General features: G+C 43.6%; 7 protein-coding genes and 2 long non-coding RNA genes across 11 annotated transcripts; 4 read left to right on the forward strand and 5 right to left on the reverse strand.

The window, feature by feature from the left end:
• Positions 1 to 13372: 13372 nt before the first annotated feature.
• On the reverse strand, positions 13373 to 25055 carry trmt2b (tRNA methyltransferase 2 homolog B). Of its 2 annotated transcripts, none has more exons than XM_035794765.2 (3): positions 24109 to 25055; positions 20413 to 20592; positions 13373 to 14462 (listed from the first exon to the last, which is right to left on the reverse strand). In XM_035794765.2, exons 1-3 carry the CDS (start codon positions 24757 to 24759, stop codon positions 13842 to 13844), a joined length of 1452 nt encoding a protein of 483 aa, XP_035650658.1. In that variant the 5' UTR covers positions 24760 to 25055; the 3' UTR covers positions 13373 to 13841. The 2 variants fall into 2 exon arrangements, with proteins under 2 accessions (XP_035650658.1, XP_035650651.1); XM_035794758.2 differs by having other exon boundaries at positions 20413 to 20652; positions 24109 to 25053.
• Positions 25056 to 25108: 53 nt separating this feature from the next.
• dnajb12a (DnaJ heat shock protein family (Hsp40) member B12a) lies at positions 25109 to 38259 on the forward strand. The gene is made up of 9 exons (XM_035794773.2): positions 25109 to 25299; positions 25855 to 26011; positions 26329 to 26474; positions 31354 to 31533; positions 31791 to 31873; positions 32616 to 32725; positions 33227 to 33399; positions 33648 to 33785; positions 35943 to 38259. Exons 1-8 carry the CDS (start codon positions 25167 to 25169, stop codon positions 33767 to 33769), a joined length of 1104 nt encoding a protein of 367 aa, XP_035650666.1. The 5' UTR covers positions 25109 to 25166; the 3' UTR covers positions 33770 to 33785; positions 35943 to 38259.
• Positions 38260 to 38979: 720 nt separating this feature from the next.
• On the reverse strand, positions 38980 to 51519 carry LOC118399018 (uncharacterized). Its single transcript, XR_004828740.2, has 3 exons — positions 51274 to 51519; positions 39610 to 39787; positions 38980 to 39126 (listed from the first exon to the last, which is right to left on the reverse strand). It is a non-coding gene; the product is annotated as an uncharacterized LOC118399018 (long non-coding RNA).
• Positions 51520 to 69699: 18180 nt separating this feature from the next.
• Positions 69700 to 155099, forward strand: LOC118361153 (testican-2-like). The gene is made up of 10 exons (XM_052474993.1): positions 69700 to 70034; positions 101918 to 101966; positions 133454 to 133568; positions 134510 to 134615; positions 135083 to 135194; positions 139242 to 139376; positions 139977 to 140195; positions 144377 to 144439; positions 151273 to 151410; positions 154063 to 155099. Exons 1-10 carry the CDS (start codon positions 69846 to 69848, stop codon positions 154188 to 154190), a joined length of 1254 nt encoding a protein of 417 aa, XP_052330953.1. The 5' UTR covers positions 69700 to 69845; the 3' UTR covers positions 154191 to 155099.
• A 13828-nt stretch (positions 155100 to 168927) lies between these two features.
• Positions 168928 to 191455, reverse strand: LOC118399040 (GTP-binding protein SAR1a-like). Its single transcript, XM_035794805.2, has 7 exons — positions 191377 to 191455; positions 179415 to 179487; positions 178735 to 178854; positions 178535 to 178600; positions 178306 to 178409; positions 173978 to 174109; positions 168928 to 173432 (listed from the first exon to the last, which is right to left on the reverse strand). The coding sequence occupies exons 2-7, from the start codon at positions 179470 to 179472 to the stop codon at positions 173316 to 173318; spliced, it is 597 nt and encodes a 198-aa protein (XP_035650698.1). The 5' UTR covers positions 179473 to 179487; positions 191377 to 191455; the 3' UTR covers positions 168928 to 173315.
• A 512-nt stretch (positions 191456 to 191967) lies between these two features.
• LOC118399033 (inorganic pyrophosphatase-like) lies at positions 191968 to 206664 on the reverse strand. The gene is made up of 11 exons (XM_035794794.2): positions 206496 to 206664; positions 205585 to 205649; positions 198148 to 198201; positions 197175 to 197294; positions 196803 to 196889; positions 196342 to 196468; positions 195889 to 196016; positions 193483 to 193568; positions 193143 to 193218; positions 192919 to 192958; positions 191968 to 192314 (listed from the first exon to the last, which is right to left on the reverse strand). Exons 1-11 carry the CDS (start codon positions 206554 to 206556, stop codon positions 192283 to 192285), a joined length of 876 nt encoding a protein of 291 aa, XP_035650687.1. The 5' UTR covers positions 206557 to 206664; the 3' UTR covers positions 191968 to 192282.
• A 10531-nt stretch (positions 206665 to 217195) lies between these two features.
• Positions 217196 to 223689, forward strand: LOC118399051 (eukaryotic translation initiation factor 4E-binding protein 2-like). The gene is made up of 3 exons (XM_035794812.2): positions 217196 to 217532; positions 221945 to 222130; positions 222312 to 223689. The coding sequence occupies exons 1-3, from the start codon at positions 217394 to 217396 to the stop codon at positions 222341 to 222343; spliced, it is 357 nt and encodes a 118-aa protein (XP_035650705.1). The 5' UTR covers positions 217196 to 217393; the 3' UTR covers positions 222344 to 223689.
• A 17092-nt stretch (positions 223690 to 240781) lies between these two features.
• Positions 240782 to 241641, reverse strand: LOC118361634 (uncharacterized). The gene is made up of 4 exons (XR_004821031.2): positions 241499 to 241641; positions 241279 to 241386; positions 241071 to 241169; positions 240782 to 240899 (listed from the first exon to the last, which is right to left on the reverse strand). It is a non-coding gene; the product is annotated as an uncharacterized LOC118361634 (long non-coding RNA).
• Positions 241642 to 264227: 22586 nt separating this feature from the next.
• Positions 264228 to 270860, forward strand: LOC118399059 (40S ribosomal protein S24). 2 transcript variants are annotated; one of them, XM_052474999.1, is made up of 5 exons: positions 264228 to 264357; positions 266283 to 266348; positions 266573 to 266782; positions 267040 to 267153; positions 268263 to 270860. In XM_052474999.1, the coding sequence occupies exons 1-5, from the start codon at positions 264355 to 264357 to the stop codon at positions 268266 to 268268; spliced, it is 399 nt and encodes a 132-aa protein (XP_052330959.1). In that variant the 5' UTR covers positions 264228 to 264354; the 3' UTR covers positions 268269 to 270860. The 2 variants fall into 2 exon arrangements, with proteins under 2 accessions (XP_052330959.1, XP_035650726.1); XM_035794833.1 differs by having other exon boundaries at positions 270775 to 270860.
• The last annotated feature ends 17498 nt before the right edge of the window (positions 270861 to 288358 follow it).

Genomic DNA, 288358 nt, shown 5'->3' on the forward strand with positions numbered 1-288358 from the left:
ACCAGCGTGCCACCTGCCCCTCTGGCTCTCTGAAAGACATGAGCCACTGGAGAGCAGAGTGGTCAGTCCTTACAGTAAAGGGCAGACCACCCAGGTAGTACTTGAAGTGTTTGACGGAAGCCACAACAGCCAAGAGCTCCCGCCGGGTGACACAGTAGCGGCGCTCATGTTTGTCAAATGTTTTGCTGAAGTACGCCACCACTCTCTCCCCCTCTGGCCCCACCTGGGCCAGCACCCCACCCATGCCCACATTGCTCGCGTCTGTGTCCAGGATAAAGGGCAAGGTGAGGTCGGGGGCGAGCACGGGGCCTCGATCAGTGCACGTTTGAGGGTGTTGAACGCCTCCTCACACTCCACTGTCCAAGTGAAAGCCTTGTCCTTCGGCAGCAGGCGGTTCAGTGGAGCAGCAACGCTTGAGAAGCCCCGTACAAACCTCCTGTAGTACGAGGCCAGGCCCAGGAAGCTCTTCAGCTGACGCTGGTCGGTGGGGGTGGGCCAGTCTCTGACAGCCCCTACCTTGTCCTCCATGGTGCTGATCCCCTCCTTCCCCACTCGGTGGCCCAAGAAGGACACCTCTCTCCTCATGAAGTGGCACTTCTCGGGTGGAGCTTCAGACCTGCGGCAGCCACCCTCTCCAGCACACGCCGTAGCGCCCCCAGGGCTGACTGGAAGGAGCTGCCATGGGCCAGGATGTCATCGAGGTATACCAGACACTGCTGTCGGGGGATGCCATCCAGCACCCTGTCCATCAAACGCTCAAAAGTAGCTGGAGCGTTGCACAGGCCAAAGCACAGGACCTTGAACTGCCAGTGTCCTCTGTTAGTGGAGAACGCAGTTTTGGCTCTGGCCTCTGGGGAGAGGGGCACCTGCCAGTAGCCACTGCGGAGGTCTAGTGAGAGAACCAGGAGGACCCCTAACCAGGTCCAGCGACTCATCGATACGTGGTATGGGGTATGAGTCCTTCCTGGTTACCTCATTCAGCCGCCTGTAGTCCGCACAGAACCTCAGCTTGCCCCCCTTCTTCGGAACCATGACGACTGGCGCCGCCCAGGGGCTGTCTGAGGGCTCAATGAAGTCTGCCCGCTGCATCTCCAACACAGCCTTGTCTGCCGCCTCCTGGCGTGCCAGCGGGATACGGCGGGGACGCATCTTGATGGGTCGAGCATCACCTGTGTCGATCTCATGCTGCACCAGATGAGTCTGACCCACCTCTTCCTCACTCAACGCAAAGCTGTCTCTGAATTCAAACAGCAACTGCCACAACCGTTCCTGCTGCTCGGGGTCAAGACCAACACAGTTCCTCCCCCATATCTCCCTCACTGCAGACAGTGTCCTCTCCTCTCCCATCTGGGGTAGCTGGGCTGGGGGGGTGCGGCCCGGGCTCACAGAGGGCTGTGTCATGGAGGTAGCTGGGGGAATGTAACACACCGCCGTAGGTGACAGGGGGACTGGGGAAAAGTCACACACAGCTGTGGGGGAGGGGGCGCAGCCATGAGTCTCTGCTGCTTTAACTGTTGGAGTAAAGGGTTTGTTGGGTTGAGTGAATGTGACATTAGGGGGGGCCATGGTGACTTCCGTCCCTCCCTGGAAGCTCAGTGTGCCCCTATTTAGGTCTAACTGGCAGCCTGTGCTCCTAAGAAAGTCCAACCCCAGGATACAAGGGTCCTGCACAGCCGCCACCCACACAGGATGACGCACAGTCCTGCCCCCTACTGTCAGAGTCATTATTCCCTTCCCTTTCATGGGTGCCAGCTCACCTGTGACTGTGCGGAGCTGCACAGTTGTAGGCTCACACTGAGTCCAACCTGGCACAATATCTGGCCTCACCAGGGTTACTGTGGACCCAGTGTCCACCAGGGCGGAGCAGGGCACCCCCTCCACAGTGACAGGGACATGACAAAAGTCCCCAACACAGGTCCGGCCCACCACAACAACAGGCTCCATCCGCTTGCCCTCGTCTGCTTCTGGGGGAAGTGGAGCCTTGCTTCCCCGTCTGTGCCGGTGGGCTCCTCCTGAAGATGATGGTGGTTGGGATAGAAAGCCAGGGGTCCGCACTACCCGGTCTATGCGGACCCCGAGCCGTTTCCCTGAGCTCTGGGGGACATGGGGCAATCTCAGCACAGATGACCTGGCTGGCCACAACCCCAGCAGACCCTGGGACCAGGGCTTGTGTTTCGTGCCGCCTGTAAGCGACACAGCCCGAATGAGTTTTGTCATTTCGGCCACCCAAGCAGGCTTTTCCGGCTCCGGGCTGCTCTGCCCCCCAGCTCGCACAGAGGGTGTGTCTCCCTGCACCCCCACCAAAGCCCCAGCTGAAGCCCCAGCCCACACCAGCTCCCTCTCCAAAGCCATCTCCAAGGCTGTCTGCAATGACTCAGGATGAGCCAGCTGGGTCTGTATGCGCAGCTCCATAGGAGAGAGCGCCTGTATGAACTGGTCCCGTGCTAGCTCGCTCTGCACGGAGGGGGGCATGTGAGCATATGCCCGCCGAGAGAGGCTCTCAATGTCATTAGCTAGCACCCGTAGAGGCTCTCCAGGCTGCCTGCGTCTATTACTCAGTTCGGAGCGCAGTAGCCCGGGCTGTACACACTGTCCATAGCGCCTCCTCAGTGCTCCCACTAAAGCACCATAATCATGCCTGTCCTCGGGGCTAATCAATATCAAACAGGCCAGAGCTTCATCCGTGAGGCATAAAGCCAACTGCAGTGCCCTTTCTTCATCCGACCACCCCCTAAAATGAGCTAACAGTTCAAACTGAGCATGAAAAGCTTCCCAATCCGCCTTACCTGAATACTTCGGGGTCTTAACAGATACGGACGCAGCCGGGAACTGGGCGCCGCCATGTTTGTTTACATCCTGAGCCCCAGATTCCTCGTCACGCCGCGTCGACGTCGCCACTTCGGTCCGCCCACCAGAATCCGAGCGAAATACAGTCGACGAAGCACTCATGCCCGCTTCAGCCGCCATCGCTCTAACGTCCTCCCTCCAGCGGCCTCTGCGCTCCGACGCCCTGGCGATCTCCTCAGACAGAACCCCCGACGTCCATTCACACGCACCTCCTTGGCCATAATCGTCCCCTACCTCCACCTTCACTTTCGGATTCCCTCGAAGCATTTTCAATCCCCGTTCTCACATTCCAAAAATTGATCCTTGGAAGGATCAAACACACAATTATAATTCCGCAACATATTTGACCTGTTGGAACAAGTATTCAAAACTGCCATGAGCCAAACAATCTTACAGGTCACAACTCTTTGTAGGCAGAAAGAAACATGCATTCTCTAATTTCATAAAGTAAACATACCTTTTTACTGGTCAGTTTGGACTGTCACAATAAGGCCTTCAAGATAACTTTATAGCATATTCAAGACTTTCAATTATCACCAATGACCTGCCACTGGTATTAAACAAACTATGTGTCCATGTATGCTGATGAGTCAACCATATACGCATCAGCAACCACAGCTAATGAAGTTACTGAAACCCTTAACAAAGAGTTGCAGTCTGTTTTGGAATGGGTGGCCAGTAATAAACTGGTCCTGAACATCTCTAAAACTAAGATCATTGTATTTGGTACAAATCATTCCCTATACCTCAGCTGAATCTGGTAATGAATGGTGTGGCTGTTGAACAACTACATTTCTTGGAGTTACATTAGATTGTAAACTGTTATGGTCAAAACATATACAGTGGCAAGAAAAAGTATGTGAACCCTTTGGAAATACATGGAGTTCTGCATACATTGGTCATAAAATTCGATCTGATCTTCATCTAGGTCACAGTAGACAAACAGTCTGCTTAAACTAGTAACACAAACAATGATACGTTTTCATGTCTTTATTGAACACACCGTGTGAACATTCTCAGTGCAGGGTGGGAAAAGTATGTGAACCCTTGGATTTAATAACTGGTTGACCCTACTTTGGCAGCAATAACCTCAAACGTTTTCTGAAGTTGCGGATCAGACCTGCACAACAGTCAGGAGGAATTTTGGACCATTCCTCTTTACAAAACTGTTTCAGTTTAGCAATATTTTTGGGATGTACAAAGAGTTGAACTGGGCTACTTCAAAAGGCGTTTTTTCTTCTGTTGAAGCCATTCTGTTGATTTACTTCTGTGTTTTGGGTCGTTGTCCTGTTGCGTCAAACAACTTCTATCGAGCTTCAATTGGCAGACAGATATTTTGCAGGACAATGTTAGGCTATCTTGATAAACTTGGGAATTAATTTTTCCGTCAATGATGGCAAGCTGTCCAGGCCCTGAGGCAGCAAAGCGGCCCCAAACCATGATGCTCCCTCCAAAATAGTTCACAGTTGGGATGAGGTTTTGATGGTGTGCTGTGCCTGTTTTTCTCCACACAGTGTTGCATGTTCCCTCCAAACAACTCAACTATAGTTTCATCTGTCTACAGAATATTTTGCCAGTAGCGCTGTGGAACATCCAGGTGCACTTTTGCAAACTTCAGACGTGCAGAAATGTTTTTTTTGGACAGCAGTGGCTTCTTGCGTGGTGTCCTCCCATGAACACCATTCTTGTTTAGTGTTTTACGTATCGTAGACTTGTCAACAGAGATGTGAGCATGTTCCATTGATTTCTGTAAGTCTTAAGCTGACACTCTAGGATTCTTCTTAACCTGATTGAGCATTCTGTGCTGTGCTCTTGCAGTCATCTTTGCATTGTCTACCATGGACTGATGAACGTCAAGGCTTTTAGAGATACTTTCGTAACCCTTTCCAGCTTTATGCAAGTCATCAATTCTTAATCTTAGGTGTTATGAGATAGATCTCTTTTGTTTGAGGCGTGGTTCACATGAGGCAATGCTTCTTATGAATAGCTCAAATGTTGTCAAATGTTGTGAGTGTTTTTTATAGGGCAAGGCATTGTTATTAGTGTAAGCACACTATGCTTGTCTATTGTTGTGACTTAGATGAAGATCTGATACAATTTGATGACTAATATATGCAGAAATTTAGATAATTCCAAATGTTTCACATACTTTTTCTTGCCACTGTAGATTCAATGGTTGTAAAGACAGGGAGAGGTCTGGCCGTGATGAATAGATGTTCTGCTTTTTTGACACCACACTCTACAAAGCAAGTTCTGCAGTCTCTAGTTTTGTCTTATCTTAATTATTTTCATCGTGTGGTTGTGTGCTGCAAGGAAAGACCTAGTTAAGATGCATTTGGCTCAGAACAGAGCGGCACGTCTTGCTCTTTATTGTAATCAGAGGTCTAATATAAATACTATGCTGCCAGTCTCTCTTGGCTAAGAGTTGAGGAGAGACAAACTGCATCACTTCTTTTTCATAAGAAACATTCATGTGTTGAAAATCGCAAACTGTTTGCATAGTCAACTTACACACAGCTCTGATGCACGCACTTATCCCACCAGATATGCCACCAGGGGTCTTTTCACACTCCCCAAATCCAGAACAAATTCAAGAAAGCGTACAGTATTATACAGCGCCATCATTGCATGTTACTCCGCTCCATCTCATATTGCTCAAATGAACAGCAAACCTGGTTTAAAGAAAACAGATAAAGCAACACCTCACGGCACGACGCCTCTCCCCTATTTGACCAAGAGAGTTTGTGTATATGTATTGATATGTAGGCTACGTGTGCCTTTTGTTCTTGTCTATTAATGTTCTGTATTATGTTTCATGTTTTGTGTGAACCCCAGGAAGAGTAGCTGCTGCTTTTGCAACAGCTAATGGGGATCCTAATAAAATACCAAATACCAAAGTACAGTAAACGGTCGGATAATAAACTCTTTCTGTATTGAACAAGTAGGATATACACAGCACACTCTTTATCCAGTTGAAGTCGGAAGTTAATATTCACCATAGCCAAATACATTTAAACTCAGTTTTTCACAATTCCTGACATTTAATCCTAGTAACAATTTCCTGTCTTAGGTCAGATAGGATCATCACTTTATTTTAAGAATGTGAAATGTCTGAATAATAGTAGAGATAATTAATTCTTTCAGCTGTTATTTCTTTCATCACATTCCCATCCCAGTAGGTCAGAAGTTTACATACACTCAATTAGTATTTGGTAGCTTTACCTTTAAATTGTTTAACTTGGGTCAAATGTTTTGGGTAGCCTTCCACAAGATTCCCACAATAAATTGGGTGAATGTTGGCCCATTCCACCTGACAGAGCTGGTGTAACTGAGTCAGGTTTGTAGGCTTCCTTGCTCGCACACGCTTTTTCAGTTCGGTCCACACATTTTCTATAGGATTGAGGTCAGGGCCTTGTGATGGCCACTCCAATATCTTGACTTTGCTGTCCTTAAGCCACTTTTCCACAACTTTGGAAGTATGCTTGGGGTCATTGTCCATTTGGAAGACCCATTTGTGACCAAGCTTTAATTTCCTGACTGATGTCTTGAGATGTTGCTTCAATATATCCACATAATTTTCCTCCCTCATGATGCCATCTATTTTGTGAAGTGCACCAGTCCCTCCTGCAGCAAAGCACCCCCACAACATGATGCTGCCACCCCCGTGCATCACGGTTGGGATGGTGTTCTTCAGCTTGCAAGACTTCCCCTTTCTCCTCCAAACATAACGGTGGTCATTATGGCCAAACAGTTCTGTTTTTGTTTCGTCAGACCAGAGGACATTTCTCCAAAAAGTACGATCTTTGTTTGCAGTTGCAAACCGTAGTCTGACTTTTTTATAGTGATTTTGGAGCAGTGGCTTCTTCCTTGCTGAGTGGCCTTTCAGGTTATATAGGACTCGTTTTTACTGTGGATATAGATACTTTTGTACCTGTTTCCTCCAGCATCTTCACAAGGTCCATTGCTGTTGTTCTAGGATTGATATGCACTTTTCACACCAAAGTACATTCATCTCCAGGAGACAGAATCTGGGCGATATGACGGATGCGTGGTCCCATGGTGTTTGTACTTGCGTACTATTGTTTGTACAGATGGACGTGGTAACCTCAGGCATTTGGAAATTGCTCCCAAGGATGAACCAGACTTGTGGAGGTCTACAATTTTTTTTCTGATGTCTTGGCTGATTTCTTTTGATTTTCCCACGATGTCAAGCAAAGAGGCACTGAGTTTGAAGGTAGGCCTTGAAATACATCCACAGGTACACCTCCAATTGACTCAAATGATGTCAATTAGCCTATCAGCAGCTTCTAAAGCCATGACATATTTTCTGGAATTTTCCAAGCTGTTTAAAGGCACAGTCAACTTAGTGTATGTAAATTTCTGACCCACTGGAATTGTGATACAGTGAATTATAAGTGAAATAATCAGTCTGTAAATAATTGTAGGGAAAATTACTTTTGTCATGCACAAAGTAGATGTCCTAACCGACTTGCCAAAACTATAGGTTGTTAACAAGAAATTATTTGTCCTCTGAACACTGCACATGTCAGGGCCTGTATTCATAAGGAGTTTCTGAGTAGGATTGCTAATCTAGAATCAGGGCCTGTAGGTATGAGAGTAAAAGTGCTGGTTTAGGATCAGTTTAAAACATTTTTTTTTACATCACAATGAATAAGATTACATGGACATGGAGTGACCTGCTTAAAACACGAGTATAATAACTATGAATATAATCTCATACATATTAAACAAATACAATATTTTAACTATGATGAAATCACTTGAATCAATAGAATCCTCAATAGACTATTTTCTATAACAATATTGCTCACCCTGTAGCCTTGACCCATGTTTATATTATAGAGTAATTATGAATGAAATTACTTATATTTCAACAGGTGTTCAGTATCAAGCAAACACACCATAATAACACACCATATTTTACCTGTTAAAACATGACCTCAATACTGCAATGAGTCAACCAACCGTATATAGTTTAGACTGCACTGCACTACAAATACAGATCTTATGTAATTGCTTTAAAAGTATAACAATAAAGTATACGGAAGCATCAAATATATTGTCCATATTGCACAAGTAGAGCACAATTGTCGTACATGGAGTTTCCTGCCTGGTTGAACTTTGACCTAGTATTTTCATATGCCAAAACCGGATCCTTGGAAGGAACAAATACACCATATTTTAGGCTACCTGTTGGAACATGACAAGCCTTTAACTGCCCCTGCAATGCAATACCAGAATACTTCATTTATTGGTCCATTTACATGGACATAATGTATGTTTTGCGGTCACAGTACCCAACCTGACAGAAAACACAAACGTGAGCAGCATAATTAAGGGCTGCTGGAGCAATTAGGGGTAAAGTGCCTTGCTCTAAGGCACAACGGCGTTATGGGATGTTGAAATTCGGAACCCTCCGGCTGCCGTCTCATTCTTTGGGGATTTCCCCCCAGTCAGCTCCAGGATTGAAACCGGCAACCCTGAAATTACCGACCCCTGTCTCTAATTACGAGGCTACCGCAGCCCGCGAGGTTGGTTGTCTCATGGCATGAGTCAACCAACCTTATACAGTTTCATTGGTGCAGATACAAATCTCATATGGCTGCTGAAAAGTACTTTAGTAATTACAAAGTACATGGTTCTGTGTTACAGAGCACAACCGTCATAAATTAATTTTCCCTGCTGGTTGAACTTCAACCTAATATTTTCAACTTGCCAAAACTTGATCCTTGGAAGGATCAAACACACAATTATAATCATGCCCCATATTTTACCTGTTGGAACAAGTATTCAAAACTGCCATGAGCCAAACAATCTTACAGGTCACAACTCTTTGTAGGCAGAAAGAAACATGCATTCTCTAATTTCATAAAGTAAACATACCTTTTTACTGGTCAGTTTGGACTGTCACAATAAGGCCTTCAAGATAGGCTTAAATATCCTATAAAGTACAGTATATGGTTGGATAATAAACTATTTCTGTATTGAACAAGTAGGATAAACACAGCACACCCATCATACATATAATTTACACAATTGGTTGGAATTTAACCTGATATTGTCTGGTTGATTTTAAACCATGTTCACTTGCTCAAACACTGAATCCTTGGAAGGTTAACAGGTATAGGTGTGCCTGCACTGTGGAAAGCACGTTATCAAACAATGGCTCATAATTGTCCTCTGAACACGACATGTCAGTAAGATTGCTAGTCTAGGATTTGGGGCCATATGAAACATCTAAGGCTGTGTCTAGACTTGACAGTTCATACAGCTTTGGTACTCTGATGATAGATTTCTGATCATGGAGTTCCAAACCCGTCATGTATCTACAGACACCTACATTTAAATGTGTCTACCGTGTCCACAGTGTGTCCGGATTCCCTATTCCCGCACTGTATTCAAATGCCAGTTTGCATTATACAAACGGTGGAATAGGTAAAATATGATACAAACAACAACTGATGGCAGTAGCTAACTGCTATATGAGGCCAGCAAACACATTCCTCACATTCTAGGAACATATTTCCTCCAACATTGTAATGAATGAATTCGGTAGCCTGATTGCCAACCTGGCACTGTCCTCCTGAAGTGGTCAGCCAGATCGGAACACAATCAGACCACAAGGGGGGACCTGATCCTAGATCAGCGCTCTTACTCAGACACTTGATACAGCCCCAGGTCCCCCAGTACATTCACTGTAACCTCAAAGGCTCAACTGATCCTAGATCAGCACTACCCTAAGACGCTTTATGCAGCCCTGATGTGATGTTGACTAATCAATATATCAGAGAACATTCTAGAAATGTTATCACTCTGAAATCTGATTCAAGTTTGATACAAATCTAGATTAGCAAACAACCAGGTAACTCCCCTTGTAATAAGTCATATAAGTGGCACTGACTGGCACCTACGCCATAAAGATAAAGAAAACATGCATGCTCATCTTGACCCTCTGGAATCCATTTCTCTCTTTCTCAACTATGTTTGACAATGTGGTCATCTGTCTCGCCAACCTGTCACTGTTCTACTAGCCTGGTCCCAGATCAGTTTGTGCTGTCTTGCCATCTCATATGCTGTTGTCAACTCCTATGGTCACTGTCACAAGACAGCACGAACAGATCTGGGACCAGGCTACATACAGTGCCTTGCGAAAGTATTCGGCCCCCTTGAACTTTGCGACCTTTTGCCACATTTCAGGCTTTATTTTTTTGTGAAGAATCAACAACAAGTGGGACACAATCATGAAGTGGAACGACATTTATTGGATATTTCAAACTTTTTTAACAAATCAAAAACTGAAAAACTGGGTGTGCAAAATTATTCAGCCCCTTTACTTTCAGTGCAGCAAACTCTCCAGAAGTTCAGTGAGGATCTCTGAATGATCCAATGTTGACCTAAATGACTAATGATGATAAATACAATCCACCTGTGTGTAATCAAGTCTCCATATAAATGCACCTGCACTGTGATAGTCTCAGAGGTCCGTTAAAAGCGCAGAGAGCATCATGAAGAACAAGGAACACACCAGGCAGGTCCGAGATACTGTTGTGAAGAAGTTTAAAGCCGGATTTGGATACAAAATGATTTCCCAAGCTTTAAACATCCCAAGGAGCACTGTGCAAGCGATTAATATTGAAATGGAAGGAGTATCAGACCACTGCAAATCTACCAAGACCTGGCCGTCCCTAAACTTTCAGCTCATACAAGGAGAAGACTGATCAGAGATGCAGCCAAGAGGCCCATGATCACTCTGGATGAACTGCAGAGATCTACAGCTGAGGTGGGAGACTCTGTCCATAGGACAACAATCAGTCGTATATTGCACAAATCTGGCCTTTATGGAAGAGTGGCAAGAAGAAAGCCATTTCTTAAAGATATCCATAAAAAGTGTCGTTTAAAGTTTGCCACAAGCCATCTGGGAGACACACCAAACATGTGGAAGAAGGTGCTCTGGTCAGAGGAAACCAAAATTGAACTTTTTGGCAACAATGCAAAACGTTATGTTTGGCGTAAAAGCTACACAGCTCATCACCCTGAACACATCCCCACTGTCAAACATGGTGGTGGCAGCATCATGGTTTGGGCCTGCTTTTCTTCAGCGGGGACAGGGAAGATGGTTAAAATTGATGGGAAGATGGATGGAGCCAAATACAGGACCATTCTGGAAGAAAACCTGATGGAGTCTGCAAAAGACCTGAGACTGGGATGGAGATTTGTCTTCCAACAAGACAATGATCCAAAACATAAAGCAAAATCTACAATGGAATGGTTAAAAAATAAACATATCCAGGTGTTAGAATGGCCAAGTCAAAGTCCAGACCTGAATCCAATCGAGAATCTGTGGAAAGAACTGAAAACTGCTGTTCACAAATGCTCTCCATCCAACCTCACTGAGCTCGAGCTGTTTTGCAAGGAGGAATGGGAAAACATGTCAGTCTCTCGATGTGCAAAACTGATAGAGACATACCCCAAGCGACTTACAGCTGTAATTGCAGCAAAAGGTGGCGCTACAAAGTATTAACTTAAGGGGGCTGAATAATTTTGCACGCCCAATTTTCCAGTTTTTGATTTGTTAAAAAAGTTTGAAATATCCAATAAATGTCGTTCCACTTCATGATTGTGTCTCACTTGTTGTTGATTCTTCACAAAAAAATACAGTTTTATATATTTATGTTTGAAGCCTGAAATGTGGCAAAAGGTCGCAAAGTTCAAGGGGGCCGAATACTTTCGCAAGGCACTGTATCTCCTGGCTTAGGGAGATATGTACTGGTCAGCAGCTCTGGTGGTCTAGGTCTGGCATGACATCATCCCTCTGACCACTTCTGGGGAGAAAAAAAACACACCTGTTGTCAGGCATGCCAAGGAGCACTTGTTGCAACACATTACGACACATGAACAACATAACCTCTCTAGCTCAAACAGGCGGTTTCTCCTACTCTGTATTTGAAACATGATTTGCACATTACGTGCAATAAGTCAGTGAACTACAGTGGCAGTGAAGTACAGTGAACCAGTACCTTCAACCAGGGCTCAAATTGAAGGGGTATATGGGGGTATGCCATACCCCTTGTTAATGAAAATGGCAAAAAACATACCTTTTAAGCTTAAGATTTTGAAGGGGGAAAAAGATATCCCTTTTATAAACGTTATAAAAACATTGCTTAACTCTGTAATGCTTTAGGCTATAAACAAGCAACAACTTTCATGAGAAAGGCGTGATTCTGATGGATGCATATGGGGATATATTTGGTTCGAGGACTCAAAGCAAAGCAAAAATCGACTTTTCTTGGGAAGTAATCTAATGTGTGACTCTGTCAGCATCTATTGAGCGCATCTCTTTCTGAAGAATATGTTTAACTAATATACTTGATGGTTCATGTTAATTACAATATTATTATCATCATGAAATAGCCTACCCAAAATATGCCATGAGTCATGTTACAAAATCCTGCGTAGAATTGTAGGAAATTTGCTTCTGAACCACAAATGTACTAGAGCAACCAATTTTTCTTTTGTTGTAAAAACGTAGTTGTTCTTTCACAATAGCTTGTCAGTGGAACAATTATCATTCATCACAATGGGCTACATATAGGGTGATTAGTGTGCTTCTGTCAGCAAGAACAGTACTGTTGTTCTCCATACTTCTATTATTCCACTTCTTCCCAGTTTTGCTAGTGCTCCTATTTACTTGAATACTGACATACCTACTTGTGCCTTTGAAAATAAATCTTGAGGCCAACATTTTCGTAGGCCTTTTCATCTAAGCTATGTCCTTGGACAGAGCTGATTGTAAGTCATAAAAAATGAGAAAAAGCTATATTGAAATGCTTCTTGCCTCAAGTGTCTTGTTTTGTCCTTTCAGTACTTCAAACCAATTTGTAAAGTTGTGAATGTATATTCAACTTTTAAAGCATCTGAAAATACGTGATTTTATTTTAATTCCACCTTGGTCATAGACCTACACCTCCCAGGAGTCCTCAGAACTGACCAATTAAAAGCTGCTATCTATATGCATATGTCATAAATGATATATAAAAGGTGACATTGTCATTCCCACTGTAGAGTGAATTGCGAAATGTGACATAACGCAGGGTTTATACACTGATATACATTATACACTATATACATTGGGCTGACACTCATTGATAGAATATGCGATACACTTGTGATTTGTGAAGCATTTATGTAGTGCTTATGAAGCCTTTATGTATGCTAAACTTTGTGAGTTGTATTTGGTTTAAAGCAGGACTGAAAATTGCTTACTTCCTGCATGGATCCCAAACTTGTCAAATATGTCCATGATGTATTTTGTTCTAAGTTTGTTATATGTTAACTATGGGTTTTAGAAGGGAGAACTGATCAAATACTGTAGATTCCACCCTAGTTGATCAAGTTTATGGGTACCTTCTGTCTTGTATGTCAGCAATAATGGAAGATGTGTACCATACCTGAAGGCAACACAGTATTAGTTAATAGTTGGACCATTGGACTCCATAGCACCACCTAGTGTAGATATATAGACTTTATGCCTACTCAGTTCAGGCATGTAACATGAAGTAACAGGAAATACAGCATATACATATGCCTCATTCAAACACAGAATACAGGAAGAGCAACCCCAAACACACTTCCCCTGCTCTCCACTCATTTCCTACTTTTGATCCATTCACAAAAGGCAGGAAATGTTTTGCTTCACTGCTGCTGCAGGTTTTAGGGACACAACCCCCCCCCCATTAGACTTGCATCTGTCTCTGAATAACACAACTTTCATTCAACATTCTACATGACATTGAAAAGCTCTCAGCATTTTTTTAAATGTAATAATCACTTTCCTTTTTGAGAGGATTTTGGAATTGAGTTTCCACTGATTTGACTGTTTTATCTCTGTAGTCATCACACAATCCAGAGGACACCATTCACTAAGTGTAAGAATTAGAAAAACTTGATACGGAAGTTGTAGTGGTGGTAATTAACTATCTTTCAAAGACCAGCAGCAGTTCGCAGTGTGGCGTGTGAGGGAACATATCCACAGGCACAGCCACAGTCGGCCTGAAAGCCTCGCCTGTCAGCTTCCTGTGTGGGTCGGGACTACAACACAGCTCCCTGAAGTTCCTCATGGCCTCTCCTTCGGGTTTGCAGGAGATATAGAGCAGCCTGCGGATGGATGAGTGATTCCTTAGAGTCCGGATCACACGATAATGCAGGCCAGCGCGGGCTGGGTTCACCACAGCCGTGAGGGGGCCTCCAGAGTCGGTGGTGGAGCCCAGGACCTCCATGAGCCCAGGAAGGACAACCTCGGCTTTCCCAGGGAGGAACTCACAATTCTGGATCTGGTTGAGGGCTGCGTTGTGCCTGGCGTCTTCCACGGCCTGCTGGATGAGTTCTATCCCGATGACCCGGTCCGCTCTGGGGGACATGGTGATACCGATGGCCCCCGTTCCACAGCACACATCCAAGAGTGTGCCCCCTCCTCCTCCCTCTCGAGCTCCATTCGGGAGGCACATCTCTCTCACTGTGCGGTACAGCGAATCCGCCGCCCCTTGGTTCACCTGGAAGAAGGCGTCTGCCGAGATGCGGAACTTGAACCCCAAAATCTGTGGATGATATAAGTGCATGATAAATACATCTTAGGGATGCAAATTTATGTACATTTTGCTGCCGACTTATTGATCCTCAATAATCGGTCAACAAACTAACATTTTTTGCAAACAATAAAATGACCAACAGAAAATACTACCAGAGATCTGTATATAATGACAAGATGCTTATGTTTCCGCCCTAACAATGGGAGTCGTCCCAAGGCGGGAAGGCAGACGACAAGCTTAGGTCCAAAATAAGCCCATAGAAACGTATTGGGCTTATTTTGGACATATTTTGGCGAGAGTGAAACCTCTTGTTTTGCCTCATCCTCCCAGATACTATGCATGCATACAAGGACCAGATATTTTACAGTAAGAGCTAAATGGAAACATGCAACAATAGCAAGCCTATCGTCTTACAGTTCATATAGCCTATTATTGAACATGCAACTCGCTTAATGAAGCAGCTAACAAAAAGCCGACTCCAACGTCGTTCTAGAGGATTTGGCAGGACGTCCAACCGGCCTCACAGCCGCAGACTAAGTATTACCACGTCAGCCCAGGGTCTCCACATCCAGCTTCTTCACCTGCGGGATTGTCTGAGACCAGTCACCCGGACAACTGATGAAACCATGGGTTTGCACAACCAAATCATTTCTCCACAAACTGTCAGAAATGGTCTCAGGGAAGCACATCCGCGTGCTCATCATCCTCACCAGGATCTTGACCTGATTGCTGTTTGGCGTCGCTACCGACTTCGGTTGGCAAATGTTCACCTTCGAACTATACCGGCCAGATGGCAGACAGTGTGTATGGTGTTGTGTGGGGGAGCGGTTTGCTGATGTTAACATTGTGAACAGAGTGCCCCATGGTGGCAGTGGGGTTATGGTATAGGCAGGCATAAGCTACGGACAACGAATACTATTGTATTTTACCGATGGCAATTTGAAGGCACAGAGATACCGTGACGAGATCCTGAGGGCCATTCTCGTGCCATTCATCTGATGCCATCACCTCATGTTTCAGCATGATAATGCACAACCCCATGTTGCAAGGATCTGTATACAATTCCTGGAATCTGAAAATGTCCCAGTTCTTCCATGGCTTGCATATTCACCAGACATGTCACCCATTGAGCATGGTTGAGATGCTTTGGATCGACGTATACGACAGCTTGTTCCAGTTCTATCCAGCAAATTCACACAGCCATTGAAGAGGAGTGGGACAACATTCCACAGGACATAATCAACAACTCTATGCAAAGGAGATTTGTTGCTGCATGAGGCAGATGGTGGTCACACAAGATACTGACTGGTTTTCTGATCCACACCCCTACTTTTTTTTTAAGGTATTGGTGATCAACAGATGCATATCTTTATTCCCGGTCATGTGAAATCCAAAAATTAGGTCCTAATTAAATTATTTCAATTGACTGATTTCCTTAAATTTCAGCCACACCTGTTGCTGACAGGTGTATAAAATCTAGCACACAGCCATGCAATCTCCGTAGACAAAACATGGCAGTAGAATGGCTTTCAAAGTGGCAGAGTTATGTCACCTTTCCAACAAGTCAGTTCATCATATTTCTGCCTTGCTAGAGCTGCCCCGGTCAACTGTGATGTTACTGTGAAGTGGAAACGTCTAGGAGCAACAACGACTCTTCTAAGAACTGGTAGGCCACACAAGCGCACAGAACTGGACCGCCGAGTGCTGAAGCACGTAAAGATTGTTGCAACCGAGGACAGACTCTTCATGAAATGAGGTTTCCATGGCCCGGCAGCAGCACACAAACCTAAGACTATCATGCACAATGTCAAAAGTCAGCTGGAATGGTGTAAAGCTCACCACCATTGAACTCGGGAGCAGTGGAAACGCATTCTCTGGAGTGATGAATCACGCTTCACCATCTGGCAGTCCGAAAGAAGACTGGGTTTGGAGGATGCCAAGAGAACTCAACCTGCCCCAATGCATAGTGCCAACAGTAAAGTTTGGTGGAGGAGGAATAATGGTCTGGGGCTTTATTTCATGGTTTGCGCTAGACCCCTTAGTTCCAGTGAAGGGAAATCTTAACGCTACAGCATACAATGACATTCTAGATGATTCTACGATACCAACTTTGTGGCAACAGTTTGGAGAAGACCCTTTCCTGTTTCAGCATGATAATGCCTCCGTGCACAAAACAAGGTCACTACAGAAATGTTTTATCAAGATTGGTGTGAAGAACTTGACTGACCTGCACAGAGCCCTGATCGCAACCCCATCAAACACCTTTGGGATGAATTGGAATACTGACTTCGAGCCTAATCACCCAACATCAGTTCCCGACCTCACTAATACTAGTGGATGAATGGAAGGAAGTCCCCACAGCAATGTTCCAACACCTAGTAGAAAGCCTTCCCAGAAGAGTTATGGCACCAGAGGGGGGACCAACTCCATATTAATGCCCATGATTTTGGAATGAGATGTTTGACGAGCAGGTGTCCACATGCTTTTGGTAATGTGGTGTAATTACCTCCACGTTTCTACGGTTGGATCTTCGTAAGGCTACTTTGAAGCAAGGTTAAACATGCCTCATTATTTGAAGTAAAACGTTCAGGTTTCAAACAATTATACTGCCTCAAGCTCACATTGCAAAGTGGTGGGTGAAACGCTGATAAGTCAACGGTAGGCAGGCTATAGCCTATACACCAAAATGGCGATTGGGAGGCGTGTTTTAATTAAGAGTTGAGATTCATAAATAAAAATAGATCCTTATAATCCAGGCCACCAAAGTTAACACGCGATTGCATTTAGAATTGTTATTTGTTGTGCAATGACTGGGCTTACAAAATCAGGTTTCACTCCAGTAGCCTACATACTTTTTGAGGAGCTACTCTCACGCTGTCTGACAGGTGGTAGGCTATTCTACTTCTCAAACTAGGCTCTGTATGCTGTGCACGTTTGATATATAATATGCATGACAACTAAGAAAATACACTTTAATTTAATTCCACACAATTATGCAGATTACCCTACAGACCGATGAGCATGACCAGTCAAATGTACACTGCTCAAAAAAATAAAGGGAACACTTAAACAACACAATGTAACTCCAAGTCAATCACACTTCTGTGAAATCAAACTGTCAACTTAGGAAGCAGGACTGATTGACAATACATTTCACATGCTGTTGTGCAAATGGAATAGACAACAGGTGGAAATTATAGGCAATTAGCAAGACACCCCCAATAAAGGAGTGGTTCTGCAGGTGATAAGCACAGACCACTTCTCAGTTCCTATGCTTCCTGGCTGATGTTTTTGTCACTTGAATGCTGGTGGTGCTTTCACTCTAGTGGTAGCATGAGACGGAGTCAACCCACACAAGTGGCTCAGGTAGTGCAGCTCATCCAGGATGGAACATCAATGCGAGCTGTGGCAAGAAGGTTTGCTGTGTCTGTCAGCGTAGTGTCCAGGGCATAGAGGCGCTACCAGGAGACAGGCCAGTACATCAGGAGACATGGAGGAGGCCGTACGAGGGCAACAACCCAGGAGCAGGGCCGCTACCTCCGCTTTTGTGCAAGGAGGAGCAGGAGGAGGCCACAAATGTGCATGTGTCTGCTCTCAAATGGTCAGAAACAGACTCCATGAGGGTGGTATGAGGGCTCGACGTCCACAGGTGGGGATTGTGCTTACAGCCCAACACCATGCAGGACGTTTGGCATTTGCCAGAGAACACCAAGATTGGCAAATTCGCCACTGGCGCCCTGTGCTCTTCACAGATGAAAGCAGGTTCACACTGAGCACGTGACAGAGTCTGGAGACGCCGTGGAGAACGTTCTGCTGCCTGCAACAACATCCAGCATGACCGGTTTGGCGGTGGGGTCAGTCATGGTGTGGGGTGGAATTTATTTGGGGAGCCGCAAAGCCCTCCATGTGCTTGCCAGAGGTAGCCTGACTGCCATTAGGTACTGAGATGAGATCCTCAGATCCCTTGTGAGACCATATGCTGGTGCGGTTGGCCCTGGGTTCCTCCTAATGCAAGACAGCCTTGAGTCTTCTTGGGTATGACACTACAAGCTTGGCACACCTGTATTTGGGTAGTTTCTCCCATTCTTCTCTGCAGATCCTCTCAACCTCTGTCAAGGTTGGATGGGGAGCGTTGCTGCACAGCTATTTTCAGGTCTCTCCAGAGATGTTTGATTGTGTTCAATTCCGGGTTCTGGCTGGGCCACTCAAGAATATTCAGAGACTTGTCCCGAAGCCACTCCTGCGTTGTCTTGGCTGTGTGCCTAGGGTCATTGTCCTATTGGAAGGTGAACAGTCGCCCCAGTCTGAGGTCCTGAGCACTCTAGAGCAGGTTTTCATCAAGTATCTATCTGTACTTTGCTCTGTTCATCCTTCTGTTGATCCTGACTCATCTCCCAGTCCCTGCCACTGAAAAACATCCCCACAGCATGATGCTGTTTCCTCCAGATGTGACGCTTGGCATTCAGGCCAAAGAGTTCAATCTTGATTTTATAAGACCAGAGAATCTTGTTTCTCATGGTCTGAGAGTCCTTTAGGTGTCTTTGGGCAAACTCCAAGCAGGCTGTCATGTGCCTTTTACTGAGGAGCGGCTTCCATCTGGCCACTCTACCATAAAGACCTGATTGGTGGAGTGCTGCAGAGATGGCTGTCCTTCTGGAAGGTTCTCCCATCACCACAGAGGAACTCTGGAGAGCTGTCAGAGTGACCATCGGGTTTTTGGTCACCTCCCTGACCAAGGCCCTTCTACCCTGATTGCTCAGTTTGGCTGGAGTCTTGGTGGTTCCAAACTTCTTCCATTTAAGAATGATGGAGGCCACCGTGTTCTTGGGAACTTTCAATGCTGCAGAAATGTTTTGGTACCCTTCCCCAATTCCTTTGACCTCATGGCTTGGTGTTTTCTCTGAAGTGCACTTTACCACAGATGGACTCCAATCAAGTTCAACATCTCAAGGATGATCAATGGAAACAGGATGCACCTAAGTTCAATTTTGAGTCTCATAGCAAAAGGGCCTGAATACTTATGTAAATGTGATATAAGTTAGTTTTGTTTCTTATTATTTATAAATGTGCAAAAAAAATCAAAACTGTTTGTGCTTTGTCATTATATGGTATTGTGTGTAATTTGAGGGGGGAAATGATTTAATCAATTTTAGAATAAGGCTATATAACATAACAAAATGTGAGAAAAGTCAAGGGGTCTGAATACTTTCAGAATGCACTGTACCATGCTTGGTTCCACATATAGCTGTGAATCACCCTTCCCCAAAATTAACTTGATTCAAAACAAATACCGCAACAGGCTCACCAATGAACACCTCCACCAGTGTTTCAGAGTTGCTCTCATACCGTTTGTGTCAAAGTTCAGAGCATTGGCAGAGCATTGGCAGGAGACCGAAAGTGTAATTTCTCTCATTAATGCAGCCCTGGGTGATGTTCTGTGCATTCAGATTATTGTTTTTGTTCAACTCTCCTTTGTTCTCCAGAAAACATGCACTTTATTTTATTTAAAAAAATATTCAAGGCCCATGTACAATGGTTCACAGTTACAGGCCTCTTTCATCTTTTTAAGTGGGATTACTTGCACAATTGATGGCTGACTAAATACTTTTTTGACCCACTGTATGTTTGTTACTACGCTGTACCACAGCGCCAATAAAGGACGATATCCCTCCGGACCTTTGCCACCCTGGAAGTTTGTGTCACTGGACCTTCTCTAACTGCTTCCAGTTGCTAAATTATAATGAAATGGAAGTAAAATGGTATTGATTGTAGATTTTTTTGCACTCATGTTCAAATCATGCTAAAGTATGAAAATGTATTGTGTCGCTGAAATAAGTTACTTATTGATGATTTGGACATGAAGCGTGAAAAATTATAATATCAGTACCATTGACTGCCAATTTGCAGAGGAGTACAGAGTGCAATGATATTGTATTGTATTGCAATGTATTGTATTCACCTCCTCGTGTATGTGTGGCTGGCCATGCAGCAGCTGGTAGGGGGATTCCTCGTGGCTGCAACGGGTCATGGAGCTCTCCTGGAAGTACAGGGAGTCTAGATGGCAGATGGCACCAGGCCCCTGGGTGAAGTACTCCACCAGGGAGGACTTATGGACCTCTATCTCCTCCGGGGTGAGCCTCTGTGGGTGGAAATAGACGATGACCATGGTGTGGCCTGCTGCGTTGGTCCTCACTGTCACCTGTGAGTGTGTAATAATTTATAGGGTTCATGTGTATACAGCAGTACTGTGTCCAAGACAATTTACCCCCCCCCCCAGCAACAATACAGTATTGGCCTAATCTATCCTATCCCAGCCTTTTTCATTGGGGTGGCAGGTAGCCTAGTGGTTAGAGCATTTTACTAGTAACTGAAAGGTTGCAAGATCGAATCCCCGAGCTGACAAGGTAAAAATCTGTCATTCTGCCCCTGAACAAGGCAGTTAACCCACTGTTCCTAGGTCGTCATTGAAAATAAGAATTTTTTCTTAACTGACTTGCCTTGTTAAATAAAAGGTCAAATAAAAAAATTCCAGTTCTCTGGGCCCACCAGCAGTTCTATATATTTGAAGTATTCCAACACAAGAGCAGCTGAAACACCTGTACCAATGGGCTTGTTCGACATTGCAGGCGACTTCTGACTGACTTATCTACGAATCACCTTGCATCATAAATAAACAACTAGTTATTATTTGTAGATGAGTCAATCAGTCACAATTTACCCACAATGCATCACGGATTTCACACTCTTGAACACAGCTCGGGCTGTGGCGGTCATGAAATTGTCAGCCGGTGATTGTCAAGAAAATAACTGCACATCTAACAGTAATTGACCGTAATTAACATAAACACATTTAGCATCTCCTGGCTTCCACATAGCCTACAAGCCACTGATGAAGACCTTTGGAATTAAAAAGTCTAAAAATCCATTTAATATAGCCTACACCCCTCAAACTCAACTCTGGACCTTAACCTTAAAGCCAGGTTCAATACTTTTTTTTCATTGATCTGGGATCAATGTAGACCTGGGACACCAGGTGTGTGCAATTAATTATCAGGTAGAAGAGAAAACCAGCAGGCGCCAGACCTCGTAGGGTAAGAGTTGAGTACCCCTGGCCAACACTATCATAATAACAAAATACAATCGAACATTGCTGAATAAAATAGAAAGTATATTTTCTCCAAACGATTTCCAAGGAAGTGCACACATGCGACTATTCTGTGTTGAGCGGTTTACAAAGAAACAACTCTTCCTATATGCTTAATTTAGAGTTATGTATGCAACTTTAGTGTTGATACAAACGTTGGGCTATATGTTAATACATTTTAAGGCTGCGTGATGCGACTAATGATGATTTGAAAAAAGTTGCATGAAAGGCATGAGCTCTGATTTGTTTGTATAGCAGGCTGCACACAATGCACTCGTCTCTCATTCACAAACACTTGATAATATTCTCACCAGCCCTCGAATTTCCTGGGGGCATCCCCTTTGTGTGGCCGTAATGCCCCCTAAAAAAAACAATGCCTTTTGTGGCCGTTGTACCCTTGGGCTGAATATAATAATTAGAATTCCCTTCTCCTGGCTGCCGTGCATCTGAAGCACCTCTCACTCACAAAACAAATTCTGAATTTCCACTTTTTTAGATCATTGAAGTTTAAGGTAAAAAAAAATAAATTAAGACTATTTATATGCATCTAAAAATTATCAAGAAATTATCAAATAGTCGACGACCCTGTTTGTAAGGTTTTAAAATATATCGATCTCAACCGTTTACATTTTCCAGTGATGAAGACATGGATGTCTCATGGTATGGTGGAAATTAGAGGTCGACCGATTATGGTTTTTCAACGCCGATACCGATTATTGGAGGCCCAAAAAAGCCGATACCGATTATTGGAGGACCCAAACAGCCGATACCGATTATTGGCGGACCAAAAAAGCCGATGCCGATTATTGGAGGACCAAAAAGGCCGATACCGATTAATCGGCTGATTTTTTAAAAATCTATTTGTAATAATGACAATTACAACATTACTGAATGAACACTTATTTTACCTTAATATAATACATCAATAAAATCAATTTAGCCTCAAGTAAATAATGAAACATGTTCAATTTGGTTTAAATAATGCAAAAACAAAGTGTTGGAGAAGAAAGTAAAAGTGCAATATGTGCCATGTAAGAAAGCTAACGTTTCAGTTCCTTGCTCAGAACATGAGAACATATGAAAGCTGGTGGTTCCTTTTAACAGGAGTCTTCAATATTCCCAGGTAAGAAGTTTTAGGTTGTAGTTATTATAGGAATTATAGGACTATTTCCCTCTATACCATTTGTATTTCATTAATCTTTGACTATTGGATGTTCTTATAGGCACTTTAGTATTGGCAGTGTAACAGTATAGCTTCCGTCCTCGCTCCTCCCTGGTCTCGAACCAGGAACACATCGACAACAGCCACCATCGAAGCAGCGGTACCCATGCAGAGCAAGGGGAACAACTACTAGAAGGCTCAGAGCGAGTGACGTTTGAAACGCTATTAGCACGCGCTAACTAGCTAGCCATTTCATTTCGGTTACACCAGCCTCATCTCGGAAGTTGATAGGCTTGAAGTCATAAACAGCGCAATGCTTGACGCACAACGAAGAGCTGCTGGCAAAACGCACGAAAGTGCTGTTTGAATGAATGTTTACATGCCTGCTTCTGCCTACCACCGCTCAGTCAAATACTTAGATACTTGTATGCTCAGTCAGATTATATGCAACGCAGGACACGCTAGATAATATCTAGTAATATCATCAACCATGTGTAGTTAACTAGTGATTATGATTGATTGTTTTTTATAAGATAAGTTTAATGCTAGCTAGCAACTTACCTTGGTTTACTGCATTCGTGCAACAGGCAGTCAGTCTCCTTGTGGAGTGCAACGAGAGGGGCAGGTCATTACTGTGTTGAACTAATTAACTGTAAGGTTGCAAGATTGGATCCCTCGAGCTGGTAAGGTGAAAATCTGTCATTCTGCCCCTGAACAAGGCAGTTAACCCACCGTTCCTAGGCCGTCATTGAAAATAAGAATGGTGTTCTTAACCGACTTGCCTAGTTAAATAAAGGTATAAAAATTTAAAATGTATTATTATATATATATTTTTTTAATCGGCAAATCGGCGCCCAAAAATACTGATTTCCGATTGTTATAAAAACTTGAAATCGGCCCTAATTAATAGGCCATTACGATCAATCTGTCAACCTCTAGTGGAAATGCAAAATATGTCAACTTTGAGCACCTTAATGTCTTGAACGTTTTGGCATTCATGTCCAAAAAGTCACTTTCTGAGCACCATTATTATTTGTAGATCAGTCAAGTCTGTTAATTTACCTAAGATGCATCACGGTTTTGATGCTCTCAAAAACAGCCGTTGCATTGCATCAGCCAATGGTTGTTTGCCACTTCATCGACTGCACAGTCAGGCATCAGATTGCTTGCTATATCATATGATGTGATTAGCTGATATGTTAAACACCTATACAAGTGTTGTGAGATCTGATCAAGCAAGAATGCCACCACTATTAATTTGATTCAAATTAGTTGTGATGGTGTTAGGATACATGAAATATATTAAATTACTGGTGGGCCATCTGAACTGGGTTTAGATACTATCCTACCTCCCTCCAGTGGCCTCCGTCGTGGAACAGCAGACAGGGCTCCAGGGCTGAAAGGCGGAGAAAGTCCTGGTAGCACCTGGCCACCAGCTTATGTCTCTCGGGCATGTTGAGGAGGTGGTCCCCGTTCACACACACAATGTTTCCCACCTTTCCCGTTCCCACGTAGAACCCCACCGTCTTAGGGTTGCCATCCACGCCACGGTTGACTGAGAATGTAGACTTGTTGCGGTAGCCGTCCCTGACAGGTGACGGTAAGATAGGCAGCAGAGGGAAGCTGAGTTTGGTACTCCTGGGTGGAGAAGGACATTGTGTCAAGGCCTTATGTTGGGTCGACTCTCCACATAAGAGCTGATCTGAGAGCTGTAGTAGGATCCTCTCCTGGTGCTTCTGTTTCAGCTGGAGTTGATCGTAGTAACTCAGGCGCCACAGAGGAGTGACAGCGTCGGCCAGTCTCTCCTCCCAGGGCAGGTGTTCATTTGATGCAGGCTTGTTCCTGAACTCCTTTCTCCATTTCTTCTTTGATAATTTTGGTGGTTTCCCTGGGTTGGTGGTGGTATCCTTGGCTCCCGAGCATAGACATGCCTCCACCAGAACATTTACTAGCTTATGTTTTATTAATGCTGGCCTTAAACCCGCTGGTATTAAAAGCATGGCAAATAGGGGATTATATGATTAAACTATACACAGGAACACACACGTTTTAATGGCTGTTGTACATACATTGGGATTATTGATCCTTGGACGCCTCCGTTGATCAGTTAGCTTGAATGAAGCTAGCTTTAAAAAATATATTGTTTAGCCACTTGTTACAATACATGTATTTCTGTATTTACAATTTGACAAATAGCTTAGACCACCAAACACATACAGAATGGGTATATCGCAATTTGAAGCCAACTATGTTAAAATGAATTTGTCACTGACCCTGAATGTACACATGTCCATGTAGATTGAAATTCAATGACGTGTTATTTAAGTTCCAACTTTATTTTACCTTCCCGGTGACGCCATCATAGGGCGACCAACTGGCGAGTAAACAGACTAGTTCCGCTGTCGCGATGGAATCAAACAAGGACGAAGCTGAACGGTGTATTAAGATTTCTTTAAGTGCGCTCAGTAATAACCAGACAGACAAAGCTAAGAGGTTTCTAGAAAAGGCACAGCGTTTGTTTCCAACCGATCAGGCCAAAAGTACGTGTATTATCTATTTTTATGCGTGCAGTATTTCCTGTCAGTTGGTGGTGGGCCAAAGTACACTCAGAACCAAATATGCTAACTTTTAGCTAGCATGCCATCGACCTCAGTTTTTGGAGAGGTGGTACTTGTAGTTCATTTTGTTATCAACAACTAATCTTTGTTATGGCATGTTGAGTAATTTCTCATGTTAATGATAAACATATGCGATAGCTAGCAAGCTAACAACAAGCCTGCTAACGTCAGCTATCGAGAAACCCATACCCAGCCCACCTAAGGCGCTTGCATTACAGTACAAGCAAGCTAGTAACTACTTCCCTAACTTTCTTGCTTGTAATATGCTGACACAGGTGGCACCACCAACATTGCTGTAACGTTACATAGTTACAAAATAGTGTTGGAGATAAAATGTAGGCCTTACTGTACTGTGATGCACGTCTTACATTTGCCTTAGTTATGGGGAGAGAAGTGTAAGTTATATGGCTCAGTGACATGCCAACGTTACCACTTATCATCTGCAGCTGTCCTGTAAACCTATTCCTATCCACCCAGGTTTACTAGAGTCTATCGAACAGAATAAGAAACCACCGGACGAAGAAGAGAGGTCTATGAATGGGGATGGTTCTGGAGTGAGACAACGTAGCCATGGGGATGAAGCCGGAGACTCAGCCAAACCATACACATCAGATCAGCTGGATGCTGTTAAAAAGTATGTCTGTGTACTTATTCCGTTTAACAGAGCCAGAATGAGTTCCCCCTAACCGCTGGTCCAGGATTTGGTATTTGTTTATCCTCTCTAATGGTTAACGGTTGGAATCATTCAATTATCCTAGAGCTGTGTTTAAGGGGAACATCTACTTTGTATACTTTGACAATTATAACCACTGTCTAAATTATGTTTTAACGGGCATACTTTAGAAAGTGCTACATGGTTCATTGGTTGTTTTCTTGCTCATTGCTCGACTAATTGGGTTGCTTCACTGACTTGTTTACTTTCTCTTTGCTTCTCTTATGCCATGTGTGTAGAATTGAGAGTTGTAAAGACTACTATGAGATTCTGGGAGTTGAAAAGGATGCCGGGGAGGAGGACCTGAAGAAGTCCTACAGGAAACTGGCCCTGAAATTCCACCCTGATAAAAACCATGCTCCAGGAGCCACAGAGGCATTTAAAGGTAACCTATTTTCTGGCAGTTGAAATTTCACTGCTTGCTAATGAGTGCACAATGTCATATCTGAAGTATACCATCATGGCAAAGTATGTTTAAAAGCTTAACTGAAGTTTTATTATTTTTTTATTTTTTCCCTCACCTTTATTTAACCAGGTAGGCCAGTTGAGAACAAGTTCTCATTTATAACTGAGACCTGGCCAAGATTAAGCAAAGCAGTGCGACAAAAACAACTACACAGAGTTACACAAAACAAACGTATTGTCAATAACACAATAGAAAAAGCGATGTACAGTGTGTGCAAATGTAGAAGAGTAGGGAGGTAATGCAATAAATAGGCAATAGAGGCAAAATAATTACAATTTAGCATTAACACTGGAGTTATAGATGTGCAGATGATGATGTGCAAGTAGAGAAACTGGTGTGCCAAAAAGCAAGAGGGTAAGTAATAATATGGGAATGAGGTAGTTGGGTCTGCTATTTACAGATTGGCTGTGTACAGGTACAGTGATCGGTAAGCTGCTCTGACAGCTGATGCTTAAAGTTAGAGAGGCTCCAGCTTCAGTTATTGTTTTGCAATTCGTTCCAGTCATTGGCAGCAGAAAACTGACTGTAAGGAAAGGCGGCCAAAGGAAGTGTTGGCTTTGGGGATTAGAGGTTGACCGATTAATCGGTATGGCCGATTTATTTAGGGCCGATGTCAAGTTTTCAAAACAATCGGAAATAGTTATTTTTGGGTGTCGATTTGGCCGATTTAAAAATAAATTAAAATGTAAAAAATATATATTTTATTTAACTCGGCAAGTCAGTTAAGAACACATTCTTATATTCAATGACGGCCTAGGAACGGTGGGTTAACTGCCTTGTTCAGGGGCAGAACGACTGATTTTCACCTTGTCAGCTCAGGGGATCCAATCTTGCAACCGTATAGTTAACTAGTCCAACGCTCTAACCACCTGCCTCTCATTGCACTCCACGAGGAGCATGCCTGCTACGCGAATGCATTAGAAGTCAAGGTAAGTTGCTAGCTAGCATTAAACTTATCTTATAAAAAACAATCAATCAATCATAATCCCTAGTTATAACTAAAAATTGGAAAATCGGCCGATGTAATCGGTATCGGCTTTTTTGGTCCTCCAACAATTGGTATCGGCATTGAAAAATCATAATCGCTCGACCTCTATTGGGGATGACCAGTGAAATATACCTGCTGAGGAGTGTGCTATGGGTGGTGACCAGGTGTTGCTATGGTGATCAGTGAGCTGAGATAATGCGGGGCTTTACCTAGCAAAGACTTATAGATGACCTGGAGCCAGTAGGTTTGGCAACGAATATGTAGTGGGGGCCAGCCAGTGAGAGCATACAGGTTGCAGTGGTGGGTAGTATATGGGGCTTTGGTGACAAAACGGATGGCCCTGTGATAGACTACATCAAGTTTGCTGAGTAGAGTGTTGGAGGCTATTTTGTAAATGACATCGTTGAAGTCGAGGATCGGTAGGATAGTCAGTTTTACGAGGTTATGTTTGGCAGCATGAGTAAAGGAGGCTTTGTTGCGAAATAGGAAGAGTATTCTAGATTTAATTTTGGATTGGAGATGCTTAATGTGAGTCTGGAAGGAGAGTTTACAGTCTAACCAGACACCTAGGTATATATCACATATTCTAGGTCAGAAACAACCAGAGTAGTGATGCTAGTCGGGCGGGAGAGTGCGGGCAGCAATCGGTTGAAGAGCATGCACTTAGTTTTAATAGCATTTAAAAGCAGTTGGAGGCCACGGAAGGAGTGTTGTATGGCGTTGAAGCTTGTTTGGAGGTTTGTTAGCACAGTGTCCAAAGAAGGGCCAGATGTAAACAGAATGGTGGATCAGAGAATACCCAGCAGCAAGCGCAACATCATTGATATATACAGAGAAAAGAGTCGGCCCGAGAATTGAACACTGGCACCCCCGTAGAGACTACCAGAGGTTCGGACAACAGGCCCTGTGATTTGACACACTGAACTCTATCTGAGAAGTAGTTGGTGAACCAGGCGAGGCAGTCATTTGAGAAACCAAGGCTATTGAGTCTGCCGATAAGAATGCGGTGATTGAAAGTGTCGAAAGCCTTGGCCAGGTCGATGAAGACCGCTGCACAGTACTGTCTTTTATTGATGGTGGTTATGCTATCGTTTAGGATCTTGAGTGTGGCTGAGGTGCACCTATGACCAGCTCAGAAACCAGATTGCATAGTGGAGAAGGCACGGTGGGATTTGAACTGGTCGGTGATCTGTTTGTCAAAGTTTTTAGAAAGGCAGGGCAGGATGGATATAGGTCTATAACAGTTTGGGTCTAGAGTGTCTCCCCCTTTGAGTGGGATGACCGCGGCAGCTTTCCAATCTTTGGGGATCTCAGACGATACGAAAGAGAGGTTGAATAGGCTAGTAATAGGGGTTGCAACAATTTTGGTGGATAATTTTAGAAAGAGAGGGTCCAGATTGTCTAGCCTAGCTGATCTGTAGGGATCCAGATTTTGCAGCTCTTTCAGAACATCAGCTGCCGATTTGGGTGAAGGAGAAGCGGTGGGGCTTGGGCAAGTTGCTGCAGGGGGTGCTGAGATGCTGGCCGGGGTAGGGGTAGCCATGTGGAAAGCATGGCCAGCCTTGAAATTATCGATTATTGTAGATTTATCGTGGTGACAGTGTTTCCTATCCTCAGTGCAGTGGGCAGCTGGGAGGAGGTGCTCTTATTCTCCATGGACTTTACAGTGTCCCAAAACCTTTTGGAATTAGTGCTACAGGAAGCAAATTTCTGTTGGAAAAAGCTAGCATAACTGACTGAGTATATTGGTTCCTGACTTCCCTGAAAAGTTGCATATTGCGGGGGCTATTCGATGCTAATGCAGAATGCCACAGGATTTTTTTGTGCTGGTCAAGGGCAGTCAAGTCAGGGGAGAACCAAGGGCTATATCTGTTCTTTGTTCTACATTTTTTTTAATGGGGCATGCTTATTTAAGATGGTGAGGAAAGCACTTTTGAAGAGCAACCAGGCATCCTCTACTGATGGGATGAGGTCATTATCCTTCCAGGATACCCGGGCCACGTCCATTAGAAAGGTCTGCTTGCTGAAGTGTTTTAGGGAGTGTTTGACAGTGATGAGCGGTGGTTGTTTGACCACGGGCCAATTACAGAAGCAAGCAATGAGGCAGTGATCGCTGAGATCCTGGTTGAAGACAGCAGAGATGTATTTAGAGGGCAAGTTGGTCAGGATGATGTCTAAGAGGGTGCCCATGGTTACGGATTTAGGGTTGTACCTGGTAGGTTCATTGATAATTTGTGTGAGATTGAGAGCATCTAGCTTAGGTTGTAGGACGTACGCGGTGTTAAGCATGTCCCAGTTTAGGTCACATAACAGTACGATCTCTGAAGATAGATGGCGATCAATTAACAAACGGTGTCCAGGGCACAGCTGGGGGCTGAAGGGGGTCTACAACAAGTGGCAACGGTGAGAGACTTGTTTCTGGAACGGTGAATTTTAAAAAGTTGAAGTTCGAATTGTTTGGGCACAGACCTGGATAGCCTACAGAGTTCTGTCATACTATCGCTGCAGTAGATTGCAACTCTGCCCCCTTTGGCAGTACTATCTTGTCTGAAAATGTTATAGTTGGGAATGGAAATTTAAGGATTTATGGTGGCCTTCTTAATCCAGGATTCAGACACGGCTAGGTCATCCGGGTTGGCGGAGTGTGCTAAAGCAGTGAATAAAACAAACAAAGGGAGGAGGCTTCTAATGTTAACATGCATGAAACCAATGCTTTTACGGTTACAGAAGTCAACAAATGAGAGTGCCTGGGGAATAGGTGTGATGCTGGGGGCTGCAGGGCCTGGGTTAACCTCTACATCACCAGAGCAACAGAGAAGGAGTAGGATAAGGGTACAGCTAAAGGCTATAAGAACTAGTCGTCTAGTGCGTTTGGAACAGAGCGCAAAAGGAGCAGATTTCTGGGCGCGGAAGAATAGATTCAAGGCATAATGTACAGACAAGGGTATGGTAGGATGTGAGTACAGTGGAGGTAAACCTAGGCATTGAGTGACGATGAGAGAGGTTTTGTCTCTAGAGGCACCATATAAGCCAGGTGAGGTCACCGCATGTGTGGGGGGTGGAACAAAAGGGCTAGCTAAGGCATATTGAGCATGGCTGGAGGCTCTACAGTGAAATAAGACAATCACTAACCAAAACAATCGACAAGGCATATTGACATTAGGGAGAGGCATGTGTAGCCGACTGATCATAGGGTCCAGTGAGTAGCTAGGTGAGCTGGAGACATGGCGATTCAGACAGCTAGCAGGCCGGGGCTAGCAGATGGGACGTCGCAATGTAAGAGTCTGTTGAAACACCCTCGGACGGTTACTTCGGCAGACCAGTCGTGATGGATCGGCGGGGCTCCGCGTCAGCAGTAAAGGGTCCAGGCCAATTGTCTGAAGAGGTATTGTAGCCCAGGAATTGACTGATGGATCGATAGCCACTTGGATAGCTGCTAGCTCACTGCGATGATCCAGTGTAAAGGTTCAGAGCTTGCGGTAGGAATCCGGAGATGTGGTAGAGAAAAAGCAGTCCGATATGCTCTGGGTTGATTTTGCGCTGTGTAGACTGGCAGGGATTGACCGGCTGAGGCTGGCTGATGTCCGAGTTAAGGGTGATGGCTAACTGACTACTAGCTAGTTAGCTGGCTAGCTGCTGATGGGGCTTCTGTTTCTAAAATATAAAAAATAGCAGATCCGTACCACATTGGGAGAGGCAAGTTGCAGGAGAGTATGTTCAGTCCGTAGATGGACAAGATAAAACAGACGTCCGACTGCTACGCCATCTTGGAACAATGGTTACTGTGTGTTTTTTTGTTTTGTTCTCCAGCCATTGGCAATGCATACGCTGTACTCAGTAACACAGAGAAGCGGAGCCAGTATGACCAGTATGGAGAAGAGAGGGCTCACCCTACAAGACAACAGCACAGGCACCAGCGCCATGACTTCGAAGCCGACATCTCGCCCGAGGACCTCTTCAACATGTTCTTTGGAGGAGGTTTCCCATCACGTGAGTTGGGTCATATTATTAATTAGGCACCAAACGAAAGAAAATGGACTGAAACAGGGAGGGACTTCCTGGATTTCCCCAATAAGAAAAGCACATTTTTGTTTTCTGTGGCAAAATGTTTTGAAATATTATCGGTTGCATGTCCTAATGAACACAATCTTGGTTGTGGACAAAAATGAGGTCTAAATTATGTTCTGCTGGCCTGGATGTTTGGATGCTAATTGTTGTTTTATACTGTCTGTTCTGCTCTCTTCTAGGTAATGTACATGTTTACAGAAACGGCGGAATGCACTTTGGCCATCAGCATAGAGCAGGACCAGAGAGAAGAGAACAGCGGGATGTAAGTGAAATCTGTAGACTCCTTTTTGTTGATCAATAGACACGTTTCTTACATCTTCACTTCATGACAGAATGAAGAGTGCTGACCATGACAATAGTCAAACTTACATTGTGTTTAGTTATCTATCTTATTCTGTGACGTGTGCTGAATTCAAAATGGAATCACCTGACCTCAACCCAATTGAGATGGTTTGGGATGAGTTGGACCACAGAGTGAAGGAAAAGCAGCCAACAAGTGCTCAGCATATGTGGGAACTCCATAAAGACTGTTGGAAAAGCATTCCTCGTGAAGCTGGTTGAGAAAATGCCAGAAGTGCAAAAGGTGGCTACTTTGAAGAATCTAAAATATATTTTGATTTAACACTTTTTTTGGTTACTACATGATGATAGTTTTGATGTCTTCACTATTATTCTACAATGTAGAAAACCATAACAATTAAGAAAAAACATTGAATGAGTAGGTATGTCCAAACTTTTGACTGGTACTGTATGTGCTGAATACTAAATCGACCTCTATCCCTAGAGACTTTGTGTATATTTGAAAGCAATTGTTATAGTTCCATCTTACCTTCTGTCAGGCAGTTTGAGGTTCTGCCAATCCTTTCAGGTCTGCATAAACACCTAAAAAAAGGAGTAGGGGCTAGGAGTCCATTTGGAATTCACACGGTGAGTGCTTGAGCAGGGTTGACTCTTATCTCACTCTCTTTCTCTCTGTATATCTTTCTTTCTCTGTTCCCCTTTAGGGAGGTTTTGCCCTGTTTGTCCAGCTGATGCCCATCCTCATCCTAATCTTCGTCTCCGCCCTCAGCCAGATGATGGTGACCCCTCCCCCCTACAGCCTTAGCCACCGCTCGTGAGTCTCAGTGTCCTCCTTTACACACTAACACTTCTACTACTCACTTATAAAATAGTTATACAAACTTCTATACAGCTCTGCTACTTACTTATGATAGCAGTGTTTGACAGACATGGTGGATCGTGACCCAGAATTTTCAGCTTGGGGTCACAGCTTCAGAATATATTAAACGTTAGTTTTGTCACAAGGAAATTTGAAAGGCTTTTGTTGAGTCAGTGTAAAACTTGATATTGATGAACAACCTCTAAAGCATTTCTGGTTATCACTTTATCACATATAATTTATTACATCTGAGGGTATCAGTAATTACAACATTACATTATACATGTTTAGCCTTTGCTCGTAATGGACCTGTGTGTCAAGATTTTGATTGTATGACTGAATTTACCTTTTGTTTTTCTTGTAATTCTTTATGACATGATGTCACTTAGGAAGTTGAACCACCCTGTTTATCACACTCTCACATCCTCTTTTATCACTTCCTGTACTGCGCTGCAGAGGTGCGGGCCACATCAACCGGAGGCAGACACAGACCCTGAAGGTGGCTTACTACGTAGGAGCTAGCTTCACCAAGGAATACTCTGGAAAAGACCTAAGGAATGTGGAGAGGAGCGTGGAGGAAGACTACATCTCCAACCTCCGGAACAACTGCTGGAAGGAGAAGCAACAGAGTAAGTCACAGCCCAACGTTAACACAACAGACATGCAAAGTTGGTACCCTTTTCACAGTATCATGCCATATTGTGCTTTACTGTACTGGCTTGGCCATTTTCCTCTCACATTGTCCTCTCCAGCATTCTAGCGACTACTAACCAGCCCAATGCAGTGAAGTTATGCTGAAATTAGCTATTTTTTGATCATTTGCGTGATTATATTTTTCAATATATTGGATACATTTTTGTGTGTTTTTGTCTTCCAGAGGAAGGCTTGCTGTACCGTGCTCGTTATTTCGGAGACTCTGACTTGTACCAAAGGGCTCAGCGGATGGGCACGCCTAGCTGCTCACGACTGTCGGAGATTCAGATCATGCTACATGGATAAGAACTCAAACAGAATGGTAAATTTGATAAGATATCAATATCAATTGATACTGTTTTGACTATTGTTTGATATCGGTTTGATATCGATATGAGCAAGGCACGTCTTGATATTGGTTTATCCTTTCTGTTAACCTAAGCTATTATGTAAAAAAAGCATACATGACTGTTCCTGCATGCACAAAACCTTCTCGCAGATGTTCTCACATGCTCTCAATTTAGCATACTTAATTGCCTGCTGATGGGTTATCGTAGACAGTGGATGGGCTTTCCATTGCATTCAAACTGGTTGAGTAAGTTAGGCTCCCAGAACATTCACACCTGGCCCAATGGGCAACCAGTTGCCTCGACTTCACATAGCTGTGGAAGTGAAACGAAAAGTGAACTTTTACAGTTGCAATGTATTGTATTAAACCAATGTACACTGCTCAAAAAAATAAAGGGAACACTTAAACAACACAATGTAACTCCAAGTCAATCACACTTCTGTGAAATCAAACTGTCCACTTAGGAAGCAACACTGATTGACAATAAATTTCACATGCAGTTGTGCAAATGGAATAGACAACAGGTGGAAATTATAGGCAATTAGCAAGACACCCCCAATAAAGGAGTGGTTCTGCAGGTGATAACCACAGACCACTTCTCAGTTCCTATGCTTCCTGGCTGATGTTTTGGTCACTTTTGAATGCTGGCGGTGCTTTCACTCTAGTGGTAGCATGAGACAGAGTCTACAACCCACACAAGTGGCTCTGGTAGTGCAGCTCATCCAGGATGGAACATCAATGCGAGCTGTGGCAAGAAGGTTTGCTGTGTCTGTCAGCATAGTGTCCAGAGCATGGAGGCACTACCAGGAGCCAGGCCAGTACATCAGGAGACGTGGAGGAGACCGTAGGAGGGCAACAACCCAGCAGCAGGACCGCTACCTCCGCCTTTGTGCAAGGAGGAACAGGAGGAGCACTGCCAGAGCCCTGCAAAATGACCTCCAGCAGGCCACAAATGTGCATGTGTCTGCTCAAACGGTCAGAAACAGACTCCATGAGGGTGGTATGAGGGCTCGACGTCCACAGGTGGGGGTTGTGCTTACAGCCCAACACCGTGCAGGACGTTTGGCATTTGCCAGAGAACACCAAGATTGGCAAATTCGCCACTGGCGCCCTGTGCTCTTCACAGATGAAAGCAAGTTCACACTGAGCACATGTGACAGACGTGACAGTCTGGAGACGCTGTGGAGAACGTTCTGCTGCCTGCAACATCCTCCAGCATGACCGGTTTGGTGTGGGGTGGCATTTCTTTGTGGGGCCGCACAGCCCTCCATGTACTCGCCAGAGGTAGCCTGACTGCCATTAGGTACCGAGATGAGATCCTCAGACCCCTTGTGAGACCATATGCTGGTGCGGTTGGCCCTGGGTTCCTCCTAATGCAAGACAATGCTAGACCTCATGTGGCTGGAATGTGTCAGCAGTTCCTGCAAGAGGAAGGCATTGATGCTATGGACTGGCCCGCCCGTTCCCAAGACCTGAATCCAATTGAGCACATCTGGGACATCATGTCTCTTTCCATCCACCAACGCCACGTTGCACCACAGACTGTCCAGCAGTTGGCGGATGCTTTAGTCCAGGTCTGGGAGGAGATCCCTCAGGAGACCATCCGCGACCTCATCAGGAGCATGCCCAGGCGTTGTAGGGAGGTCATACAGGCACGTGAAGGCCACACACACTACTGAGCCTCATTTTGACTTGTTTTAAGGACATTACATCAAAGTTGGATCAGCCTGTAGTGTGGTCTTCCACTTTAATTTTGAGTGTGACTCCAAATCCAGACCTTCATGGGTTGATAAATTTGATTTCCATTGATAATTTTTGTGTGATTTTGTTGTCAGCACATTCAACTATGTAAAGAAAAAAGTATTTAACAAGAATATTTCATTCATTCCGATCTAGGATGTGTTATTTAAGTGTTCCCTTTATTTTTATGGAGCATTATATAGATATTTTATTTTTACTGATATAGATTTTCCATTATCGGTGCCCATGATTAATCGTTATCCTGTTTGATGTGTACTTGCATGACTTGCTGCCTGTATACTCTGATTTAATCCTCAATCTCAAAGGTTTTGCTGTTGGAGATCCTTTTGATGTTTTATTAATTGCTCCATACTTATTTTTCCCCCTCAGATTATTTGGTACTTGAATCGAATGAGAAGAAATCAATATACAACGCCCTATTCAAGCCCACACAAAAATTGGAGCAGCAATTTGAGAGAAACTGCCTTAGATCCATATGGTGGGTTGCAGACAGATATGGCCTGTCAGGGGGGGACCCCTGTCTCTTTGCACACTCCTGTGGTCAGTCTTAACTTCCTATAGAACTGTGAAACAGACGGAGAAGGTGATGGCTGGTTTAAATACAAAAACACTTCAAGGCTGGCAGAACTAGACGGGTGTCATGTTTTTTGAAAACGAGAGATGAAATGTATTTTTGAATGGTGCATTGCCTTCAGAAAGTATGAACACCCCTTGACTTTTCCACATTTAGTTGTGTTATAGCCTGAATTTAAAATTTGTTAAATATGTTTTAAAAATGTCACTGGCCTACACACAATACCCCATAATTATTATGTGGAATTATGTTTTTCAAAATGTTGACATGAATTACAAATGAAAAGCTGAAATGTCTTGAGTCAACAAGTATTCATCCCCATTGTTATGGCAAGCCTAAATATGGTCAGGTGTAAAAAGGTGCTTAACACGTCACATAATAAGTAATAGTGTTTAACATGATTTTTAATGACTTCCTCATCTCTACCCCACACACAAAATGATCTGTAAGGTCCCTTCAAACACAGATTCAACCACAAAAACCAGGGATGTTTTCCAATACATCCAATACATATTGGTAGATGGGTAAAAATAACAAAGCAGACATTGAATATCCCTTTGAGGATGGTGAGGTTATTAATTACACTTTGGATGGTGTATCAATACACCCAGTCACTACAAAGATACAGGTGACCTTCCTAACTCAGTTGCTGGAGAGGAAGGAAACTGCTCAGGGATTGAAGCCAATGGTGACTTTAAAACAGTTACAGAGTTTAATGGCTGTTTGCAACAAGGCACTAAAGTTATACTTAAAGAAATGTGGCAAAGCAATTAACTTTTTGTCCTGAATACAAAGTATTGTGTTTGGGGCAAATCCAATACAACACATTACTGAGTACGTAGAGGACAACCTAATTCAGTCTGCTTTCCTTCAGCCACGGGGAGGTGAATTCACCTTTCATAAGGATCATAACCTAAAACTCAAGGCCAAATCTACACTGGAGTTTCTAAAAAGTCAGTTAATGTTCAAGTGGCCAAGTTTACAATTTTGGCCATAAATCTGTTTGAAAATCTATGGCAAGACGTGGAAATGGTTGTCTAACAATGATCAACAAACAATTTGACTGAGCTTGACGAATTTGAAACAATGATTAATGGGCAAATATTGTACAATGGTGTGCAAAGCTCTTTAGAGACTTACCCAGAAAGACTCACAGCTGTAATCGCTGCCAAAGGTGATTCTAACATGTATTGCCTCAGGTGTGTGAACACTAGATTTCTGTATTTAATTTTCAATAAATGTGCAAACATTTCTAAAAACATGTTTTCACTTTCATTATGGGTTACTATGTGTAGATGGATGATAATTATTTTTTTAAATCCATTTTGAATTCAGGTTGTAACACAAAATGTGGAACAAGTCAAGGGGTATGCATAGTTTCTGAAGGCACCGTATACTGCTACAGCTGCTAAAATAAAGCTTCTTCCTTTTCCCTGTTATGTTTGATAAATATTTTGAAGAACCAACACAAGGCCTTCTGTTATAGACATTTAAACCAATAATTATTTTTTATATATATATAGATATATATATATATAGTTCATACTTGTATATACTATACATCGTAATTTTTAACAACACAGTGTAGATGGCGTTAAGAAGCTAATGTCATTTACTATATCATTTAATGTACCCTGTGGATTTGCTTGTAGTCCGTTGGATTATGGAGATGACTATTGAAAATGATTGCACAAATGAAAATCTGTATTTATTCAAATTAAACACAAATCGGCCTCTTTTATAGTCACAATTATGACTTAATGTGGTGCCACTGAAATATTACAGATACAAATATTTGGTCCATTGACAAAGTACTTCATGTAGATATTTAATTAGAAAAATAATTCATTTCATTTTAAAGTTCTTGAAGGAAAGTACAAAAAGCAGTACAGGTTAACAGGTGAATATTTGCGTATCAAAGAAATATGTCTAATCAAATGCATGGTTTAAAAACAGCCGTTTTGCATTGTAATGCCCATATCTTACATTTGATTGTCCCTACATGTCAATTGATGTGGAAAAGCTGCCATTAACAACATACAGTATGTTCCCTTAAACATTCAAATGTTTGGTTTATGAATAAAAAATAAACTACATTTGATGCATAGTAAACATTGTTGCACAATATTTTCTTGCCCCACCATGGGAATAAAAAGAGTATCCACTTCAGGGTTTGGCTATACGATGTCCTTCAACATCCTCAAAAGTGGAGTGAGTTCTCTTTAGGTACATTGTTGATCACATTGGTACAGTATTTCTGAATTCAGTTCTGCTATCACACAGAGGAATACAAGGCTTATCTCACTGTAGTTGAGTCCTCAGTCCAGAGCTATAGCCAATACATATCAGACCAGAGTCAATCTATTGAGGTGTGCTTGATTTGCATTTTTTGGACCATTACATCAGTTCCATTGTACCAGGCAAACCAAACAAACCACAGCATATTAAGTATATCAACATAGTATTAGACCCAAGTCTGATATATCTACTACACCAATAGCTCTGGCCATGTCAGCACTCTGATGAACTACACAGCTTTCTTTTGATAGCTCTGAACCTGGTACTGAGCCTGAGTATGTGTGGGTTTCTCCCATTCTGCCTCTGGGGGGACCCAGGCCCTAAAGAGCCTCTGCAACTTGGGCCACAACCCCCCACCACCACCTCTGGCTGTAACACCAGGGTGAGTTGGAAGGTAGGAACCAGGTTAGGGTCAACGATTTTCTTCTCCACACTGCACAGTCATCCCCTGAATTCCCTTTGTTGGTCCCCCTGCTCTACACACAGGTCAATGAGCGCCCTCTTCAGGCCACAAGGCTCATTAGCCACTAGATGGGGCAGCTCCTGGCTGATGTTGGGCAGGAGATGATCTGGTAGGAACAGTGCAGGACAGCGTCTGTGGCATCAGGGAGGCTCTCAACAATGGGCTGTAGAAGAGACCACTGTCAGATTCTGATATCATGGAGATGTCTGTGACTGCTCCTGGAACAGAGAAGAAAACCATAGGGTTACTTTTAATTCATTGTACAGTGCTGTACAAACTTGGGATCAATTTCAAAATGAGATTTCATATGAAGCCTGTGGATAAGCAACTATTGGAAAACTGTACATGCAAATATTTTTGGCAAAAGTGTTATGCTTTTTAGATCTATTTTGAATCAATATTGGACTGAATATTGCTGCATAGCTTTTGTGTGATACAATATTTTGTAACTTTGTAGCAACCCTCCTAAATAAAGCAAAGACCGTACTCCCCACTCAGCTGCAGCGCTACACACCAATTTCACTGTTGCTACCGCAATAATGGGGCCGGAGGAGATGGCTGCCATTTTACGGTCCCCTAACAAATTGTGCTATTGTGTGTGTTTTTTCATGTTATTTGTAACTTATTTTGTACATAATGTTTCTGCCACTGTCTCTTATGACCAAAAAGAGCTTCTAGATATCAGGACAGCTTTTACTCACCCTGTACAGGAAGATTTTTTTCTTGAATAAGTCGGACGCGAAGGATTTACTTCAGACGTCCGACAAGTCCCTGATCCTCGTCATTCATAGGAGAAAGAGATGGCGATATTGGGAACGTAGGTCTGGGTGCCTTGTAAGGATCCGACGGCGAATAGGTAATCTGCCTTTACCATCAGTCCTATTAGCCAACGTACAATCATTGGATAATAAAATAGATTAACTACGAGCACGTATATCCTAACAACGGGACATTAAAAACTGTAATGTCTTGTGTTTCACCGAGTCGTGGCTGAACAACGACATGAATAACATACAGCTGGTGGGTTTTACACTTTTTCGGCAGGATAGAACAGATGCCTCTGGTAAGACAATGGGTGACGGTCTGTGTATATTGGTAAACAACAGCTGGTGTACAAAATCTAAGGAAGTCTCAGGGTTTTGCTCCCCTGTGGTAGAGTATCTCATGATAAGCTGTAGATCACACTAATTACCAAGAGAGTTTTCATCTATATTTTTCGTAGCTGTCTATTTACCACCACAAACTGATGCTGGCACTAGGAGTGCACTCAATGAGCTGTATATGGCCATAAGCAAACAGGAAAACGCTCATCCAGATGCGGCGCTCCTAGTGGCCGGGGACTTTAATGCAGGGAAACTTAAATCCGCTTGACCTAATTTCTACCAGCATGTTACATGGGAAAAAAGTCCAGACCACTTTTACTCCACACACAGAGACGCGTAGCTCTCCCTCGTCCTCCATTTGGTAAATCTGACCATAATTCTATCCACTTGATTCCTGCTTACAAGCAAAAACGAAAGCGCCAATGACTTGGTCAATAAAAAAGTGGTCAGATGAAGCACATAATAAGCTACAGGAATGTTTTGCTATCACAGACTGGAATAACCCTAACGCTAACCCTGATGTTCTTGCCGTGTCTGAATCCTGGCTCAGGAAGGCCACCAAAAATTCTGAGATTTCCATACCCAACTATAACATTTTCCGTCAAGATAGAACTGCCAAAGGGGGAGGAGTTGCAGTCTACTGCAGAGATAGCCTGCAAAGTAATGTCATACTTTCCAGGTCCATACCCAAACAGTTCGAACTACTAATTTAAAAAATGACTCTCTCCAGAAATAAGTCTCTCACTGTTGCCGCCTGCTACCGACCCCCCTCAGCTCCCAGCTGTACCCTGGACACCATTTGTGAATTGATCGCCCCCCATCTAGCTTCAGAGTTTGTTCCGTTAGGTGACCTAAACTGGGATATGCTTAACACCCCGGCAGTCCTACAATCTAAGCTAGATGCCCTCAATCTCACACATATTGACCTCATCCCGTCAGTTGAGGATGCCTGGTCATTCTTTAAAAGTAACTTCCTCACCATTTTATATAAGCATGCTCCGTTCAAAAACTGCAAAACTAAGAACAGATATAGCCCTTGGTTCACTCCAGACCTGACTGCCCTCGACCAGCACAAAAACATCCTGTGGCGGACTGCAATAGCATGGAATAGTCCCTGTGATATGCAACTGTTCAGGGAAGTCAGGAACCAATACACGCAGTCAGTCAGGAAAGCAAAGGCCAGCTTCTTCAGGCAGAAATGTGCATCCTGTTGCTCTCCAAAAAGTTCTGGGACACTGTGAAGTCCATGCAGAACAAGAGCACCTTCTCCCAGCTGCCCACTGCACTGAGGCTAGGTAACACGGTCACCACCAGCATTTCTCAACGGTTGGCCATGCCTTCCTCCTGGCTACTCCAACCTCCAACCTGACTAACCCAGAAGCTTATAAGAAATTTCGGTATGCCCTCCTACGAACCATCAAAGAGGCAAAGCGTCAATACGGGACTAAGATCAAGTTGTACGACACTGGCTCCAACGCTCGTCGAATGTGGCAGGGCTTGCAAACTATTACAGACGACAAAGGGAAGCACAGCCACGAGCTGCCCAGTGACACAAGCCTGCCAGACGAGCTAAATCACTTCTATGCTCGCTTCGTGACAAGTAACACTGAAACATGCATGTGAGCATCAGCTGTTCTGGACGACTTTGTGATCATACTCCACAGCCGATGTGAGTAAAACCTTTAAACAGGTCAACATTCATAAGACCGCAGGGCCAGACGGATTACCAGGACGTGTACTCCGAGCATGCCCTGACCAACTGGCAAGTGTCTTCACTGACATTTTCAACCTCTCCCTGTCTGAGTCTGTTATACCAACATATTTCAAGCAGACCACCATAGTCCCTGTGCCCAAAAACACTAAGGTAACCTGCCTAAATGACTACCAACCCGTAGCACTCACGTCTGTAGCCATGAAATGCTTTGAAAGGCTGGTCATGGCTCACATCAACACCATTATCCCAGAAACCCTAGACCCACTCCAATTTGCATACTGCATCAACAGATCCACAGATGATGCAATCTCTATTGCACTCCGCACTGCCCTTTCCCACCTGGGCAAAAGGAACACCTACGTGAAAATGTTATTCATTGACTACAGCTCAGCTCACCACGCTCAACACCAAAGCTCATCACTAAGCTAAGGACGCTGGGACAAAACACCTCCCTCTGCAACTGGATCCTGGACTTCCTGACGGGCCACCCCCAGGTGGTAAGGGTAGATAACAACACATCCGCCACACTGATCCTCAACACGGGGGACCCTCAGGGGTGTGTGCTCACTTCCCTCCTGTACTCCCTGTTCACTCATGACTTCACAGCCAGGCGTGACTCCAACACCATCAATAAGTTTGCAGATGACACAACAGTGATAGGCCTGATCACTGACGATAATGAGACAGCCTATAGGGAGGAGGTCGGAGACCTGACTGTATGGTGCAAGGACAAAGGAGATGATTGTGAACTACAGGAAAAGGAGGACCGAGCACGCCCCCATTCTCATCGATGGGGCTGTAGTGGAGCAGGTTGAGAGCTTCATCATCTTGGTGTCCACATCATCAATAAACTAACATGGTCCAAGCACACCAAGACAGTCGTGAAGAGGGCAAGACAAAACCTATTCCCCCCCCAGGAGACTAAAAAAATTTGGTATGGGTCATCAGATCCTCAAAAGGTTTAACAGCTGCACCATCGAGAGCATCCTGACGAGTTGCATCGCTGCTTGATATGGCAACAGCTCAGCCTCCGATCGCAAGGCACTACAGAGGGTAGTGAGTACGGCACAGGACATCAACGAGACCAAGCTTCCTGCCATCCAGGACCTCTATACCAGGCAGTTTCAGAGGAAGGACCTAAAAATGGTCAAAGACTCCAGCCACCCTAGTCATAGACTGTTCTCTCTGCTACCGCATGGCAAGTGGTGCCGGAGCTCCAAGTCTAGATCCAAGAGGTTTCTAAACAGCTTCTACCCCCAAGCCATAAGACTCCTGAACATCTAATCAAATGGCTACCCAGACTATTGCATTGCACTCTCTCCTTCTACACTACTGCTACTCTCTGTTACCATCTATAGTCACTTTAATAACTCTACCTACATGTACATATTACCTCAATTACCTCGACACCAGTGCCCAACACATTTACTCTGTACCGATGCCCTTATAACCTCATGGGAGTCACAGATCATCTGACAAAAGAAGTAAGATCATTACATTTAATGACTGTTTCTAAAAATTATTTGGTTTGGTGTATAGGCTACAGTTTTTAAAATATGTTCTATTCACATAGTCTCCTTCATTTGGTCCAGAGGGTCTTTAAATGGGGGATGTATGTCCCTTCTATAGCACCAATGTTTTTTTGGTATAATCTGTGTGATGAATTAGGATATTTTCCATTTGTATTATGTTCCCTAGGTTTATTCATGTGAGATCAGTAAAGCATCGCTGACCGCAGTCAACTGACCGCAGCCTACCGTACCTGCAATTCTGTAAAAGTCCTCCTTGATTATATGGACAGCTTTATGGCCAGGGAATGCAAGAAAGACATAAAAAATATATCTGCAATACCAGACAGACCTATTATGTCTCTACACACAGTGCTTTCCTACCGCTCAACTATACACTGCTCCATGATCACAGAGGGACAAAACTGCTGCCCCAATTCGCTCCATTCATTAAAATCCATTCATTAAAACCAACACCCATCTAGTTTTGTGACTACCTGGACCTACCAATTGTTTTTTAAGTATTTAAACCAAACCATATGGATTTAAATGAAACGTATTTGAAAGAACATGAAAATGTGAATGTAAGACGCGAACATAATTTCAAATAGGATATAAGTCATATTAAACAGCATATAAACACTCTAAATAGGTCAGGAGCCAGACAGGGAGCCTAGGAGGAACGAAAATGAATTATTTAGGCTATATTATTTAAATGATTTCAAGGCTATAACCTACAAAGAAATACATTGTGAAGCATTTGCCAGTGCGACACAATAGGCTGGTAGGGACATAAAGTGCTCAGCGGTTAAACTACATTTTGTTGTATTAAATAATTACAGTCTATAAATTGCGCATATAGGCCGTGACTTACTTATAATTCATTTACATATTAAACGAAAAATTATTATTAGTGCATTTGAATTCATTGTAGAATTCATTTTTAGAAACAAGATTTTGGCCAGTCTTGTGACGGTGCCTGGAGAGCCAGCCGGCAGCAGAGAATATCCTCTGCACACTTGCAAAGCCACTGGGGATGCTAAACACCCCTTTGGCCACTCTTGCCAGGCTGGGCAGAGATGCAGAGTTGTTTATTTTTCTATAGGTAGGCATAAAGTGTTTTAGGCAAAATAACCCAATCAAAACGTACAGCTCCTTAAACGTGGGAGTATGCCAGGCCTATTGGGCCAAAATCAATATGTTCTATTCTATAGATAACAGAATGAAAATGAACAAAACCTTAAGAGATCAGATTTTTTGGTTTATAAATACTTTGCTACAATGACACAGTTATCTACCCACCTCGTTCCTTTCTTTTAGCATGTGTACGTAGCATGCTTTTGGCATACATGGCTTTTCAGATTCCACAATGATTATTTATTTGTGAACACGACATCATCTTTGTAAATCGCCTTGATTTAGCACCTGTGTGTTTTATTAGTTTATTTATGAACATATTTAGGGAACTTTGTGACAGTATCTAAAGCAAGGGGCTATCGCAGCACGCAAGTAAATGCATGCTGGGGCGGGCATTCCCTGAGTCGGTGAAGTGAGCGCTACTGGAGCGAAATTGGAGCGGGCGAGAAGCCTTTGGGAATCTACCTTCACGCTCCAGTCAGATTGGGAACCTTCCACTTCTTGCTCCGCTCCAGCACAGCTCTGCTCACATACTCTGGTTGGGTTACATTTGCTACTGTAGCTAGGTGGGACAACCACACCACAGTCATAGTAAGTCAATATTTTCTCAAAATAGCCATCAGCAAAGTCAGAACTAGTAAGCGCTGAAAAAAGTCAAGTGTGAGTGTTAGTTGACCAAAAATATTTTTATTGGGAGGGTTGAGGAGGAGAGGGTGGGTGCGGTGGGATTATTAATGATTTTCTTTGAAGAGGTAGTGTTTCAGATATTTTTCGGGAAGAAGGGGCTGGGACTCTGCTCTCATAGCTTCAGGGGGAAGCTGGTTCCACCATTAGGGTGCCAGGACAGAGAAGAGCTTGAACTGGGTTGAGCAGGAGCTGTCCTCTCATAGGGGTTGGAGGGAGACCAGAGGTGTCAGAACGTAGTGCTCGGATTCGGGTGTAGGGTTGGAGCAGAGCCTGAAGGTAGGAAGGTGCAGTTCCTCTTGCTGCTCCGTAGGCAAGTACTACAGTCTTGTAGTGGATGCTTGCTTTCGACTGGAAGCCAGTGGACTGTGCGGAGGAACGGGCCAACATGGGAGAACTTTGGAAGGTTGAACACCAGGTGGGCTGCAGCCTTCTGGATAATTTGCAGGGGTTTGATGGCACAAGTGCTGAGCCCAGCCAACAGCTCGTTGCAATAGTCCAGACGGGAGACAAGTGCCTGGATTAGGACCTGCATCGCTTCCTCTGCGAGGCAGGGTCATACTCTATGGATGTTGTAGAGCATGAACCTGCAGGAGCGAGTCACTGCTTTGATGTTTGCAGAGAATGACAGGTTGTTGTCGAGGGTCTGTAGTGGCAAATCGGTTCAAATATGACACAACCAAGAACTTTGTGAAAATCAATATAGACTTTTAATACAACAGTATCATAAGCCGGAGCGGTCCGCGGAACACACACACTTTTTCAGAGCACTCGCTCTGAGTTATACACATACCACATAAGTCCCTCCCATATGCAAATTAAGTTACATCCCAATCTGTGCATCCTGCTTGTTCAGCCCAATAACACCCACATCTGCTGTCCGTCAGATTATAATGATGACAAGACCCTTGCTTTGACCTAAAGATAATATACGTCCCTCTTTCCTGTGGCCTGTGTTTAGACCCTGTAATTAACTCCATGTGTCCTTTTGTATGTGTCTTTCATCTCCTTTAGGTTTAGGGTGTCCAGCTGTTCTGGTGCCCATGTGTCGTCTTCTCTTCATATGGTTGTCTAAGATCAAACAGACTTATGTGTCTATGTGTCTAGAGATATCTGCCAGGCACAGACATGATTGTCGCCACCTGGGTGTCAAATGGGGGAAGGAGAAAAGGCTAGAAATTAACGGTAGAACAGACAGTTCACCTTTTCCATTGACGTGTAAGCTAACGTCACTACTGTATGTCTGAATACTGTCATTTCTACTCAATGCATTGTAAATTGCAGCTGAGGATGATTTCATCAAAAGTGCATTGCAGTGGATTGGAAATACAGTGATATTTCTAAAGTAGGCAAATAATTAGTAGGGAAAAAAATAATTAATCATTTTAAATGTTGCCAGAAAGACTTTAGATGCAGTATAATGTTCACTAGCTAGCTAAAATTGAGGGGAGACCACCAGATCTTAGATAGCTAACATGAGCATTGCTAGCTATTTTTGATGCCATTTTTCATAACAATGACTTGACCGAGTGGCGGAGGTGCAACCTATGAATATATTCCCATCTGTATTTATTTGGACAGCCAAGTTAAATGTTTGAATTTGGCACTATACTCCAGCATTTTGGATTTGAGATCAAATGTTTCATATGAAGCGACAGTACAGAAGGTCACCGTTTTATTTGAGAGTATTTTCATACATATTTGTTTTACCATTGTGAAATGAAAGCGCTTCATCTTTCTAGTCCCCCCATTTGAAGAATTCATAAGTATTTGGACAAATTCACTTAATGTAATAAAGTAGTCAGGAGTTAAATTTACTCAGACAGAGTTAAATTAACACTCATTGGTGTAAAATAACCCTTGTGTTGGTGTTAATAACCATTGTTTGAGTGAAACAGAGTGAAACAATCCCATCAAAACCACACCCATCATTATCATATTTACCAGCATGCTATGAAGGTATATATTTTTTTCAGGATTGTTTTTAATATCTGTGTTTTTGGATGTACATTGATTGTGTAGCATAAGATTAAATAAACCAAAGATTAATAAAACAATTCTAAACTAATCCAATCAGTTAGTTAGATTTATTGCACCCGTTACTGAAATGGTTGTTCCCATTAAAATAGTTGAAGTATTCTCCTGTACCAGAGATTCTAACCCTGGATGTAATTCTGAATGCAGGTTGCGGTTGAATAAAAATGACAACGGTTAGGATAGGATAAAGTAATCCTTCTCACCCCCTTAAAAGATTTAGATGCACTATTGTAAAGTGGCTGTTCCACTGGATGTCATAAGGTGAATGCACCAATTTGTAAGTCGCTCTGGATAAGAGCGTCTGCTAAATGACTTAAATGTAAATGTAATGTAAATGATATCCTAACTCCTACAGGATTCCAAAAGGAATTACCCGTCACTTTGCCAGCTAGTATAATAAGAATTGCAGGCCTGATGTGGCCTGTAATTTGTAAACCAAGATTTTCCAAACACAGTAGGGTAAAATGAGGCCACCAAAGAAAGGCCTTATGATTAATTGTCATAATGTCATGAAAACATTTCCTTATGTACTCATTTGGTGAAAGCCACAGGCCTTTAAAGGGAAGTAATTCAACAATCATGTGTCACGCCCTGACATTAGAGAGCCTTTTAATGTCTCTATTTGGTTTGGTTAGGGTGTGATTTGGGGTGGGCATTCTATGTTTTGTTATCTTTGATTTTGTATTTCTATGTTTTGGCCGGACAATTACGCTTCACGGTATGTTTGTATGGTCCTCCTCCCGGTCAACAGCCGTGAGATGTCTCTGTCACTAACAAAATACAGTCATGGGTGGTATAACTTCACAATTCACTCAAAGGCACCATGGGAAATATGCAAATTAGTCTTTACACCATAGTGTTAAAACAACACTCAAAATCACTTACTAAAAGTGTTTTTGCATGATACTAATAGCAATTAACTCTGGATTAAAGGGATACTTCGGGATTTTGGTCACACATACACGAATCTATGTATTTATCAAAGTTAGTCCACACGACACACTGCTTTTATTTTGATTTTGACTCCAGTGGGACACAATGATCACAGAAAAACAATCACAAAATTGCAACCAGATGGCCACCAGATTAATGCCATTTCCCAGTTTTTGAAATGTTTTCATCAGAATGATCAGGATTCTGTAATTTTTTTGTTGTTGAAAATAATCTGATAGGATCATTCTGATCCAGATACAACAATATCAAAATTCCATAATAGAGATTTTCAGTGCTTTGAACAAGGCCTACACCATGCTATTGTTACGAGACAGATTATGGTACTATTTCTACACAGTCATAGGGAAACAGAAATTAGCAAACTCCATGAATAAAGGTACCTAAGATTAAAAAAATAATGGAGCCTGCATTTACAGTTGAAGTCAGAAGTTTACATACACTTTAGCCAAATACATTTAAACACTTTAGCCAAATACATTTAAACTCAGTTTATGACAATTCCTGAAATGCAATCAAAGTAAAAATTCCCTGTCTAATGTCAGTTAGGATCCCCACTTTATTTTAAGAACGTGAAATGTCAGAATAAGAGTAGTGATTTATTTCAGCTTTTATTTCTTTCATCACATTCCCAGTGGGTCAGAAGTTTACATGCACTCAATTAGTATTTGGTAGCATTGCCTTTAAATTGCTTAACTTGGGTCAAACGTTTCAGGTAGCCTTCCACAAGCTTCCCACAATAAATTGGGTGAATTTTTGCCCATTCCTCCTGACAGAGCTGGTGTAACTGAGTCAGTTTTGTAGTCTTCCTTGCTCACACACGCTTTTTTAGTACTGCCCACACATTTTTCCTTAGGCTTGAGGTCAGGGCTTTGTGATGGCCTCTCCAATACCATGACTTTGTTGTCCTTAAGCCATTTTGCCACAACTTTGGAAGTACGCTTGGGGTCATTGTCTAATTGGAAGACCCATTTGCGACCAAGCTTTTACTTCTTGACTGATGTCTTGAGATGTTGCTTAAATATATCCACATAATTTTCCTCCCTCATGATGACATCTATTTTGTGAAGTGCACCAGTCCCTCCTGCAGCAAAGCACCCCCACAACATGATGCTGCCACCCACGTGCTTCACGGTTGGGATGGTGGTCTTCAGTTTGCAAGACTCCCCCTTTTTCCTCCAAACATAACAATGGTCATTATGGCCAAACAGCTCTATTTTTGTTTCATCAGACCAGAGGACATTTCTCAAAAAAGTACGATCTTTGTCCCCATGTGCAGTTGCAAACCGTAGTCTGGCTTTTTTTATGGAGGTTATGGAGCAGTGGCTTCTTCCTCGGTGAGCGGCATTTCAGGTTATGTCGATATAGGACTCGTTTTACTGTGGATATAGATACTTTTGTACCCGTTTCCTCCAGCATCTTCACAAGGTCCTTTGCTTTTGTTCTGGGATTGATTTGCATTTTTCGCACTAAAGTACATTAATCTATAGGAGACAGTACGTGTCTCCTTCCTGAGCGGTATGTCGGCTGCGTGGTCCCATGGTGTTTATACTTGCGTACTATTGTTTGTACAGATGAACGTGGTACCTTCAGGCGTTTGGAAATAGCTCCCAAGGATGAACTAGACTTGTGGAGGTCTACATTTTTTTTCTGAGGTCTTTGCTGATTTCATTTGATTTTCCAATGATGTCAAGCAAAGAGGTACTGAGTTTGAAGGTAGGCCTTGAAATACATCCACAAGTACACCTTCAATTGACTCAAATTATGTAAATTAGCCTATCAGAAGCTTCTAAAGCCATGACATAATTTTCTGGAATTTTCCAAGCTGTTTAAAGGCACAGTCAATTTAGTGTATGTAAACTTTTGACCCACGGGAATTGTGATACAGTGAATTATAAGTGAAATAATCTGTCTGTAAACAATTGTTGAAAAAATTACTTGTGTCATGCACAAAGTAGATGTCCTAACCGACTTGTTAAAACTATAGTTTGTTAAAAAGACATTTGTGGAGTGGTTGAAAAACTAGTTTTAATGACTCCAACCTAAGTGTATGTAAACTTCCGACTTCAATTTTAGCTTAAGTACATAAAAACTGACCACATACCTATACTTCAATTAATTTACCATAATGAACCTTTGGTTTTCAGATGTAATAACGTTTTTTAAACCTCACCTTAGTTACATGGACATTTCTTGTTTGTAGTACATTTTTGAATTCACGGTTGCAGTGATCAAGATTATCCAGATTTTCGGCAACAAAACTATCCTAATCACTACTTTTGAATGAAATAACAAAAACAAATGACCAAATACGAATCCCTATCCAGAACGATCAGAATCTCATTTTCCAGTCCAGTACCAGATCAATGTGCAGGGTATCCCTTGATAATGACTCTCAGTTTCATAGGGTTTGGGTTCCCACACGGCTGTATTTCCATGTTTACAGCGCTGGTTTACAGAAAACGGACGGAAGACAGTCTGGACTACCTTTGCTAATTAGCTATCTGCGTCTCTGAACACTTGGGTGTACACGTAAATCGGACGCCACAAACATGTTGTCACTGCAAAATATTGTCAGCTGCAATTGTGGTAAAACAGTTTGAAACAGTTTACAGTAAGTGTGTATTTTGCGTTTGAGAAATTATTTTGATGTGATATGAAAGAGTGATTTATGCTTCTAGAAACGTACCGCAATTGAGAATCGATTCACATTTAGATTGAGTATTTGGCGGTTTTGGCTTCTAGAACCAATTCGCCTTTAAACAGAACATGTAAGGTCTTAAGGAGTAGGCTCATTTAGTCCAATATTGGGCTATGTGCAGGGGTGTGAGGTATTTGAGGCAGATATGTACATAAAGGCAGGGCAAAGTGACTAGGATATATACTAATAAGAATTAAGTAAGAACAGAGTTCAGAGTTGCAGCAGCATAGGATGAGTGTGAAAGTGTGTGTGTGAATGTGTCGTTTTTTGAGTGTCAGATCCATCATGTAGACTAGCCTAGCCGCACTCTATCTGCGAGCTGTTGGCTGGAGCAACAGTTTTTGTACGCTACTGGTAGGCAAATGCTGCGTATTTCTTTATGCAAATGTTAGAATAGTCACACAAATCTGTCGCCAATTGGATGGGAAACCTATCTGACATTTGGAAGGGAGCTATAATCCAGTTATAATAAAAATAAACTGTGTGTCGTTATTGTTCGAAATCAAGTTTGGCTGCACTACTTGCCGTACCTCGCTCCTCGTCGCACACGTACATTTAGTTGAAAACAGCAGTATCACTGCCATGTGGACCGATTTGTAGTGAAAGATGGCAGATAAATGAAGATAGTTCACTCAGGCCTTTTGCAGCTGAAAATAATTAAGTTCCGGTCAATTAAGGGGGTGGCGCTCCCATGGACACCAATGCGATAGCAGCTGTGTGTAGTCTACTTAGTTCATTGACTTCCATTGAAACAGAAAAGATAGGGTGTTGGATGTCTATTCTTTTGTAACTTTTTTGAGTAATGTTTACTGTTTATTTAACTTTTGTTTATTATTTATTCCACTTGCTTTGGCAATGTAAACATGTTTCCCATGCCAATAAAGCCTTTTGAATGTAATTGTTTCCCTTCCTCTTCCATCTCTTTTGTGACAACCTGGGGCAACATCAGAGCTTGATGTTGACTGTAGAAAAACAAGAATCTCTGAAGTTGTCCCAGCTGAGGCAGGCATGCAACGGAGGTGCAACTGCAAAGACGCAGTGAATTGTTTTAAGCAAAGGAACAAGGCCTTATTCTTGTGGGTTTTTTGGTTGTAATCAAATTTGCTTTGCGTGTAATCTCCCATTCGTAGGGTTTTAAGAAATTCAGCAGTAATGGCAAAGATGGTGGATAATGAAGATGTCGCATAAAGGTTGTTTACCATTGAGAAAATTGGTCAATGTTCTTGTCTGTAAGTGGGCGTTCCTTCTCTCGCATGAGCATGTGTTCAAACATCCTCAGAGGTGGTCACGCGAGAGAGGGAATACCCAGAGACAATGGGGAAACTGCCCAATAACAGCTGGCGCTGCTCTTATTATTCCGTCTCTGGTAATAGCTATGTTTGATGGCATCAAATTTATGATGCATTTTGTCTGAATAGTGGCTGACTGAATGATCTACAAATAATAATGAGTCGTTATGATGCAAGGTGATTTGTAGAATAGTCCGCCTGCACTGCTGAATGTCGAACAAGCCCATTGCATAGCACAGAGCTACATTGGTTGCACTTGGTCACTTACAGTATGTCTCTACTTGGAAAGTCGACCATTTGCAGGTTTGCATGCCCCATGTAATACTGGGTCTGTCCAGAGGATGGCCTCAGTTTATCACTGAACCACCTTTGCATTCAACCCAACTTAAACATCCTTACCTGGTTGGACTCTGCAGTTTCCGATGCCTTGATCCAGGACTAACTGTCTGTGTGTCAAATCCATGGAGATTCAACACTGATCAGTAATAAGGGCCAAATGTATTTCCCCTATGCTTGTCTTCACCTATTTTTGTTGCTATAGGCTACAACAACAATCCCATGTATAAATTAATCAGGGAAAACAATGTGTATTTTGAAGCAGAAAGGGAATCAATCTTGGTCTAGTTCCTATCATTTGCCAGTGTGGTGGTCTGCAGCTGACCCTGTGCCTCTCAACCCTTGTGTGTGTCTAGAAGTGTATTGATAAAGGCAGAAGACTAAGAATTTCCGCTCTAACCAAATGGATGATGAAGTATATTTTATTGTATATCATTCTATTGCATCCTATTCTATTCGGGTGTAGAGAGCCAGCAGTGTGGTAGTGGTTTGTACTGTTGACATATAGTGCCTGGGGTAGAGAGTTAACTGTAATGTTACGAAGGAGAGGAAATCAAGTGTGACAAGGCTTGTGTTGTTCTTACAGTCTGCTAGCAGGCCTGTGAGGGATGTTAGGCTGCTTTGAACTGCCCCAGGTTAGGCAAACCATGAATAATACATGATTACACTGGCAAACAGATGGTTAAGTATGGAGAAGTAGTACTGAGAACTGTTCTACATCAAGGTACTGGGAGTGGTTAATTGTGGCACACTGACTTGAGCACTCTGTGTGTACATTAATTACAATAGGCTATTCAGAACAGCCATTGGCATTCAAACAATCTCTCTCACTCTCTCACTCTGTCTCCTTTAGTTGATACAGTAACTGTTGAGCTCAGATATACAGTATGTGCATTCATTTGCATCCCCGGTCTCCTAAAATCAAGACCTGTACTGATTTTTATCAGCATCACAAGCAGGAAGTATACTTATGGCCAATGATGTGCATAAACCCTGGATGACTGACCATATTTTAGCCTCCGCGAAGCTATGTTGATACTCCTTGTGAACAAATTTGTGCACAACATTTGAAAGAAATAAGCTTTTTGTGTGTATGGAACATTTCAGGGATGTTTTATTTCAGCTCAGGACCAACACATTACATGTTGCGTTGATATTTTTGTTCAGTATTAAAAAAAATGTAAGCTATAGAAATGCATTTATTAAGGTCTACATTCGATTTTGACACGTTTATTCTATTACAGAAACATTAATGCTGTTTTCAGGGGCGTAACACATACTTTTACATTATGAGCTAAACATACATTTTTTCCTTAAAGTATCTTTTTTAGAGTGCTAATGTTACTGTCCCCATTTCAACAAAAAATAATACTTCAATACATGTCATTTTGTTCTTGAATTGAAATACGGTAGAATTCCTTTCATTCCTATGGAGGACTGCTCCTACTGGGAAGTGCCAATATGACTGACCGGTGGATTCAAAGCCCCTGATCTTCTTGGCCTTCCTGTGACATCAGGTTCTGTAGGTGTCCTGGAGGACAGGTAGTTTTCCCCCAAGCACCACATCTGGAGGAAACCTGGCACCATCCCTACAGTGAAGCAGCATCATGCTGTGGGGATATTAATCAGCGGCAGGGACTGGGAGACTAGTCAGGATAGAGGCAAAGATGAACTGAGCAAAGTACAGAGCGATCCTTGATGGAAACCTGCTCCAGAGCGCTCAGGACCTCAGACTGGGGCGAAGGTTCACCTTCCAACAGGACAGTGACCCTAAGCACACGGCCAAGACAACGCAGGAGTGGCTTCAGGACAAGTCTCTGAATGTCGTTGAGTGGCCCGGACTTGAACCCGATCGAACATTTCTGGAGAGACCTGACAATAGCTGTGCAGCAACACTCCCCATCCAACCTGACAGAGAAGAATGGGAGAAACTCCCCAAATACAGATGTGCCAAGCTTGTAGCATCATACCCAAGAAGACTCAATGCTGTAATCGCTGCCAATGGTGCATCAACAAAGTACTAAGTAAAGGGTCTGAATACTTATGTAACTATCATATTTCCATTTTTTAGCAAACATTTCTAAAAACCTATTTTTGCTTTGTCATTATGGGTTATTGGTGTGTAGATTAGTGAGGGTTAAAAAAAACAATTTAATCAATTTTCGGCTGTAACATAACAAAATGTGGAAAAAGTCAAGGGGTCTGAATACTTTCCAAAGGCACAGTGTATCATTGTTTACAGCATGGTTGGCCATAACCATAGAAATGCCATACTTTTGTGGAGTGAGGGCCTCCAGGTAGGAGAAGGGCAATGGTTGGAAAATGATGACTGTGGATGTGTTTTAGAATTGGGGTGTGCTGTGTTGAATGGGAGTAATATAATGTGTTGTGTTTTGTTTAAGCATGTTTTTAACAGAATCCCTCCTCCATTTGGACAGTGGCAGCAATACTTGTAAAGTCAGGGGTGTATTTAGTATAGGCTGTCCCAATGCTGGCTAGCCTAACATTGCATAACGCTGCAGATAGAAACAGAGTTTACAGATTGGATATGGTTCTCTCCATGCTACTATATCTGTCTGTAGAACATTGCAGTGTTCAACCAATTCGTTTCTTCCCAAGTTCTCCTGAAAGAGTCTCTTCACAGTAAAATACTTATGTCAAAAGGACTATTATAGAACATGTATGCATCACAAATGGCATCCTTAGGGCTCTGGTTAAAAGTAGCGCACTATATAGGGAATAGGGTGGGTTGAATTACACATTATAAACGTATAAAATATTGCCATTGACTGCCCAGGGTTTCCCTTACGAAAATGTGGCGCTGGACAACGTGGCCGGCAAGATTTTAATTTACCAGACATTTGAGAAATGTACCGGTCATCCATACCCATTGGGTGCTTAACGCATTAGGGCGTCCACCCACGGTGCTGAAAATCACATTTAGATTATTCTAATTCATCTTAAAATAATAGAAATTAGCATGTAAAGTTGTAATAAAATAAAGTAGAACGATGTTCTTATATCAACATGAAAGGTTTTATTGAAAAGCAAAACATTGCCTGTTGCATCTTCATCATAAATTATAACTGAATATCATTTTTTTAAACAAAAAAATAAACATTTAGCCTAGAAGAACAAGTCACCCACACAGTAAAAAACACAACTTCAAAAATATAATATTTGTATAATATAATTTGCTGTTGGTATGGACATTTTGAATTAATAAGTAACAAAACACAACTGTTTTCTAGTCATCTCTAATTGAATTTAGCCTAGGCATGGTCATTTTAATTAGGCCTAATAAATAACAAAACATGGCTGTCTACAAACACCAGGACCGGCCCGCCCCACTCCCCAGTCTCGCTTCGATTCAGCACCACAGCAGTGGAAAGAGGCCACTCGAGGCGGCCACAAAATGAAGAAATTGTAAAGGCTGGTGCATTGAGAGAAAGCTTATTTTTCAATACTCCTGTGAAACTAGGACCGCTCATGCATTTATGAAAGCACTTATTTCCAAAGCTGAAATTATATATCATTCGTTTTACAGTTGTACTGGAAGATGTTAATAAATGTTCTGTTTATTGTAATTTGAACTATCGTGGGGTTGTGACTCATGTCATGTGTGATATACGCGGCTTATTAATAACTGGTTCCTACAATAGGCAGTTGACTGCCTAGAGATTGCAACATTGTAACTCTCCTATGTGAATAGTTGGAAACGATGTTTCGTTTCCAAGTGCTACTGAATAAACTCATCTGAAATGTACCAATTGCGCATGATCCATTCCTCCAAAATATGTTTTACTATATATGACACAGGCGGCATATGCTGATCTTGCCTAGGGCAGCAGCAGAACTGCTAGGACTGGGCCTGACGAACACGTTTACTGCTCAAAGGGAGCCGCTGCTGTTGTGAAGTCTAAACTGTCCAACTCCTTGGAGCAACTTGTGACGCGCATCAGCCTCCTTTGTCCTCAAGAAGGCGTGATCTTTACACTGTTTTGGAGAAAGAATCCCCTCTCAGCGGGCACACTGGAAACGGGGTTAATCAATACAATCATTGCCAATTTTGCCCAGTCGAGGACCTCGTAAAAATACACTCATTTCCAAGCAGCTTGAGGATGAAGTATATTTGCCTTTTAAGTTGGATCACATCGACCGATATCTCCATCAATGAATAAAAAGCATTATTTTGTAATGGATTACATTTTTAATGACAATTCGCCCTGCACAATTGTATTATAGACTTTTTAATTTTTTTAAAATTCTGCCAAAAGTCTGCATTTTCATGCTAAAGGAAACTCTGTAACTGCCATGCTTTCTTTACCAGATAAGATTGGTTTGATAAGTGTGGCAACAGTTCAAGATATTAACCCCTAAAACGAGTCCAGTCCAGAATGTCCAGACAGTCTCCAGTTACTATACATTGGGCTTAAAGCACACCAATGCTATATCTAAAGTTGCTGTGGGCAGTGTAACACAGTGTTGGTGTTGGGATAAAGAACAGTGGGTCTCAGCAAGATTCGCCAAACATCACAGTTTCTCCTGTCCCCCCAGGGAGAGCAAAGCAGATTTGTTTCTGCCTCCTCAAGCAATAAATCACACAACCCTAAATGGTGCATTGCCTCCACTCCAGTCACAAAGGCAGAGTCAGACAGAGGCAGAGTCAGACAGAGTCAGAGTCAGACAGAGGCAGAGTCAGACAGAGGCAGACAGTCAGACAGAGGCAGACTAAGGCCGAAAGAGTGACTTTTGCTCTGCTCACAGCTACAATATTTTTTTAATTGAGGATTGCCTCTGTTCCAAACTCCAGGTAATTCCAGAAGAAGAGACAGGGAGAAAGAGAGAAGCAGAGAGAAACAGATGCAGACAGAGATATTTTCATAGTATTACTACACAGACATCCCATGTCTGCATAATATATTCCCTTCAGATGTTTTCTCCATACAATGTCTGTGTAATAATACCTGATCTGTCCCTTCAAGCCGTAGGCTTTATCTTATATAATTAGATGTCTCTTCAGTACTGAGTCATGCAACATTAGCCCAGAGGATTGTCCTGGACTGAATTGTCCTCATTATTAGTCCTTGAGAGAGGGAGGCTTTGTCTGTTTGATCACATAACCACTGTCTCCTGCTTAGTTCCAGTTAATTTCGACCAGATATTTTTGACTATTTTCAGATCGAGGACTTTTCTATGGCCTTATATTCTTCATAGAAGCAGTAATACTGTATGTACAGTATGTGCTGAGAAATACATGGGTATGGGAAATGTAAATTCAAGACAATTTGTAAAGGGTGTAATAGGTGCAAAGGGTGTGACAGTACACTGTGTCTTGCATAGCTCCCATTCATAACGACAAGAAATGTATTTCAGACGTGGAACTTTTGAATTTAATAATACATTATACAAGCACATTTAATGACTAATGAGCTATGCATGTTTTATCATGTTTCATTTTTCTCATAATACATTTCTCACAAAATAAGTACGATGTGCCGACAAATACATGGGTATAAAATAGATAACTTCTGGACAACTTTCAGTGGAAATGGATCAAGACCTGGGTTCAAATACATGTGTATTGGCCTCTTGAGTGGCACAGTGGTCTAATGGTCTAAGGCATTGCAGTGCTAGAGGTGTCACTACAGACCTGGGTTCAATCCCAGTCTGTGTCACAACTGGCTGTGATTGGGAGTCCCATAGGGCGGTGCACAATTGGTCCAGCATTGTTGCACTCTATCGACTCCTTGTGGTGGGTCGGGCGCCTGCAGGCGTCAGTTGAATGGTGTTTACTCCGACACATTGGTGTGGCTGGCTTCACGGTTATGCGGGCGGCTGTTAAGAAGAGTGGTTTGGCGGGTCATGTATCGGAGAACGCATGACTTGACCTTTGCCTCCCGAGCCTGTTGGGGAGTTGCAGTGTGTCTCATCACTCGTTCATTAAATTTAAAAATGGGGTAATATATATATATATATACACTGCTCAAAAAAATAAGGGGAACACTAAAATAACACATCCTAGATCTGAATCAATGAAATATTCTTATTAAATATTTTTTTCTTTACATAGTTGAATGTGCTGACAACAAAATCACACAAAAATTATCAATGGAAATTTATCAACCCATGGAGGTCTGGATTTGGAGTCACGCTCAAAATTAAAGTGGTAAACCACACTACAGGCTGATCCAACTTTGATGTAATGTCCTTAAAACAAGTCAAAATGAGACTCAGTAGTGTGTGGCCTCCACGTGCCTGTATGACCTCCCTACAACGGCGGGGCATGCTCCTGATGAGGTGGCGGATGGTCTCCTGAGGGATCTCCTCCCAGACCTGGACTAAAGCATCCGCCAACTCCTGGACAGTCTGTGGTGCAACGTGGCGTTGGTGGATGGAGCGAGACATGATGTCCCAGATGTGCTCAATTGGATTTAGGTCTGGGGAACGGGCGGGCCAGTCCATAGCATCAATGCCTTCCTCTTGCAGGAACTGCTGACACACTCCAGCCACATGAGGTCTAGCATTGTCTTGCATTAGGAGGAACCCAGGGCAACCGCACCAGCATATGGTCTCACAAGGGGTCTGAGGATCTCATCTCGGTACCTAATGGCAGTCAGGCTACCTCTGGCGAGCACATGGAGGGCTGTGCAGCCCCCCAAAGAAATGCCACCCCACACCATGACTGACCCACCGCCAAACCGGTCATGCTGGAGGATGTTGCAGGCAGCAGAACGTTCTCCACCGCGTCTCCAGACTCTGTCACGTCTGTCATATGTGCTCAGTGTGAACCTGCTTTCATCTGTGAAGAGCACAGGGCGCCAGTGGCAAATTTGCCAATCTTGGTGTTCTCTGGCAAATGCCAAACGTCCTGCACGGTGTTGGGCTGTAAGCACAACCCCCACCTGTGGACATCGGGCCCTCATACCACCCTCATGGAGTCTGTTTCTGACCATTTGAGCAGACACATGCACATTTGTGGCCTGCTGGAGGTAATTTTGCAGGGCTCTGGCAGTGCTCCTCTTGCTCCTCCTTGCACAAAGGTGGAGGTAGCGGTCCTGCTGCTGGGTTGTTGCCCTCCTACGGCCTCCTCCACATCTCCTGATGTACTGGCCTGTCTCCTGGTAGCGTCTCCATGCTCTGTACACTATGCTGACAGACACAGCAAACCTTCTTGCCACAGCTCGCATTGATGTGCCATCCTGGATGAGCTGCACTACCTGAGCCACTTGTGTGGGTTGTAGACTCCGTCTCATGCTACCACTAGAGTGAAAGTACCGCCAGCATTCAAAAGTGACCAAAACATCAGCCAGGAAGCATAGGAACTGAGAAGTGGTCTGTGGTCACCACCTGCAGAACCACTCCTTTATTGGGGGTGTCTTGCTAATTGCCTATAATTTCCACCTGTTGTCTATTCCATTTGCACAACAGCATGTGAAATGTATTGTCAATTAGTGTTGCTTCCTAAGTGGACAGATTGATTTCACAGAAGTGTGATTGACTTGGAGTTACATTGTGTTGTTTAAGTGTTCCCTTTATTTTTTTGATCAGTATATATATACTGTACATGAGTATTTGTTATTTTTTCTAATTTGTTCATTGTTATTTGTTTCAAATGCTTTTCTCAAATACTATTTTCAAATATCTGGGTAAAATGGGATTGTATTTGAGTCTTTTCAAATACTTTCCAAGTGTATTTCCAAGTACATTCTAATATTTAACTACTTGTTTTTTCAAATAAAGTTTATCTGAATACTTCGGAATGTATGTAAAAGTAATTTATTTGCAACCATGGCTGAAAGGGATGTACAGTATGTATTAGATCAAATCTTATCCCCAAAATAAGAAAATCAGACCATGTCTGGTTGTGGCTGCCTGGCTCTCATTGATAAGAAGAACATTCCACATCCCAGAACCCTGTAATATCTGTGAAGTAAACAAACCAGTGGTGTGGTAGCCTAGTTATCAGATCAAGCACTGTAAAACTAATGTGTGGGAACTAGCTGGCAGGCTACTCTACTCACTGCAGCATTTAACTGGTCTAGAAAGAAGTCACACGGAGGTCGGTTGGTGCAGTCCCTCAGAAGTGCTGAGAGTAGGGAAAAACACACACGCATGCACGCACACTGCCACGCACGACACACATAGCCCTTTCCTCCCTGCTTAGAAGAGAAGAGCTGTTAGGTTGGGTGAGTCATTGATATTGAATCAATGTCAGTAAAGAGGAAAAAGCTACTGTAGGTGTTAAGTGCGAGAGGGAGGGGGAGGAGAGAGGAGAGAGGAAGACACCCCACTGTACTGTAGCCTATGTAGCGAGCTCTGCTAGCAGCATGACATCAAGGCCAAGGACAGGAAGGAAAACGATGATCATCATCATTTATAAGCAGCTAGCCTTACCTTGACTTCTCTCTCGCTTCGAACAGCACAAGCTGTTCCATGATGCCGTCTCTCTCTTCAGCACCACCTATACATTATTTAAAATATAGGATTGTCTCTATATTGCACTACGTTTGGATGCATTCATAATATATTCTCAGAGATAACTCAATCAATGCAAATGACTGCTGCTGTGACTGGCTTGGTGTCATGATGTAATAATTTTGTTATAGAAGGTTATTCATCAGATGGACCCCATACCTTTACATTACTTTCTTTATGCTATTTTAGACCAGGAGGTGTAGTCATAGGTAGCAACCCCATAAATGTGTGTGTGTGTGTGCACTACCGTTCAAAAGTTTGGGGTCACTTAGAAATGTCCTTGTTTTGAAAGAAAAGTAAAGTTTTTTGTCCATTTAAAATGACATCAAATTCATCAGAAATACGGTGTAGACACTGTTAATATTGTAAATGACTATTGTAGCTGGGAACAGATGATTTTTAATGGAATCTCTACATAGGTGTACAGAGGCCCATTATCAGCAACCATCACTCTTGTGTTCCAATGGCATGTTGTATTAGCTAATCCAAGTTTATAATTTTAAAAGGCTAATTGATCATTAGAAAACAAATCTCAACGTCAACAGTGAAGAGGCGACTCCGGGATGCTGGCCTTCTAGGCAGAGTTGCAAAGAAAAAGCTATATCTCAGACTGGCCAATAAAAATAAAAGATTATGATGGCCAAAAGAACACCGACACTGGACAGAGGAACTCTGCCTAGAATGCTCACATCCTGGAGTCGCCTCTTTACTGTTGATGTTGAGACTGGTGTTTTGCAGGTACTATTTAATGGAGCTGCCAGTTGAGAACTTGTGAGGCATTTGTTTCTCAAACTAGACACTCTAATGTACTTGTCCTCTTGCTCATTTGTGCACCGGGACCTCCACCACTCTTTCTATTCTGGTTAGAGCCAGTTTGTGCTGTTCTGTGAAGAGAGTAGTACACAGCGTTGTATGAGATCTTCAGTTTCTTAGCAATTTCTCGCATGGAATAGCGTCAATTTCTCATAACATGTATATACTGATGTGTTTCAGAAGAAAGTCCTTTGTTGCTGGCCATTTTGAGCCTGTAGTCGAACCCACAAATGCTGATGCTCCAAAAACTCAACTAGTCTAAAGAAGGCCAGTCTTATTGATTCTTTAATCAGAACAACAGTTTTCAGCTGTGCTAACACAATAGCAAAAGGGTTTTCTAATGATCAATTACCCTTTTAAAATTATAAACTTGGATTAGCTAACACAATGTGCCATTGGAACACAGAGGTGATGGTTGCTGATAATGGGAATCGGCACGCCTATGTAGATATTCCATCAAAAATCTGTCGTTTCCAGCTACAATAGTAATTTACAACATTAACAATGTCTACACTGTATTTCGGATCAATTTGATGTTATTTTAATGGACAAAAATGTGATATATATATATATATATATATATATATATATATATATATATATATATATATATATATGTGTGTGTGTGTCGGACGTTTACATACACTTAGATTGGAGTCATTAAAACTTGTTTTCAACCACTCCACAAATTTCTTGTTAACAAACTATAGCTTTGGCAAGTTGGTTAGGACATATACTTTGTGCATGACACAAGTAATTGTTCAAACAATTGTTTACAGACAGATTATTTCACTTATAATTCACTGTATCACAATTCCAGTGGGTCAGAAGTTACATACACTAATTTGACTGTGCCTTTAAGCAGCTTGGAAAATTCCAGAAAATTATGTCATGGCTTTAGACTAATTGACATAATTTGAGTCAATTGGAGGTGTACTGGCTCATCCTTGGGAGCAATTTACAAATGCGTGAAGGTACCACGTTCATCTGTACAAATAATAGTATGCAAGTACAAACACCATGGAACCACGCAGCCGTCATACTGCTCAGGAAGGAAATGCGTTCTGTCTCCTAGAGATTAATGTATTTTGGTGCGAAAAGTGCAAATCAATCCCAGAACAACAGTAAAGGCCCTTGTGAAGATACTGGAGGAAACAGGTACAAAAGTATCTATATCCACAGTAAAACGAGTCCTATATGGACATAACCTGAAAGGCCGCTTAGCAAGGAAGAAGCCACTGCTCCAAAACCGCCATAAAAAAGCCAGACTATGGTTTGCAAGTGCGGATGGGGCCAAAGAGTGTACTTTTTGGAGAAATGTCCTCTGCTCTGATGAAACAAAAATAGAACTGTTTGGCCATAATGACCATCATTATGTTTGGAGGAGAAAGGGGATGCTTGCAAGCCAAAAAACACCATCCCAACTGTGAAGCACAGGTGTGGCAGCATCATGTTGTGGGGGTGCTTTGCTGCAGGAAGGACTGGTGCACTTCACAAAAAATATGTCATCATGAGGCAGGAATATTATGTGTTTATATTGAAGCAACAAGACATCAGTCAGGAAGTTAAAGTTTGGTCGCAAATGTAAACCTCTGACTTCAACTCTATATGTAGTACCAGTCAAAGGGTTGGACACACCTACTCATTCAAGGATTTTTCTTAATTTTTTAGTATTTTCTACATTCTAGAACAATAATGAAGACATCAAAACTATGAAATAGCACATATGGAATCATGTAGTAACTGAAAAAGTGGTAAACAAATCAAAATATATATTTTTATTTTAGATTCTTCAAAGTAGCCACCCTTTGCCTTGATGACAGTTTTTTGCACAATATTGGCATTCTCTCAACCAGCTTCATGAGGTAGTCACCTGGAATGCATTTCAATTAACAGGTTTGCCTTGTTAAAAGTAAATTTGAGGAATTTCTTTGTTGAGAGAATTTCCAAGAGTGTGCAACGCCGTCATCAAGGCAAAGGGTGGCTACTTTAAAGAATCTAAAATAAAAATATATATTGCTCTGGATAAGTGTGTCTACTGAAGAGGAGTGATGTATAAACTATTTCAGTTTTCACATAGAAATAAGTATTTTTTTTAAACTGGAAAACGTATATAAAGCAAGTATTTTTATATTCCACAAGTGTTATCAGATTAACTGTTTTGTACAGATAGTTATCAGACTCAAGTTACAAATGCTGGTAAACAAAATGCAAATACATTTAGTTCAAATTGCTTCACAAAAGTAGTGCACTGGGCCTTTCCTAGTCTTGTATTAGCAGACTGATATACTGATATAGACTTCTTCAATGCAGGCAATTATTATTTTTTTGCATTCCCTGTCTGCAAAAAAAATAAAATAAATCACAGCAACCCTACTTCCTGCAGCTATGGTAGAAGCTATAGAGTTAGAGATCACATCCTTACCTTTGGGGGAGCATTTAACCTACTTCAAGTACAGTCTGTTAACATAAAATGAGTTGTCTGTTAATGACTTTTTGAGGTCAATGTAACTGGGCCTAATGCATTAACTGTCTTACCTTACCTTTGGGACTGCTTCCTCTAATGGCTTACATGGTTCCTTTAACACACACACACACACACACATTGTTATTAACATGTATTAATTTGTTTATTTCTCAGAAACCAAGTGTATGTTCCAAATGGCAGCCTATTTCCGATATAGTGCCCTTGGGACCTGATCGAAAGTAGTGCACTACATAGGGAATATAATGCCATTTAGGATAGCGGCATTGTAATGGGGACTCACTGAATATACCTAAATATACCTAAACTAATGAAAAACACAATGAAAGAACACTGGGCTTAACCACTTAAGTGTCAACAATCACTCTTAGAGAACTCTCTGCATTAATTTCTGATACTGATTCCATTGGTTGTCCATGGCTACAGTTTCAGTACCGACCATAACTCATATTTTCATAGGAGGCATGTTGAAGGTCTTGTTCATCATGAAGTACATCCAGGGCAGGTTTTTTTAATAAGCCTCATTGGATCTCCGGATTTCACATCTCTCGACCCTGGAGCCGAGCAGCATTCAAGTTATTCTCCCTCTCCTTGAGAAAGAATGGGAATCGAGGAAACTGGAATTGCAGGGATTGTCATCATGATCGCAGCCATTGAGAGACAATATTTAGTCCCATCTGCTGTAAGGAGGGTATACTTGATCTCCCATCTCCCCACCCTGGAGCCAAGCATTCCCCCGCCACCATCAGTTTCTCTATCTCTCCTTGAGAAAGAATGGGACCCAAGGAATCTGGGATCACACAATTGGCCATGTTTATTATTCCCAGCTGATGTACTAAGGAGGGTACCTGAAACGGAAACCAGGATTACTCAGCCTTTTCTTCTGGCTGACTCCTCTATTAAATAAGAAGATCATTCCTGGCCTATCAGTCAACTAGGACATAGAAATATAATTACTAGAATAGACGATGGTGCCGGTCCACCCATCATGAATTGAATGGGGATATCCGTTCTAGTAATTCATTTCTATGGTATACTCCTCTTCTTCTGTTCCTACTTCCTATTCTCTCTGTCTGTGACACCTATCTCTAGGCCTCTGTCATATCCTCTACCTGTCGCATTTAATCAGTCCAGAGTCCTTGAATGCAGTACAGAGTGATTACAGGAGGCTAAGCCTGTTTTCGAACCATGTGTGTTGGGTACAAGGACCATACAGCAGTGAGTAAGTAGGTGGTGGATGCAATTTAGAGAATTCTAATATTCTACATTGATGTATACTGAACAAAAATATAAACTCAACATACAGCAATTTTAAAGATTTTGCTGAGTTACAGTTCGTATAAGAAAATCAGTCAAATGAAATAAATAAATTAGGCCCTAATCTATGGATTTCACATTACTGGGCAGGAGTGCAGCCATAAGTGGGCCTGGGAGGGCACAGGCCCACCCACTTGGGAGCCTGGCCGACCCACTAGGGAGCCAGGCCCAGCTGATCAGAAAGAGTCCCCCCAGACGATCTCACAAGTGAAGAAGCCGGATGTGGAGGTCCTAGGCTGGCGTGGTTACACGTGGTGTGCGGTTCTGAGGCTGGTTGGATGTACTGCCAAATTCTCTAAAATTATGTTGGAGGTGGCTTATGGTAGAGAAATGAACATTGAATTCTCTGGCAACAGCTCTGGTGGATCATCCTGCAGTCAGCATGCCAATTGCACACTCCCTCAAAACATGAGACGTCTGTGGCATTTTGTTATGTATGGCCTTTTATTGTCCCCAGCACAAGGTGCACCTGTGTAATTATCATGCTGTTTAATCAGCTTCTTGATATGCCATACCCATCAGGTGCATGGATTTTCTTGACAACGGATAACATCCTCACTAACAGCGATGTAAACACATTTGTGCACAAAATCTGAGAGAAATAAGTTTTTTGTGCATATAGTATGGAACATTTCTGGGATCTTTTATTTCAGCTTATGAAACATGGGACCAGCACTTTACACATGTTTAGTGTATTGCATTAGATGCTTCCTTAAAACCTAGAAGTACTGTAGCCCTAGATCCAGAAATGCCTTGCCTTTTTACACCTCACTCATTTTGTGACTTGTTGGTCTAGTATCCTTAAGTAGGCAACCTTATTACCAGTAGATGTATCCTTATCATTCTGTATATGTGAGGTACTGTTGCTAAGATTCAGTTACTTGTTTTATTGATGTATGGTGTTGATCACTCTATACCAGTAGCAGTGTGTGGGTAAAATCACTGTGGAAGCCAAGCCAAGCCAAGCCCCCCCAATAAGAAGTGGTAGAATAACTTCTACTTTTGTTATTATCACAAAACCGGATAGCAACCTCTGTCCAGTGGAGTCCACAAAGCTTATTGCATGTACAGTAAAAGACAGTTACATGACCTACAGCATGGTCAAGCAAGTTAATGTTTATGACATTTTTGGACCACTAAACAACTATTGATTTAGAACCACCAAGAGTTACCGCAAGTCGCAAAGAAAACAGAATCTGCCATCACTATTCCAGCACAATTTCAACTTCAACATTTCAACATCATCAATTCACCTAATTTGTCTAATACAGTGACAACTAAAAGATCCCAAAAACAATTTTGTCCAATAAACGTAAGCTAAATATGATGTGGCGGTCCATGGTTCTGATTTCTTTGTGCGTGTGTGCGTGTGCTCGTGCAAGTAGAGAAACATGTTAACTCACCCTACTTGTAAAGAAACGTCAATGCCATCCTTTCTCTCTTTCATGTTTCCGAAACGGTCTATCACTCTGTCATACAGTACAAGCTTTTATTTGTTGTGGTCCTAGGCTACCTGGCATAAAAATGCTTGCTCGCTAGCCTAACTTCCATTCATGGGGAACATTAGCTAGATAACATTAGCCTTCTACATCTAGCTATATATTGAACTTCCATCCTCTCAGGCCAGGGGCTCAACAGTGTATGAATTAATGGTTGGTAAAAATTGCCGTTTTAATCATTGGCCAGTACGGAGAATTAAGTAAAACCACAAGTCCAAATCCCATCTCCATACATGGCTAATTTAGGAAAGGGACAATTTTAGCTAGCTGGCTACCTAACCACCGGAGGACAACACGAGATGCAACAATTCAAGTTTTTCTGTCAATGACGTATGCTCTCAATGGGATTTGATAGGAGTGACGCCAAATCCAAGCTGGCTTCTCTTGACACTTTTTTTGGTGCGCCAGGATCATTCACAGTTGAGCTCGCTCAGATTAGCTCAACGCTGTTTGGCAATTTTTGTACACTTTTTTTTGTCAAGGGAGGCCCTTGCCTTCAATGCAATGTGCGGCAACAATGTCATACTTGTTTGGACCAGACAGCATCAGATGGATGGCCTACACATAGAGAGACAGAGGAGTGCTGTTTCGCACGCTTGGATGCTTTCTCCTATGAGAAAATTATGTAAGACTATAGATAGATTTTCTTTTTCTTGGTGAATTTTCTGGGGGACGCCTAGGAAGCTTCCCTTGGCATTCATTAATACACGCCACTGCTCTATACAAACAGTGACTTCAGGAAGTATTCATGTATAATAGAGCAAGATGGTGCCGACAGAGATGGTCGCCTCGATTCGAGAACTTAGGAAACTATGCAGTATTTCGTTTTTTTATCTATTATTTCTTACATTGTTAGCCCAGAAGATCTTAATAGTTACTACATACAGCCATGAATAACTATTGGCTATAAGAGCGATGTCAACTTACCAACATTACGATCCTTTGTTCGGACCACCACCCAGGACTTTGGATCTAATCCCAGAGGCCGATCCAAAACAACGTCACCGCAGAAGAGGTAGACGGAGCGGCCTCCTGGTCAGACTTCGAATGCCCACCGCTTCCGAGTATATTACTTGCCAATGTCCAGTCTCTAGACAACAAGGTAGACAAAATAAGGGCAAGGGTTGCCTTCCAGAGAGACATCAGAGATTGTAACATTCTTTGTTTCATGGAAACATGGCTCTCTCGGGATATGTTGTCGGAGACAGTAGAGCCACCTGGTTTCTTCATGCATCGTGCCGACACAAATAAAAATCTCTCTGGGAAGAAGAAGGGCTTCATGATTATTGACTCATGGTGTAATCATAGAAGATCAGCGAAGTGCTACCAATTTGCGAAGTGCAACCAATTTGCCAGAGCTTGAAAAATTTGCAGATATTGTACAATCCAGGTGTGCAATTGTTTTTAGAGACTACCCAGAAAGTCTCACAGCTGAGTTTAACATGTATTGACTCAGGGGGTTGAACACTTATCTAATCAAGATATATTAGTGTTTTATTATTTTTATTTATTTTTTATTAGTATTATAATTGTAATTATTATTATTTTTTACAAATGTTCGAATTTTCCTTCCACTTTGAAGAGTATTTTGTGTAGATCATTGACAACACAAATTACAATGAAATAAATTTGAATCCCACTTTGTAACACAATAAAATGTGAAAAAAGTAAAGGGGTGTGAATACTTTCTGAAGGCACTTTAAGTACTTTCCCTCCACTTGCAGTTTGTGATGAATGTGAGACATGCAAAGTCTTAACAATAAAGAAAAACCCGCGATATGTAGGCCTACTAGACAGTCACAATTCCCATCTGAATTCAATTTAGCTCTGTGTACTCGTGTGTGCGTTTTCAATCTAAACGATTTTCTCCCCCCTCTCTATTTTGCTGGAAAACTGATTGCTTTCTGTGGAGAGATTAGATTATCCCCTTCGAATACTGGCTTTAGAGAGAGGAGCAATAAAATGGTATATTCAGTGAAGGAATAGTAAAGACGGCATCCGGTAATCCTGTATTATAATTACAGCGCGTCTCCCTTGGGGCTGGTTTGTCCCACCTAGCTCAGCGATATGCAGGTAGGAAAGTGATAGAGGAAATTAAATAGGCACGATAGTAATAGATAGGAGACTGATATAAAGTGATAGGCGATTCCCAGCTGTGAATTATTTGCACAGACTCATGATCTCTGTTACATCTGAACATGATCAAACGGGTATTGGGTTGTCCGTGTACCTCGAGAGTGACTGTGTTATCCCACTGAGCTAAAGCACATGGCAGTGGCACTGACTTTGCTGATAACTTCTTTATTGAGGAGAAATGTACTTACTACGACTGTGATGTGGTTATCTTCAGATGAATGCACTGACTGTAAATCGCTCTGGATAAGAGCATCTGCTAAATAACTAAAATGTAAAAAGAGTGGTCACAAGAGGACGTTTTAACTGAATGATGTATTGCTTTCTTTAAGACAAGCGGTATATTCAGATCATAGGCTACAATTAGTTAGTCAAATGAGGTAAGATATGATTACACCATCCACCATTTATCAATTGATGCATGTGTAATGAATGTCCTTATATACGTCATATTCAATGGGAGCAATGAGAGGGAATGTCATAACAGTAGACACTATTGTACCTTTAATGCGTAACCTCGCCAGGTGCTATACATTTTGTAACACATGAAAGCGTCACCCCCCCCCCCTCTCTCTCTCCCTCACTCTCTTTCTCCCTCTACTTCATTCTCTCTCCCCTCTCCTTTTCGCGGCAGCAGTAGTTGGAAGGCGCATCTCCGCAAACAGGTCACATTTCACTCTAGTCGCATCCTCGTCTTTTTCTCCAGAAAATAAGCTATATCGAGTGCCGCGCGCCTTTTCTAAGCACTTACCATGGTGATAATGACCGAATTGGGGGTCCTTCTCGTCCCGGTGATGATGCTGGTGGGATTCACCTTGCAGGCGGAAATTAAGAACGGGAAAGAGGCAGAAAAAGCAGGGAATTTCATGGAGGACGAGCATTGGCTGTCCACCATTTCACAGTACAGCCGCAAGATCAAGCACTGGAATCGCTTCAGAGACGTGAGTCGCTGTTTTGGTTGATTGAGAGATCCGCGGTAATGCGGTAAGCTGTGTTGATAGGGCAACGGATGCGAGCGGTAGGATCCCGCCCGAGGCACTTCTTTATAATAACCATGTAGCTATTAAAAATATCGCATAGTCAGACCATTATTACTGTTCCAGCTGGCTGATATGCTTTATTATAGGTAATGTTAAAGGGATTAATCGGGATTTTGGCAATGAGGCTTTTTAGCTACTTCCTCAGAGTCAGATGAACTCGTGGATACCATTTTTTATGTATCTGTGTCCAGTGTGAAGGAAGTTAGAGGTAGTTTCGCGAGCGAATGCTAACTAGCATTAGCGCAATGACTAGTTGATGGGTATCTGCTTACGTGCTTATTTGCAAACAGGGGACAGTTTCGTTGCACACAATACACACTGATTTGGCATTGGATAAATCATAAGATTAACACAGGCATATATCTCTGTCCATTCTTAGACTGTAATTTCAGTAATTTGTGTGGTATAAAAAATATTCTGCTGGTAAAATTATGTAGAATTGCAATGAAATGTTTAAAAAAAGGCAATTGTTTTCTCTTATAGGCAAATACGATGATAGATGCTATGATTTACTATAAAGGAGATCTATCCACGCCTACTCTTGTCCATGGCGGTCTGAACCCGCAACCTTCTGGCCCGTAGCCCTGTACGATATACAAATTCCTGCGTTCACATGTAATGGTGAAAGGACGAAGAACAGTTTCTTAAACTGCATATCTAAGGCTCTAGTCTGTCCAATAAATGGTAGACGTTCTCTGCTATCCACTTTGTTTACATTATTATTTTGGTTATAGGGGAGCATCACTTGTTTTGTTTTTTCAAGCGTTCAGGGAGGGTTTAGGAAAACTATTTCCCTGAAGGGAGCGCCATCCATTTTCATTTTTGAGAGGTCAGATTTTCTCCAGGTAACCTTTTATTATAAATAACGTTCACTCCCCAACCTTTAATTAGCATACTTCTTCAATTCCCGACTAAACGTCCACACAGAATTCGGCACAGAATCTGCAATTATCTTGTTGTGTGATATGTGCAACGGCAAGTTTTGAGAACGGTGATTGGTCAGCAATACCAAACGGCAGCTCAGGAATGGCCAATGAGAGCCAGTGAATAAAATAATAATAATGTATATTTTTTGGGGAACTCAGAGTCTGAACAGACGTCAGAATAGTATTCTGAACTAAAATATAAACGCAAGTTGCAACAATTTCAACGATGTTTCTGAGTTTTTATTTATTTAACCTTTATTTAACCAGGAAGGGCTCATTGAAATTAAAATATCTTTTTCATGAGCGCCCTGGCCAAGATAGGCAGCACCAAGTCATTACAAAAAAAATACAGACAGACAACATGAAAAACTACAAGTAATCTAGTAAAAACCATTGAATTCACAAGAGTATAAAACAGCAAATTAAAAACATTGACAGGTCAGGGAAATCAGCCTCAAAATCCTTCATCAGTGATTTAAAAACACCAACCGGGACAAGTTCTTCCAGTTTAAAAGTATTTTGTAAGGTGTTCCAAGACGATGGCGCAGAGTACATGAAAGCCCTTTTACCAAATTCAGTTCGGACATTTGGAACAGTTAGCAGGATAAAGTCCAGCGAACGAAGAGAGTACCCACCACATTTCTGAACAAAAAGTATACCAGTGACTGAGCCTACGAGTGACTAGAGAAGGCCAGCCAACCCTGGTATACAAAGTGCAGTGGTGCGTAAGGGTTTTGCATTTTAAAATAAATCTCAAAGAGCCATGGTAAAGAGTGTCAATTGATCTCAAACACTGAGCGGAAGCATTCATATATAAAATATCCCAATAGTCTAGTGAAGGCATAAATATAGCTGATACTAGCCTCGTTCTGGTTTCAAACGAAAAACGGGCCTTATTCCTAAAATAAAATCCCAATTTCAGCTTCAATTTTTTTGTAAGTTGTTGAATATGCAATTTAAAAGAGAGGCCGTCATCAATTAAAATTCCAAGATATTTATATGAGGTTACAGCCTCAATCTCCTTGCCTTGACAGGTAGTAAGTAATAGGTGAAAGGTTCAGAGGTCTATTTCTTGCATTAGAAAACACCATTAGTTTAGTTTTGTCAGTATTGAGGATAAGCAGTAAATAATAACAGTAAATAACAGTATCGTCAGCATAAAAATGAAGTTGTGCATTTTTGACATTTTTGTCTAAATCATTTATATAAATAGTGAATAAGAGAGAGGACCAAGTACAGAGCCTTGGGGCACACCATTCAAGACAGACAATTTAACAGACATAAGCCCATCAAATTGAGTGCACTGAGTTCGATCAGACAGATAGTTAGCAAACCATGCAACTGCATGCTCCGAAAGACCTACACTCGACAATCTCTGCCTTAGTATAGCATGATCAACTGTATCAAAAGCCTTCGAGAGATCAATAAAAAGTGAGACACAGTGCTGTTTTTTGTCAATGGTTTCAGTGATATAATTTAAAACCTTCATGGCTGCTGTAATTGTGTTATGCTTCTTCCTGAAGCCCGATTGGTACATTGATAAAATATAGTTAGTAAATAAAAACTATTTTAGCTGTTCACTTACAAGGGTTTCAAGTATTTTCACCAGGGGTGACAGCTTTGTGATTGGCCTATAATTATTTAAAAGAGTTGGATCTCCCCCTTTTAAAAGTGGTCGGACAAATGCTGATTTCCAGGTATTTGGAATTTCATTACATTCCAGGGTTAGATTGAACAGAGATGTAAGTGGTTCAGCTATGAAATCAGCTGCCAGATTTAAAAAGCAGGGATCCAAAAGATCAGGAACTGCAGGCTTTCTCTGATCTAAGGATTTCAGGGCTTTATGTACCACCTGCACTGAGAATGGCAAAAAGCTAAAAGTTTGACCAGCTCTCACTGGTTCATCCACACAGGGTTGTACAGAGACAGAGGACACTGAATAAAACAGCCTACCAGATGATACAAAGTGCTCATTGAAACAATTCAGCATTTCAGTTTTGTCATATATAGCAACAGTCGTTCAAAACACAGTTCATGTAAGGAAATCAGTCAATTGAAATAAATGTATTAGGCCCTAATATATGGATTTCTCATGACTGGGAATACAGATATGCATATGTTGGTCACATATACCTTAAAAAAAGGTAGGGACATGGGTCAGAAAAACAGGCAGTCTCTGGTGTGACCACCATTAGCCTCATTCAGCGTGACACACCTCCTTCGCATAGAGTTGATCAAGCTGTTGATTGTGGCCTGTGGAATGATGTCCCACTCCTCTTCAATGGCTGTGTGAAGGTGCTGGAACACGTCGTTCCAGAGCATCCCAAACATGCTCAATGGGTGACATGTCTGGTGAGTATGCAGGCCATGGAAGAACTGTGACATTTTCAACTTCCAGGAATTGTGTACAGATCCTTGCAACATGGGGCTGTGCATTATCATGCTTAAACTTGAGGTGATGGCGGCGGACAAATGGCACGACAATGGGCCTCAGGATCTCGGTGTCTCTGCATTCAAATTGCCATCGATAAAATGCAATTGTGTTCATTGTCCATAGCTTATGCCTGCCCATACCATAAACCCACCGCCACCATGGGACACTCTGTTCACAACGTTGACATCAGCAAACCGCTCGCCCACACAACGCCATACATGCTGTCTGCCATCTGCCCGGTACAGTTGAAGTCAGGATTAATCCGTGAAGAGCACACTTCTCCAGCATGCCAGTGGCCATTGAAGATGAGAATTTGCCCATTGAAGTCAGTTACGACACCGAACTGCAGTCAGGTAAAGACCCTGGTGAGGACGACAAGTACACAGATGAGCTTCTCTGAGACAGGTTCTGTTGTCTGACAAAACTGCACATTTTAGAGTGGCCTTTTATTGTCCCCAGCACAAGATGCACCTGTGTAATGGAGAAATGCTCACTAAGAAGGATGTAAACAAATTTGTGCACAACATTTGAGAGAAATAAGCTTTTTGTGCGTATGGAAAATGTCTGGGATCTTTTATTTCAGCTCATGAAACATAGGACCAACACTTTAGAAGTTGAGTTTACGTTTTTGTTCAGTGTAGAATACACCAGGTGCAATTTTGTAATGTGGTTGTGCAGCAGCAGTTTATCTCTTGTTATGTCAGGTACTGATAGTCAGCTAACAATTGTTTTGATTGCAATTTGTTCTCCTTTAAAGCACTGCACCCACATTCACCCCTTATACGGTTTGCCACGTCCACTTTCTCACAATATGCATTCTGGCCTGCTGTCATCCTGCTATTGACTCAGCCAAGTGTTTGCAAATGACATGTTACAAACAGAATAGGCACAATGCAATAATGCAATTATAATACAAGTTCTGATCATTGATTACCAAGGTAATGCAGTTAGCTTCAAACTGAATCCGGCTTTTAGCCTAAATGGCAGATAGATATTGCTTGGTCTACGAATATTGTGTGTGTGTGTGTGTGTGTGTGTGTGTGTGTGTGTGTGTGTGTGTGTGTGTGTGTGTGTGTGTGTGTGTGTGTGTGTGTGTGTGTGTGTGTGTGTGTGTGTGTGTGTGTGTGTGTGTGTGTGTGTGTGTGTGTGTGTGTGAAATCCTGCCTCAATATGATTACTAACGATCACAACATGACTTGGACGAGAGGCCTGTTGGATTATACAATGAGTGTAGAAAACATTATGAAACCCTGCTCTTTCCATAACATAGATTGACCAGGTGAATCCAGGTGAAAGCTACAGTGTGGTCAACTCAATATTAGGAATGTGTTCTTAATGTTTTGTAAACTCATTATTTTCAATAATTATATTCCTGTTGTTATAATTGATCCCATATCTAGGTTGAGGGAGTATGACTTAATTGGAGCATACAACACAATACCAGCTTTTTTCTCTGAGTTAATTATTGCAAGGAAATGTGTGGAAATAGTCCTTATTTCTGTATTGAGGTGATGGTTGGCCCCCTCCATGTCCAAAATAATTCAATAATGTGTCATTGTAAAGGGCAATTCGACATTAATGGAATTACGATTTGACTCAGATTTTCCACTTTAAAATCTCTTAGATGTAAAATCCCCTGTTTAGGGTACCTGCGTGGTTCTGGTACCGATTCCGACTGACATTTTTGCTTACAAATCGATCTGTGGACACCATAGATACCATTGGTTTGAGCGATGTCCGCGGGGACCAGGCCTATCAAAGAAAGCACCAGAACCACTGCAAAATCAATGTAATCTCGCATTTTGCAACACACGGTTGAAAAAAGCATGTGATCAAACAAAGCTTTGGACATCATTGATGACGACCTTCTGATAAAGTGATACAAGCATCGACACAGTGCTTCAAAGTTAGCTGCTTACGCTTCGATCACACCGACAGGGTCCTTGTGCAAAATAGTATGCAGCATCATCTGGATATGTATGCAACAAAAGTTCAAAATTCACCTTCTGCTACCATTTCTGTCAAGCAGTTTATGCATACAGTTTAGCACATACGTTGGATAAATACAACGTATGCACTGAGCGCAATGCTGCAAGGCAAATGCAGCATTTCATTGGAAATTAATGTCATTCTGGTGTACCAAAATGCAAATACACTGTTGGTGTACCAAAATGCAAAAACACTGTTGGTGTGATCGAAGCTTTAGTGATTTCGATGCCTGCCTTGGAGCTCCGGTATCAAACGTAACATAACTAGCCAGCATCCCATATGCCTAATGTTTGAAGCTATCTCTGCCACGGGATAAGATATTATCTTCCCCAGTTATTTAAGTTGAAGTTATTGCCTTAAATGTTGACTTAGTGAAATGACGTTGCCATGAGCAGCACCGGAGATGTTGAGATGAGCGAGATGCAAGACTTCGCTCTCACACATAAACACACTATCTGCGCTTGTGCACGAGTTCGCTTCAAGCTGTTCACAGCGTGTTAGCCAGAGCACCAAAACAGCAGAGAAGTTGAACCTTGCGCTTCAACACTTAGTTGTTGCTGAAATTGACCCACTGTGACAGGGGTGTCAAACTCATTACATGGCAGGCCTAGTGTCTGCGGGTTTTGGGGTTTTCCTTTCAATTAAGTCAGACAACCAGGTGAGGGGAGTTCCTTACTAATCAGTGACCTTATTTCATCAAATCAAGTACAAGGGAGGAGCAACTAATGTGCAGATACTCGACCCTTTGTGGAAAGAGTTTGACACATGCATTATGCTGTTTACTTTCTGCATCTAGGTCATATCGCTGAGTATACCTTTAAAAGGGCCAGTAGTTGATTTTGAAGGTTACCCATGTTTCTTTGAGTAAAAACATCTTTTGTGACCTGAAGGATCCCCTAGCTACCTGTCAAGCCTTTTGAGTTAAATAAATCCCCATTTGAGAACGGAATTGCCTTGTCTGACTCTTGGTTTTGCACTACCACACATGTGACAGTCCTCCAACTATGGAGTGGTGACACATCTTTGAACAGAAATAAATGGATTGGAAAATGAGTTAAACGGCAGTTTTTCAGGAAATTACTTGGTTATTCTATGAAGGATCACCCATGACACTGTTAAATAAGCCAAATTTACTCAAATTATCGCTGACACTCCTTTGAGGGACAGGAAGTTTAATATTAATGCAACAATGTAAAACAATAATTATAAGCAGATCATAAGAACATGCACGCAAATATGCTTCGCACACACAGTATATACACACACACAACCACAAAAACGTACATGAATATTAAATATGTATTCTATTTCAAAATGAAGACTTACGGTATGCAGAGCTTGCATTGGATTTTTTGTGGCCGACGGCTGTTTCGCTTTTGATAAAATCTCATCCCCCAACTCTAAATAGACTTCATTCTTGTTCTTTCTATATTCCTGGTATAGTCAGTGTCTTCTGTACCCTAGCGTGATTCAGTGTTGAGCCAACATGCTTTATCCCCTGGCCTCCTCTTCAAATGGCCATTGTGATGATGAAACAGTCATGTTGCACTCTATTAGTAGTCCATGTTCAATATGAACTCTTAACACAAAGCAAACGGACACCGAAAGAGGCTGTTGATCCAGCAAAGGAAATTGTATTGGTCGCATACACATATTTTGCAGATGTAATCGCAGGTACAGCGAAGCGCTTATGTTTCCTCTTTGTCTCAAACTCCATTAAATGTCTCAAACTCTCCTTTTCCACCCAGGTCTCACAGTCACACAAAATGGTCAAAATGTTAATATGTTAATAAGATGTTCAATGAGACTCCATTATAGGGGTGATGAGCTATGATTGCTGTTATTACTCTATCAACCTGGATCAAATTTAGATAGACTCATCCGATGAGTCCGGTATGTCTTAAACTGCACCCTATTCCCTATGTAGTGCACTACTTTTGACCAGGATGTATAGCACTATATAGAAAATAGGGTACTATTTGGGATTCAGCCTCCATCATTGTGTAGCAGCTTACCAGTCAAGCCACCATCTTATCCATTCTTGTTATAAAAATAAATTAGATGACACTGCATTATTGAAATTGCAGTCATTCTGCACGTTATGCATAATTTATCAGATTTAGTGTCTCTGATTGCAGAAGCCAAATCAACAGTGAATACAATTTTATGCTCAACTAACTTCCCCCTATTAACGTCACATTGTGAAGTCATACTTTCGAATCAGTCTGATCAGCATTGGAGACAGTGGTCTTGTCCCAAATGGCACCCTATTTCCTACATAGAGCACTACTTTTGGTCAGAGCCCTATGGTGTTTTCTATCGTTGATGATGACACAGAATAGATCAGTTTAGAATGTTCATCAGACTGCTAATGAGACGCACCTGTGGGAGAGGATCACACACACTCCTTATTTTTAGGAGAGTGTGTAGTGGTGCCGAAACACACAAATGCACTCACACAGTAGCACACTGTTGGAATAAAAACAAGCAGAGCTGACCTATCCGTAGGTCTCTCTCTCTCTCTCGCTCTCTCTCTTTCTCTCTCTCTCTCTCTCTCTCTCTCTCTCTCTCTCTCTCTCTCTCTCTCTCTCTCTCTCTCTCTCTCTCTCTCTCATCGAATCGGTTCAATCTGCATTCCCCCTCCAACAATTCTTCCCCCTTTCTCTCTTTATATCCTACTCTTCATCACCCCTCTCTCTCACTCTCTCTCCGTGCTGGTTAGAAGTAGCAGTAGCACTAGAGAGCGCAGGTCTCTTCCACAGCAGTGGGCCAGGGCTGTGCCACTAAGTCCCTGCCTGCACCTGTTCTTCTCCTCCACTTCATTTTTAATGAACAGAAAACGTTCTGTGCATTCACACAAGCCTCAGTCTCCCATGCAGTCGATGCCAGTCAAATAAAAAATTCAGGATGGCTGGGCACGCAGGTAGGTGGGGGGGTGTAGACAGTTTGGTTGTCGAAGCGAAGCTCATTATGAAGATTCAGTGATTCAGGCCCGGATGTGGTCATGATGGTGTTAGGTTCAGTGTGTGTCTGTTGTTTGCCAGCTTGATCATCAAATCATGTGGATGTCGTTTCGCTTGTGTTTGTGAACCGTTAAAGCTAGAAAGTAATGCAAGCAGTTGGCTTGGTGGCTAAAGCAATATAACCTGCCACATGGAGCCTAGTGTTCACCTGGGCTCCGAGACAATGATCTTTATGTCAGGGTGGTTGCATGACATATATATGTTGCATGACATATATATGTTGCTCCCAAATGGCACCCTATTCCATATATAGTGCACTACTTTTGACTAGAGCCCAAGTACGGAATAGGATGCAATTTGGGATGCATCCCCACACACTCTTGGACTTAACAAAACACACACAAAACAAAGGTTGTTTGATAAACGCCAACCATGGCACCAGTTCCTCATCTTGTCTGATGTTGGCACAACAAACACCCGCCCCTTCAGTCCCCCAAACAGAAATTGTTAAGACCACACTGTAAAATGGAAACAGAACCCATTGGCCTTATTCAAATACTTCAGAAATGCATCCTTCCCTGAGGAAGATTACCACCTTATTACTTTCACCAATCCAACCAAATGAGGTCTGTGATTACTTCAAGGAAGGATGCATTTCTGAAGTATTTGAATAAGGCCAATGGGTTCTGTTTCCATTTTACAGTGTGGTCTTAACAATTTCTGTTTGGGGGACTGAAGGGGCGGGTGTTTGTTGGTGACAGTGCAGCCAAATACTCAATTTAAGATGATTCAGGAGATTACTGTGTGGGTGATGTCAGGGAATTATTACTGTAGCTTACTGTACCAGTCCTGGATATTGCCCTTGTTCGGAATGTCAAAGAGAAACTCATGCTTTCCCTTTAACAGCTGTTTATTTAATTATTATTTATTTAAAGTATGTTTATGCTTTTAGATTGAGATATTTCATGTAATTTCCTCATTTGGTTAGTATTTATAGCTTTTTTCAAGAAAGATCCCCTCACCAACACTTTGTTGTCTTGTGAATATAGATCAGCCGGCATGGCGTAGTAGATAGTGTGCCTAGATCAGCAGCTATATAGCGCTGTTGGGTGTCTTGGCCCAGCTCCAGAAGATGTGGGCTCTTGGGAAGTCTGCGTAGATAGACTGTGCCTAGATCAGCAGGCATGGCGTAGATTGAGTGCACCTAGATCAGCACTGACAGAGAGAGGGGTTGAGAGCATCATGCTGCTCTGTGGGGTGTTTAGGCTCCGCATCATAGGTTGAGAGCACAGTGCTACACTGTGGGGTGTCTTGGCCCAGCACGAGAGAGATGGGTGGGATGGAATTGAATGAGAACAAAACTAAATATCCTTTCATCATCCTCTACTATGCACTCCCAGACAGCATTCCAAATGACAACCTATTCCCTGTATAGTGCACTACTTTTGACCAAGGCCCATAGGGAAAGACACAATAATTATTGTGAATTGCTATAATTTCCTGGAAAGACACAATAATTCATAGTAAGTGTCCTAGTCTGTCTCTGAAATGCCACTGAAGTTGTTGTGTTGTTTTGCCTTGAGGCACTTGGGCCCTGGTCAAAAGTACTGCACTACATAGGGTACAGAGTACCACTTGGGAGACAGCCTGTGTTTCAGTACAGGCTGTTGTGTTGTATGAAATGTAGACCTTTCTGTTCCTCTTCCTCCCACTGTGTGTGTTGTGGAAGACAACTGCGTGTGTGAAATAATTCAATAGTATTGAAATATTCGCAATACTCAATATTTCACAACTGGATTAACCAAGTATTCTTGTTTGTTCTACTTTAATCTCACTATACTACCCTCTGTCACTATTGTAGCATTAATGCAGTGACGGGTCATACACTCCTGTGAAATGGTATCAGGCCTGATTAGATGTGAATCACTTGAATTCCCTTGCTGAGTCCAGAAAGGGTTCTAAATTCAGCAGTATTTAGGATGGTCTGCCCGGCCGTGGCTGCGAGCAGCAGCAGCAAGACACGCAATCTATAATCAATTACAGCTGGATACTGTGACAGTACTGTGTGTGTGTGTGTTTGACAGCACGGGGACATTAATAACACAGCATGGGGGGAAATGGAAACACTTAGAGGATTTAAAATGTTCAATCGCTTTCTGCTCTTTTCTTTTTTCTTGTTTTTCTCTGGTTCTCCTCTCTCTTGCTCTAACGCTCTTTCTCTCTCATCCCTCTTTCTCTCTGTCTCTCTCTGCCCCCTTCTCTCTCACATGCTCCCTGTCACTCATTCACCCTCTTTCTCTCTTCATCTCTCCTTTTCCCACTCTCCCTCTGTATTCTCTAAGTCCGACTCTCCCAGAGGTACTGAACACCTCTCACCTCGCCGCTCTGACAGCTCTCATATAACTCTCTACCTCCCTACCCTCCCAGCCACCCCTAGCCTCTACTCTCTACCTCCCTACCCTCCCTAGCCTCTACTCTCTACTCTCTACCTCCCTACCCTCCCTAGCCTCTACTCTCTACCTCCCTACCCTCCATAGCCTCTACTCTCTACCTCCCTACCCTCCCAGCCACCCCTAGCCTCTACTCTCTACCTCCCTACCCTCCCTAGCCTCTACTCTCTACCTCCCTACCCTCCCAGCCACCCTTAGCCTCTACTCTCTACCTCCCTACCCTCCCTAGCCTCTACTCTCTACTCTCTACCTCCCTACCCTCCCTAGCCTCTACTCTCTACCTCCCTACCCTCCCAGCCACCCCTAGCCTCTACTCTCTACCTCCCTACCCTCCCTAGCCTCTACTCTCTACCTCCCTACCCCCCAGCCACCCCTAGCCTCTACTCTCTACCTCCCTACCCTCCCTAGCCTCTACTCTCTACCTCCCTACCCTCCCTAGCCTCTACTCTCTACCTCCCTACCCTCCATAGCCTCTACTCTCTACCTCCCAACCCTCCCTAGCCTCTACTCTCTACCTCCCTACCCTTCCTAGCCTCTACTCTCTACCTCCCAACCCTCCCTAGCCTCTACTCTCTACCTCCCTACCCTCTCAACCCTCCCTCGCCTCTACTCTCTACCTCCCTACCCTCCCTAGCCTCTACTCTCTACCTCCCAACCCTCCCTAGCCTCTACTCTCTACCTCCCTACCCTCCCAACCCTCCCTCGCCTCTACTCTCTACCTCCCTACCCTCCCTAGCCTCTACTCTCTACCTCCCTACCCTCCCTAGCCTCTACTCTCTACCTCCCAACCCTCCCTCGCCTCTACTCTCTACCTCCCTACCCTCCCTAGCCTCTACTCTCTACCTCCCAACCCTCCCTAGCCTCTACTCTCTATCTCCCTACCCTCCCAACCCTCCCTAGCCTCTACTCTCTACCTCCCTACCCTCCCAGCCCTCTAAGCGCTCCCATTATCAGCAGCTTCTGAGCTGGATCCCCACACACAAGACCTGACCCTGCCTCCCTACAGCTCCCTACATTTCCCTACAGCCAGAGGGAGGTGTATAGATATATATATTCTTAATTCCATTCCTCTACTTAGATGTGTGTATTGGATATATGTTGTGAAATTGTTAGATATTACTTGTTAGATATTACTACACTGTTGGAGCTAGAATCACAAGCATTTCACTACACCCACAATAACATCTGCTAAACACGTGTATGTGACCAATAACATTTAATTTTGATTTGATTTGAGAAGCGGAGTGGGCTGGTGCTGCTGCTACTGCAGTGTGGGATCTGCCTCCATTCACTCCACACTTTTAATCTGGAAACCTGGTTGGAAACGAGGGAGACCCCTGTGTCAATATATACACACATCCATGCATATCAACCAATTAGTAGGCTCTAGTGATCTTTTTTAAATGGATTTTTTAAATGTATTGGTTTTAGATCACAACAGAATCACAACTAAATATATATACATTTACATTTAGGCTCTAGTGAGCAAATCTGTGTTTCACAGCTCCTGTGAAGCAACACACTGCTGACATAGCAACACACTGCTGACATAGTATAACACTGCTGACATAGCATAACACTGCTGACATAGCAACACACTGCTGACATAGCATAACACTGCTGACATAGCAACACACTGCTGACATAGCATAACACTGCTGACATAGCAACGCACTGCTGACATAGCAACGCACTGCTGACATAGCAACACACTGCTGATATAGCAACACACTGCTGACATAGCAACACACTGCTGACATAGCAACACACTGCTGACATAGCAACACACTGCTGACATAGCATAACACTGCTGACATAGCAACACACTGCTGACATAGCAACACACTGCTGACATAGCATAACACTGCTGACATAGCAACACACTGCTGACATAGCAACACACTGCTGACATAGAAACACAATGCTGACATAGCAACACCCTGCTGACATAGCAACACCCTGCTGACATAGCAACACACTGCTGACATAGCAACACACTGCTGACATAGCAACACACTGCTGACATAGCAACACACTGCTGACATAGCAACACACTGCTGACATAGCATAACACGTTGGAGGAGAGAAGAAAGTATACAATGTTCTGGAGTCCAGAGAGGATGTCCCATGTGTTTTCCTCTTAGACCATGACTGATTAGATCCACAATCAAAGGGAGGAGTCTGTGTTACTTATGGTGAAGAGTCTGTATCTGGTTCTCAGGAGACTAGAATATAAGAACATGATATAGCACAAAGCCTGTACATATGTAGCAAAGCAGTACTGCAGTAGAGGCTCCTACAGATGGAACTGAAGGTTTGGTTCTAAACTTCGATCTATTATCAAATCAAATCAAATTGTATTGGTCACATACACATGGTTAGCAGATGTTAATGCGAGTGTAGCGAAATGCTTGTGCCTCTAGTTCCGACTGCAGTAATATCTAACAATTATTTGATCAAATTCACAACAACTACCTTGTTGTACACAAATACACGCAAATGTAAAGGGATGAATAGAATATGTACATATAAATATATGGATGAGCGATGGCGTGATGGCAAGATGCAGTAGATGGTATAGAATACAGTATATACAGTTGAAGTCTGAAGTTTACAAACACTTTAGCCAAATCAAATCAAATTTATTTACAGTGGGGCAAAAAAGTATTTAGTCAGACACCAATTGTGCAAGTTCTCCCACTTAAAAAGATGAGAGAAGCCTGTAATTTTCATCATAGGTACACTTCAACTATGACAGACAAAATGAGGAAAAAACAATCCAGAAAATCACATTGTAGGATTTTTAATGAATTTATTTGCAAATTATGGTGGAAATGAGATGAGATGAGTAATGTAAGATATGCAAACATTATTAAAGTGGCGTTGTTTAAAGTTACCAGTGATACCTTTATTAAGTCCATTTATTTAAGTGGCCAGAGATTTGAGTCTGTATGTTTGCAGCAGCCTTTCTATTAGAGGTCGACCGATTAATCGGAATGGCTGATTAATTAGGGCCGATTTCAAGTTTTCATAACAATCGAAAATCTGTATTTTTGGACACCGATTTTGCCGAATTTAAAAATATGTATTTTTATTTTTTACACCTTTATTTATCTAGGCAAGTCAGTTAAGAACACATTCTTATTTTCAATGACGGCCTAGGAACGGTGGGTTAACTGCCTTGTTCAGGGGCAGAACGACAGATTTTTACCTTGTCAGCTCGGGGATTCAATCTTGCAACCTTACAGTTAACTTGTCCAACGCTCTAACCACCTGCTTTACATTGCACTCCGCGAGGAGCCTGCCTGTTATGCAAATGCAATAAGAAGCCAAGGTAAGTTGCTAGCTAGCAGAAAACAATCATTCAATCATAATCACTAGTTAACTACACATGGTTAGAGCCTCCCGGTTGGCTCAGTCGTAACTGGCCGCGACCGGGAGGTCCATGGGGTGACGCACATTTGGTCTAGCATCGTCTGGGTTAGGGAGAGATATCCTTGTCTCATCACGCACCAGCGACTCCTGTGGCGGGCCAGGTGCAGTGCATGCTAACCAAAGTTAACCAAAGTTAGCATGCACACACGGTGTTTCCTCTGACATTGGGTTGGATGCGCGCTGTGTTAAGAATCAGTGCGGCTTGTTTGGGTTGTGTATCAGAGCACGCATGACCTTCATCTCTCCCGAGCCCGTACGGGAGTTGTAGTGATGAGACAAGATTGTAGCTACTAACAATTGGATACCATGAAAAAGGGGTAAAATAAAAAATAAAAAACTGATATTATTAGTTTATCTAGCGTGTCCTGCGTTGTATATAATCCATGCAGTGCGAATCCGCGAAAAAGGACTGTCGTTGCTCCAACGTGTACCTAACCATAAGGTACACGTTAAAATCAATACACAAGTATATATTTATAAACCTGCATATTTAGTTAATATTGTCTGCTAACATGAATTTCTTTTAACTAGGGAAATGGTGTCACTTCCCTTGCAACAGAGTCAGGGTATATGCAGCAGTTTGGGCTGCCTGGCTCGTTGCAAACTGTGTGAAGACTATTTCTTCCTAACAAATACAGCCAACATCGCCACAGGGGGAAGATTTAACAAAAGCGCATTTACGAAAAAAGCACAAAAGCACAATCGTTGCACGACTGTACCTAACTGTAAACACCAATGCCTTTCTTAAAATCAGTATACATAAGTATATATTTTTAAACCTGCATATTTAGCTAAAAGAAAAATACAGGTTGGCAGGCAATATTAACCAGGTGAAATTGTGTCACTTCTCTTGCGTTCATTGCATGCAGAGTCAGGGTATATGCAACAGTTTGGGCCGCTTGGCTCGTTGCGAACTATTTTGCCAGAATTTTACGTAATTATGACATAACATTGAAGGTTGTGCAATGTAACAGGAATACTTAGACTTATGGATGCCTCCCATTAGATAAAATACGGAACGGTTCCGTATTCCACTGAAATAATAAAAGTTTTGTTTTCAAGATGATCATTTCCGGATTCGACCATATTAATGACCAAAGGCTTGTATTTCTGTGTGTTATTATGTTATAATTAAGTCTATGATTTCATAGAGCAGTCTGACTGAGCGATGGTAGGCAGCAGCAGGCTCGTAAGCATTCATTCAAACAGCACTTTTGTGGGTTTTGTCATTATTACAAATAAATAAATAAAAACTGTCCAGTTAATCGGTATCGGCTTTTTTTGGTCCTCCAATAATCGGTATCGGCGCTGAAAAATCATAAACGGTCAACCTCTACTCTCTATGTCAGTGATGGCTGTTTAACAGTCTGATGGCCTTGAGATAGAAGCTATTTTTTAGTCTCTCGGTCCCAGCTTTGATGCACCTGTACTGACCTCGCCTTCTGGATGATTGCGGGGTGAACAGGCAGTGGCTCGGGTGGTTGTTGTCCTTTGAACTTTTTGGCCTTCCTGTAACATCGGGTGTTGTAGGTGTTCTGGAGGGCAGGTAGTTTGCCCCCGGTGATGCGTTGTGCAGACCGCACTACTCTCAGGAAAGCCTTGTGGTTGAGGGTGGTGCAATTGCCGTAGCAGGCGGTGATACATATTTAAAAGTTTGTGAGTGTTTTAGATGACAAGCCAAATTTATTCAGCCTCCTGAGGTTGAAGAGGTGCTGTTGCACCTTCACCACGCTGTCTGTGCAGGTGAACCATTTCAGTTTGTCCGTGATGTGTATGCCAAGGAACTTAAAACTTTCCACCTTCTCCACTACTGTCCCGTCGATGTGGATGGGGGTGTGCTCCCTCTGCCGTTTCCTGTAGTCCACGATCATCTCCTTTGTTTAGTTGACATTGAGTGCGAGGTTATTTTTTTGACACCACACCCCGAGGGCCCTCACCTCTTCCCTGTAGGCCATCTCGTCATTGTTGGTAATCAGGCCTACCGTTGTAGTGTCGTTTGCAAACTTGATGATTGAGTTGGAAGCATGCATGGCCACGCAGTCGTGGGTGAACAGGGAGTGCAGGAAAGGGCTGAGAACGCACCCAGGGTCTCGAGCTTAATGACGAGTTTGGAGGGTACCATGGTGTTAAATGCTGAGCTGTAGTCAGTGAACAGCATTCTTTCATAAGTATTCCTCTTGTCCAGATGGGATAGGGCAGTGTGCAGTGTGATGGCGATTGCATCGTCAGTGGACCTATTGGGGCGGTAAACAAATTGGAGTGGGTCTAGGGTATCAGGTAGGGTGGACGTGATATGATCCCTGACTAGCCTCTCAAAACACTTCATGATGACAGAAGTGAGTGCAATGGAAGATGAACTAAGGGGTACGGTTACAACCTCTACTCAACGGCTGGATCAGTGTTAAACTGGGACTGTATGTTATCATCAGTGATAGAACATGAGAGAGGGAATGAAAGAGGGGAAGAGTAGTTTGAGATGCAGAGGAAGGAAGATGGGAATTAAGAAAGAGGAGAGGGGGATGGAAGAGAGGTGAAAGGGGATGAGATAAAAGAGAATGAGAGAGAGAAACAGAAGGAAAGAGAAGACGGAGATAATCACATATGGAGAATAAAACCGAGACGGTGAGAGGAATGGAAATGAGGAAAGTGCAGACTGCAGAGTCTTACATGGTCTAAAATCATTTTTGGGCCGGCGGTCGGGTGCCAGGCGAAATGAGAGCTGCCCAGCAGGTAGTGTGAAGCAGCAGGGTGGAACTGAATTTAGTCCGAAGCAGAGAGGCAAAGCAGAACTCACTTTATTTTCCTCTCTCTGTCATCTCAAAGGGTAATAGCTTCTATAAAGAAAAAAACTCCAATTACCTCAATGATGAGCGGTTGTAGACTCAGTTGGTAAGAGTGTGGTGCTGGCAACCCCATGGTTGTGGGTTCACTTCCTGCAGAGAACAAATACACATGCTCTGATACTGCAGTCCGTCATTGAGTAATGTTAGAAAGGAAGGTGTTGAGAAGGTCATTCCCTATGAGATTAGTGTTGCTAATTGCTCGTGTTTTAAATGCCTCCTCTGATAGATTACTGATGTTTTCTCCTTCCTCGTCTACACATGATGAAAGATTTTTTGGATCCCCAATAGTGTATGGATAGTCATGCATACATAGATTATCAGCGGAGGTGCATGTCCCACTACCTTCTGTTTTGGTATTGTGATCCACCCCATCCCCAGTACTGAACAGGATGTGACAGCTGACGTCTACTTAGAAATACCTGTCATTCACAGACAAACATGTGCACGTGAGCACATCCACACACACACAGGCTGAGTCTCGCCCCAGTGATATGAGGGATTATAACCTGTCAGTCAGGGCGTAGATACACAGCAAGGGGTGGAGCTGTCTGCCATGTCAGATACTGAGACATCCAAAGTTAAGTAGATACCTGTCATATACATGTAGCTACCCCCCCACACACACACACACACAGAGAGAGTAGACATCACCGAGGGATTCTTACATGACATCAGGTGTTCGGCCCATTAATTTCAAATGGTTCAAACATGCTTGAATATGCATCCTTGAAGAATGGCAGGCATTTGCATACCAGAATGATTTGTGATATCGTGGCCCTCTTTCACCCTTTTTTATTTGATTTATTTTTATTTCACCTTTATTTAACCAGGTAGGCTAGTTGAGAACACCTTTATTTAACCAGGTAGGCTAGTTGAGAACATTTATTTAACCAGGTAGGCTAGTTGAGAACACCTTTATTTAACCAGGTAGGCTAGTTGAGAACACCTTTATTTAACCAGGTAGGCTAGTTGAGAACACCTTTATTTAACCAGGTAGGCTAGTTGAGAACACCTTTATTTAACCAGGTAGGCTAGTTGAGAACACCTTTATTTAACCAGGTAGGCTAGTTGAGAACACCTTTATTTAACCAGGTAGGCTAGTTGAGAACACCTTTATTTAACCAGGTAGGCAAGTTGAGAACACCTTTATTTAACCAGGTAGGCAAGTTGAGAACAAGTTCTCATTTACAATTGTGACCTGGCCAAGATAAAGCAAAGCAGTTCGACACATACAACGACACAGAGTTTCACATGGAGTAAAACAAACATACAGTCAATAATACAGTAGAAACAAGTCTATATACGATGTGAGCAAATGAGGTGAGATAAGGGAGGTAAAGGCAAGAAAAGGCCATGGTGACAAAGTAAATACAATATAGCAAGTAAAACACTGGAATGGTAGTTTTGCAATGGAAGAATGTGCAAAGTAGAGATAGAAATAATGGGGTGCAAAGGAGCAAAATAAATAAATAAAATAAATACAGTAGGGAAAGAGGTAGTTGTTTGGGCTAAATTATAGGTGGGCTATGTACAGGTGCAGTAATCTGTGAGCTGCTCTGACAGCTGGTGATTAAATCTAGTGAGGGAGATAAGTGTTTCCAGTTTCAGAGATTTTTGTAGTTCGTTCCAGTCATTGGCAGCAGAATTGGTTTTGGTTTTGAGGGTGACTGCTGCTGGAGTGCATGCTACAGGTGAGTGATGCTATGGTGACCAGCGAGCTGAGATAAGGGGGGACTTTACCTAGCAGGGTCTTTCTTGTAGATGACATGGAGCCAGTGGGTTAGGCGACGAGTATGAAGCGAGGGCCAGCCAATGAGAGCGTACAGGTCGCAATGGTGGGTAGTATATGGGGCTTTGGTGACAAAACGGATGGCACTGTGATAGACTGCATCCACTTTTTTGAGTAGCGTATTGGAGGCTATTTTGTAAATTACATCGCCGAAGTCGAGGATTGGTAGGATGGTCAGTTTTACAAGGGTATGTTTGGCAGCATGAGTGAAGGATGCTTTGTTGCGAAATAGGAAGCCAATTCTAGATTTAACTTTGGATTGGAGATGTTTGATATGGGTCTGGAAGGAGAGTTTACAGTCTAACCAGACACCTAGTTATTTGTAGTTGTCCACATATTCTAAGTCAGAGCCGTCCGAGTAGTGATGTTGGACAGGCGGGCAGGTGCAGGCAGCGATTGGTTGAAGAGCATGCATTTAGTTGTACTTGTATTGAAGCTTGCCTGGAGGGTTGTTAACACTTTTGACATTGCCTAGTTGCCACAAACTGCAATTAAACCTTGTGACATTTCCCCAAATGATAATGTCACCTTGCTACCGTGTGCACTTTAGCCACTATATGTGTTTCGCAGTCGATGTCCATGATACATGTATGTACATGTCTAGTGGTTAGAGCGTTGGACTAGTAACCGGAAGGTTGCAAGTTCAAACTCCCGAGCTGACAAGGTACACATCTGTCGTTCTGCCCCCTGAACAAGGCAGTTAACCCACTGTTCCTAGGCCGTCATTGAAAATAAGAATTTGTTCTTAACTGACTTGCCTAGTTAAATAAAGGGAAAATAAATAAAACATGTACACAAAATAATAAATTCTCCCTGAATAAATGTTTTGTAGCCTTCTCTGCATAAAAGCATTGATTTCCACTTCTTGACAGAAGGACACCTATTACACTGGGCCTGGCAGAATACCAAACACACACACACACACACACACACAACCACACACACACACACACACACACACACACACACACACACACACACACACACACACACACACACACACACACACACACACACACACACACACACACACACACACACACACACACACAACCACACACACACACTTTAAATAATGCACGAGCTGCAGCATCAATAACAATAACATCAGAGGTGTCCAATTTAATGGTTGGGTCATAAACTCTGTGACACACACAAGGCCCAGCTAATGTGTGACTCCATAAGGTTAAACTACAAGACCCAAAAATTCACAGAGCCAAACAGCAAGGGTAGCCTAGTGGTTAGAGCGTTGGACTAGTAACCGGAAGGTTGCAAGTTCAAATCCCCGAGCTGACAAATCTGTCGTTCTGCCCCTGAACAGGCAGTTAACCCACTGTTCCTATGCCGTCATTGAAAATAAGAATTTGTTCTTAACTGACATGCCTAGTTAAATAAAGGTAAAATTAAATCTAAAAAAATGGTAGATTTAAGAGTCAATGTACAGTATGATGACCAAAGTCAGAAAAATGACTATTGCTTCTACATTGATAAAGTTTGTTCATAAAGTTACTGGTCCGATACCCTGTGCCAAACACTTGGATTCAGGAGGCGGGATTGTTAAGAGGATAGGATGAAATCCCCTTAACTCTCTCATTTTAATACACCAATTGTAACATGCGTGTTTGCAAAGGGGCGTGGTTTAAATAACTAGATACAGTGCATTCGGAAAGTATTCAGGTCCTGGATGGCAGGAAGCTTGGCCCCAGTGATGTATTGGGCCATAAGCACTACCCTCTTTAGCGCCTTACGGTCAGATGTCGAGCAGTTGCCATACCAGGCGGTGATGCAACCGGTCAGGATGCTCTCGATTGTGCAGCTGTAGAACTTTTTGAGGATCTGGGGACCCATGTCCAATCTTTTCAGTTTATTTTCATAGGTATTCAGACCCTTTACTCAGTAATTTGTTGAAACACATCTGGCAGCGATTACAGCCTCGATTCTTCATGGGTATGATGCTACAAGCTTGGCACACCTTTGGGTAGTTTCTCCCATACTTCTCTGCAGATCCTCTCAAGCTCTGTCAGGTTGGATGGGGAGCATCGCTGCACAGCAATTTTCAGGTCTCTCCAGAGATGTTCAATTGTGTTCAAGTCCGGGCTGTGGCTGGGCCACTCAAAGACATTCTATCAGGCTTGAAGGTAAGACCCAGATGTAGACTGTGTCGGAGTAACAATGTGTATTACAGGCAGCAGGGCAGGCCAACGACAGGTCAAGGCAGGCAGGGGTCGATAACCAGTGGGGTAAAGGTACATGATGGCAGGCAGGCAGGCTCAGGGTCGAGTCAGGCAGAGGTCGGTAATCCAGAGGTGGGGAAAAGGTACAGGATGGTAGGCATGCTCAGGGTCAGGGTCAGGCAGAGTGGTCAGGCAGGCAGGCTCAGAGACGGGACAGGCAAGGGACAAAACCAGGAGGGCGAGAAAAAGAGACTGGGGAAAAGCTGGTGCTGAGACGAAAAGCGCTGGTTGACTTGACAAACAAGACGAACTGGAAATACCCCCTGGCATCCCCTGGCATCCTACCTGGGTCGGCGATGAGGACTGGGTCTAGGATGTCTCTAGCGGGGACCCAGCACCTCTCCTCCAGGCCATAACCCTCCCAGTCAACCAGGTACTGTAAACCCCTGCCCCACGGTCGCACAATCAGGAGGCGTCTCACCGTGTAAGCCTGTTGGCCGTTGATGAGACGGGGGAGAGGAGTGGGCCTGGAAACAGAAGACAAAGGGTTGTGAGACGTGGGTTTAACTCGGGACACATGAAAGGTGGGGTGTATACGAAGGGTACAGGGCAACAGAAGACAAACAGCAGAGTGACTAATCATTTTAGAGATGGGAAATGGCCAATAAACCGGGGGGAGAGTTTGCGGGATTCCACCCGGAGGGGCAGATCCTGGGTGGATAGCCATACCTTCTGCCCGAGACGATACCAGGGAGCCAGGGTCCGATGGCAATCCCGCTTGTCGTCGATACCTGGAGGTGGTGTTGAGGAGGGTCAACCGGGCTCTCCTCCAGGTACGACGACAGCGGCGGATAAACATCTAGGCAGAAGGTACACTGTACTCTTCCTTCTGCTCAGGGAAGAGCTGGGGCTGATACCCCAGGGAACATTCAAAGGGTGATAGTCCCGTGGCAGAGCAGGGAAGGGTGTTGCGTAAATATTCCACCCACACAAGCTGCTGGCTCCAGGTGGTGGGGTTGTCGGAGACCAGGCAGCACAGAGTTGTCTCAAGGTCCTGGTTGGCCCCCATTGGACTGGGGGTGGAACCCAGAGGACAGGCTGGCCGACAACCAATGAGGGTGCAGAACGCCTTCCAGAGCCGGGACGAGAACTGAGGACCTCAGTCGGAGACCATGTCCACGGTCGGTCCATGGATCTGGAAGACGTGCTGCACCATGAGCTGGGCCATCCCCTTGGCCAAGGGTAGTTTGGGGAGAGGAAAACCGGTCGACCACAGTCAAGACGGCAGTGTTGCCCTCAGACGGGGGGAGACCCGTGACGAAATTCAGAGATATGTGGGACCAGGGACGGTGAGGGACAGGCAGAGGTTGCAAAAGGCCAGGCGGAGCTTGCCGAGGAGTCTTGTTCGAAGCACACACTGCAATCGGTGACGAATGCGGAGACGTCAAGGACCATGGTGGGCCACCAAAAGTGTCGTTTCACAAATGCCAGGGTCCGGCGGGAATCCGGGTGGCAGGCCAGTCTGGAGGAGTGGGCCCACTCCAGGACCGCGGAGCGGACTGTGTCAGGCATGAACATCCAATTATCAGTACCCCCGTCCCCCGGGGGTTTGGCTGGGAACACTGTGCCTCCCCGACCTGTTTCTCTATACCCCAGTTGAGTGCCCTTGCCAGGCACGAGGTAGGAAGGATGGTCTCGGGCTCCGGGCTAATAGCCGTGGGGCTATAACGGATGTGATATTTAAATTAAAATGCCTTCACAAATATTTTGCAACCTTTATGGCGCCACTATCAACATTTTGGTCCTCAAGTAAAACGGATATATATGTTTTATTTACTACCTTTTTTTTGTGCCAAATTTGGTCTTTAATAAAGAGTAGACAAACAAGTTCCCTCCCTTCTTCCACTTGCCTCCTCCATTTTTGCGGTAATGCTGCAATCAGTTGGTTGTAATTTTGGATAAAGCAAACATTTCCATATATTTTGGTGACATTACTCCACCTTTCCTATTCATAATATCATTAACAAAGATAGTTCGTGTTTTTTTAATGTTTCCATAAATAATGTATTTTTTTCATCAATTAGTATATTTTAATTTAATATTTATTTTCTGAAGGATGAAACTGGAATTGCAACCAGCTTTGTATGACTTGTTTTACAAATGGCGATAATTAAAATATTTTCAGATAACTGAAAGTGAGAGGTTGTAATCTGGATAAAGAGAAAAATACCGTATTTGAACAAGGGGTGAGCCATTCTTACTAATCTACTGGAGAAACAGTTTGGGTTTAAGTATAACTTTGGTATGCTTTTAGTGAGAGGCTTAAAGCTTTAATATTTAATCACTTTAGCCCCTCAAACTTATTATCAGTATATAAATAAGCATGTTTAATTTTGTCTTGCTTTCCATTCCAAGTTTTTTTTTCTCAAATAATTTAAAATGATAAAAATCTGTCGTAAATAGGTAAACTGGGATATATTTAAGTAATTAATCGGTGTGATTTTTCCATAAATAGAAAAGTATTTACCTTTCCATGGTAGCAAGATCTTAACTATTAACTTCCTATTAAAATGAGTTGTACTACACTGCTTTATTTCTTTAAGGATATGAATAACTGTGTGTGGTGTTAGCTAGTTACAGGCTAGATGGGTCTTCAGCCAGCATGGAACAAAAGGGGGGGAAGGGTTGTTCAAAACTCAGACGCAGTTGTCAAGTCAACACATCCATCAGTGCTGCTGTGAACCGCATCACATTTTGTACATAATTATCTAGGTTTCCATCCAATTGATGACAGATTTTCATGAGAAAATCTGCATAAAGAAAATATGTGCATTTTCCCACCCAACAAACTTGTGGATAACAATCAGTGCATGATGACTTGGTGCACACAAAATGTACTTTTTCTCTTAAGTTTTCATGTACCGAATACATTTTTTGAGTTCAATGTGTTTCCAGTGCATTTCCAACTCAACCTATAGTATTTTCACAAAACCTGTTGTATTAAATAGACGTTTCCACCACCATTTCTCGCATAATAAATTTTACAGACACAAAAAGATCCCACCATGTAGAATGAACAAATGATCTGTCAGCATTTATAAAATTGTACAGGAAAAACATGTTTTTTGTACAATTTTATTTACGATTCATATTTTTTTAATACAAAATATCCACATACAAACTACAACATACAGACATACACAAACATTCACAACATCACCCCTGTCTAGATTCACCTGCTCACACCCCCATCTCCATCGCCCGTATCACTCTCTGCCACATGGCTGGCCTCAAACTGCACCATGTTGTTTCTCTCCGTCACGCTTGCACTTTCAACATTTAGAAAATAAAACCTTGACCTTTCCATTGTGTTAACGGTGGAGGATTGGTTGATTTCCAGTTTTTAAATAAACTTTTTATTTTTTAAAGTACATTTACATCGTACTACTTCTGACAGCCAACATTCTAACTTTGCCCATAACTTTTGAACTTTATAGCATTCCTAGAAGGCATGGCTTATTGAGTCAGTGATTTTTTTTTATACTGTATGACTTTACTCACATAAAAACTGTGGATGGAAACGTGGTTAGTGATGCAATTTCAATGTTGATTGAGTAGCTTTGTGTACCATCAAATTAGCTTGAGATGATTTTACTGCAACATTGCTCACTGCAATCAAGTTACTTGGCATTTCAAAGATCTGTCAGTCAAGGCAAGCTCATGAATATAATCTCCCTGCCCACTCAGCCAGTCTTTTCAAACCTTCTGGTACTTAGCCATGAGAGAAAAATAAAACATTTCTTAAATTTTGAGCACTTCTATCTAAAACAAATATTATTTATGATGTTTAGTCACTCAAAAGGCTATTTTACATCAGAATGACTGTTTTGAGACTTTTAAATTCAGTTCCTCCCCTTGTCAGAGACACCACCCAGTTTACTGTAAGTACTGGGACTGAGGAGGAGAGAGGGATGGGGACATATAGGGGAAGTGGAGAGAAATGGGTTCAGGGAAATCAGCTCATTCCCAGTGGAGGGAGAGAGAGAGAGAACATCAGTGTTGTGGTCTGGGAGGTTCTAAATGGCAGAGTTGAGTCTCTGCCATTAGCTAGGTTAACAGATTTTAAAATAATATATGCACATTTTCCCACCAGAGATGTGATGCCATTAAATTGACTTGTTGCGGATAAAAGCCTGTGCGTGATGACGTGGTTCACATTTGCGGTTAAATTCCCATGTACAAAAAAAAAAGTTAAATGGGTTTCCATCGCATTTTCAAATCTGCTGATGGTTTTGTCACAAAATGTTTTGCATTATATAGTGAATGTTCCCACTCTGGTATTGACACGCGCGGTATAGCCAACAGCTGGCAGATACAGTGCGGCTCGGCTCTACAGGTATTGTTGCCAACTTATCGACTTAGTCGCTATATTTAGCGAGTATTCAGACCCGTCGAGCGACACATTTTCAAAAAATCGACTAGCGACAAATCTAGCGACCTTTTCTGGTGTTATTGGAGACTTTTGGAGACCCTGACATGAAAGCACTTTCGTTCTTACTCTTCTCAACGAGCAGCGGGTGCTGCCGTGCGTGGGCCCCACCCCGTCCCAAAGCACTCACAGGCGACTCAGTCCTCGCGCCCCTCTGCGTCCAGACTGCAAATGAATCACACATGTGGGAAGCCGCTGCTGGCTGATCCCGCCCTGGCTTACATTCAGGGCGGGATGTAAATGTAAAATGTTCTTTGCCTAAAATAAATCACTGCACAAAAATCAATCACTGCATTTGACTCACACAGCCTCAGTCACTTACTCACCTTGTCCACTGTGTGTGCCTCTCTGTGACATAAGCTAAACATCTAGCTGGCTTGCTCATCATGTCTCAGTCTAAACTGTACACTCAAAAATACAGAAAGGAGTGGGAATCAAACCCTGAATTCAAAAGCTGGTTGAAGCCGTTTATTGGAGATGATACACAGGCATACTGCCTGTATTGTAAGGCTGATTTCTATGCCAAAACACATGACAACTCAAAAACATACTCAAAAGGCAAAGCCTTCTAACAGTTCCACCCAAAACATCCTGACATTTATGGTTAAAATCATTGACTCTTTAAAAAAGGCTGTGGCCACCATGGCAATAGCTATCGCTGAACACTGTTCAATGCTGGCATGTGATCACATTGGAGAAGCATGTAGAGAGCTGCTTTCTCAGACTCCACTGCTGCTACCCACTTGAAAGAGCACAGAAATGATTAATGGTGTTCTAGCACCATACTTTCTGAAAAAGTTGGTTGCAAATGTGGGTGATCAGCGTTTCAGCCTCCTCGATGAGTCCACAGATGTGGGTGACCAGCGTTTCAGCCTCCTCGATGAGTCCACGGATGTACGTGTTTCTACGTACCTGGGTGTTGTGATAAGGTACTTTAGTGACACCAAGCAGACAATTGTATCAACATTTCTGGGGCTTGTTGAGTTGGAGGAGATGCCAAATATATAGCCCGTGCTGTTGTGGCTTTCCTTGAGAAGTGTTGTCTTACAAAAGAGAAACTCCTGGGGATAGGGACTGACAATGCCTCTGTTATGACGGGGATTAACAATGGGGTCAATAAAGTGATGGAGGAGGAGTAAAGCCTCAAATATCTGGTTCTTATTCGCTGTGTGTGCCACTCTCTCCAGCTTGCTCATTTGTAGTTATAAGCATATTTAGTTTTTGACACACTTTTTGTCTCTCCCAAGACATTATTCCTCTCTCCTACAGTGTCCATCACATTAGTCCAGGTGATGATGTCATTTAGAGACTTCTAGTGACTTTTAGGACAGCCAATAGCTACTTTCCTTACTGAGGAGTTGGCAACACTGTCTACAGGTGTCAGGACCCGGTTACGAACCCGGGTCTCCGGAGTGAGAAACAGTCACTTAACCAACTGAGCCACGAATAGTCGGCAGAACCCAGAAGATGAGGCAGACACAGCAGTACTTGAGACGGTGTATTTAATGAAGTAAAAAGTGAAGTTCTTCAGGAAAACATGTAACTCCACAACCTCAAAAGGAATCCTACAAGAACAAATCCTCCAAGACAAAAAAGGTAAATCCACAAGGTGGAAGGTAAAGCACAAAAAGCCTCAAAAGATACTCAAAACACAAACAAACAAGAACAAAAAACAGAATTCCACAAGAGAGTCCACCGGGATCAACAAGTGTTCTCAGAGTACTAGGGCTGGGTGCTAACATACAAACACAGAGCAAAGAACAGAGGAAAACAAAGGGTTTAAAAACAATCAGGGGAAACGAGGCACAGGTGCAAATAATAATGGGGATCAAGGGAAAACAGAAGGTCAAAAGGCACAATGGGGGCATCTAGTGACCAAAAACCGGAACAACCCTGGCCAAATCCTGACAGAATCCCCCCCTAGGAACAGCTCCTGACGTTCCTACCAGCTCTCTCAGGGTGGAGGGCCCTGAACTGACGAATGAGGTCAGGGTCCAGTATGTCTTCGGCAGGAACCCAGGAGCGCTCCTCGGGACCGTAGCCTTCCCAGTCCACCAGATACTGCCAGGACCGCTGCACCCGGCGGGTATCCAGTATTCGATGGACGGTATAAGCCGGCTGGCCTCCAATGACACGAGGCGGAGGGGGAGGTCTGTCTGCCGGGACAAGGGGAGAAAAAACAACAGGTTTTAATAAGGAAATGTGAAACGTGGGATTAATCTTAAGGGATCTGGGTAAGTGTAGGCGATAAGAAACTGGGTTAACTCTCCTGGCAACCTTAAAGGGACCGATGTATTTTTGGGACAGCTTGCGAGACTCCACCCGTAGTGGTAAGTCTCTTGTGGAGAGCCAGACTCTCTGGCCGGGGCGCAGGGTAGGCGACGTCTGTTGGCTTGTTGTTGGTACCTCTGTGAGGAACGCATAAGATTAAGACTGGTCTTCCTCCACATAAGCCGACAGCGTCTGACGAACTTCAAGGCTGAAGGCACTCTGACTTCTGCCTCCTGGTCCGGGAACAATGGAGGGGCATAGCCAAACTGACACTCGTGCGGGGACATACCAGTGGAGGAGGAGCGCAAGGTGTTGTGCGCGTATTCGGCCCAAACAATGAAGGACGACCATGTGGACGGGTTGTTACGAGTCATACATCGGAGGGTGGTTTCCAGCTCTTGATTCATCCTCTCAGTTTGGCCGTTGGACTCCGGATGGTACCCTGAAGATAGACTGGCAGAAGCCCCCATGAGTTGGCAGAAGGCCTTCCAAAACCTAGAGGCGAACTGGGGACCTCTGTCAGAAACCATATCTTGAGGAATGCCGAAGACTCGGAACACATGATTAATTACCAACTCAGCCGTTTCCTTGGCAGAAGGTAACTTAGTCAGAGGGACGAACCTGGCCGCCTTTGAAAACCTGTCGATAATGACTAGGATAGTAGTATTGCCATGGGATGGAGGAAGGCCAGTAATGAAGTCCAACGAGATATGGGACCAGGGTCTGTGGGGAACAGGTAAAGGGTGAACGAGTCCTTGCGGGCGGAGGTGAGAAGATTTGCCCTGTTTATCATAATACAGTGAGATTTTCCACTCGTTTATTGCAGAGGAATGTTTTTTTTCTCTTCAAAATCTCAATATCAGTTTTTTTGCACACGGGGCAGGCATTGACGAAAGTGGCAACGTCTTCTCTTATGGTAGGCCACCAGAACTTACGCTGGATGAACTCCAAGGTGCGACCTACGCCCGGGTGACAGGTGAGGCGAGAGGAGTGCCCCCACAGAAGGACCTGAGTCCTCACTGCCTTGGGGACAAACAACCGATTGGCAGGACCTCCTTTCGGGTCCGGTTCAATAGCTTGAGCTCGTCTCACGGTATCCTCAACTTGCCACGAGATCGGAGCCACGATCTTAGCAGCAGGAAGGACAGGCATGTCCGTGTCATCTCGAATGGCAGGAGCGTAGACTCGGGACAGGGCATCCGGTTTGAGATTCTTCGACCCGGGCTGATAGGTGAGGATGAACTGGAATCGATTGAAGAAAAGAGACCATCTAGCTTGTCTAGAGTTCAACCGCTTCGCCTGCTGGATATACTCCAGATTTTTGTGGTCCGTAAGCACTTGAAACGGGTGAGAAGCCCCCTCGAGCCAGTGTCTCCATTCCTTCAATGCCATCTTAACCGCTAGGAGTTCACGATCCCCCACATCGTAGTTCCTCTCAGCCGGGGTAAGCCGGTGTGAGAAGAAAGCGCACGGATGAAGCTTCTTGTCTTCACCCCTCTGAGACAGGACAGCTCCAACACCAACCTCTGAGGCGTCTACCTCCACCACAAACGGTTCATCCGTAGTCGGTAGTATCAGGATGGGAGCAGAGAGGACGCGCTGCTTGAGTCCTTGGAAGGCCGTCTCAGCTTCTCTTCCCCACAAAAACCTTGCATTGCCACCCTTGGTTAAAGCTGAGAGAGGGGCTGCCACCAAGCTGAAGTTCTTGATGAACTTGCGGTAAAAGTTAGTGAAGTAGGCTAGTCTACTGGATGAGATTATTATCGATAAGAGCTAAATACTTTTTTTGTCAAACGGCAACCAAGCATCGATCATCATGTCACCAGAATAAGACCCATAATATTTATTGAAATCAGCATCAAGCTCATCACCCTGTGAAGTTCATCATAACTTATTTAATCTGTAGCCTAATAAACTGCATGCTTTCCCGTATCGTCGTGGGAGGACCACACACGATATCATCGCGTGACTACAACTTTAGTTTGATATGATGGTTAATATATCAATATTTGTTCATAAAAGGAATTCCACTGCCATTTCTCACATATTTAATTTTACAGACACAAAAAGATCCCACTTTTGTATAGCATATTTAGTTTTGCTTTTTCCATCAGGCCTGTCCTGTCATTTGTTATCCGACATGTACTCTACTCTCATAAAAAGGTTGTATGGAAACCTGGTTATAGATGGAAAATATTTCCCTCCATGAAAACAGCCCCAAGGAGCAGAGAGGGGAGACCCCAGTACGCCTGTATGAGGGTGTCACACTTTATTGCTTCCATTGGGAGCTTTTTGGCACCTATTCTTTCTGTACAGTAAATGTTTATGGTGATGTATTTCCTGCCGAGTATGCCATCGCTAAGTAGGGAGACCGTATATTTCACCAAATGGCTGCTATTTACTGTTCTGAGGCCAAGAGATAGGCCTAAGCCAATATGCTTAATTTCTTTGCTGTTTGCTATAGAGCATATTCACAACCAAATAGACACAGGGAGGATATCACAATGTACATTTGTGTATATTTATTGATACTGGGGAAATATGCTTGCTCTTTCTTTTACTTCTGTTGTGCATTCAGTTTTATGAGGATACAAATGCTTTGAACAATATTGTTTTTTCTCTGCCTGTTGCAGAAGCAGTTATATGTGAATTCGCTGCTAACAAAAGCTGGTTGTTATTTATTGTGTCTTTGTGGAAACCTTAGCAATAATCAAGAGACACTGTATACTGAAGATGGTGATGAATGTTGATTAATACACTTCGATATATTTGATGTTACACTTCTTATCCTCAAACTATCCCTCTGTTTTCTTCTCTTTTGCATCTCGTTCTACCAGGAAGTAGAGGTCAGTTTCTTTTTAATCTATATTCTACTCTTCCCTTTTTCTTTTGTCTGATGTCTTTAAAAAAATACTTGTAACTCATTTTCATTGTCTCTCTCTCTCTCTCTCTCTCTCTCTCTCTCTCTCTCTCTCTCTCTCTCTCTCTCTCTCTCTCTCTCTCTCTCTCTCTCTCTCTCTCTCTCTCTCTCTCTCTCTCTTTCTCTCTCTCTCTCTCTCTCTCTCTCTCTCTCCATTGCCTCATTATGCCAGCCTTAGAGGAAAGCCTATCAATAGATTATTAAGATGAGAGCTCCAACAATTTCTACAGCATCGTTTGATATTTAAATTATTGATTATAATAAAATACAACGGACACAACAATCACTCCACAACTCCACAACCAATGGCTGTGGAATATATGGCTTCAGGGGGAAGCGGGCTTTGAATTGTAATCCTCACTTTTTATACTTAAAGGAAAAATCACTCCACAACTATCTTTTGGCATTTTTTTCATTAGTCCACTGTTGATATAGCCCCAAATGTTTTGCATGTCAGCAATGACATTTTCAAGATACAGGACTTTCAAAAAGCAAATTGTCATTTGCCGCATCATCATGATGATGCAAATGACTTCATATGATGCAAAACGCATCACTATGATGATGTGGCAAATAATAATTTGCTTTTTGAAAGTCCTGTATCTTGAAAATGTCATTGCTGACATGCAAAACATTTGGGGCTATATCAACAGTGGACTAATGAAAAAAATACCAAAAGATAGTTGTGGAGTGATTTTTCCTTTAAGTATAAAAAGTGAGGATTACAATTCAAAGCCCGCTTCCCCCTGAAGCCATATATTCCACAGCCATTGGATGCATACCAAATGCATCCAGACTCCATTCCCTATATTGTGCACTACTTTTGACTTTACACCAGAGCCTCATGGGATAAGTAGTGCGTTATATAGGGAATAGAGTGCCATTTGGGACACACAGTGTGTGCAAGACTATTCTGGTGAATTACTACAGGCTGCCATGCTGCTCCTTAAATCCCCATGCAGACCCATAGGGCTCTGGTCAAAAATAGTGCACTATATACCGAATGGTGTGCCATTTGGGAAGCAACCATTGACTCACTCACTCAGTTAATCATGATGCTTATTTTACTGTGGGTTAACTTGGAACTCTCTGTCTTTGCAGGATGACTATGTGCGGACCTTGGATGAGAATCAGGGAGGCTCTAATGAAAGTATGTTTCACCTAAGTTCTTTCAAGTACCCTTTTATCTATTACAGTGCCTTCAGCAAATATTCACACCCAAAGTTTGTTGTGTTACAGCCTCAATTTACATGGATTACATTTCGATTGTGTGTGTTCCTGGCCTACACACAATACCCCATAATGTCAAAGTGGAATTATTTTGGGGGAAATGTTACAAATTAATTAAAAATGAAAAGCTGAAATGTTTTGAGTCAATAAGTATTCAACCCCTTTGTTATGGCAAGCCTAAATAAGTTCAGGAGTAAACATTTGTTTAACAAGTCACATAATACTGTCATGACGTTGGCCTCTTTATAGCAACCCCATCCCCCTCTCCCTGCCTCCCCCTTGCCTCCTTCAACTAGGCTGCTGTGGTCAGAGGTTGTAAATTCCTGAGAAGAAGACCCTGCCACATGGCCACATAGTAGAGAGAGAGTACATTTTCATAGAGCACAAAGGAAATTCTTCCACCTCACAGGACTTGAGGTACAAACAAATTTCATGTTCCGGAGAAAGTATAAAAGATCGGTGAAGAATCCAGCTACGAACTGGTCCGTTTGGTACAACTTGGGGAAGTTCATTTATTTATTTTTATTTCACCTTTATTTAACCAGGTAGGCAAGTTGAGAACAAGTTCTCATTTACAATTGCGACCTGGCCAAGATAAAGCAAAGCAGTTCGACACATACAACGACACAGAGTTACACATGGAGTAAAACAAACATACAGGCAATAATACAGTATAAACAAGTCTATATACGATGTGAGCAAATGAGGTGAGATAAGGGAGGTAAAGGCAAAAAAAGGCCATGCTGGCAAAGTAAATACAATATAGCAAGTAAAACACTGGAATGGTAGATTTGCAATGGAAGAATGTGCAAAGTAGAAATAAAAATAATGGAGTGCAAAGGAGCAAAATAAATCAATTAATTAAATACAGTAGGGAAAGAGGTAGTTGTTTGGGCTAAATTATAGGTGGGCTATGTACAGGTGCAGTAATCTGTGAGCTGCTCTGGCAGTTGGTGCTTAAAGCTAGTGAGGGAGATAAGTGTTTCCAGTTCCAGATTTTTGTAGTTCGTTCCAGTCATTGGCAGCAGAGAACTGGAAGGAGAGGCGGCCAAAGATAGAATTGGTTTTGGGGGTGACTAGAGAGATATATCTGCTGGAGCGTGTGCTACAGGTGGGAGATGCTATGGTGACCAGCAAGCTGAGATAAGGGGGTACTTTACCTAGCAGGGTCTTCATGGGAGACGGTAGGGCCACATTACCATAACGCTGTTTATATAATAGCCTCAGATATGAGGTTTTACATCTAATTGTTGTATAAGATGAATGAGTGAGTATGATACTGTTTGTATAATTGTGTAATATGATTTTGGACTGTTTAATGACGAAAAATACAATTCCCTTTGGATTTGAAATAAATCAGAGGACCGCCCCTGAGCCCAGTTAGGGTCAGACATCCTGGGACAGCCCTCTTCGACCCTTCCGAATAAAACCCCCACTCAATCAATCAATCAATCAAATTTTATTTATATAGCCCTTCGTACATCAGCTGATATCTCAAAGTGCTGTACAGAAACCCAGCCTAAAACCCCAAACAGCAAGCAATGCAGGTGTAGAAGCACGGTTTTTGATCAGCAGACTGAGCTTACCTCAATTGTGAGATGACTAAAGGTTGCAGACCATGTTTTCCTCCATTAGGAGGACAAAGGTTGTAGACCATTGCTGAATCTTTTAACCGTACCACGTGGTTAAACTCTTAGACTATCGATACCGACAGAATAAGAACAAGTCTTTGATATTAATCACTAGTCTGAAGCTAGGAATTCGGTATGATTGAACGCGAAGAACGACAACCGCCGAAACATCCAACCTATAATGTCACTCTGAACAATCCCCTCTAACCACAACCGAGAGAGGGACAATTCTACTAAATAAATGTACTTTTCACCAGCGATCAAGACGACACACTGAGCGTAAATATATATGTTGATTGCAATTGTTCCCGAATGAGTGAGCGTTCATGTGCAAAGGATTAGCATTTCAATTGTTATAATTATCACTTTGTAGTGACTTCTTCGTCGACCCCCACTTCCCCTTTTGTCTAACAAGCCACCATGCCCACTAGGGCACATTCTCCTATCATTACTTTTACCTCGTTTGTTTGTTTGTTTATGCATTTCTGTGAATTACTTAGTTAGTAATAAATAAATGATTTAAGACAATTGATGTATGGATGACTCATAGTGGAGACTGGGTTCATGCAGATAACCAACAATTTACGACGTTTGGAATGAGACTAACGTGAGGTAAAGTACTAATTGATCAGATAAAATATCTGAAAAGTTATTTTAGGAAATGATAACTTTGTAATCTGAATATTTTTCCTTGGTGCCCCGACTTCCTAGTTAATTAGTTACGTGATTAATCAGTTGATCGCATAGTAACTAATTACAGAGAATCTTTGATAAAAACTATCAGTTTTCAGTTGATGATAGTAAAGACACGACAATACGTTGCATGCGCTCACTCTGTGTGCAATAATAACATGATTTTTGAATGACTATCTCATCTCTGTAGCCCACACATACAATTATCTGTACACAGATTCAACCACAAAGACCAGGGAGGTTTTCCAATGGCTCACCTATTGGTAGATGGGTAAAAATCTAAAAGCAGACATTGAATATCCCTTTGAGCATCGTGGTTACTAATTCAAATCAAAGTTTATTTGTCACGCGTGCCGAATACAACAGTGAAATGCTTACTTACAGACTCTAAAGAATAGTGCGAAAAAGGTGTGTGTGTGTGTGTGTGTGTGTGTGTGTGTGTGTGTGTGTGTGTGTGTGTGTGTGTGTGTGTGTGTGTGTGTGTGTGTGTGTGTGTGTGTGTGTGTGTGTGTGTGTGTGTGTGTGTGTGTAAGTAAAGAAATAAAACAACAGTAAATATACATTTGAAAATAAGAGTAGCAAGGCTATATACAGACACCGGTTAGTCAGGCTTATTGAGGTGGTATGTACATGAGAATGGGGGCATGCTCGGTCCTCCTTTTCCTGTAGTCCACAATCATCTCCTTAGTCTTGGTTACGTTGAGAGATAGGTTTTTATTCTGGCACCACCCGGCCAGGTCTCTGACTTCCTCCCTATAGGCTGTCTCATCGTTGTCGATGATCAGGCCTACCACTGTTGTGTCGTCTGCAAACTTAATGATGTTGTTGGAGTCGTGCCTGACCGTGCAGTCGTGGGTGATCAGGGAGAACAGGAGGGGACTGAGCATGCACCCCTGGAGAGCTCCAGCGTTGAGGATCAGATGTGTTGCTACCAACCCTCACCACCTGGGGGCAGCCTGTCAGGTTGTCCAGGATCCAGTTGCAGAGGGAGGTGTTTATTTCCAGGTTCCTTACCTTAGTGATGAGGTTTGAGGGTACTATGGTGTTGAACGCTGAGCTGTATTCAATGAATAGCATTCTCACGTAGGTGTTCCTTTTCTCCAGGTGCGAAAGGGCAGTGTGGAGTGCAATAGAGATGGCATCATCTGTGGATCTGTTTGGGCGGTATGCAAATTGGAGTGGGTCTAGGGTGGTGTATCAATACACCCAGTCACTACAAAAATGCAGGCTTCCTTCCTAACTCAGTTGTCGGAGAAGAAGAAAACCGCTCAGGGATTTCACCGTGAGACCAATGGTGACTTTAAATCAGTTACAGAGTTTGTCTGTGATAGGAGAAAGCTGAATATGTATCAACAACATTGTAGTTACTCCACAATACTAACAAAAATGACAGTGAAAAGAAGGAAGCCTGTTTGCAATAAGACACTAAAGTAAAACTGCAATAAATGTGGCAAAGAAATTAACTTTATGTCCTGAATACAAAGCGTTATGTTTGTTGCAAATCTAACACAACACATCAATGAGTCCTATTTTCAAGCATGCTGGTGGCTGCATCATGTTATGGCTACACTTGTCATTGGCAAGGACTAGGGAATTTATTTAGGATAAAAAATAAACAGAATTTCGCTAAACAGGGGCAAAATCGTAAAGAAAAACCTGGATCAGTCTGCTTTCCAACAGACACTGGGAGAAAAAAAATCACCTTTCAGCAGGACAATAACTTAACACCTATGGCTAAATTTACACTGGAGTTGCTTACCAAGACAATATTGCATGTTCAGGAGTGGTATAGTTCCAGTTTTGGACTTAAATCAGCTTGAAAATCTATGGCAAGACTTGAAAATGGTTGTCTAGCAATGATCAACAACCAACTTGACAGAGCTTGAAGAATGTTTTAAAGAATAATGTGCAAATATTGTACAATCCAGGTGTGCAGAGCTCTCAGAGACTTACCTAGAAAGACTCACAGCTGTAATCGCTGTGAATACTTATGTAAATGAGATATTTCTGTATTTAAATTTCAATCAATTTGAAAACATTACAAAAAACATGTTTTCACTTTGTCATTAAGGGGTATTCTGTGTAGATTGGTGAAAAAAAGAAGATTGAATCAGTTTTGAAATCAGGCTGTAACACAACATAATGTGAAATAAGTCAAGTGGTATGAATACTTTCTGAAGGCACTATATGTTTGTGTGCTGTCCATGTAATTTACTATGAACTTTATTTAGGATGATGCATCGCCCAATCAGGTTTTTCTTTCTGAATCAAAAAGGGTCTTCGGTGGTGGGCATGGCAGGGGGGGTCAGCGCAGTTACATTATTGAGAAAATGTTTGCATCCCCCATCTGGGCAGTGTAGAGACATTTTTGCCATGCAGCTGCGAAAGAACTTTGTCGTTTTAAAGCAAATTTCCTATGATTCTACATATTCTGCATATTCTGCCATTTAGCAGTTGTAAAGCTATTTTCCTGAAATCCGATGCATTGTACCATGGCTAATACTGTGTTCTATTGATCAAACATAATAACATATTTTATACTGGTAAATGCATTTATTTTGTTATTTTCCCTGACTGTCTATCTTTTTATTTTGGTGGTTGTTTGTCCTCAAAGATTATATTACAAAAATATATATATAGGTCCATAATCTTTTCTACATACTTTATATCTGTTTTTAGTTGTTTAAGTTAACACTGAAAGTGTTTTTCCATCCCAAAAAAAAGAATTTCAACCCCCCCCCCAATAAATATATATAGTACATTCGGAAAGTATTCAGACCACTTGACTTTTTCCACATTTTGTTACATTACAGCCTTATTCTAAAATTGATTACATTAGTTTTTCCCTCATCAATCTACACACAATACCCCATAATGAAAAATAAAAAATGATTTTTAGAAAACTTATTGTACATTTACATAAGCACTCAGACCCTTTACTCAGTACTTTGTTGAAGCACCTTTGACAGTGATTACAGCCTGAAGTCTTCTTGGGTATGATGCTACAAGCTTGGCACAACTGTATTTGGGGAGTTTCTCCCACTCTTCTCTGCAGATCCTCTCAAGCTGTTTCAGGTTGGATGGGGTGTGTTGCTGTACAGCTATTTTCAGGTCTCTCCAGAGATGCTCAATCTGGTTCAAGTCTGTGCTCTCGCTGGGCCACTCAAGGACATTCAGACACTTGTCCTGAAGCCACTCCTGCATTGTCTTGGCTGTGTGTTTAGGGTCGTTGTCCTGTTAGAAGGTGAAGCTTTACCCCAGTCTGAGGTCCTGAGGGCTCTGTTGCAGGTTTCATCAAGGATCTCTCTGTACTTTGGTCCATTCATCTTTCCCTCGACCCTGACTAGTCTCCCAGTCCCTGCCGCTGAAAAACATCCCCACAGCATGAAAGGCATTGGTGTTTATGGTTAGGTACAGTCGTCCAACGATTTAGCTTTTTCGCAAATGCGCTTTTGTTAAATCATCCCCCAGCGTTGCATCGATTATATGCAACGCAGGACACGCTAGATAAACTAGTAATATTATCAACCATGTGTAGTTATAACTAGTGATTATGATTGATTGATAGTTTTTTATAAGATAAGTTTAATGCTAGCTAGCAACTTACCTTGGCTTCTACTGCATTCGCGTAAAAGGCAGGCTCCTCGTGCAGTGCAATGAGAGGCAGGTGGTTAGAGTGTTGGACTAGTTAACTGTAAGTTTGCAAGATTGTATCCCCTGAGCTGACAAGGTGAAAATCTGTAGTTTTGCTCCTGAACCCACCGTTCCTAGGCCGTCATTGAAAATAAGAATGTGTTCTTAACTTACTTGCCTAGTTAAATAAATCAGCAAAATCGGCTTCCAAAAATACTGATTTCCGATTGTTATGAAAACTTGAAATCGGCCCTAATTAAATCTGCCATTCCGATTAATCGTTCGACCTCTAGTTCTTGGTCACCTCCCTGACCAAGGCCCTTCTCACCCGATTTCTCAGTTTGGCCGGGCGTCCAGTTCTAGGAAGAGTCTCGGTGGTTCAAACTTCTTCCATTTAAGAATGATGGAGGCCACTGTGTTGTTCTTGGACTTTCAATGCTGCAGACATGTTTTGGTACCTCGACACAATCCTGTCTCGGAGCTCTACAGACAATTCCTTCGACCTCATGGCGTGGTTTTTCTCTGACATGCAATGTCAACTGTTGGACCTTATATATATAGACAGGTGTGGGACTTTCTAAATCATGTCCAATTAATTGAATTTACCACAGTTGAAACTGGGGGTTGAAGATCACTGTCTTTATCAGACACGACACGGTACATAGGAATGAGAATCGATGCACCACGACGCGCTCAAGCCCAGGTTGAATAAAAGGGAGCAAAAAGGTGCTCAACTGAGGAACGAAACGCTGCTCTGGTGTATTAGACACAACAGGGTGAATGTTTGTTTACAATCCCATTTGTATTCTCGGGTCAGATGTTGTCCACACGTGTAGTGGCCTCTCAGTGAAAAGTTCAAGTGATGTTAGAGATGTAAACTCACTGTAGCAGTAGCCGTCTGTCTCTCTCTCTCTGTGGAGGTTCTGAGCTCTGCTGTCGACCACCTACCAATCAACATTGAGTACCCTGTGTTTTCTCTAATCTATCTGCCTGTGGCTGAATTCAAGAAAAAGTCATGACATCCAGGTTGCATCCCAAATTACACCCTATTCCCTATATGGTGCACTACTATGAGCCCTGGTCAAACATAGTACGCTATATACAGAATAGGGTGCCATTTGGAACATAGACTGAAATCATGTCCATGACCATTGTCTTGATTTGCAGCTCGAATAAAGTAGTGAGAATGAAATGGCTGAGTCCATTAGTACTGCTATATCTCTCCGAGTTTAATTAGTGGGTAATTATGACTTCCTGTAGAGGGCTGGAGAGTGGAGGAGGTAGAGGGGGAGAGAGCGATTGTCTTGCTGGAGTCCATTTTGTGTCCGTTGTATTTTACTATAATCAATAATTGAAATATCAAACGATGCTGTAGAAATTGTTGGAGCTCTCATCTTAATAATCTATTGATAGGCTTTCCTCTAAGGCTGGCATAATGAGGCAATGGAGAGAAGGAGAAGGAGAGAGAGAGAGAGAGAGAGAGAGAGAGAGAGAGAGAGAGAGAGAGAGAGAGAGAGAGAGAGAGAGAGAGAGAGAGAGAGAGAAGAGAGAGAGAGAGAGAGAGAGAGAGAGAGAGAGAGAGAGAGAGAGAGAGAGAGAGAGAGAGAGAGAGAGAGAGAGAGAGAGAGAGAGAGAGAGAGAGAGAGAGAGAGAGAGATTTTGTCAGTGTGATGTCTCACTGTAGAGCCAGGCTGATCAGACACCATTTCAGGCCTCGTTCGTCTAAACCCAGAGAGGATAGACCACCAATCCCACTCAATACTGTCACACACAATGGCTGTGTTTACACAGATTTTTCTTCCGTAGACCTATCCTATCTTTTTACTGACTGTCCACACAGAGTTTTACATTTGACCTATTACAGATTTGCTCACTCAAAAGATGTAGCATCTGAAATAGCATACAGATGCTATGCTCATTTATTGTCACTGTTCCTTTAAATGTTGAGGGTGTTGTCTTGGTAACGGTAGGTTATGTGCAACAAAAAAATATGCTTCATAGCAAAAAAATCTGATCTGAGAATCCAGACAGAAGTTACATGTGGAGGATCAGGTTTGTATCCGGATTTAAATCCACATATAGAGGTGTTATAAATTGTAAGTAAAAATATCAGATTCCGTGTGTTGTTTTGCTGTTTACACATTAGGGAAAAGATCCGAGAGAGAGAGAGAGAGAGAGAGAGAGAGAGAGAGAGAGAGAGAGAGAGAGAGAGAGAGAGAGAGAGAGAGAGAGAGAGAGAGAGAGAGAGAGAGAGAGAGAGAGAGAGAGAGAGAGAGAAGAGAGAGAGAGAGAGAGAGAGAGAGAGAGAGAGAGATTTTGTCAGTGTGATGTCTCACTGTAGAGCCAGGCTGATCAGACACCATTTCAGGCCTCGTTCGTCTAAACCCAGAGAGGATAGACCACCAATCCCACTCAATACTGTCACACACAATGGCTGTGTTTACACAGATTTTTCTTCCGTAGACCTATCCTATCTTTTTTACTGACTGTCCACACAGAGTTTTACATTTGACCTATTACAGATTTGCTCACTCAAAAGATGTAGCATCTGAAATAGCATACAGATGCTATGCTCATTTATTGTCACTGTTCCTTTAAATGTTGAGGGTGTTGTCTTGGTAACGGTAGGTTATGTGCAACAAAAAAATATGCTTCATAGCAAAAAAATCTGATCTGAGAATCCAGACAGAAGTTACATGTGGAGGATCAGGTTTGTATCCGGATTTAAATCCACATATAGAGGTGTTATAAATTGTAAGTAAAAATATCAGATTCCGTGTGTTGTTTTGCTGTTTACACATTAGGGAAAAGATCCGATAGGTATCAGATATGCAAGTAATTGGCAAAATAATTGTGCTGACTTTGTAAACACAGCCATATGAATGTAGTATAAATCGCAAGTCAAAAGATCATGGAATAATTGTTATTTAGTAGACTCAATAGACATAACTATTGTAGAGAATGCAACACTGTCACAAAAGCAGGAAGGCACTGCCAGGTCACAAATAACATAGTCTACATATAGGCTACAGTTATACACATAAATAATATCACCCCAATACATCCCTCCATGCAACAAATACAATACATATGGCTTTTTCATCAGTGTTTTCGTGATCATGTGTAGGGGCTTTGAAAGCTGGAGGATTCGTCCAGTCCTCTAGGTTCCTGATAGTAATTTGCTCAGCAACTGGTTTGACCCAGAGAGGACAGGTGAGCGGACGTTCACTCTCTGACGAATCAATGACCTTGAATCAATTTCCTCAAATCAGTGACGGTGAAACAATGATGTACTCTAACGAGGTAGGGAAACTAGCTGACTCTGCAGCCCCCAGGTCTATAGTTTAATACCCCTGCTACAGGGACTGTAGGGTATCGACATGTTAGCAGTTTAATACCCCTGCTATAGGGACTCTAGGGTATCGATATGTTAGCAGTTTAATACCCCTGCTATAGGGACTCTAGGGTATCGATATGTTAGCAGTTTAATACCCCTGCTATAGGGACTGTAGGGTATCGATATGTTAGCAGTTTAATACCCCTGCTATAGGGACTGTAGGGTATCGATATGTTAGCAGTTTAATACCCCTGCTACAGGGACTGTAGGGTATCGATATGTTAGCAGTTTAATACCCCTGCTATAGGGACTCTAGGGTATCGATATGTTAGCAGTTTAATACCCCTGCTATAGGGACTCTAGGGTATCGATATGTTAGCAGTTTAATACCCCTGCTATAGGGACTGTAGGGTATCGATATGTTAGCAGTTTAATACCCCTGCTATAGGGACTGTAGGGTATCGATATGTTAGCAGTTTAATACCCCTGCTATAGGGACTCTAGGGTATCGATATGTTAGCAGTTTAATACCCCTGCTATAGGGACTGTAGGGTATCGATATGTTAGCAGTTTAATACCCCTGCTATAGGGACTGTAGGGTATCGATATGTTAGCAGTTTAATACCCCTGCTATAGGGACTGTAGGGTATCGATATGTTAGCAGTTTAATACCCCTGCTATAGGGACTAGGGTATCAATATGTTAGCAGTTTAATACCCCTGCTATAGGGACTCTAGGGTATCGATATGTTAGCAGTTTAATACCCCTGCTATAGGGACTCTAGGGTATCGATATGTTAGCAGTTTAATACCCCTGCTATAGGGACTCTAGGGTATCGATATGTTAGCAGTTTAATACCCCTGCTATAGGGACTCTAGGGTATCGATGTATCGATGTGTTAGCAGTTTAATACCCCTGCTATAGGGTATCGATATGTTAGCAGTTTAATACCCCTGCTATAGGGACTGTAGGGTATCGATATGTTAGTTGTTTAATACCCCTGCTATAGGGACTCTAGGGTATCGATATGTTAGCAGTTTTCCAACCTTGAATATGTGGACATCTATAAGTACCTAGGTGTCTGGCTAGACTGTAAACTCTCCTTCCAGACTCATATCAAACATCTCCAATCGAAAATCAAATCAAGAGTCGGCTTTCTATTCCGCAACAAAGCCTCCTTCACTCATGCCGCCAAACTTACCCTAGTAAAACTGACTATCCTACCGATCCTCGATTTCGGCGATGTCATCTACAAAATTGCTTCCAACACTCTACTCAGCAAACTGGATGCAGTTTATCACAGTGCCATCCATTTTGTCACTAAAGCACCTTATACCACCCACCACTGCGACTTGTAAATCAAAATCAAATCAAATCAAATTTTATTTGTCACATACACATGGTTAGCAGATGTCAATGCGAGTGTAGCGAAATGCTTGTGCTTCTAGTTCCGACAATGCAGTGATAACCAACAAGTAATCTAACTAACAATTCCAAAACTACTGTCTTATACACAGTGTAAGGGGATAAAGAATATGTACCTAAGGATATATGAATGAGTGATGGTACAGAGCAGCATACAGTGGATGGTATCGAGTACAGTATATACATATGAGATGAGTATGTAGACAAAGTAAACAAAGTGGCATAGTTAAAGTGGCTAGTGATACATGTATTACATAAGGATGCAGTCGATGATGTAGAGTACAGTATATACGTATGCATATGAGATGAATAATGTAGGGTAAGTAACATTATATAAGGTAGCATTGTTTAAAGTGGCTAGTGATATATTTACATCATTTCCCATCAATTCCCATTATTAAAGTAGCTGGAGTTGGGTCAGTGTCAATGACAGTGTGTTGGCAGCAGCCACTCAATGTTAGTGGTGGCTGTTTAACAGTCTCATGGCCTTGAGATAGAAGCTGTTTTTCAGTCTCTCGGTCCCAGCTTTGATGCACCTGTACTGACCTCGCCTTCTGGATGATAGCGGGGTGAACAGGCAGTGGTTCGGGTGGTTGATGTCCTTGATGATCTTTATGGCCTTCCTGTAACATCGGGTGGTGTAGGTGTCCTGGAGGGCAGGTAGTTTGCCCCCGGTGATGCGTTGTGCAGACCTCACTACCCTCTGGAGAGCCTTACGGTTGAGGGCGGAGCAGTTGCCGTACCAGGCGGTGATACAGCCCGCCAGGATGCTCTCGATTGTGCATCTGTAGAAGTTTGTGAGTGCTTTTGGTGACAAGCCGAATTTCTTCAGCCTCCTGAGGTTGAAGAGGCGCTGCTGCGCCTTCTTCACGACGCTGTCAGTGTGAGTGGACCAATTCAGTTTGTCTGTGATGTGTATGCCGAGGAACTTAAAACTTGCTACCCTCTCCACTACTGTTCCATCGATGTGGATAGGGGGGTGTTCCCTCTGCTGTTTCCTGAAGTCCACAATCATCTCCTTAGTTTTGTTGACGTTGAGTGTGAGGTTATTTTCCTGACACCACACTCCGAGGGCCCTCACCCTCTCCCTGTAGGCCGTCTCGTCGTTGTTGGTAATCAAGCCTACCACTGTTGTGTCGTCCGCAAACTTGATGATTGAGTTGGAGGCGTGCGTGGCCACGCAGTCGTGGGTGAACAGGGAGTACAGGAGAGGGCTCAGAACGCACCCTTGTGGGGCCCCCGTGTTGAGGATCAGCGGGGAGGAGATGTTGTTGCCTACCCTCACCACCTGGGTCGGCCCGTCAGGAAGTCCAGTACCCAGTTGCACAGGGTGGGGTCGAGACCCAGGGTCTCGAGCTTGATGACGAGCTTGGAGGGTACTATGGTGTTGAATGCCGAGCTGTAGTCGATGAACAGCATTCTCACATAGGTATTGTATGCTCTAGTCGGCTGGCCCTCGCTACATATTCGTCGCCAGACCCACTGGCTCCAGGTCATCTACAAGTCCATGCTAGGTAAAGCTCCGCCTTATCTCAGTTCACTGGTCACGATGGTAACACCCATCCGTAGCACGCGCTCCAGCAGGTGTATCTCACTGATCATCCCTAAAGCCAACACCTCATTTGGCTGCCTTTCGTTCCAGTACTCTGCTGCCTGTGACTGGAACAAATTGCAAAAATCGCTGAAGTTGGAGACTTTTATCTCCCTTACCAACTTCAAACATCTGCTATCTGAGCAGCTAACCGATCGCTGCAGCTGTACATAGTCTATTGGTAAATAGCCCATCCATTTTCACCTACCTCATCCCCATACTGTTTTTATTTATTTACTTTTCTGCTCTTTTGCACACCAATATCTCTACCTGTACATGACCATCTGATCATTTATCACTCCAGTGTTAATCTGCAAATTTGTAATTATTCGCCTACCTCCTCATGACTTTTGCACACAATGTATATAGACTCCCCTTTTTTTTCCTACTGTGTTATTGACTTGTTAATTGTTTACTCCATGTGTAACTCTGTGTTGTCTGTTCACACTGCTATGCTTTATCTTGGCCAGGTCGCAGTTGTCTGTGTGTGTGTGTGTGTGTGTGTGTGTGTGTGTGTGTGTGTGTGTGTGTGTGTGTGTGTGTGTGTGTGTGTGTGTGTGTGATTGTGTGTGTGTGTGTGTGTGTGTGTGTGTGTGTGTGTGTGTGTGTGTGTGTGTGTGTGTGTGTGTGTGTGTGTGTGTGTGTGTGTGTGTGTGTGTGTGTGTGTGGTTCTGTGTGTGTGGTTCTGTGTGTGTGGTTCTGTGTATGTGCATTTATACACATACGTGAGTGAGCACACACTGTGTGTGTGTTCATAAACTAAAGATGTCTGAGTAATAGCTCCGTTTATCTATTTCCAGGAAAAAGCTATATGCAGTAGCTGATGACATTAGTAGCAGAGAGTTTGTAAACAGAGGATGAGAGATGATGATGAGGCAGTGGACTGAGCTGAGCTCCCCATTCTCCAGCCCCAATATGCAGGGATTAGCCTGATGATAGTCTGTATTAGGATGGATATCCACATACAGGGCCTAATTTGGAGAGTTTATAGCAGCACACTCTTATGGCATAACAAGGATAGAGATGGAGAGCGATGATGGGAAGAGGAGTGAGAGATGATGTGAGGACAATACAGAGGGAGAAGGGTGTAGAGTGTGAGACTCGGGATGTAAAAGAGACTGTTGAGAGATACCATGATAAAGAGAGAGTAGATGTGGAGACAGAGAGACAAAGGGAGATGGTTGTTGAAAGAGAGCGAGCGTGGGAGGAAGAGGAAGGGGGGGACAGGGGGTACTGAGAGGGAGAGAGTGAAAGAGAGAGAGTTCTCAGTAATATAGCAGATTGAGCTGCAAATCACAGTCAGTCCAAAAACTAGACCCCCATCAGACCGCAGTGCACAGAGCCTGTTGCTATGGAGACATCATCGTTGTGGTGCAGGCACTACTTTAATCCATGGAAGCATGTTAAATTATCACTGGGCTAAGGCAAGCACCTTATGCTATTGTACAACACACAACACACAACGCAACTCCAAGCCTGCCAGCGCTGGTATTGTGGCGGCTGCTATACCAACAAGATTTATTTACAAATGTTTTCTATAAACATTACGGAGAGAGAGAGAGAGAGAGAGAGGATCAATGCCAGCCGCAGAGGAGAATGACCAGTTGATGATCGACTGAAAGGGTGATGATCTTGGTCATTTTGTAAATAGTTATTATTTTCTGGAACTACTACATTTACCCAACTCATTATTATTAGAGAAACCCATTGTTTTTGCACCCACCATGCGTCATTTCCGCAATGGTCATGTGAGGTGAAATGTGGATATTTTGGGATGTGAGCACTCAGTTGGTTTGTTTGATCTGACGAAGAGCCGTTTTGTCAATAAAGCGGTGAATTGGGAGCTTCAACAGTGTGCGGCCATTCTTGTTCTTCACAGGCTGGATCTTCACCATGACTCTTCTGTGGCTCTGACGTCTGCACATGCATGCAAGTGTGAGGCACAACAGGCCCGTGGCGGACGAATAGGGGGTGTATTGTTTTGGATTTGCTTTTCCAATCTGATCTGTGGGTTTGCTCTGATAATCTGCTATGATAATCTCCTATGATAATCTGCTGCAGAACTCTTTTTTACAGATTTAGTCTTCTTCATCCTACAATGCCATAACATGAGATGATACCGGTCACCACGGGCATAGATATAAGATGACTATGTGTACAGTATGCCTCTGTGCATCACAATATCTGCTCTAATTGTGCCATAAGAGCTGATTTAGAAGAGAAGAGAGAACAGCAATTCTGTTATGAGAATGCTTGAGATGTGAGAATGAATAGAAATGTCAAGGGATTTAAGTCTTGCTAATTGATAAAGCACTAAGTGGTATTGTGTTGTAAGGACCCAGTTGCCTGCAGTAGCCGAAGGTATTGATGGATATGTAACCAAATATAGTGTTGCTGTATGGAGGTGGGGGAGGGCGAGAATGTGTCATCCGGTTCAGGATTTGGTGGGCTTTATAGTTGCATACAGTGGTAACGTGTAAGTGTGTGCGTCTGTGTGCGCGTCATCCGGTTCAACCTCGGTGGGCCTGTTAGGAAGACGTGTGTGTGTGTGTGTGGTGCCGAGACACAGCCACTGGCGTACCGGACCCTCCCTCAAGAGGGGGTTGACCTTTACTGGTACATAATAGCAAGTACACATTCTTGTTCCCCGGCCCCAGTATGCCCACATGTGTTCAGAGAAAACAGTGCTCTGCTCACTGGTGCCTCTGATGACTGCTCTGCTGTCTCTCTGATCAATATGATGCACACTCGGAGGAGTTTGGTTACATACACTGCATTTGAGACGTCTATTGCAGTCTCTTGTGCCCACTTGACAAGCAACCAAAACAAATTCCCTTTTCCTTTGGGAAACCAATCTTCTCCCTGTGGATCCTTTTCCTAAGTTGTGGACACAGCTCCAATTTGTGACGTGACAGACGTGTGATGTGTTGGGTTTGGGGGGGGGGTTGCTCTGGTGATGACATGCTGGTAGCAGATCTGCTCCCTGTGTATTTGTGAATAGAGGTGTGAATGAGCCTCCACGTTTGGCCTTTGAGTCTTGCTTCTGGATTGTATATGATCTATTCTCACATGTTTTTCCATGAACAGGATGAGATCAAGTAGTCTTGCACGCCTGCTCCTGTAACTCACAAGCAGCTGACCTCCACCTCTCCCTGACTTTGTAGGGTAATTACAGGATGATGTTCTTTAAGCTGGAGGCCAGATCCATCTCGCCCATGTCTTCTATATCTACCATTCCATTACAACAACCTCTGGGCATTTCGCTACACCGGCCATAACATCTGCTAAATATGTGTATGTGACCAATACAATTTGATTTGAGGTATAATGCATAGGCCTGTAATGCCTTGTGGTCTTTGGATTTGATGCTAGGCCAGCTAAAAGCCTTCTCCATGCATTGGCAAACTTGTATTAATTACCGTAGTTCTCCTTTAATCAGCACTTGGCTATCTGATAGCCTTATCTGGAGCCATATGTTGGTAGCTCCTAACCAGCTCTCGAGGCTGCCCTCTGGTTTAGTGTTCGAGGAAGTGCCGTTTGTGTTGACTAGTTTGGCCTATATACCATGTTCTAATGACTGAATGAAGGACCTGTACTGTAAAATGTCACCATTAAAAAGAGTAATTTCTCTGGATGGCAGAAAGGAATGATGTTGCTGTTTGACTAGCATAGCAGTAACCTCATTCTGTCTTTGGAGAATGGTGATGAGAGCGCTTTCTATGTTTTCCTGTGAAGTGTCCTGAGCACCGTCCTGTGAATTGGAAAGTCTTGCCTGTTCTCCCCGTGGCCCTCTGTGTGAGTTGGTCAGCACAGATGGGCCTTGTCCTGTATAGGCCTGCAGACTTGGGTTAGAGTCTTGTGCAGCAGTGTGCTCTCCGTGAGCTGCTGTCTGAATCACACAGTGTCCTGACTGTTCTGATTGAGCTGAAACAGTGTGAGCCTGGGCTGTTTGAAGGTCAATGTGCTCAATGAATTGGGGCCCTTCTTTGGGACGCATACTTGGTGCATGCCTGGCAGAAGTGTCCCTCTACCCTGTGTGAAATTCAAGGTCAGAGATCTTGTATCTCTCTGCCGTTTCCTCAAAGTAGTCATTCAGGCCATCTATTATTGAGTTGGCCTTTCTCTCCCTACAGATGTCTAGACTATGAGCTTTGCTGAGGCAGCTGCTATTTCAGTTTACAGCTCAAGAGTCTCCCTTCTTTTCCTCAGTTCCATCTTTTGTTGGTTTAATTCCTCCTCCCTATCCTCTAGAAGGTGTTTGAACTTGAGAGCAGCAGCCTTTGTTATTAATGCTGCTCTGTCGGCCTCTGGTCAGATGCAGGCTGAGGATGTGGAGGATTCACCTGAGCGTGAACTCCTGTCCTGCGGCTGAAGGTTTGGCTGGAGGTTTGGGACACACTGTCAGTAGGTTTAACATCTTTCTCATCAGTGCATTCATCAGGTTTCTCTGGTGTTGGGGCTGCACCTGCAATCCATTTCAAATCAAATCTAATTGTATTGGCCACATACACATATTTAGCAGATGTTATTTTGGGTGTAGCGAAATGCTTATATGTTGGACACAGAACTAGAAATGTGTGAATATGCTGCCATTTGGGTTCATACCAATTCAGCATTTCATTTTTTCTTTCATCCTCAGGTATCATGTGATGATAAGAATTAATAAAATCTTTGAATCCATTCAACATTTCATTGAACTGAATCATGTTTTTTTATTTTTACAACTCAGTCATCAGATCAGTAACCATGTTCAGTTTTCTAGTCAGCATTGCCAGTTTTACCCCTTCTGGACTTGCACATTTGGGAAACGTTCTCCTACAAGGCCTTTTCTGATAAAGGCTCCTCCACTAGCGCCGTATCGCCCCCATACACAATTCTATCTGCAGTGGTAGAATTCAGCCATATTCCATCAATAGCCTATCACAGTAATATCTATATAAACCGATGCATATCTGTATTCCCAGTCATGTGAAATCCATAGATTAGGGCCATATGAATTTATTTAAATTGACTGATTTCCTTATATGAACTGTAACTCAGTAAAATCTTTGAAATTGTTGCATGTTATGTTTATATTTTTGTATTTCCCCTATAATGTTATCATCCTACCTCCTCTTTCTCTCTCTAGTGTGGCTTCATTCCTTCCTCACTTTCAGCAGTTAAATGAAATACGTTTCCTTGTCCTTATTTTCATCATTCTAATGATATCCTTTAATAATATTGGACTAGAATTAGATGCAGAAGGCTTTCACTTCTCTTCAAGAAGAATGGTTATGGGTCTGAATAAGTAACTGCTATAGCCTACCGCCATCACGCGTTCGCTCTCCTTTCAAACTACCTGTGAGTTCTATTAGCTGTTGAACTTTTGGATGGACATTTAGCAAAGAAACAGAGTGTTCTTCATTTTTGGTAGTGCGCACAGCGTTTGGGTGAGACGGTGACCTTAAAGGGCAAGCGCAGTCATGTCAGTTTGTTTATCTTAAAGATGAAATGATCAGGGACCAGTTAATTGAAAGAACCTCCAGCTCAGTCGTGCTTCTCCTTGAAGATGATGATCTGACTTTAGTAAAAGCTGTAGCCATAGCTTCCCAAGTGGAATCAGCAGCTCACTGTGCAACTAAGATCTCTGAGGCACAGGCACGTGCTTCCATGGTCAAGCTGTGCAGCAGTCTCAGTGCTCAGACTGTGGATGTCACTCAGACATGAGTGCCTCAGTGCAGTTGATGAGTACCCAAGGGCGTCAACAGTGTGCCAACTGTGGTTCCAATAGACACAATTCACGTGCCCATGACTGCCCTGCTCGTGGACAGACTTGTAGATGATGTCAGAGGCCAAACCATTTTGCAAAGTGGTGTAGGTCAGCTCCAACGCTCACGCTCCATGGACACACCACCTGCTGTCAGTCATACTGTTGGCTCAAACCCAGCTGTGTTTTCCACCTGTGCTGTATACCTGGGTGACTCCTGCATTCCTCTCGTGCTAGACACAGGAGCAAAGGTGTCGCTCTTCAACATGGCTACCTACGAGCGGTTCTTGTCCCACATACCACTCCAGCCACCCAGCCTTAGCCTGTACGGATATGGGTGCTCTGTGATTGATGTTATCGGCTTTATGTACTCACCTGTGCAGTATGGCAACAAGTCCTTCACAGTTCCCCTTCCACATCACATGGCACTAATATCTTAAATTTAGACCTGTTCACCAGCTTGAGATTCTCTCTGTTGGAAAGAGCAATGACCCACCCTCTTCAATGGCGTAGGTGCCCTGACAGCGTTCACACATAAGCCCTTTCTCGACCCTACGGTGACTCCAGTCATTCAACTTCTACGCCATATTCCACTGGCTGTATATATGAGGAGGTCACTAAGGATCTACAGAAGCAGCTGGAGGGTAGATTCATCGAACCGGTGGATGCCTCCCCATGGGTGTCCAACTTGGTCATTGCTAAAAAGAAGTCGGGAGAGCTGCGGGTCTGCTTGGATCTGGCCAACAAGGCCATCATTCCTGATCGGTACCCACTGCTGACTATGGAGGAACTGACCACTCACTTCTACGGGTCAACGGTCTTCACAAATCTGGATCTTTGCAAGGGCTACATCCAAGTTCACCTACACCCAGAGTAGGCACCTGACAGCCTTCGTCACTCATAATGCGGTGTTCCCCTACACCCAGAGAGTAGGAACCTGACAGCCTTCGTCACTCATAATGCGGTGTTCCCCGACACCCAGAGAGTAGGAACCTGACAGCCTTCATCACTCATAATGCGGTGTTCCCCGACACCTAGAGAGTAGGAACCTGACAGCCTTCGTCACTCATAATGCGGTGTTCCCCGACACCTAGAGAGTAGGAACCTGACAGCCTTCGTCACTCATAATGCGGTGTTCCCCGACACCTAGAGAGTAGGAACCTGACAGCCTTCATCACTCATAATGCGGTGTTCCCCGACACCCAGAGAGTAGGAACATGACAGCCTTCGTCACTCATAATGGGGTGTTCCCCGACACCTAGAGAGTAGGAACCTGACAGCCTTCGTCACTCATAATGCGGTGTTCCCCGACACCTAGAGAGTAGGAACCTGACAGCCTTCGTCACTCATAATGCGGTGTTCCCCGACACCTAGAGAGTAGGAACCTGACAGCCTTCGTCACTCATAATGCGGTGTTCCCCGACACCTAGAGAGTAGGAACCTGACAGCCTTCATCACTCATAATGCGGTGTTCCCCTACACCCAGAGAGTAGGAACCTGACAGACTTCTTCACTCATAATGCGGTGTTCCCCGACACCCAGAGAGTAGGAACCTTACAGCCTTCGTCACTCATAATGCGGTGTTCCCCTACACCCAGAGAGTAGGAACCTGCCAGCCTTCGTCACTCATAATGCGGTGTTCCCCGACACCTAGAGAGTAGGAACCTGACAGCCTTCGTCACTCATAATGCGGTGTTCCCCTACACCCAGAGAGTAGGAACCTGCCAGCCTTCGTCACTCATAATGCGGTGTTCCCCGACACCTAGAGAGTAGGAACCTGACAGCCTTCGTCACTCATAATGCAGTGTTCCCCGACACCCAGAGAGTAGGGACCTGACAGCCTTCGTCACTCATAATGCGGTGTTCCCCTACACCCAGAGAGTAGGGACCTGACAGCCTTCGTCACTCATAATGCAGTGTTCCCCGACACCTAGAGAGTAGGGACCTGACAGCCTTCGTCACTCATAATGCGGTGTTCCCCTACACCCAGAGAGTAGGGACCTGACAGCCTTCGTCACTCATAATGCGGTGTTCCCCTACACCCAGAGAGTAGGGACCTGACAGCCTTCGTCACTCATAATGCGGTGTTCCCCTACACCCAGAGAGTAGGGACCTGACAGCCTTCGTCACTCATAATGCGGTGTTCCCCGACACCTAGAGAGTAGGGACCTGACAGCCTTCGTCACTCATAATGCAGTGTTCCCCGACACCCAGAGAGTAGGGACCTGACAGCCTTCGTCACTCATAATGCAGTGTTCCCCGACACCCAGAGAGTAGGGACCTGACAGCCTTCGTCACTCATAATGCGGTGTTCCCCGACACCCAGAGAGTAGGAACCTGACAGCCTTCATCACTCATAATGCGGTGTTCCCCGACACCTAGAGAGTAGGGACCTGACAGCCTTCGTCACTCATAATGCGGTGTTCCCCGACACCTAGAGAGTAGGAACCTGACAGCCTTCGTCACTCATAATGCGGTGTTCCCCGACACCTAGAGAGTAGGGACCTGACAGCCTTCGTCACTCATAATGCGGTGTTCCCCGACACCTAGAGAGTAGGGACCTGACAGCCTTCGTCACTCATAATGCAGTGTTCCCCGACACCCAGAGAGTAGGGACCTGACAGCCTTCGTCACTCATAATGCGGTGTTCCCCGACACCTAGAGAGTAGGGACCTGACAGCCTTCGTCACTCATAATGCAGTGTTCCCCTACACCCAGAGAGTAGGAACCTGACAGCCTTCATCACTCATAATGCGGTGTTCCCCGACACCCAGAGAGTAGGAACCTGACAGCCTTCGTCACTCATAATGCGGTGTTCCCCGACACCCAGAGAGTAGGAACCTGACAGCCTTCATCACTCATAATGCGGTGTTCCCCTACACCCAGAGAGTAGGGACCTGACAGCCTTCGTCACTCATAATGCGGTGTTCCCCTACACCCAGAGAGTAGGAACCTGACAGCCTTCGTCACTCATAATGCGGTGTTCCCCTACACCCAGAGAGTAGGAACCTGACAGCCTTCGTCACTCATAATGCGGTGTTCCCCTACACCCAGAGAGTAGGAACCTGACAGCCTTCGTCACTCATAATGCAGTGTTCCCCTACACCCAGAGAGTAGGAACCTGACAGCCTTCGTCACTCATAATGCAGTGTTCCCCGACACCCAGAGAGTAGGAACCTGACAGCCTTCGTCACTCATAATGCGGTGTTCCCCTACACCCAGAGAGTAGGAACCTGACAGCCTTCGTCACTCATAATGCGGTGTTCCCCTACACCCAGAGAGTAGGAACCTGACAGCCTTCGTCACTCATAATGCAGTGTTCCCCTACACCCAGAGAGTAGGAACCTGACAGCCTTCGTCACTCATAATGCGGTGTTCCCCTACACCCAGAGAGTAGGAACCTGACAGCCTTCGTCACTCATAATGCGGTGTTCCCCTACACCCAGAGAGTAGGAACCTGACAGCCTTCATCACTCATAATGCGGTGTTCCCCGACACCTAGAGAGTAGGAACCTGACAGCCTTCGTCACTCATAATGCGGTGTTCACCTACACCCAGAGAGTAGGAACCTGACAGCCTTCGTCACTCATAATGCGGTGTTCACCTACACCCAGAGAGTAGGAACCTGACAGCCTTCGTCACTCATAATGCGGTGTTCCCCTACACCCAGAGAGTAGGAACCTGACAGCCTTCGTCACTCATAATGCGGTGTTCCCCTACACCCAGAGAGTAGGAACCTGACAGCCTTCGTCACTCATAATGCGGTGTTCCCCTACACCCAGAGAGTAGGAACCTGACAGCCTTCGTCACTCATAATGCGGTGTTCCCCTACACCCAGAGAGTAGGAACTTGACAGCCTTCATCACTCATAATGCAGTGTTCCCCTACACCCAGAGAGTAGGAACCTGACAGCCTTCGTCACTCATAATGCGGTGTTCCCCTACACCCAGAGAGTAGGAACCTGACAGCCTTCATCACTCATAATGCGGTGTTCCCCTACACCCAGAGAGTAGGAACCTGACAGCCTTCATCACTCATAATGCGGTGTTCCCCTACACCCAGAGAGTAGGAACCTGACAGCCTTCGTCACTCATAATGCGGTGTTCCCCTACACCCAGAGAGTAGGAACCTGACAGCCTTCGTCACTCATAATGCGGTGTTCCCCTACACCCAGAGAGTAGGAACTTGACAGCCTTCATCACTCATAATGCGGTGTTCCCCTACACCCAGAGAGTAGGAACCTGCCAGCCTTCGTCACTCATAATGCGGTGTTCCCCTACACCCAGAGAGTAGGAACTTGACAGCCTTCATCACTCATAATGCGGTGTTCCCCTACACCCAGAGAGTAGGAACCTGACAGCCTTCGTCACTCATAATGCGGTGTTCCCCTACACCCAGAGAGTAGGAACTTGACAGCCTTCATCACTCATAATGCGGTGTTCCCCTACACCCAGAGAGTAGGAACTTGACAGCCTTCATCACTCATAATGCGGTGTTCCCCTACACCCAGAGAGTAGGAACCTGCCAGCCTTCGTCACTCATAATGGGGTGTTCCCCGACACCCAGAGAGTAGGAACCTGCCAGCCTTCGTCACTCATAATGGGGTGTTCCCCGACACCCAGAGAGTAGGAACCTGCCAGCCTTCATCACTCATAATGCGGTGTTCCCCTACACCCAGAGAGTAGGAACCTGACAGCCTTCGTCACTCATAATGGGGTGTTCCCCGACACCTAGAGAGTAGGAACCTGACAGCCTTCGTCACTCATAATGCGGTGTTCCCCTACACCCAGAGAGTAGGAACCTGCCAGCCTTCGTCACTCATAATGGGGTGTTCCCCGACACCCAGAGAGTAGGAACCTGCCAGCCTTCATCACTCATAATGCGGTGTTCCCCGACACCCAGAGAGTAGGAACCTGACAGCCTTCGTCACTCATAATGCGGTGTTCCCCTACACCCAGAGAGTAGGAACTTGACAGCCTTCATCACTCATAATGGGTTGTTCCCCAACACCTAGAGAGTAGGAACATGACAGCCTTCATCACTCATAATGGGGTGTTCCCCAACACCTAGAGAGTAGGAACATGACAGCCTTCATCACTCATAATGGGGTGTTCCCCAACACCTAGAGAGTAGGAACATGACAGCCTTCGTCACTCATATCGGAGTGTTCCGCTACACAAGGATGCCTTTTGGTCTCAGTTTGGCCCTCAGCTGTTTCCAGAAGATAATGACCACCATCCTTGCCGGGGTCTCTGGAGTGGCTGTCTACTTGGACAACATTGTCGTCAATGGTAAACATCTGCAAGCAGCCTTCGCAGCACTCAGTCAACACAACCTCACACTCAACACTGAGAAATGCCTGTTCTGAGTGCCAGAGACTGACTTTGTCGGGTTCCGTGTGTCAGCCTGAGGTCTCTCGTCGCTGCAGTCAAACGTGGAAGCCATCCATCGTGTCCCAGAACATACATCTGCTACACAACTTGCCTAATTTCTGTGAATGACGGGTTCCTACATGCACTTCCTGCCCCAGTACTTGGCAATCACTTCCCCTCAGCATCAGCTGTTGAAGAAGGAGGTGTACTGGGCCTGGACACCCAACTGTGCACAGGCTGTCCACTCTCTCAAAGAACTGCTGACCACCTTCTGTCCTGGCCCACTTTAACCTCACCAGCCCAACTCTGGTCACCTGTGACACGTCAGCTGCAGCAGTGAGATTGGTTCTTTCTCAGCTTCAGAAACCAGTGGCTTGTGCATCTCGCCCCACCGAACAGAAGTACTTTGTTCAAATCAAATCAAAGTTTATTTGTCACTTGCGCCGAATACAACAGATACAGATACAACAACAACCTTACAGTGAAATGCTACTTACAGGCTCTAACCAACAGTGCAATTTCTAAGTAAAAAAAGGTATTAGGTGAACAACAGAAAAGTAAATGAATAAAAACAACAGTAAAAATACAGTGAAAAATAACAGTAGCGAGGCTATGTACAGGCACCGGTTAGTCGTGCTGACTGAGGTAGTATGTACATATATGATAAACAGAGAGTAGAGGGGGTGGTGGGTTGCGGGACACAATGCAGATAGTCCAGGTAGCCAATGTGAGGGGGAACCAGTTGGTCGGGCTAATTGAGGTAGTATGCACATGAATGTATAATTAAAGTGACTATGCATATGTGATAAACAGAGAGTAGCAGCAGCGTAAAAGAGGGGTGGGGGGGGGGGGCACACAATGCAAATAAGTCTGGGTACTCATTTGATTACCTGTTCAGGAGTCTTATGGTTTGGGGATAAAAACTGTTGAGAAGCCTTTTTGTCCTAGACTTGGCGCTCTGGTACCGCTTGCCATGCGGTAATAGAGAGAACAGTCTATGACTGGGGTGGCTGGGGACTTTGACAATTTTTAGGGCCTTCCTCTGACACCGCCTGGTCCAGAGGTCCTAGATGGCAGTCAGCTTAGCCCTTGTTATGTACTGGGCCGTACGCACTACCCTCTGAAGTACCTTGCGGTCGGAGGCCGAGCAGTTGCCGTACCAGGTAGTGATGCAACCGGTCAGGATGCTCTCAATGTTGTAGCTGTAGAACCTTTTGAGCATCTGGGGAACCATGCCAAATCTTTTTAGTTTCCTGAGGGGGAATAGGCTTTGTCGTGCCCTCTTCACGACTGTCTTGGTGTGTTTAGACCATTCTAGTTTGTTGTTGATGTGGACACCACGGAACTTGAAGCTCTCAACCTGCTCCACTACAGCCCTGTGAGAGAATGGGGGCATGCTCGGTCCTCCTTTTCCTGTAGTCCACAATCATCTCCTTAGTCTTGGTTACGTTGAGGGATAGGCTGTAATTCTGGCACCACATGGCCAGGTCTCTGACTAACTCCCTATAGGCTGTCTCGTCGTTGTCGGTGATCAGGCGTTGTGTCGTCTGCAAACTTAATGATGGTGTTGGAGTCATGCCTGGCCATGCCGTCGTGGGTGAACAGGGAGTACAGGAGGGGACTGAGCACGTACCACTGAGGGGCTCCAGTGGTGAGGATCAACGTGGCTGATGTGTTGCAACCAACCCTCACCACATGGGGGCGGCCCGTCAGGTTGTCCAGGATCCAGTTACAGAGGGAGGTCTTTTGTCTCAGGATACTTAGTTTAGTGATGAGGTTTGAGGGTGCTATGGTGTTGAACGCTGAGCTGTAGTCAATGAATAGCATTCTCACGTAGGTGTTCCTTTTGTCCAGGTGGGAAAAAAGGCAGTGTGGAGTGCAATAGAGATGGCATCATCTGTGGATCTGTTTGGGCAGTATGCAAATTGGAGTGTGTCTAGGGTTTCTGGGATAATGGTGTTGATGTGAGCCATTACCAGCCTTTCAAAGCACTTCATGGCTACGGACGTGAGTTCTACGGGCCTGTAGTCATTTAGACAGGTTGCCTTTGTGTTCTTGTGCACAGGGACTATGGTGGTCTGCTTGAAACATGTTGGTATTACAGACTCAATCAGGGACATGTTGAAAATGTCAGTGAAGACACCTGCCAGTTGGTCAGCACATGCCCAGAGCACACATCCTGGTAATCCATCTGACCCCGCAGCCTTGTGTATGTTGACCTGTTTAAAGGTCTTACACACGTCGGCTATGGAGAGCGTGATCACACAGTCGTCCGGAACAGATGATGCTCTCATGCATGCATCAGTGTTGCTTGCCTCGAAGCGAGCATAGAAGTGATTTAGCTCGTCTGGTAGGCTCGTGTCACTGGGCAGCTCGCGGCTGTGCTTCCCTTTGTAGTCTGTAATAGTTTGCAAGCCCTGCCACATCTGACGAGCGTCGGAGCCGGTGTAGTATGATTCAATCTTAGCCCTGTATTGACGCTTTGCCTCTTTGATGGTTCGTCGCAGGGCATAGCGGGATTTCTTGTAAGCTTCCGGGTTAGAGTCACGCACCTTGAAAGCGGCAGCTCTACCCTTTAGCTCAGTGCGAATGTTGTCTGTAATCCATGGCTTCTGGTTGGGGTATGTACGTACAGTCACTGAGGGGATGACGTCCTCAATGCACTTATTGATAAAGCCAGTGACTGTTGTGATGTACTCCTCAATGCCATCGGAAGAATCCCGGAACTTGTTCCAGTCTGTGATAGCAAGACAGTCCTGTAGTTTAGCATCTGCTTCATCTAACCACTTTTTTATAGACCGAGTCACTGGTGCTTCCTGCTTTAATTTGTTCTTGTATGCAGGAATCAGGATGATGGAATTGTGGTTGGGTTTACCAAATGGAGAGCGAGGGAGAGCTTTGTACGCGTCTCTGTGTGTGAAGTATAGGTGATCTAGAATTTTTTCCCTCTGGTTGCACATTTAACATGTTGATAGAAATCAGAAATATAAATCCACTCTGTTGGAGAGAGGGAGGCACTAGCATGTGTCTGGGCCTGCTAGCGGTGGCACATTTACCTGTACGGACGTTCTTTCACCCTTACATACCGGCCACCAGGCACATTTACCTGTACGGACGTTCTTTCACCCTTACATACCGGCCACCAGGCACATTTACCTGTACGGACGTTCTTTCACCCTTACATACCGGCCACCAGGCACATTTACCTGTACGGACGTTCTTTCACCCTTACATAACGGCCACCAAGCACATTTACCTGTACGGACGTTCTTTCACCCTTACATACCGGCCACCAGGCACATTTACCTGTACGGACGTTCTTTCACCCTTACACACCGGCCACCAGGCCCTCACAGCTTTGATGTCTACCTCAGGGTCGGGTCACAAGCCCCTCTGCATGTACCACTGGTCAGACCGCCTCCAGCAGTATAACATTAATCTGCAGTTTATGCCGGGCAGGGACAATGTGGAATCAGACTCTGCCCAGGTTAACTCCGAGGAGGACCTAATCCAGCTCCTATACTCACCTCTCCAAGATACAGTGTCGCTCAAGGAGCTGACCCAAGAATCAACCAACGACCCCACCTTCACGATCTTACAGGAATAAGTATCCAATGGCTGGCCTGCACAGCTCCCGTCGGAACTCCAACCATATGCCAAGTTCGAACATGAGCTGTCATGCTGGAATGACATATGTCTGGGTCACGGAAACTGCCCTGTCATACCAAGCAGCCTCAGAGGATAAGTGTTGGCCACGGCTCATGAGGGCCACCTTGGCATTGAGAAGCTAAAGCAGCGCTGCCGGGACCTGGTATGGTGGCCTGGCATCGATCATGATATCAAAGGGCTAGTACGTGACTGTGCTTCATGCCTTGTCAGTGGAAAGACAGGCCCACCTCTGCCACCACCACTGCAGACACTGGCCTGGCCCTCCCGTCCATGGGAACATATCCAACTGGACATCTGCGGTGATCTCTACAATGTGCCACATCACCAATGCTTCCTGGTGGTTGCATATGACCTACATTCAAAATGGCCAGAGGTCACACCCATGGGTTCTGTCACATCAGGGGCCGTTATAAACTTCCTGGATATGCTCTTTTCTATCTGGAGACTGCCTGCGACTCTGAACACGGACACTGACCCCTCAGCTGGTCACGGCCGAGGTCAGCAACAACATCCAAAGCAAGGGGATCAAGCAAATCAGAACAGCTTACTACCTTCCCCAGGAAGAGGTTCAATCAAACCCTGGAAAATGGACTGAGGGCTCACCTAGCTCAGGGTTGCTCAGAGTCCTTGTCGCAAACTCTGCTGCACTATAGAGCTACTCTGCACCTTCTTGTCAACACCGTGTCATGTTTGACGGCAGCTGGGCCCAGCAACATTTCAACTGACTGATGGCTCTCGCTGGCATGCCAGCCGACTGAGGAAGGTGCCACCTCCTGCATGTCCCCACTCTGCCATTGATGCCACCTTGAGTGGTTCACTACCGGTGGCAGACGTTCCCTTGGCCCTAGCTGAAGTACAAGAACCAGCCCCACAGGCACCTGTTGTTGTTGCTGCAGCACCCGCTCTGAACCCTCTAAGTGTGCGCTCTAGACCTGTTCACCTTCACTTTATCACTTCCTTTCATGCCTAGTTTAAAAGGGATGGGGATCACTGATTGTCTATTATAGCATCCATGATTCGTATCATCAATTGGACAGTCTATTTTGTTTATATGTTTTTTATCGGAAATGACTAAGTGATTTGGTGGTACTATTTCTGTTGTTTTATGAGATGCTACTCGTTGAGATAAACGTCAGCTTCAACTGAGAACAAGTGTTTGTTTGTTAAAAAAACAAACATAACAGGACTCGCTAAGGAGCGTTTCTAAGGAGAGAGGCCAGCGTGTGTATTGTGCAAGAGACATAGGCTGTACATTAGAAGCTTATTATGCATTATATTACTGTAGAATAGGCTATGCTGCAGCAAATGTAGGCCTACCTGTCACAAGGAAAAAGGTTACCATGATGAGATAGCTCTACATGCATTGTGAACTGTGCTCCATACTGAGATGGGCTGTCTGTCCGCACCCTGAGCGTTGATGATTCATCATGCAGAGAGAAGGCCGTAGAGGAGCCAGATGTAGACATGGCATATAATGTAACAGTTCCCTTTCATGTCATGCTGTTCATATAAATAATGTATTATAATTTACCGGTTTCTCACAGTTATTTATCCCGGGAAAAGGGAGTGGTTTTGGGCGGTAAATCTCGGCAACCAGGTTCAAGCTATTCAACCCTAGTCTGGTATGGCCAAAAGACTGTGTGCTGCCATTCCAGTCACTCCCAGTAGGCCTTGGAGCATTTTTATTTTTTATTTAACCTTTATTTAACCATGTAGAACAGTTGAGAATCAATTCTCATTTACAACTGCGACCTGGCCAAGATAAAGCAAAGCATTGCGACACAAACAACAACAGAGTTACACATGGGATAAACAAACGTACAGTCAATAACACAATATAATAGTCTATGTACAGTGTGAGAGAAGGAAGTAAGATTAGAGAGGTAAAGGCAATAAATAGGCCATAGTGGCGAAATAATGACAATTGATCAATTAAACACTGGAGTGATAGATGTGCATGTATTCCTTTTAACAGTTTTCTCCATTGGCCTGTAGAGGGGTCACACACGCTTGACAGGGGATTAGTGGCAAACACACATACAACTGAAATTCATCATGAACTGGAATAATTGGACCAATTGAACTTATTTGGCTCCTACACCGTTCACAGCACAAACAAATGGTGCACTCATGCGTTTAATGCAACAGCAGTAATGGAGTTTATAGAAATGTAAATGTTTATACTTGGCAGGCATGAATGGAGAAGGGTGTTTCAACGTGATTAGAGAGCTTGTATCATCACACAAGCCGTTGTTTCTAGAGATTATATCTGTCTCATAATTGGCCTGGACTATTGTTTGCATTCAAGACCAGGTCGTTTCTATTGCTCTGTTTGTCACTGTCAGAGTAGCCACTCATTTCTGTTAGTTGTGTGGTATTAAAAATGATTATGCTAATTTCATCTATCCAGCATGTAAAAAAAATGTAAAAAATCCAGACCCTGCACATTTAAAAAAAAATTGGAAATCCTAGAAACTTGTCTGCTCAACTGTATTCCACTACGCAAATTCAATTATAGATGCAATGCTTTATTATGGGCCTTTATTACACCCCTCTGGCAGCACCACCCAACTCAAAATGTCTTCCCTCAGCCATGCCAGGGGACTTTCCTCTTTTGTTCTCTTTTGCTCCTCTGTTGTTCTTCAAGCAGGGGGGGGGGGGGTCACGGATTCCCATCAGACCAACTCCTTGAATGCCCTACTCCTTGAAGTTTGCAGTTGTGTTTAGAAACACTATTTTGCTTTAAACATTTTTTTTTGACCCTTTAGTGTGTGTACTTTACTGTATTTATTCTTGGGATATCGCTTTTCAACAGAAAAAGTATAAAAATCGCTGGAGGAAGTCTTTTAATCCATGAGATTCAGCTGGGTTCCATCACAAGCCAGCTGGCACGCTCCTATCTGATTACTTCTAGCTTCAGGTGCAGGTGAGGGCGTGGATAGGAAGTTGCTACCCCTCACAGCACCACAGGTAGAAGAAATACCATTCTAGACCTACAAAATCTACAAAATCCATCTAGGCCCCTTGAAGAAAAAACATAATTGCGCCTAGGTCTTCCTCTACATAACATACTGTATAGTCTCTCGACATGCTATGCTCAACTACAGAGGAAGTGTTAAATGCATGGTTTTAGCATTGAACCACATGCTAACTGACACGTCAGAACACAAGAGCAACACCACCTGGAACAGACCCATTGAAAGAGCACAGTCCCTTGAAGGTCCTCCCCCTAGACCTAAGAACAGAGGGGGCCTATAATTGACAGCATCTGGACCTGGAAGGCCTGTTGATTGGCTTTATCTACTGGGTAGTGAAGTTGATGTCCATGTCACTGTAATGGCTATGTGAGGAAGTGGACTTCCACCTTCAGACATGTAAATATTGCCATTATTTGCCAAATGAATGAGTAGTCATGTTGAACAGGGGAGGGGAGGAGGGGAGGAGGGTCGGCAGGGTAGCCTAGTGGTTAGAGCGTTGGACTAGTAACCGGAAGGTTACAAGTTCAAACCCCCGAGCTGACAAGGTACAAATCTGTCATTCTGCCCCTGAACAAGGCAGTTAACCCACTGTTCCTAGGCCGTCATTGAAAATAAGAATTTGTTCTTAACTGACTTGCTTAGTAAAATAAAGGTAAAATAAATAAGAAAGAAAGAAAATGGAGAAAGTGGTCACAGCAGAATGTTACGGCTTTCTCGGTGTGAAGGAGAGTCGGACCAAAATGCAGCGTGTAGATTGCGATCCATGTTTATTAAACTGAAGCAACACAAATCTAAATACAAACACTACAAAGCTATAAACGTAACAAAAACCGAAACAGCCTAATACTGGTGCAAATAAACACAGACTAAGGACAATCACCCACGAAACACTCAAAGAACATGGCTGCCTAAATATGGTTCCCAATCAGAGACAACGATAAACACCTGCCTCTGATTGAGAACCACTTCAGACAGCCATAGACTTAACTAGAACACCCCACTAAGCTACAATCCCAATACCAACACACCACATACAAAAACCCATGCCACAATCTGGCCTGACCAAATAAATGAAGATAAACACAAAATACTTCGACCAGGGCGTGACACAGAAGGTTTACGCCAAGCATGGAAAGAGGCAAGCAAAGAGTGAAAGAGAACCGAATAGTCACAGGAAGAGAGAGCTGGTGAGAAACATACATACTGTAGGAAGAAAGATTGCTCTTCTCGTTTCCTCAGAAAAGGGCACGGAAAATGAGATGGATAAAGGGGAGGGAGAAGGCGAGAAACACCAAGAGATTTCTATCGTCTGATCTTCTTGTCTGTCCATAGATGTTGACACCACCAAGGACCCCTGTCAGAAGGTGAAGTGTAGCCGACACAAGGTGTGTATCGCCCAGGGATACCAAAGGGCTGTGTGTGTCAACCGCAAAAAGCTTGAGCACAGGTGAGTGTGTCTAGCCCTCAAGGAAGATGGTTGATGAATTTGACTTGCCATGCACTCAAAGAGACAAATGTGTGAGCGCACACACACATACTAACGCAAGCACGCGCACACACACACACACACACACACACACACACACACACACACACACACACACACACACACACACACACACACACACACACACACACTAACGCAAGCAAACACACACACACACACACACACACACACACACACACACACACACACTAACGCAAGCAAACACACACACACACACACACACACACACACATACTAACGCAAGCACACACACACTGTGGCCTTCAAGAACTAGATACAGTATGCTGTCACAGAATGAGAGTCTATTTCTATGGTTAGCACCCTAAAAGTGCTTTTCCCTCATTACAGCCTGAGGTTGAAGGATTCTGCTGCGCTGTAGACAGATGATTAAACACCTCTAGGCGTTCTGTACTGCACAGTTACTGTACGTTCCCAGGTTTAACTCTAGCTCTATAAATACCCTGTGGTTGTTATGATACGAGGAAGGATCCTCAGGACATGTCTGTGGATGTGTTACCGGGTAGAAAACAGCACAAGCTTTCAGTAAATGCAATATAAATATATAGTATTATTATGAGATGGAATTCATTCAAAACAAACGGATGTATACAACTCAGTTTACTGTAATGTTTCACGGGGGAAGTACTTTATTGTAGCTATGGTAAGCATTATAGAACCTCTGTTCCGTCTGTGTACTGGGTGAAGCATCCTGCTCAAGCACTGTGTGTGTGTGTGTGTGTGTGTGTGTGTGTGTGTGTGTGTGTGTGTGTGTGTGTGTGTGTGTGTGTGTGTGTGTGTGTGTGTGTGTGTGTGTGTGTGTGTGTGTGTGTGTGTGTGTGTGTGTGTGTGTGTGTGTGTGTGTGTGCGTGTGTGCTCTGTAGACTGAAGCAGCCTTCCCTGAGGTCTCCTGAGGGAGGATGCCGGCCCTGCCCCATCTCCTCCTCTGTTCCTGTGTGTGGCTCTGACGGACACAACTACGCGTCACAGGTATAGCAACACACATAGTGACGGGGGAATTGATTTCAATCCCAGATACAGATGAAATATTCATAAAGGTAACTGTCGACTGACTGTACACCTTCATTTGAATCTCTCTCCGAAACAAGCCTTTAGATGAATAGAGTCTTTTCATTTCCTGTTTCCTCTTCAACATATCATTTCTCAACAAGGTCAGAGACAGTCCCAGAAGACAAAGCATAAATCACTAAAAACACATGCGAGAGATGCCTCACCACAACAACCCTCTGGTCCTCCTGTTCCTCTGAGGCTATTTATCACGACCCTTTGGCATTGTGTTGTATATCTTTGGACACTGTTCACCTCTAACAGTATCTATACCATTATGTACATGTTCTAGATTCAGGAGAGACAACTCAACAGCCGTGTTTTAATTCACTGATAATCACCAGAAAACACAGAGAAACATAGCCTGGTAAGAAATGTGTGTGTTGCAGTGTAAACTGGAGCAGCAGGGGTGCCTCACAGGGAAGGAGCTGACTATGAAGTGTTCAGGTCTTTGTCCCTGTCCAACCACAGCGCCCATCACAGAGACAGAGGTCAAGCATGGTAAGGATGCACATGCAAACACACAAATGTGCACACACGCCCAAATGCACACACATGCTCACACACACGAAACTGCAATGCTATACAATGTCTCTCTCTCTCTCTCTCTCTCTCTCTCTCTCTCTCTCTCTCTCTCTCTCTCTCTCTCTCTCTCTCTCTCTCTCTCTCTCTCTCTCTCTCTCTCTCTCTCTCTCTCTCTCTCTCTCTCTCTCTCTCTCTCTCTCTCTCTCTCTCTCTCTCTCTCTCTCTCTCTCTCTCTCTCTCTCTCTCTCTCTCTCTCTCGGATCTTTTCCTAATGTGTAAACAGCAAAACAACACACGGAATCTGATATTTTTACTTACAATTTATAACACCTCTATATGTGGATTTAAATCCGGATACAAACCTGATCCTCCACATGTAACTTCTGTCTGGATTCTCAGATCAGATTTTTTTGCTATGAAGCATATTTTTTTGTTGCACATAACCTACCGTTACCAAGACAACACCCTCAACATTTAAAGGAACAGTGACAATAAATGAGCATAGCATCTGTATGCTATTTCAGATGCTACATCTTTTGAGTGAGCAAATCTGTAATAGGTCAAATGTAAAACTCTGTGTGGACAGTCAGTAAAAAAGATAGGATAGGTCTACGGAAGAAAAATCTGTGTAAACACAGCCATTGTGTGTGACAGTATTGAGTGGGATTGGTGGTCTATCCTCTCTGGGTTTAGACGAACGAGGCCTGAAATGGTGTCTGATCAGCCTGGCTCTACAGTGAGACATCACACTGACAAAATCTCTCTCTCTCTCTCTCTCTCTCTCTCTCTCTCTCTCTCTCTCTCTCTCTCTCTCTCTCTCTCTCTCTCTCTCTCTCTCTCTCTCTCTCTCTCTCTCTCTCTCTCTCTCTCTCTCTCTCTCTCTCTCTCTCTCTCTCTCTCTCTCTCCTTCTCCTTCTCTCCATTGCCTCATTATGCCAGCCTTAGAGGAAAGCCTATCAATAGATTATTAAGATGAGAGCTCCAACAATTTCTACAGCATCGTTTGATATTTCAATTATTGATTATAGTAAAATACAACGGACACAAAATGGACTCCAGCAAGACAATCGCTCTCTCCCCCTCTACCTCCTCCACTCTCCAGCCCTCTACAGGAAGTCATAATTACCCACTAATTAAACTCGGAGAGATATAGCAGTACTAATGGACTCAGCCATTTCATTCTCACTACTTTATTCGAGCTGCAAATCAAGACAATGGTCATGGACATGATTTCAGTCTATGTTCCAAATGGCACCCTATTCTGTATATAGCGTACTATGTTTGACCAGGGCTCATAGTAGTGCACCATATAGGGAATAGGGTGTAATTTGGGATGCAACCTGGATGTCATGACTTTTTCTTGAATTCAGCCACAGGCAGATAGATTAGAGAAAACACAGGGTACTCAATGTTGATTGGTAGGTGGTCGACAGCAGAGCTCAGAACCTCCACAGAGGAGAGAGACAGACGGCTACTGCTACAGTGAGTTTACATCTCTAACATCACTTGAACTTTTCACTGAGAGGCCACTACACGTGTGGACAACATCTGACCCGAGAATACAAATGGGATTGTAAACAAACATTCACCCTGTTGTGTCTAATACACCAGAGCAGCGTTTCGTTCCTCAGTTGAGCACCTTTTGCTCCCTTTTATTCAACCTGGGCTTGAGCGCGTCGTGGTGCATCGATTCTCATTCCTATGTACCGTGTCGTGTCTGATAAAGACAGTGATCTTCAACCCCAGTTTCAACTGTGGTAAATTCAATTAATTGGACATGATTTAGAAAGTCCCACACCTGTCTATATATATAAGGTCCAACAGTTGACATTGCATGTCAGAGAAAAACCACGCCATGAGGTCGAAGGAATTGTCTGTAGAGCTCCGAGACAGGATTGTGTCGAGGTACCAAAACATGTCTGCAGCATTGAAAGTCCAAGAACAACACAGTGGCCTCCATCATTCTTAAATGGAAGAAGTTTGAACCACCGAGACTCTTCCTAGAACTGGACGCCCGGCCAAACTGAGAAATCGGGTGAGAAGGGCCTTGGTCAGGGAGGTGACCAAGAACTAGAGGTCGAACGATTAATCGGAATGGCAGATTTAATTAGGGCCGATTTCAAGTTTTCATAACAATCGGAAATCAGTATTTTTGGAAGCCGATTTTGCTGATTTATTTAACTAGGCAAGTAAGTTAAGAACACATTCTTATTTTCAATGACGGCCTAGGAACGGTGGGTTCAGGAGCAAAACTACAGATTTTCACCTTGTCAGCTCAGGGGATACAATCTTGCAAACTTACAGTTAACTAGTCCAACACTCTAACCACCTGCCTCTCATTGCACTGCACGAGGAGCCTGCCTTTTACGCGAATGCAGTAGAAGCCAAGGTAAGTTGCTAGCTAGCATTAAACTTATCTTATAAAAAACTATCAATCAATCATAATCACTAGTTATAACTACACATGGTTGATAATATTACTAGTTTATCTAGCGTGTCCTGCGTTGCATATAATCGATGCAACGCTGGGGGATGATTTAACAAAAGCGCATTTGCGAAAAAAGCTAAATCGTTGGACGACTGTACCTAACCATAAACACCAATGCCTTTCATGCTGTGGGGATGTTTTTCAGCGGCAGGGACTGGGAGACTAGTCAGGGTCGAGGGAAAGATGAATGGACCAAAGTACAGAGAGATCCTTGATGAAACCTGCAACAGAGCCCTCAGGACCTCAGACTGGGGTAAAGCTTCACCTTCTAACAGGACAACGACCCTAAACACACAGCCAAGACAATGCAGGAGTGGCTTCAGGACAAGTGTCTGAATGTCCTTGAGTGGCCCAGCGAGAGCACAGACTTGAACCAGATTGAGCATCTCTGGAGAGACCTGAAAATAGCTGTACAGCAACACACCCCATCCAACCTGAAACAGCTTGAGAGGATCTGCAGAGAAGAGTGGGAGAAACTCCCCAAATACAGTTGTGCCAAGCTTGTAGCATCATACCCAAGAAGACTTCAGGCTGTAATCACTGTCAAAGGTGCTTCAACAAAGTACTGAGTAAAGGGTCTGAGTGCTTATGTAAATGTACAATAAGTTTTCTAAAAATCATTTTTTTATTTTTCATTATGGGGTATTGTGTGTAGATTGATGAGGGAAAAACTAATGTAATCAATTTTAGAATAAGGCTGTAATGTAACAAAATGTGGAAAAAGTCAAGTGGTCTGAATACTTTCCGAATGTACTATATATATTTATTGGGGGGGGGGTTGAAATTCTTTTTTGGGATGGAAAAACACTTTCAGTGTTAACTTAAACAACTAAAAACAGATATAAAGTATGTAGAAAAGATTATGGACCTATATATATATTTTTGTAATATAATCTTTGAGGACAAACAACCACCAAAATAAAAAGATAGACAGTCAGGGAAAATAACAAAATAAATGCATTTACCAGTATAAAATATGTTATTATGTTTGATCAATAGAACACAGTATTAGCCATGGTACAATGCATCGGATTTCAGGAAAATAGCTTTACAACTGCTAAATGGCAGAATATGCAGAATATGTAGAATCATAGGAAATTTGCTTTAAAACGACAAAGTTCTTTCGCAGCTGCATGGCAAAAATGTCTCTACACTGCCCAGATGGGGGATGCAAACATTTTCTCAATAATGTAACTGCGCTGACCCCCCCTGCCATGCCCACCACCGAAGACCCTTTTTGATTCAGAAAGAAAAACCTGATTGGGCGATGCATCATCCTAAATAAAGTTCATAGTAAATTACATGGACAGCACACAAACATATAGTGCCTTCAGAAAGTATTCATACCACTTGACTTATTTCACATTATGTTGTGTTACAGCCTGATTTCAAAACTGATTCAATCTTCTTTTTTCACCAATCTACACAGAATACCCCTTAATGACAAAGTGAAAACATGTTTTTGTAATGTTTTCAAATTGATTGAAATTTAAATACAGAAATATCTCATTTACATAAGTAAATCTCTCTCTCAGAGAGTTGTACAGGGCAGGACCTCTCTGATCTGGGGGAGAGGCTGAGGGACTGGTTCCAGCTGCTGCAGGGCAATGCCAAGCTGAACAACAGCAGAACTGGAGGCAGCAACCCAGCAGTGGCTAACACTGGATCAGGTAAGAGATAGAGATGTGGTCCTTCTGTAGCTCAGTTGGTAGAGCATGGCGCTTGTAACGCCAGGGTAGTGGGTTCGATTCCCGGGACCACCCATACGTAGAATGTATGCACACATGACTGTAAGTCGCTTTGGATAAAAGCGTCTGCTAAATGGCATTTATTATTATTATATATAGATCCGATGCAGAGCCTGGGGTCTAGAGGTAACGTAAACTCCTCTCCCCACCAGAGACGGTGGTTCAAATTCCTCTCCAACCCTTTCATCTCCTTATCCCACATGTCTGTCTCACCCTATGTCATTGCATAAATGTCTCAATAAAGTAAACAAATACAGTAGATTAGAAGAAAAAAAAAGAGACAGCTAAGTTATTATAGGGCCAGCACTGCATCAGGTCAGATTAAAATAGGACCAGCAACATACTGTATCAGATGCAACAGTGAAGACATTCTCCTTTCTTTTGCAATCTAGTGACATTTTACATTTTACCACTGTTATAAATATTTGATCTGTATATGAAGATTATAACTCATTTCCCCTCCCCCTTTTCACTGTGTGTGTGTGTCTCTCTCTAATATGTGTCTCATATCTCTGTCTGTAGTCATGGACAGGAACGTGGTGGCCAGCTGTAAGGACTCTATAGGTTGGATGTTCTCAAAGCTGGACACCAACAGTGATCTGTATCTGGACCAGGCCGAGCTGGCAGCCATTAACCTGGACAAGTATGAGGTCTGCATCCGACCCTTCTTCAACTCCTGCGATTCCTACAGGGATGGGAAGGTTTCTACAGCCGAGTGGTGCCTCTGCTTCTGGAGACAGAGTGAGTATACTGTGGGGAGAGGAGTGTGTGTCTGTGAGGGAGTGAGTATACTGTGGGGAGAGGGGTGTGTGTCTGTGAGGGAGTGAGTATACTGTGGGGAGAGGGGTGTGTGTCTGTGAGGGAGTGACAGAGTGTGTGTCACTGTGGGTGGGTGTGTGTGAGAGAGAGTGAGACGCTAAGGTCTGCACCGTTGCCTGGTAACTCTGTTTCCAGAGAGTGAATATGGGGGATATTGTGTGTGTAGATGGGGGGTGGAATGTGTGTGTGTCCGTGTGCAGTTATGTGTGTTTTTCATGTAACGTGGCATTCAGAGGGAGTGAGTATACTGTGGGGAGAGGAGTGTGTGTCTGTGAGGGAGTGAGTATACTGTGGGGAGAGGTGTGTGTCTGTGAGGGAGTCAGTATACTGTGGGGAGAGGAGTGTGTGTCTGTGAGGGAGAGGGGTGTGTGTCTGTGAGGGAGTGAGTATACTGTGGGGAGAGGAGTGTGTGTCTGTGAGGGAGAGGGTGTGTGTCTGTGAGGGAGTGAGTATACTGTGGGGAGAGGAGTGTGTGTCTGTGAGGGAGTGAGTATACTGTGGGGAGAGGGGTGTGTGTCTGTGAGGGAGTGAGGATACTGTGGGGAGAGGGGTGTGTGTCTGTGAGGGAGTGACAGAGTGTGTGTCACTGTGGGTGGGTGTGTGTGAGAGAGAGTGAGACGCTAAGGTCTGCACCGTTGCCTGGTAACTCTGTTTCCAGAGAGTGAATATGGGGGATATTGTGTGTGTAGATGGGGGGTGGAATGTGTGTGTGTCCGTGTGCAGTTATGTGTGTTTTTCATGTAACGTGGCATTCAGAGGGAGTGAGTATACTGTGGGGAGAGGAGTGTGTGTCTGTGAGGGAGTGAGTATACTGTGGGGAGAGGTGTGTGTCTGTGAGGGAGTCAGTATACTGTGGGGAGAGGAGTGTGTGTCTGTGAGGGAGAGGGGTGTGTGTCTGTGGGGGAGTGAGTATACTGTGGGGAGAGGAGTGTGTGTCTGTGAGGGAGAGGGTGTGTGTCTGTGAGGGAGTGAGTATACTGTGGGGAGAGGAGTGTGTGTCTGTGAGGGAGTGAGTATACTGTGGGGAGAGGGGTGTGTGTCTGTGAGGGAGTGAGGATACTGTGGGGAGAGGGGTGTGTGTCTGTGAGGGAGTGAGTATACTGTGGGGAGAGGGGTGTGTGTCTGTGAGGGAGTGAGTATACTGTGGGGAGAGGGGTGTGTGTCTGTGAGGGAGTGAGTATACTGTGGGGAGAGGGGTGTGTGTCTGTGAGGGAGTGAGTATACTGTGGGGAGAGGAGTGTGTGTCTGAGGGAGAGGGGTGTGTGTCTGTGAGGGAGTGAGTATACTGTGGGGAGAGGAGTGTGTGTCTGTGAGGGAGTGAGTATACTGTGGGGAGAGGGGTGTGTGTCTGTGAGGGAGTGAGTATACTGTGGGGAGAGGAGTGTGTGTCTGTGAGGGAGTGAGTATACTGTGGGGAGAGGGGTGTGTGTCTGTGAGGGAGGGAGTGAGTATACTGTGGGGAGAGGGGTGTGTGCCTGTGAGGGAGTGAGTATACTGTGGGGAGAGGAGTGTGTGTCTGTGAGGGAGTGAGTATACTGTGGGGAAAGGAGTGTGTGTCTGTGAGGGAGTGAGTATACTGTGGGGATAGGGGTGTGTGTCTGTGAGGGAGTGAGTATACTGTGGGGAGAGGGGTGTGTGTCTGTGAGGAAGTGAGTATACTGTGGGGAGAGGGGTGTGTGTCTGTGAGGGAGTGAGTATACTGTGGGGAGAGGGGTGTGTGTCTGTGAGGGAGTGAGTATACTGTGGGGAGAGACGTGTGTGTCTGTGAGGGAGTGACAGAGTGTGTGTCACTGTGGGTGTGTGAGAGAGTGAGTATACTGTGAGGAGAGGGGTGTGTCTGTGAGGGAGTCAGTATACTGTGGGGAGAGGAGTGTGTGTCTGTGAGGGAGAGGGGTGTGTGTCTGTGAGGGAGTGAGTATACTGTGGGGAGAGGAGTGTGTGTCTGTGAGGGAGAGGGTGTGTGTCTGTGAGGGAGTGAGTATACTGTGGGGAGAGGAGTGTGTGTCTGTGAGGGAGTGAGTATACTGTGGGGAGAGGAGTGTGTGTCTGTGAGGGAGAGGAGTGTGTGTCTGTGAGGGAGTGAGTATACTGTGGGGAGAGGGGTGTGTGTCTGTGAGGGAGTGAGGATACTGTGGGGAGAGGGGTGTGTGTCTGTGAGGGAGTGAGTATACTGTGGGGAGAGGGGTGTGTGTCTGTGAGGGAGTGAGTATACTGTGGGGAGAGGGGTGTGTGTCTGTGAGGGGTGAGTATACTGTGGGGAGAGGAGTGTGTGTCTGAGGGAGAGGGGGGTTTGTCTGTGAGGGAGTGAGTATACTGTGGGGAGAGGAGTGTGTGTCTGTGAGGGAGTGAGTATACTGTGGGGAGAGGGGTGTGTGTCTGTGAGGGAGTGAGTATACTGTGGGGAGAGGGGTGTGTGTCTGTGAGGGAGTGAGTATACTGTGGGGAGAGGGGTGTGTGTCTGTGAGGGAGGGAGTGAGTATACTGTGGGGAGAGGGGTGTGTGCCTGTGAGGGAGTGAGTATACTGTGGGGAGAGGAGTGTGTGTCTGTGAGGGAGTGAGTATACTGTGGGGAAAGGAGTGTGTGTCTGTGAGGGAGTGAGTATACTGTGGGGATAGGGGTGTGTGTCTGTGAGGGAGTGAGTATACTGTGGGGAGAGGGGTGTGTGTCTGTGAGGAAGTGAGTATACTGTGGGGAGAGGGGTGTGTGTCTGTGAGGGAGTGAGTATACTGTGGGGAGAGGGGTGTGTGTCTGTGAGGGAGTGAGTATACTGTGGGGAGAGACGTGTGTGTCTGTGAGGGAGTGACAGAGTGTGTGTCACTGTGGGTGTGTGAGAGAGTGAGTATACTGTGAGGAGAGGGGTGTGTGTCTGTGAGGGAGTGACAGAGTGTGTGTCACTGTGGGTGTGTGAGAGAGTGAGTATACTGTGGGGAGAGGGGTGTGTGTCTGTGAAGGAGTGAGTATACTGTGGGGAGAGGAGTGTGTGTCTGTGAGGGAGTGAGTATACTGTGGGGAGAGGAGTGTGTGTCTGTGAGGGAGTGAGTATACTGTGGGGAGAGGGGTGTGTGTCTGTGAGGGAGTGAGTATACTGTGGGGAGAGGGGTGTGTGTCTGTGAGGGAGTGAGTATACTGTGGGGAGAGGGGTGTGTGTCTGTGAGGGAGTGAGTATACTGTGGGGAGAGACGTGTGTGTCTGTGAGGGAGTGAGTATACTGTGGGGAGCGGGGTGTGTGTCTGTGAGGGAGTGACAGAGTGTGTGTGACTGTGGGTGGGTGTGTGTGAGAGAGAGTGAGACGCTAAGGTCTGCACCGTTGCCTGGTAACTCTGTTTCCAGAGAGTGAATATGGGGGATATTGTGTGTGTAGATGGGGGGTGGAACGTGTGTGTGTCCGTGTGCAGTTATGTGTGTTTTTCATGTAACGTGGCATTCAGAGTTCCCTACTGTGGCCATGGCTACACAACGTACAGGTATAGAAAACTCTGTGTCCTCTCTCCTCTCTCTCGCCCCTCACCCTTTTTGCCCCTCTCACGGTCCATCACAGTTTGTCTCCCCCATTGTTGTTTTGGGGGAATGGCCACCATTGTGCAGTAACAACATGACTGTAGCTTGTTGACAGGCTGGTCCTCCCAGAGCTCTCACAGACTGTATGTGTGTCAGCCAAGCAGCCGAGCAGAAACCAGACGAGACCTGTGTTTACCACTGGACCTGGCTGGAGCCACTGACTGTGTTCCAAATGGCACCTTATTCCCTGTCTAGTGCACTACTTTTTGCCAGAGCCCATTAAAGTAGTGCACTATGTAGGGGATAGGGTGTCATTTTGGGCACGACTTCTGTGGAGTCCAAGTCCACTGCATAGCCTACAGAGGGGCGAACCTGAGAAACACAGTAGTTCAAAGTAGCATTTAAATCATGCATAATAACGGGAGGTTTGTGTGAATGTTTGACTTCTGAATTATTTTCTACAGATTTCCTATGCCTTGATTTCAAAGTTTACCGTTGACTTACCAATAAAAGCTCAACCCAATGTGTACACAAGCACACGTGTGCTTTAGTGTTTGTGTGTATTGGAGTGATGAACTGAAGCGTTGGTGTGTTTCCCCCTCAGAGCCCCCCTGCCTGGCTGAGCTGGAGAGGATCCAAGTCCAGGAGGGAGGCAAGAACAAACTGGGTATGCATTATGTTCCTGCATGATTCACATTTCCCAGATGAACATGTGTGCTTTGTGCTTGAGTGAACATTTGTGTGCCAGTGTGGGCCACACGTTAGTGTGCGTATGCACACTGTGTGTGTATGTGTATGTGTATGTGTATGTGTGTGTGTGTGTGTGTGTGTGTGTGTGTGTGTGTGTGTGTGTGTGTGTATCACTGAGGAGTTTCATTAAACAGATGCCAAGCAGAAGGCAGGGATAATCCCCCGATCAGCCCGGTGGATTATAGCTCCATACAGACAAACGGCTCTGCAGGAACCAGGGTGTGTGTGTGTGCAGTGGTGGGAAAAGTACTCAATTGTCATACTTGAGTAAAAGTAAAGCTACCTTAATAGAAAATGACTCAAGTGAAAGTCACCCAGTAAAATACTACTTGAGTAAAAGTCTAAAAGTATTTGGTTTTTAAATATGTTTAAGTATCAAAAGTAAATGTAATTGCTAAAATATACTTAAGTATCAAAAGTACAAGTGAAAATATATGTTTCTTATTCCTTATATTAAGCCAACCAGACAGAAAAATGGTCCTGTTTTTATTTATTTATGGATAGCTAGGGGTATACTCCAACACCCCAACAAATAAAGCATTTGTGTTTAGTGTCTGAAAGATTAGAGGCCAGAGTGATGTCCAGGGATTTTCTCTTGATAAGTGTGTGAATTGGACTATTTTCCTGTGCTGCTAGGCATTGAGTACTTTTGTGTGTCAGGGAAAATGTATGGAGTAAAAAGTACATACTTTTCTTTAGGAATGTAGTGAAGTCAAAAATATAAATAGTGACGTAAAGTACAGATACTCAAGAAAGGTACTTAAGTAGTACTTCAAAGTATTTTTTACTTAAGTACTTTACTCCACTGTGTGTGTGATGCTAACCACATGGCAGTGTGTGTGTCTGTGACACAATGCGGACTGTGCGTGTGTGTGTTATGCAATACACTGAGTGTACAAAAATGTAAGGAACATGACATAGACTGACCAGGTGAATCCAGGTGAAAGCTGTGATCCCTTATTGATGTCACTTATTAAATCCACTTCAATCAGTGTAGATGAAGGGGAGGAGACAGGTTGAAGAATGATTTTTAAGCCTTGAGACAATTAAGACATGGATTGTGTATGTGTGCCATTCAGAGGGTGAATGGGCAAGACAAAAGATTTAAGTGCCTTTGAACGTGGTATGGTAGTAGGTGCCAGGCGCACCGGTTTGAGTGTGTCAAGAACTGCAACACTGATGTTTTTCACGCTCAACTGTTTCCGTTGTGTATAAAGAATGGTCCACCACCCAAAGGACATCCAGCCAACTTGACACAACTGTGGGAAGCATTGGAGTCAACTTGGGCCAGCCTATCTGTGGAATGCTTTCCACACCTTGTCGTCCATGCCCCGACGAATTGAGGCTGTTCTGAGGTCAAACGGGGATGCAGTTCAGTATTAGAATGGTGTTCCTTGTTAGTAGACTCGGTGTATATCGTATGTAAGGTTTTCGTGTTTGTGTGTGTTTGCATGTTTGTGCGCGCTTGTGCATGCATGCATATCGTGGGTACTGTGTATGTGTGTGTGTGTGTGTGTGTGTGTGTACTGTATGTGTGTGTGTTGCTGACTTGGCTAAGCTGTGTATCAAGGCTCCTCAAGGACACGGAGTGGAGCAGAGAGGAGGCTGGGCAAATTTTGCCAGTGATACTCAGACACAGTTCCCTTGAAAGCCAATCACTCAGGGACTAGAGGGCTGCCTCAGCTGATAAGAACACAACCCAATGCAATGTTATGTCATTTATTTGCATGAACACATTTTTCAACTTATTCTCTCACTTACATTATAGAAGTCCTATGACATTATAGAAGTCCTATGACATCTGTATGCAGGTCTAACTGTAGATGTTAACCTGCACACATCAGCAAGTCAGATGAAGATCTGCCATCTGTATGCAGGTCTAACTGTAGATGTTAACCTGCACACATCAGCAAGTCAGATGAAGATCTGCCATCTGTATGCAGGTCTAACTGTAGATGTTAACCTGCACACATCAGCAAGTCAGATGAAGATCTGCCATCTGTATGTAGGTCTAACTGTAGATGTTAACCTGCACACATCAGCAAGTCAGATGAAGATCTGCCATCTGTATGCAGGTCTAACTGTAGATGTTAACCTGCACACATCAGCAAGTCAGATGAAGATCTGCCATCTGTATGCAGGTCTAACTGTAGATGTTAACCTGCACACATCAGCAAGTCAGATGCTTTTTCAATATGGATCTCTTGATTCAACAGAATAAATGAAGAAAAATAAAACTCACAATTAACATTTTATTTACAAATAGCCTGGTTCTCCAACAGTGATTAAAAATAAGCACCAAAGACCCGAAAATAACAAACCAAAAAAGAATGAACAATGCAGATAAGGTGTCATGAACAGGTGTGCCAGTTGAGAGTTGCTCTCTGTTCTCATAAGTGTTGCAGGGCAGTCATTTTTCCTGTGTGGTTGAAGGTGGCGATGCCTCTCGGGTACACAGCCAGTGGTTTATTCTGGCAGTCCTCCACGAGCTGCTTCAATTCCTGCTCGCTGCTGCGCAGAAGTTGCAACTTTAGTAGCGGTTGACTACCAGCGAGGTACTGCTCCTTCTGCAGTGTCATCCTATGCTGTTGTAGTTGCAAGGCATCGAAGAACTAACAAATTGTGGGTTTTGTAATAATATAATATAATAATATATGCCATTTAGCAGACGCTTTTATCCAAAGCGACTTACAGTCATGTGTGCATACATTCTACGTATGGGTGGTCCTGGGGATTGAACCCACTACCCTGGCATTACAAGCGCCATGCTCTACCAACTGAGCTACAGAAGGACCTTGTCACTGTGGAATAGGTAATATGCCCAACAAACGACCGACAACAGCCCTTTGGGATGTTATTGGCTTTCCCCATTTCCTTCAGGACAGCATCTTTGTAGTTCCACATTTCTGAAGTCCAAAGATCGAAACATTTGCCATTGTCTTTAACCTTGTTGCAATAGCCTATTATACATATTATACTCACATTACTATTAGTATATAATTATTAGCCTATTAGTAGGGCCTATTTTGTTAGATTATTTAGTGTTATTAGTAGTATAATAACATTGCATGTACTAATGAAATTACTGGCCTACAGACATCAAGACAAGTACATACCCATGGCAAATTCCGGTGCTCTTCTGCGTTGCTTTTTTACCCTTGTCCATCGGGCGCCCAATCCATGTGTCCTCAAAGTTGGCCACAAATGTGGACAGCGCCGTGTCCTGAAAGAACAGATTTTGCTTCATCTCCTTGAAACATCTCACCACTTCAGCGGGCGGGGACAAATGTCAGCCTGTGAAGCATCTTGATGTTTTTTTTTTTTTTTTACCTTTATTTAACCAGGCAAGTCAGTTAAGAACATATTCTTATTTTCAATGACGGCCTGGGAACAGTGGGTTAACTGCCTGTTCAGGGGCAGAACGACAGATTTGTACCTTGTCAGCTCGGGGGTTTGAACTCGCAACCTTCCAGTTACTAGTCCAACGCTCTAACCACTAGGCTACGCTGCCATGTGGAGGGCGAAGTCGGGGTCTCTCCAGAACTTTGATGCCACTCCAGGACAGCGGGGCAGTTGCTGCCTAAAAAGTGGACCCAGATGGAAGAAGCATCACTGGTTGTGGATTCCCGGAAACACATTCTTTCCAGGAGCTGCTGGCTTGAAGTCAGTCATGAAGGATTCTGGTTTCAGATCCAGGTTCAAGTTCTTCAGTGCAAGGAAGGCACGAGTGTATGTCCGGAAAAAAATACAAAATAGTAGGCTGTTGTATGTTGATGTTTACCCCTCATTCAAAACCATATTTTATGGTTTTGAATGCATCACTAACTGAAACTACCTATTTCCACTAGCATTGCTACGTTCTCCAAAAATCTAGCCAGATTCGTATTCTTATTCTCAACCTTGCTTAATAACCAGCTAACAAATGTTTTAAAGGTTTGGAGGAAACAACCACAGCCCAGGGATGTCGAAAACAAGCAACAACAGAAAAAGAGTCAACTATCCCTTTAAAACAACTTCAATAGGCTAGTGAAGGATGATGCCTACCTCAGAATTATCGGGCAACATAATAATGGCTGCTGCAATCACGTGCTCCTGTCGCATCAGGTCGGCTTCATTTGGTGAATATGTGGGAATTCCATGGATGGCATTCACCTGCTGGAACAGACGTGGGACCTTCTTGAATGTTCCGTTGGCAAGCCAGGGATCGCAGTTGCACAGGAATTCCAAGTTGTCTTTGGTTGTTAAGATCAGAAGCCTGTCTGGGCCTGGCCCACTGTTGTGTTGGAGGAACAGGTCTCCACAATGTGTGGTTTGATAGAGCTCAGATATTACGAGGTTGGAGAGGGTTGCAGGTGTAACCTGGCCTCCACCCACTGCCGTACCATTGCCCCCAGGAACTGGAGTCAGTACCGGTGACATCTGCTTGTCTTTGTTCTTCTGCCGGTGCCTCTGTATACACCTTTTCAAGTTATTTTCTGAGGGCAAATAATGCCTTACAACACCTGTCACGGCCCGATGTAGCAGGCTCCAAAACATGCAGCGCGCTTTCCTCAGTCTCCCAACTCCTCTTCTTCAAGTTGTTCAGTACCTGTCGGGCTTCAATCTGCTTTCCATCCGGGATGCGGTTGTGGTCTCCAGATACCTTGGAGATAACCCTGTCAATGAGGACAACCTCGGCACGAGTATGAATGGTACTCGGTGCATTTCCAGATTGATTTGTTGGCCATGATCTCGTTTCTTTCTATAGGTGTATCTGCCCCAGGATTCTGCTTCCACGCACAGAGAGGACAAACTTGAGTTCTGTAGTTCCAAAGTTGGGTCTCATTGTAGCTTCATTGGACCTCCTCAGAAATGAAAGACTGATTGTTTTTTGTTTGTAAAACAATCTTAGGGTTATTAGCATTCTAGCAGTGGCGTGTCGTGGGCCTGGGGCCTGGGCCTTCAGTGAAGTCCTACACAGTCCCACCCGAATTAATCCACCTCTTATTACCATCGTTATGATGCCACAGCTCTAGACACTATACATTTAGACAGAAACGCAGTATAACCAGGCGTTGCGTCACCTTGAAATTCACATTTTTATTCAGAGAATTGCAGGGGAAGAGTACAATATCTTTTCATTGTGCAGCTTCGTTGCCCTGCTCGCTTGTTCGTTGAGCTGTAGATCCACTCGGGTGTCCCCAAAAGTTTTCAAAAGCACCATTGCTTGTAAGTGCCCAGCCGTACTTTGGTGTCTCGTTGCTGCCTTGGTTAGACAACTCAGGTTTGCAAAGCCAGTGTGGCTCCAAACACCAAATCGATCACTTGCAAATAATAGGCATTCCCAGCACTACAGTTTGCAGTGCTTCTCGGAGCCTGTGAGCCATTGATAGCGCTCGTCGTTGAAACTTTGAAAGTGGTGAACGAACCCCTTTCCCGCCTGTGACAGGCTTTGTAGCGTCGGCGTCGACGTCTCCTGACAATGTCTAACTTTTCTTGAAAAGTTTGTCGTGAGAATGGCGTTATAATTATATCCTCGACCAAATCGATATCTTCTCCTTCCGCCATTGTGGGTTGAAAAAACAGCTTAGTAGTACGCAAATTAATTTTTTTATCAAATTCAGTTTCCTAGTTCTGAGATTCTGCATAGACCTGCCCATATAGGACCTGCCACTCAATATTGGTAATCCAATCAAAAGACGTGCATGCACTACGCCTGCTAGCTGGCTCCTGTGTAACACTGGAGCCAGCCAGCAGGCGTACAATAGCCAACTCTAAAGCTGATTAGTTGACACTAAATTTTAATTTCCATTCACTTTAAGCTACAAGCGCCCACACTGTTGACTCTGAAGGCATGAGGGCAGATTTTAGACCCATGATGGCTGAATATGATTGGATAAAAGATCTAACATAAAGACCAGCCCTCCAAATCTCAACCTGGGGCTGGAAGCAGTGCAACCAAGAGGAAAGCTATGAAATGAAGAGTATAACTCTTACTCTGGGGAATAATTTAATACATATTTGTTTGAAAATATATTTAAAAAATATATATATTCTGATGATGTTTAGGCCAGCAGAGAAGGCCTTGCTGGCCCTGACGGCCCACCACTGCATTCTAGTGATTTGCTGGTCTATTGTTGGACTATCAAGGTCCCTCCACACAATGTGTCTATTCAGCGTGCATTATGTTCCTATTCAGATGCATTTCAGAAGTGTTAATGTTGGCAAAGAATGTGCACCTATAGCTGCACCCACAGCAGTTAGGCCTATTATAGGCCACAGGTGTTCATGTTTGGATCACCTTCATGACTATATATATTAATTTCTACAATCATGTGAAAACGAGCCTTTTTGTCATGTGAAACGACCAAGCTGTCTTCTAATGCAAACCACAAAATGTATAATTAAATATATAAAATTATAGGATAATGAATAGTAAATAATAGGCTTGGAATCACAAGTGACTAGGCAAGTCAGTTAAGAACAAATTCTTATATACAATAACAGCCTAGGGACAGTGGGTTAACTGCCTTGTTCAGGGGCAGAACGGCATATTTTTACCTTGTCAGCTCGGGGATTTGATCTCGAAACGATTCGGTTACTAGTCCAACGCTCGAACCACTAGGCTACCTGCCGCCCCATATATGTAATGGAGTAGGCTAAAGAAAATGTAACATCACATACACAGCAATACAAATCTAGATTTATTCGGTCTAAAAAAGCATGTGTGCCTCCATATGTAACTTCCCTTTGTGTGTGTGTGTGTCTTAGGCCTGTTCATCCCTAGCTGTGATGAGGATGGATACTATAGAAAGCTACAGTGTGATCAGGCCAGGGGAGAGTGCTGGTGTGTCGACCAACACGGTGGAGAACTAGCCAGCTCCAGAATCCATGGCAACCCTGACTGTGGTAAGAACCCCATCAGTGTTCAATTGCTCTCAAATCTCAAACTGATGGTGAAAACCCTGGCACACACTCCATATAGAACCTCACGCACATACTCTGGTTGGCTACAGACCATCACACACAAGCGGTACGCCAAAACACACACACACACCCTCAGTATTGATACCAATACACTGTCGAATGATCAGTATTGACCCGTCACACACACTCTGTACCCCAACACATGCTCAAACACTCGTTGCAGAACCTTGACACACACCGTCTATATTGATTGTCATACACACTCTATACAGATCCCTACACACACTCAGTACAATGCACCCTTTATGCGTCAGCTCGGGCTCAGGTCCACAGCACCACTAGCCGTCAGGCACAGTGCCACATTCAAACCATGTTGTCAGGGATCATTTGCATTCTAAAGGGTCGCTTGTCGCTGAGAGAAAAGTCTTTCAAGATAAATGGTTGTCTGGCTGTACGGAACCTGCTCCTGATAAGAATGGCTCCCCTGGCAGGGTCCAGAAATAGCCATTAAAACCCAGACAAAGTCAAACACATGCCCTTTACCTCACCACTGTCAAATTCACTCAGTGTTTTTTTTAAACAAATGTATTTCTCGGATTAAATAGATGGAATTGATCAAAGCCGGGAAGTATACATGCAGGGAACAGAAGTCAACTTCAAATGAAATGTCATATTTGGATACAGGTACATTGATTAATTCAATCTCTCTCTTCCTTCTTCCACCCCTCTGTCTGTCTTCCTCTTCTCCCATCCTTCTGTCTGTCTTCCTCTTCTCCCATCCTTCTGTCTGTCTTCCTCTTCTCCCATCCTTCTGTCTGTCTTCCTCTTCTCCCATCCTTCTGTCTGTCTCTGTCTGTCTTCCTCTTCTCCCATCCTTCTGTCTGTCTCTGTCTGTCTTCCTCTTCTCCCATCCTTCTGTCTGTCTTCCTCTTCTCCCATCCTTCTGTCGGTCTTCCTCTTCTCCCATCCTTCTGTCGGTCTTCCTCTTCTCCCATCCTTCTGTCGGTCTTCCTCTTCTCCCATCCTTCTGTCGGTCTTCCTCTTCTCCCATCCTTCTGTCGGTCTTCCTCTTCTCCCATCCTTCTGTCGGTCTTCCTCTTCTCCCATCCTTCTGTCTGTCTTCCTCTTCTTCCATCCTTCTGTCTGTCTTCCTCTTCTCCCATCCTTCTGTCTGTCTTCCTCTTCTCCCATCCTTCTGTCTGTCTTCCTCTTCTCCCATCCTTCTGTCTGTCTTCCTCTTCTCCCATCCTTCTGTCTGTCTTCCTCTTCTCCCATCCTTCTGTCTGTCTTCCTCTTCTCCCATCCTTCTGTCTGTCTCTGTCTGTCTTCCTCTTCTCCCATCCTTCTGTCTGTCTTCCTCTTCTCCCATCCTTCTGTCTGTCTCTGTCTGTCTTCCTCTTCTCCCATCCCTCTGTCTGTCTTCCTCTTCTCCCATCCTTCTGTCTGTCTTCCTCTTCTCCCATCCCTCTGTCTCTCTTCCTCTTCTCCCATCCCTCTGTCTGTCTTCCTCTTCTCCCATCCCTCTGTCTGTCTTCCTCTTCTCCCATTTCTCTGTCTGTCTTCCTCTTCTCCCATCCTTCTGTCTGTCTCTGTCTCTCTTCCTCTTCTCCCATCCCTCTGTCTGTCTCTGTCTCTCTTCCTCTTCTCCCATCCCTCTGTCTGTCTCTGTCTCTCTTCCTCTTCTCCCATCCCTCTGTCTGTCTTCCTCTTCTCCCATCCCTCTGTCTGTCTCTGTCTCTCTTCCTCTTCTCCCATCCTTATGTCTCTCTTCCTCTTCTCCCATCCTTCTGTCTCTCTTCCTCTTCTCCCATCCTTCTGTCTCTCTTCCTCTTCTCCCATCCTTCTGTCTCTCTTCCTCTTCTCCCATCTCTCTGTCTGTCTTCCTCTTCTCCCATCCCTCTGTCTGTCTTCCTCTTCTCCCATCCCTCTGTCTCTCTTCCTCTTCTCCCATCCCTCTGTCTCTCTTCCTCTTCTCCCATCCCTCTGTCTCTCTTCCTCTTCTCCCATCCCTCTGTCTCTCTTCCTCTTCTCCCATCCCTCTGTCTCTCTTCCTCTTCTCCCATCCCTCTGTCTCTCTTCCTCTTCTCCCATCCCTCTGTCTGTCTTCCTCTTCTCCCATCCCTCTGTCTGTCTCTGTCTGTCTTCCTCTTCTCCCATCCCTCTGTCTCTCTTCCTCTTCTCCCATCCCTCTGTCTCTCTTCCTCTTCTCCCATCCCTCTGTCTCTCTTCCTCTTCTCCCATCCCTCTGTCTGTCTCTGTCTCTCTTCCTCTTCTCCCATCCTTCTGTCTCTCTTCCTCTTCTCCCATCCCTCTGTCTGTCTTCCTCTTCTCCCATCCCTCTGTCTGTCTCTGTCTGTCTTCCTCTTCTCCCATCCCTCTGTCTCTCTTCCTCTTCTCCCATCCCTCTGTCTCTCTTCCTCTTCTCCCATCCTTCTGTCTCTCTTCCTCTTCTCCCATCCCTCTGTCTGTCTTCCTCTTCTCCCATCCCTCTGTCTCTCTTCCTCTTCTCCCATCCCTCTGTCTGTCTCTGTTTGTCTTCCTCTTCTCCCATCCCTCTGTCTGTCTCTGTCTGTCTTCCTCTTCTCCCATCCTTCTGTCTGTCTCTGTCTCTTTGTCGCTCTTCCTCTTCTCCAGATGAGGCGCTGACATATTCAGGTGATTTTGGCAGTGGGGTAGGATGGGAGGATGAGGAAGAGAAAGAAGTGGAGGAGAATGAAGAGGAAGAGGAAGGAGAGGCGGATGACGGAGGATATATTTGGTAGAGGTGAAGAAATAATGGAGTCTAGCTGGTCCAACATACTACCGGAGCATCTCAACTTCTCTTGCTTCTCTGTCTCTTACATACACACACACACACACACAAATAATGTTCCCGAAAACACACTCTGAACAACACTGAATCAGTCCTGGACTAAGGGAGGGGGTTGGAGGGACAGATGGGGGGTGGGTGTAGTGGCGTGACAATGTGTGATATCAATAGCTAGCAACTGTGGTCTGACGAGTCAGGAGATGTGTCCTAAATACCTGGGAATATCTTGGCTCTTTTTTCTGTTGTATGTACAAGACAACTTTCTCATGGAGCAGTTTTTAGCAGCTTAAAATGTTTTATTAAAGGCAGGAAGCAACTGGAGGTTATGTGCTCATGTTAGGAACTGGAGACGCAATTGGGTGCATCTCAGTAGTCAAAAGTGGCATCCTCCCCTTGCTTCAGTTCCTTCATTTCCTCCTTTCTCTGCACTGATGTGAACAAACTGGACAGGCAATTATAGTCAGGCTTTCACCTTACTGTTTTCACCAACCCGGGGCTTTCAGTTCAGGGCAGATGGAGAGGAGACAAAGAGAGGAGTCCACTTTAGACTAATTGCATATTCCGTTTGCATCCTTTGACTTTCCCCATTCCATCCCGTATGCTTCACCTCATATGACAGTAGTGCTCTGTCTCATCAAGTCTAATAGAATAAAGTTTCTCACGCTACACTCCTAAATGTGAATAAACTGTGTATCTGAAGACAGATTTGCCATTATTATTATTAGTCCTGTATTGCTAATGCCTTGAGAGACTGGCAGACTGTACTGCTTGATTGACAAGTGTCCATTGTATTATCTGCAGATCAACATTGTGTTTAATAATAAAATGTATTGGTTCTATGTGGCCCAACAAGGCCACCATATTCCTCTGTCATACTGTTCTTCCCTTGGCTAAAAACGGACGCTGGAGATGAAAAGCAGGTACGGGAAGTTGAACATTTAATGTAGGACAGACATGGAACAGCGTCAGAACCAGGTAACAAAATGACATATGAACATGAATGCAGCTGTGGGGAACAGAGCTGGGGAACTGACAAATACAGGGGAGGTAATAAACAGGTGATTGAGTCCAATAAATCGCTGATGCGCGTGACGAGATGAGGGAAGGCAGGTGTGCGTAATGATGGTGCCAGGAGTACATAATGCAGGGCAGCCTGGCGCCCTACATTTCGCATAACCTTTTTCTGCAGTTTCTGAGGCTTACATCTATAGGAGGCTAGAAAACATATATTACATTGTATGTAAATAATATACATTGTGTGTAAACTTTTTAGCTGAAACATGATCTAAGTCGTATATTGCACATCTGCAATTCTAGAAAAAAACAATACCATAGATGCCCCTTCTACCCTGCATCCTGAAGACATTTACCTGTAAGCTACTGCCATGTAAACCAGTAACCGTGGCGCTTTATGTTGTCATATGTAAGTATGAGCCTTCAGCTTTCCCAGTCCCTCGTAGCTCTACTGCCTGGTTTTGTGCTATTTGAAATGGACAAGTAATCAATCATTTTAAATCATGTTTCTCTGCATCATAGTTCTGCCATGATGGAATCTGGTAATGGCCCGATGAGGTCAAGAAAAAGACGTACCGTATGTTACCTCAGAGTCTACAACAGATTTTGAGTCAAATGCTATTTAAAATCTTTCAAAAACTTTGAGTATTCATGAAGTGCAAGTTGGGTGATGTTTTCAGTTTTGTGACTATTCTATTGGTCCTTTGCATCAGGCAAGATAAATCAAGCCTAGCTAAAGTATTTTCAATTACTTCAAATAGTACTTGAACCCAGGTTTGGCATCTATGCCTTTTTTTCTGACGCTCCTCTCCGAGTGCAGGGGAGAGAATAACAGATGTGTGACAGCTTTTATATCTGAGCTACCCAAAGATGCCAATCAGTCTGTGCAACATGTCAGATAATCAGATTTCTCGTCCCATCCTGCCTGGCTGGATGCGAGCCACGTGTAACGTTACCAGGGGTAAATCTCACACTTGAGATGTTGATGTGATGGTTTTAGTTTTACATCCAGACTAAAGTGTACGGTACAGTATGAAAGTAGAGAAGATGAGATGGTGGAAACCACTGAAAGTGTTAGATACACATTCTCTGCTTCAGATTAGTATCTAAAGCTTTATGTGTGCTCTCATGCTGTGAATACTCACTACAGCTAGTTTTAAAAGCCCTTATAAGCTAGGCACCTGTGTGTATAGTCTGTTACATATGAATATAGTGTCAGTGGAACAGAAAGCAGAGAGTAATATGAATGAACCATGTATGCACTAAAATCAGACCCATTTGGAATACCAGAATTTCAGCTCTGGCACCAGTTTCCTAAAAACATCTTTAGTCTACTTTTAAGCTATTTTGGAAATACTTAGCATGTTAGCTGACCCTAATCCTAACCCTTTTATCTATCCCTTCACTTAATCCTAACCTTAACCCTTTAACCTAACTCCTAAACCTAACCCTAACCCTTAGCCACCTAGCTAGAATTCGTAACATATCACACGTTTTGCAAATTCGTAACATATTGTACGTTTGCAAATTCGTGACGTGGTACTTTTTGCAAATTCGTAACATATCATATTAATTGTAATTAGTTACATATCGAAGAGGTGATGGACATCCACATATTAATACATACCATACAAAACGTAACATACAGTGAGGGAAAAAAGGTATTTTATCCCCTACTGATTTTGTACGTTTGCCCACTGACATTTTAATGGTAGGTTTATTTGAGCAGTGAGAGACAGAATAACAAACAACAAATCCAGAAAAACGCATGTCAAAAATGTTATTAATTGATTTGCATTTTAATGAGGGAAATAAGTATTCGACCCCCTCTCAATCAGAAATGTTTCTGGCTCCCAGGTGTCTTTTATACAGGTAACAAACTGAGATTAGGAGCACAGTCTTATTTTTTAAATTATTATTGTTATTATTATTATTTTTACATTTTACCCCCTTTTCTCCCCAATTGTTAGTAGTTACTATCTTGTCTCATCGCTACAACTCCCGTATGGGCTCGGGAGAGACGAAGGTCGAAAGCCATGCATCCTCCGAAACACAACCCAACCAACACTGTGCAACACAGAGTCTCTAGGTTCGAGCAGTGCCCTAGACCAATGCGCCACACGGGAGACCAGGAACACACTCTTAAAGGGAGTGCTCCTAATCTCAGCTTGTTACCTGTATAAAAGACACCTGTCCACAGAAGCAATCAATAAATCATATTCCAAACTCTCCACCATGGCCAAGACCAACTAGCTCTCCAAGGATGTCAGGGACAAGATTGTAGACCTACACAATGCTGGAATGGGCTACAAGACTTGGTGAGAAGGTGACGACAGTTGGTGTGGTTATTCGCAAATGGAAGAAACACAAAAGAACTGTCAATCTCACTCGGCCTGGGGCTTGATGCAAGATCTCACCTCGTTAAGTTGCAATGATCATGAGAACGGTGAGGAATCAGCCTAGAACTACACGGGAGGATCTTGTCAATGATCTCAAGGCAGCTGGGACCATAGTCACCAAGAAAACAATTGGTAACACACTACGCCGTGAAGGACTGAAACCTGCAGTGCCCACAAGGTCCCCCTGCTCAAGAAAGCACATATACATGCCCGTCTGAAGTTTGCCAATGAACATCAGAATGATTCAGAGGACAACTGGGTGAAAGTGTTGTGGTCAGATGAGACCAAAATGGAGCTCTTTGGCATCAACTCAACTCGCCATGTTTGGAGGAGGAGGAGGAATGCTGCCTATGACCCCAAGAACACCATCCCCACCGTCAAACATGGAGGTGGAAACATTATGCTTTGGGGTTTTTTTCTGCTAAGGGGACAGGACAACTTCACCGCATCAAAGGGACGATGGACGGGGCCATGTACCGTCAAATCTTGGGGGAGAACCTCCTTCCCTCAGCCCAGGGCATTGAAAATGGGTCGTGGATGGATATTCCAGCATGACAATGACCCAAAACACACGGCCAAGGCAACAAAGGAGTGGCTCAAGAAGAAGCACATTAAGGTCCTGGAGTGGCCTAGCCAGTCTCCAGACCTTAATCCCATAGTAAATCTGTGGAGGGAGCTGAAGGTTCGAGTTGCCAAACGTCAGCCTCGAAACCTTAATGACTTGGAGAAGATCTGCAAAGAGGAGTGGGACAAAATCCCTCCCGAGATGTGTGCAAACCTGGTGGCCAACTACTAGAAACATCTGACCTCTGTGATTGCCAACAAGGGTTTTGCCACCAAGTACTAAGTCATGTTTTGCAGAGGGGTCAAATACTTATTTCCCTCATTAAAATGCAAATCAATTTATAACATTTTTGACATGTGTTTTTCAGGATTTTTTGCTTGTTATTCTGTCTCTCACTGTTCAAATAAACCTACCATTAAAATTATAGACTGATCATTTCTTTGTCAGTGGGCAAACGTACAAAATCAGCAGGGGATCAAATACTTTTTTCCCTCACTGTATCATACTAAATGGAGTTTCCAGGATTTCCATAAAAAATAATACAAAATGCTCTGAGACCAGGTTGCCCAAAACCATTGCTATTAATTAACATTGCACTTAAACATGCTAGTAATCTAACGCCTACCTCTGACCACTCGTAGAACAGCTAAGTGCATCGTTAGATGCTTTCCCCCCCCTTTATTAACAGAAGATCTCAGAGAAAATAAAATCACATTATCAGTCTCTCTGTGAACGCTGATACCTTCAGAACAAAGTTGACCAGAGATGCAAAGTTGCCAATATCTTTGCAATTGATACAAACAAGCGACATGAGCTATAAAACGATGCTTCAAATGAAAACTGAGATGACTGCATTCAAATATAAACAGTTGGCTATCGACCTATTTCAATCATATTGAAATACAATGAACAAAAATAGAAATGTAACATGCAGCAATTTCAAAGATTTTACAATTGTGATTGTTGTCCGTAGCTCATGCTTGCCCATAGCATAACCCCACTGCCACCATGGGGCACTCTGTTCACAACGATGAAATCAGCAACTGCCATCTGCCCGGTACAGTTGAAACCGGGTTTAATCTGTGAAGCGCACACTTCTCCAGTGTGCCAGTGGCCATTCAAGGTGAGCATTTACCCACTGAAGTCAGTTATGATGCCGAACAGCAGTCAAGTCAAGACCCTGGTGAGGAAGACGAGCACACAGATGAACTTCCCTGAGACGGTTTCTGACAGTTTGTGCAGAAATTCTTTGGTTGTGCCAACCCACAGTTTCATCAGCTGTCTGGGTGGCTGATCTCAGACAATCCCGCGGGTGAAGAAGCCGGATGTGAAGGTCCTGGGCTGGTATGGTTACATGTGGTCTGCGGTTGTGAGGCTGGTTTGACATACTGTCAAATTCTCAAAAATGACGTTGGAGGCTGCTTATGGTAGAGAAATGAACAATTCTCTGGCAACAGCTCTGGTGGACATTCCTGCAGTCAACATGCCAATTGGACACTCCCTAACAACTTGAGACACGAGTGGCATTGTTGTGTGGCAAAACTGCACATTTTAGAGTGGCCTTTTATTGTCCCCAGCACAAGGTGCACCAGTGTAATGATCATGAGGTTTAATCAGCTTCTTGATATGCCACACCTGTCAGGTGGACGGATTGTCTTGGGAAAAAGAGAAATGCTCACTACAGGGATATAAACACATTTGTGCACACAATTTGAATGAAATAAGCTTTTTGTGGAAACATTTATAGGATATTTTATTTCAGCTCATGAAAAATGAGACCAACACTTTACATCTTGCATTTATATTTTTGTTCAGTATACAGTTGAAGTCGGAAGTTTACATACACTTTTGTTGGAGTCATTAATTCTCGTTTTTCAACCACTACACACATTTCTTGTTAACAAACTATAGTTTTGTCAAGTTGGTTAGGACATCTACTTTGTGCATGACACAAGTAATTTTTCCAACAATTGTTTGCAGACAGATTATTTCACCTATAATTCACTTTATCACAATTCCAGTGGGTCAGAAGTTTACATACACTAAGTTGACTGTGCCTTTAAACAGCTTGGAAAATTCCAGAAAATGATGTCTTGGGTGAGAACCATGAGCCTCCTAGGCTTTGTATTAGAATCAATGTACCCACTGGAGGATGGAAGTTAGTTGCACTCTGGCTACACCATGGTGCTCCCCTACAGTGCTGTTGAGGCTACTGTAGACCTTCATTGCAAAACAGTGTGTTTAAATGAATTATTTGGTGAATATATTTAATATAGTTTTATCTAAAAAAGCTAACTTTTGAAATGTTTTACAAATCTTATTTTTATGAAATTCACTGAAGAGGATGGTCCTCCTCTGAGGGGCCTCCAACGGTTTCAAAACATTAGGAACACCTTCCTAATATTGAGTTGCACCCCTTTTGCCCTCAGAACAGCCTCAATTTGCCTGTGGCGCAGTGGTCTAAGACACAGCATCGCAGTGTGCAGTGTGCATCGCAGTGTGCGATGTGGCTGGCTTCCTGGTTAAGTGGGCATTGTGTCAAGAAGTAGTGTGGTTGGCTTGTGTTTCGGAGGATGCATGGCTCTTGACCTTCGCCTCTCTCGAGTCCGTACAAGAGTTGCAGCGATGAGACAAGACCGTAACTACCAATTGGACACCACGAAACTACCAATCGGACACTGAGAAAAGGAATTAAGAAAAAGAAAAAAAGAACAGCCTCAATTAGTCGGTGCATGGACTCAAAAACCTTCTACAAGGATGCTAGCCCATTTTGACTCAAATGCTTCCCACAGTTGTATCAAGTCCTTTGGGAGGTGGACCATTTCTTGATACACACGGGAAACTTTTGAACGTGAAAGCGTTGCAGTTCTTTTGACATACTCAAACCGATGTGCCTGTCATCTACTACCAAACCCTGTTCAAAGGCACTTAAATATTTTCTTGCCCATTTATCCTCTGAATGGCACACATACACAATCCATGTCTCAAAGCTTAAAATCCTTATTTAACCTGTCTCCTCCCCTTTATAAACACAAATTGAAGTGGACTTCACAAGTTACATCAATAAGGGATCATAGCTTTCACTTGGTTAGTCTATGTTATGGAAAGAGCAGTCAAAATAATGTTTTGTACACTCAGTGTATTTTCTATGGTCAACAAGTGCCCCCCAATGTTCAAAAAGGGTATAACTCTTTCCAAATCAATGGTTGCCACCTTGAGGATTTTGACTAGGTGGTAAACAGCTACGACCGGTAACAGGTTAGGAGAGTTAACATAGCAGGTTTGTCTCCTAACTTGTTACAAAATGTTTATTCCAGTCATAGCTGTACTCCATCTAGTCACTATCCTCCTGGAGAGCTGTGTACAGACTTTTGTTCCAGCCTTGGCCGATCATCAGGGCCTGGAACAAAAGCCTACAAACCCAATAGCTCTCCCAAGAGTAGGGTGGCCTAACCTAGCGGCTCACCTGATTCTGCACGCACCACAACTCCCCCGCTGGTGCCTGCCTGCACTGCAATGATGGTCTGCAGCATGATGACCATGACAGCTGAAGGCCCTAGACAGGATGTCACTGACCAGAGAGGGAAAGCAGCGCTGGCCGAAGGCTCCGTAACCCACCCCCACCACATCCTCACCTGGGGACAGACCCAGGTAGATATTTCCAGATAATTTCAATCTCTCAATCACCTTTTGTTTATAAAGCACGTTTTACATCAAAGTGCTTTAAAGTCATTTGGCTTAGTAGACCTACAGACCCTAAAGAGAGATCAGAAAAACAATGGCAAGGAAAAACTGCCTGGAAAGAGGAAACCGTGAGGAAGATCCTGACGTGGCAGAAAGGCCCATCCTCCTCTGGCTGTCCTCTTGTGCAGAGAACAAAAATTGCCCGCCCTGAAGACATCTATATCTGTCCGCTAATGCAGGACTGGTAAAGCCCCAGTGCAATACTTTTGTGAAAATATATACAGTGGTGCAAAAAAGTATTTAGTCAGCCACCAATTGTGCAAGTTCTCCCACTTAAAAATATGAGAGAGGCCTGTAATTTTCATCATTAGGTACACTTCAACTATGACAGACAAAATGAGAAAAAAAATCCAGAAAATCACATTGTAGGATTTTTAATGGATTTATTTGCAAATTATTGTGGAAAATAAGTATTTGGTCAATAACAAAAGTTTATCTCAATACTTTGTTATATACCCTTCGTTGGCAATGACAGAGGTCAAACATTTTCTGTAAGTATTCACAAGGGTTTCACACACTGTTGCTGGTATTTTGGCCCATTCCTCCATGCAGATCTCCTCTAGAGCAGTGATGTTTTGGGGCTGTTGCTGGGCAACATGGATTTAACTCCCTCCAAAGATTTTCTATGGGGTTGAGATCTGGAGACTGGCTAGGCCACTCCAGGACCTTGAAATGCTTCTTACGAAGCCACTCCTTCGTTGCCCGGGCGGTGTGTTTGGTATCATTGTCATGCTGAAAGACCCAGCCACGTTTCATCTTCAATGCCCTTGCTGATGGAAGGAGGTTTTCACTCAAAATCTCACGATACATGGCCCCATTCATTCTTACCTTTACACGGATCAGTCATCCTGGTCCCTTTGCAGAAAAACAGCCCCAAAGCATGATGTTTCCACCCCCATGCTTCACAGTAGGTATGGTGTTCTTTGGATGCAACTCAGCATTCTTTGTCCTCCAAACACGACAAGTTGAGTTTTTACCAAAAAGTTATATTTTGGATTCATCTTACCATGTGACATTCTCCCAATTTTCTTCTGGATCATCCAAATGCTCTCTAGCAAACTTCAGACGGGCCTGGACATGTACTGTCTTAAGCAGGGGGACACGTATGGCACTACACTTGGGTCGTTCCACGAAGTGAGTGCCTTTTGCGTCCCTTTGATATTTTAAGTAGAAATTGTCCACAAATATTGAATTTTAAAAGCCTGTTAAATGAAACGAAGTGCCATTTAATATAGACCACATGGACAATTCAATAAATCTGATTTTTTATATGAAGTTGCTAAAGTGCACAGACGGTATTACAGGGTGCGTTCTCCGAGCATGAGCAGAACAGCTGGCAGGCATATTTACGATCCTTTTCACAACTCCTTGTCCCAGTTGGTAATTCCCATGTCTTAAACTGACCACCATCATTCCTGTTCTAAAGAACTATAAGGCTTCATACCACAATGACTACCGGCCTGTAGCACTCATTTCTGTAATCATGAAGTGTTTTGAGAGGCTGGTTATGGCACATAACTCCATCATCCCAGACACCCTAGACCCACTCCAATTTGCATACCGACAGTGGTGGAAAAAGTACACAATTGTTATACTTCAGTAAAAGTAAAGATACCTTTTTAATAGAAAATGAATAGAAAAGTCATCCAGTAAAATACTACCAAAAGTCATTTTCCTGTCCTGCTAAGCATTCAAAATATAACGAGTACTTTTGGGTGTCAGCGAAATTGTATGGAGTAAGAAGTACATTAATGTAATGAAGTAAAAGTTGTCAAAAATATAAATAGTAAAGTACAGATACCCCAAAAAACTGCTTAAGTAGTACTTTAAAGTATTTTTACTTAAGTATTTTACACAACTACATACTGCCCCAACAGATCCATCGATGACGCAATTGCACTCCACACTGCCCTCACCCACCTATATAAGAGAGAAACTCCCCAGTCTTTGCCGACGACAAGCATACCCATACCATAATGCAGCCACTGCTATGCTTGAAAATATGAAAAGTGATACTCAGTGATGTGTTATGTTGGATTTGCCTCAAAAAGAACACTTAGTATTCAGGACAAAAAGTTTCTTCATTTGACACTTTGTTTGCAGTATTACTTTAGTGCCTTGTTGGAAACAGGATGCATGTTTTGGAATAGTTGTTTCATTCTGTACGGGCTTCCTTATTTTCACTCTGTTATTTAGGTTAGTGTTTTGGAGTAACTACAATGTTATTTATACATGCTCAGTTTTCTCCTATTATTACAGCCATTAAACTCTGTTTTAAAATCACCGTTGGCCTCATGGTGAAACCCCTGAGCGGTTTTCTTTGTCTTCGGCAACTGAGTTCGGAAGGACGTCTGTATCTTTGTAGTGACTGCTTGTATTGATACACCATCCAAAGTGTAATTAATAACTTCAGCATGCTCAAAGTAATATTCAATGTCGGCTTTGTGGTTGAATCTGTGCTTGAAATTCACTACTTAACTGAGGGACCTGTCGTGGAAATTTCCTCTATTTACCAAATCATGAGCGCAAACCACACACAAGTCAGAGTTAGTTATCAAAGTCCATCTTTATTATATGAGCTCTATCACAACCCTGTGACTCTCAGATAAATTCAGTGTCTATCAATGTATTCTCTGAGAGCCCCCCTTACACATTGCAACTGAGATCCTTTAATAGCAAAGAACACACAGTCAGACAGCATAGACATAATAAATCGTTCAGCTTTGTCTCCTTACTCAAACCCGAGAACCATAAACCAATCCTCCATATCAACAGGCATATATCAAATTGTCATTTAGATACAACCAATTCTAAATACAACCAATCCTGGACAAGCTCACGGGGAGCATAGAATGATTCCAGACACTGCCATCCTCCTCTCCCCGATGGGAAAAGTAGGGAGTGACTGGCACACAGACACAGTGGAGCAAAAGATATGTTTACACATGATGACACCTTGACCTCTCCCCTCTCTGCGGCCCATGCAACTTAGTCTTGACATAGAACAGATAACTGCCAATGGCCACCACTATAGTACAACAAAATACATTCTTATGAGAAATAACTCATAAGCATATCATGAATATAAAACATCTTATCTATGTTACCCACCAATTCTGATTATTCCCCAACAGACCTTACAGATAATTGCATACAGTTGAAGTCGGAAGTTTACATACACTTAGGTTGGAGTCATTAAAACTCGTTCTTCAACCACTAAACTATAGTTTTGGCAAGTCGGTTAGGACATCTACCTTTTTTTCATTTTTCCAACAATTGTTTACAAACAGATTATTTCATGTATAATTCACTGTATTACAATTCCAGTGGGTCAAGATTTTGCATACACTAAGTTGACTGGGCCTTTCATCAGCTTGGAAAATTCCAGAAAATGATGTCATGGCTTTAGAAGGTTCTGTTAGGCTAATTGACATAATTTGATTCAATTGGAGGTATACCTGTGGATGTATTTCAAGGGCTACCTTCAAATTCAGTGTCTTTTTGCTTGACATCATGGGAACATCTAAAGAAATCAGCCAAGACTTCAGGAAAAAAATTGGAGACCTCCACAAGTCTGGTTCATCCTTGGGAGCATTTTCCAAATGCCTGAAGGTACCACGTTCATCTGTACAAACAATAGTACGCAAGTATAAACACCATGGGACCACTCAGCCGTCATACCACTCAGGAAGGAGACGCTTTCTGTCTCCTAGAGATTAACTTACTTTGGTGCAAAAAGTGCAAATCAATCCCAGAACAGCAACAAAGGAACTTGTGAAGATGCTGGAGGAAACGGGTACAAAACAATCTATATCCACTGTAAAATGAGTCTTATATGGACATAACCTGAAAGGCCGCTCAGCAAGAAAGAAGCAACTGCCCCAAAACCACCATAAAAAAGTCAGACTATGGTTTGCAACTGCAGATGGGGACAAATATCGTACTTTTTGCAGAAATGTCCTCTGGTCTGATGAAACAAAAATAGAACTGTTTGGCCATAATGACCATCGTTATGTTTGGGGGGAGGCTTGCAAGGGGAGGCTTGCAAGCTGAAGACCACCATCCCAACCGTGAAGCATGGGGGTGGCAGCATCATATTGAGGGGGTGCTTTGCTGGAGGAGGGATTGGTGCACTTCACAAAATAGATGGCATCATGAGGGAGGAAAATTATGTGGATATATTGAAGCAACATCTCAAGACATCAGTCAGGAAGTTAAAGCTTGGTCACAAATGGATCTTCCAAATGGTCAATGACTTAAGGACAACAAAATCAAGGTATTGGAGTGGCCATCACAAAGCCCTGACCTCAATCCAGTAGAACATTTGTGGGCAGAACTGAAAAAGTTTGTGTGAGCAAGGAGGCCAACCAACCTGACTCAGTTACACCAGCTTTGTCAGGACGAATGGGCCAAAATTCACCCAACTTATTGTGGGAAGCTTGTGGAAGGCTACACGAAACGTTTCACCGAAGTTAAACAATTTAAAGGCAATGAAATGCTACCAAATACTAATTGAGTGTACAGTCGTGGCCAAGAGTTTTGAGAACGACACAATATTTTCACAAAGTCTGCTGCCTCAGTTTGTATGATGGTAATTTGCATATACTCCAGAATGTTATGAAGAGTGATCAGATGGATTGCAATTAATTGCAAAGTCCCTCTTTGCCATGCAAATGAACTGAATCCCCCAAAAACATTTCCACTGCATTTCAGCCCTGGCACAAAAGGACCAGCTGACATCATGTCAGTGGTTCTCTCGTTAACACAGGTGTGAGTGTTGACGAGGACAAGGCTGGAGATCACTATGTCATGTTGATTGAGTTTGAATAAAAGACTGGATGCTTCAAAAGGAGGGTGGTGCTTGGAATCATTGTTCTTCCTCTGTCAACCATGGGTTCCTGCAAGGAAACACGTGCCGTCATCATTGCTTTGCAAAAAAAGGGCTCCACAGGCAAGGATATTGCTGCCAGTAAGATTGCACCTAAATCAACCACTTATCGGATCATGAAGAACTTCAAGGAGAGCGGTTCAATTGTTGTGAAGAAGGCTTCAGGGTGCCCAAGAAAGTCCAGCAAGCGCCAGGACCGTCTCCTAAAGTTGATTCGGCTGCGGGAACGGGGCACCACCATTACAGAGCTTGCTCAGGAATGGCAGCAGGCAGGTGTGAGTGCATCTGCATGCACAGTGAGGCAAAGACTTTTGGAGGATGGCCTGGTGTCAAGAAGGACAGCAAAGAAGCCACTTCTCTCCAGGAAAAACATCAGGGACAGACTGATATTCTGCAAAAGGTACAGGGATTGGACTGCTGAGGACTGGGGTAAAGTCATTTTCTCTGATGAATCCCCTTTCCAATTGTTTGGGGCATCTGGAAAAAAGCTTGTCCGGAGAAGACAAGGTGAGCGCTACCATCAGTCCTGTGTCATGCCAACAGTAAAGCATCCTGAGAACATTCATGTGTGGGGTTGCTTCTCAGCCAAGGGAGTGGGCTCACTCACAATTTTGCTTAACACAGCCATGAACAAAGAATGGTACCAACACATCCTCCGACAGTAACTTCTCCCAACCATGGAGGAACAATTTGGTGACGAACAATGCCTTTTCCAGCATGATGGAGCACCTTGCCATAAGGCAAAAGTGATAACTAATTGGCTCAGGGAACAAAACATCAATATTTTGGGTCCATGGCCAGGAAACTCCCCAGACCTTAATCCCATTGAGAACTTGTGGTCAATCCTCAAGAGGCGGGTGGAAAAAGAAAAACCCACATATTCTGACAAACTCCAAGCACTGATTATGCAAGAATGGGCTGCCCAGAAGTTAATTGACAGCATGCCAGGGCGGATTGCAGAGATCTTGAAAAATAAGGGTCAACACTGCAAATATTGACTCTTTGCATCAACTTCATGTAATTGTCAATAAAAGCCGTTGACACTTATGAAATGCTTGTAATTATACTTCAGTATTCCATAGTAACATCTGACAAAAATATCTAAAGACACTGAGGCAGCAGACTTTGAAAATTGATATTGGTGTCATTCTCCAAACTTTTAGTCATGACTGTTTGTAAACTTCTGACCCACTGGGAATGTGATGAAAGAAATAAAAGCTGAAATAAATAATTCTCCAAACTATTATTTTGACATTTCACATTCTTAAAATAAAGTGGTGATCCTAACTGACCTAAGACAGGGCATTTTTACTAGGATTAAATGTCAGGAATTGTGAAAAACAGGGTGGCAGGTAGCCTAGTGGTAAGAGCGTTGGACTAGTAACCAAAAGGTTGCAAAATCGAATCCCCGAGCTGACAAGGTAAAAACTTGTTTTTCTGCCCCTGAAAATGAAAATAAGAATTTGTTCTTAACTAACCTGCATAGTTAAATAAAGGTTAAAAAAACAGTTTAAATGTATTTGCCTAAGGTGTATGTAAACTTCTAACTTCAACTGTATGTGGGGTACAGAGATGAGGTAGTCATTTAAAAAGAAAATCATGTTTACCACTATTATTGCATACAGAGTGAGTCAATGCAACTTGTGATTTGTTAAGCAAATATTTACTCCCAAACTTATTTAGGCTTTCCATAAGGACGTTGAATAATTATTGACTCAAGACATTTCAGCATTCATTCATTTGTAAAATGTTCTAAAAGCCAACATTTGACTTTGACATTGTGGGGTATTATGTGTAGATAAGTGACACATCTCAATTTAATCAATTTTAAAATCAGGCTGTAACAACAAAATGTTGAAAACGTCAAGGGGTGTAAAAACATTCCTTACTATAGCAAAGTAATAACTTAGAGTGGGCTATTAGACCACCATTTCTCTCTATGGGTATTTAGTGATCTAGATCAAACTTGAGGCAATTCAAATATCATAGATTTTAGTCTCATATCCATTGCAATTTTAAGACAACCAACCATAAATGTGTCATAGCATTTAAGAATATAAAATTATAATATAGCAAAACAGATTGTCCAAAATATTTATTTTGATACTGATCTAAACCGAAGGGGAAAAAAATCTAAATCAATAAACGACTGTAAGAGGTCATGCAGAATAATTTCACATTATTTACAAAAAGGATAAAAGGCACCCTCTATCTACTGCACTCTCAGATATTGTGAGTCTGTCCTACAAAGCCTATTATCTTTAGTACCACACAAGTACTCTCATAAACTCAGCAAAAAAAAGAAACATCCACTCACTGTCAACTGCGTTTATTTTCAGCAAACTTAACATGTGTAAATATTTTAACATAACGAGATTCAACAACTGAGACATGAACTGAACAAGTTCCACAGACATGTGACTAACATAAATGGAACAATGTGTCCCTGAACAAAGGGGGGGTTAAAATCAAAGGTAACAGTCAGTATGTGGTGTGGCCACCAGCTGCATTAAGTACTGCAGTGCATCTCCTCATAGACTGCACCATATTTGCCAGTTCTTGCTGTGAAATGTTACCCCACTCTTCCACCAAGGCACCTGCAATTTCCCAGACATTTCTGGGGGGAATGGCCCTAGCCCTCAACCTCCGGTCCAACAGGACCCAGACGTGCTCAATGGGATTGAGATCCGGGCTCTTCGCTGGCCATGGCAGATCACTGACATTCCGGTCTTGCAGGAAATCACACACTGAACGAGCAGTATAGCTGGTGGCATTGTCATGCTGGAGGGCCATGTCAGGATAAGCCCTCAGTCCAGCCTCTCTCAGCCTATTGCGGACAGTCTGAGCACTGATTGTGCATTCCTGGTGTAACTCGGGCAGTTGTTGTTGCCATCCTGTACCTGTCCCGCAGGTGTGATGTTCGGATGTACCGATCCTGTGCAGGTGTTGTTACACATGGTCTGCCACTGCGAGGACAATCAACTGTCCATCCTGTCTCCCTGTACCGCTGTCTTAGGCATCTCACAGTATGGACATTGCAATATATTGCCCTGACCACATCTGCAGTCCTCATCCCTCCTTGCAGCATGCCTAAGGCAAGTTCACGCAGATGAGCAGGGACCCTGGGCATCTTTCTTGAGGTGTTTTTCAGAGTCAGTCGAAAGGCCTCCTTAGTGTCCTAAGTTTTCATAACTGACCTTAATTGCCTACCATCTGTAAGCTGTTAGTGTCTTAATGACCGTTCCACAGGTGCATGTTCATTAATGGTTCATTGAACAAGCATGGGAAACAGTGTTTAAACCCTTTACAATGAAGATCTGTGAAGTTATTTGGATTTTTACAAATCATTTTTGAAAGATGGCCCTGAAAAAGGGACATTTCTTTTTTTGCTGAGTTTATTATAGCTATGAGCAGCCAATAGTCACCAAGTACTTATTTTACAGTAACAAAAACCATTTATACGGTTGGTAGACTATAGGAAATTGCATACATTATCTGTAACCTACAAAGTTGTGATAAAACCCTGGTATTACAAAGTACTGCACTTTTGTATTAAACAATTTTATAAATAAAAAGTGTGCACTTGTAGTCACATTCATGTCATTGGTTGGTAGTGAAACAACTGGAATTATCAATACAAAAACAGTCATTTATGAGAAAACAACAACTTTGTCCTCGTTGGTAAAACCTGTCTGGTATGTAACTATTTCTAAATGGTCAAATAACCTGAAAAAGCATGTACTGAGGGGTGCTGCTATATTAAGGAGTACATATAGAACACAATAATAGGATATCAATATATTCTTGAAGGAAGCGGAATTCTACTGGAATAGCCATGTAATAAAACATCAATTATCATCTGCATAGATTCCATGTTTTGTACAGTAAAATACATTTAGGGCACCATTGCTTTCCTTTTATGATATGCATTTGAAAAGATAACTGCTTAGAATAAATGTAAGGGTGTAGGCCTATACGCTTTGGCAGTGAGAGAAAAAAGAATTTGGCCTGGTTGGTATAGCAGACCTAGTTCAATTACAATTTGAAATCATTTAAAAAACTTCCGCTGTGCTTGATTGAGCTTGTATGTTCCAATAGAACCAACAGAAAATTCCCAGAAGTACAAACCTGGCAATCCAGGCAGGCTAAAGAAAAAGATCAAAGTATTTGAAAAATTTCTAAAAGTATGTGAACCCAGGCCTGCTATGTAGTACAGTTGAAGTCGAAAGTTTACATACATCTAAGCCAAATACATTTAAACTCAGTTTTTCACAATTCCTGACATTTAATCCAAGTAAAATTTCCCTGGTTTAGGTCAGTTAACATCACCACTTTATTTTAAGAATGTGAAATGTCAGAATAATAGGAGAGAGAACGATTTACTTCAGCTTTTATTTCTTTCATCACATTCCCAATGGGTCAGAAGTTTACATACACTCAATTAGTATTTGGTAGCATTGCCTTTAAATTGTTTAACTTTGGTCAAACGTTTCAGGTAGCCCTCCACAAGCTTTCCACAATAAGTTGGGTGAATTTTGGCCCATTCCTCCTGACAGAGCTGGTGAATCCGAGTCAGGTTTGTAGGCCTCCGTGCTTGCACACGCTTTTCAGTTATGCACACAAATGTTCTATAGGTTGAGGTCAGGGCTTTGTGATGACCACTCCAACACCTTGTCTTTGTTGTCCTTAAGCCATAACTTTGGAAGTATGCTTGGGGTCATTGTCCATTTGGAAGACCCATTTGTGACCAAGCTTTATTAACTTCCTGGAAGACCCATTTGTGACCAAGCTTTAACCCCGTGCTTCATGGTTGGGATGGTGTTCTTCGGCTTGCAAGCCTCCCCCTTTTTCCTCCAAACATAACAATGGTTATTATGGCCAAACAGTTCTATTTTTGTTTCATCAGACAAGGGGACATTTCTCCAAAAAGTACGATCTTTGTCCCCATGTGTAGTTGCAAACCGTAGCCAGGCTTTTTTATGGCCGTTTTGGAGCAGTGGCTTCTTCCTTGCTGAGCGGAAGTTGATATAGGTGTCGTTTTACAGTGGATATAGATACTTTTGTACCGGTTTCCACAAGCATCTTCACAAGGTCCTTTGCTGTTGTTCTGGGATTGATTTGCACTTTTCGACACCAAAGTACATTTATCTCTAGGAGACAGAATGCGTCTCCTTCCTCAACGGTATGACGGCTGCATGGTCCCATGGTGTTTAAACTTGAGTACTATTGTTTGTACAGATGAACGTGGTACCTTCGGGCGTTTGGAAATTCCTCCCAAGGATGAACAAGACTTGTGGAGGTCTACAATTTTTTTTCTGAGGTCTTGGCTGATTTATTTTGATTTTCCAATGATGTCAAGCAAAGAGGCACTGAGTTTGAAGGTAGGCCTTGAAATACCTCCACAAGTTCACCTCCAATTGACTCAAATGATGTCAAGTAGCCTATCAGAAGCTTGTAAAGCCATGACATCATTTTTTTGAATTTTCCAAGCTGTTTAAGGGAACAGTACACTTAGTGCATGTAAAATCTTGACCCACTGGAATTGTGATACAGTGAATTATAAGTGAAATAATCTGTCTGTAAACAATTGTTGGAAAAATTACTTGTCATGCACAAAGTAAATGTCCTAACTGACTTGCCAAAACTATAGTTTGTTAACAAGAAATTTGTGGAGTGGTTGAAGAACGAGTTTTGATGACTCCAACCTTAAGTGTATGTAAACTTCCGATATCAAATGTTCGTGGAAGGAGAGAGCAGCAATGTCGAAAAGACACAAACGCGGAACTGTTACACCAATAACCCCTCTGAAATCCAATGCCAGCAACTTAAAAATAAACCATGGTTACGAACTGGTTCAAAGCGATGACATGTCCTACCCAGTAACGTCATCATATGTGGGAGGAGAAATAATACTGTAATAATAAAACTGTTTGAGGTATGATTCAAAATGCCCACCACCACAGTACTTTCAGAAAGTAACAGATCATTATTGAAAATGACGCAACGTGTAAACTACACAATATTGGTTTTGAAGTTTGAATTCACTACATAGGGCTCAGACTATAAAAGGGTGTACCAATTATTATTAGATTTTACTATCAAACATTTACATATTTCAACACTGTTTGAACCCAAAGAAATATGTTCAAAACACAAGAGTATAAATACTGTATCAATAAAAATATATTTGTCTTAGAAATATATTTACTTATTGAGGCCACACTTTCTCAAATGTAAAAATTACAATAAATATAGCACGCTAGCAGTTAATAGCTTTTCCAGCGGGTAGATTCGTGAGGCATGTCTGTCCTCTTGTGTACTTGGCTGACCTGAACTTGTTACACATCCATCATAGTTGCTTGAACCATGCTGGAAATGACCATTTTATTTGAAATAATCTAGCCCACCCAGTAAGTTTAGAGTTGGCTGTATAGTGTGAATCTAGTAAGAGAAATAGTGATGGATCGATCAGTCAATGTACTGTGAGAGCCAGCGGAAACCATCTCCGTATCCCTGCCTCTTCAGAACACTACACATGAAGATCTCCATGGGCCTCAGGTTCAGCTCCTTCAGTGACACATTACCCTAAGGAGATAAACACATAGGCAGAAGAGACAAGTAAAGATTATACCCTCCAATCCAACCTTTTCCTTTGCATTAGAGTCAATGTGACACTACAGAGTTACCATAATAAACTACTACAATGAAGTGGATCCTAACTGTACTCTAAATCAGTCATTTGTCATCCACATTTAGTCATTGTCAATACTAGACCCAATTGCCTAGCTCTGTAGTAGTGTTCTCACAATACCAGTATTGCAATACTATGATACCAGATTTACTTGGCAAATAGGAAAATACAAAGCAGACTTAACTCTATGGTCCTTCAAAAACCTATTAAAACACGTATGGAAAATAGTGTCGATTGTGTGCTTTCAAAATAAACCAAATGTGACAACATAATGCTGTTTTTTTCAACATTAGGACTGCTTTATGTTTTGTTTCTTTTTCTTCTTTACTTCCTAGTATGATGGTACTGGTACTATCCAATGTCAGTTGCTCTGGAGGCTGCTGCTCTAGAGGGTAAATTATGTTGTGTGCATTCAACAGTAAGCCCCTCTCCTCCTCACCTTTCCGGTAGTGTGTCCAATGAGTCCGAACATCCCTCGGAGTGCGTCTTCACTGATTGCCTCTTGGCGGTCGATCTTATTCCCGAGGATAAGTACAGGCACATTGTAGATGGTCTCATCTGTTAACAGCGCCTGGAGAGGGAGAATGTAGAGGGCCAGTTAAACCTCTAAAGGTTCTACTAAGGTTTCATGTGATATTGTTTAAAGATGGTATAAAAGTAATTGTAAAAGTAATTGTAAAAAAAAAGATCCTATAAAATATTTACATTTGGCCTTTACTACTATTGCCCTTAGAAACATATTGAATAAGAAATGCATAAATGGCAAAAAAAGACAGTCAAAAAATAAATAACAAGGAATAAGCTGTCTGTCCTATATCTAGGAAATATAAGAAAGCTCACAAATATTTGTTGTTTTAGACACATATTTCACCGCTTATATTTGTTGGCTTAAAACTACCTCCATTCATTTGTATTGGTTAAATTGAGACTAGTTCTGTGACACTTGTGGGGGTCGTGTTCGTGAGAATGTCATCTTTCCATAGAGTGGTCATATTAGTTAGTAGGCCAAACCTTTCAGACGCTACAGACGTTTTCGTGACGAGACCTATTTTCGGGATGTCTCCTGGTATGACAAACAGCTCTGTAATGCTGCCATTTTCCACCTCAGATGCGGAAGGGCGAAATAGGCGGATGCAGTGGATTGGGACGCAGGCCATGCAACTTATATCTAGCTTAAAGACGCACTATGCAGAAATCGCACCGACATTTCCTGGTTGCTAAAATAGTAATAGTTCGTTTAGTTTCAGTTTATGTGACAAAATGGCTGTGAAATACATTTTCCATAACCAAAAATATAGTATTTTCAGTTGTTTGAGGCTGGTGTACAAAACCGAAAGTAAAAGACTCAAAAAAATAAAATGGAAGCATAGAAATACTTTAAGAATGGTGCCGGAGGGGATGACCAACTGATGACTAACTCCTAACCAACTGTGCTATTTTGTTATTTTTTTCACATTGTTTGTAACTTTGTTTTCTGGACATCAGAACAGCGATTACTCACCTCGAACTGGAAGAATACTTTTTCTTTAACGAGTCTGACGCAAAAGATATCCTGTTTTCTTGGGAACGGGCCCAAATCCGGAGGTAAGGCTGCCTTAAGAGAATTTGTAGACGAGTGAGTAAACCTCCACTACCATCTGTTCTATTGGCCAATGTGCAATCATTGGAAAAGAAAAATGGATGATATACGATCAAGACTATCCTACCAACGGGATGTTTCACGAGTCGTGGCTGAACAACAACACGGATAATATAGAGCTGGCGGGATTTTCCATGTATCGGCAGGACAGAGAAGCTACGTCTGGCAAGACGCGGGTGGGGGTGTGTGTCTATTTGTCAACAGCTGGTGCACGATGTCTAATATTAAAGAAGTCTCAAGGTATTGCTCGCCTGAGGTAGAGTACCTTATGATAAGCTTTAGACCACACTATATACCAAGAGAGTTCTCATCTATATTCTTTTTCGGAGCTGTCTATTTACCACCACTAACCGATGCTGGCACTAAGACAGCCCTCAACCAGCTGTACAAGGCCATAAGCAAACAAGAAAATGCTCATCCAAAAGCGGCGCTCCTAGTGGCTGGGGACTTTAATGCAGGCAAACTTAAATCCGTTTTACCTCATTTCTACCAGCATGTCACATGTGCAACCAGAGAAGAAAAAAACAAAAACAACTCTAGACCACCTTTACTCCACACACAAATATGCATACAAAGCTCTCCCTCGCCCTCCATTTGGCAAATATGAGCATAATTCTATCCTCCTGATTCCTGCTTACAAGCAAAAACTAAAGCAGGAAGTACCAGTGACTCGCTCAATACAGAAGTGGTCAGATGACGTGGATGTTACGCTACAGGACTGTTTTGTTAGCACAGACTGGAAAATGGGATTCATCCAATGGCATTGAGGTGTATACCACCTCAGTCATCGGCTTCATCAATAAGCGCATCGACAACGACGTAGTCATCCCCACAGTGACCATGCGTACATATCCTAACCAGAAGCCATGGATGACAAAGGCTGTTTATGTAATGCGGATGTTGCTCATAATCCATGGCTTCTGGTTGGGATGTGTACGTACGGTCACTGTGGGGACGATGTCGTCAATGCACTTATTGATGAAGCCGATGACTGCTAAGCCCTCAGACGAACCATCAAACAAGCAAAGCGTCAATACTGGATTAGGATTGAATCCTATTACACCGGCTCTGACACTCATCGGATGTGGCAGGGCTTGAAAACTGTTACGGAGTACAAAGGGAAACCCAGCTGCGAGCTGCCAAGTGATGCGAGCCTACCAGATGAGCTAAATGCCTTTTATGCAACACTGAAGCATGCATGAGAGCACCAGCTGTTCCGGACGACTGTGTGATAGAGCTCTCGGTAGCCGATGTGCGCAAGACCTTTAAACAGGTCAACATTCACAAAGCCGTAAGGCCAGACAGATTACCAGGACGTGTACTCAAAGCCAACTGGCAAGTGTCTTCTATGACATTTTAAACCTCTACATGTTTCAAGCATACCACCATAGTCCCTGTGCCCAAGAAAGCAAAGGTAACCTGCTTAAATTATTACCTCCCCGTAGCACTCACATCTGTAGCCATGAAGTGCTTTGAAAATCTAGTCATGGCTCACATCAACACCATCATCCCAGATACACTAGACCCACTCCAATTTGCATACCGCCCCAACATATCCCCAGATGATGCAATCTCTATTGGACCTCCACACTGCCCTTTCCCACCTGGACAAAAGGAACACCTATGTGGGAATGCTGTTCAAGGACTACCGCTCAGCGTTCAACACCATTGAGCCCACTAAGCTAAGGACCCTGGGACTAAACACCTCCCTCTGCAACTGGATCCTGGACTTTCTGACAGGCCGCCCGCAGGTGGTAAGGGTAGGCAACAACACGTCTGCCACGCTGATCCTCAACACAGGAGCCCCTCAGGGGTGAATGCTTAGTCCCCTCCTGTACTCCCTGTTCACCCATGACTGAGTGGCCAAACACGACTCCAACACCATCATTACGTTTGCTGACGACAACAGTGGTAGGCCTGATTAGCGACAACGATGAGACAGCCTATAGGGAGGAGGTCAGAGACCTGGCAGTGTGGTGCCAGGACAACAACCTCTCCCTCAATTTTAGCAAGACAAAGGAGTGATCGTGGACTACAGGAAAAGGCGGGCAGAACAGACTCCCATTAACATTGATGGGGCTTTAGTGGACCGGGTCGAGAGTTTCAAGTTCCTTGGTGTCTACATCACCAACAAACTATCATGGTCCAAACACACCAAGACAGTCGAAGAGGGCACTATACCTTTTCCACCTCAGGAGACTGAAAATACTTGGCATGGGTCCCCAGATCCTCAAAAGTTTTGCATCTGCACCATCGAGAGCATCCTGACAGGTTGCATCACCGTCTGGTATGGTATCTGACCGTAAGGCAGTGGTAGTGGCTTCCTGCCATCCAGGACCTATATACTAGGCGGTGTCAGAGGAAAGCCCAAAAATTGTCAAAGACTCTAGTCACCCAAGTCATAGACTGTTCTCTCTGATACCGCACAGCAAGGGGTACCGGAGTACCAAGTCTAGGACCAAATGGCTCTTTAACAGCTTCTTGACACCAAGCCATAAGACTGCTGAACAATTAATCAAATGGCCACCCGGACTATTGACATTGACACACCCCCCATTTGCGGCTACTCGCTGTTTATTTTCTATGCATAGTCACTTTACCTTTATGTACAAATTACCTCGACTAACCTGTACCTCCTGTATATAGTCTTGTTATTTAAATTGTGTCACTTTTTTCCCATAAAAAAAAACAACTTGTTAATTTGGTAAATATTTTCTTAACTCTTCCTTTAACTGCATTGTTGGTCAAGGGCTTGTAAGTAAGCATTTCACGGTAATGCTTATTTATAGTTGTTGTAGTCAGCGCATGTGACAAATAAAGTTTTTTTTCAACGAGTGACAGATCTACCACTCAAATTTCTATGTAACTTTTTCGGGGGTCGCCCAAAAAGTTACATATTGCAGCTTTTAAACTGATGGATTTCGATCAGGATTTTTGTATTATGTTCATTAAGTTGATGCACGGGTGCGTCAATAAACGTAAGGATTAATGCCCTGCTCATCAGTGAAAAGCAATGGTGTATTGATTAGCATTTAGCCATACAATAACTACTGGGTGTAAGATACTGTATACTGCTTATTTACTACTACCATCTATTTTCTTTGTAGAATTGTGTTGGGGCTGCTTACATCCAGTTCAATTTTGGCTTCTTGTAGTCTCTCATGGTCTGCACAATCCACCAGGTAGACTATACCATTTATAGCTGGGAGGTAGTTCTTCCAGATTCTTCTGGCTGTGAGTGAAAATCAAAGCAGTTTAATTGATCCCAAGTGACTTGTCCCTGCCACTTAAGCCTTGGTATCACCTGAAGATTAAGACTTAACCATAAGTCAACCAAGTTTGAGTTCTAATGTGTACCTTGTGTGTGACCACCAAGATCAAATGTTGTGAATGTCATCCCAGCAATGGTTAACTCTTCTGATGCTGTGGGACAGAGGCAGACAAATAGACTACTTTAGGAACACCAGACAAAGGTAATTCAATAAGAGCACTTAAAAGAGAACGATGGACAGCCATAGGTAAGTAAGCAAAAGGTGTCTGAACCTCCTTTGCCTTACTGGGATGTAGGGTTGGCACATGCTGTCCCAGTCGGTCATCTCTGAGCATGTGCAGTAGTGTTGTTTTCCCAGCATTGTCCAAACCAAGGAACACCAGTTTCCCAGACTTCTTATACAAACCTGGAGGGAGATAGAAGCGAAGAGACAGTCTATTTACCATCAAATTTAATGTAGGAAAATATGATGCTGACAATACGACATGGGATTGAATAGCTGATTTGACCATAATATGATTAGGTTAGGAATGTGGTTGAGAAAGAAAACACAGTTATTGGTACAGCATGAGTCAAACGCTACAGATACACTCAGAAATAAAGTTGATCACTCTTCAGTATGTAATTCATCTTTCTTCAGTAGTTAGTTTGAATGATTGAATGGTTTAAATTGTATTATAAATTGGGTGGTTCGAGCCCTGAATGCTGATTGGCTGACAGCAGTAGTATATGAGACTGTATACCACGGGTATAACAAAACATGTATTTTTACTGCTCTAATTACTTTGGTATCCAGTTTATAATAGCAATAAGGCACCTCAGGGCTGTGATTTATGGCCAATATACTACGGCTAAGGGTTGAATCTAGGCACTCTCCGTTGCATCATGCATAAGAACAGCCCTTAGCCATGGTATATTGGCCAAATACCACACTTCCTCTAGGCTTATCGCTTAAATGCACTGTACCTAGTAACTGCAGCACACCACTGAGGCCTCTGTAGATCCAGTTAAATATAAACGACATGTCTGTTATCTTCACCTGAAACAGAAAGGTTAAATAACAGTCACTTACAGTGTTAAATGAAACTCCTGACGGTACTTAACTATACTCAGCTTCATTCATTAGAGGACAGACAAGGGCCAACTACAACTCTGCCACGCAAGAGAAAGTTAGACATATTGCCTCTACACATTGCTTCTGGCTCTACCCATATACTACACATTTTATTTGTGAAAGAGCAAGTAAAGTGGCAAGTTTCCCAGACATTTTCCATATGCACCGAATTTCTCTCAGATTTTGTGCACAAATGTGTTTACATCCCTGTTAGTGAACATTTCTCATTTGCCAAGATAATCCAGCCACCTGACAGGTGTGGTATATCAAGAAGCTGATTAAACAGCATGATCATTACACAGGTGAACCTAGTGCTGGGGCCACGAAAATGTGCAGTTGTCACACAACACAATGCCACAGATGTCTCAAGTTTTGAGGGGCCGTGCAATTGGCATGCTGACTGTAGGAATGTCCACCAGAACTGTTGCCAGATATAGAAATGAACATTGAATTATTATAAGCCACCTCCAACATCGTTTTAGAGAATTTGGCAGTACCTCCAACTGGCCTTATAACCGCAGACCACATGTAACCATGCCAGCCCAACACAATTGGCCATTTGAATGCACAGAGATACTGTGACGAGATCCTAGAGGCCCATTGTCACGCCGTTCAGCCACTGACATCACCTCATGTTTCAGCATGATAATGCACGGCCCCATGTCGCAAGGATCTGTACACAATTTCTGGAAACTTTAAAATGTCCCAGTTCTTCCATGGCCTGCATACTCACCAGACATGTCACCCATTGAGCATGTTTGGGATGCTCTGGATCGCAGTGTACAACAGTGTGTTCCAGTTCCCGCCAATATTCAGCAACTTTGAACAGCCATTGAAAAGTAGTGGGACAACATTCTACAGAACACAATCAATAGCCTGATCAACTCTACGTGAAGGAGATGTGTCGCGCTGCATGAGGCAAATGGTGGTCACACCAGATACTGACAGGTTTAATGATCCATGCCCACATTTTTTTTTTTATCAACAGATGCATATCTGCATTCCCAGTCATGTGAAATCCATAGATTAGGGCCTAATGAATGTATTTCAATTGACTGATTTTCTGAACTGTAACTCTGTAAAATATTTGACATTTTTGCATGTTGCATTTATATTTTCGTTCAGTGAAATAACAAAATCTCTAAAAAATTGTTAGATGTGATACAATTTGTTTATCAATGAAACATGATGAAATAAAAATACAGAAATAGTCAATTGAAATAATATAACAGCTAAATCACAAATCACAGCGCAATAGACTTAGTCACACCTACAGTGGGGCAAAAAAGTAGTTAGTCAGCCACCAATTGTGCAAGTTCTCCCACTTACAAAGATGAGAGAGGCCTGTAATTTTCATCATAGGTACACTTCAACTATGACAGAAGAAATGAGAAAAAAAATCCATACAATTACATTGTAGGATTTTTAATGAATTTATTTGCTAATTATGGTGGAAAATAAGTATTTGGTCACCTACAAACAAGCAAGATTTCTGGCTCTCACAGACCTGTAACTTCTTCTTTAAGAGGCTTGTCTGTCCTCCACTCGTTACCTGTATTAATGGCACCTGTTTGAACTTGTTATCAGTATAAAAGACACCTATCCACAACCTCAAACAGTCACACTCCAAACTCCACTATGGCCAAGACTAAAGAGCTGTCAAAGGACACCAGAAACAAAATTGCAGACCTGCACCATGCTGGGAAGACTGAATCTGCAATAGGTAAGCAGCTGGGTTTGAAGAAATCAACTGTGGGAGCAATTATTAGGAAATGGAAGACATACAAGACCACTGATAATCTCCCTCGATCTGGGGCTCCACGCAAGATCTCACCCTCTGGGATCAAAATGATCACAAGAACGGTGAGCAAAAATCCCAGAACCACACGGGGGGACCTAGTGAATGACCTGCAGAGAGCTGGGACCAAATTAACAAAGCCTACCATCAGTAACACACTACACCGCCAGGGACTCAAATCCTGCAGTGCCAGACGTGTCTCCCTGTTTAAGACAGTACATGTCCAGGCCGGTCTGAAGTTTGCTAGAGAGCATTTGGATGATCCAGAAGAAGATTGGGAGAATGTCATATGGTCAGATGAAACCAAAATATAACTTTTTGGTAAAAACTCAACTCGTCGTGTTTGGAGGACAAAGAATGCTGAGTTGCATCCAAAGAACACCATACCTACTGTGAAGCATGGGGGTGGAAACATCATGCTTTGGGGCTGTTTTTCTGCAAAGTGACCAGGACGACTGATCCGTGTAAAGGAAAGAATGAATGGGGCCATGTATCGTGAGATTTTGAGTGAAAACCTCCTTCCATCAGCAAGGGCTTTGAAGTTGAAACGTGGCTGGGTCTTTCAGCATGACAATGATCCCAAACACACCGCCCGGGCAACGAAGGAGTGGCTTCGTAAGAAGCATTTCAAGGTCCTGGAGTGGCCTAGCCAGTCTCCAGATCTCAACCCCATAGAAAATCTTTGGAGGGAGTTGAAAGTCTGTGTTTCCCAGCAACATCCCCAAAACATCACTGCTCTAGAGGAGATCTGCATGGAGGAATGGGCCAAAATACCAGCAGCAGTGTGTGAAAACCTTGTGAAGACTTACAGAAAACGTTTGGCCTCTGTTATATACCCTTTGTTGGCAATGACAAAGTATTGAGATAAACTTTTGTTATTGACCAAATACTTATTTTCCACCATCATTTGCAAATAAATTCAATAGAAATCCTACAATGTGATTTTCTGGATTTTTTTCTCTCTCATTTTGTCTGTCATAGTTGAAGTGTACCTTTGATGAAAATCACAGGCCTCTCTCATCTTGTTAAGTGGGAGAACTTGCACAATTGGTGGCTGACTAAGTACTTTTTCCACCACTGTATATAACCTCCAATAGAGCCCCACAGTGGAGGTTGTCAAACAAGGACATGGTTCCAATCATTTTTCCACCATTAATTTATTCATTTTAGAAACACTTAAAATAAGTGCTGTTTCCTTGTAGGTTAACCCTAGCATGACATTTTGATAACCATATAAATCGCTCTAGAACAAGGTTGCTTTTATCAATATTAGAGGTTGACCGATTATGATTTTTCAATACTGATACCAATTATTGGAGGACCAAAAAAAGCCGATACCGATTCATCGGTATATATATCTATCTATATATAGATATCTTTGTAATAATGACAATTACAACAATACTGAATGAACACTTATTTTAACTTAATATAATACATAAATAAAATCTATTTAGCCTCAAATAAATAATGAAACATGTTCAATTTTGTGTAAATAATGCAAAAACACAGTGTTGGAGAATAAAGTAAAAGTGCAATATGTGCCATGTAAGAAAGCTAACGTTTAAGTTCCTTGCTCAGAACATCAGAACATATGAAAGCTGGTGGTTCCTTTAACATGAATCTTCAATATTCCCGGTTTAGGTTGTAGTTATTATAGGAATTATAGGACTATTTCTCTCTCAACCAATTGTATTTAATATACCTTTGACTATTAGATGTTCTTATAGGCACTATAGTATTGCCAACCTAATCTCGGGAGTTAATAGGCTTGAAGTCATAAACAGCGCTGTGCTTCAAGCATTGCGAAGAGCTGCTGGCAAACACAGGAAAGTGCTGTTTGAATGAATGCTTACGAGCCTGCTGCTGCCTACCACCGCTCAGTCAGACTGCTCTATCAAATATCTAATCATAGACTTAATTATAATATAATTAACAAAGAGAAATACGAGCCTTTGGTCATTAATATGGTCAAATCCGGAAACTATCATTTCAAAAACAAAACGTTCATTCTTTCAGTGAAATATGGAACCGTTTCGGATTTTATCAAATGGGTGGCATCCCTAAGTCTAAATATTGCTGTTACATTGCACAACCTTCAATGTTATGTCATAATTATGTAAAATTCTGGCAAATGAATTACGGTCTTTGTTAGGAATAAATGGTCTTCACACAGTTCGCAACGAGCCTGGCAGCCCAAACTGCTGCATATACCCTGACTCTGCTTGCACTGAACGCAAGAGAAGTGACACAATTTCCCTAGTTAATATCGTCTGCTAACATGGATTTCTTTTAACTAAATATGCAGGTTTAAAAAAATATACTTGTGTATTGATTTTAAGAAAAGCACTGTTGTTTATGGTTAGGTACATTGGTGCAACGATTGTGCTTTTTCGCAAATGCGCTTTTGTTAAATCATCACCCGTTTGGCAGAGTAGGCTGTGATTCGATGATAAATGAACAGACACCGCATTGATTATATGCAATGCAGGACAAGCTAGTTAAACTAGTAATATCATCAACCATGTGTAGTTAACTAGTGATTATGTTAAGATTGATTGTTTTTTATAAGATAAGTTTAATGCTAGCTAACACATTACCGTGGCTCCTTGCTGCACTCGCGTAACAGGTGGTCAGTCTGCCACACAGTCTCCTCGTGGATTGCGATGTACTCGGCCATAATCGGTGTCCAAAAATGCCGATTACCAATTGATATGAAAACTTGAAATCGGCCCTAATTCATCGGCCATGACCTCTAATCAATATATTCAGCTATTTACTCAGATTCTAAAAATGCTAATTAGCATCAAAGTAGACATCATGCAAGACTACAAATCTGCAGCTCCTGCACTTCATCTCTAGCTGACACCTTTGCTAGCAGGTAGTGTCAATTTAAAACTTGCACCAGACAGCTCACAGAATTGTCAATTATAGAAATGTAGCCAATTTATTAATTGCTAAATGTAGCTAACATTAGATAGTTAATCCAGAGATTCTTACATTTGCCTCGATTTGGTTTGCTCATCCAGATCATCATGGCATTTGTAGTTCTTTATGATAGCCACATTAGCATTTCATTTTTGGGGTGAAAATACAGGTGAAGATATTGTTAAGTCACCTTGTCCTAGAGAGATTTGCACGTATATCAAAACGTCATGCCAGGGTAAGCCTACACAAAACACAGACCTTATTTTATGGTGGAAAAAACAATTGAAACCATTTCTCTGTTTGACCGCTAGGTTTCATGGGTATTACAACCAATGTTCCCACTAATTGTTTGGGCACTGAGCAAATTTCAGGTCTGATGAGAGCAAATTTCAATGACTTGTGAAATTTCTGTGCAACTTCCAGCGTGCGTTTACTGTGACCACTGAGGCTGTACCCACTTTAAGTTTGTTTTAAGTGGCCATGTAGGCCACTGTGGCTATTTGATCATAATGTACGCCTACCATCAAAAACAATGGAGAAAATGCATCCCATTACATTTTAACATGGAAATAGCTGTTCTACCCTTCAGCCTACAGTAGCAGCCAATGTGTGGTGTTCAATGTAGGCCTATATACCATGAGACTTTTGAAGAAAAAAACAACACTTTACAAAATAAAATTCATTATTATTCCCATACTATTATTACAGAGAATCAGACTAATTATATTGGCAAATTATATTTGACTCGCTTTTCAAAGAGGTCTAGAAATGTATACATTTTGAGCTCTTGTAGGAAGCAATCACAGCCCTATTGCTGACTACAAATTATCTTTCACTGGGCTAATATCTCACTAACTAGCAAAGGATATGAACAAAATGTGCACACGTGGCTACGTGGCTACATACATCACTTTGATCTCAAATCAAGCTAATTTACTCACGACCGCTCATTCTGTAAACACAGTCTGTGTAGAGTAAGGGCTGAGTAGTGCATGTCAACTCAATAGAATCCTACTCCGATGCGTTCTGCCAACAACAAAATCTCTTGCATAGTTCATTTTGTATCGGTATGTTGCATTGAAAGTGGCTAATATTGCATTGATTCGATCACAATTGCCACAGTAAAGGGAAACATTGATAGTGTTTACAGGGAAAACTCTAGAACAGAGGACACCAACCTTTTCTGAGTCAAGATCACTTTGAGTCAAAATGCAAGCCTCGATCTACCATGAAGATTTTTTAAAACATGACTTTAAAAAAAAAAAGCCTATGCAACACTAACCAATTTAAAACAGTACTGTAACAATGAAGTTTGTGCTGTAAGCTATAGGCCCAATATATTATCACCGCATATTGGCTTTGCTTTAATTTCCCTGCCAATGCATTGTTGTTCTTGACCAATCTTTTTAAATTATATTTCAACATTTGAGGTAGGCTATATGATTAACAGATCTGTTGTTGTATTACTTGTGAAGCACAGCTGAGTGAGTGTAACAGATAGGAAATACACGTTTTTGTAGGGTTTTCCTCAGATCAGCCTTGGGAGGTTGAGCAACAAACTGACCTGTGTCTCTGTTGCCGAACACATTTAACTTCACCACAGTATTTAGTAGTAGTGACTAGGGTTGCAAAGAATCGGAAACTTTCCGGTAAATTTCAGGAACAGTGAACCTTTTTTTGTGGGATACACATAAGGAAATTCTAGGTCTTGTGGCATATTTTGGTTAAACTATCCCCAATTCAATGGAATTGCAACCCTCTGCATGCACAGTGCATTATTCCATCACATGTACAGCTGATTCTCAAGGTCTTGCACACTAATGAGATGATTTGAGCCCACACAAACTACACTGTCTGAGCTAAGGACTACATGCTTTCTGGTAAGTTTTGATTACAATACTGTGTGGGGTGAATATATAGTATTTATATGACATACATTATTTTTTATTAACTAGTAAATAGTAGCCTACAGCAAAGTGTGTTTAAATCATTTCTAACTTGTTAACAATTTCTGCTAGTTAGTTTTTGCTACCATGTGGGTTTAGCTTGCTTGAGCCTGCTAACAGTGTTAATTCACCTGTTTCCATACATGTTTCATTTTAAAATATGTATCTTACAAAGGAGTTGTTTAATCTAACTGCTTAATTATTTATCTGTACATGGAATTGTATTTGTTTAAAAAAACATTTTTTACATGAAAATGCCACAGGCACTATCTGATGTGGGAGACATTTCACTGCAGCTAATGTAGAAGGAAAAACGGTGTACATTTGCAAATATTGTGCCAAATCCCTCTATTCAAGGTGAAAATGATGAATCAGACACCTTATCGATAGCAACAGCTCATGGTCCTCCTGGAATCAGAATTTCTTTTGACACAATGGAGGAACGTAGTCAGAGAAATGCTGATGAATGTCTTGCTCGAGCTGTGTATGCAACTGGTTCACCTCTGATGCTCACAGGCTATGTGTATTGGAAGAGATTTCGGAATGTTCTTCGCCCAGCGTACACCCCTCCAACCAGACATGCTTTATCTACTCATTTGCTGGATGCAGAGTTCAAGTGAAGGTCAAGCAAATCATAGAGAAAGCAGACTGTAATGCAATCATCTCTAATGGGTGGTCGAATGTTCGTGGACAAGGAATAATTAACTACATCATCTCCACCCCTCAACCAGTATTCTACAAGAGCACAGACACAAGGGACAACAGACACACAGGTCTCTACATTGCAGATGAGCTGAAGGCAGCCATCAATGACATTGGACCACAGAAGGTATTTGCACTGGTGACAGACAATGCTGCAAACATGAAGGCTGCTTGGTCTAAAGTGGAGGAGTCCTACCCTCACATCACACCCATTGGCTGTGCTGCTCATGCATTGAATCTGCTCCTCAAGGACATCATGGCACTGTAAACAGTGGATACACTCTCCAAGAGAGCCAAGAAAATTGTTAGGTATGTGAAGGGTCGCCAAGTTATTGCTGCAATCTACCTCACCAAGCAAAGTGAGAAGAATAAGAGCACCACATTGAAGCTGCCCAGCAACACCTGTTGGGTGGAGTTGTCATCATGTTTGACAGTCTCCTTGAGGGGAAGGAGTGTCTCCAAGAAATGGCCATATCACAGTCTGCCGATCTGGACAGCCCCATCAAGAGGATCCTCCTGGGTTATTTTTTGGGAGAGTGGTAAGCAGCCTGAAACTCCTGAACCCTATAGCGGTAGCCATTGCACGGATTGAGGGAGACAACTCCATCCTGTTGGAGGTTGGAAAGTGATAGTGAAGATGAGGCCTCAGAGTCTGATGTTCAAGAGGTGGACATTACATTTACATTTAAGTCGTTTAGCAGACATTGAGGAGGTCTAGGGAGAAGACATGGAAGCCTGAGAGGAAGACAACCAAAGCTTTAGTTTCTAGACTATCATTTTACAGATGTATGTTGAAAACGTTTTTGGGAGATGCGATGGATCATTGGGGATCATTCAATATTCCCTTTCTTTTGTTGTTCAGTGAAATCCTCCCATGTGAAGAGTCAACTCATTTAATTAAAGTTAAATTTGTAACTAATTGTTGTTGCTGTTTTTTTCTATTGGAAGGATTTAATAATTTGCAATTATGTCTAGTTATAATAAGGGAAAAGGTTTATGTTTCTGTCTCCATATGATATGGTAAATATATCCAATGCAAAACAACATCTACATTTAAATGGTATTAATATTAAGTAGCATATTCCCACATAAGGTTTCCACCTCTGAATATTCCCCAAAATGTGCAACCTTAGTAGTGGCAATTTGCATAATAGTATAGGGTGAAAAAAATACAAATAACTCACTGTATGCAGCCCCTCAGATTTCATGGTTAATAGCATGGAGCATCCACCCGAAATACATCCCAATACATTACATTTACATTTACATTTAAGTCATTTAGCAGACGCTCTTATCCAGAGCGACTTACAAATTGGTGCATTCACCTTATGACATCCAGTGGAACAGCCACTTTACAATAGTGCATCTAAATCTTTTAGGGGGGGGGGGGGCATTCTCAAAGCCGCTGTTTACTTCTAAGATCACTTTAGCACCACCCTAAAAACCCGATTCGAATTCGATACAAACCTTCAAATAGGTATGCAATGACACATATAAACTCTTTATAGTGTTTTATTTACATTTTAGAGGCGATAAGGTGATAAGTTGGACAGATCGAGTGAAAAAAAGCTATTTTCCCCACACATCTCCTTCTCACCATCACCCATTAGTTTCGCTTCCCCACCCGCCATTTTCAATTTGCCTGCTTGAATTACGCAGAAATGGGCAGCGTTTAGGTCATGTCATTTATTTTGTTGGAAAGAGGAGAAATTGTGCTTTACAATGGTATTGACATTACAGTTGATCTGGAGTTGTTGGGGCGCTAAAATAAGGGAAAATTGTACGGACCAAGGCGATGTACGAGTATACGTGAGTGTACGTTTGTCTGCAACGTTGTCACGGTAATATTATTCTCCTTTAAATGGCTAATTAGGCCTAAATGTTCCGTATTAGGTGTCCCTTCTTATCCTTGCACTAACGTTACTATGTAATGTCAAACAACTGAAAAGTCCCCAACTTTAGATTTCCTCTTCTTTCAGGTCATAAACAGAAAGTTAAATTACTTCCAGGGAATATTTTAGAACTAACGTTAAATCACTTCAACTCACGGTAACAATTATTATTATTTTATTTATATTATTTTACCTTTATTTAACCAGGCAAGTCAGTTAAGAACAGATTCTTATTTTCAATGACGGCCTGGGAACAGTGGGTTAACTGCCTGTTCAGGGGCAGAACGACAGATTTGTACCTTGTCAGCTCGGGGGTTTGAACTCGCAACCAACGCTCTAACCACTAGGCTACGCTGGACATCACTCCGGTGGGTAACGTTAGACAGCTAGCATCACTCTGGCGAAAAAGACAGTCACTCGGTGGTATGGAACAATCCTCTTCCAGAACTAGCACGTCCTCTTTCTCCAACGATACTCAGACGTAAGTTACTTTCTGAATTCGGCTCCTCTCTACTCGTTATCGTTCTTTCTCTCCTCCTTTTACAACACACTTGCCTGCGCACTCCCTCGAGCCATCTCTCCCGGGGACCTTTTTAGAACAGGTGTTGTGCCGAAAATCTCCCCCCTGTCAGAATTCTCCCCCCTTCGCGATCTTCATTGCTGCTACTTGCTTGCGAGTTGAGACTTCTGCTCTCCACTCCGTTGTAAATGTAGCCTACATTTCACTGATCTTAATAGCAGAACGCATTTTTGTCTGAAGTTTTCGGTTTGGCTATTTGTTTCAAGTGTATGTGGCGGTTCTAGCTTGTATGGCGCCCTGGGCGAGCGCCCGCCCGCCCCCGGTGGACAAGATGCTGCGCTGGACAGCTGCCCATGTCGCCCGTACCTAAATCCGCTACTGATTTGTATTAGTCTATAAATAAATCTCTTTGCCAAAAGTCGTCATCTCTCCCATGTCTTATTCGACAAGTATTTTTGAAAGTGTAAGATAATTCAGCCATAGTTGTTCTGAAAAGTTTATTGCTTGTCAACATTTTACTCCATGTTTAAGATAACACGCATACATTCATTATTCTTTTCGGTTGCCTATCCGGAGGTGAAGTTTGTTCTATAGAAGGTATTTGACTCTAGCCACATAATTAAGGAAATTAGAAGGGGGGATTCTGGCAGGGGGGAGATTTTCGGCACAACACCTGCAGTGATGTCACCTGGCTCACAGTAGTCTTGGAAAGCCATATTCCTAGACTCCACCACATGAGCATACATTTAAATAATTGTATTTTTCGGGGCTGATGGTGCCTACATATCTGAAGGTCCGTATGCCTCAACATCCCTCCACTCTCCCTTTCCTCCACTGACCAAAAAGGGCCATGATTGTGAAACTCGAGTCACATGGCATTATTTCTGCCACATGCACAAATTCATGTTACTCCTATGAAAAAGAGAAAGTGAAATATTCCTTGACAAACTCCCCAAGCCACTAATAATAACACAAGCCACTTTCCTACACACTCATTGCTGCTGCAGTGCAACGCTGAATGGAAATAGGAAGAACACACATTTTATGGCTTATAAAAGTGTTGACAGTGCTGAGTAAGAACTTAAACATGAACTCACTAATAAAAACAGCATATCTTTGCTGTATTTGTTGACAGTCTCTGCATTGTGCATGGTGATCTTAGGCTTGTGTGCAGCTTCTCAGCCATGGAAATTCATTTCATAAAGCTCCTGAGGAACAGTTTGTGTCCAGAGGCAGTTTGGAACTCTGTAGTGAGTGTTGCAACCAAGGACTTGGCCATTTTTACATGCTTCAGCACTCAGTGGTCCCATTCTGTGAGTTTGTGTGGCCTACCACTTTGTGGCTGTGTTTGTCTATGGAGATTGTATGGCGGTGTGCTCAATTTTATATACCTGTCAGCAACAAATGTGGCTGAAATAGCCTAATCCACTAATTTGATGGGGTGTCCACATACATTTGTATATATAGTGCAGGTAGATTACTGTCACCCATTCACACTAACCGGGAGCTGGCTTACTGATCATAGCAGTCAGACTGTCTATAAAAATAGTCCAGCAAGAACAAATTGTGGCTACAGATGACATTTGATACCTCTGGGGCAGCCATGACTGACTGATACACACATCACATTCTTGATAGTGTCTACTAACTTGCTGTGTGAATATCATGACAGTGACCTTAAGGAATGCAACTAATTCTAGAGTTTACCTATATATGCCCGGCTATGATAAAACGCAAGGTTGTTGGAGTAAGATTTGTTATTGACTAGATATACAATGGACAATATAATATAGCTATAGGCCTACTGTTGTTGACACCATATAGTAATCCAGTCTGGGAGCAGGTGACTGTAAACTTGCAACATCAGCGTTGCTAGAATATACATCAGTGTAAACAAGAAACAAGCCGAGGCAGAAAAGGTCGCAAAACAACCCACTCCAATTGATCAAACTCAAAACATACTGGTCTGATAAACAAGTGTGTAACGCTGATTTTCATGGAATTGGTGGCAAAAATTTGATAATTTACCTTGTGTCCGTGGCTCTAACACGTCGTCCCGTTACTTTTGGTCAAGGCTTTTTTTCCGTGAATGACTGGTCCAAAAATAATTTAGAGTTTACCGGAACTGCGTAACAACTGCTATTGGGACAGGCGTAACGTACAATTACGATCCCATACCTTTATAATTTGATTTTCTAAGACAAGGAACTCAGAATCTCACATCAAAACACAGTTTATATATTTTTCAAATATAAAAATACACGAATGGCAATTTATAGTCGCACCATTATGCAGAGAATGTTCCATAGGGCGGCGCACAATTGCCCCAGCGTCGTCCGGGTTAGGGGAGGATTTGGCCGTCATTGTAAATAAGAATTTGTTCTTAACTGACTTAAATAAAGGTTAAAAATAAATAAAATGACCATTCCTGAGCGCCTTGGTATAGACAATGGCCGCTAGATGGCAGTAGAACACAACATACAAGCAAAGGGTAACCAAATCAGCCCTCATCTAAATGTCAGCTGGGTAACAGAGAACTTCCTACAACATAATGTCAGACAAAATCAAATTGAAAGTCATTACAATTTCTTTACATTATCCAATAAAACGATCATAGTATTTTTGTTTTACAGATAAAGCTTTATTAAAGGAATTACGATCCCATACAGTACATGAGTTGCTCGCTATAGGAAGCACACTACCAGTACTATCTGTTCGACAGCACATCTCCAATGAGAAATTTGTTAAATAACAGTAACAACACATTTCCGCAGACACTATTTCACTTTTTTTGCCCCATCTTCTCTTATCTTCAGAGTATGGAGAAGAGTCTATTCTTTCGCAGCCACACCCCTAACTGTTGTTAAGTCTATGATCTTCAAGTACACTTGCTAAACAGGTGAGACACTGGTCCATTGAGTCTTCATCTTAAAGTTACTCCTTCTCATAGTAGAACCATTTATCCACTGGAAATAGAAAAATCACATGATTAGATGTGTACAGAGTAAGTCAAGTTTTTCTTGCAACCTTTCGTTTACTAGTCCAACGCTCTAACCACTAGGCTACCTGCCACCCCAGTGAATTCACATGAATCCATTGGGTCAATTCCATTTCAATTCAAGAAGTAAACTGAAATTCAAATTTTCCCCACTGACGAAAAATGTAATTGGAATCTTAGCTTACTTCCTGAATAGCAATGGAATTGACCGTCATAAAATAAAATACGTGTGTACAACCATGCAGTCCTTTCCTATCATTCCAGGTTGGTCATAAAGTGACAAAGAGTTGGAGGTTTACAATATGTCAAATAAATATCAGAGTCAAGGCAGGATCCAATACGTAAATATATGATCATAGCAAGGATCATTATTAACTATGGGAGTTATTTCATTTTTGTTGATTAATTTAGATCTGTTTTTATTATATGTTCAAGCAAATAGGCAGAATTAACCAAATAACAATTGCATTATCAGCGCCCGTCCAACACATTTTCACAATATTCAATAAAACAAAGTAGATTCATAGTAAACGTTTCACAATCTTGAGGTAAAAATTATTTTAGAGACATACCTGAGCAGGGGATAGGATCTTCGGTTCCACAAGGGGTTGTCTAAAAAAAATCCAAACATAAATAAATACACATAATTGGATGGTCTGATTGAGCAAGTTAAATGTATATGCTAGACATGTTTGACCACAGCAGAGGCATGTAGGAGCAAGGTACATAAAGGAGACAGGTCCGACCCGACCCTGAAGTTCTAGAAACTAGCCATAGAGAGGTAGATGGTACTGACCCCTTCTATGACAGCCTTGGCCTCGTCCGTGGAGCAGCAGAAGGGGCTGTCGCCAGCCGACACACACGTGTTTTTACTGCAGGATTGGAGAAAAAGGTCACATCAGTCAGGTATTCATTAATTTTGTATTCCAATTCAAACAAGTTCTTGCTTGTTCTTCAGAAGTAAGGTCTAATTTCACAAATTAAGTGGCGGGGCTTACATGTTAGAATTACGGATTGGGCCTTTAAAGATTGATCTAATTTACAGTAATGATTTTAAGATGATGGGACTGTAACAAATGCCAGTTTTAGAGGCATTTTTCTGTACGAGGATTGCAAATTGTGTATGCTCTCCTCACCAGTTAAGTCCTCCAGAGTTGGTCTTCTGAGAGATAAGTGCCTTCCAGAAGCCATGGGTGCTCTTGATTGTCTCAATGGCAAATTCCTGAGAAGGGGAAACACAGAGCTGAGGTTGTTGTAGGGCAAGGAACCATCCAGTTTGGGGTGGTTTTCCGGACACAGATAAAGCCTACTCCTGGAAAATGCAAACTCAATAACTCAATGGAGAATCCCAAATGTGAGTGCATTTTAGTCCAGGATAGTCTTCATCTATGTCCATGAAACCAGCACTACGCATTTAAGTATTTTAGCTGAACCGATCACTTTAAAACAAGCCTGTATTGAACTTCATTGGACACTGTATATTGTAAAAAGGTTCTCATCCTCAGGGACATACTATGTTGCAACAGGATAATACAACCCTATGGGTCTTGCTAAAAAAAATGCAGTTCTTGTGCAACAAACTGAATGTGCCTCTATCTGGCGAACGCAATCTAGCCTTGGTACCGGACTTTACTTGCATTCAACAACGCAACATTTAACAAGGCTATTGCAGACAGACTGACATTCAGGCTAAACAACTATCCATGAACAGTTGAAGTCGGAAGTTTACATACACTTCGGTTGGAGTCATTACAACTAGTTTTTCAACCACTACACAACAAAACGTTAGTTTTGGCAAGTCATTTAGGACATCTACTTTGTGCATGACAAGTAATTTTTACAACAATTGTTAACAGACAGATTATTTCACTTATAATTCACTGTATCACAATTCCAGTGGGTCAGAAGTTTACATACACTAAATTGACTGTGCCTTTAAACAGCTTGGAAAATTCCAGAAAACGATGTCATGGGTTTAGAAACTTCTGATAGGCTAATTGACAATTTGACATAATTTGAGTCAATTGGAGGTGTACCTGTGGATATATTTCAAGGCTTACCTTCAAACTCAGTGCCTCTTTGCTTGAAATCATGGGAAAATCAAAATAAATCAGCCAAGACCTCAGAAAATAAATTGTAGACCTCCACAAGTCTGGTTCATCCTTGGGAGCCATTTCCAAACGCATGAAGGTACCACGTTCATCTGTACAAACAATAGTACGCAAGTATAAACACCATAGGACCACGCAGCCGTCATACCGCTCAGGAAGGAGACTCGTTCTGTCTCCTAGAGATGAACGAACTTTGGTGCGAAAAGTGCAAATCAATCCCAGAACAGCAGCAAAGGACCGTGTGAAGATGCTGGAGGAAACGGGTACAAAAGTATCTATATCCACAGTAAAACAAGTCCTATATCGACATAACCTGAAAGGCCGCTCAGCAAGGCAGAAGCGTACTGTTCCAAAACCGCCATAAAAAAGCCAGACTACAGTTTGCTACTGCACATGGGGACGAAGGTCATACTTTTTGGAGAAATGTCCTCTGGTCTGATGAAACAAAAATAGAACTGTGTGGCCATAATGACCATCGTTATGTTTGGAGGAAAAAGGGGGAGGCTTGCAAGCCAAAGAACACCATCCCAACCGTGAAGCACGGGGGTGGCATCATCATGTTGTGGGGGTGCTTTGCTGCAGGAGGGACTGGTGCACTTCACAAAATAGATGGCATCATGAGGGCGGAAAATTATGTGGATATATTGAAGCAACATCTCAAGACATTAGTCAGGAAGTTAAAGCTTGGTCGCAAATGGGTCTTCCAAATGGACAATGACACCAAGCATACTTGCAAAATGGCATAAGCACAACAAAGTCAAGGTATTGGAGTGGCCATCACAAAGGCCTGACCTCAAGCCTATAGAAAATTGGGGGCGTAACTGAAAAAGCGTGTGCGAGCAAGGAGGCCTACAAACCTGACTCAGTTACACCAGCTCTGTCAGGAGGAATGGGCCAAAATTCACCAAACTTATTGTGGGAAGCTTGTGGAATGCTACCCAAAATGTTTGTTAAACAATTTAAAGGCAATGCTACCAAATACTAATTGAGTGTATGTAAACTTCTGACCCACTCGGAATGTGATGAAAGAAAGAAATAAAATCACTCTACTATTATTCTGACATTTCACATTCTCAAAATAAAAGTGGTGATCCTAACTGACCCAAGACGGGGAATTTTTACTACGATTAAATTTCAGGAATTGTGAAAAACTGAGTTTAAATCATTTGGCTAAGGTGTATGTAAACTTCCCGACTTCAACTGTATCTAGATTGAAAAATCTGTTTTAGATGAGGGTGGATGTGGTACAAGGTAAATAGATCAATTAAAAGTATGTTGATGAGGATGGATGTAGCTACTGTAACAAGGCTGTGACAACTTCAAGGCTACAATACCTTGCAAAATACTACAGAAACAGGAGATGAGCCATTCTGGCTCGGGCCAAAAGTTTACAGAACACAAACTCCTGTGTATGGGGTACAAGATGGATACCTTGTCTTTGAACTCTCCGTTGAAGGCAAACTGGTTCTCTGGTTTCCCATCTGGTACCTTGTACCTCCTGAACCAGTCTACGGTGGCCTCCAAGTAACCTGGCTTCAGCCTCTGGATGTCACCGATGTCTGAGATTCACAGGATAGGGTGACAGGTGAGGGAAAAGGAGTGGGGAGAAGACTTGTGGCAATAGGAGTAGACACACATGCACGCAGCCACACACCCACATTTGGGAAAACATAGATGCATTGCATTCTTCACTTGCAGATGACTGTGGCAATAGGAATACACACTTGGGGAGGGGGGGTTGTTCAATCACTGCATTCTTCACTTGAGCAATCATATTCCAATACTACTATATGCAGTGACTTGGCTAAATGGGCACTATTAAGGAATGGCCTGTTATATTAGGGATTCTCTGTTTAGTCCACATCTAGCTCCTCCAATGCTTACTATTCAGGTCCTTAGCTTCAGGGTCCTCCACGTTGATGGCTATGACCTTCCAGTCCGTCTCCCCCTCGTCGATCATGGCCAAAACCCCCAGTACCTTCACCTTGATCACCTCCCCACGTGAACACACCTGGAGGAGGAGGCAGATTCATGATCAGTACAGCATAGAAAAGTAAGATATTGGTCACTTTCAATGATGGTCAGAAAGCAAATCACATGCTAAAGGAAAGTGCATTTCATCACGCAACCATAAACAAAGCTCATAACAGAACATCTGTACAGGCAGCTGATGATGTAACAAACCCAGCTAAATTGGCAGGCATACTCAAAATTGGACACCTTGCTTAGGTGACAAAAAGCTGCTTTGAATGACACCTTAAGCATGTAGGAATGGAAGAAACAATATCAAGATCTTAAAAATGGCTCCAAAGGTTAATAGTAGTTAAGAGGATAAAGTGCTGTACCTTGGTACCGATTTCACAGACGTCGATGGGGTCATTGTCACCACAGCAGTCAGTGTCTTCATCTTTGTGCCCAGGATCCTCCCAAGTCTACCGAGAAAGAGAAATACCACAGTCAAAAAAGATTGTGATATTTAGTTCATATGACAGAGAACTTGGCAATCATGGCCATTTCAACTCTAGGTGATCAATGAATTGAGTTGGACATGTAGCGTGGGTCTGCTTCTACAAACGTATTAGTCTGCATCGTAATGTTTGAATGCAGAAACAGTGACACACTACAAGGATTATGTTGGAATGCCAAAAGTCTTGTAAATGTACAGTCGCAAGCCTGTACTTGCATTTCAGACCATGTACAGTTGGTGACTATCTGACCTGAGGTATTGCTCCATAGTTCCAGATGTAGCCTTTGTGGGGGAAAACATTGGCGACGTAACGCAGGTTCCCCTTCTTCACATCCTGCTTGATCGGGTTCAGGGGGTCTTTGGTTGCAATCTGGAAGTAGAAAAGCCAAACATTATTGAATTATCTTTTGTGTCTTATTTTGCTTGGCTAGCAAGAGAATCTTTTTTCTCACGTCTTTAAGTGCCTTTTGGCAAACTCCAAGCAGGCTGCCTTTTCCTGAGGAGTGGCTTCCGTCTGGTCACTCTACCATAAAGGCCTGATTGGTAGAGTGCTGCAGAGATGGTTGTCTCCCATCTCCACACAGGAACTCTAGAGCTCTGTCAGAGTGACCATCGGGTTCTTAGTCACCTCCCTGACTAAGACCCTTCTCCCCCGATTGCTCAGTTTGACCGGGCGGCCAGCTCTAGGAAGGCTTGGTGGTTCCAAACTGGTTCCATTTAAGAATGTTGGAGGCCACTGTGTTCTTGGGGACCTTTAATGCTGCAGAAATGTTTTGGTACCCTTCCTCAGATCTGTGCCTCGACACAATCCTGGATCAGAGATCTACGGACAATTCCTTCGACCTCATGGCTTGGTTTTTGCTCTGACATGCACTGTCAACTGTGGGACCTTATATAGACAGGTGTGTGCCTTTCCAAATCGTGTCCAATCAATTGAATTTACCACAGGTGGACTCTAATCAAGTGGTAGAAAGATCAAGGATGATCATTGGAAACAGGATGCACCGGAGATCAATTTCGAGTCTCATAGCAAAGAGTCTGTTTTTTCTTTTTAATACATTTGCAAAACATTCTAAACCTGTTTTCACATTGTCATTATGGGGTATTGTGTGTAGATTGATGAGGAAAAATATTTGATCAATATTAGAATAAGGCTGTATACTTTCTGAAGACACTATGTATTGCTTTTAACTGGCTAATAAAATCAATCAAGGTGAACCTACCTCCATCTTTGCATTTGTCCATCTTGGTACTTCAACAACCACATGGAAAATGCTCTGAAAGAGAAGAAAGCAAGAAAGCATTAGTAGTAAACAAAGGTGTTTGTTCGCTGAGCTCCCCACTTGTGCCATCAAACCCCTGCAACTCATGCAGACCGCTTGGTGTTCAACCTTCAATTCTCCCATGTCACCCCCCTCAGCACACTCCACTGGCTTCCAGTCAAAGTTTGTATCCACTACAAGACCATGGAACTTGCCAACGGAGCAGCAAGAGGTAGTGCCCCTCCCTACCTCCAGGCTATGCTCAAACCCTACACCCCAACCCGAGCACTACGTTCTGCAACCTCTGGTCTCTTGGCCCTCCCACCCCTACGGAAGGGCAGCTCCCGCTCAGCCCAGTCCAAGCTCTTCCTTGTCCTGGCACCCTAATGTTGTGACTAGCTTCCCTTGAAGCTAGGACAGCAGAGTCCCTGTTCCTGCCCTGAAAACATCTGAAACCCTACCCCTTCAAAGAGTATCTTAAATACCACCCCCCCCCCTCCCTCCCCCCATTTTCAAGCAGAAGTGCTTATCCAGAGCAACTTACAGTAGTGAGTGAATACATTTTCATACTTGTGTCCCAGTTTGTCACATATGATATCAATATACCCAGCAATAATTTATTTATGCCTATGTTGGAGGAAAGGAAAGGCCATCCAACTCTGATATATTACTCCAGAGAGATAAGACAATGATTAAATAGTTCAGTGTTGGAGTGGTAAAGACCATTGCTTTGACAAACAGACTGACATTACTAGCGGTACTCCTACTCTCCCACACGCATAGGGAACAAAAATGAATACATTATAAACAATTCCAACCACGAATGCTATGGAGATACAATAACATCTTTAAAGGTGCAGTATGCAGAAACCACTCTAGCATTTCCTGGTTACTAAAATTCGAAGTGTTAACGAATACAGTTGTTTGTGTCATCCGTTTCGGGAAAGTACTTGCATGATTGTGTACCCAACTCACTCAGGTGCTTCGCTATATCACATTTGCCATTGTCCTTAAGCTTGAGTTAATTTGCACACAAAACCAATCATACAATGATGGAAAGACTTGTTGTCCTTGTTTAATGCAGACAGAGAAGAGCTCCAACTTCTTAATCATAGCCTTAATTTCGTCCCGCACATTGAATATAGTTGTCCCTGTAATCCTGGATTCAGATCATTCTGGCGAGAAAAAACAACCCAGATAAGCCAGTCGTGTGAGAAACTCGTCATCATGCAGGCAGTTAGACAAGTGAAAATGATGGGTCAGTAAAGAACTTTAAGCTCGTCTCTCAATTTAAAAAAACGTGAGTACTTGTCCTATCCGCAGGGGGTACTTGAACTCATGAGACCGTAGGTTTACTGGTAAAATGTACATGAGGGGGTACTTCAGGGGTACTCCGGGCAGAGCAAAATTCAGTTAGTGGTACAGTAACCAAAAAAAGTTGGGAACCACTGGTATAGCCTGTGCTCACGGTTCTGACCGTCTCTCTGCCAGCCCCGATCCGAACCCTCACTCACCTACTCCCCTTTCTGTTCGCTATGAAAAACTCTAGTATGTGTTTTGTTTTTGGTCTGTTACATGTAGAATAGCTCAGCATACTCACTGATAGCCCCTACTTCAGTGAACTTGCTCAAGACCTTGTAATCCAAGAAATTGCAAAATACAGCAGTGCGATAGCCTATAGCCTACATCTTTTGATTACCAATGCACTGTTCTGAATGTCTGCCTGGTGGCCGACATGCCTGCCTATGCCTGGCTGTGCCCCTCCCATCCCGCTCTCCCCTCGCTAGCTCGGTCTTTCTTTGCTGTGAAAGATGAGAGTTTGTGTTCTCCAAGTAGACCACGGAAAATTGTTTTCTCCGTTGCAAAAAATACAGAATCTTAAGAGTCGAAGCTTGACACCTAGAAATAGGAGTCAGGGATTTGATACTTTGAGTCCACTCCCCACCAGTAGTTCTCCCCAGGCAACTACTATATATTGAACTACTGTACCGTGAGAGTCAGGACATCTGTTTTTAAGTCCGAGGACGAGTCATATTTCACTGTTACTTTCACACATAATTGTATATGTTCTGTTATAAAACTGACGACTGTTTATTAGTTATTAAAATTGTTGATGATGGGTGTACTGTTGTTTCATGCGTTGCATGTGTGTGCTTACTATGACTGTCACCATGATATTGGCTATTAGGTACTCGTCGAGCAGGAGCAAAGGGCACTGTGTCCCGGTGTGGTTACTGTATTATTGCTGTTCAGGCCCTCACCATTGAGTAGTTGACTATGTATGCATGCATGTGTGTATGCTTTTTTTTTTACCTTATCATAACTAGACATAATTGCAAATGATTCAATCCTTCCAATAGAAGTAAAAAAAAACAATTGTTACAAATTGAACTTTGAATATTGAATATTCACATGGAATGATTTCATTGGACAACAAAAGATCGGGAATATTGAATGATCCCCAATGATCCATCGCATCTCCCAAAAACGTTTTCAACATACATCTGTAAAATTATAGTCTAGAAACGAAAGCTTTGGTTGTCTTCCTCTCAGGCTTCCATGTCTTCTCCCTAGACCTCCTCAATGTCCACCTCTTGAATATCAGACTCTGAGACCTCATCTTCACTATCACTTTCCAACCTTGTTGAGGATGGCTCGTTGTCAGGCTCAGAAAGGGTCAAATTAGCCCGGATGGCCACCAATTTTTCAACCCTGCAGTTTCCTCTGCTTGGAGTGACAGTGAAGTGGTCAGGACAGTACGGATTTATTCTCTTACATCTGCAAGCAGAGTCTGAACATCAGACAGGATGGCATTGTCTCCTTCAATCTGTGCAATGGCTACTGCTATAGGTTTCAGGCTGCTTACCACTCTCTCCCAAAATACATAATCCAGGAGGATCCTCTTGATGGGGCTGTCCATATCGGCAGACTGTGATATGGCCATCTCAACCCTTGTACTGGTCAGCCTGTTGCGTGCTTTGGTGTGTGTTCCCAAACAAGGACCAGTTGCGCTCTGAGGCGGCTGATGGTTTGTGGGATTTGAAGGCAACAGGGGAAAAAGCCTCAGATCCACAAAGTCCCTTCCACCAGGTGGCTGATGAGATATGTTGGCACGACTGCAATATTGCATCTACATCCCAAAGCCCTTGCTTGGAAGTATACTCTGCCAGACTGCCAAGAATCTTGCCCTCATCCAGGCCAAGGTGGCGAGACACTGTTAGGATGACACCATAGGCGTTGTTGAGCTCTGCACCAGACAGAATGCTCTTGCCAGGATACTTGGGGTCCGACATGTACACAGGGCTTCAGGCAGAAGTCTTCACGCTTTTTGATGTATTTCAGAACTGAAGTTTCCTCTGCTTGGAGCAACAGTTAAGTTGGCAGGGCAGTACGGATTTCTTCTCTTACATCTGCAAGCAGAGTCTGAACGTCAGACAGGATGTGCAATGGATACTGCTATAGGTTTCAGGCTACTTACCACTCTTTCCCAAAATACATAATCCAGGAGGATCCTCTTGATGGGGCTGTCCATATCGGCAGAATGTGATATGGCCATTTCTTGGAGACACTCCTTCCCCTCCAGGAGACTGTCAAACATTATGACAACACCACCCCAACGGGTGTTGCTGGGCAGCTTCAATGTGGTGCTCTTATTTTTCTCACTTTGCTTGGTGAGGTAGATTGCTGCTATAACTTGATGACCCTTCACATACCTAACCATTTCCTTGGCTCTCTTGGAGAGTGTATCCACTGTTTACAGTGCCATGATGTCCTTGAGGAGCAGATTCAATGCATGAGCAGCACAGCCAATGGATGTGATGTGAGGGCAGGACTCCTCCTCTTTAGACCAAGCAGCCTTCATGTTTGCAGCATTGTCTGTCACCAGTGCAAATACCTTCTGTGGTCCAAGGTCATTGATGACTGCCTTCAGCTCATCTGCAATGTAGAGACCGGTGTGTCTGTTGTCCCTTGTGTCTGCTCTTGTAAAATACTGGATGAGGGGTGGAGATGATGTAGTTGATTATTCCTTGCCCACGAACATTCGACCACCCATCAGAGATGATTGCAATACAGTCTGCTTTCTCTATGATTCACTTGAACTCAGCAAATGAATAGATAAAGCATGTCTGGTTGGAGGGGTGTATGCTGGGCAAAGAACATTCAGAAATCTCTTCCAAAACACATTGCCTGTGAGCATCAGAGGTGAACCAGTTGCATACACAGCTTGAGCAAGACATTCATCAGCATTTCTCTGACTATGTTTCTCCATTGAGTCAAAAAACTTTGATTTCAGGAGGACCATGAGCTGTTGCTATCGATAAGGTATCTGATTCATCATTTTCACCTCGAATGAAGTAGAGGGACTTTTGTCAGAGGTTGTTTGTTGTAAGTGCTGAGGGACTTTATGCACTTGGCCAGTTGATTCTGCATCTTTGTTGCATTCTTCACATATGATTTGGCACAGTATTTGCAAATGTACACAGCTTTTCCTTCTACATTAGCCGCAGTGAAATGTCTCCACACAGAGTGCCCATGGCATTTTCCTGTAAAGATTATATAATTGTAATTTTTAAAAAATAATACAATTCCATGTACAGATAAATACTTAAGCAGTTAGATTAAACAACTCCTTTGTAAGATACATGTTTTAAAATGAAACATGTATGGAAACAGGTGAATTAACACTCAGTTAGCAGGCTCAAGCAAGTTAAAACCCACAAGGTAGCAAAAACTAACTAGCAGAAATTGTTAAAAAGTTAGAAATTATTTAAACACACTTTGCTGTAGGATATTTACTAGTTTTAACAAAATATTATTTATGTCATAAAATACACAGCTCAAAAAAATAAAGGGAACACTTAAACAACACAATGTAACTCAAAGTCAATCACACTTCTGTGAAATCAAAACTGTCCACTTAGGAAGCAACACTGATTGACAATCTATTTCACATGCTGTTGTGCAAATGGAATAGACAACAGGTGTAAATTATAGGCAATTAGCAAGACACCCCCAATAAAGGAGTGGTTCTGCAGGTGGGGACCACAGACCACTTCTCAGTTCCTATGCTTCCTGGCTGATGTTTTGGTCACTTTTGAATGCTGGCGGTGTTTTCACTCTAGTGGTAGCATTAGACGGAGTCTACAACCCACACAAGTGGCTCAGGTAGTGCAGCTCATCCATGATGGCACATCAATGCGAGCTGTGGCAAGAAGGTTTGCTGTGTCTGTCAGCGTAGTGTCCAGAGCATGGAGGCGCTACCAGGAGACAGGCCAGTACATCAGGAGACGTGGAGGAGGCCGTAGGAGGGCAACAACTCAGCAGCAGGACCGCTACCTCCGCCTTTGTGCAAGGAGGAGCAGGAGGAGCACTGCCAGAGCCCTGCAAAATGACCTCCAGCAGGCCACAAATGTGCATGTGTCTGTGTCTGCTCAAACGGTCAGAAACAGACTCCATGAGGGTGGTATGAGGACCCGACTTCCACAGGTGGGGGTTGTGCTTACAGCCCAAAACCGTGCAGGCTGTTTTTCATTTGCCGGAGAACACCAAGATTGGAAAATTCGCCACTGGCGCCCTGTGCTCTTCACAGATGAAAGCAGGTTCACACTGAGCACATGTGACAGACGTGACAGTCTGGTGACACCGTGGAGAACGTTCTGCTGCCTGCAACATCCCCCAGCATGACCGGTTTGGCATTTCTGTGGGGGGGCCGCACAGCCCTCCATGTGCTCGCCAGAGGTAGCTTGACTGCCATTAGGTACCGAGAGGAGATCCTCAGACCCCTTGTGAGACCATATGCTGGTGCGGTTGGCCCTGGGTTCCTCCTAATGCAAGACAATGCTAGACCTCATGTGGCTGGAGTGTGTCAGCATGTCCTGCAAGAGGAAGGCATTGATGCTATGGACTGGCCCGACCATTCCCCAGACCTGAATCCAATTGAGCACATCTGGGACATCATGCCTCGCTCCATCCACCAACGCCACTTAGCACCACAGACTGTCCAGGAGTTGGCGGATGCTTTCGCCCAGGTCTGGGAGGAGATCCCTCAGGAGACCATCAGCCACCTCATCAGGAGCATGCCCAGGCGTTGTAGGGAGGTCATTTTGACTTGTTTTAAGAACATTACATCAAAGTTGGATCAGCCTGTAGTGTGGTTTTCCACTTGAATTTTGAGTGTGACTCCAAATCCAGACCTCCATGGGTTGATAAATTTGATTTCCATTGATAATTTGTGTGATTCTGTTGTCAGCACATTCAACTATGTAAAGAAAAAAGTATTCAACAAGAATATTTTATTCATTCAGATCTAGGATGTGTTATTTTAGTGTTCCCTTTATTTTTTTGAGCAGTGTATATTCACCCCACACAGTATTGTAATCTAAACTTACCAGAAAGCATGTAGTCCTTAGCTCAGACAGTGTAGTAGTGTGGGCTCAAAGCATCTCAAGTGTGTGCCAGACTGAGAATCAGCTGTACATGTGATGGAAGAATGCACTGTGCATGCAGGGGGTTTCAAATTCCATTGAATTGGGGATAGTTTAACCAAAATATGCCACAAGACCTAGAATTGCCTTATGTGCATCTCACATAATAGGTTCACTGTTATAAGCTAACCTTTTTGATGAATTTAAGCAAAATTCCCAGGCTTAACTTCCCATGGAAAATTTACCGGAAAGTTTCCGACCCTTTGCAACCCTAATTATCAATATTAGTTATTTATTGTGTACTCCGCTATCCTACTTGAAATACATTTCCACGTAGCTACTGCCGGCGACACAATAATAATGTTACCCATTAGGAAGCACAACACCTCGCCGGCTTACTATTGACTCGTAGTGCAGCCCAATCAGCCACGCAAAACGGTCTTGAATGTTAACAAATCTGCCCAAATAGCTGATTTGCTTTCCATACATCTATTCCTTTAACCCGGACGACGCTGGGCCAATTGTGCGCCATACTATGGAACTCCCAATCATGGCCGGATGTGATACAGCCTGGAATCAAACTAGGGTCTCTAGTGACGCCTCTAGCACTGAGATGCAGTGCCTTGGACCGCTGCACCACTTAATATGTTTGCTTGAGCTGGTGTTCAAAACCGAAAGTAAAAGATGCAAAAATGAAACTTAAGAATGAGAAGCATAGAAATAGAGAACATAAAAACAACATATACCACTTCTTAGATTAGCTTTCAATGAGAATGACAGATCTACAACTCACATTTCTATGTGCTTTTGTTCAGGTCACCCAAAAATATTAATATTGCAGATTTAACCATGAGTCAAAAGTTAGACTAAGTGGGTATCTTTCTATAACGAAGCAGTTGAATTGATATCCCATCTCCATTCAGTGTGTGTGTGATATGTAATGGGGAGTTGTAGCAGGATAAATGTGACATACCTGGCTCTCATCAGCATACATAGGTATGTCATGGAATGGGGAGACATACTTTCCATCAGCATTTTCTACAGAGAACAGATGACATACATCATAAGAATGGGATATTATGAGTGACCTTTAAGTTTAGTGTGTGTAAATGTATGAATGTATGGAAGTAAGAAATCAACCACTTACACATGATACAATTAACCCCCAGTGTAATGGTAATTAAATGTGCAATCATAAAGGCTGCACTGTACGCAACAAATAAGAAAGAATGCTACATCACATTTTGAACAATGATACATTCAGGCTAACACTGGTTACATGAGAAACACCTTTTGTTTGACAGGTCGTAATACCTAGTCTTGATCTTAGAAACTGAAACTGGGCGTAACCCACACGTACAGTGGCTAAAATATGATTTATCGAGGTTACTGGTGTGGTATCCCAACAAGACTAGCTAACTAATATTATCGAGATTGCTGGTGTGGAATCCCAAAAAGACTAGCTAACTAATGTCAGAAATACCACAATGACAGGATAACTTTAACACACTAAAACAGCTGAATTGGATCTTGATACCGGTAAGTCAAATTCATGTCCAGCTAACCGGCAAAACTGGTCCATGCAATTGCTAGTTACTGTATGTCTGCTCAACTCAAATGGGGAGCAAAGGTCAACGCGCTGATGTATGCATATAATCAACGATCCTAACTAGGTGCAAATACCTGTGAAATCTACACTTGAACTTGACATTAGGAGTATAAAACCAACGCAAAATTAATAAATAAGTGACACGTGGGAGGTGGGGCCCGATCCCACTAGTAAGCCGGCAAATCCACAATGGACTCGACCCTTGCCGTATTATAGCTAGCTATTAACTAAGCTAGCTTAAGCTATATTTCCATTAAAAAGTGGACCACACTTACTGAAAAACAAACGATAGCTCAATGTATTGGGGTTTCCCCTCTCTTCGACTGTGAAGCTCATGTTTAGTCTGTGTTGGGCTCTTGCCGAGGATGCAGTGATTGCTAGTGTACTGAGTGTTGCAAATAAGTCCACCTAGAACTGTATTGCACATGCGCATTTCTAGACAGAAAGCTTAGAAAGTATGATGCAACTGCGCATAATGAATAATAATAAACGCATGATGGAGTGTTCACGGGCTATCAAAATTCAGAACCTCCGAGTTAAAATAAACTTAGTTATTGGCTTTGAGCTTTCTATTTGGTTGATTCTGATACCTTTCAAGTGGGTATTATCTTTCTACAACGAGTTTTCCATTCTGCGTTTCCTATTTCTGACTAGCACATCTGAGTTGCCTATTAACGCAGCATCACAAACAACATGTTATGCTGTGTTCTTAACCGAGTGGAAAGATGGTATTTACCACATACGACTGTGAAAATTCCACTTAAATGCCCCTCCAACTGGTAATTACTAGTGGGAAACTCGTCTAACTCGGAAGTCAGAAACTCTGTGATTATTAACTGGAATCTCGTTGAAGAAAGTTCTGGGTTTACCACTTGGAAAGTATCAATGAACCATTAGGAAGCTCTACACAAAAAAACATATGCAAACTTTAACTGAGGTTCTGAGTTGCCACACTCAAAACGTTACCTTTATTTAACTAGGCAAGTCAGTTAAGAACAAACCCGGGACGATGCTGGGCCAATTGTTTGGTGCAACATCGCAAGACATCTGGAAATGTCTTGCAAAGCAGACCAAACAGACCAGGCCAGTACCAAATCACTTGTGCCAAATACAACAGGTGTAGTGTAATGCTTACTTACATTCCCCTAACCAACAATGCAGTTTAATAATATAAATAAGAATACGAAATAAAATAAATGAAAGGAACAAGAATTTAAAGAGCAGCAGTAAAATAACAAAGCAAAACTATATACAGGGGGTACCGGTACAGAGTCAATGTGCAGGGGCACCGCTTAGTCGAGGTAATTGAGGTAATATGTACATGTAGGTAGAGTTATCAAAGTGACTATGCATAGAAATTAACAGAGAGTATCAGCAGAGTAAAAGGGGAGGGGGCAATGCAAATAGTCTGGGTAGCCATTTGATTAGCTGTTCAGAAGTCTTATGGCTTGGGGGTAGAAGCTGTTTAGAAGCCTCTTGGACCTAGACTTGGCGCTCCCGTACTGCTTGCCGTGCGGTAGTAGAGAGAAGAGTCTATGACCAGGGTGGCTAGAGTGTTTGACAATTTTTAGGGCCTTCCTCTGACCGCCAGGTATAGAGGTCCTGGATGGCAGGAAACACGGCTCCAGTGATGTACTGGGCCGTACACACTACCCTCTGTAGTGCCATGTGGTCGGAGGCTGAGCAGTTGCCATACCAGGCAGTGATGCAACAAGTCAGGATGCTCTTGATGGTGCAGCTTTAGAACCTATTGAGGATCTGAGGACCCATGCCAAATCTTTTCAGTCTCCTGAGGGGCAATAGGTTTTGTTGTGCCCTCTTCACGACTGTCTTGGTGTGCTTAGACCATGTTAGTTTGTCGGTGATGTGGACACTAAGGAACTGGAAGTTCTCAACCTGCTCCACTACAGCCCTGTCGATGAGAAGGGGGGCATGCTCGGTCCTCCTTTTCCTGTAGTCCACAATCATCTCCTTTGTCTTGATCACGTTGAGGGAGAGGTTGTTGTCCTGGCACCACACGGCCAGGTCTCTGACCTCCTCCCTATGGGCTGTCTCGTCATTGTCGGTGATCAGGCCTACCACTGTTGTGTCGTCAGCAAACTTAATGATGGTGTTGGAGTCGTACCTGGCCATGCAGTCATGGGTGAACAGGGAGTACAGGAGAGGACTGAGCACGCACCCCTGAGGGGCCCCTGTGTTGAGGATCAGCATGGCGGATGTGTTGTTACCTACCCTTACCACCTGGGGGCGGACCGTCAGGAAGTCCAGGATCCAGTTGCAGAGGGAGGTGTTTAGGCCCAGGGTGCTTAGCTTATTGATGAGCTTTGAGGGCACTATGGTGTTGAACGCTGAACTGTAGGCAATGAATAGCATTCTCACATAGGTGTTCCTTTTGTCCAGGTGGGAAAGGGCAATGTGGAGTGCAATAGAGATTGCATAATCTGTGGATCTATTAGGGCGGTATGCAAATTGGAGTGGGTCTAGGGTTTCTGGGATAATGGTGTTGATGTGAGCCATGACCAGCCTTTCAAAGCATTTCATGGCTACAGACGTGAGTGCTATGAGTCGGTAGTCATTTAGGCAGGTTACCTTAGTGTTCTTGGGCACCGGGACTATGGTGGTCTGCTTGAAACATGTTGGTATTACAGACTCAGACAGGGAGAGGTTGAAAATGTCAGTGAAGACACTTACCAGTTGGTCAGTGCATGCTCGGAATACACATCCCGGTAATCCATCTGGCCCTGCGGCCTTGTGAATGTTGACCTGTTTAAAGGTCTTACTCACATCTACGGAGAGCGTGATCACACGGTCGTGCGGAACAGCTGATGCTCTTATGTATGTTTCAATGTTACTTGCCTCGAAGCGAGCATAGAAGTAATTTAGCTCGTCTGGTAGGCTCGTTGTCACTGGGCAGCTCGCGGCTGTGCTTCCCTTTGTAGTTTGCAAGCCCTGCCACATCTGACAAGCGTCGGTGCCGGTGTAGTACGAGTCGATCTTAGTCCTGTATTGACACTTTGCCTGTTTGATGCTTTGTCGAAGGGTATAGCAGGATTTCTTACAAGCTTCCGGGTTAGAGTCTGCCTCTTTGAAAGTGGCAGCTCTACCTTTTAGCTCAGTGTGAATGTAATCCATGGCTTCTGGTTGGGGTATGTACGTACAGTCACTGTGGGGACTCCTCAATGACATTGGAAGAATCCCAGAAAATATTCCAGTCTGTGCTAGCAAAACAGTCCTGTAGTTTAGCATCTGCTTCATCTGACCACTTTTTTATAGACCGAGTCACTGGTGCTTCCTTCTTTAATTTTTGCTTGTAAACAGGAATCAGAAGGATAGAATCATGGTCAGATTTGCCAAATGGAGGGCGAGCTTTGTACGCATCTCTGTGTGTGGAGAGGTCTAGAGTGGTCTAGGCTGGTCTAGAGGTCTAGGGTGGTCTGGAGTTTTTTCCCTCTGGATGCACATTTAACATGCTGATAGAAATTTGGTAAAAACCGATTTAAGTTTCCCTGCATTAAAGTCCCCGGACCCTAGGAGCGCCGCATCTGGATGAACGTTTTCCTGTTTGCTTATGGCGGAATGAGTGTGGTCTTAGTGCCAGCATCGGTCTGTTGTGGTATGTCGACAGCTATGAAAAATACAGATGAAAACTCTCTAGGTAGATAGTGTGGTCTACAGATTATCATGAGATACTCTTCCTCAGGTGAGCAAAACCTTAAGACTTCCTTAGATTTTGTTTACAAATATACATAGTCCGCCGCCCCTTGTCTTACCAGATGCCGCTGTTCTATCATGCCGATACAGCGTATAACCAGCCAGCTGTATGTTGATAATGTCGTTGTTCAACCACAACTCTGTGAAGCATGAGATATTACAGATTTTAATGTTCCGTTGGTAGTTTAATCTTCCTCGTAGAGCGTTGATTTTATTTTCCAATGATTGCAAGTTAGCTAGTAGAACAGAAGGCAGTGGGGGTTTATTTGATCTCCTACGAATTCTCAGAAGGCAGCCCGACCTCCGTCCTCTTTTTCTCCATCTTCTCTTCGTGCAAATAACATGGATTTGGGCCTGTTTCCAGGAAGCAGTATGTCCTTCACATCGGGCTTGTTGGACTCGTTAAAGGAAAGAAAGCTTCTGCCAGTTTGTGGTGACTAATTGCTGTTCTGATGTCCAGAAGTTATTTTCTGTCATAAGAGACATATAGCAGCAACATTATGTACAGAATAATTACTTTTTTTTATTAAACAACGCAAAAAAACGAACAAAAAAACAGTTGGTTAGGAGCACATAAAACGTCAGCCATCTTCTCCAGCGCCTTGATACATTACATGGTTAGTAGATGTTATTGCGAGTGTAGTGAAATGCTTGTGCTTCTAGTTCCGACAGTGCAGTAATATCTAACAAGTAATCTAACAATTCCACAACAACTACCTAATACACACAAATCTAAGTAAATGGATGGAATGATAATATATTGATTTAAATATATGGATGAGCGATGACCGAGCGGAATAGGCAAGATGTAATAGATGGTATAAAAATACAGTATATACATATGGGATGAGTAATGCAAGATATGTAAACATTATTAATGTGGCATTATTAAAGTGACTAGTGATCTATTTATTAAAGTGGCCAATTTATTTCAAGTCTGTATGTAGGCAGTCTCTCTGTGTTAGTGATGGCTGTTTAACAGTCTGATGGCCTTGAGATAGAAGCTATTTTTCAGTCTCTCTGTCCCAGCTTTGATGCACCTGTACTGACCTCACCTTCTGGATGATAGTGGGGTGAACAGGCAGTGGCTCGGGTGGTCGTTGTCCTTGATGATCTTTTTGGCTTTCCTGTGACAACGGGTGCAGTAGGTGTCCTGGAGGGCAGGTAGTTTGCCCCCAGTGAAGCGTTGTGCAGACCGCACCACCCTCTGGAGAGCCCTGCGGTTGTGGGTGGTGCAGTTGCCATACCAGGCGGAGATACAGCCCGACAGGATGCTCTCAATTGTGCATCTGTAAAAAATTGTTAGGGTTCTAGGTGACAAACTAAATTTCTTCAGCCTCCTGAGGTTGAAGAGGTGCTGTTGTGACTTCTTCACCACACTGTCTATGTGGGTGGACCATTTCAGTTTGTCCGTGATGTATACGGCAAGGAACTGAAAACTTGCCCCCTTCTCCACTGCTGTCCCGTCGATGTGGATAGGGGGGTACTCCCTCTGCTGTTTCCTGAAGTCCACGATAATCTCCTTTGTTTTGTTGATGTTGAGTGAGAGGTTGTTTTCCTGACACCACACTCCGAGTGCCCTCACTTCCTCCTTATAGGCTGTCTCGTCGTTGTTGGTAATCAAGCCCACTACTGTTGTGTCGTCTGCAGACTTGATTGATTGAGTTGGAGGCGTGCATGGCCATGCAGTCATGGGTGAACAGGGAGTGCAGGAGGGGGCTGAGAACCCACCCTTGTGGGACCCCAGTGTTGAGGATCAGCGAAGTGGAGATGGGCCGCCCCAAGTGGAGATGTTGTTACCTACCTTCACCCCCTGGGGGCGGCCTGTCAGGAAGTCCAGGACCCAATCGCACAGGGTGGGGTTAAGACCCAGGGCCTCAAGCTTAATGATGAGCTTGGAGGGTACTATGGAGTTGAATGCTGAGCTGTAGTCAATGAACAGCATTCTTACATAGGTATTCCTCTTATCCAGATGGATAGGGCAGTGTGCAGTGTGATGGCGATTACATCGTCTGTGGACCTATTGGGGTGTTTTGCAAATTTAAGTGGGTCTAGGGTGGCAGGTAAGGTGGAGGCGATATGACCCTTGACTTGTCTCTCAAACACTTCATGGTGAAAGAAGTGAGTGCTATGGGGTGATAGTCATTTAATTCAGTTACCTTTGCATTCTTGGGCACAGGAAGCATGGTGGCCATCTTAAACCATGTTGGGACAGCAGACTGGGATAGGGGAGATTGAATATGTCTGCAATATGTCCGTAAACACACCAGCCAGCAGGTCTGCACATGCTGTGAGGATGTGGCTAGGGATGCCGTCTGGGCCGGCAGCCTTGCGAGGGTTAACTCGTTTAAATATCTTACTCACGTCGGCCACGGAGAAGGAGGGAGCTGGAAGCAAGACATCGGTGACCGTGACATACGCTGATTCGGTGTGCGAGTTCATTAGAACGTGCGTCGAAGATGTCGTTCCCATAGCAACGATAAAAACATTCCCTAACCAGAAACCGTGGATTGATGGCAGCATTCGCGTGAAACTGAAAGCGCGAACCACTGCTTTTAATCAGGGCAAGGTGTCTGGCAACATGACTGAATACAAACAGTGCAGCTATTCCCTCCGCAAGGCTATTAAACAAGCTAAGCGTCAGTACAGAGACAAAGTGGAATCTCAATTCAATGGCTCAGACACAAGAGGCATGTGGCAGGGTCTACAGTCAATCACGGACTACAAGATGAAATCCAGCCCAGTCACGGACCAGGATGTCTTGCTCCCAGGCAGACTAAATAACTTTTTGCCCGCTTTGAGGACAATACAGTGCCACTGACACGGCCTGCAACGGAAACATGCGGTCTCTCCTTCACTGCAGCCGAGGTGAGTAAGACATTTAAACGTGTTAACCCTCGCAAGGCTGCAGGCCCAGACGGCATCCCCAGCCGCGCCCTCAGAGCATGCGCAGACCAGCTGGCCGGTGTGTTTACGGACATATTCAATCAATCCCTATACCAGTCTGCTGTTCCCACATGCTTCAAGAGGGCCACCATTGTTCCTGTTCCCAAGAAAGCTAAGGTAACTGAGCTAAACGACTACCGCCCGTAGCACTCACTTCCGTCATCATGAAGTGCTTTGAGAGACTAGTCAAGGACCATATCACCTCCACCCTACCTGACACCCTAGACCCACTCCAATTTGCTTACCGCCCAAATAGGTCCACAGACGATGCAATCTCAACCACACTGCACACTGCCCTAACCCACCTGGACAAGAGGAATACCTACGTGAGAATGCTGTTCATCGACTACAGCTCGGCATTCAACACCATAGTACCCTCCAAGCTCGTCATCAAGCTCGAGACCCTGGGTCTCGACCCCGCCCTGTGCAACTGGGTACTGGACTTCCTGACGGGCCGCCCCCAGGTGGTGAGGGTAGGCAACAACATCTCCTCCCCGCTGATCCTCAACACGGGGGCCCCACAAGGGTGCGTTCTGAGCCCTCTCCTGTACTCCCTGTTCACCCACGACTGCGTGGCCACGCACGCTCCAACTCAATCATCAAGTTTGCGGACGACACAACAGTGGTAGGCTTGATTACCAACAACGACGAGACGGCCTACAGGGAGGAGGTGAGGGCCCTCGGAGTGTGGTGTCAGGAAAATAACCTCACACTCAACGTCAACAAAACTAAGGAGATGATTGTGGACTTCAGGAAACAGCAGAGGGAACACCCCCTATCCACATCGATGGAACAGTAGTGGAGAGGGTAGCTAGTTTTAAGTTCCTCGGCATACACATCACAGACAAACTGAATTGGTCCACTCACACTGACAGCGTCGTGAAGAAGGCGCAGCAGCGCCTATTCAACCTCAGGAGGCTGAAGAAATTCGGCTTGTCACCAAAAGCACTCACAAACTTCTACAGATGCACAATCGAGAGCATCCTGGCGGGCTGTATCACCGCCTGGTACGGCAACTGCTCCGCCCTCAACCGTAAGGCTCTCCAGAGGGTAGTGAGGACTGCACAACGCATCACCGGGGCAAACTACCTGCCCTCCAGGACACCTACACCACCCGTTGTTACAGGAAGGCCATAAAGATCATCAAGGACATCAACCACCCGAACCACTGCCTGTTCACCCCGCTATCATCCAGAAGGCGAGGTCAGTACAGGTGCATCAAAGCTGGGACCGAGAGACTGAAAAACAGCTTCTATCTCAAGGCCATCAGACTGTTAAACAGCCACCACTAACATTGAGTGGCTGCTGCCAACACACTGTCATTGACACTGACCCAACTCCAGCCATTTTAATAATGGGAATTGATGGGAATTATGTAAATATATCACTAGCCACTTTAAACAATGCTACCTTATATAATGTTACTTACCCTACATTATTCATCTCATATGCATATGTATATACTGTACTCTACATCATCGACTGCATCCTTATGTAACACATGTATCACTAGCCACTTTAACTATGCCACTTTGTTTACTTTGTCTACACACTCATCTCATATGTATATACTGTACTCGATACCATCTACTGTATGCTGCTCTGTACCATCACTCATTCATATATCCTTATGTACATGTTCCTTATCCCCTTACACTGTGTATAAGACAGTAGTTTTGGAATTGTTAGTTAGATTACTTGTTGGTTATCACTGCATTGTCGAAACTAGAAGCACAAGCATTTCGCTACACTCGCATTTAACATCTGCTAACCATGTGTATGTGACAAATACAATTTGATTTGATTTTGATTTGATTTGATTTGGGCTGATTTTCTTTTTGTAGTCCGTGATTGCCTGTAGACCCTGTCACATACTTCTAGTGTCTGAGCCGTTGAATTGTGACTCCACTTTGTCCCTATACCGATTTGGGGTTTAAGAAGTCAATGAGAGAAGTGGTATAACTCCACCTTCATGAAAATGACAAACTCACATGTTTGAACTTTCTTCAAAAACAACTTTATATGGAAGGAGTGCCTGCATATGCTCAGATCAACGCGAGGCAACCATTAGACCTGATGAAGTGTTAGCTTGCCAACTTCACCATTACATCACCTACAAGCGTGATTGGGGATTTCTATTGGAGAAGCAGTTTCTGCCTATCTTCATATTGTATGGTCTTTGATGATAGCTTGGCTATACATGGGGTACCTGTACCGAGTCGATGTGCAGGGTATGAGGTAATTGAGGTAGATATGAACATATAGGTAGGGGTAAAGTGACTAGGCAGCAGGATAGATACTAAACAGTAGCAGCAGCGTATGTGATGAGTAAAAATAGGTAATGCAAAGAGGGTCTATGCATCTATTGGCTATTTGCTATTTGGTTAATTATTTAGTATTCTTATGGCTCGGGGGTAGAAGTTCAGGGTCGGGTCCTATTGGTTCCAGACTTGGTGCTTCGGTACTGCTTGCTGTGCGATACCAGAGAGAACAGTCTCTGACTTGGCTGGAGTCATTCAACATTTTTAGGGCCTTCCTTTGACACCGCCTGGTATAGAGGTCCTGGATGGCAGGGACTCTGTAGTGCCTTGTGGTCAGATGCTAAGCAGTTGCCAAACCAAGCAGTGATGCAGCCAGTCAAGATGCTCTCTATGGTCCAGCTTTAGAACTTTTTGAGGATCTGAGGGCCCACCCATGCCAAATCTTTTCAGCCTCCTGAGGGGGAAGAGGTGTTGTCTTGCCTTCTTTACGACTGTGTTGGTGTATGTGGACCATGTTCATTTCTTAGTGATGTGGACCCCGAGGAACTTAAGCCTCTTGACCCGCTCCACTACAGCGGGTGGAGACCTCGATAACAGCATTTCCGGCAGTTAAATGTAACAAAACAGTATTTATAAAAATATCTATATTGAATTATTAGTGTGTAACTACTGATACTGCAGTTCATTTGTAAGAGTTTATCAATGAGTATGTTTATATGCACTGTAATAACTAGACATTAAACTGATTTTGAAAGTAGGCATTTTATTCAATAGTAATGTAAACACCATACTCTGTTTATCTTAATCGGCGTAAAATCTTAATTGAAGTAAGCATAAAACACCTGCCTGGTTTTCTGATCTATTAGGACATGCGTTCCAGCGCTGCATGTGCTAACACCAACCGAGCGAGCCTCCCTCTTTAGCGCGAATTAAATTAGTTCAGAACAACTGAATGTATGCGTTGTATAACGTTTCTATGCGAAAACTACGTCTATGTCTGAACTCGGAATAAAATATGCTTCCCAAAAATAATATGGTCCCTGTGGTAGAACGTTAATTTAAGTTGATTATTCTCTGCATTCATCAAAGTGCCATCAGGTAGCCTGATTTCAGATGTGTCCATGGAAACAGAATTATTCGGGAAAGCATGTAAACATTTTAATCAAACTATTATATTAATCGGACTATCCACCAAGGGCGTAACTTTGGTTTTAGAAGTGGGGGGGACATTATTATTTATTTTTTATCCCGTCGGATAAACACTCCAAATAGCCTACCCTACCAGGACAAAAATGCAATTTTAGAATGTGGGGGGTACATGTCCCTCCTTTCCCCAGTGAAAGTTATGCCCCTGCTATCCACAATAATAGCATTATTGTATGCATGTAACCATAGGCTTTTTGCAAACCAGCTGAATATAAGTCAGGTCTCCAACCCATTATACTGTACATTTTCTTCAATATGGGAGATATCATGATATGTTTTATCTTGATAACATATGAATCCACTAAAACTCTGTGTTCTTCTGCCATAAATCAGACTTTAGTTTGTTAAATGTAGATCACGTGCTACATGGAAACAGTAAAGCAACATTGCCCTGAACCAGAGAAGAAGATGCACTTTACCTCAACAATTCTTTTTACAGTCTATGGCAGAAATCATCAACTACACTGAACAAAAATATAAACCCAACATGTAACATCTTGGTGCCATGTTTCATGAGCTGAATTAAAATATCCCAGAAATGTGCAGTTTTGTCACACAACACAATGCCGCAGATGTCTCACTTGACATATATCTCTCTATTATGTGTGGGAATACTTTAGAACAGATTTCCAAACTTAAAATCACTTGGATCTGATTTGCTGAAAGAAAAAAAAAAAATATATATATATACTTTCGGGGGGACCAATAAAATCACCTGCGGGCCGCCAGTTGGCGAACCATGGTCTATATGGCCTCAATCTACATCAAATAACTTTAAAAATATATATATAATACTTTTCTTTCTAAACACGTGTGGTGGCTGTCGTCCATTGACATCATATCCGGTCTGCTTGTGTTGTTGTTTTTTCTGCCTGGCGGAGGGAGTGGGGATGTACTGACGGCTGGGTGGAAGAGAGGAGCGACAAGAAAGCCTTGGGAAGAGATAAAATAGAGAGGGAAAAGGCCCTGGGTTCCACCGTCCGTCAGGTTAGGCATCAACCACCTACAGATTGCAACACCGTCTGACCAGTCACTAAACCGGGGGTGAAATGTCGTCATCTACCAGTCGTCAGCTTAGCGAAAACAGGGCCATTCCAACCAGGACGGTGTTGATCAACGATAGAACGCAGCTACCTCATGATTATTGCACCACCCCTGGAGGCACTTTATTTTCAACTACTCCGGGAGGTAAAATCAACCCGAACCGATAAATTGTACCTTATTACTGATATGTGTGTTTAAGCAACTGTCGCCATTTCGCTATGCACTGTCGTGCATTGTGGCCTACAGTAGCTAGCATGTCAAGGCATCCCCAAGCGTTCAAAAACAAAGGTTTACCCGGACCCTGCCGTCACCTTTGGCAATGTGATTGGTTGGTGTTCAACGCAATGATTCTGAGTCATGGTGGCTACATTTGTAACAGTGCAATATGTTATTTATTACAGTGCCTTCAGAAAGTATTCAATCACCTTGCCTTTTTCAAATACAATTGTTACAAGGTGAGATTAAAATGGATTTCAATGTCATTTGAAAATGACAAAATACTCTGTTAAAGTGGAATTCAATTTCGAATATAAAAAAATAACTAGATATACATATTATAATGAAAAATAAAACATATCTTCATTACATAAGATTTCAACCCCCTGAGTCAAAACATGTTAGAATCACCTTAGGCACCGATTTATAGCTGTGAGTCTTTCGGGGTAAGTCTCTAAGAGCTTTACACAACCGGATTGTAAAATATTTGCAAATTCTTCAAGCTCTGTCAAGTTGATTGATGATCATCGCTAGACAGCCATTTGTATGTCTTGCCATGGATTTTTAAGCCGATTTAAGTCCAAAACCTTAACTAGGCCACTCAGGAACATACAATGTCGTCTTGGTAAGCAACTCCAGTGTATATTTGGCCTTGTGTTTTAAGTTATTGTCCTGCTGAAAGGTGAATTTGTCTCCCAGTGTTTGTTGGAAAGCACACTGAAACAGGTTTTCCTCTAGGATTTAGCCTGTGCTTAGCTCTATTCCATTTATTTTTATCATTAAAAAAACTCCCTAGTTCTTGTCGATGACATTCACACCCATAACATGATTCAGCCACCACCATGCTTGAAAATATGAAGTACTACTCAGTGACGTATTGGATTTGCCCCAAACATAACGCTTTTTATTCAAGACCAAGTAAAACAAGTTGCAGTTTTACTTTAGTGCCTTATTACAAACAGGAAGCATGTTTTGGAATTTAAAAAATTCTGTACAAGCTTCCTTCTTTTCACTCTTGTCATTTAGGTTATTATTGTGGAGTAACTACAATGTTGTTGATCCATCCTCAGTTTTCTCCTATCACAACCATTAAACTCTTACTGTTTAAAAGTCACCACTGGCATCATGGTGAAATCCCTGAGCTTGTTCTTTCCTCTCCGGCAACTGAGTTAGGAAGGACGCCTGTATATTTGTCGTGACTGCCTGCATTGATACACTATCCAAAGTGGAATTAATAACTTCGTCATGCTCAAAGTGATAGTCTATGTTTGCAACAACAACAAAAATATTAATTAATAACTTCGTCATGCTCAAAGTGATAGTCAATGTTTGCAACAACAACAAAAATATTAATTAATAACTTTGTCATGCTCAAAGTGATAGACTATGTTTGCAACAACAACAAAAATATTCACCTATCTACCAATAGGTGCCTTTTGCAAGGCATTGGAAAACCTCCCTGGTCTTTGTGGTTGAAATGCTTGACCCAGGACCTTTTTTACATTTTTAGTCATTTAGCAGATGCTGTTATCCAGAGCGACTTACAGTGCATTCATCTTAAGACAGCTAGGTGGGAGAATCTCAGTGATAGTAAGTAAAATGTTCCTCAATAAAGTAGCTATCAGCACTAGTGAGGGGGAAAGGGGTCAAGTGCAATCATTAGTTCACAAAAGCTTTTTTTTTACTTTACAGAAAATGTCATGTGTGGGGTACAGAAATTAGGTAGTCATTCAAAAATCATGCTAAACACTATTATTGCACACAGAGTGAGTCCTTGCAACTTAATATGGGACTTGTTAAGGACGTGTTTACTCCTGAACTTATTTAGGCTTGCCATAACAAAGAGTACTTATTGACTCACAACATTTCATTATTTATTAATTAGTCAAAAATACTTACCACATCTTTCCACTTTGACATTATGGAGTCTTGTATGTAGGCCAATGACACAAAAGCTCATTTTAATCCATTTTAAATTCAGACTGTAACACTCAGAAGGACAGCGAGGACAAATTCATTTTAAAAATTGTTCCCTCGTTATGTCGATCAAAACGCATTTATCTTATAATCACTACATAACAAAAGTTGTTTTGTCGAGATCACAAGATAATCAAAAGTACCACGCATCATCCATTAATTTGTTCAGATGCAAAATAACAACTTCATCAAGGAGCCCTATGGCTTTGTTGAGTGCAATGTGGGGCATTTGAGCCCTGAATGATACCTGACAGGGAGCCCTGTCTCCCAGGCTGTATGCCACCCCCAAGACCACAGTCAATCACATGCAAGGAACTACAGAGCTAACCTGGCCAGTATTGTGAGCTAGCTAGATAGTCTTGATACAGTGGGGCAAAAAAGTATTTTGTCAGCCAATAAATTCATTAAAAATCCTACAATGTGATTTTTGGGATTTTTTTTCTCATTTTGTCTGTCATAGTTGAAGTGTACCTATGATGAAAATTACAGGCCTCTCTCATCTTTTTAAGTGGGAGAACTTGTACAATTGGTGGCTGACTAAATACTTTTTTGCCCAACTGTAGCTAGCTTGTTATCTATGCTAGTTGTTAGCTTGCATAACTGATATGTGTATAATTTTAAGGGATGCTTCATGTTTGTGGGTAATATTTACATTGGGTGAGCTCCATTCCTGACAGGCTTATCCGATTAAATTTCAGCCAGGAAGCTGCCTTATAGGCTGTTTTTATAGGCACGGCTTATTGTAGATTAGCTGTGAAAGTGCTTTATAGCCATATGCATATCAGATCCAGGGGGTGAGCTCTATTCCTGGCAGGATGATCAGATTCAATAGCAAGCTCAGAGGCTGATGTCAGGATACTGCCTTGTAGGCTGTTTCATGTGTAAGGCTCCTTGCAGACAGCCTACTAGGTAGCATCCTGACTTATCAGCCTCTGATGCTTCTAATGAATCTGATCAGCCTGTCAGGAATAGAGAGCACCCAGTCTTGATCATTTAGATAATGCATCCTGACTGCTAATCTGCCTGCAAGGAGCTTTACCTATAAAACAACCTACAAGGTAGAATCCTGACTTATCAGCCTCTGAGGCTGCTATTGAATCTTATCATCCTGTCAGAAATGGAGCTCACCCACTCTGTACATTTTAAATATTATCTATAAAACATGAAGTGTCCCGTACAATTATAAACATATCTGTTATGAAAGCTAACAACCAGCATATATAACACGCTAGCAACCAGGGTAACTAGCTAGCTAGCTCACAAGACTAGCCAAGTTAGCTGCATTGTTGCTTCCATGCGGTTGGCTGTGGTCTTGGGGGTGGCATACAGCCTGGGAGACAGGGCTCCCTGTTAGGCATCGTTTGGGGCTTAATTGCCCCATGAAGGCATAAATGCCCCATGAGCTCTTGGCTCAAGATAAGGGACATTTAGCTTGTTAACATTCTAACTTATAAACTGATAATGAGCGCCAAACACATGAAAGCATGATGTTAGGATGAAATGTACCATCCCTTAGTGTAGCAATCAATAAAAACACGCGGTGATCCATCATGGGCTCTGCCTCCTCAGCCATACTGTCAATCTATCATCAATGCGTCTATTCCTATTTATAGGGTTAATCTTGTGATCTTGACAAAAACAACTTTTGTGATGTCTTGATCATGAGATAAATAAGTTGGGATCTCAACATAACAGGGGTATTTATTTTATTCATATGATCTCTCTGGACCTCTGTAGTAACACAACAAAATGAAATGAAAATGAAAAAGTGAAGGGGTGTGAATACTTTCTGAAGGCACTGTATGTAGTTACAATGTATTCATATATTCATACATGCATGGCTGGTTTGAGGAAGTATCTGAATTTCATTTCCTAAACAGTGCTTTTGCATTTAAATAAATATTGCACTTTTATTGAAATAATGTTTATACAAAGCTAATGCCTCTGCTTTTTGTTTACAGCTTCTTTTTTTTTGACGATACTGTAAACAATTATCCCAGCATCTGATGTAGTTGCCTAGGCCATGTTGTACATGACACGCCATCTTTTGATTAAAATGGGTATTTACAGTAAATATGTAACGAACTAAACAGGTTTATGCTATTCCCCTTTCGATTCACAGATTAGTGAATTGGTGCATCATTTTGTTTGTTTGCTGCCGCCATTGTAATGATGACATTTGCAAAAACAAGAAAACAGATGAATCGATGCAATATAATCAGCGTGTTATTATCGACATGATGGTTTACCAGTTCTTTAAAGCAGGTTTGTAATATATCTGTTGTTACTGCATTTCTATACATTCGATGGTTGTAACTAATATGTCACATATGTTATTAAATAATCACTCTCCTCTATCATAGGGACCAGGATCATCTACGACCGTAAGTTCCTATTGGACCGGCGTAACTCCCCCATCGCCCAGACCCCCCCGGCCCACCTGCCCATCATCCCCGGGGTGACCAGCCTCAACGTCCTGACCGAGAACAGAAGGAACGAGGCCAACAACCACATCAAACCCCACAACAGTCATGGCAAGACAGCCACCGGTCAGTGGGTGCCATATCCTCTGACTACTGAAGTCATGCCATACAACATGCTCTCTCTCTGTAGTCCATGTTAACCATGTTTTATCATGGAACCCCTGAGTCAAAATAGTAATAACAAAGGTATTACACCCCTTGCTTTAGAGTACAGATGACATTGTATTTGTGTTCTTGTGTTTTAAAGGTGAGGATGCTCAGTTTGAGATGGACATCTGACCTCACCTGAGGAACCACACCGGAACAACAGAAGAAGAAACAAACCTGGTTCCTGTGCTGTGTGCCAGTGGCTTGGCTTGTAGAAACCAATGTTGTGAGCTCTCACATCACTCACAGCAGCCATCTTCTTTCGCTCTCTGTCTCTCCATCACTGGGTGTGATGTATGTAAACCACGCAGATAAACTATACCATGTAATACGTTAACTGTACGGCCAACTTGGCCCCATACTGTGACTCTGTTTCAATGTCCATGCTAGCATACCACTTAGAATGAAGCAATGTATTTGACATGCATCCTAAGTGGTATGGTAGTGTGGATATTGGAATGTAGCCTGCATGTGTTGTTGCCAACTCATCTATCGTTGTCAAGCCATAGTTTGGCATGACAATGAAACAACACAAAGAGGAGTTGGCTACAATACAAACTGACTGGGCTACCAGGCTATGGCTAACCCTGAGACCTAGCGGAAGACTCTGCAGGTCTATTTGAATAGGTCTCAGGGTTACCAACTGCCGTATATGTATTGTATGTACTTCAGCCACACAACAAGGAAAAGAGTCTAAAGGTAACCAGAGATATTCTTAACCATTAACAAAATGTAGACGCCCAAGTCAATGCAGTAATCTAAACTGACCATTCTGTATTTCTGTATGTGTCCTTAATACCAGAGCACACTGTAAACAAAGCTGTCTTTACTGCTTTAGACATTTTATAATGGGGTCTAAGAAACTGTACAACATCTACTACTTGTACTACTTTGTAGAGCAAAGTACTGGCCTTAGATTGATGTTACTTATCCTTTTCAGAACCTTTGTCATTGTTTAGGTAAAATGTTCATAAAAAAAAAATATTGGATATGCTCTTACCTGCCTGTTTTGTAGTCCGTTAGTTACCAGCAATTAAACTCATAAGGGATGATGTGACTGATTAAATTCTGATTAGCTGAGAATTTCATTATCATTCCAAGCCTTGAATATCTATCCATCACCAATACAAGCCTGACTTTATGTTGTGTTTTGGGTCTTTCTGGTAAAGGATTTTATAAAGATTTACCATTTGGAAAACTTTGGCTTTCCGTTTGTGGTGATGGTTTGATAGATTTGAAAAATGAAAGGAGAAAATGAATTTCTATATTTCAGGCTATTCTAAATGTTATACATAATCCGATAATGACTAAATACATTTGAATTAGCTACATGAATGGTTTGCATTTTGTCGCAAAAGAGATTTGAAACTACAAACCTAACTGCTGTTCTAATTTGAATTAACTTCATTTTTTTTGAGAAATTTCAATGCCAGTGGACACTGTTACAGCAAGATCAATAAAGTTCCTTATGATGAGGATTATGCTGTTCTGCCTGTTTTGTGATCACATTGATAACAAAAGTACACGAATGTCCAACAAATTTGTCTTCTGCTTTATCCCATTCCCAACCCCTTCAAAAGACGGAGAGAGGAATATCCATACATCCAGTTGCTTTGAGCAGGTGTTGGAGATTAGAGTGTACACAGTATGTTCAATAAAACGAAAAGAAAGACTCCACATACTACAATCTATTTTCCCAGGTGTGTTCAATGTCACGCTTGGAGACACTGCATACATTGAAGAGTCTTCCTTTTCTTTTTTAATCACAGTCACAGAGATAATCTTCTCTTTAGATCATTTTTCTGAGAAAAAAACAAGGTAGTCAGTGATCTTCTAGTCAGAGCTCTAGAGATGGTGTTTCCGACTTTTCCAATTTGTATGATAGTTTAAAAAAAAGTCCCAGTCGGAACTCGTTTTTCCCCCGGAGTTTTCATTTGTCTTGAATGCACTGAAGTTTGAAGTCAGAGATTTACAAGTACTTAGTTGTTTTGATGCAGCATAGAAAAGTCTCAAGGCTTCAGTCATAACGGCGGCAAAAACAAAACAAAAAAAAGAGTTACAGGGGGCAGGTTAATCACGTCCGAATCGTCCTCTGGAAAAACAGACATGCTTGGGTTTGTCGCGTTCGAAACGACTGGGAACTCGGAAATCTCCGACTTCAGTGTGTTGAAGACAACTGGGAACTTGAAAAAAATGTTGCTCCGACGAAGAAAAATAATTTTGAACGGTCATCCAACTCGGAATAGTCGGCAACTCTTGCCTCTTTCTAGAGCTCTGACTTTCCGGTTTGAAGATCACTGGCGTCATGATTTGACCTCATTTTTTTTGTTCCCAGTTGTCTTGAAAACACCAATAATTAAATAACGGACATTTTAATAGTAATTACAAGTCCTCTGCAAATATGACACCATACGGCTATATGGGTAGTAGTTCCCCAGCCCTAGGGTCAGTTATTGAATAGCCCTGGTGTAGGATATTGTTTTGCCCACTAGGTGGTGGGCAATGTTAAGTGTTTCAAGTACAGCAAAAACTTTTGGTCATGTAGTGTATGTGGACACATGCTCGTCGAACATCTCAGTCCAAAATAATGGGCATTAATATGGAGTTGGTCCCTCCTTTGCTGCTATAACAGCCTCCACTCTTCTGGAAAAGGTTTTCCACTAGATGTTGGAACATTGCTGTGGGGACTTGCTTCCATTCAGCCACAAGAGCATTAGTGAAGTCGGACACTGATGTTGGGCAATTAGGCCTGGCTTGCGTTCAGCTTTCCAATTCATCCCAAAGGTGTTTGATGGGGTTAAGTTAGGGCTCTGTGCAGGCCAGTCAAGTTCTTCCGCACCGATCTCAACACTGTATATACCTCGCTTTGTGCACGGTGGCATTGTCATGCTGAAACAGGAAAGAGCCTTCCCCAAACTGTTTCCACAAAGTTGGAAGCACAGAATCGTTTAGAATGTCATGCTGTAGCATTAAGATTCACCATCACTGGAACTAAGGAGCGTAGCCCAAACCATGAAAAACAGCCCCAGACCATTATTCCTCATCCACCAATTAGGCCTGGCTCGCAGTCTGGCTAACGTTCTCCTGCATCCGCCAAACCCAAATTTGTCTGTTTGACTGCCAAATATTGAAGCTTGATTCATCACTCCAGAGAACGCGTTTTCACTGGTCCAGAGTCCAATGGCTGCAAGCTTTACACCACTCCAGCTGACACTTGGCATTGCACATGGTGATCTTAGGCTTGTGTCCGGCTGCTCGGCCATGGAAATCCATTTCATAAAGCTCCCGACTCGGTAGTGAGTGTTGCAACCGAGCACAAACATTTTTTACGCACTGCGCGCTTCAGCAATCGGCGGTCCCGCTCAGTGAGCTTGTGTGGCTGTCTACCACTTCGCAGCTGAACCATTGTTGCTCCTAGATGTTTCCTCTTCACAATAACAGCACTTACAGTTGACCAGGGTAGCTTTAGCAGGGCATACATTTGTTGGAAAGGTGGCATCCTATGACAGTGCCACCTTGAAAGTCACTGAGCACTTCAGTAAGGCCCTTCTACTGCCAATGTTTTCCTATGGAGATTATATAGCTGTGTGCTCGATTTTATACACCTGTCAGCAACAGATGTGGCTGAAATAGTCGAATCCACTCATTTGAAGGGGTGTCCACATACTTTTTTTTATATAGTATATATCCAAATGATGTGAGTGTGTGTTTTATGTGGATGCGTGTGTGTGTTTTATTTTGCTGTGTGTGTGTTTGTGCATGTCTGTTTTATGTGGCTGTATGTGTGTGTGTTTTATGTGGCTGTGTGTGTGTTTTATGTGGCCGTGTGCATGCACATTCACGTGCCACTGTCTGTAGCAACATAATCTCTGAAACACAGAACTAAAATCTTACGTAATTGCGCCAGATGCTACATTAAGTCCTAGGGGGAGACGTGTTAGAAAAGGACACTACAATGAGGAACAGATCCAGGGCGGTAGCTCCACCCCCATCTGTTCCCAAGTTACAGTCAAGTCTATGGGCGAAATATCCCCTCCCCTATCGGAATTTGAATGTTTTGAACACCTGCGAAATCATGATTTGTCCAAACGACCTTGTAAGTCATTGGATCCCACAGTCTATTGACACATGTTATGATTAAGCAGTAAGGCCTGAGGAGGTGTTGTATTTTTAAGTAATAAGGCCCAAGGGGGTGTGGTATATGGCCAATATACCAAGGCTAAGGGCTGTTCTTAGACATTACGCAACACGTAGTGCTTGGATACAGCCCTAAGCCGCTATTATAAGCTGGTTACCAACGTAGTTAGAGCAGTAAAAATACATGTTTTGTCAATCAGCATTCAGGGCTCGAACCACACAGTTTATAATGGGCATTATAAACTGGGTGGTTAGAGCCCTGAATGCTGATTGTCTGACAGCCGTGGTATATCAGACCATATACCACAGGTATGACACCCAAAAATGTTTTACTCTTCTAATTACGTTTGTAACCAGTTTATAATAGCAATAAGGCACCTCAGGGGTTTGTGGTATATGGCCAATATACCACGGCTAAGGGCTGCATCCAGGCACTTTGTGTTGCGTTGTGCATAAGAACAGACCTAACCCTATTGGCCATATACCCCACCCCCCGGAACTTATTGCTTAATTATGAACCAGGTGGTGCAAGCCCTGAATGCTGATTGGCGGATACGACAAAAAACCCTTTTTACTCTTCTAATTACATTGGTAGCCAGTTTATAATATCATTAAGGCCCCTCGGGTGTTAGTTGCATATGGCCAATATACCACGTCTAAGGGCTGTTCTTAGGCACGACCACACCCCCTCATGCCTTATTGCTTAATTCTAAACTGGGTGGTTCAAGCCCTGAACGCTAACTGGCTGACATCCGTGGTACATCAGATTGTATACCACAGGTTTGATAAAACATGTATTTTTACTGCTCTATTTATGCTGGTAACCAGTTTATATTAGCAATAAGGTACCTTGGAGTTGGTGGTTGAAGATATCCCTCTAGTGGTGTGGGGGCTGGGCTTTGGCAGAGTGGGTGGGGTTATATCCTTCCTGTTTGGCCCTGTCCGGGGGTGTCCTCAGATGGGGCCACAGTGTCTCCTGACCCCTCCTGTCTCAGCCTCCAGTATTTATGCTGCAGTAGTTTATGTGTCGGGGGGCTAGGGTCAGTTTGTTATATCTGGAGTACTTCTCCTGTCCTATTCAGTGTCCTGTGTGAATTTAAGTGTGCTCTCTCTCTAATTCTCTCTTTCTTTCTCTCTCTCGGAGGACCTGAGCCCTAGGACCATGCCTCAGGACTACCTGACATGATGACTCCTTGCTGTCCCCAGTCCACCTGGCCGTGCTGCTGCTCCAGTTTCAACTGTTCTGCCTTATTATTATTGGACCATGCTGGTCATTTATGATAATTTGAACATCTTGGCCATGTTCTGTTATAATCTCCACCCGGCACAGCCAGAAGAGGACTGGCCACCCCACATAGCCTGGTTCCTCTCTAGGTTTCTTCTTAGGTTTTGGCCTTTCTAGGGAGTTTTTCCTAGCCACCGTGCTTCTACACCTGCATTGCTTGCTGTTTGGGGTTTTAGGCTGGGTTTCTGTACAGCACTTTGAGATATCAGCTGATGTACGAAGGGCTATATAAATACATTTTATTTGATTTGATATACCATGACTAAGGGCTGTATCATGCCTAAGAACAGCCCTTAGCCATTGTATATTGTCCATATAACACACCCCCTTGGGTCTTATTGCTTAAATAAATCACCCCTGATGATGCGTTCATAACCAAGTGGGAAGGTGGTATTTACCACATACTGTACTACTGGAAAAAATCCACTTGAACACCCTTCCAACTTGTAATTACTAGTGGGAAACGCATAGATTCTTGATCTCTGACTTCTCCCGCATGCTGTCCTCTGACGTCACCTCCTAAGGAGGTTATATGTAACAGCAAAACATTATTTATAAAAAGCAATCTATACATATGGTCACAGTATCAGTATAATCATGTCGGAACCATTATCTTCCTTCATTTTCAGCTGTTATTTTACCCAAAAGCTTCTCGTTGTTTTTGAGTTGTGTTAAAATATGTTATTCATTGTTATTTTAAATGGTTAGTAACCATTTTATAAAAGCAATAAGGCATTTGTGTTATAGAGTCTGTGTTATATTTTGAATTTAGTCACAGGCAGGGGCGCAACTTTGGTTTTAGAAGTGGGGGGGACATAATTTTTAAAATATATTTTTATCCAGCAGGATAAACACTCCAAACAGTCTACCCGACTGCTCGGAGAAGTATGCATGGTCCAAAAGAAAACCGTTGCCTCGTTTTGTATCACATTCCAATGATAAAACTGTGGGGGACAAAAATGCAATTTCAGAATGTGGGGGGAACATGTCTCCCCCTTCCCCAGTGAAAGTTGTGCCCCTGGTCACAGGTAAATAGTTTGACTGGCCCTCTGCCTCGTGTCGGGTTGAACAACACCATTGTTGTTCAACCCGACTAACGAGACATGGTGTGATGAAAGAAACATACAGGAACTAAAATCCTTCTGTTCACCTGATTTAGAATTCCTCACAATCAAATGTAGACCGCATTATCTACCAAGAGAATTCTCTTCGATTATAATCACAGCCGTATATATCCCCCCCAAGCAGACACATCGATGGCTCTGAACGAACTTTATTTAACTCTTTGCAAACTGGAAACCATTTATCCGGAGGCTGCATTCATTGTAGCTGGGGATTTTAGCAAGGCTAATCTGAAAACAAGACTCCCTAAATTTTATCAGCATATCGATTGCGCAACCAGGGGTGGAAAAACCTTGGATCATTGCTACTCTAACTTCCGCGACGCATATAAGGCCCTGCCCCGCCCCCCTTTCGGAAAAGCTGACCACGACTCCATTTTGTTGATCCCTGCCTACAGACAGAAACTAAAACAAGAGGCTCCCACGCTGAGGTCTGTCCAACGCTGGTCCGACCAAGCTGACTCCACACTCCAAGACTGCTTCCATCACGTGGACTGGGATATGTTTCGTATTGCGTCAGATAACAATATTGACGATTATGCTGATTCGGTGTGCGAGTTCATTAGAACGTGCGTTGAAGATGTCGTTCCCATAGCAATGATTAAAACATTCCCTAACCAGAAACCGTGGATTGATGGCAGCATTCGCGTGAAACTGAAAGCGCGAACCACTGCTTTTAATCAGGGCAAGGTGTCTGGTAACATGACCGAATACAAACAGTGCAGCTATTCCCTCCGCAAGGCTATCAAACAAGCTAAGCGTCAGTACAGAGACCAAGTAGAATCTCAATTCAACGGCTCAGACACAAGAGGCATGTGGCAGGGTCTACAGTCAATCACGGACTACAGGAAGAAATCCAGCCCAGTCACGGACCAGGATGTCTTGCTCCCAGGCAGACTAAATAACTTTTTTGCCCGCTTTGAGGACAATACAGTGCCACTGACACGGCCTGCAACGAAAACATGCAGTTTCTCCTTCACTGCAGCCGAGGTGAGTAAGACATTTAAACGTGTTAACCCTCGCAAGGCTGCAGGCCCAGACGGCATCCCCAGCCGCGCCCTCAGAGCATGCGCAGACCAGCTGGCCGGTGTGTTTACGGACATATTCAATCAATCCCTATACCAGTCTGCTGTTCCCACATGCTTCAAGAGGGCCACCATTGTTCCTGTTCCCAAGAAAGCTAAGGTAACTGAGCTAAACGACTACCGCCCGTAGCACTCACTTCCGTCATCATGAAGTGCTTTGAGAGACTAGTCAAGGACCATATCACCTCCACCCTACCGGACACCCTAGACCCACTCCAATTTGCTTACCACCCAAATAGGTCCACAGACGATGCAATCTCAACCACACTGCACACTGCCCTAACCCATCTGGACAAGAGGAATACCTATGTGAGAATGCTGTTCATCGACTACAGCTCGGCATTCAATACCATAGCACCCTCAAAGCTCGTCATCAAGCTCGAGACCCTGGGTCTCGACCCCGCCCTGTGCAACTGGGTACTGGACTTCCTGACGGGCCGCCCCCAGGTGGTGAGGGTAGGCAACAACATCTCCTCCCCGCTGATCCTCAACACTGGGGCCCCACAAGGGTGCGTTCTGAGCCCTCTCCTGTACTCCCTGTTCACCCACGACTGCGTGGCCACGCACGCCTCCAACTCAATCATCAAGTTTGCGGACGACACAACAGTGGTAGGCTTGATTACCAACAACGACGAGACGGCCTACAGGGAGGAGGTGAGGGCCCTCGGAGTGTGGTGTCAGGAAAATAACCTCACACTCAACGTCAACAAAACTAAGGAGATGATTGTGTACTTCAGGAAACAGCAGAGTGAACACCCCCTATCCACATCGATGGAACAGTAGTGGAGAGGGTAGAAAGTTTTATGTTCCTCGGCATACACATCACAGACAAACTGAATTGGTCCACTCACACAGACAGCATCGTGAAGAAGGCGCAGCAGCGCCTCTTGAACCTCAGGAGGCTGAAGAAATTTGGCTTGTCACCTAAAGCACTCACAAACTTCTACAGATGCACAATCGAGAGCATCCTGGCGGGCTGTATCACCGCCTGGTACGGCAACTGCTCCGCCCACAACCGTAAGGCTCTCCAGAGGGTAGTGAGGTCTGCACAACGCATCACCGGGGGCAAACTACCTGCCCTCCAGGACACCTACACCACCCGATGTTACAGGAAGGCCATAAAGATCATTAAGGACATCAACCACCCGAGCCACTGCCTGTTCACCCCGCTATCATCCAGAAGGCGGCAGGGTAGCCTAGTGGTTAGAGCGTTGGATTAGTAACCGGAAGGTTGCAAGTTCAAATCCCCCGAGCTGACAAGGTACTAATCTGTCGTTCTGCCTCTGAACAGGCAGTTATAACCCACTGTTCCTAGGCCGTCATTGAAAATAAGAAGTTGTTGTTAACTGACTTGCCTGGTTAAATAAAGGTAAAATAAATAAATAAATAAAAGGCGAGGTCAGTACAGGTGCATCAAAGCTGGGACCGAGAGACTGAAAAACAGCTTCTATCTCAAGGCCATCAGACTGTTAAACAGCCACCACTAACATTGAGTGGCTGCTGCCAACACACTGACACTGACTCAACTCCAGCCACTTTAATAATGGGAAATGATGTAAATATATCACTAGCCACTTTGAACAATGCTACCTTATATAACGTTACTTACCCTACATTATTCATCTCATATGCATACGTATATACTGTACTCTATATCATCGACTGCATCCTTATGTAATACATGTATCACTAGCCACTTTAACTATGCCAATTTGTTTACATACTCATCTCATATGTATATACTGTACTCGATACCATCTACTGTATCTTGCCTATGCTGCTCTGTACCATCACTCATTCTTATATCCTTATGTACATATTCTTTATCCCCTTACACTGTGTATTAGACAGTAGTTTTGGAATTGTTATTTAGATTACTTGTTGGTTATTACTGCATTGTCGGAACTAGAAGCACAAGCATTTCGCTACACTCGCATTAACATCTGCTAACCATGTGTATGTGACAAATAAAATTTGATTTGATTTGATTTACCTGTGACTATATCATGATATAGCATGGCCTCTTGAGCCTTATTGCTTAATTAGCCTAATGTAGCTCAGATCTGTCTTATTCTTATCCAAAAGGACGGAGGCCATTTTGATTGAATGTTTGAAGACAGTCAAGGAAGTTATGAAAGGAAGTCTTGTTTTAGAAGAGAGCCTCAAAATTGTGGTATTGAATTTCCTAATTACTGTAGGCTAGTTCAGGTCAGCCTTACCTGAGAAGACTGAGGTCATTTTAAATGATGTTTGATGACAGGAAGTTACAAATGTTTTAATTGTATCTTTCCACTCAGGTGTTCTTCTTGTTTTACATCCTCTGACAATAACAACATGATGATCAACGCGTGGGTATGGGTGTGTCTACGTAAAACCTGAAGGTCATTGAGTAATTCGGAAACGGACCTTTTCTGATTCATCATTAGTTAATCCCGTTGAAAAGACAATGCTTTAGAGAATAATGCTTTACAGAAGACTATCACACCCTGATCTGTTTCACCTGTCCTTGTGCTTGCACATCTTCCCCATTTTCCCCTGGCTACTTATACCTGTATTCTCTGTTTGTCTGTTGCCAATTCAACCAGCGTTTTGTCTCAGCTCTTGCTTTTTCTAGTCTCTCTTTTTCTCGCCCTCCTGGTTTTGACCCTTGCCTGTCCTGACTCTGAGCCTGTCTGCATGCCCCTGAGCCTGCCTGCCTGCACCCTGTACCTTTGCCCCTACTCTGGATTACCGACCTCTGCCTGACCTGACCCTGAGCCTGCCCGCCGTCCTGTACCTTTGCCTCACTACACTGGATTATCGACCCCTGCCTGCCTTGACCTGTCGTTTGCCTGCCCCTGTTGCTGTAATACACATTGTTACTTCAACACAGTCTGCATTTGGGTCTTACCTGAAACGGGATAACTACTGTATGGAGACAGGATTAGTATACAACAAAGTACATCAGTACTCTGAAGCATAGATGTCAACATCTGTGTCAGGCACTGGCTTTCCTCGTGTCAGTCTTTAAGTAGTTTTTCCACGGGCTGATGTATTGTCAGTGTCAGTCTTAAAGTCGTTTTTCCACAGGCCTATGTACTGCCGGCAACCAGAAAACTGATGGTTTCAGATACCAGGTAGCCTATACCATCTCCTGCTGTTGTGCCCTTAAAAAAGGTGCTTACCAGTGGAAGACCCCTAAACTCGCTCCAGGGGAACATCCAAATGCTTACTTACAGGCCCCTAACCAACAATACAGTTTAAAAAATAAATGAACAAATCATTAAAATAAGAAGAGCGAGACTATAAACAGGGGGTACCGGTACAGAGTCAATGTGCGGGGACACAGGTTAGTCGAGGTAATTGAGTTAATATGTACATGTAGGTAGAGGTATTAAAGTGACGATGCATAGATTTTTTATGTAACCTTTATTTAACTAGGCAGTTAAGAACAAATTGTTATTTACAACGACGGCCTACCCCAGCCAAACCCGAACAACGCTGGGACAATTGTGCACCGCCCTATGGGACTCCCAATCACAACCGGATGTGATGCAGCCTGGATTCGAACCAAGTACTGCAGTGACACCTCTTGTACTGAGATGCACTGTCTTAGACCACTGTGCCTCTCGTTAGCCCACTGCGCCTCTCATTAGCCCACTGCGCCACACGGGAGCCCAAGATAATAACAGAGAGTAAAAGCGGCATGAAAGACGGGGTGGGGAGGTGGGCAATGAAATAGTCTGGGTAGCCATTTGATTGATGTTCAGGAGTCTTATGGCTTGGGGGTAGAAGCTGTTTAGAAACCTCTTGGATCTAGACTTGGAGCTCCGGCACCACTTGCCATGCGGTAGCAGAGAGAACAGTCTATGACTTGGGTGGCTGGAGTCATTGACAACTTTTAAGGCCTTCCTCTGACACCGCCTGGTATATAGGTCCTGTACAGTGATGTACTGGCCCGTACGCACTACCCTCTGTAGTGCCTTACAGTCAGGGGTCAAGCAGTTGCCATACCAGGCAGTGATGCAACCAGTCAGGATGCTCTCGATGGTGCAGCTGTATAATCTTTTGAAGATCTGAGGACCCATGCCAAATCTTTTCAGTCTCCTGAGGGGGAATAGGTTTTGTCGTGCCCTCTTCACAACGGTCTTGGTGTGTTTGGACCATGTTAGTTTGTTGGTGATGTGGACACCAAGGAACTTGAAGCTCTCAACCTGCTCCACTACAGCCCCGTCGATGAGAATGGGGGCGTGCTTAGTCCTCCTTTTCCTGTAGTCCACAATCATCTCGTTAGTCTTGATCACATTGAGGGAGAGGTTGTTGTCCTGACACCATACGGCCAGGTCTCTGACCTCCTCCCTATAGGCGGTCTCGTCGTTGTTGGTGATCAGGCCTACCACTGTTATGTCATCGGCCAACTTAATGATGGTGTTGGAGTCGTGCCTGGCCATGCAGTCCCTAGTGAAAAGGGAGTACAGGATTGGACTGAGCACGCACCCCTGAGGGGCCCCTGTGTTGAGGATCAGCGTGGCGGATGTGTTGTTACTTACCCTTACCACCTGGAGGTGGCCCGTCAGGAAGTCCAGGATCCAGTTGCAGAGGGAGGTGTTTACACCATGCCCAAACCGGACACGCGCGTACGTCTGCGTGCGCCATCGTGCGCAAATTAATTTGTCCCCCCCACACCAAACGCGATCACGACACGTAGGTTGAAATATCAAAACAAACTCTGAACCAATTATGTTATTTTGGGGACAGGTCGAAAAGCATTAAACATTTATGGTAATATTAGCTAGCAAGCTTGCTGTTGCTAGCTAATTTGTCCTATTTAGCTAGCTTGCTGTTGCTAGCTAATTTGTCCTGGGATATAAACATTGAGTTGTTATTTTACCTGAAATGCAGAAGGTCCTCTACTCCGACAATTAATCCACACTTAAAACGGTCAACAGAATAATTTCTAGTCATCCCTCCTCCTTCCAGGCTTTTTCTTCTTTGGACATTATATGGTGATTGGCATCGAACTTTCATAATAAGGTGTATTACTACAACCGACTGACCGACCTCTGTTCATCTTTCAAATCCCCCACGTGGGTATAACCAATGAGGAGATGGCACGTGGGTATATGCTTCTATAAACCAATGAGGAGATGGGAGAGGCAGGACCTGCACCGCGTTCAGCATCACAAATAGAACTGACTTCTATTTTAGAGCTTGGTAACGCAGACGCTCGTTGGCGCGCACGAGTAGTGTGGGTGCAATGATTGAATAACATGTATGTGTACATTTATTTTGCAACACTCGCGCATGCGACACCAGCGGTGTGGTCAGCATGTTCATTCCAGGGTCCTTCGCTTATATTGATGTGCTTTGAGGGTAGTATGGTGTTGAATACTGAGCTGTAGTTAATGAATAGCATTCTCACATACTGTAGGTGTTCCTTTTGTCCAGGTGGGAAAGGGCAGTGTGGAGTGCAATAGAGATTGCATCATCTGTGGATCTGTTAGGGTGGTATGCAAATTGGAGTGGGTCTAGGGTTTCTGGGATAATGGTGTTGATGTGAGCCATGACCAGCCTTTCAAAGCACTTAATGGCTACAGACCTGAGTGCTACAGGTCTGTAGTCATTTAGGCAAGTTACCTTGTGTTCTTGGGCACAGGAACTATAATGGTCTGCTTAAAACATGTTGGTATTACAGACTCGGACAGGGAAAATGTCAGTGAAGACACTTGACAGTTGGTCAGCGCATGCTCACAGTACACGTCCTGGTAATCCGTCTTGTCCTGCGGCTGTGTGAATGTTGACCTGTTTGAAGGTCTTACTCACATCGGCTGCAGTCGTCCGGAACAGCTGGTGCTCATGCATGTTTCAGTGTTATTTGCCTCGAAACGAGAATAGATGTAGTTTAGCTCGTCTGGTAGGCTCGTGTCACTGGGAAGCTCTTGGCTGTGCTTGCCTTTGTACAGTCAAGTACTGTAAAGCTACGTTCAGGAGAAAAACTCACAGGGAAAAGGGGCTTAGAATACAATTTGATCATTAAAAGACCAAAACATTTATACAAGGTATTTGACAGAACCATGAACCTAATCTGGTGAAATGAGATTTGAGTCCACACTTACACATTTCCAGCCTCGACCGCTCCATAGGTCCACTGTGCTTTGATCTCATCCAGAAAATATAAAATCAATATTACACATTTATTAACAGAGATTACATTTTCAAATACATTCCACCATCTATCCAATGAATAAATCAGTTCTGAAAAGTGAAAGGAGCTAACATAGTTATAATGCTATGTCTGTTTCATGATCTGAAATAATTTTCACAGTCACAGCTAGACAGCTGGTTAGTGCTCAATTAATCATTAGTGAAAGTGTAGGCTATAGGCAGCCGAGAAGGTGGTAAGACTGTAGAAGACTGTTGGTGTGTTGGTTTTAGAGGTTGAGCTATTGGGATGGATGAGGAAGTTTTAAAACACGAACATAGTCTACTTTAGTCCGCTGAGGCTCCTATACATGCATTTCCAAGTAAAACAAAACAAAATAGTTTTGTTGTTCACCACCCTAAGAGACCAGGCAGTACTAGACACATCTGGTGATTTGGAATGAGACTATGATTACACCCAATCTTACAGAAAGAAACAGATTGTTATTTTCCTCCTGCTGAAACCTTGTTTATAACAGGCATAATCAGATGAGTAGGTCTGCCCTGGCCCCTAAGACAAGGCCTGAGAATACTAGTGCATTGGCACACACACACACACACACACACACACACACACACACACACACACACACACACACACACACACACACACACACACACACACACACACACACACACACACACACACACACACACACACACACACAGGTGGTCTCCCGTAGAGGGTACGAAAAGTGTTCTAAAGCCACCAAACAACGCGTTATATGACTGTGTTGGGTAATTGTAAATTCATTCTATTTTGATTCAACTGTTTTCTAGCTTCAAATTAAACTGTTGTCTAGTTTTGTGAAGCGCAGTGGAAATTATTGGCACAACAACTGAATCTATAAATGCCTGGGAGTCTGCCCACATAGGAAAGGACTGAGGACAAAATCAATGCAGTGAAATTGGGGTTCCCTGGGGTTTGTCCAAACAACAAAACACTATCAGAATTCTAGATCAGTAAAGTTTGAAAACTAACTCTCCAAGTGGAGATAATAAGTGCATTCTACGAAGACAGACAATCCTATTAAATGTGTACAACAAAGTGTCAACTAGACCGAGACAACTTTTGATTAAAACCCCAAACATTCCATAGCTTTCATATGCAGAAGGAGGGATATCACATTTCATATTTTCAAATATGATTAGTCTAAGTTTGAAGACAGCAAAGTGCATAACAAAGTAATGTAAGAGAGACATTTCGCAGTCATCTTTGATGTCTGCTAATGATGAATTGCAGACACATCTATATTGCCTATATTATTGTGCAGGTCAATTAAAGCAGAAGGAATATATTCATGTTTTATACTTTATGCATAGTGTTTGGGCCCAGACTAAATTAACTAAATTAACAAAGGAGCTCTGAAATAAAGGAGCTTTTATCTCTGAGTGACAATTCATACACTGAGGCTGTGTTCCAAATGGCACCCTATTCCCTATACAGTGCACTACTTTTGACCAGGGCCGACAGGTCAAAAATATTGCACTATGTAGGGAATAGGGTGCCATTTGGGATGAAGCTTCCCAACTTTTATGACTGCCTCTCAAGGCTAAGAGTCTCCACACAAGGCTCTAGCAGTATCCATGTACAATACCTGATTCAAAACCAGAGACTGTGTTTATGTCTGTGATAGCACACTACAATGATAGATGGATTGCATTTGAAAAGCGCCACTTACTGATTCTGCAAACACCACCCTCAACCGAATGGCTCTCCAGAGGGTAGTGCGGTCAGCCCAATGCATCACTGAGGACACACTGCCTGCCCTCCAGGACATTTCCACCACTCACTGTCAAAGGAAGGCCAAGAAGATCATCAACGACCTCGCCACCTGAGTCAAGGTCTGTTCACTCTGCTTCCATTTAGCAGACAGACAGTACAGGTGCATCAAGGACGGGACCGAAAGACTGAAAAACAGCTTTTATCTCCAGGCCATCAGGCAGTCATTGCACCATGTCCTGTACTAACAGACAAAGATAGACTCACTTACACAAAACACACACACTAGCTCTCTCTCTCACACACAAACACCTTATACACATGCAGACTCCTGTTCTCGCATATAAACACTCACACACACACATATGCCCATACTCACAAACTCACACACACAAACACACTCACACAGTCAATGCTGCTGTCCCATGTACAGTTGAAGTCGGAAATGTACGTACACCAAATACATCACAATCCCAGTGGATCAGACGTTTACATACACTCAATTAGTATTTGGTAGCATTGACTTTAAATTGTTTAAAACTTGGGTCAAACGTTTCGGGTAGCCTTCCACAAGCTTCCCACAAAAAGTTGGGTGAATTTTGGCCCATTCCTCCTGATAGAGCTGGTGTAACTGAGTCAGGTTTGTAGGCCTCCTTGCTCGCACACGCTTTTTCAGTTCTGTCCACAAATCTTCTATAGGCTTGAGGTCAGGGCTTTGTGATGGCCACTCCAATACCTTGACTTTGTCGTCCTTAAGCCATTTTGCCACAACATTGGAAGTATGCTTGGGGTCATTCCCATTTGGAAGACCCATTTGTGACCATGTTTTAGACTAATATCTTGAGATGTTGCTTCAAAATATCCACATAATTTATTTCTCCCTCATTATGCCATCTATATTGTGAAGTGCACCAGTCCCTCCTGCAGCAAAGCACCCCCACAACATGATGCTGCCATCCTGTGCTTCACGGTTGGGATGATGTTCTTCGGCTTGCAAGCCTCCCCCTTTTTCCACCAAACATAATGATGGTAATTATGGCCAAACAGTTCTATTTTTGTTTCATCAGACCAGAGGACATTTCTCCAAAAAGTACGATCTTTGTCCCCATGTTCAGTTGCAAACCATAGTCTGGCTTTTTTATGGTGGTTTTGGAGCAGTGGCTTCTTCCTTGCTGAGCAGCCTTTCAGGTTATGTGCAGTACTCGTTTAACTGTGGATATAGATGCTTTTGTACCCGTTTCCTCCAGCATCTTCACAAGGTCCTTTGCTGTTGTTCTGGGATTGATTTGCACTTTTCGCACCAAAATACATTCATCTCTAGGAGACAGAACGCGTCTCCTTCCTGAGCGGTATGACGGCTGCTTGGTCCCATGGTGTTTATACTTCCGTACTATTGTTTGTACAGATGAACGTGGTACCTTCAGGCATTTGGAAAATGCTCCCAAGGATGAACCAGACTTGTGGAGGTCTCCAATTTTTTTTCTGAGGTCTTGGCTGATTTCTTTTGGTTTTTCCACGATGTCAAGCAAAGAGGAACTGAGTTTGAAGGTAGGCCTTGAAATACATCGGCAGGGTAAACTATTAGTGTCTGTTGCTATATCAACGGTGTGAAGACATGTTTTTTCAAATTCTGGAGATCATTACTGCCTAAATGATGTTATTTTCATCATCGCTATGCAAACAAGGCTGATTTCCGACACAATGTTGCTGTTTAAACAAGTTTTGTTTAGCTAATAAAATTAAAACATGAATTCAAACTACTTTTGGGTACCTTGTTAACATTACAACATGAAATCCATGTCTTAAACGTTGCTACGTTTAGGAAATGGCAAAGAGAACCTGTAATCTGCTTGACACATTAAAGTTACTTACCTTACAGATCACGAAGTCGACTAATTTCCACTCCATTCATATGCAAATCCATTTGATTCATACACTGGCTTGTCTGGCTGTCATGTTTGTATTTTAACCTGCCCTTCCCTTATCTACACTGAAATAATATCATTTCAGTAGTCCTCTATTATGATTTTTTAAAATTTGATTTTCTATCTCGCATAGCTCATTAGTACACCCTCATGGTTGAGTATATATTCATCTATTGTAGGTCCTAGGATACAACAATGAATAATGTGGAACAAACAAATACCATCAAAGGATAACTTACTATAATGAACACCTTGTGAAACAGCTATGAAAACAAACCTGGCAATATTTAAGATTTTAATACATAAACTTTGATAGTTTTTGGTACAGTTGTGTCATTAATTTATTTTCACAGATTTTTTTTGTACACTCGCATGGCAATCGTAGACTAAAATACTGCATTCTGGTGTGTGGAAAATAGTTGAGGTGCTTGCTGTGTGGGTGGGAGGTTCTGCCTGTCACTTGTTCTCAACAGGCAGCCAGTCTCAGAAGGGGGACTTGAAGAGGGAGACTGCAAAGTCCAGGCACTGCTGCTTGCTTTGTTCTGAGTGTTTGCAGGGCTAGTGTTTTTAGTTCATCTGTGTATCTCACATATTATGTGCCCAGTATGATATGGCAAAACAACTCTCTTAGCAGATAATGACAACAACAGTAGCTGTAGATGATGTAATGAAAGGTTGGAAGGTGGTTGGTAATGGAGGACATCAGGTGGATCCACGTCTGGGTTTTGGGCAGAACCCCTAGATCCTGGAGAACAGGAGCAGAGTTAAAGGGAACAGGGTAGGAGACAGAGACGTAAACAAGCAAATACACAGGTTGCACTTTACTGTGAGAAAATGTGATGGATTAGAGCAGTGTTTTATATGGGAGATATATACATTTCAACACTTTTGGAAGGTATAGCCTACCTCAAACTGGTCCCCCTCCGACTCTGGGTACATAGAATCAGACTGATCTGAACTCCCTGGTTCTGGTGGATGGCATACCTCCTGGGGGGCTCGGACAGTCGATGGTCCTAAAGTCATTGGGAGAGGTAAATTGAAGAGGTACATTTTTTATAAGCTCAGCATAACTACAATTTCTTGCATTCTCAAATGTCAACCACAGCTTAACATACTTTGTTTATTGGGCTTCACTGAAGTGTAGGGTGTCAGTGCTTTCAGTGGTCGACCGTCCAACTGCTCCAACTGTAGAAGATTGTTGGCTTCCACCAACGAGGTTCCACCAACGAAGCCTAGGAAGAGAAATCGAAAAATATCAGTGTTAGGGAAACTAGTACTAGTTTCAGTTTATTTTGTGTGCAAATCATTTTTTATATTCACTTTAACAGATGGTGACCCCAGCTAGGAACAAAAGAGTAGCGAGGTTTCCCAGGTCTCGCATTTCTTTCGTCCTTTTTCCATACCAAGTCATTTGCCCGGATGTCATAGCACTTGGTCTCCTTGATTCTGCTACGGTAGCTCTCATTCTGTTCCTCCTGCGCCTTGTCCATGTTCAGTTTCACCTTGATTGATACCAGGAATAAATGCAATTCTATTTCAAATTACAAATACATTTCTTACATATCTCTTGGCGGGTCAGAAAATAAATTGACAGTGGACAATCATTTTTACCTGGTCAAAAACTTCCACATCCTTCTCAGTCCGTGCCTGAAGGTGGTCCTCGAAAGTGTTCTGATCTGGTTCGACAACTTTCACCACATCAGGTGGGGTTTCAGTGATCTGAAAGTACGTTATACAAAAATAGCAATAGACAAACAACAACACTAAGTCAATCACACATTTTAAAGAATATAATATATGCAATAATTATATATACAATTGCATTGTTTACCTCAGTCAACAGCTGCGGCTCCCGTCCGTACTGGGTGGAGGCCTGGATGCTGCTTTTTGTGCAAAGCTAATTACCTTCAGGTTGTTCTCCAACCCTTCCTTGTACCAATCAAAGGACTTGCCCATGGCAATCTTGAGGGTCTGGTTGGTCCATTCACCAAACCTGAAGGAGAGGTTAGGAAAGTGATATCTATTGACTATGTAAAATATTGAAATATGTCGGATTATGTACCATGGGAAAACAAAAAAATGAAATAGGTAAAACAAACCATTGGTGACAGAATATAACCTATAACATCCAAACCTTGTTCCAGTGTTCATGACCTCGGTCACTCAAGATGACCTCAGGAGAACCTTGGGTGTTGAAGATGTCCACCATCGCCTTGGAGGTGGCCTCGTCAGTCTCGTCCTTGGTAGGTATCATACAAAACAAATCTATTTTTGCTTCCAAGGGTTAAAGAAGGGAATTTAGAGTTAAGCACATACTCTTCCTTTACTGGCCTTAATGGGTATTGCCTCCACCCACTTGGTAAAGTGATCGGTCGCCATCAGACACCAGCTGTTGCCATTCCTGGATTTCGTGACGAGTCCGATGAGATCCGCCAATAATATTTAAACCCTTATTTGTGTCATACAGTCTGCACATTTTCATATTTGTAAGGATACTCATACAGACACACACACACACACACACACACACACACACACACACACACACACACACACACACACACACACACACACACACACACACACACACACACACACACACACACACACACACACACACACACACACACACACACACACACACACACACACACACACACACACACACACACAGAGACATACACACACACACACATTCTATAATATTGAACTCTGCTGTAGTCAAATAAAGCAACCATTACAAAACAACTTATCAGGGGAACTTTTGAATTGGGACACTTACCGATCATGTGCCACGGTGAAACTACTTTGATGGGCTTCAACTCTGTTGCCACAGTCTTCGCCTCTCAACCTTCTGGCAGGTTAGACAGGGTGACAGGCTAGACAGGCTGGCAGGCTAGACAGGGTGGCAGGCTAGACAGGGTGGCAGGCTAGACAGGCTGGCAGGTTAGACAGGGTGGCAGGTTAGACAGGGTGGCAGGTTAGACAGGGTAGCAGGCTAGACAGGGTGGCAGGCTAGACAGGGTGGCAGGCTAGACAGGGTGGCAGGTTAGACAGGGTGGCAGGTTAGACAGGGTGGCAGGCTAGACAGGGTGGCAGGTTAGACAGGCTGGCAGGCTAGACAGGGTGGCAGGCTAGACAGGGTGGCAGGTTAGACAGGGTGGCAGGCTAGACAGGGTGGCAGGTTAGACAGGGTGGCAGGCTAGACAGGGTGGCAGGCTAGACAGGGTGGCAGGTTAGACAGGGTGGCAGGCTAGACAGGGTGGCAGGCTAGACAGGGTGGCAGGCTAGACAGGGTCAGGCTGGCAGGCTAGACAGGGTGGCAGGCTAGACAGGCTGGCAGGTTAGACAGGGTGGCAGGCTAGACAGGGTGGCAGGCTAGACAGGCTGGCAGGCTAGACAGGGTGGCAGGTTAGACAGGGTCAGGGTGGCAGGCTAGACAGGGTGGCAGGCTAGACAGGCTGGCAGGCTAGACAGGGTGGCAGGCTAGACAGGGTCAGGCTGGCAGGCTAGACAGGGTGGCAGGCTAGACAGGCTGGCAGGTTAGACAGGGTGGCAGGCTAGACAGGGTGGCAGGCTAGACAGGCTGGCAGGCTAGACAGGGTGGCAGGTTAGACAGGGTGGCAGGCTAGACAGGGTGGCAGGCTAGACAGGGTGGCAGGCTAGACAGGGTGGCAGGTTAGACAGGGTGGCAGGCTAGACAGGGTGGCAGGCTAGACAGGGTGGCAGGTTAGACAGGGTGGCAGGCTAGACAGGGTGGCAGGCTAGGCAGGGTGGCAGGCTAGACAGGGTGGCAGTCTAGACAGGGTGGCAGGCTAGACAGGGTGGCAGGCTAGTCAGGCTGGCAGGCTAGACAGGGTGGCAGGCTAGACAGGGTGGCAGGCGAGACAGGCTGGCAGGCTAGACAGGCTGGCAGGCTAGACAGGGTGGCAGGCTAGACAGGCTGACAGGGTGGCAGGCTAGACAGGGTGGCAGGCGAGACAGGCTGGCAGGTTAGACAGGCTGGCAGGCTAGACAGGCTGGCAGGCTAGACAGGGTGGCAGGCTAGACAGGCTGACAGGGTGGCAGGCTAGACAGGGTGGCAGGCTAGACAGGGTGGCAGGCTAGACAGGGTGGCAGGTTAGACAGGGTGGCAGGTTAGACAGGGTGGCAGGCTAGACAGGGTGGCAGGTTAGACAGGTTGGCAGGCTAGACAGGGTGGCAGGCTAGACAGGGTGGCAGGTTAGACAGGGTGGCAGGCTAGACAGGGTGGCAGGTTAGACAGGGTGGCAGGCTAGACAGGGTGGCAGGCTAGACAGGGTGGCAGGTTAGACAGGGTGGCAGGCTAGACAGGGTGGCAGGCTAGACAGGGTGGCAGGCTAGACAGGGTCAGGCTGGCAGGCTAGACAGGGTGGCAGGCTAGACAGGCTGGCAGGTTAGACAGGGTGGCAGGCTAGACAGGGTGGCAGGCTAGACAGGCTGGCAGGCTAGACAGGGTGGCAGGTTAGACAGGGTGGCAGGCTAGACAGGGTGGCAGGCTAGACAGGGTGGCAGGCTAGACAGGCTGGCAGGTTAGACAGGGTGGCAGGCTAGACAGGGTGGCAGGCTAGACAGGGTGGCAGGTTAGACAGGGTGGCAGGCTAGACAGGGTGGCAGGCTAGACAGGCGCCTGGCAGGTTAGACAGGGTGGCAGGCTAGACAGGGTGGCAGGCTAGACAGGCTGGCAGGTTAGACAGGGTGGCAGGCTAGACAGGGTGGCAGGCTAGTCAGGCTGGCAGGCTAGACAGGGTGGCAGGCTAGACAGGGTGGCAGGCGAGACAGGCTGGCAGGCTAGACAGGCTGGCAGGCTAGACAGGGTGGCAGGCTAGACAGGCTGACAGGGTGGCAGGCTAGACAGGGTGGCAGGCGAGACAGGCTGGCAGGTTAGACAGGCTGGCAGGCTAGACAGGGTGGCAGGCTAGACAGGCTGACAGGGTGGCAGGCTAGACAGGGTGGCAGGCTAGACAGGGTGGCAGGTTAGACAGGGTGGCAGGTTAGACAGGGTGGCAGGCTAGACAGGGTGGCAGGTTAGACAGGCTGGCAGGCTAGACAGGGTGGCAGGCTAGACAGGGTGGCAGGTTAGACAGGGTGGCAGGCTAGACAGGGTGGCAGGTTAGACAGGGTGGCAGGCTAGACAGGGTGGCAGGCTAGACAGGGTGGCAGGTTAGACAGGGTGGCAGGCTAGACAGGGTGGCAGGCTAGACAGGGTGGCAGGCTAGACAGGGTCAGGCTGGCAGGCTAGACAGGGTGGCAGGCTAGACAGGCTGGCAGGTTAGACAGGGTGGCAGGCTAGACAGGGTGGCAGGCTAGACAGGCTGGCAGGCTAGACAGGGTGGCAGGTTAGACAGGGTGGCAGGCTAGACAGGGTGGCAGGCTAGACAGGGTGGCAGGCTAGACAGGCTGGCAGGTTAGACAGGGTGGCAGGCTAGACAGGGTGGCAGGTTAGACAGGGTGGCAGGCTAGACAGGGTGGCAGGCTAGACAGGCGCCTGGCAGGTTAGACAGGGTGGCAGGCTAGACAGGGTGGCAGGCTAGACAGGCTGGCAGGTTAGACAGGGTGGCAGGCTAGACAGGGTGGCAGGCTAGACAGGCTGGCAGGTTAGACAGGGTGGCAGGCTAGACAGGGTGGCAGGCTAGACAGGGTGGCAGGCTAGACAGGCTGGCAGGTTAGACAGGGTGGCAGGTTAGACAGGCGGACAGGTTAGACAGGCTGGCAGGTTAGACAGGGTGGCAGGTTAGACAGGCTGGCAGGTTAGACAGGCTGGCAGGCTAGACAGGGTGGCAGGCTAGACAGGCTGGCAGGCTAGACAGGGTGGCAGGCGAGACAGGGTGGCAGGCTAGACATGGTGGCAGGCTAGACAGGGTGGCAGGCTAGGCAGGCTGGCAGGCTAGGCAGGGTGGCAGGCTAGACAGGGTGGCAGTCTAGACAGGGTGGCAGGCTAGACAGGGTGGCAGGCTAGTCAGGCTGGCAGGCTAGACAGGGTGGCAGGCTAGACAGGGTGGCAGGCGAGACAGGCTGGCAGGCTAGACAGGCTGGCAGGCTAGACAGGGTGGCAGGCTAGACAGGCTGACAGGGTGGCAGGCTAGACAGGGTGGCAGGCGAGACAGGCTGGCAGGTTAGACAGGCTGGCAGGCTAGACAGGGTGGCAGGCTAGACAGGCTGACAGGGTGGCAGGCTAGACAGGGTACTGACCTTTAGGCAAAAAGTGACATGTTGAAACATTGTGTGCTCTCTGATATGACGTTCATTGAAATCATAATAATTTCTAATATAATATAATGTGATTGATAAAAAAAAGGTTATTTCACTTGCCCAGCTCTCCACTTCCTCGTCAGAAGAAGCGGAGTTTGATTTTGGCAATCATGCGCTTCACTCTGAAATGGCTAGTAGGCATCTCGGGTCAGCACAGCCTCCTTCTCCTCCTTAGTAAAAGTCACCCTTCTGTGTGGCTGGCCATCCTTCCCCATAGGTAGATAGGGGCAGCAGGTAGCCTAGTGGTTAGAGCGTTGGGCCAGTAACTGAAAGGTTGCTGGCTCAAATCCACGAGCTGACAAGGTCAAATCTGTTGTTCTGCCACTGAACGAGGCAGTTTACACACTGTTCCCCGGTAGTCTGTCATTGTAAATAAGAATGTGTTTTTAACTAACTTGCCTAAAAATATGAGGACTGCAAAAGTGTTTATGTCGGTGAACTCGAACTGCCCGCATCCTCCTTCCTTCGCAACCACTGCGAGGTAAAATAGAGCCAAGCAACCAGCATTGCAACAGACTCTTTGGTTCATTACATAATCCAGTCAGAATTTTGCAAGTTCTAGCAACAGCCCTAGCAACAGAAGCTAGAACTCATCGAATCCCATTGTGATGCACAGGGGGACACTATTTGGCAATGACAGGCCCCACCCATCAATCTCTGCTCTTATGATCTGCGGTTAGGCTTCAGTTGTGTTGTATTAGTTGTATTCTAACTGATCTCCTGTAGTTTGGTTCTAGCATGCCGATCATAGCCGTGCTGGTTGGCTAGACTAATAGCTAACATTAGTTGGCAAAATAGCTAACATTACCTGGCTGGCTTGCCTTTTTTTAGCTGGCTGGCTAGCTTGCTGACTAAGATACCTGCATATAGCTAACATTATCTGATACATGGTTCGATGGCATTACGTATTTCTCAAACTTTGGTTTACTTTAATGTACCTGTAAGCTACGTGTTGATAGAAACTGTCTGACTCATTCAGTGTTTATGTAATGTTTAACAGGCTGGTAGGGCTAAAGTTAGCAGGCTAGTAGGGTTAACATTATCAGGCTAGTTGGCTAGCAACCTTACAAGTTGAACAAGTTTGTAACAATAAATTCATAAAGAATTTGCTTGTAAGTTGGTTGAAATTTATATTGAAACCAGTAGTTATGATTGCAAACGATTTGGTTTAATTTGAAATGATACATTTGAAGTTATTTCTGTTGAAAGGAATAGGCTGGCTTCCCGGGTCACACCCCAGAAAAACATTTTCTGACATGACTTATTTGGAATTCTGATCGGTTTTATGTAATAACTCCAAAAATAGAAAACTTTGCATTGGTTACATTTATGCTACCTACCCTTTAAAAGTGTTATTGAAACATTCAGTGAAAGTTTTAAGGTTAAGTTATTATTAATTAAACTTCACAGGAAAACTTTCAGGGAACCATAGTATCAGAATCTCCCTGCAATCTAAAAATCAATGTTCCTAGAACAGGCGAAATGTTCACTTCCTATCTCACTCAGTACATTTAAAAAAGTGCAGTTTTGCCAGTCAGGAAACTTCATTCTCAGAACCAATGGTAAATCAAAAACGTACATTCCCACAACTTCCAAGGAACCAATGTGCTAGCTGAGAAGTGTCCATTTATATTCTTTACACTTGAAATCCGTTTTTCTTTCTTTTGGACATTGAAACGTTCTAAGGGGCTAGTAAAGGCTTTGCGATTAAGTTGTCAGATGCTTCACTTTTTCTGTTTGAACTTTCTTTCCTTTCAGCTGTGTTGTGACTAGGTAGTGGTGGTATACAGAAGATAGACCTATTTGGTAAAAGACCATGTCCAGGATGGCAAGAACAGCCCAACATTACTTTAAGACATGAAGGTCAGTTAATGCTGAAAATTTCAAGAACTTTTAAAGGATCTTCAAGTGCAGTCGCAAAAACCATCAAGAGCTATGATGAAACTGGCTCTCCTGAGAACCGCCACAGGAAAGGAAGACCCAGAGTTACCTCTGCTGCAGAGGATAAGTTCATTAGAGTTACCAGCCTCAGAGTTCAAGTAACAGACACATCTCAGCATCAACTGTTCAAAGGAGACTGTGTGAATGAGGCCTTCATGGACAAATATTTTGACTGGTACTGTATTTTACGAATTGTAATTCGTAACATATCACATCGAATGATTGATGGACATCCACAAATGAATACATACCACATGAAACGTAACATGTCATACTAACTGGAGTGTCTCGGATTTACATACAGAATAATACGAAATGCTCTGAGACAGGATGGGATATAACACTGTCCTTGAACCCTAAATAGCCACTCCGTTCAATCCCATGATAATGATGATGATCATAATCATAATCCCCATCATCATCAATATTTCATTGCAGTTCTAGGTTATATGAAGTGGTTAAATGTTCTCCTATCAACGACCTATAGCCTAATGATGCTTGGGTGATGATGCAACATGCCAGCGTGCGATACGGCGGAGTGGTCAAGGAGAGCTAGTAGCACAACTGGAGTGTCTCCACACTGAGAGAGGAATAGGCTATACTCACGTATTTACGCATACGTCTCCGGTAATGCATGGGACACAGCAGAGATATGATCTCGACTTAGGCCTATCGCTTCAATAAGTCTCAAATAAGGACTCCACCCTGCCTAAATAAATATGAAAAAAAGAATCCCGTATACAGCAAATGAAATAAGTGGAATACGTCACTCATTTTAGCCATACAAGCCCACATCACCTCATGCGGACCTGCACCCCATGCTAGTTACACACACAGGCAGTAATGCTACTGACATGCAACATAGGCAGTACACTATAGTACAGTGTTCCTCAACTTTTACTGTATCATTGACCGGTGAAGCATAGTCCTCCTCCTTTCTTCTCACCACTATAACCGGACACTTCGTTGCCTCCCTGTTTTCCGTCTCTCTCTGCATATATTCTCTGCTGTCACTCTCTCTGTCTGTCTGTTTTAGTGTCTGCCTGTCACTCTGTCTGCCTGTCTTTGCTTCTCCTTGTGCTCCTCTGTTGTCACTCTGTCTGTCACTCCTAAGTGTTAATTGCTATTACATATAGATCCAACATATTAAGGAACTGGCAGTACATGTGTGTTTCTCTGATTTCTTCTGGTTGCACCAGTTAGGGGTGTAGAGTGTAGAGAGTATAGAGATATTGTTATCCACGTCGGCACCAACGATGTTAGGATGAAACAGTCAGAGATCACCAAGTGCAACATAGCTTCTGCGTGTAAATCAGCTAGAAAGATGTGTCGGCATCGAGTAATTGTCTCTGGCCCCCTCCCAGTTAGGGGGAGTGATGAGATCTACAGCAGAGTCTCACAACTCAATCGCTGGTTGAAAACAGTTTTCTGCCCCTCCCAAAAGATAGAATTTGTAGATAATTGGCCCCCTTTCTGGGACTCACCCACAAACAGGACCAAACCTGACCTGCTGAGGAGTGACGGACTCAATCCTATCTGGAGGGGTGCTCTCATCTTATCTACCAACATAGACAGGGCTCTAACTCCTCTAGCTCCACAATGAAATAGGGTGCAGGCCAGGCAGCAGGCTGTTAGCCAGCCTGCCAGCATAGTGGAGTCTGCCACTAGCACAGTCAGTGTAGTCAGCTCAGCTATCACCATTGAGACCGTGTCTGTGCCTCGACCTAGGTTGGGCAAAACTAAACATGGCAGTGTTCGCCTTAGTAATCTCACTAGGATAAAGACCACCTCCATTCCTGTCATTACTGAAAGAGATCATGATACCTCACATCTCAAAATAGGGCTACTTAATGTTAGATCCCTTACTTCAAAGGCAATTATAGTCAATGAACTAATCACTGATCATAATCTTGATGTGATTGGCCTGACTGAAACATGGCTTAAGCCTGATGAATTTACTGTGTTAAATGAGGCCTCACATCCTGGCTACACTAGTGACCGTATCCCCTGTGCATCCCGCAAAGGCAGAGGTGTTGCTAACATTTACGATAGCACATTTCAATTTACAAAAAAAATATGACGTTTTCGTCTTTTGAGCTTCTAGTCACGAAATCTATGCAGCCTACTCAATCACTTTTTATAGCTACTGTTTACAGGCCTCCTGGGCCATATACAGCGTTCCTCACTGAGTTCCCTGAATTCCTATCGGACCTTGTAGTCATAGCAGATAATATTCTAATCTTTGGTGACTTTAATATTCACATGGAAAAGTCCACAGACCCACTCCAAAAGGCTTTCGGAGCCATCATCGACTCAGTGGGTTTTGTCCAACATGTCTCTGGACCCACTCACTGTCACAGTCATACGCTGGACCTAGTTTTGTCCCATGGAATAAATGTTGTGGATCTTAATGTTTTTCCTCATAATCCTGGACTATCGGACCACTATTTTATTACGTTTGCAATTGCAACAAATAATCTGCTCAGACCCCAACCAAGGAACATCAATAGCCGTGCTATAAATTCACAGACAACACAAAGATTCCTTGATGTCCTTCCAGATTCCCTCTGTCTACCCAAGGACGCCAGAGGACAAAAATCAGTTAACCACCTAACTGAGGAACTCAATTTAACCTTGTGCAATACCCTAGATGCAGTTGCACCCCTAAAAACTAAAAAAAAATCTCATAAGAAACTAGCTCCCTGGTACACAGAAAATACCCGAGCTCTGAAGCAAGCTTCCAGAAAATTGGAACGGAAATGGCGCCACACCAAACTGGAAGTCTTCCGACTAGCTTGGAAAGACAGTACCGTGCAGTACCGAAGAGCCCTTACTGCTGCTCGATCATCCTATTTTTCTAACTTAATTGAGGAAAATAAGAACAATCCGAAATTCCTTTTTGATACTGTCGCAAAGCTAACTAAAAAGCAGCATTCCACAAGAGAGGATGACTTTCACTTTAGCAGTGATAAATTCATGAACTTCTTTGAGGAAAAGATTATGATTATTAGAAAGCAAATTACGGACTCCTCTTTAAATCTGCGTATTCCTTCAAAGCTCAGTTGTCCTGAGTCTTCACAACTCTCCCAGGATCTAGGATCAAGAGAGACGCTCAAGTGTTTTAGTACTATATCTCTTGACACAATGATGAAAATAATCATGGCCTCTAAACCTTCAAGCTGCATACTGGACCCTATTCCAACTAAACTACTGAAAGAGCTGCTTCCTGTGCTTGGCCCTCCTATGTTGAACATAATAAACGGCTCTCTATCCACCGGATGTGTACCAAACTCACTAAAAGTGGCAGTAATAAAGCCTTTCTTGAAAAAGCTATACCTTGACCCAGAAAATATAAAAAACTATCGGCCTATATCGAATCTTCCATTCCTCTCAAAAAATTTTGAAAAGGCTGTTGCGCAGCAACTTACTGCCTTCCTGAAGACAAACAATGTATACGAAATGCTTCAGTCTGGTTTTAGACCCCATCATAGCACTGAGACTGCACTTGTGAAGGTGGTAAATGACATTTTAATGGCATCGGACCGAGGCTCTGCATCTATCCTCATGCTCCTAGACCTTAGTGCTGCTTTTGATACCATCGATCACCACATTCTTTTGGAGAGATTGGAAACCCAAATTGGTCGACACGGACAAGTTCTGGCCTGGTTTAGATCTTATCTGTCGGAAAGATATCAGTTTGTCTCTGTGAATGGTTTGTCCTCTGACAAATCAACTGTAAATTTCGGTGTTCCTCAAGGTTCCGTTTTAGGACCACTATTGTTTTCACTATATATTTTACCTCTTGGGGATGTTATTCGAAAACATAATGTTAACTTTCACTGCTATGCGGATGACACACAGCTGTACATTTCAATGAAACATGATGAAGCCCCAAAATTGCCCTTGCTAGAAGCATGTGTTTCAGACATAAGGAAGTGGATGGCTGCAAACTTTCTACTTTTAAACTCGGACAAAACAGAGATGCTTGTTCTAGGTCCCAAGAAACAAAGAGATCTTCTGTTGAATCTGACAATTAATCTTAATGGTTGTACAGTCGTCTCAAATAAAACTGTGAAGGACCTCGGCGTTACTCTGGACCCTGATTTCTCTTTTGAAGAACATATCAAGACCATTTCAAGGACAGCTTTTTTTCCATCTACGTAACATTGCAAAAATCAGAAACTTTCTGTCCAAAAATGATGCAGAAAAATTATCCATGCTTTTGTCACTTCTAGGTTAGACTACTGCAATGCTCTACTTTCCGGCTACCCGGATAAAGCACTAAATAAACTTCAGTTGGTGCTAAATACGGCTGCTAGAATCCTGACTAGAACCAAACAATTTGATCATATTACTCCAGTGCTAGCCTCTCTACACTGGCTTCCTGTCAAAGCAAGGGCTGATTTCAAGGTTTTACTGCTAACCTACAAAGCATTACATGGGCTTGCTCCTACCTATCTCTCTGATTTGGACCTGCCGTACATACCTACACGTACGCTACGGTCACAAGACGCAGGCCTCCTAATTGTCCCTAGAATTTCTAAGCAAACAGCTGGAGGCAGGGCTTTCTCCTATAGAGCTCCATTTTTATGGAACGGTCTGCCTAACCATGTCAGAGACGCAAACTCAGTCTCAACCTTTAAGTCTTTACTGAAGACTCATCTCTTCAGTGGGTCATATGATTGAGTGTAGTCTGGCCCAGGAGTGGGAAGGTGAACGGAAAGGCTCTGGAGCAACGAACCGCCCTTGCTGTCTCTGCCTGGCCGGTTCCCCTCTTTCCACTGGGATTCTCTGCCTCTAACCCTATTACAGGGGCTGAGTCACTGGCTTACTGGGGCTCTCTCATGCCGTCCCTGGAAGGGGTGCGTCACCTGAGTGGGTTGATTCACTGATGTGGTCATCCTGTCTGGGTTGGCGCCCCCCCCCCCCTTGGGTTGTGCCATGGCGGAGATCTTTGTGGGCTATACTCAGGATGGTAAGTTGGTGGTTTAAGATGTCCCTCTAGTGGTGTGGGGGCTGTGCTTTGGCAAAGTGGGTGGGGTTATATCCTTCCTGTTTGGCCCTGTCCGGGGGTGTCCTCGGATGGGGCCACAGTGTCTCCTGACCCCTCCTGTCTCAGCCTCCAGTATTTATGCTGCAGTAGTTTATGTGTCGGGGGGCTAGGGTCAGTTTGTTATATCTGAAGTACTTCTCCTGTCCTATTCGGTGTCCTGTGTTAATCTAAGTGTGCGTTCTCTAATTCTCTCCTTCTCTCTTTCTTTCTCTCTCTCGGAGGACCTGAGCCCTAGGACCATGCCCCAGGACTACCTGACATGATGACTCCTTGCTGTCCCCAGTCCACCTGGCCGTGCTGCTGCTCCAGTTTCAACTGACCTGAGCCCTAGGACCATGCCCCAGGACTACCTGACATGATGACTCCTTGCTGTCCCCAGTCCACCTGGCCATGCTGCTGCTCCAGTTTCAACTGTTCTGCCTTATTATTATTCGACCATGCTGGTCATTTATGAACATTTTAACATCTTGGCCATGTTCTGTTATAATCTCCACCCAGCACAGCCAGAAGAGGACTGGCCACCCCACATATGCTCTCTCTAATTCTCTCTTTCTTTCTCTCTCTCGGAGGACCTGAGTCCTAGGAACATGCTCCAGGACTACCTGACATGATGACTCCTTGCTGTCCCCAGTCCACCTGACCGTGCTGCTACTCCAGTTTCAACTGTTCTGCCTTATTATTATATGACCATGCTGGTCATTTATGAACATTTGAACATCTTGGCCATGTTCTGTTATAATCTCCACCCGGCACAGCCAGAAGAGGACTGGCCACCCCTCATAGCCTGGTTCCTCTCTAGGTTTCTTCCTAGGTTTTGGCCTTTCTAGGGAGTTTTTCCTAGCCACCGTGCTTCTACACCTGCATTGCTTGCTGTTTGGGGTTTTAGGCTGGGTTTCTGTACAGCACTTTGAGATATCAGCTGATGTACGAAGGGCTATATAAATAAATTTGATTTGATTTGATTTAAAACGTTAGTCTTTAATGCTAGTTCGGGCATAGCTACGTCCGACTTTGGGATCTGAATTTATACCTGTTGTACCAACCAAAAAATAAGACTTGTCGTAGCTAAGTCTGGCATAAGCAACGCATTCACAAGATTTATGCTTCATAATGATGGCTGATAGGCAGCACCAGTTACTAGGATGTTACCATCCTAGTGGCAGTTCTTAATATTGTGAGGCATGTCGCTTCGCACAAGACTTCACAAAGCCTACCACTATTCATGCATGTTTTCTTAACCACAACTTAAATCAATAATTACTGTGGAAATTAATATCACTGAATGACAAAAATATTGGAAAAGGGAGGCTAATACCACTGAAGACATTTATCATATTGTTGCTTACTGAAACTCCCAAGGTCATCCAACCGGTTTAAATACTTTAAAGAAATAGCTGTGTGTGGTCAACCATAATTTCAGCTACGTTATGATTGGGACAGTGTTATCGCGCTGCTTTGAGACAAGCACGGGACTCATCATGATAAATCAATCCATGTCAGATTTTTGTTTTCATGGAATCTACATTTCTGACTGCGTGACTACGCACGTCTTCAACTCAATCCTCATGTTTGCTGACAATACAACAGTGGTAGGCCAGATTTGCAAACTATTACAGACTACAAAGGGATGCACAGCCACGAGCTGCCCAGTGACACGAGCCTACCAGAAGAGCTAAATCACTTCTATGCTCGCTTCAAGGCAAGCAACACTGAGGCATGCATGAGAGCATCAGCTGTTCCAGACGACTGTGTGATCACGCTCTCCGTAGCTGACATGAGTAAGACCTTTAAACAGGTCAACATACACAAGGATGCAGGGCCAGACGGATTACCAGGACGTGTGCTCCAGGCATGTGCTGACCAACCGGCAGGTGTCTTCACTGATATTTTCAACATGTCCCTGATTGAGTCTGTAATACTAACATGTTTCAAGCAGACCACCATAGTCCCTGTGCCCAATAACACAAAGGCAACCTGCCTAAATGACTACAGACCCGTAGCACTCACGTCCGTAGCCATGAAGTGCTTTGAAAGGTTGGTAATGGCTCACATCAACACCATTATCCCAGAAACCCTTGACCCACTCCAATTTCCATACTGCCCAAACAGATTCACAGACGATTCAATCTCTATTGAACTCCACACTGCCCTTTCCCACTTGGACAAAAGGATCACTTATTTGAGAATGCTATTCATTGACTACAGCTCAGCATTCAACACCATAGTACCCTCAAAGCTCATCACTAAGCTAAGGATCCTGGGACTAAACACCTCCCTCTGCAACTGGATCCTGGACTTCCTGACGGGCCGCCCCCAGGTGGTGAGGGTAGGTAGCAACACATCTGCCACCTGATCCTCAACACTGGAGCTCCCCAGGGGTGCATGCTCAGTCACCTCCTGTACTCCCTGTTCACCCACGACTGCATGGCCAGACACGACTCCAACACCATCATTAAGTTTGCAGATGACACAACAGTGGTAGGCCTGATCACCGACAACGACAAGGCAGGCTATAGGGAGGAGGTCAGAGACCTGGCCGGGTGGTGCCAGAATTACAACCTATCCCTCAACGTAACCAAGACTAAGGAGATGATTGTGGACTACAGGAAAAGGAGGACCGAGCATGCCCCCATTCTCATCGACAGGGCTGTAGTGGAGCAGGTTGAGAGCTTCAAGTTCCTTGGTGTCCACATCCACAACAAACTAGAATGGTCCAAACACACCAAGACAGTCGTGAAGAGGGCACGACAAAGCCTATTCCCCCTCAGGAAACTAAAAAGATTTGGCATGGGTCCTGAGATCCTCAAAAGGTTCTACAGCTGAAACATTGGTTGCATCACTGCATGGTACGGCAATTGCTCGGCCTCTGTCCGCAAATCACTACAGAGGGTAGTGCGTACAGTCCAGTGCATCACTGGGGCTAAGCTGCCAGCCATCCAGGACCTCTACACCAGGCAGTGTCTGAGGAAGGCCCTAAAAATTGTCAAAGACCCCAGTCATAGACTGTACTCTACTACCGCACGGCAAGCGGTACCGGAGTGCCAAGTCTAGGACCAAAAGGCTTCTTAACAGTTTTTACCCCCAAGCCATAAGACTCCTGAACGGGTAATCAAATGGCTACCCGGACTACTTGCATTGTGTGCCCCAACTCCTCTTTTTACGCTGCTGCTACTCTCTGTTTATCATATATGCATAGTCACTTTAACTATACATTCATGTACATACTACCTCAATTGGGCCGACCAACCAGTGCTCCCGCACATTGGTTAACCGGGCTATCTGCATTGTGAGAATCAGAGAGGTGCGTGGTAGTGCTTTCATCGACATCCACGTCTTCGGCGCCCTAATGTTTATTGTTCTGAAATTGTTTCTGTAGTTAGAAACAGAAAATATTAGCAATCCTGCAACATTATTTTGTTGGAATTGAATATGATCTCTGAGAAATTAAGCTAATTGGTTACATGTACATAATGTATTCTTGACATAGCTCCTCCTATATAACTACTACTAATGTACATACTACTACTACTGTACATACCTTTTCCTACTTACGTATTGTCCATACCGTCTGTACACACCACATATTTATATTTCGGACTCGGACATTGCTTGTTCTGCTATTGCTCGTTCGGGAATTTATCAATATCTTGTTTATAAATTAGTATGGTACTGTTAGACACTTACTGCACTGCTGGAGATAGAAACAAACATTTCACTGTCCCTGCTTTACCATTTCCTAATCTGTGTACGTGATTAGCTGATGTTTCTTGTCTTCTTTGTTGGTGTGATGGAGATAGGAGGAAGAGGAGAGCCTTCAAGATGCTGATTACCATTGTGGTGCTGTTCTCTGTGTGCTGGGCACCGTTCCACACAGTCCCCATTCTCTCTGAGTACAGAAAGTCTGTCTGAGTAGCCAATAGCAATAGCTATAACAGACTTATCTCCTTTACATCCTTCAGTTGATCTGAAAGTTGATTTCAATTATGGATTCATATGATTGGAAGTGATACCCTGAGATGGAGGCCCAAGGGAGGCCCCAGGGAGCATGGAGAGGATAAATGCTTTATTTTATGAGTTGTACTGACCAAAGCCCACCTCTCCCAAAACCCACCTCTCCCACGTATACCATATTATGTAACCAAAACCCACCTATCCCACTTATACCACGTTATGTAACCAAAACCCACCTCTCCCACTGAAAACATGTTATCTAACCAAACCCCACCTATCCACTCAAATCAAATCAAATTGTATTTGTCAAATACACGTGGTTAGCAGATGTTAATGCGAGTGTAGCGAAATGCTTGTGCTTCTAGTTCCAACAATGCAGTAATAACAAACGAGTAATCTAACCTAACAATTCCACAACAACTACCTTATACACACAAGTGTAAAGGAATGAAGAATATGTACATAAACATATATGAATGAGTGATGGTACAGAATGGCATAGGCAAGATGCAGTAGATGGTATCGAGTACAGTATATACATATGAGATGAGTAATGTAGGGTATGTAAACATATAAAAGTGGCATTGTTTAAAGTGGCTAGTGATACATGTATTACATCAAGATGGCAAGATGCAGTAGATGGTATAGAGTACAGTATGTACATATGTGATGAGAAATGTAGGGTATGTAAACATTATATGAAGTGGCATTGTTTAAAGTGGCTAGTGATACATTTTTCATACATTTTTACATTATTAACGTGGCTGGAGTTGAGTCAGTATGTTGGCATCAGCCACTCAATGTTAGTGGTGGCTGTTTAACAGTCTGATGGCCTTGAGATAGAAGCTGTCTTTCAGTCTCTCGGTCCCTGCTTTGACGCACCTCTACTGACCTCACCTTCTGGATGATAACGGGGTGAACAGGCAGTGGCTCGGGTGGTTGTTGTCCTTGATGATCTTTATGGCCTTCGTGACATCGGGTGGTGTAGGTGTCCTGGAGGGCAGGTAGTTTGCCCCTGTTGATGCGTTGTGCAGACCTCACTAACCTCTGGAGAGCCTTAAATCAAATCAAATCAAACCACATTTTATTTGTCACATACACATGGTTAGCAGATGTTAATGTGAGTGTAGCGAAATGTTTGTGCTTCTAGTTCCGACAATGCAGTAATAACCAACAAGTAATCTAACTAACAATTCCAAAACTACTGTCTTATACACAGTGTAAGGGGATAAAGAATATGTACATAAAGATATATGAATGAGTGATGGTACAGAGCAGCATAGGCAAGATACAGTAGATGGTATCGAGTACAGTATATACATATGAGATGAGTATGTAAACAAAGTGGCATAGTTAAAGTGGCTAGTGATACATGTATTACATAAGGATGCAGTAGATGATATAGAGTACAGTATATACGTATGCATATGAGATGAATAATGTAGGGTATGTAACATTATATTAGGTAGCATTGTTTAAAGTGGCTAGTGATATCTTTTACATAATTTCCCATCAATTCCCATTATTAAAGTGGCTGGAGTTGAGTCAGTGTCAGTGTCAGTGTGTTGGCAGCAGCCACTCAATGTTAGTGGTGGCTGTTTAACAGTCGGATGGCCTTGAGATAGAAGCTGTTTTTCAGTCTCTCGGTCCCAGCTTTGATGCACCTGTACTGACCTCGCCTTCTGGATGATAGCGGGGTGAACAGGCAGTGGCTCGGGTGGTTGTTGTCCTTGATGATCTTTATGGCCTTCCTGTAACATCGGGTGGTGTAGGTGTCCTGGAGGGCAGGTAGTTTGCCTCCGGTGATGCGTTGTGCAGACCTCACTACCCTCTGGAGAGCCTTACGGTTGTGGGCGGAGCAGTTGCCGTACCAGGCGGTGATACGGCCCGCCAGGATGCTCTCGATTGTGCATCTGTAGAAGTTTGTGAGTGCTTTTGGTGACAAGCCGAATTTCTTCAGCCTCCTGAGGTTGAAGAGGCGCTGCTGCGCCTTCTTCACGATGCTGTCTGTGTGAGTGGACCAATTCAGTCTGTCTGTGATGTGTATGCCGAGGAACTTAAAACTTGCTACCCTCTCCACTACTGTTCCATCAATGTGGATAGGGGGGTGTTCCCTCTGCTGTTTCCTGAAGTCCACAATCATCTCCTTAGTTTTGTTGACGTTGAGTGTGAGGTTATTTTCCTGACACCACACTCCGAGGGCCCTCACCTCCTCCCTGTAGGCCGTCTCGTCGTTGCTGGCAATCAAGCCTACCACTGTTGTGTCGTCCGCAAACTTGATGATTGAGTTGGAGGCGTGCGTGGCCACGCAGTCGTGGGTGAACAGGGAGTACAGGAGAGAGCTCAGAACGCACCCTTGTGGGATCCCAGTGTTGAGGATCAGCGGGGTGGAGATGTTGTTGCCTACCCTCACCACCTAGGGGCGGCCCGTCAGGAAGTTCCGTCCCCAGTTGCACAGGGTGGGGTCGAGACCCAGGGTCTCAAGCTTAATGACGATTTTTTTGGAGGGTACTATGGTGTTAATTGCCGAGCTGTAGTCGATGAACAGCATTCTCACATAGGTACTCCGTTTGTCCAGATGGGTTAGGGCAGTGTGCAGTGTGGTTGCGATTGTGTCGTCTGTGGACCTATTGCGGCGGTAAGCAAATTGGAGTGGGCCTAGGGTATCAGGTAGGGTGGAGGTGATATGGTCCTTGACTAGTCTCTCAAAGCACTTCATGATGACGGAAGTGAGTGCTTCGGGGCGGTAGTCGTTTAGCTCAGTTACCTTAGCTTTCTTGGGAACAGGAACAATGCTGTCCCTCTTAAAGCATGTAGGAACAGCAGACTGGGATAAGGTTTTGATTAAATATGTCAGTAAACATGACCAGTCAGCTGACCAGTCAGCTGGTCTGCGCATGCTCTGAGGATGTGGCTGGGGATGCGATCTGGGCCTGCAGCCTTGCGAGGGTTAAACACGTTTAAATGTTTTACTCACGTCGGCTGCAGTGAAGAAGAGTCAGCAGGTTTTAATAGCGGGCCGTGTCAGTGGCACTGTATTGTCCTCAAAGCGAGCAAAGAAGTTGCTTAGTCTGTCTGGGAGCAAGACATCCTGGTCTGCGACAGGGCTGGTTTTCTTTTTGTAATCCATGATTGACTGTAGACCCTGCCACATACCTCTTGTGTCTGAGACGTTGAATTGCGACTCTACTTTGTCTCTATACTTACGCTTAGCTTGTTTGATTGCCTTGCGGAGGGAGTAGCTACACTGTTTGTATTCGGTCATGTTTCTGGTCACCTTGCCCTGATTAAAAGCAGTGGATCCGCTTTCAGTTTCGCGTGAATGCTGCCATCAATCCACGGTTTCTGGTTTGGGAATGTTTTAATAGTTGCTGTGGGTACGACAACGCCAATGCACTTGCTAATAAACTTGCTCACCGAATCAGTGTATTTGTCAATGATGTTGTTTGACGCAAACCTATCCCACTTATACCACGTTATCTAACCAAAACCCACCTCTCCCACTTATAACACGTTATGTAACCAAAATCCACCTATCCCACTTATACCACGTTATCTAAACAAAACCCACCTCTCCCACGTTATCTAACCAAAACCCACCTTTCACACTTATATCACATTATCTAACCAAAACCCACCTCTCCCACTTATACCACGGTATCTAACCAAAGCCCACCTATCCCACGTTATGTAACCAAAACCCACCTATCCCACGTTATCTAACCAAAGCCCACCTATCCCACGTTATATAACCAAAACCCACCTATCCCACTTATACCACGCTTCTCCAACTCCTTCAACAACCTTATCGTCTATGCCTTTATGAACGAGAATGTTCAGAAGAACTTTGTCTTCACCTTTTCCCAGTGCTGCTGACTGCCACACCAGAGGGTTGGAGCTCTTGACGTCACCAGCAGGTCCAAACTACATGTCCGTTTTACTAGGCCGAGGGACCGACAAGAGGCGGCCAACTTGGGAGACAGTATTGTACAGACCACCAGCACACAGACTGGTGGGATTGAGAATGGTACCTCACAGCTAAACACAGCTTCATCCTATGCAGAGGAGAAGATCTCGTTTGTGACGTGTGAGCCACAGACATGAGTGGAAGGCAGACGTAGATAGGCCATAATACGATTTGGGGCTTCTGTTCACTAACAGTGAGGTTGCAAGTGGTTGATGACCCCTGGTTAAATAAAAAGAAATTATCAGTGATGCTCACCTCACTTTAAAAGGACACCTCGCCTTGTAAGACCATATGTACATCAGTGTGTGGGTTTCTTTTCTGCATTAGATATGTATCTGAAAAATGATGGGTATGCTCACTCTTCTCCTGTGTGATCACAGGCATGCAACTCTGGACTCTGGAGAGAGAATATCAATCATCCATATTGTATTTATCTACCTTAGTTCTTTGTCCACTCAGGGTCTGTCTGATTTTGAAAACTGATTGTAGTAAAGTTTCTCCTGCCTTTCAATATATGAAATTCGTGGTCCTGTGTGACTCAGTTGTTAAGTACGTGGTCCAAAGGTAGTACCGATGGTCCAGAATATTGAATTCCTATACTTCGTAAACAACATTGTGGACCACAAGTAGGCAGACTTGGTTTGTTGGGCTAATGCTGCATTTGTAATCAGGTGGGATGGGGGAATTTACTAGGACAAATCCACTTGAATGACCCTCCAACTGGTAATTACTAGTGGAAAACTGGTCCCATTGTCCTAAGCTCCCACTTCTCCCACATGCTGACATCTGAAAGGACATCGAAAACAGCATTTTCAGCAGCTAAATGCAACAACAAAATATAATTTATAAAAAGCAATCAATTAATGTTTTTTTTAACACTGTAGTCTATTTCCATATATTGAATTAAACTCTCCACCCATGACCCTCCGTGAACCATGTTGCATGTATGTGAACAGTAAAGACCCTTCAAACTTGTAGTGGACACTGTGAAAATCTATCTATTTTCATCCATGACCCAAGTCATGCACCGGGCCAAAGATATTAGAGAAAGGAGGAGATAAGGATTCCACTGGTTAATGAATAGAGGAACATTGCAAGTCGAAGAATACCATCCCAACCGTGAAGCACGGGGGTGGCAGCATCATGTTGTGAGGGTGCTTTGCTGCAGGAAGGACTGGTGCACATCAACAAAATAGATGGCATCATGAAGACGGAAAATGATGTGGATATATTGAAGCAACATCTCAAAACATCAGTCAGGAAGTTAAAGCTTGGACGCAAATGGGTCTTCCAAATGGACAATGACCCCAAGTATACTTCCAAAGTTGTGGCAAAACGGCTTAAGGACAACAAAGTCAAGGTATTGGAATGGCCATCACAAAGCCCTGACATCAATCCTATAGAAAATGTGAGAGGCCTACAAACCTGATTCAGTTACACCAGCTCTGTCAGGAGGAATGGGCCAAAATTCACCCAACTTATTCTGGGAAGCTTGTGGAAGGCTACCCAAAATGTTTGACCCAAGTTTAACAATTTAAAGGCAATGCTACCAAATACCAATTGAGTGTATGTAAACTTCCTACCCACTGGGAATGTGATGAAAAAAATAAAAGCTGAAATAAATCATTTCACATTCTTAAAATAAAGTGTTGATCCTAACTGACCCAAGACAGGGAATTTTTACTCTGATTAAATGTCAGGAATTGTGAAAAAATGAGTTTAAATGTATTTGGCTTAGGTGTATGTAAATTTCCAACTTCAACTGTATATCCTGATGCCTTACCCTTATACATATCTACCTCTATCACTCCAGTATCCCTGCATATTGTAAATATGGTATTGAAACTGACCCTGTATATAGCTTATTTATTATTTCTTTGGTGTTTTGTGTAATTTTTAGTGCCACATTGATTACTGCATTGTTGGGTTTGAAGCTTGCCAGAAAGGCATTGCAATGTACTTCTACACATGACATTAAAAACTTGAAATTGACTCCCATTCATTCCTTGAAGGAGAGCTCTGCTTATCCCAGAAACTCATAGAATGCATAGCACGGCCCATTGATGATGCATGGGCAACGTACACAGTGGGTGTTAATATGATTCAAATGGAGCTTTCCATCTCCTTAAAAGTATCACTCAAGTGGCGCAGCGGATTAAGGCACTGCATCACAGTGCTAGAGGCATCACTACAGACCAGTGTGTACGACCCAGTACATCACTGGGGCCAAGCTTCCTGCCATCCAGGACCTCTATACCAGGTGGTGTCAGATGAAGGCCCTAAAATTGTCAAAGACTCCAGCCACCCTAGTCATAGACTGTTCTCTCTGCTAACGCATGGCAAGTGGTACCAGAGTGCCAAGTCCAGGTCCAAGAGGCTTCTAAACAGTTTCTACATTGACTCTGTACCAGTACCCCCCTGTATATAGTCTCACTATTGTTATTTTACTGCTGCTCTTTAATTACTTGTTACTTTTTAATTAGTATTCTTATTCTTGTTATTATTTTTAACTGCATTGTTGGTTAGGGGCTCGTAAGTAAGCATTTCACTGTAATACACCTGTTGTATTCGATGCATGTGACTAATACGATTTGATTTGATCCCGGGCGGTATCACAACCGCTCGTGATCGGGAGTCCCATAGGGTGGCGCACAATTGGCCCAGCGTCGTACGTGTTAGGGGAGGGATTGGCCGGGATAGGCCGTCATTGTAAATAGAAATGTGTTCTTAACTGACTTGCCTAGTAAAGGTTAAATACATATTTGGCGCTACTTTACTGACATCTAGCGGTACCGGTAGGAATTACATATTATGGGACAGCGGGGACTGTGAAGAGACACAAGCACACAAGCGCTAGCATACACACTCCACACATTTTGTATTGTAGATATGTAGTGATGTAATAATGTTATATGATGTACTGTTTTATATGTAATGTAAGTGCCTTAATGTGTTTGGACCCCAGGAAGCATAGCTGCTGCTTTGGCAACAGCTTTTGGGATCCCTAATAAATACAAATACAAATTCAAAAATTGCGCTCTATGTTTTGTCGACTACCGTCCATTTCCATGAACCATGTGAATAAAAATACTTACGTAGTTCAATAATAAACAAAATTATGCATACATATATACTATATAATACTGTGGTGCGCTACTTTTGGAAAAATTGCATAAGGGCATGATTGTGTTGCTGCTAGATGAATAGAATGTCATCAATTAATATATTTGTAATGAACATACTGTATTGCATACATGCATGTGTTTTGCCAAAATTACATGGGCATTTATTTGATTGAGTGACCTTTGTCATATACACTTGAACAAAATAATACATAAAAAATACAAAAACGACACGTTCTATTTCCCTATGTGGTCTCTCAAATCATTTGAATTTACTTTTAATTCAGGCAAGTATTCAGGTCGCACGGCTTCCAATCAGGCGTTTGGTTGGCCGGCATCGGGTCCTTCCTCCTTTTCCTCGTCCCTGAGAGGCTGATGTCAAGATGGTGAGTCTTGTGGCATAAAATCTAGAATTAAATTCTTTGTTTATCTTCACCATCCTCTCATCGTTGTTAAAATCACGAAGTCCAAATACATTTATAAGCCATCCCTGTAGGAATATTAGAACATTGAAATGGTAAAAGTAGTTTTTAGTATTTTATGAACTGATGGATTTCGGTGGCCTAGACGAGCGCTCGGCTGTTGGACCTGTTCAGTTGTACAAACCATTCAGTAATAATGTTGTAACACATGGCTTCTTATTTTCCATTACTATGTGTTGGCGGCTACATTGTGGTTTTGTCCAGTCTTGTATAATACTATTATTTGACCAGCACAGGCAATATGGCTAGCTACATGCTATGGTATGTGCTAGCAAGGTGTCCTCGACTATGGCTAGTGAGCCTCCCTGGCACAGTATGTCACTTGTAATGTCGTATTAGGATTCTGGAAACTACCTAGCTAGTTCCGACACGATAACTAACGCTAAGTTACCACAAATGCATGATTTTTGTCGTGTACCTTGTAGTCAATCCGTCCAGAAGTGCTCCGGTGTTTGAAGTGGTTCGTTTACATGATTTGAGTAGATGGAAGCTAACTTAGCTAGTTAACTTGCTTGGTTGGCTACAGTAGATAGCCAGGATGTTAGTTATTGATGCAGTAACCTTTCGGTATGATTTTGGTTTAGGACTTTCTCCTCGAAAGTATATATTGGACGTGTCACTCGTGTATCTAGCTAGCTACTAAATGTTACTTGTGTAGGTAGCTAAATCCAAGTAATGTAGTTCGCTAGCTACCTCTTGTTGCATGGCATGATACGTTTGATGACATGACGGTGGTAGGCCTGATCAATGATGAGACAGCCTGTAGGGATAGTCAATATCAGCTCCCTCAACAGCTAGACACGAGCTGATCGTAGACTACAGGAAATGGAGGGCCATGCACACCCCCATTCATATCGACTGGGCTGTAGTGTAACAGGTCGAGAGCTTTAAGTTCCTCTGTCCACATCATTAAGGATCTATCACCGACCACATACCAAGACAGTTGAAAATAGGGCATGACAAAGCCTCTTCCCGCTCAGGTGGCTGAAAGGAATTGACATGGGCCCTCAGATCCTCAAAGTTATACAGCTGCACTATTGAGAGCATCTTGACTGGCTGCATCAGTGCTTGGTATGGCAACTGCTTGTCATCCTACTACAAGGCGCTACAGAGTGTAGTGCGTACAGCCCAGTACATCACTGCCGCCAAACTCATCCAAGACCTCTATACCAGGCTGTGTCAGAGCAAGGCCCTAAAAATGGTCACTCCAGCCACTCAAGTAAAGACTTATCTGTTATCGAATGGCAAGCGGTGCCGATGCACCAAGTCTGGAACGAACAGGACCCTGAACAGCTTATAACCTTAAACCATAAGACTGCTAAATAGTTTGTAGTAAAATAGTAATAGTAAACTATTTACCTATCTGCATTGACCCTTTCTGCACTAACCTTTTTGACTCGTCACATGCGCTGTTTGTCCTGTTGCCTAGTCACTTAATTCCTAGTTATATGTACATATCTACCTCAACTGCATCGTACCCTTGCACATCAACTCGGTGCTGGTATCGTGTGTATATGGCCACGTTATTGTTACTAATTGTTTTACCTTTTTATTAAGTTTCACATTTTTTCCCCGTCTTTCTCTGCATTGTTGTGAAGGGCCAGTAATTAAGCATTTCACTGTTAGAGTAACAGTTGATTTGTGATCGGATGTGTATAAGTGGATGCAATAAGTAACTTTTCTTTATGGCCTGCTAACTAACTTGCTACCTGACAAAGCCAACATCTTGTTTAAATACTTGTGTTGATGTATACTACTTGTCTTGCTATATGTGTATAGTATCTAGATGTGTGTAGGGTTCCTAAACTCTGTTCCCCGTCTACTTTCAGAACGACACAGTGACAGTCAGAACCCGGAAGTTCATGACAAACCGGCTGCTTCAGAGGAAGCAAATGGTAAGCTTAAATGTTTTTCCTACTGTATACCACCAAAACAAAACATCTCTTCATACGGAGTGTTCAGCTGACCTCTATCAGTAGATCAAAAGACCGTCATGATCTGCCCTGATGGTCTATTGATTAAATGATCTGTTAAAAGTTAGGAAGCATCGAGATCACCAGTGTGCTAGTTTTCTAGTGCTGCATGGTCTTAAACTTTTGTCCATTGTCTCCGCTTCCAGGTTGTCGATGTCCTCCATCCGGGCAAAGCCACAGTCCCAAAGACTGAGATCCGGGAGAAGCTGGCCAAAATGTACAAGACCACCCCTGACGTGGTGTTCGTCTTCGGCTTCAGGACACAGTTTGGTGGCGGCAAGACGACGGGCTTCGCCATGGTCTACGACTCTCTCGACTACGCTAAGAAAAACGAGCCCAAGCACAGACTGGCCAGGGTAAGTAGATGCTGGAAAAATGGAAACAAGTGAGGCTTTGCTTGTGGAATGCACCAATTGAATGGATATAGCTGTTTTTAGGCAATATTCTCTATTTGTATGACACCACGTCTGTACATAGTTTCTATGAGTACCATCATTATCAAGTATTGTCTGCCAGTGATACCCACATTGATACTGACTAATGGAAAGATAACCCACACACAATGGAAGCAGTGCTGTTTGGTTAAAATGTTTGGTTTTCTCGGTTCTCACAGCACGGTCTCTATGAGAAGAAGAAGTCCTCCAGAAAACAGCGCAAGGAACGCAAGAACAGAATGAAGAAAGTACGAGGCACCAAGAAAGCCAGTGTGGGCGCTGCTGGCAAAAAGGTAATGTGGCCATTCTCCCTATGGTACATTCCTCTTGTTCAAGGGTGGGTGCATTTCAATAGTCACATTTTTACAGTAGCTCCATTTATTCTCCTTCATCTGCACTGTAAATCAGCAGAGTTGGCTGCTTTCACCCAAGCGAAATTCACATCATTGCAGATGGAGGGAATAGGGAACTTCTTGAGACTATTGGAACGCACTCCAAGTTGAACTTATTTCGTATTAGTTAATCATTAATTACATGCATATCTTTCCTTCTTCCCAAGTCTGTTAGTGCTGTTTTTATTTATACATTCTTACTGTTTTAATATACATTGTCATCTTCTCTTATCTACTGTTCTTCGGGACTGTAGAAGGTAAATGTTGTTTTCATCAGTAGACTAACTGCTGTGTGCAGATACTACTACTTAGGAGTGATGTTCCTAGCTAAATCCTGTTAGACTTCTTCCCATTATATAACCAAAAAAGCTACAGTGCCTTTTTACATGTGGATTTATCTAACATCCACATTGGGTTTCAGTTCAGGTACCTACCAGTTGATACTTAGCTGCTCATTCTAACTCATGACACTAATGTTGGCGAGTGTGAACTGAGCACTAATAGTGGTTTAGATTCCAGTTTGAACCGTATAGTGTGGTCCCGTATAGTGTGGTCCCTACTCAACAGTAGGTTGCCTAGTGGATCTCTGAAAGACTAGGTAGGAACTAGAGCAGTTTCTCAATTAATTCCTTAAAGGACCCCAATGCAGTACACATTTTTGTTTTAGCCCAGCACTAACACGCATAATTCAACTAATCAAGTCTCAGTGCTGGGCTAAAACACACATGTGCATCCCCAGGAATCCTGCAGGAATGTATTGAGGGACGTATCTAGAAGCTGCATTTGTGTGCATTTATTGACATGTCCGCATCTGGTGCTCAGCATTCAGTTTTGACTTTGTATTATTTTCCTGGGTGGAAATGGGCCCCAACTGAATCAAATTAATCTATGGCTCAAATCTTATGCCATTCAGAGATCTAGTATAGGAGTGTGAATTATTTTAAGAGTTTAACATTACTTTCTTCATCCTTTTGTCTTTTATTTTGCCTCCCATGGATTTGTTTTTACAGAAATGAGGTGTCTTTACAGGTATAAAGAAAACAGGGCATGGTGTGCTATATTGTGTTGAATTGCACATTGAATCTTCTCTTGGTACCTCACCTGTAGAGATCTCACCTATAGTCTTCCAACAACCTTATCTACAAGCACGCATCCTTACTACTTCATCCCATCTTCCATCACCCTTGTCCCCCAAACTTCTAAACCTACCCTGGCTGGTGGTACTTATTCTCTGACAAATATTATAATATCAACTAATGTCATATCAACAAAAAAAACTATTTCATTGCTTCTAAACGATTACCATTCTTATTCTCCTATTAAACTATTTTATTATGACTATGTATTGATCAGATGCTCAGTACAGTTATGCTAACATGCGTTATGAGTGGTGACCTTTAGTGGTTGTTTACTAAAGCATGTCTAGGATAATAATTTATAGCCCAATGTCTCGATGCGAGACAGCTGAACCACATGCCTACTCATACGACTTTTCCTAGTTTCATTTAATACAATATACAGTTTAAGTCGGAAGTTTATATACACTTAGGTTGGGGTCATTAAAAATTGTTTTTCAACCACTCCACGCATTTCTTGTTAACAAACTATAGTTTTGGCAAGTCGGTTAGGACATCTACTTTGTGCATGACACAAGTTATTTTTCCAACAATTGTTTACAGACAGATTATTTAACTTATAATTCACTATATTACAATTCCAGTGGGTCAGAAGTTTACAAACACTAAGTTGACTGTGCCTTTAAACAGTTTGGGAAATTCCAGAAAATTATGTCATGGCTTTACAAGCTCTGATAGTCTAATTGACATAATCTGAGTCAATTGGAGGTGTACCTGTGGATGTATTTCAAGGCCTACCTTCAAACTCAGTGCCTCTTTGCTTGACATCATGTGGAAATCAAATAAATCAGCCAAGACCTCAGAAAAAATATTGTAGGCCTCCACAAGTCTAGTTCATCCTTGGGAGCAATTTCCAAATGCCTGAAGGTACCATGTTCATCTGTACAAACAATAGTACGCAAGTATAAACACCGTGGGACCACGCAGAAAGAGATGCGTTCTGTCTCTTGTGAAGATGCTGGAGGAACAAAGTATCTATATCCACAGTAAAACAAGCCCTATATCGACATAACCTGAAAGGCCGCTCAGCATGGAAGAAGCCACTGCACCAAAACCGGCATAGAAAAGCCAGACTACGGTTTGCAACTGCACATGGGGACAAACATCGTACTTTTTTGAGAAATGTCCTCTGGTCAGATGAAACAAAAATAGAACTGTTTGGCCATAATGACCATCACTATGTTTGGAGGAAAAGGGGGGAGGCTTGCAAGCCGAAGAACACCGTGAAGCATGGGGGTGGCAGCATCATTTTGTGGGGGTGCTTTGCTGCAGGAGGGACTGGTGCACTTCACAAAATCGATAGCATCATGAGGACGGAAAATTATGTGGATATATTGAAGCAACATCTCAAGACATCAGACAGGAAGTTAAATCTTGGTTGCAAATGGGTCTTCCAAATGGACAATGACCCCAAGCATACTTCCAAAGTTGTGGCAAAATGGCATAAGGACAACAAAGTCAATGTAACGGATGTGAAACGGCTAGCTTAGTTAGCGGTGTGCGCTAAATAGCGTTTCAATCGGTTACGTCACTTGCTCTGAGACCTTGATGTAGTAGTTCCCCTTGCTCTGCAAGGGCCGCGGCTTTTGTGGAGCGATGGGTAACGATGCTTCGAGGGTGACTGTTGTCGTTGTGCGCAGAAGGTCCCTGGTTCGCGCCCGGGTATGGGCGAGGGGACGGTTTAAAAATTATACTGTTACATCAAGGTATTGGAGTGGCCATCACAAAGCCCTGACATCAATCCTATAGAAAATTTGAGGGCAAAACTGAAGAAGCGCATGCGAGCAAGGAGGCCTACAGTCCTGCCTCGGTTACACCAGCTCTGTCAGGAGGAATGGGCCAAAATTCACCCAACTTATTCTGGGAAGCTTGTGGAAGGCTACCCGACACATTTGACCCAAGTTAAACAATTTTAAAGGCAATGCTACCGAATACTAATTGAGTGTATGTAAACTTCTGACCCACTGGGAATGGGATGAAAGAAAGTGAAAATAAATTACTGTATTTATTCTGACATTTCACATTCTTAAAATAAAGTGGTGATCCTAACTGACCCAAGACAGGGAATTTTTACTCTGATTAAATGTCAGGAATTGTGAAAAACTTTGAGTTTGACTTCAACTGTCATTTGATATATACTATATACTAAATAAATTCCTCACTGAGCTGGAAAATAAATATCAGTTAACTGCATCTTACTATTTAAAAAAACAACATGTAGGTTGAGCTCCATCTCTACTATTACCCTTCGGACCATCAGCCCAATTACCCCCCTTCCTTTAGTTGAGGTGCGCCCCCCCCTCCCTGAGTAGAGTTGTTGTAAGTGGAGATGGCGTATTTCTGTTTGCAGGTGAACTAACTTCTCTTCCTCTGTGTTTTCCTACAGTGAGCCTGGAGAATCAGGGATGTTCCTCGTGCTCAAGATGTTCTTGTATATTGTCATCGAATAAAAAAACTTTGGAAAAAAATTCACTATCATGTTTGTCATTTCCTCTACATGTCCTGGATTGAAAAACATGTATATTTGACATGTTTATCTGTACACTTACATTTGCAGTGTGCTTGAATATTGTTATGTTCAAAGTTGTTTTTGGGATATTGGTAGTCTGACTCATACCGAAGTCTTAAGTCCTCCTGACTTCAGTCTGGAAAGCCTGTTTTGGTGCAGTTGGCACGATGCTGCGTCAGTAATGACGGTGGCTGTGCTTTTAATGGTTGCTTCTGTCTTCTCGCGCAAACAGCCACGCACCGCCCCTTGCATTACACAAATGTTGGTTTATCAAATCCCACAAGAAAAACATTTGAGAACCACAATCAATACATCCCCTTAATTTGAGCGAATCTTGCATCAAAGGCCTCCTGACCAGACGTCTATTGTTGACTGGCTATATTCTCCTTTCAATAATGTTGGATGGTGTTCCCATTAAAACAATGTGAATACCAATGTTACCAAATGCATTAAATGGTGAATTACTGAGGTGAGTTGTGTTTTGCCTGTGATGATAGTCTCATATGCCGCCGGTCCTGTGTTTTTCTATTTGTAGACATTAATTAAGAGCTTATGACCTGAATATTTCTAATGCATTTTCTCACAATGATAAGACTTCAATGAAGTGCCCTGTCTAATGGGTTCCATTGTGTCCAGACTACAGAACCTTTGTGTGAGCTCAGAGCCAAACCAATGGTGCTACGATGCTGACTACTGCTGCAACTCACGCTGAATCGTCTCCGGCTATGCACTCTTTTTGTTGGCATCATACCTGGCACCTTACTACTGCTGTCTCAAGGTTACTAGGTCCCCCTTGGTTTTCTGTACACAAACTCACCTGGTCCTTCTATCACTACCTCAGCCTCATAACTTACGCTGATGGCACTCAACTCTCGCAGATAGGATTTCTGTGTGGCTGGCCTGGCAGACATCTCCGCTTTGATGTTGGCCCACCACCTCGAGCGAATCAATATTGCACTGCTATTCGTTCCTGGGGGAAGCTTGCCAGCTCCTAGACCTCCGTCACTGGTGACAAACTCCATTGTTATGAAAAACCTCTTGTTTGACCTTGGGCGACACCCTATTGTGTTCAGAGCCAAACTGATGCAGAGACTAATGCGTCAACGAGATTCAACCTGTACATTTATATTTAATCCCTCTGCACTTTTTACCCATTTGACACGTGACGTGAAACCGAACATGATCTTGTTATATCAGGCTAGGTAAACGATGCTAGGTAAACGAGGCTAGGTAAACGATGCTAGCTTTTGGTATAACTGGGTAGTTATGAAAACAGGAGCGCCCAGACCTTCGCCACCTAACGTTGGCAAACACGATATACATCAACCAGTACATAAAGTAAGTTAGTGAGTCGCTGATAATCAGGTTATGAAAACAGGATACCATTTTCTAACCAGCACCCAACCACTTACATTTTCGTAATTTCAACAAAAAGGTGAAGAATATGATTTGCAGTTAATTAAACATGAGAGGGCACCCTGGACGTCTTCTGGCACCACACACATTGAGTGTAGCTAGACCACATAAGACTCTGATTCTCTTTAGAGGCATTGAATTTACTTTCATCATTAGCATAGCAGTAAACACTAATCAAATATGCACATAATCAGTGCAGTTAGTGACACATATCCCCTCAGGACCTCCGAGGTTTGCATTGCATTACATTTGGGATACAGCCAATGTTTATTGTCTAAGCAGATGCCCCTACTACCGATTGCAGCGCATAATAATTATCGTTATAACATCGACCTTACAAAGACTAGTGTGGGCCCAGTTACAAAGGCACTTGCAAAGCGGATTTGAATGTATTTGAACGAGCCAAAAGATGCAGCGCAAACTGAGTTGATCATAGACCGAGTAGAAGAACTCCTGTGTTTAGTGGTTTGTAATAGAGGTGTGCAATCCATCCCCGTGGGATGCTAACAGGATTTACGTTTTTTGCTTACCCAGCCCTCGATGAGTTGAATTATAGTGCTTGGCTAGAACATACAGGCTAGGAATGGATTGAGAAACACTAACGTAGAGCGGGTAGCGTTCATAAGCGTTCATAACAACACGCACAGGTTGTAGTAACAGAAGTTGCCACACGAGTGCTCTCTTTCCCTATCTGTCAAGTGTTGATATTTTGCAAAAGACACACACGAACACTCCCTCCCAGCGGCAGGCTTGATTCAATATGCATGGCAATCCTCAGGAATAGCAGAGAAAGGACAGAATGGGGGCAGGGTTGTGGTACGAAGAAATACCTACATCCACAGTGTCACTGCAGCAATTTTCTGAAGCCTCAGTCAATAATATATTGAGCAACTGCACAGTCACCCACAGTTTGACACACTTGGGAGAGGTACCACTCTATAGTCTAAAGTTGCCTCCTGTCCTTAATCTCCTTCTCTTGTCTCCTTTCCTTCCCAGTAGGCTTACACTATATTGCTTTCACCATTCCTTTGTTTATGGATAAATGCAGAGGAAGAGGAGATGAGGAAATGAAGCCATATGGAGTAGAGAGGAAGCCATAAGGAGAATAGATGAGGGGAAGAAGCCATGCTAGCCGTGCTAGACTTGAGATGCACCCTGGGTCTGTGGCGGCTGCACAACAGACAGACATAAGAGGAGAAGCGAGGTGAGACGTGTAAATGCTGATTGGTAATGCTCTAATGTCTGACTGCAGTCATTTGACTTGACGCCCTGTCTGTCCCTCTTAGTTTTCATTCAGTTTATTGTGTAAATTGGAAAATATGCCACTTGTCTGGTCTGTGCGATGCGTTGCTTTGGATTATCATCCTTGTCAATGACTTGGAGCTCTGGCCAAAAGTAATGCACTATATAGGGAAAAGGGTACAATTTGGGACATAGCCAGTCTTTGGAACAGAACACATCTTTGTTTTAGTGTGACCTTTCTGTGGTAAGTTGTATTGAAATACCCTGGGAGAGAGAGAAGGAGAATCTAAATAAAGTGATTATAGTACCGGGGGATCAATGTCTCTCGCTCTCTCTCGCTCTCAATTCAATTCAATGTCAATTTAAGGGCTTTATTGGCATGGGAAACACATGTTTACATTGCCAAAGCAAGTGAAATGGGGTAGCATGTAGCCTAGTGGTTAGAGTGTTGGGCCAGTAACCAAAAGGTTGCTAGATGGAATCCCCGAGCTGACAGGGTGAAAATCTGTCATTCTGTCCCTGAACAAGGCAGTTAACCCACTGTTCCTAGGCCGTCATTGTAAATAAGAATTTGTTCTTAACTGACTTGCCTAGTTAAATAAAGGTTACAAATAGATAATAAACCAAAGTGAAATAAACAATATTTTTTTTTACAGTAAACATTACACTCAAAAACGTTCCAAAACAATAAAGACATTTCAAATGTCATATTATGTGCAAATAGTTAAAGTACAAAAGGGGAAATAAATAAACATAAATATGGGTTCTATGTGTTTGTTCTTCACTTTTCTTGTGAAAACAGGTCACAAATCTTGCTGCTGTGATGGCAGCAGCATATGGGAGTTTATCAAAATTGGGTTTGTTTTCCAATTCTTTGTTGATCTGTGTAATCTGAGGGAAATATGTGTCTCTAATATGGCAGGAGGTTAGGAAGTTTAGCTCAGTTTCAACCTCATTTTGTGGGCAGTATGCACATAGCCTGTCTTCCCTTGAGAGCCAGGTCTGCCTACGGAGGCTTTTCTCAATAGCAAGGCTATGCTCATGTAACGGATGTGAAACGGCTAGCTAGTTAGCGGTGGTGTGCGCTAAATAGCGTTTCAAATGGTGACGTCACTTGCTCTGAGACCTTGAAGTAGTGGTTCCCCTTGCTCTGCGGCTTTTGTGGAGCGATGGGTAACGATGCTTCGTGGGTGTCAGTTGTTGATGTGTGCAGAGGGTCCCTGGTTCGCGCCCGGGTATGGGCGAGGGGACGGTCTAAAGTTATACTGTTACACTCACTGAGTCTGTACATAGTCAAAGCTTTCCTTAAATTTGGGCCAGTCACAGTTGTCAGGTATTCTGCCACTGTGTACTCTCTGATTAGGGTCAAATAGCATTCTAGTTTGCTCAGTTTTTTTGTTCATTCTTTCCAATGTGTCAAGTAATTATCTTTTTGTTTTCTCATGATTTGGTTGGGTCTAATTGTGTTGCTCTTCCAGGGCTCTGTGGGGTCTGCTTGTGTTGTGAACAGAGCCCCAGGACTAGCTTGCTTAGGGGATTCTTCTCTAGGTTCATTTCTCTGTATGTGATGGCTTTATTATGGAAGTTTTGGGAATCGCTTCCTTTTAGGTGGTTGTAGAATTTAACAGCTCTTTTCTGGATTTTGGTAATTAGCAGGTATCAGCCTAATTCTGCTCTGCATGCATTAGTTGGTGTTCCGTTTTGATGCCATAGGCCCTTCCTGCCTTGTCTCTCAGATCGTTCACAGCTTTGTGGAAGTTACATGTGGCGCTGATGTTTAGGCCAAGGTCTCTCTCTCTCTCATTGCTATTTAGTGAAATATGAAATGTATTTTCCCATCTAAAGAGAGTTACTACAATTGACTTAATTAAAAGTTTTACATTGTGCCTCAACTAAATGTTGACCTAATGGAATCTATTCAAGTTATCTAAAGGTTGCAAGCGGATAGTATATTTCCAACAGCATGATCAACCTGCATCGTCCTACACCTATCCTTGGGTGTCAGGCTTTAAAATAATACCATTGCACCTAGGGACTGCACTCAACCACAAGGTTGTATTTTTGGTCTCAAACCCAGGGATTTGACACACTTTCACGCCTTAACAAACTCTGAATGTAGGCCATCCAGACAACTCTCCAAGTAAAGTGTCCTCCCCTACTGTCTGGTCCTCTGAGATGTGTGGAGAAAAGAAATGTGTGTGTGTGTGTCTGTGTGTGTGTGTGTGTGTGGAGAGACGAAACAGTGTCTTGGAGGCACAGTCATTGACACATTTTCTGAGCACTGAATTTCCTTCCCAGAATTCCCAGTAGGTCACCATGGCTTCCCCTATGTGGGCTAATCTTCAATAAATGCTGTCCAACCAAGATTAAACAAAGTCTGTAAATCAGGGCCTGTGTTCATACAGCGTCTCAGAGAAAGAGTTCCGATCTAGGACCAGTTTTGCCTTTAGATCATAAGTGATATGATTATATGGACAGGGGGACCTGATCCTAGATCACCCCTCAAGATGCTTTATGAATATGAAACCTGGATCTCAATTCAAACTCACAGAAAACACAAGAGACCATGCAACCGATTAAAATATTTTTACATCCACTTTACACAATTAATTACTTCCTCAGACTAATTTCATTAACAACATGCTCCTATATAGCCACAATGTTACATCAAACACTGTAATACCGCTGTATGTACATGCTTTTCCATAAGGCAGTACAACACAGACTTTAGTCTTACTGGGTGACCTACAAACAGGTTGGCAGCTTCATTTATCTCAGCTGTGTACTGCTAAAGTGTTGGGTTATGCCCACTGTTTAAATCACAGCGTCGGGTTGACACTGAGTGGGTGGGTGAAGACTGTGAGCTGCTGTACGATGGAGAGAAAGCAAAGAAAGACAAAGAGAGAGAGAGAATAGAGGGAGAGAAAGGGGTGAAGAGAGACAGGAGAGACTGAGTGAAAGAACAAATAGAGAGAGGGAGAGAGAGAAGATGAGTACATGACCACATGTAGACTCATTAGTTATGCACAGTGTCTCTGCTGTGTTCTGCCTGTGTGGCAGTGGCAAGTTCGACATAAGTGGAGCTTTCAGCTCAAACATTTTATTTTATTCGTCACATGCTTCGTAAAATAACAGGTGTAGACGAACAGTGAAATGCAGCCGCACACAAGCCTAGGATCACTATGCGCAATGCCAAGTGTCGGCTGGAGTGGTGTAAAGCTCGCCGCCAAGGGCTCTGGAGCAGTGGAAACTCGTTCTCTGGAGTGTTGAATCACTCTTCACCATCTGGCAGTCCGACGGACAAATCTGGTTTTGGCGGATGCCAGGAGAATGGTACCTGCCCGAATGAATAGTGGCAACTGTAAAGTTTGGTGGTGGAAGAATAATGGTCTGGGGCTGTTTTTCATTGTTCAGGCTAGGCCCCTTAGTTCCAGTGAGGGAAATCTTAACGCCACAGCATACAATGATATTCTAGACGATTCTGTGCTTCCAACTTTGTGGCAACAGTTTGGGGAAGGCCCTTTCCTGCATGCACAAAGCGAGGTCCATACAGGAATGGTTTGTCGAGATCAGTGTGGAAGAACTTGAATGGCCTGTACAGAGCCCTGACCTCAACCACATTGAACACCTTTGGGATGAATTGGAATGCCGACTGCAAGCCAGGCCTAATCGGAAAACGTCAGTGCCCGACCTCACTAATGTTCTTGTGGTTGAATGGAAGCAAGTCCCCGCAGCAACGTTCCAACATCTAGTGGAAAGCCTTCCCAGAAGAGTGGAGGCTGTTATAGCATCAAAGGGGGGACCAACTCCATATTAATGCCCATGATTTTGGAATGAAATGTTTGATGAGCAGGTGTCCACATACTTTTCAGACTGTTAAATATCTATCACTAGCCGGGTTACCTGGTTACTCAACCCTGCACCTTAGAGGCTGCTGCCCTATATACATAGACATGGAATCACTAGCAACTTTAATAATGGAACACTAGTCACTTTAATAATGTTTACAAACTGCTTTACTCATCTTATATAGTGTATTCTATTCTACTGTATTCTAGTCAATGCCACTCCGACACTGCTCAATCTAATATTTATATATATTTTTAATTCCATTCTTTTACTTTTACATTTGTGTATTGTTGTGATTTGTTAGATACTTGTAATGGTCGTCGGTGGAATATTTTGTTGTTGTTTTAGCACAAGGGAGGGTGTGTATCTTTGTTAACAACAGCTGGTGTGCAATCTCTAATATTGAGGAAGTCTTGAGGTTCTGCTCGCCTGAGTTAGAATACCTCATGATAAGCTGTGGATCATACTATTTACAAAGAGCGTTTTCGTCTATATATTTTGTCGTCGTCAATTTACCACCACAAGACCGCACAAGACCGCATTCAACGAGCTGTATAGGGCCATGAGCATACAAAAAATGCTCATCTAGAGGCGGCACTCATAGTGGCCAGTGATTTTAATGCAGGAAAACTGAAATCCGTCTTACCTCATTTCTACCGGCATGTCACAACAACCGGCATGCAACAAAAGGCAAAAAGAACTCTAGATCACCTTTACTCCACACACAGAAACGCATACAAAACTCCCTCGCCCACCATTTGGCAAATCTGACCATAACTCTATCCTCCTGATTCTTGCTTACAAGCAAAAGCTCAAACAGAAAGTTCCAGTGAAGGGGCCCCTCAGGGGTGCGTGCTTAGTCCCCTCCTGTACTCCCTGTTCACCCACGACTGCGTGGTCGCGCAGGGACTGGTAACAGATGGCGTTGGGAAATGAGGCTCATCTATGCAGCCATCCAGTCAGGCAGCAGCCCTTTCTCTGTCACTCTTTCCCAGGAGCAAATCTCTGTCTCTGCCCCCCTCCCTCTCTCTTTCTCTCTTTCTCTCTCTTTCGCTCCTTGCTTCTCACATTCTCTACCTCCCTGCTTTTGTCTCTTTTTGTCCCTGCACATTCTCTACCTCACTACCTCACACTCTTCATCTCTACCTCCATCTCTCTCCCTCTGCATCCCTGCACCGCTCTCTCTCTCCCCCTCCCTATCTCTCTCCTTGCATCCCTCTGTCTGGTGCTGCATATTAAACAGCCCTCTGTCTCACGCTGTCTGTCCCTCCCTCCCTCTATCTAACTGCTCTTTAACTTCTCCCCTGGTAAAAAGATAGAGAGAGGGGGATGTACAGAGGTAGAGAGGGATGCAGGAGAGAGAGAGGCATACAGGAAGGTAGAGAGGTAGGCATACAGGGAGGTAGAGAGAAAGAGGGGAGCAGGGACGTAGAGAAAGAGTCGATCAGGGACGTAGAGAAAGAGGGGTGCAGGGACGTAGAGAAAGAAGGGAGCAGGGACGTAGAGATAGAGTGGAGCAGGGACGTAGAGAAAGAGGGGAGCAGGGACGTAGAGAAAGAGGGGTGCAGGGACGTAGAGAAAGAGGGGAGCAGGGACGTAGAGAAAGAGTGGAGCAGGGACGTAGAGAAAGAGGGGAGCAGGGACGTAGAGAAAGAGGGGTGCAGGGACGTAGAGAAAGAGGGGTGCAGGGACGTAGAGAAAGAGGGGAGCAGGGACGTAGAGAAAGAGGGGTGCAGGGACGTAGAGAAAGAGGGGAGCAGGGACGTAGAGAAAGAGGGGTGCAGGGACGTAGAGAAAGAGTGGTGCAGGGACGTAGAGAAAGAGGGGGGCAGGGACGTAGAGAGAAAGAGGGGTGCAGGGACGTAGAGAAAGAGTGGAGCAGGGACGTAGAGAAAGAGTGGAGCAGGGACGTAGAGAAAGACGGGGGCAGGGACGTAGAGAGAAAGAGGGGTGCAGGGACGTAGAGAAAGAGGGGTGCAGGGACGTAGAGAAAGAGAGGTGCAGGGACGTAGGGAAAGAGGGGGGCAGGGATGTAGAGAGAAAGAGGGGTGCAGGGACGTAGAGAAAGAGGGGTGCAGGGACGTAGAGAAAGAGGGGTGCAGGGACGTAGAGAAGGGGCTGATGCAGGAGTCTGGGCTGGGATATGGTCTCTGTCATCTGGGCCTCTTTTCTGCCTCACTGGGCCCCCAGCACCAGATGGTAGAGCTGCGCCAAAGGCCTCCAGGGGCCAAAAGAACACAAGCAATATAAAGAGGGAGAGTTTCATTAAAATGTTTTCCAGAGGTCTTCATTCTCTCACTACATGAGACATTAGACAATGTTGGAGAAAGTCATCTGTCAAATGTACTTATTTTGGATGTAGCTTAGGTGCTGGTGTGTGTCTAAATAGAGCTGTTATCCTTCCATTGTGTGTTTATTAGACACATGATGTACTTGGATTTATCAGGCCAGGCTTGATGCCAACAGATTATTTCATGAATGATTGTACAATTAATTGCAAAGTCACTCTTGTCAGAACAGTGCACATATTTTGGGCTGTAGCTAAATGACAACAGTCATTTGTAACAGTGTAGCAGTGGTGTATTTTATAATAAGGTAACCTACCGCTTTTGAGTTCCCCTCAGTCAACGGATTATCTCTGCTCATCCTGCAGTCCTGCAGCAGCCTATCAGTCCCAGAAGCAGACAGATACTCTGCATCGCAAATGTACACTATTCTCTACATAGTACATTACTTTTGACCAGAGAGCTATGATCAAAAGTTGTGCACTTTATAGGTAAAAGGGTGCCATTTGAGATGCAGCCATACTCTTCAGTACAGTACAGCTGGCAGTTGCTAGGAGCTGATATGTAAGCTGATCCCCTCTTCTTTGGCCCCAGAGCACTAGGGATGTGATTTGCTATTGAGGGCAAGCTGAGTTTGGTGTGAATCCTAATCATCCTCACCGCACCTCAGGCCAGATATCATTCACAACCTCCATCAGGGCCGGTGTGTGTGTGGGTCTGTATGTATGTGAGTGGTGTGTGTGTCTCTTTTCTCTCTCTCTCTCTCTCTCTCTCTCTCTCTCTCTCTCTCTCTCTCTCTCTCTCTCTCTCTCTCTCTCTCTCTCACTCGTTCTCAATTTCTCACTCTCTCTGTTTTATGTGTGCGTGTGCCATCGGGCTGCAGTTTATCCTCTCTGAAAATGGGAGAGAGGAAAACGACCTGTAGGGACCACAAACCGATGCTGGCACTAAAACCTCACTCAACATGCTGTGCAGGGCCATAAACAAACAAGTAAATGTTCACCCAGAGGCAGCGCTCCTAGTGGCTGGTGATTTTAATGCAGGGAAACTGAAATCTGTTTTACCTCATTTCTGCATTTACTCCATACACAGAGACGCATATAACGCTCTCCCTCGCCCTCCGTTTTGTAAATCTGACCATAACTGTGTACTCCTGATTCCTGCTTACAAGCAAAAACTCAAACAGGAAGTACCACTGATGAGCTCAATACAGAAGTGGTCCGATGAAGCAGATACGAAGTTACAGGACTGTTTCTAGCACAGATTTGAATGTTCTGGGATTCATCCAATGGCATTGAGGAGTTTAACACATCAGTCCCCCGACTTAATTAAAAAGTGCATCGATGATGTCGTCCCCACAAATACCGTACGCACATATCCCAAATAGAAGCCATGGATTATAGGCAACATCCGCAGTGAGCTAAAGACTAGAGATTTTGTTTCAAGGTGCGCCACACCAATCTGGACGAGAATAAAAAATCCTGCTACGCCCTCCGACAAACCATCAAACAGGCAAAGCGTCAATACAGGACTAAGATCGAATCGTACTACACCGTCTCTGAAGCTCGTCGGATATGGCACGGCTTGCAAACTATCACAGATTACAAAGGGAAACTCAGCCTCGAGCTGCCCAGTGGCACAAGCCTACCAGACGAGCTAAATGCCTTCTATGCTCACTTCAATGTTAGCAACACTGAGCCATGAATGACAGCACCAACTGTTCCAGATGACTGCGATCATGCTCTCCGTAGCCGATGTGAGTAAGACCTTTTAAAAAGGTTAACATTGACAAGGCCGCAGGACCAGACTGATTACCTGGACGTGTACTCAGAACATGTGCTAACCAGCTGGCAAGGATCTTCACTGATATTTTCAAACTCTCCCAGACCCAGTCTGTAATACCTGCATCTTACAAGCAGACCACCATTGTCCCTGTGCCCAATAACGCCAAGGTAACCTGTCTAAATTACTATCGCTCTGTAGCACTCACATCTGTAGCCATGAAATGCTTTGAAAGGCTGGTCATGCATCACATCAACACAATCATCCCAGACTCCCTGGACCCACTCCAATTTGCATACCGACCCAACTGATCCACAGATGACGTAATCTCTATTGCACTCCACACTGCCCTTTCCCACTTGGACAAAAGGAAAACTTACATGGGAATGCTGTTCATTGACTACAACTCAGTGTTCAACACCATAGTGCCCTCCAAGCTCATCACTAAGCTAAGGACCCTGGGACAAAACACCTCCCTCTGCTGGATCCTGGACTTCCTTAAAGGCTGCAAGGTTAGGCAACAACACATCCACTGTGCTGACGCTCAACACTGGGCCCCTCAGAGATGCGTCCTTTGTCCACACCAGTACTAACAGTTCACCCACCACGACTTCAACACCATCATTACATTTGCAGATGATATGCCTGATCACAGACAGCCTATAGGCAGGAGGTCAGAGACCTGGCAGTGTGGTGCCAGGCCAACAACCTCTCAAGACAAAGAAGCTAATTGTGGACTACAGGAAACAGAAGGCCGATCACACCCCCTTCCAAACGGCTGTAGTGGAGCATATCGAGAGCTTTAATTTCCTCACTGTCCACATCACTTTTGTTTTTCCCTTATTTTACCAGGTAAGTTGTCTAAGAACACTTTCTTATTTACAACAACAACCTGGGGAATAGTTACAGGGGAGAGGAGGGGGATGAATAAGACAATTGTAACTGAGGATGATTAGGTGACATTTTGGGAATTTAGGCAGAATGGTAATTTAGGCTGGACACTGGGGTTAACACCCCTACTCTTACAATAAGTGCCATGGGATCTTCAGTGATCACAGAGAGTCAGGACACCCATTTAACGTCCCATCCGAAAGACAGCACCCTACACAGGGCAATGTTCCCAATCACTGCCCTGGGGCATTGGGATATTTTTTTAGACCTCCTACTGGCCCTCCAACACCACTTTCAGCAGCATCTGGTCTCCCATCCAGGGACTGACAGGACCAACCCTGCTTAGCTTCAGAAGCAAGCCAGCAGTGGGTTGCAGGGTGGTATGCTGCTCACTAAGGACCTATCATGGTGCAGACACACCAACAGTCGTGAAGAAGGCACGACAACACCTCTTCACCCTCAGGAGGCTGAAAAGATTTGGCATGGGCCCTCAGATCCTCAAAATGCTATACAGCTGCACCATTGAGAGCTTCTTGATTGGCTGCATCACCACTTGGTTATGCACCTGCTTGGCATCCGACCATAATGTGCTACAGAGGGTAATGCATACAGCCCAGTACATCACTGGGGCTGAGCTCCCTGCCATCCAGGACCTTTATACCACTCGAGGAAGGCTGTAAAATCGTCAAAGACTCCAGCCACCCAAGAGAATGGATTACCAAGAAAAACAAAGGAAAGGAGGGGTGCTCAACAACAATGACAAAAATCATGAGAATGGCTTGCCAAGAAAAACTTCCAAAAGGACGAATTCGAGGTAAAAAGGAGTTGGAGCACTCAACAAGAAAAGGCAGAGATTCATTTGTTATTGCTCACTTTAATCCCTTGCATCTGCTTATATTGGTCAAACTAAACAAGCATTGAAATTTCGCATTGCAGAACGTAAGGCTGCAATTTTTATATTTGACTATATTTTTCTCCCCAATTGCGGTCCAATTACGATCTTGTCTCATTGCTGCAACTCTCAAACAGGCTTGGAAGAGGTGAAGGTCGAGTCATGCATTCTTCAAAACATGACCCGCTAAACCGTGCTCTTAACACCCGCCCGCCAGCTGCACCAATGTGTAAAAGGAAACGCAGTTCAACTAATGACCGCCATCAGTCTGCAAGCGCCCGGCCCGCCACAAGGACATGCTAGGGAGCAATGAGCCAAGTAAAGCATCCCCGGCCAAACCCTCCCCTAACCAGACGATCCTGAGCCAATTGTGCGCTGCCCTATGGGACTCCCGGTCACAGTCGGTTGTGACACAGCCTGGGATCAAACCCAGGTCTGTAGTGATGCCTCAAGCATTGTGATGCAGTGCCTTAGACCGCACTGCCACTCGGGAGGCCAAGACTTCTATTTGAAATAAAAACAGGGACTATGCTTTTACGCACCACTGCATCCAAGCAAAACATGGTTCACATTCCTCCATGCGCTTTGTAGCCAGAGAACATATACACATTTCACCAAGAGGAAGTCATGTCGTACATAAACTAAAACAGGGGCATTCTGGCAGTACTCCTTAGACCCTGTGGATCCAAAGGGGCTAAACAATGATTTTTCACTGTCCTTGTTGCTATAATGTTGTTGCCTTGATTTTTGGGGTCTCTGTGTCTCCGGATTCATGGACACCAAAATATCACCGTTGTATATTTTGACATGGCCTATTGATTAATTAGACACACTATTTATCTTTATATTTTGTCCATTAATTTGCCATCTACCTTGGAACATATTATCGTTATAAGTTTGTTATGTTGTTGTTTCTCAATTAGCCACTAGGCTATAAATAGGAGCTAAGTGCAATGGTCAGGACACTCACCTGTTCGAATCCTATACAATGGATTACCTCAAACTAGTCCTTTTGGAAGTTTTTCTTGGTAAGCCATTCTCGTGATTTTTGTCGAGCACCCCTCCTTTTCCTTTGTTTGCTGAAGCATGAAGGCCCACCTGAACTCCAGCCACCCAAGTCCTAGACTGTTCTCTCTGCTACCTCATGGCAAGTGGTACCAGAGTTCCAAGTATGGGACCACTAGGGTCCTGAACAGCTTCGACCCCAAGCCATAAGACTGCTGAATAGTTAATAAAAACGCCACTCTTCAATTGCACTGACTCTCTTGCATCAGCTTTATGCACACTCACTGGACTCTACCCACATACTATACTGATACTCCAACACACACACTACATATGCTCATTGACACCACACACACACATAGACATACTTTCACATATGTTGCTGCTGCTACTCTGTTTATTATCTATCCTGATTTCCTAGTCACTTTTTTATTTTGTTATTTAACTAGGGAAGTCAGTTAAGAACAAATTCTTATTTACAATGATGGCCTAGGAACAGTGGGTTAACTGCCTAGTTCAGGGGCAGAACAACAGATTGTTACCTTGTCAGCTCCAGGATTCGATAGAGCAACCTTTCGGTTACTGGGCTAATGCTCTAACCACTAGGCTACCTGCCGCTACCTTACCCCTGCCTACACAAACATATTACCTCAATTACCTTGTATCCTTGCACGTTGACTCTGTACCGACACTCCTTGTTTATAGTGTTATTTAGTGTTATTATTTCCTTTTTTCTTACTTTTTAACTCTGCATTGTTGGGAAGGGGCTCGTAAGTAAGTATTTCAGGGTAAAGTCTACACCTGTTCTACTCAGCGCATGTGACAAATACATTTTTATTTCATTTGAGCTACAGTATGTTCAGCCAACAGCTAAAACAGTAGAGAATTGTTCATTTAATGTTACGTTCTATCTGCTCAAAAGTAGTGCACTGTGTTATTTGTATTCTACCTTCAGAGGTTCTGGAGGATGTGCTTCCAAAGGTAGGGGGTGAGAAGGGAGTGGGAAGTGAGAGGGGGGATATAGGGGGAGGATATGGTTGGGAGAGACAGGGAGGTAGAGGAGGAGAAGGGGAAAGAGAGGGATAGTGATTGGGAATGAAGGGCTGGAGGAGGAGGAGGAAGGCAACAGAAGAGAGAGAAAGTGTGTTAGGGAGAGAAGAGCAGGGGAAATAGAGGAGTAAGAGAAAGGGAAACTGAGGGAAGGGAAGGGTAAGGAATGGAGAGAGGGAGTGTAGAAAAGGGAGGTAGTGGAGGAGGAGAAAGGGAAATCGAGTAAGGGACGGACGGAGTGGTAATGAGGAGGCAGCAGATGTGAGTGACAGTATGATGGACTGGGAGGTGTGTGTGGGCAGTCACCAGGGAATGGTATTTGCGTGTGTGTACAGCCTGGTATCATAGACTAGACGTAACATAGTAAACAAAAAATCCTGGACCCTCAAATTAGTATGATATGTTACATTTTGTATGGACAGAAGGTTACATAAGGTAAAAACTAAAGGAGGGAGGGTGGTTGATTGTTATACGCCCACCCATCCACCCCAACCAAACGGCTACTTTTGAACTGATCTTTATTGTGAACGTTGGGAACCGAATTGCATCTGTGAAAGAGGTGTTCAGAAACAGAGTATTGATTGTAAGATACATCATCAGAGTGCACAGTTGAACACTGTATGCTGTAAAACGCTCGGTTTGTAAGTTTCGATTCAAATGAATCCGCTATCATCCAAATACCAAATGTGTTTTTGCGTGGATTCCGCCAGTGCTCGCTGGCTGTACTACAGACACCTGTCGTCGTCGTGGGAAGGACTCATTGTTATCTTTTCATAAAACAACTGGTTGCAGTGAAGAACCAACCTGGATACTAAGGAGATCCTGAGGGAAATAGTCGAATACCAACAGCTTTACGCTATGTAGGAATAACATACTCCATCATGGAAGATCCGACTACCTCACAAAATAACTTTAACCCGACAAAAAAAAGAAAAACAGATTCATCTACAGACGCGGACAATTGACTTACCATTGAAGTAGAGGCTAGTGTTTCGGCTGGAATCCATGCAACACTGGAAAATTTGTGTGAGGGATTAGCAGGGCTAAGGGGGAGTTTGGAGTTTAGCCATAGTGAAATTCTCACGCTCCAAGGAGAGAACAAGGCACTCACAGCCAAGGTAAAAATCCACGATTCCAACATAGATTGTCCACTCAGGGAAAACAGGGTGATGAAGGAGTCGCTACTAGACATACAAAGTCAAAGCATGCGTGAAAATATTTTTTTTCTGGGATTCCTGAGGACGCATCCAATAATTTAGAGGGCGCGATCAGAGAATTCATGCAATCCGTCTTGAAACTTCCTCTAGAGACTGTAAACAAGGTGGCTTTCCACCGAGTACACAGACTTGGAGCTCGGAGTCACAAGACCAAGGGTCCCTGACCGATCATCGCAAAATTTGAACACTACCAACAAAGGAGCTGATCAAAAGCAAGGGAAGGGAACTTAAAGGGACCAATTACCAATTTCCAAGGGAGATAAACAAACGTTGTAAGAGACTGTATCTGGTATTGAGGCAACAGAGGGAGAAGGGTAAGCGTGCCTTTTTCGTTGTGGACAAACTCTTCATAGATGGACAGCTATTCCGAGACAGCTACATAACACCATGGATGTACTAAATTCTACAGGGACTTCAGATTATGAAAAAAAGAAAGTATGGGAACTGTAAAAATATCTGAACACTATGAAGTGGATATGAACACACACATACTCAATTACATGCTCGCTTACACATACAGACGTATACATACAGTACACATACACACCTGATCTTGCCCTCTTCTCACTCTCTCTCTCTCTTCTGTTTTTCTCTTTTCTCTTCTCTCCCTCTCACCTCTTTCTCTATTGTTGAGAACTGTTTTATAATTTAATGTGTTTCTTTTTGTCTATCTTTTTTGTGTATTTGTCTACATGCATACATAAGCTCAGAAAAAAAGAAACATCCCCTCATTAACAACTGCTTTTATTTCCAGCAAACCTAACATGTGTAAATATTTGTATGAACATAACAAGATTCAACAAATATTCAACCATATTTGCCAGTTCTTGCTGTGAGATGTTACCCCACTCTTCCACCATGACACCTGCAAGTTCACAGACATTTCTGGGGGGAATGGCCCTAGCCCTCACCCTCCGATCCAACAGGTCCCAGACGTGCTCAATTGGATTGAGATCCGGGCTCTTTGCTGGCCATGGCAGAACACTGACATTCCTGTCTTGCAGGAAATCACGCACATGACAAGCAGTATGGTTGGTGGCATTGTCATGCTGGAGGGTCATGTCAGGATGAGCCTGCAGGAAGGGTACCACATGAGGGAGGAGGATGTCTTCCCTGTAATGCACAGCGTTGAGATAGCTTGTTGTCATTGCAGGCAGTCCGATGATGCTGTGACACACTGCCCCAGACCATGACAGACCCGCCACCTCTATCCCGCTCCAGAGTACAGGCCTCGGTGTAACGCTTATTCCTTTGACGATCAACGCGAATCCGACCATCAGCCCTGGTGAGACAAAACCACGACTCATCAGTGAAGAGCACTTTTTGTCAGTCCTGTCTGGTCCAGCAACGGTGGGTTTGTTCCCATAGGTGACATTGTTGCTGGTGAAGTCTGGTGAGGACCTGCCTTACAACAGGCATACAAGCCCTCAGTCCAGCCTATTGCAGACAGTCTGAGCACTGATGAAGGGATTGTGCGTTCCTGGTGTAACTCGGGCAGTTGTTGTTGCCATCCTGTACCAGTCCCGCAGATGTGATGAACCAATCCTGTGTGTTGTTTGTACACATGGTCTGCCACTGTAAGGATGATCAACAGTCCATCCTGTCTCCCTGTCTTAGGCATCTCACAGTACAGACATTGCAATTTATTGCCCTGGCCACATCTGCAGCATGCCCAAGGCACATTCACACAGATGAGTAGGGACCCTGGACATCTTTCTTTAGGTGTTTTTCAGAGTCAGTAGAAAGGCCACTTTAGTGTCCTAAGTTTTCATAACTGTGACCTTTAATTACCTATTGTCTGTAAGATTTTAGTGTCTTAACAACTGTTCCAT

The sequence above is a fragment of the Oncorhynchus keta genome, chromosome 2 (assembly GCF_023373465.1).
Source record: "Oncorhynchus keta strain PuntledgeMale-10-30-2019 chromosome 2, Oket_V2, whole genome shotgun sequence".
NCBI classification, from domain to species: Eukaryota; Metazoa; Chordata; class Actinopteri; order Salmoniformes; family Salmonidae; genus Oncorhynchus; species Oncorhynchus keta.

Coding starts and splice junctions, on each gene's coding strand:
- trmt2b (XM_035794758.2), bottom strand. CDS start 24,759: ATGCTTTTAATACCAGCGGGTTTAAGGCCAGCATTAATAAAACATAAG. Junction 20,653..24,108: donor ACGGAGGCCACTGGAGGGAG/GTAGGATAGTAT, acceptor ACACACTCACAG/GTGACAGTGAGGACCAACGC. Junction 14,463..20,412: donor AGCCACACATACACGAGGAG/GTGAATACAATA, acceptor TATCATCCACAG/ATTTTGGGGTTCAAGTTCCG.
- dnajb12a (XM_035794773.2), top strand. CDS start 25,167: ATGGAATCAAACAAGGACGAAGCTGAACGGTGTATTAAGATTTCTTTA. Junction 26,475..31,353: donor AGCCACAGAGGCATTTAAAG/GTAACCTATTTT, acceptor TTTGTTCTCCAG/CCATTGGCAATGCATACGCT. Junction 31,874..32,615: donor AGAGAAGAGAACAGCGGGAT/GTAAGTGAAATC, acceptor GTTCCCCTTTAG/GGAGGTTTTGCCCTGTTTGT.
- LOC118361153 (XM_052474993.1), top strand. CDS start 69,846: ATGGTGATAATGACCGAATTGGGGGTCCTTCTCGTCCCGGTGATGATG. Junction 70,035..101,917: donor ACTGGAATCGCTTCAGAGAC/GTGAGTCGCTGT, acceptor CTGTCTTTGCAG/GATGACTATGTGCGGACCTT. Junction 139,377..139,976: donor AGTGGCTAACACTGGATCAG/GTAAGAGATAGA, acceptor CTCTGTCTGTAG/TCATGGACAGGAACGTGGTG.
- LOC118399040 (XM_035794805.2), bottom strand. CDS start 179,472: ATGTCGTTTATATTTAACTGGATCTACAGAGGCCTCAGTGGTGTGCTG. Junction 178,855..179,414: donor TGGTGTGCTGCAGTTACTAG/GTACAGTGCATT, acceptor ATCTCCCTCCAG/GTTTGTATAAGAAGTCTGGG. Junction 173,433..173,977: donor TTGGACACACTACCGGAAAG/GTGAGGAGGAGA, acceptor TTATCTCCTTAG/GGTAATGTGTCACTGAAGGA.
- LOC118399033 (XM_035794794.2), bottom strand. CDS start 206,556: ATGAGCTTCACAGTCGAAGAGAGGGGAAACCCCAATACATTGAGCTAT. Junction 196,017..196,341: donor TGAAGCTAAGGACCTGAATA/GTAAGCATTGGA, acceptor TGTGAATCTCAG/ACATCGGTGACATCCAGAGG. Junction 193,569..195,888: donor ACGGAGAGTTCAAAGACAAG/GTATCCATCTTG, acceptor TCCCCTTCTCAG/GAATTTGCCATTGAGACAAT.
- LOC118399051 (XM_035794812.2), top strand. CDS start 217,394: ATGTCGTCATCTACCAGTCGTCAGCTTAGCGAAAACAGGGCCATTCCA. Junction 217,533..221,944: donor ATTTTCAACTACTCCGGGAG/GTAAAATCAACC, acceptor CCTCTATCATAG/GGACCAGGATCATCTACGAC. Junction 222,131..222,311: donor TCATGGCAAGACAGCCACCG/GTCAGTGGGTGC, acceptor TGTGTTTTAAAG/GTGAGGATGCTCAGTTTGAG.
- LOC118399059 (XM_052474999.1), top strand. Junction 266,349..266,572: donor TGCTTCAGAGGAAGCAAATG/GTAAGCTTAAAT, acceptor CTCCGCTTCCAG/GTTGTCGATGTCCTCCATCC. Junction 266,783..267,039: donor CCAAGCACAGACTGGCCAGG/GTAAGTAGATGC, acceptor CGGTTCTCACAG/CACGGTCTCTATGAGAAGAA.